The following is a 288,358-nucleotide window of genomic DNA, read 5'->3' as shown; positions in this document are numbered from 1 at the left end:
ATGTCCAACTTTTTTTTTCTCATAAACCTGCCAATGACTCACAACTACAGTTGAAGTTGGAAGTTTACATACACTTAGGTTGGAGTCATTAAAACTCGTTTTTCAACCACTCCACAAATTTCTTGTTAACAAATTATAGTTTTGGTAAGTCGGTTAGGACATCTACTTTGTGCATGACACAAGTAATTTTTCCAACAATTGTTTAGATAGATTAATACACTGTATCACAATTCCAGTGGGTCAGAAGTTTACATACACTAAGTTGACTGTGCCTTTAAACAGCTTGGAAAATTCCAGAAAATGATGTCATGGCTTTAGAAGCTTCTGCTATGCTTCTTGACATCATTTGAGTCAATTGGAGGTGTACCTGTGGATGTATTTCAAGGCCTACCTTCAATCTCAGTGCCTCTTTGCTTGACATGGGAAGATCAAAAGAAATCAGCCAAGACCTCAGAAAAACATTTGTAGACCTCCACAAGTCTGGATCACCCTTCGGAGAAATTTCCAAACACGTGAAGGTACCACGTTTATATGTACAAACAATAGTACACAAGTATAAACACCATGGGACCACGCAACCATCATACCGCTCAGGAAGGAGACAAGTTCTGTCTCCCAGAGAAAAGTACAAATCAATCCCAGAACAACAGCAAAGGACCTTGTGAAGATGCTGGAGGAAACAGGTACAAAATAATCTATATCCACAGTAAAACGAGTCCTATATTGACATAACCTGAAAGGCTGCTCAGCAAGAAGCCACTGCTCCAAAACCGCCATAAAAAAGCCAGACTACAGTTTGGTACTGCACATGGGGACAAAGATCTTACTTTTTAAAGAAATGTCCTCTGGTCTGATGAAACAAAAATAGAACTGTTTGGCCATAATGACCATCGTTATGTTTGGAGGAAAAAGGGGCAAGCTTGCAAGCCGAAGAACACCATGCCAACTGTGAAGCACGGGGGTGGCAGCATCATGTTGTGGGGGTACTTTGCTGAAGGAGGGACTGGTGCACTTCACAAAATAGATGGCATCATGATGAAAGAAAATTATGTGGATATATTGAAGCAACATCTCAAGACATCAGTCAGGAAGTTAAAGCTTGGTCGCAAATGGGTCTTCCAAATGGACAATGGCCCCAAGCATACTTCCAAAGTTGTGGCAAAATGGCTTAAGGACAACAAAGTCAAGGTATTGGAGTGGCCATCACAAAGCCCTGTCCTCAATCCTATAGAAAACTTGTGGGCAGAACTGAAAAAGCGTGTGAGAGCAAGAAGGCCTAGAAACATTCTTACAATAAAGTGGTGATCCTAACTGACCTAAAACAGGGAATTTTTACTTGGATTAAATGTCAGGAATTGTGAAAAACTGAGTTCAAATGTATTTGGCTAAGGTGTATGTAAACTTCCAACTTCAACTGTATTTAAAATTCAAGTTAGTCAAATCTTATTCTTCTGAATGTTTATGAATCAAATAGATTAATCTATTCAATCAGTGTTCCTGTGCCCAAAGACCCAACAAACAGTACCTTTTTGCAAAACACAAGACATTGCTTATTTTCCAAAGTATTTACATTTATTTGAGAAGATAGAACCACAAGGTGAATACAGTACAATTTTGTGTCAACCTGGTGCACAAACATTTGAGGCACTTAGCGTAAAAACAATTTACTTTTATTCTCAGGTAAAAAAGACCCGGCAACTATTCTGACAGGGATATTAAAACAAAATAATGTAATTTTTTTCCAGAGGAGAATTTCATAAAACTAAGAGAATCATTATTTGTTTGTCGAATTATGAGGTATTGGAAAGAGAACAATGTTGTGTCAAGTGTAATTTGTCAAATGAATTGTACAGATGCTTCAGAAAAGTGTTAACAGAACTCCCTCTACTATTACACAAGAAATCTATTGGACATTGGAAACACAGGTGTTCAATTAGCATATGAAAAGAAATACAAATGAAATGAGTAGCAGTGTCATTCATTGCAGACTGGTGGTTGCTGTTTAAACTGTGGTTTAGTCTTATTTGTGGTCTAGTGTAGTCCTGTTTTACCAGTCTTTCATGAAGCCATATAATATAATATTTTGTAGGCCTATTCATTTTCAACTACTCTTTCAATTTAACTAGTAAAGCTTTGATCATGGGGAACAGATTTTTCTGCCCATTAAAAATAGTACTAAATGCGGAAAATGTACATTACTCATTAGAACGTCCAACTTGTACCACTAAAAACCTTCACGAACCCCATTATACGGCACGAATCCGAAATCGACGAAACATCCAATGCACATAAAAGTAAGAGCCTGCATTTTCACATCATAGACCCACTGGAGAAAAACTAACAGAATACAATGCAAATTAAATTCAGTCACCCCCCAATTGTCATGAATATATATATATATATATTTTTTTTTTAACTGACAGTTGCATAAACTGCTTGATTCCAGTGATTGTTTTATGTCAACACTGATATTAATTTTCATTGCAAATTAACCTACAACAAAGACATAATGACCAGGCTGGAAAACTCAGGTGGCTTTGCGATGCCAGTCACTCACTCATCCCCGTTGCGCCGGCTGGTGCATAGCGCAGCGTTGCAAGGGCAAAGACAAAAATAAGGTTGTGTTGGTTATTTAGGTTAGCTGTTCTATTTGAAATATGTCATTTCATACAGTATCTCACGAATGAGGTGAGTCCCACTCCTCCTTCATAAGACACCACTCATCCCGCCTCTGGTCATTCACACCGCTTTTCCTTGTGAAGAGTTCTCTATAACTTTTTAAGCTCTCCTCGAGATTTCAGTCTTCCTAATGAACTGCTCTCTGGTGAACTGCGAGGTTGACGCTGCTGAGCGTAGGTCCCCAAATCCTGTCAGATGTATTGAGTATTGACTGAAAATACAGTTTTGCCTCGAGTAGAATTTACTTTCTACTCCTCAGTCACCGGTGGTAGTGTCACAGGCTAGCTATCGAGACTTGGTTAGCCCATGCCACGAGCTACAGCTAACTTGGCTAGCTAGCAGGAAAGCTTGCTAAACCCACAAAGGGCCAGTTATCGTCGAAAGGCTTATCTAATCAAAATTCTCGCTGCAAGGCTTGCTATACTTAACTGCCTGGAAAGGTTGAATTGCTAGCTTTCTCTCCTTTAGCTCAAAATAAGAGATGAGAGCACACGCTTTCTCTGGCTAGCATTGTTCTACTTCTCTGGCTAGCCCGCAGAGAACAGAATACTTAAGCTGAATTCCCTCTCTTACCAGGCTACACAATCGGACGGTCGCATCTCGTTGTTCCGACAGTGCCTCTCCCTGTTCAACAGGGGGAGTTCGGTCATGCTCAGAAAGTGTCTGAGTGCAAGTGCCAACCGTCAGGGTGGCACTTGCTCTCCGCACTTACAGACTATTCTGTGGAGCAGTGCATCTCCCTCGTTATCCCTTTATGCTTGATCCTCCCCACTCTGAACAGAGTGAGGAAAGAACGCTTATCCCTCATCTTGATGGCCAGGCAAGCTCTGATTAGCAGAGATCACTCTCCTGCTTTACGGTGAGCCCTGGCAAATACTGTTATGCAAGGATCTACTGACACACTTGATCTCCACCTAGCCCATCGTCCTCTGGGACTGGCCCGTGAGAGGATGAATCTGAAAACAACAGGCTTGACTCTTGTTTTTGAGAAGTTGTGCGACCAGTTTGTATATTTAGCCGCCATCTCGGCCTGTCATACAGGCTTCAACAGTAACACAGTAAGGAAAACATCCTCTTATGTCGATTTATGAAGGGAGCGTATTGTTTACGTATTGTCTCCAAGCCATTAGCTCCGCTTTGGGACCAGTCTATTGTGCTTGAGGCAGCCTTTTGAGCTGCTGGAACGTGTGGGGATGAAATATCTCTCCCTCAAAACTGCTTTACTGATTGTCCTTGCATCCAAAAAACGAGTGAGTGAGCTACATGCATCGTCAGTTCACCATTCGTGCCTACAGTTTGCCCCAGGGTTATCCAAGGTAACACTGTTACCCAACCCCACTTTCATAAAGGTCAGCGACAATTACAATTGTCTAGCCTAAGAGCTTATGGCTTTCCACCCGCCGTCCTTCACCTCTACGGAAGTAGAGTGTCTCCACAGTTTGTGCCCGGTACACGCTTTGCGCACATACTTGAATTGAACGAGAGCATAGGAAAAGGGTGACCAACTTTATTCCCTGGGCGTACCCCTGCAAGGGAGGGCCCCGATCTCATCAAAAGCTATCCCCATTGGATAGTGGACACTATTATATTGGCTTATAATAGCAGAGATTTGCAGCCCCTATTTGGCACTGTTTAAGGGCATCTCTTATAAAGAGATTTGCGATGCTGGATGTTGGTTGGGCCACCGGTAAAACCTCATGTGGGGTGGCCCAACACGCAGCATCGTAAATCTCTTGTAAAGAGATGCCCTGAAACAGTTACTTGCATAAGCCTGGTTCTATGATCAAATGGGTGAGATACCTCTCTGCTCGCAAGAGTCATCCTTAAGAAAGACCAGAAGCGGGTGAGTGGCGTCTCATGAAGGGGAGAGGTGCTCACCTCATTCGCCACCAACAGACATTGTGATTGGTACTTCCGTTAGTAAATCCGCTAGTGTGAATTCCCATGAAGTGAGATCTTACTCAAATTATAACGTTTTCTCAATATCTTCAATTTATCGTAAAGTATCACTCATGCATTAATTGATCAGTTGAGTTATTCTTTCATACTGAACATGGATGTGGAAAAACAAAAAACTGTTAAGAGAGAAACTCAACATAAGTATGTGATGAGTAATAAAGTCAAACACTGAAAATTAAGAAATTAGACAATGGCATTGTGTTGCAGTAAAAGAAACTAAAACATCTATGTCCCCCCGGAAATGGGTAAAACAGTGAGACAAACCAGAATGTATGTACAGTGTCTTCAGAATTTATTCACACCCCTTGACTTTTCCACATTTGTTATTACAAAGTGGGATATAAATGGATTCAAATTGTCCTTTTGTCAACAATCTACACAAAAGTCTAAATGTCAAAGTGAAAAAAAAAAGGTTTACAACTTCTCAAACATGTTACAATCACCGTTGACAGTGATTACAGATGCAAGTCTTTCTGGATAAATCTTGAAGAGCTTTCCAAACCTGGATTGTGCAACATTTGCCCATTATTCTTTACAAAATTCTTCAAACTCTGCCAAAATTAAATCAAATTTTATTTGTCAAATGCACCAAAGACAACACGTAGACCTTACAATGAAATGCTTACTTACAAGCCCTTAACCAAGAAAAATTGGTTGTTGATCCTTGCTAAACCCTTTTTAGGTCTAGCCTAGCTTTTCAAGCAGATTTAAGTCAAAACTATGCCACTAGATTGGTTTTGGGTAAATCCAATGAAACACAACACTTGGTATTCAGGACAAAAAATGGAATTGCTCTGCCACATTTTGCAGTATTACTTTAGTTTGTTGCAAACATGATGCATGTTTTGGAATATTTGTATTCTGTGCAGGCTTCCTTCTTTTAACTCTGTAAACTAGTTTAGCATTGTGGAGCAACTACAATGTCAATCCATCAGTTCTAACAGCCATTAAATTCTGTAACTGTTCGAAAGTCATCATTGGCCTCATGGTGAAATCCCTGAGCAGTTTCCACTCCGGCAACTTAGTAAAAACTCCTATCTTTGTAGTGATTGATACAATATCCAAAGTGTAATTAATAACTTCACCATGGGATATACAATGTCTGATTTTATTATTTTTTATCAATCTACCAATAGGTACCGTTCTTTGCGAGGCCTTGGAAAAGTTCCCTGGTCTTTGTGGTTAAATCTGTGTTTGAAATTCAACACTCGACTGAGGGTCCTTACAGATAATTGTATGTGTGGGGTACAGAGATGAGGTCATTACATATATAATTTGTTAACTAATGTAATCTATTTTAAATTCTGTCTAACATAAAAAAAGTGAAAAAAGTCAAAGGGTGTGAATACTTTCTGAAGTCACTATCTGCTACAAAAAAACATTTAGCCTATTTGTTTACTAGTAAAACAAAACTTTAAAAACTGAAGAGAACATGAAAAACAAAATGCTTGGATTTCAGGTATACAAATTAAGTTCAGACCTTATGAATGGAAGTAATACAGGGAATAAATAAAAGGAAACAATTACCCCACAATGCTCTCTAAAACCTATGAAAAGCAGATAAATGTTAAAGAATAGCTTATGTTACAAACCAGATTAGTTGAATCAGAGAATATGAAATCACCTGAGTAATTTGGTATATTTCTGAATACAAAAATAAGTAATCAACAATGTCCCCCTCCTTTAAAACCAGTGCTCTCTCAAATATGCTCTATTACAGTGTGCCCAGTCTTCACAGTTCAATTCCATCTGTACATACATATGAGAGTGGAGCCCTTTACACTCGTACCTGTATACGGGTTAAAATGGCAGATTTGGGCACTGATAAACACCTACATTGAAAGGCAGTGGCTGTACAGTAACATGTTATACATGACGTCAGAGCTCTGGCTCTGCGATATTCACAGCGGTGTATGGGTTTTGACTGATAGCAGTACTGAACTTGAGCACCTCACGCAACAAGACGTTGTGATCGGTTTCCCTGAATTGCCTTGTGAAAACCCAACACTTCAATATTGCATTTTATAACTAAGCTAGTCATGCTGGCAATGGAACAAGCTTTCAAATGATGCCCACCTGACCCAGATTGTGATTTATAATGGACCGTTTTTGGATTGAGTAAACAACAGTAATTGTGCAATTGCAGGAAGACAGGGTTGTGTTCTAAACAAAACAACTAAAAGTGTGCTTGCTCTAGTTCCTCAATGGCACAGTTAGGCATAGCTCAAAAAGCACCTTTATAGTTGAAGTGTACTGAAATTACTTGGGAACTGTGCACACTTTGCAGAGGTGTGTGGCCACTTGGAGACACCAGTTAGTCCTCTAACTTCTTTGTCTTATTTTGCACCTAACCCACATTTTCCAGGAAAATTCTTATGTTATTGAATGTATTTTCCAGAGTATTTTCTGATTTTATTATCAACAAATGCAGAGAAAGTCAATGTAAAATGCACATAAACTCAACAGTGGACTGTCAGGTGAATCGTTGTCCTCACCTTTGGTCTAATAATGTTCCCATGATCGTCAAACTGTTCCCTTTCAATTGCTACTATAGTTATGCATTTTCATATAGAAGAAATAAGAAACATTTAAATTTAGCCCTATCCATATTGGCCAATTCCCACGAGTGTAAAGGGTTAAGTCATATGTATATATTCTTATATTATACACAAACCACATTCGGTACCAGTCAAAGGTTTGTACGAACCTACTCATTCCAGAGTTTTTCTTTATTTTTTACTATATTCTACACTGTAGAATAATAGTTCTGACATCAAAACCATGAAATCATCATGTAGTAACCAACAAAAAGTGTTAAAACAAATAGTATTAAAAAAAAATATTAAAACATATATACATACATACATATATATATATATATATATATATATATATATAATATATATATATCTATATAATATATAATATATATATATATATATAATATATAATATATATATATATATATATATATATATATATATATATATATATATATATATATATGCATTTCATATTTGAGATTCTTCAAAGTAGTCAACGTTTGCCTTGATGACAGCTTTGCACTCTTCGCATTCTCTCAACCAGTTTCATGAGGTAGTCACATGGAATGCATTTCAATTAACAGGTGTGCCTTAAGTTAATTTGTGGAATTCCTTCCCTTAGGGCTAGGGGGCAGCATTCGGAAGTTTGGATGACTGACGTGCCGAAAGTAAACTGCCTGTTACTCAGGCCCAGAAGCTAGGATATGCATATAATTGGTAGTATTTGATAGACAATTTGAAGTTTCTAAAACTGTTAAAATAATGTTTGAGTATAACAGAACTGATATGGCAGGTGAAAACCAGAGAAAAATCCATCTGGAATTCTTTTTTTTAGGTCACCACCCATTGAAAATGCTTGTTTATGGGAAACTCAAAGGAAATCCTCCCAGATTGCAGTTCCTATGGCTTCCACTAGATGTCAACAGTCTTTAGAAAGGGTTTCAGGCTCGTTTTTTTAATTTAAATTAGCTAGAATTTGTAGTTTTTCAAGGTGGCTCTCATTTTGACTGTAGTCTTGTGGCGCGCGGGGATGAGGGCGCGCACTTCATTATTTATCTCCGGTATTGAACACACTATTCTCCATCTTAAATTGTATTGTTTATTTACATATTAGGGTACCGGAGGACTGAGTAGAAACGTTGTTTGACTTGTTTGGAATAAGTTTTTTGGTAACTTTTGGGATTCCTTTGTATGCATTTTGAACGAGTGAAACAGGTGGATTACTGAATCAAGAGCGCCAACTAAACTCACTTTTTCAAACAAAATGACCATTTGTTATGGTCCCTTGGGATTGCAAACAGAGGAAGATCTTCAAAGGTAAATTGTTTATTTTATCGCTATTTCTGACTTTCGTGACGCCTCTGCTGGTTTGGAAAATGTTTTAATGCTTTTGTATGCTGGGCGCTGTCCTCAGATAATGGCATGGTATGCTTTTGCCGTAAAGCCTTTTTTAAAATCTGATTAAATCTGGATTAACAACAATTTAATCTTTTAAGAAACAAAAGTAATGGACTGGGGGAAATCTGTCCATAGTCTGATGAGTCCAAATTTGAGATGATTGGTTCCAACTGCCGTGTCTTTGTGAGACGCAGAGCAGGTGAACGGATGATCTCCACATGTGGGGTTCCCACCGTGAAGCATGGAGGAGGTGGTGTGACGGCGCTTTGCTGGTGACACTGTCAGTGATTTATTTAGAATTCAAGGCACAAAACCAGCATGGTTTGCGCTTAGTGGGACCATCATTTGTTTTTCAATAGGACCATGACCCAACACACCTCCAGGCTGTGTAAGGGCTATTTGACCAAGAAGGAGCATGATGGAGTGCTGCATCAGATGACCTGGCCTCCCAATTGAGATAATTTGTGATGAGTTGGACCACATAGTGAATGAAAAGCAGCCAACAAGTGCTCAGCCTATGTGGGAAGTCCCTAAAGACTGTTGGAAAAAGCATTTCAGGTGAAGCTGGTTGAGAGAATGCCAAGAGAGAGCAAAGCTATTCATCAAGCCAAAGGGTGGCTACTTTGAAGAATCTCAAATATAAAATATATTTTGATTTGTTTTAACACATTTTGTTACTACATGATTCCATGTGTTTTTTCATCATTTTTATGTCTTCCCTATTATTGTTCAATTTAGAAAATAGTACAAATAAAGAAAAACCCTTAAATGAGTAGGTGTGTCCAAACTCGACTGGTACGTGTTTCAGTTTACACCACACATCAACAACCGTGATTCAATCATAGCTATTAGGGCATTTATGGGAATATACACCGTTATAAGAATAAAGTATACTGATAAGTAATTTTAAAAATGCTTTAACCTCTCCATTTGTTCCACTCTATAGGACGGTATGTGGGCCAATCCAGGGGCTTTGTAACAGCTTTAAAACAGCTTATTCCAGTCTCTGGTCGCCTCCATGAGATGCCGCTGGCCGTGGCCAATCCACTCCTCTTGGTTCTTGAAGAGTCGACCACAAAACCAGCAGGCAAACATTGATGACCTCTCTGTACCTCTAAATGAGGACTTCACCACCTCATACTTTTTCCTGCTAGACTTTCTAAACTTCAGTTTCAACAGAAATCGCTCTCGGACTCTGCTTTTTGAAGTCTTAAGTCTGGAGCCACTGCTTTGTGACGAGGGACATTTAGCCTTGGAGCTTTTCCCCAGAAGTCTGGCTGGGCAGAGTTCAGCCAGAGCTTGAACTGTGTTTTGAGACAGTACCACCTTGGAAACAGCACCTTTGTACCTGTTGACGGACCTCATGATACTGGCCACTTCAGGAATGTCTGTATCAGGATGGTTGAGAACAACTACCGGCTGATTTCGGCGAGGGCACTTAATCTCTTGTAGTGAACTGAATGGATACAGTCTCAGTGTCCTCTCTGCATCTTTGGGTACAGGCTCCCAGAGCAAGGGAGACCCTTTTTCAGTTACCGCCTTGCTCGAGAGCCTCCTCGCTTTAGTCAAGTGCTCTGGGAGTTCATCACACAATGCTTTCCTGCGCCTCTTCCTTTGACTTAGCTGGCGACCTGGCCTTGGGTCAAGGGGGGATTTATTCAGACCTACGTCCGTTATCTGCCTGACCCTACCTTGCAAGTTGGATTGGGGGGAAAGAAGATTTGAGAGCTGTGAGGCCGTGACAGGGTTGTGGGAGGCATTTTGTATGGATATCAGTTTTTTCACTCCCGATGAGACTTTATTTGATGACATCAGAAAACATGGCATCTGTGTGGAATTTGTGGCCAGATAAATGGGCTTGTTGGCTGAGGAATGTGTACCACCAGAAAGGAACGCGCTACCATTGGCAGTTCTGACTATCTTATATACAACTTTATTTCCCCTACTTTCATTAGGTTGACCTTTCTGGTTCACAGACTTCCCATCAGGACTATTCATAAGCATCCCTGACTTAGCGGTAGAGATATACCTAACCAAGAAGGCTTGTTGCCCAGTGTGCAATGCAGTGGATCTGTTCACTGAGTTTGCAGACATTGCCAGAACTGGACGGGACAAAAGTGGAGACTGCGAGCTTAAGCGTGCCAATTTGTTACCAGCATTGTGGGGGGCCTGTCCTACAGGGACTGGCCTCTGGACTAAGTAACAAGTCTGCGGTGACTTTATGGTATTTTCTCCAGTAGAACTATGTGCTGCACCTGACAAGACAAGAGGACCTTTAAGAGCTGTGCTGTTGACTAGGTAGTGGCTTCCACTAGTGCTAGATCCAGGCTGAACAGTAGACAACAGCATAGCACCTTTTTCACTAGCACCTACAGTCTGTCCTAGAATGCTGAAACTTCCTCCATTGAGGGTGAGTGCCAGCCCTGTGGTTTTATTCTGTCTTTCAATTCCTGGCTTAACATAGGACACATTGATATGAGGAGTAGATTTGGTTATCAGCTTGAACCCTGGGTTGCCTTGGAGCTGCACAGGTACAGCATACCGGTTCTTTGCAGTCTGTAACAACATCTGCTGCTTTCCCTCTGCTGTTTTAAGGATCCTTAGCATAGTCGTAGGTGGCTTGACAGAATCGTGGCTGGCAGCTGAGCAGCTTATTCTATCTTTTTCAAGCTGGTGGCTAATGATAGCATCCGAATGCTCCTCCAGTATGCGACCCAAGACAGCCAAACTACTTATGCTCCCTGTTGCCCTTTCCAACAAAGGAACACACTCCTCCATTTTTACAGTAGGTTGGACTTGTGTAGACCCAGAGTGTCCATGATTTGCCTTCTCAGTTTCCACTGGGGTGGCCAGATCCTCTACAATAGCTATGCACTCGTCGACCTCAACGCCACAGTCTGACACGCTTTCCATTACATTCTCTGTCTCCGCTTCCCCATTTCCAGACCCCTCATCTGGAGGTTGTGGGGATGCAGCCAATGTCAAACTCCATTCTTTCATCCAAACACTTTCATCCTCTGTCGAAAGCTCTGATGGATTTTTACAAGGTTGTGTTGAGTTGGAGGAAATGCTTGATGTTTCCTTTGAGTAATTATGAAAACTAAACAACTCTTGGTTAGGAGAATTCTTATTTTCAGCATTAATATCGGTCTCTCTGGAGTTGACAAATTCAGCTGGGTGTGACTCCAGTTGGGCCGTCAGATCTGGCGATAAAGTTTCAGTTTTAGCAGCCACACTGGAATGAATCTTATCGGACGTAGAATCAGAAGGATCCATCTCCTTGATAACTGAATGAGTCTTCTCAGCAGTATCATTAGAAGGTTGGATGTCACCAGTCATGGGTTCTGAGGGAGTCTTAGGTTTGTTGTTGGAGGGTAACGTCTCTCCTTTGGGCCGAGACGAATTTCCATTGATGGGGTCACTGATCTTATCAGCAGTAGCTGTACTCATGTCACCAACTCCAAGCATGTTGATTGTCTCTTCAGAAACTGGTTTGGGAAGCATAGTCTCATAAGCTGATTCAGAAGGCATGGTATTATGTGTGAGTATTTTGGCTGGAAGGAGCTCCACAGCAGTCACATTAGGGCTTGAATAAGCAGACATTTTGTCTGCTGTATTATTACTCAGTTTACCGTTCTCAATCGTGGAGTGATCTGACTCTTTAGTCATTGGAGAAACTGCCAAGGAAGGAATCTGGTCACCCTTAAACGTATGTTGTTTATCAATCCTCTGCTCCACTGTGTGTTTTGCTTTCTGTGCTAGTTTCTCCAGTTTGGGCAATGTCTCCTCAATGCTAACGTCTTCTTCCTCTGGCTTCACTTGTACTGAAATTGCAGCATCACTATCAGTCCCTGAGGGGCTTAGAACAGCCAAGTAAGGGGAGCTAGTATTTTCCCCATTTTCAGCCGTGTCTGAGCATTTACTTCCATCAGAGGTAGTGCCTATCATTGGGCAGTCCACTTCTTGCTCTGTAGATAAAATGTCATTTTCTGCGGAGAACTCTGGCTTTGCTGTTGGTATAACTTTGAGAACTAAATGCTTTTTACCGTCAACCATCTTGAAGCCCATTACTTTTGTAGTACAGTTAGGTGGAATAGAGATTTTATTTTTGACCATGAGAACAGTTAGTCCATTGGAGTTGTTGGGGTTTAGGGCGTCAGCCCCATAACTGTCAAAACCTTCCTGGTTCTTTGGTGGTGGTATAGATGATACTGCCTGGGAGTCAATTTGTTGCTCATTCTTAAGAGCGCCTTTGAACCATTTCTTACTGTCCTTTTTCACGCCTACAGCCCTTTCATGAAACTGTTGGGATTCCAATGTTTTCTCTGGTTTCAGCACCCTTCCATTTTGGTTATGTAAACCCACTCCAGGAAGAGAATTCAGTTTTGACATCCACTGGGATTCCTTTGATTGACCACCTGCAGCAAGACTTTTCTTCAGCAGGAGTTTTAATCCTGGAGAGGAGTTTACCAGGGTATTGTTGCTGTCCTCCGTTGCTCTCCATACATTTTTATTGTCTGCCTCCTCACCATGGACAGTTACCATGTGCTTTGTGAGGTATTCTCTCCGTGCTGTCCCATATCCACAGACCAGACACGTGAGGGGGAAGGTACCCGAGTAGAGTTTTAGGTGCCTCTGGTGCTCACCTCGGTTAGAGCTCACATGTTGACATTTCATACATTTGAGCTGGCTCTCATTGTGATGATGGATGTGCTGCACAAATGTTCCTGCGTCAACTGTTGAAAATTCACATTTTTCACAGTGAAAGTGGCCATTCTGGCTGTGAGACATGATATAGTGTCTAGTGAGCAGGAGGAGAGAGTACTGTACATCATCATTACAGATCTCGCATGTGACTAAAGTGTTCCTGTGCCCAATCCGATGGCGCTGAAGTGCAGGGAACTCATTTGTGGCAAAGCCACACAAGTCACACGGATACGTCGGCAGGGTTCCCTTGTGGGCCACCTGAAAATGTTTGAGGAGGTCATTGGGGCTGTAGGTAGCTTCACCCTTACACTCTGAACACCCAAAGCTAAGTATTTTCCCAGAGAAGACTGCACCCTGCTGTATTTTACATGGGGACTTCATAGATGCTTTTCTGTCTGTCTTGTAACTACCCGACTCTTCAGATGTTTCATCGGGGTCACATTGGTCACTACATGGCAACACAGAAGTTTGACCTGCCATCTGGTCTGTGTGGTCCTTTGTGGATTCCTTTTCTTCCTCAGCCTCCATGATGTCATCATGGCTTTCAGCGGGATCATCCTGTGTCATCAGGTTCTCTTCCATGCTTCAATATACAGGCTCCTATGAACAAGAGAAACGAGTGTCACAAACATGCAATCTACCAGCCCAAGACATCTTCCTCACTACGGAAACTGCCTTTGATTGAACAGTCAGTCAATCACAACTTGGGTATTCTGACTGACCTTGCAAATCAGGCATTGGTGTCAATGGAGAAATTGTGTGAAAACTAAATCGTCACAAATGTGAAAAATAAATTGTAAATCTGGTTTGTGGACAAAAATAAATGGTTACTTATGACATGACCCTCTATGGAATCTATTCAATGTATTGTGTGATTTGTTACAGAATTACTAACTGACAAGCACAGGTTCTACTGATGTTACAGCTGTTCTTGAATGGCTCCGGTTATGACTTAAACCTGCAATATGTAACTGTGGACGACCCTACCAAATTCACATAGAAATGTGTGTAATAGATCTGTCACTCATAGAAAGCAAGTCTAAGAAACAATAGATCTGTTCTGTCTGCGCCATTTCTGTGCTTCCCGTTCTTAAGTTTTGTTTTTGCGTCTTTTACTTTCGGTTTTGTACACAAACTTCAAACCACTGAAAAGACAATATTTTTGTCCCGTTTCCTGGTTGCTAAACTATTAGAAGTTTAGCAACCAGGAAATGGCAAAGCGATTTCTGCATAGTGCTTCTTTAAAAACCTTAATTGAATCAAGCAATATAATAATGGACATATTGCTGCATGCTAAATGGCCCAGCTGACTTGACCTAATGCAATGATTCAGACACAGTAGAAAATGTTCAATGGATTTTTCAGAAAGGGCATAATAACATTACAACTCATATTACTTTGCTGGTATGCCTATTACTTTAAATGGACGGAGTCCAGGTAAAATCCCAAAAGGAAAACCTGCTATCATTTTAGTTTAAGGAAATCAAAACCATTCAAAAAGATGATATGAATGCTATATTAATGCTAAGTTGGAAGGAGTCTCACATGACAAGGGAACAATGTTTCAAATTGTTGCATTGTTCTTTAAAAAAAAGCTTCATAAAAAAAAGTAAAACTATGATCCTTTAAGACATGAACAAACATACTATATTTAGTCATAGAGACCTGATAACCTGATTTCAAGTATATGCAGTTCAACAACCGATGGCAGGCACAACACCAAACATGTAAACAAGGGTCCAAATCATCAGCGTATTTGGAAATCTTACAGTAAATCTTAATCACATGGCTTTCAATCTGATGGACACCTGACACCACAACCTTTCAAAAGACAATACAAAACAGAGTACATGTTAAGACAGAGGTCAAAACAAAAGACATTTAAAAAATAGTTTGACAACCCTCTTTGTAAGCTTTAAAGGGATATAAGGAGTGTGGTCAAAAGACTTGATATGACATTACCCTTCCATGACTTAGAAAGGCTATGTGCTGTGGCCGTCATTCAGAATTTTGCCAATCAATTTCCCCACTGTTTACTGCCTCCAAAGTCTCAACCTCCCGCGTTCATGCCCAATGCAAATACATCGATTGACTATGATCTATGTCTGCGGTATGCGTGTATGCCTACATTTTGGTCATCACTATTTACCACAGCTACAAAGTCTTAAACCTGAATATTCTACAAATTATCTTCTTAAAATCTGTTTTTAAACCTAACCGTAATCACACTGCTAAACGTATGCCAAGAAGCAAAATGTTTGTTTTCATGAATTTTTACAGAATAACCTACTTACAATTTGTGGCTGTGGTAACCCTATGCTTTGTGTAGCATTTAGCAAAGATGCTAATGTAGCTGATGTGAAATAGCTAGCTAGTTAGCGGTGGTGCGCACTAATAGCGTTTCGATCGGTGACGTCACTCGCTCTGAGACCTTGAAGTAGTGGTTCCCCATGCTCTGCAAGGGCCGCGGCTTTTGTGGAGCGATGGGTAACGATGCTTCGTGGGTGTCAGTTGTCTGTGTGCAGAGGGTCCCTGGTTCGAGCCCAGGTTGGGGCGAGGAGAGGGACGGAAGCTATACTGTTACACTAATGATAACCATCTTCTGGTAGAGATGGAAAGGCATTCTCAAATGTTAACTAGAAATTAGCTAGCCTATGCCTACCTGGCAGAATGATAGTGATTATTTGCATCAATCCAGTGGCCATTTGTTTTGCAAACACTGCAATCACATCACAACCGCTACAGAAACATAGCTAAACAAACATTAATTTGCTGATGCACACAATACATTAAAAGGGTAACTGCACCCCAAAATCTACATTTATTAGATTTTTCCTAGACCTCCAAGGTAGTTTCCAGATGTTTTAAGTCCACAACAATGCTTAAAGCACAACAAAATTGGATGTTCTTCTAGTAAACAAAATGTGTGTTTGTGTGACCAAAAACCTTAACCTGGGAAAAACTAAACAAAATAGAAAAAAATAAATGATTTTTAAATTACATTCAAACCTTTTTCACGTGTGAATTCCAAATATCTCTAACGGTCGCCCCAGCGTGAGTTGTTTTATGCACGTGATGTCAGAATGCAGTTTAAATTTAGGGGTGTTCCGCCTCAATAATTCACATAGAAGTAGCCCATTTAACTGTTCAAAATATTTAAGTATAGAGCTTTACTAAGCCGGACAAACTTCTCTCTTGTCCTCTCTGGGAGGAGAGCCTAAGCACTTCCCCACTGTTTCCGCAGAACAAGTACGCAGACTGGCACATTATCTGGCTGGTGCTCGCATTGCCTTCATGGTTGTTTTCCTTACAAATAATGACTTAGGAACGCACACATTTCAAATCAAAGCAAGTGCCTTATTTTCTATATATTGTGTTGTTTCTACTGTAGCATACAGTATGCATGTATGTACAGTGGGGCAAAAAAGTATTTAGTCAGCCACCAATTGTGCAAGTTCTCCCACTTGATGATGCCTGTAATTTATCATAGGTACACTTCAACTATGACAGACAAAATGAGAAAAAAATCCAGAAAATCACATTGTAGGATTTTTTATTAATTTATTTGCAAATTATGGTGGAAAATAAGTATCTGGTCAATAACAAAAGTTTCTCAATACTTTGTTATATACCCTTTGTTGGCAATGACAGAGGTCAAATGTTTTCTGTAAGTCTTCACAAGGTTTTCACACACTGTTGCTGGTATTTTGGCCCATTCCTCCATGCAGATCTCCTCTAGAGCAGTAATGTTTTGGGGCTGTTGCTGGGCAACACGGACTTTCAACTCCCTCCAAAGATTTTCTATGGGGTTGAGATCTGGAGACTGGCTAGGCCACTCCAGGACCTTGAAATGCTTCTTACGAAGCCACTCCTTCGTTGTGTTGTGTGTTTGGGATCATTGTCATGCTGAAAGACCCAGCCACGTTTCATCTTCAATGCCCTTGCTGATGGAAGGAGGTTTTCACTCAAAATTTCACGATACATGGCCTCATTCATTCTTTCCTTTACACGGATCAGTCGTCCTGGTCCCTTTGCAGAAAAACAGCACCAAAGCATGATGTTTCCACCCCCATGCTTCACAGTAGGTATGGTGTTCTTTGGATGCAACTCAGCATTCTTTGTCCTCCAAACACAACGAGTTGAGTTTTTACCAAAAAGTTATATTTTGGTTTTCATCTGACCATATGACATTCTCCCAATCTTCTTCTGGATCATCCAAATGCTCTCTAGCAAACTTCAGACGGGCCTGGACATGTACTGGCTTAAGCAGGGGGATGTGTCTGGCACTGCAGGATTTGAGTCCCTGGCGGCGTAGTGTGTTACTGATGGTAGGCTTTGTTACTTTGGTCCCAGCTCTCTGCAGGTCATTCACTAGGTCCCCAAGTGTGGTTCTGGGATTTTTGCTCACCGTTCTTGTGATCATTTTGACCCCACGGGGTGAGATCTTGCGTGGAGCCCCGGATCGAGGGAGATTATCAGTGGTCTTATATGTCTTCCATTTCCTAATAATTGCTCCCACAGTTGATTTCTTCAAACCAAGCTGCTTACCTATTGCAGATTCAGTCTTCCCAGCCTGGTGCAGATCTACAATTTTGATTCTGGTGTCCTTTGACAGCTCTTTGGTCTTGGCCATAGTGGAGTTTGGAGTGTGACTGTTTGAGGTTGTGGACAGGTGTCTTTTATACTGATAACAAGTTCAAACAGGTGTCATTAATACAGGTAACGAGTGGAGGACAGAGGAGCCTCTTAAAGAAGAAGTTACAGGTCTGTGAGAGCCAGAAATCTTGCTTGTTTGTAGGTGACCAAATACTTATTTTCCACCATAATTTGCAAATAAATTCACAAAAAATCCTACAATGTGATTTTCTGGATTTTTTCTCTCATTTTGTCTGTCATAGTTTGTGTGTACCTAATATGTGTACCTAATATATGTACCTAATATGAAAATTACAGGCCTCTCATCTTTTTAAGTGGGAGAATTTGAACAATTGGTGGCTGACTAAATACTTTTTTGCCCCACTGTATGTATGCATGTTTGTAATAGTGCCTTGCAAACATATTCATCCCCCTTGGTGTTTTTCCTATTTTGTTGCATTACAACCTATAATTTAAATTAATATTTATGTGGATTTCATGTAATGGACATAAACAAAATAGTCCAAGTTGAAATTTAAAAAAAATATATACTTGTTTCAAAGAATTCTAAAAAATGTAAAACTGAAAAGTGGTGTGATCATATGTATTCACCCCTTTGCTATGAAGCCCCTAAATAAGATCTGGTGCAACCAAGTAACATAATTAGTTAAATAAAGTCCACCTGTGTGCAATCTAAGTGTTACATGATCTGTCATATGATCTCAGTATACATGCACCTTTTCTTAAAACCTCTTTGGGATAGGCGGGACGCAAATGTCTCAACTGGCCAATTGCCAGAGAAAATGCAGAGCGCCAGATTCAAATAAAATACTATAAAATTCAAACTTTCATTAAATCACACATGTAAGATACTCAATTAAAGCTACATTCGTTGTGAATCCAGCCAACATGTCAGATTTTTTAGATGCTTTTCAGTGAAAGCATAAGAAGCTATTATCTGATGATAGCACCAGCAGTAAACAAAGGGATTAGCATATTTCAACCCTGCAGGAGCTACACAAAATGCTGAAATAAAATATAAAAAACATGCATTACCTTTGACGAGCCTCTTTTGTTGGCACTCTAATATGTCCCATAAACATCACAATTGGTCCTTTTGTTCGATTAATTCCGTCCATATATATCCAAAATGTCCATTTATAAAGCGCGTTTGATCCAGAAAAAAAAGCTTACAAAAAACGCAACGTCACTACAAAATATTTAAAAAGTTGCCTATAAACTACAACTTTGGGTATTTTTAAACATTAATAAATCGATCAAATTGTAGACTGGTCTTTCTGTGTTCCATACAGGAATGAAAACAAACCAGCGATACTTTTCACGTCTTTCGCAACTCTCAACAGTGTACCCAGTTCCTAGTTGGCCTACTTATTTATTGCCCAAAGGAATAACCTCAACCAAATTCCAAAGACTGGTGACATCCAGTGGAAGCGGTAGGAACTGAAAACAGGTCCTAAGAAATATCCCTTGGCAATGACATCTCAGGGAACAGAGAGAGGAAAATAAATAATTTTGAACAGTTAGTCCTTGGGGTTTTGCTTGCTACATAAGTTCTGTTATACTCACAGACATAATTCAAACAGTTTTATAAATGTCAGAGTGTTTTCTATCCAAATATATGAATAATATGCATATCTTAAATTCTTGGCATGAGTAGCAGGAAGTTTAAATTGGGCCTGCTATTTATCCAAAAGTGAAAATTCTGCCCCCTAGCCCCAAGAGGTTATTAAAGGCCCCAGAGTCTACAACACCACTAAACAAGGGGCATCCCCAAGGAAGCGGCAACATGAGTTGTGGAGAATTACAGATCAGGGTTAGGTTATAAAAAAAAATATCCAAAACTTTGAACATCCCACGGAGCACCATTAAATCCATTATTAAAAATTTGAAAGAATATGGCATCACAACAAACCTACCAAGAGGGCCGCCCACCAAAACTCACGGACCAGGCAAGGAGCGCATTAATCAGAGAGGCAACAAAGAGACCAAAGATAACCCTGAAGGAGCTGCAAAGCTCCACAGTGGAGATTGGAGTATCTGGACCACTTTAACTTCTTTGGGGTAGGGGGCATTTTCACGTCCGGATGAAAAGCGTGCCCAGAGTAAACTGCCTGCTACTCAGGCCCAGATGCTAGGATATGCATATTATTAGTAGATTTGGATATAAAACACTCTGAATGATGTCTGTGAGTATAACAGAACTCATATGGCAGTCAAAAACCTGAGAAAAAATCCAACCAGGAAGTGGGAAATCTGAGGTTTGTAGGTTTTCAAGTCTTAGCCTATCCAATATACAGTGTCTGTGGGGTCATATTGCACTTCCTAAGGCTTCCACTAAATGTCAACAGTCTTTAGAACCTTGTTTCAGGCTTCTACTGTGAAGTGGGAGAGAATGAGAGCTGATTGAGTAATGGGTCTGCCAGAAGGCCATGTGCTCAGTCAGGCGTGCGCCCGTGAGAGTTAGCTCCGTTCCCTTTCATTTCTAAAGACAAAGGAGTTCTCCGGTTGAAACATTATTTTAGATTCATGATAAAAACATCCTAAAGATTGATTATATAGATCGTTTGACATGTTTCTACGAACTGTAATATAACTTTTTGACTTTGTCTGGACCTAGTGCCTGCGTATTTGTATTACTGTAATAAATGCGAACAAAAAGGAGGTATTTGGACATAAAATATAGACTTTATTGAACAAAACTAACATTTATTGTGGAACTGGGATTCCTGGGAGTGCAATCTGATGAAGATCAAAGGTAAGTGAATATTTATAATGCTATTTCTGACTTTTGTTGACTCCATAACATGGCGGGTATCTGTATTGCTTGTTTTGGTCTCTGAGCGCTGTACTCAGATTATTCCATGGTGTGCTTATTCCGTAAAGCTTTGTTGAAATCTGACACAGCGGTTGCATTAAGGAGAAGTATATATTTAATTCCATGCATAACAGTTGTATTTTCATCAACATTTATGATGAGTATTTCTGTAAATTAACGTGGCTCTCTGCACTTTCACCGGATGGTTTGGAGGCAAAACATAACGCGCCAATGTAAACAGAGATGTTTGGATATAAATATTAACTTTATCGAACAAAACATACATGTATTGTGTAACATGAAGTCCTGTGAGTTCCATCTGATGAAGATCATCAAACGGTTAGTGATTCATTTTCTCAATTTCTGCTTTTTGTGACTCCTCTCTTTGGCTGGAATTTTTTTTGTGACTAGGTACTGACCTCACATAATCTCATGGTATGCTTTTATCGTAAAGCCTTTTTGAAATCGGACACTGTGGTGGGATTAACAACAAATTTAACTTCAAAATGGTGTATAATACATGTATGTTTGAGGAATTTTAATTATGAGATTTCTGTTTGAATTTGGCGCCCTGCACTTTCACTGGATGTTGGCCAGGTGGGACGTTAGCGTCCCACATACCCTAGAGAGGTTAAGCCGAGAACACCATGCTTCACTGTGGGGATGCTTGTGGGGATACTCCCCCCCCCCCCCCCCCGCCATCGGCAAGGACTGGGAAACTGGTCAGAATTGAAGAAATTATGGATGGCGCTAAATACAGGGAAATCCTTAAGGGATTTGAGACTGGGGCAGAGGTTCACCTTCTGGCAGGACAATGACCCTAAGCATACTGCTAAAGCAACACTTAAATGTCTTGGAATGGCCTAGTCAAAGCCCAGACCTCAATCCAATTGAGAATCTGTGGTATGACTTAAAGATTGCTGTACAGCAGCAGAACCCATACAACTTGCCTTGAAGAATGGGCAAAAATCCCAGCGGCTAGATGTGCCAAGCTTATAGAGACATACCCCAAGAGATTTGCAGCTGTGATTGCTGCAAAAGGTGGGTGAATAGTTATGCACGCTCAAGTTCTGTTTTTTGTCTTATTTCTTGTTTGTTTCACAATAAAAAATATTTTGCATCTTCAAAGTGGTAGGCATGTTGTGTAAATCAAATGATACAAATCACCCAAAAAAAATCCCTTTTTAATTATAGGGTGTAAGGCAACAAAATAGGAAAAATGTCATGGGGGAGAATACTTTCGCAAGCCACTGTACTTTTTTGAAGGTTGTACTGATTATGATGAGCTAATGCTGTTTGTTGACATTATACAATGCATTCTGGGTATCATGTAAACTTCTGTCAGACCAAAGTTATGTTATAATAAGGTGAAGGAATGGTTCACGCATCTTTCAAGTAAACTTCCGGAAGTGAATGATCGTAGATGACACACCCCTTCAACATGCATACTGCAAACAGACCAAACTCATCTGGTCTCCTGTTATCTTTGGTTGTCATGAAAAAACAAACATGGTGGCGCGCGAAAACTACCCATCGTCGGATTACTACACATCGAAGTGTTTCTCTATTTTTATCAATGGTGAGCTCAACCGTGATGTGATGAACTGTGAATAGTAATTTCTACTAGCTAATTCATATTGTGCTTTATGTCAGCTGAGTGTTAGCTAAATATGACCACTTGTGTTACGTCAATCTTTCCACAGAGTTAGGACTAATATAGCCTACATTTTCCGGTTTGGATGATTGCGTTATGCTGTCGCTACTTCTGTGACTGTCTGAACATTGCATCCAAAAATAAACTGGTCACATTCATGACAACTTTGTAAGGACTGCTGTGCAAAATATTTCTGTGAAAAAACAGTGGCCAGCTGAAACACTGACTGTTGCATCAATCAAAACTGGAAAGAGGTTTCAGCGTACCCTGTAGGGACCACCGTAGAATGATCACACCCGTTTGTTGGTACATGTCAAAGGGCTAAAAGGGCAATTCCACCACTTTTCAACCTCATATTCATGATCTCCAGCACCAAACCAGTTTCTACATGTGAAAACAGCATGTTTCTATGATCTGTGGTTAACAAGGTCATAAAAAAAATGCTTCTCTGTGACATCACAGGATGGGATTTTCAAAACCTGCTGCTAGCCCAAGGGCAGGTATTTGCTTGCTCCCCACATCACCACAAATCTCAGTGTTTGAAAATCACGTTTTTTAAATTAATGTTTAAACTGATGATATTGTCAGATGTAACATTAAAAATGTATTTGTTTCTACAAAACTTAGAAAAGCGCCATTTTCACATATGTTGACACTAGTATTGTGCTGGAGATAATGAAGTTACCCTTTAAGTGACATATGCCTGTTTGTCACACTCAAGTCCACAAAGTGAATATTTATTCACTTCAAATCATGAAATATATAAAATCAGTAACAAGATGGTAACTTTCCCATTAAGAAAATTATTTTTGTGGAAGAGGATTAAAGCGTTTTACTAAAGTGAAGCGGTGAGATATAGTCAAAAGGTTAACATTAAAATATCTGGTCTGATTACCCCACTATATCAACCTTGGAGTGTGGGGCAGTTACATCACAAATAACTACTAATAACTATCACAAGTTATCGGCTATTATTTTGGGAGAGAAATTTGATGGTGCATCTCGTGGAAGAAGTTTAAAAAAATTCAAAGTTGTGTTGAAAAATTGTAGCTGATGCATTAGAGAGAGCAACTTTTATTAATAGTTGATAGTAGCCTTCAGCGGAACAGGTTTCGACATTAACACTGGGGCAAGTCAAAAAAATATCAGACAAGCAGAATATACATTTAAGTGTACATTGCTTTTTAAATCAACCGATTTCTGCAGATCGCATCAGAATATAATTATATTGCATTGAAAGGCGATCTGTCAATCACTTGCGGTCCCAAGATTAAAAGCTTTTGAGATCAAAGTGCTGATATTCCTTACTAGTTATTGAGTTATTTACCCAGTTATAGCAAGTCTTGGGTCAGCAAACAAGGTTTGTACAGTCATGAAAATCCTGGAAAAGTAAAGATGTATGAGTCACCTGTGAGAGAGAGAGAGAGAGAGATTACAGCATGTAGGCTATAAAATAATAAGACAAACAGACAGACTAGATAGCTAATTCAAAACATATTGTGTAGCCTGGCTAGTTAACTATTTAGCATCTATTAATGTCATTGTCATGTCCGATGTCCTAAAAAAAACAGAATAACTGCAAATGAACGGGTGTGTTAATAAACCAAAGCTAAATACTCCTGTTGTAAACCGCCTCACAAGTGCTCAGAATTTGGCATTGAGAAATACATATGACACAGTCATATGACACAGTTGGAAAGCGGAGTTTCCCCTATATTCAACATTGGTCATGTCATTCTGACAATGTTAAGATATTCTTAGAATAGCCAAGCATAAATGACAAAACACCCAATGCTGTCAATAGATCTCAACTGAAATCTGAATACGTTTGCTTTACAAGGCAGATACAGTGCATTCGAAAAGTTCAGACCCCTTGAGTTTTTCCACATTTTGTTACAGCCTTATTCTAAAATGGATTAATGTTTTTCCGCAATCTACACACAATACCGCATGACAAAGCGAACAGGTTTAGGAACAGAAATACCTAATGTAAATAAGTATTCAGATCCTTTGCTATAAGACTAGAAATTGAGCTCAGGTGCATCCGGTTTCCATTGGTCATCCTTGTGACGTTTTTACAACTTGGAGTCCACCTGTAGCAAAGGACATTCAGAGACTTATCCCGAAGCCACTCCTGCGATGTCTTGGCTGTGTGCATAGGATCGTTGTCCTGTTGGAAGTTTAACCTTCACCCCAGTCTGAGGTCCTGAGTGTTCTGGAGCAGGTTTTCATCAAGGATCTTTCTGTACTTTGCTCCATTAATCTTTCCCTTGATCCTGACTAGTATCCCAGTCCCTGCCAATGAAAAACATCCTCAAAGCATGATGCTGTCACCACCATGCTTCACTATAGGGATGGTGTCAAGTTTCCTCCAGAAGTGACGCTTGGCATTCAAGCTAAAGAGTTCAATCTTGGTTTCATCAGATCAGAGAATCTTGTTTCTCATGGTTCGGGTGTCCTTTAGGTGCCTTTTGGAAAACTCCAAGCAGGCTGTCATGTGCCTTCACTGCACTCTACCATAAAGGCCTGATTGGTGGCGTGCTGCAGAGATGGTTGTCCTTCTGGAAGGTTCTCCCATCTCCACAGAGTAACTCTAGAACTCTGTCAGAGTGACCATCGGGTTCTTGGTCACCTCCCTGACCAAGGCCCTTCTACCCCAATTGCTCAGTTTGGCCGGGCGGCCAGTTCTAGGAAGAGTCTTGGTGGTTTCAAACTTCTCCTATTTAAGAACAATAGAGGCCACTGTGTTCTTGGGGACCTTCAATGCTGCAGAATTGTTTGGGTACCCTTCCCCAGATCTGTGCCTCGACACAATCCTGACTCGGAGCTCTACAGACAATTCCTTCGATCTCATGGCTTGGAGATTGCTCTGACATACACTTATATAGATAGACATGTGTGTGCCTTTCCAAAGCATGTCCAATCAATTGAATTTACCATAGGTGGACTGCAATCAAGTTGTAGAATCATTTTAAGTATGAGCAATGGAAACAGGATGCACCCGAGCTCAATTGCATCTGTAGAAGTTTGTGAATGCTTTTGGTGACAAGACGAATTGCTTCAGCCTCCTGAAGTTGAAGAGACGCTGCTGCGCCTTCTTCACGATGCTGTCTGTGTGAGTGGACCAATTCAGTTTGTCTGTGATGTGTATGCCGAGGAACTTAAAACTTACTACCCTCTCCACTACTGTTCCATCGATGTGGATAGGTTGGTGTTCCCTCTGCTGTTTCCTGAAGTCCACAATCATCTCCTTAGTTTTGTTGACGTTGAGTGTGAGGTTATTTTCCTGACACCACACTCCGAGGGCCATCACCTCCTCCCTGTAGGCCGTCTCGTCGTTGTTGGTAATCAAGCCTACCACTGTTGTGTCGTCCGCAAACTTGATGATTGAGTTGGAGGCGTGCGTGGCCACGCAGTCGTGGGTGAACAGGGAGTACAGGAGAGGGCTCAGAACGCACCCTTGTGGGGCCCCAGTGCTGAGGATCAGCGGGGTGGAGATGTTGTTACCTACCCTCACCACCTGAGGGCGGCCCATCAGGAAGTCCAGTACCCAGTTGCACAGGGCACGGTCAAGACCCAGGGTCTCGAGCTTGATGACGAGTTTGGAGGGTACTATGGTGTTAAATGCTGAGCTGTAGTCGATGAACAGCATTCTCACATAGGTATTCCTCTTGTCCAGATGGGTTAAGGCAGTGTGCAGTGTGGTTGAGATTGCATCATCTGTGGACCTATTTGGGCGGTAAGCAAATTGGAGTGGGTCTAGGGTGTCAGGTAGGGTGGAGGTGATATGGTCCTTGACTAGTCTCTCAAAGCACTTCATTATGACGGAAGTGAGTGCTACGGGGCGGTAGTCGTTTAGCTCAGTTACCTTAGCTTTCATGGGAACAGGAACAATGGTGGCCCTCTTGAAGCATGTGGGAACAGCAGACTGGTATAGGGATTGATTGAATATGTCCGTAAACACACCGGCCAGCTGGTCTGCGCATGCTCTGAGGGCGCGGCTGGGGATGCCGTCTGGGCCTGCAGCCTTGCGAGGGTTAACACGTTTAAATGTTTTACTCACCTCGGCTGCAGTGTAGGAGAGTCCGCATGTCTTCGTTGCAGGCCGTGTCAGTGGCACTGTATTGTCCTCAAAGCGGGCAAAAAAGTTATTTAGTCTACCTGGGAGCAAGACATCCTGGTCCGTGACTAGGCTGGTTTTCTTCTTGTAATCCGTGATTGACTGTAGACCCTGCCACATACCTCTTGTGTCTGAGCCGTTGAATTGAGATTCTACTTTGTCTCTATACTGATGCTTAGCTTGTTTGATAGCCTTGCGGAGGGAATAGCTGCACTGTTTGTATTCGGTCATGTTACCAGTCACCTTGCCCTGATTAAAAGCAGTGGTTTGCGCTTTCAGTTTCACGCGAATGCTGCCATCAATCCACGGTTTCTGGTTAGGGAATGTTTTAATCGTTGCTATGAGAACGACATCTTCAACGCACGTTCTAATGAACTCGCACACCGAATCAGCGTATTCGTCAATGTTGTTATCTGACGCAATACGAAACATATCCCAGTCCACGTGATGGAAGCAGTCTCGGAGTGTGGAATCAGCTTGGTCAGACCAGCGTTGGACAGACCTCAGCGTGGGAGCTTCTTGTTTTAGTTTCTGTCTGTAGGCAGGGATCAGCAAAATGGAGTCGTGGTCAGCGGAGGGCGGGGCAGGGCGGGGCAGGGCCTTATATGCGTCGCGGAAGTTAGAATAACAATGATCCAAGGTTTTTCCAGCCCTGGTTGCGCAATCGATATGTTGATACAATTTAGGGAGTCTTGTTTTCAGATTAGCCTTGTTAAAATCCCCAGCTACAATGAATGCAGCCTCAGGATGTATGGATTCCAGTTTGCAAAGAGTCAAATAAAGTTTGTTCAGAGCCATCGATGTGTCTGCTTGGGGGGGAATATATACGGCTGTGATTATAATCGAAGAGAATTCTCTTGGTAGATAATGCGGTCGACATTTGATTGTGAGGAATTCTAAAATCAGGTGAACAGAAGGATTTGAGTTCCTGTATGTTTCTGTGATCACACCACGTCTCGTTAGCCATAAGGCATACGCCCCGCCCCTCTTCTTACCAGAAAGATGTTTGTTTCTGTCGGCGCGATGCGTGGAGAAACCCGCTGGCTGCACCGCCTCCGATAGCATCTCTCCAGTGAGCCATGTTTCCGTGAAGCAAAGAACGTTACAGTCTCTGATGTCCCTCTGGAATGCTACCCTTGCTCGGATTTTTTTATTTTATTTATTTTATTTCACCTTTATTTAACCAGGTAGGCTAGTTGAGAACAAGTTCTCATTTGCAACTGCGACCTGGCCAAGATAAAGCATAGCAGTATGAGCAGACAACACAGAGTTACACATGGAGTAAACAATTAACAAGTCAATAACACAGTAGAAAACAAAGGGGGAGTCTATATACAATGTGTGCAAAAGGCATGAGGTAGGCGAATAATTACAATTTTGCAGATTAACACTGGAGTGATAAATGATCAGATGGTCATGTACAGGTAGAGATATTGGTGTGCAAAAGAGCAGAAAAGTAAATAAATAAAAACAGTATGGGGATGAGGTAGGTGAAAGTGGGTGGGCTATTTCATCAACCTTGTTGTCAAGAGACTGGACATTGGCGAGAAGAATGCTAGGCAGTGGTGCACGATGTGCCCGTCTCCGGAGTCTGACCAGAAGACCGCCTCGTTTCCCTCTTTTACGGAGTCGTTTTTTTGGGTCGCCGGCTGGGATCCATTCTGTTGTCCTGGTTGAAAGGCAGAACACAGGATCCGCTTCGCGAAAATCATATTATTGGTTGTACTGATGGTGAGTTGACGCTGATCTTATATTCAGTAGTTCTTCTCGACTGTATGTAATGAAACCTAAGATGACCTGGGGTACTAATGTAAGAAAACAAAAAACTGCATAGTTTCCTAGAAACACGAAGCGAGGCGGCCATCTCTGTCGGCGCCATGGCAACGCCAGGTAAAATCACAGGCTGCGTCATGCACTTGAGGGGGGCATTGCTTACTAGCGCATGTGCTTCACACATTTCTTTCTTTAGCAGCCCAAATTTTTTTTTTTTTTGGGGGGGGGGGGGGGGGGGGGGGGGGTGTTTTGCCATCCACAGGGGGTGTATGTATATTATATTGTCAAATGTAATATGCAACATGGCATTTAAGCCCATGTACCCATTAAGCCCACTTCAATCTTTGGATTCACATTTTTTAAAACTAAAAAAGTATTCTGCTGTTTAATGTTATATCCATAAATTATTTTATTCTAAGCTAATCAGATGTTTTATTAAGTTATTGACAATTGTGTAAGTTCACATTAATGGCCAATTTCAAAGTTATAAAAAATAAAATAAAAACTTGTGCAAAACGCACAAAATTGCTGTTTGAATGAATGCTTACGAGCCTGCTGATGCCTACCATCGCTCAGTCAGAATGCTCTATCAAATCATAGACTTAATTATAACACACAGAAATACAGGTCATTAATATGGTCGAATCCGGAAACTATCAATTCGAAAACAAAAAATGTATTCTTTCAGTGAAATATGGAAGCCTTCCGTATTTTATCTAACGGTTGGCATCCTTAAGTCTAACTATTCGTTACATTGCACAACCTTCAATGTTATGTCATAATTACGTAAAATTCAGGCAAATTAGTTCACAATGAGCCAGGCGGCCCAAACTGTTGCATATACCCTGACTCCGCGTGCAATGAACGCAAAGGAAGTGACACAATTTCACCTGGTTAATATTACCTGCTATCCTGGAATTCTTTTACCTAAATATGCAGGTTTAAAAATATATACTTCTGTGTATTGATTTTAAGAAAGGCATTGATGTTTATGGTTAGGTACAGTTGTGCAACGATTGTGCTTTTTTCGCAAATGCGCTTTTGTTAAATCATCCCGTTTGGCAAGGTTGGCTGTCTTTGCTAGGAAGAAATAGTCTTCACATAGTTTGCAATGAGCTAGGTGGCCCAAATTGCTGCATTTACCCTGAGAAGTGACACCATTTTTCCTAGTTGAAAGAAATTCATGTTAGCAGGCAATATTAACTAAATATGCAGGTTTAAAAATATATACTTGTGTATTGATTTTAAGAAAGGCATTGATGTTTATGGTTAGGTACACGTTGGAGCAACGACAGTCCTTTTTCGCGAATGCCACCGCATCGATTATATGCAACGCAGGACACGCTAGATAAACTAGTAATATCATCAACCATGTGTAGTTAACTAGTGATTATGATTGATTGATAGTTTTTTTTTTTTATAAGATAAGTTTAATGCTAGCTAGCAACTTACCTTGGCTTCTTACTGCATTCGCGTAACAGGCAGGCTCCTCGTGGAGTGCAATGTAATCAGGTGGTTAGAGCGTTGGACTAGTTAACCGTAAGGTTGCAAGATTGAATCCCCGAGCTGACAAGGTAAAAATATGTCGTTCTGCACCTGAACAAGGCAATTAACCCATTTTGTACGAGGAGCCTGCCTGTTACGCTAGGTCGTCATTGTAAATAAGAATTAGTTCTTAACTGACTTGCCTAGTTAAATAAAGGTGGGTAACATATATATTTATTTTTTATTAAAATCGGCCAAATTGGTGCCCAAAAATACTGATTTCCAATTGTTATGAAAACTTGAAATCGGCCCTAATTAATCGAGCATGGCGATTAATCGATCGACCTCTAATATGTATAACCAAAACCAATGGCTTCCAAATATTTTATGGGTAGATTTGTGATTGGTCAAGAGCATTTATTTATTTTTCATGCATATCCATATTTTGTATATATTATTCGAATAGTGAAATTATGTCAACTGCCCATCCCTAACAGTATGATGAGCCGCGCGTTGGTTGGGAATTTTGGGGAGGTGTGCGGTTGGTGCTGTGCATCCCCGCTTTTATGTACAAATATTGATATAATAACTATCATGTCAAAGTAAACTTACTTAGTCACACGATGCTATGTTGTGTGGTCCTCCCACTGCGACTTGGAAAAGCATGCACAGTGTATTAGGCCACAGATGTAATAAGTTATGAGGAACTTCACAGGGTGGTGAAAGTGCACGGTGATGAGCTTGATTTTCCTTTCCAATAATTATCACCTCTGGTTGGAAAATGATGGTATTCGTATGAAAATCTGTTGCAAATTGGATGGAAACCTAGCTAATGATGTCTTCACAAAGTTCCAATGTGAGATCAGATGGTTTCATGCTTTATTCTTGTGGCTTTTTCCACACTGAATTCTGTGTTAGGCCTATATCTCAATGTTACCACTAAAAGAAAAACAGTATTCGACACAGCATATGCACATTTGTTGGTGCAATTGCCTTGTATCAGATAATACATTATGGTAGGCTTTACAGATTAAGATTAAAGAACAGCATGACAAACTGTATTGACTGAAATTGATTGAAACATAACTACTGTATGTGTTGTATGCACATCCTAATTCATATTTTACTAAATGATCAAGACTGAACTGGATGCATCAATAGAATACTTGCTCAACAAAAAGGAACCTCAGAAATGACATTCTTTGTTTTTATTATGACTATTTGAATTTACCTTTACCCCTTCCAAGGAAGCCTTAACATGAATGTTCTGTCTTCTCCCTCAGGGTTGGTGATGTGGGGATGGGCTCCGCAAGCTGTCAGAAAAATTGCAAAATGATTAACATCACCAGTGCTTCCATTTATTCTGTGGACTGATTACATGTTTTTGATGTCCATTTATTGTCATCATAATTCTGTTTGTGTAAATTGGTAAAATATTGAATGAAAGGTAAAGACTATCGATATGGTTGAATGAAGGGTAAGATTCAGATTATGGTTGAACTGAGACTCAGCAATGTGACATTGCCACAAGCAGCAGGATTAACCAATAATATTGCAGATGAGCGCGATGCAAGACAAAGTCAAAGTATCTGTACATGAACGCTTCACTGTGCTGCAACGGGATGCAGCTGCTGGACAACAGCACAGAAGTTTAGCCTCACACTTCATGCTCTTAGTTGTTGCGTTAGTCGGCCCAATATTGTTATTTAGTCTACCTTAGGATTGGGCAATATCCAGATTTTCATACCGTCATACTGTTTCTGTACCATACTGTCTATGGTATTACCGAATGTGCACAGAAGGGGCAGTATTTCTAAAAAAAAAAAAAAGTAAAAAATTAGGCAACAGGGATCTTGATCCAGGAGGGGATTGGATGCATCTGCTGTAACCAATAAGCTTGATCTTGACATCTAGCCACTTAGCTAACAAATCAAATGCATAGCTGGAGCCCTGAGATGGACATAATGTATTTGACAAACCTTCACATTTTTTATAGTTATACCTTACTTCTAGTTATAAGCAGTGGCGTACCACACACCCCCACACCTAAATAAAATGTTTTTTGGGGGGGAATATTGAAAGTCATACTGTCGGTATTTCGGAATATACCATATAACGGAGTATCACCCAGGCCTACTCAACCTTTAAGTTTAACATCACATTATTGGATATAGGCACGCATTGAAAGAGGTCACTCCTTTTCCAATATAGCCTAACTGCCAACCAACTCCAAGGATGTAGGTTTGATTATAACTTTAAAGGCCACGTAACTTAATTCTGCTAAAGCAAAATATAGTTGTCAACGAGCACAACGGGCAGTCTAAATAGCTCGCTTTCTAATGTCACAGACTTATTTGCACAGGATCCTTCGAAGGTTGGGTATTAGCACAGAACCCATGTTTTTTGACCCAACCAAGAAAACTGCATAACTGACCCTGGAGCATTGGCTGGCGACCATGTTTGAAAAAATAGCCACCGGGATTTACAAATACTGTTATGTCCCAGCACTACACAACTAAAGAAAGCCATAACTGAGTGAGTTGTGCCACCATCCCAAAAGACACATTTCCATCCTCACTGCGAACGAATACTACATTTGCTGCATTAACCTAGCCTATGCAACTCATGCATGCGTTTCACAAGGCAACCAAACCATAAACTATTCTCTAATTCTACCACATTTTCTGTGGAAAAATATATACATTTAATAGCAGTACGTGGTAAATTTATTAATTTTACAATATGAGAGCATAATGATATTAACACTAATGTCCTTCAAAAGGTGTAGGTCTGTGTGTTGTTATCGAGGAGGGTCCCTATAGGAAGTAGCTAGGATAATGTTCATTGTGGATATTTATTATATTCCCTGCATCCTACAAACAACAGAACATCATGGGCCAGAACATCGGATCCATACCCACACCGTTCAGCACATCAAAGCAAAACGACACAATAAGTACAGTGTGTGCCCCCAAACAATGTTATGTCTCAGTAAGCTAACGTTACTTCACAACAACTAACAATATTTGTGGAAGACAGACAAATCCCACCTCGTGTGTATACATTGTAAACAGATAAATTACTTGACAAAAATACAATTTTAAAATGTACTTTTCCGGTAGCTAGCTACCTACAGACTCGACATTCTCTAACTTTGAAAAAACGCAGACGTATAGCCTACAACACCAGTGGAAAGCATGGGGCAATGTTAATCTTGATCATTTATATCGTTCTACGTACCTCATCAACTTCATCCGTGACACTGACAAATAAATACTTTATATTGGGACTCTATAGTGTAAGAACTTGTTCAATAACCGGTTATTTGAATACAAAATAGAGCTTGCCCCCACCCACGCCAGAAATAAGCCTCATAATGTAAATGTATGATTAGCGATGATTTATTTAGACATTATCTACTGCGACGCAATGTAAACTCTTGCGATTGTTAAAATTACAGTTGAAAAAAGGTTTATCGTTGATGAATGTACCTTCCTTTTCTCTTCAGCCTTGCAGCTCAGCGACGGCGGCCATGACAGCTCCATCCGGGTACTACTACTACTTCTTCTTTGGTATCATGGCGTTTGCACAATTGTTTGTGCTTGCCGCCGCTGTGGAGCCAGATACCTGCCTAAAGGTTGAATGTACGTATTGTTAGGATCGTAAGAAGATCCATATATAAATTGTTAGGTTCATAAGAAAAGCCTTGCGTGAAAAATGAACTGAATGTGAAATTTCATCTGTGAACATACAAACACCATGTTACGATTACGGAATAACATTTTAGGCTTGAACAAATCTCGAGTTGCAATTCTGACATACAATAATACCTTTCAGAGTTTAGGCAGTTTCAACTCAGCAACAACAAAAAGCATACACCAAACGGCCTGTGAGGAGTGCTACCCAAACAAGCAAAACGGAGTATAAAAAAACGGAAGTAGTTATCCTGCACGTTTTCAAGTTAAAAGTCTCCATTATTCTTTTTTTTTTACCTTTATTTAACTAGGCAAGTCAGTTAAGAACAAATTATTTTTTTCAATGATGGCCTAGCAACAGTGGGTTAACTGCCTTGTTCAGGGGCATAATGACAGATTTTTACCTTGTCAGCTCAGGGATTCAATCTTGCAACCTTTCGATTACTAGTCCGACACTAACCACTAGGCTACCTGCTGCTCTATTACTCCACAGTTGAGTTTACTTGACATTTAGGTAGCTAATGTAATGGATTTGTTTGCCAGCGCTAGTCTAAATAGCATTAGCTGTAATATGCCTACAACTGTGAGCTTTCAGTCCGCTAGGTGTATCTCTACAACATGGGCATATCTCTGGGTGACATGCACCTTATCAAAATATCACTAATTCAGTATTGCACCATCCCATTCTCTGGGCTTTGTCTGCAATCATAACCAATAGTATATACCATGAATAATGAAACATAAAATAATAATATATGTTTGCTGAATCTATGAATTATGTATGACCACTGGAGTCTTTGCCTATGGAATATTTTGACATTTATTTCATCACTCAAAATCTTGCCAAAGCACATGCTGTAGGAGGGGTTACTATGAATTTAAAATAATTTTATATGATTTATGTGAATCCGGGTCGTGATATATGACCATGGGAGAGGTTTAACGTAGGCTAAGTCTGGCATAAGGTTATTCCCACACTCAGTATAGGCTATTCCCTCCATCACAACACTGCTACCCAGTTGAAGAGCTTATGATCTCCATGCAGCACCACAGCAACATGCGCCTGCGGAAAAGCACCCATCAACCTCATAAAATGGCCTTCTGGAGGCATGCAGTCATAGAGTCATTATACCCTAATGCAGTCCTATATGCCTACCAGCCAAATAAAGTGCAGAGCATGCATGATATTTTTTATTTATTAATTTAATTCATCCTTCATTCAGTTCAGTCAGTCAGTATGTCACCCATTCAGTCATGTGTCTGAGTTGCAATAGGAACTAAATCAAAGAGAATATAACAGTCTTATCCATTTGTTTATTGAAATCCATGTGTATTCAAAATGATCTAAATTCTCCAAAGTTCTTTAGCCTATCACTTTAATAATGCAATGTTTAATGTAGGACTATCCAAATAACAAATAGGTATTCAACGTGTAGGCATTTCAATTTAGGCTATAATTTGGGGTTCTGGTGTCTTGCGGAACAATATTAGAACTCTATTTGTGTTTTATAACTGTTGTCATTATAGGGCTTACCTTGAAACGAGACCCTAGCTCACAGGCCTCTAAATATAGCCTCTAAATACTGGCAATAAGAATAGGCTACAGATAGTCTTGACCATTTGGGACCCCTTGGTTATTTCGCTCATAATAGGTTTTAGCAAAGACTTAATCAATATTTTGTTTTGTCTCATAATATGATATGGATATACACTACCATTCAAAAGTTTGGAGTCACTTAGAAATGTCCTTGTTTTTTAAAGAAAGGCACATTTTTTGTCCATTAAAATATCATCAAATTGATAAGAAATATAGTGTAGACATTGTTAATGTTGTAAATGACTATTGTAGCAGGATACGGCATACTTCACTGATTAAGGATTTTGAGGCTGATTCCCTGACCTGTCAATGTTTTTCATTTGCTGTTTTATACTCTTGTGAATTCAATGGTTTTTACTAGATTACTTGTAGTTTTTCATGTTGTCTGTCTTTCATTTTTTTTTTGGAGTGACTTGGTGCTGCCTATCTTGGCTAGGGCGTTCATGAAAAAGAGATTTTAATCTCAATGAGCCCGTCCTGGTTAAATAAAGGTTAAATAAAATAAAATACGGCAGATTTTTTTTAATGGAATATCTACATATCACTCCTGTGTTCCAATGGCACTTTGTGTTAGTTAATCCAAGTTTATAATTTTAAAAGGCTAATTGATCATTAGAAAACTATTTTGCAATTATGTTAGCACAGCTGAAACTGAAGCAATAAAACTGGCCTTTTTTTAGACTAGTTGAGTATCTAGAACATCATCATTTGTGGGTTTGATTACAGGCTGAAAATGGCCAGAAACAAATAACTTTCTTGAAACTTGTCAGTCTATTCTTGTTCTGACAAATGAAGGCTATTCCATGCGAGAAATTGCCAAGAAACTGAAGATCTCGTACAACGCTGTGTACTACTCCCTTCACAGAACAACACAAACTGGCGCTAACCAGAATAGAAAGAGGAGTGGGAGGGCCCGGTGCACAACTGAGCAAATGGACAAGTACATTAGAGTGTCTAGTTTGAGAAACAGATGCCTCATAAGTCCTTAACTGGCAGCTTAATTAAATAGTACCCGCAAAATATCAGTCTCAATGTCAACAGTGAAGAGGTGACTCCGGGATGCTGGCCTTCTAGGCTAGCAGACATTTACAACATTAACAATCTCTACACTGTATTTCTGAACAATTTGATGCTATTTTAATGGTCAAAATATTTGCTTTTCTTTCAAAAACAAGGACTTTTCTAATTGGCCCCAAACTTTTGAACGGTAGTGTAGTCTCTGCGTGATGGGGTTGTGCAACGCAAATGGCTATAACAAGCCTACATACAGAGTGGAATTCACTAATACAACAGTCAAAATGCCTAATATAAGGCCTACAGTCCGTGCTCCCAAATACCGGAAAAAGTGTGATTCATTAGGTTACATGATCACCATAATAGTCCCACGTGGCTATAATAAATGGATTATGCAATTATATGGCCATTAAATAGCACACAACGGCATGGCATATTTAGATAGCGGAATAGGCCTAGCCTAAATCATATTTACTTTCTATTTTGCAGCTCAGGTGGTTATTCTAGACAAGGCTCTTCTGTGTCTTTATCATTCTCACATGTCATTTACTGAAGGTCCAAGTCTATACTTCGCCATCTACTGGTATAATGTCGTTATTGAATGCAGTTCTAAAAGAAGCACTAAACTTTTATTTCGGCAAATGAAATCGGAAGTTACCAAGCAACGTCTCGGCTAGAGTTGCTTCGATTGACTAGCTAACCTCGACTATCTAAGTTAGGTTCATGTCCTTTGCAGATGCCACATTAGTGACAAAAGTTTGTACTCATAAAAAAAGATCTGTTATCGAGTAAAGGGATACGTAAAGTAAGAATTGAACTTGTAAATGTTCATTCATAGTCGTAACATAGGGTTTGTATGTTTACAGATCTATTTTAAAGTTTACGTTTCATGTTTCACACATGGCTTTTCTTACGATCCTAAAAATGTACGTATTGATTTTCGTACGATCCTAACAATTCATATGTTCAACCTTTTGGCAGGTATCTGGCTCCATCATGTTACATTTTGTGATACAAAAATTTTAAAAGGGGAGAGGGAAATGGAAAAAATTGCTCCGCCAACTAAGCTACACGTATATTCCATATATTTCATACAAATAAAAATCACCACCCCATTCCACTACTTTCACCCTAACTGATCATACACAGGACTCTTTTGTTCAACACACCTTTTTTTAATTTATTTTTTATTTTACCTTTATTTAACTAGGCAAGTCAGTTAAAATAACAAATTCTCATTTTCAATGACAGCCTAGGAACAGTGGGTTAACTGCCTTGTAACTCTTCTGCAGTAAAACCTCATACACCCAAGTACTTCTCTGCAGCTGCCACCACAACATATATTTTCTGTGATTTACGTTCCATTCCTGCGGTACAGTTGATAACCATGGTAATGAATGCTAAGAAGCCAACCTTACTGAAACCAAATACTACTCACCCTTGAAACATCATCCTCTACTCTCTTCACTGTCTCAGCATACAACACATTCTGCTCTACTCTGGCCCTGGCAACCTCAACCTGTCTTTCTCGCACAGTTGACACAGTTTTTTCCACAGGTGCTACACATTCCTTTGTCCCATCCTCTCCAGTACACTTCACACATTTCGGAATCTCCCTCCTACACACTGCTGCAACGTGATCATAAGCTTGGCATCTGAAACACCTTAGTGCAGTGGTCACTAATTGGTCGATCACGATTGACTGGTCGATCTCCACTGCATTCATAGTCGATCACAAAACATTTCTGTAAAAAAAAAGCCTTGCGTTCTAATTTTTTGTATTTGTTTCGTGCTGTTGACGGTGTATGCACTTGATTCAGCAGCCCTATCTCCTGGAAGGGAAACTGTTCCCATTTTGAATCTATTCATGTATCTGAAGGTAGAACTCCGCTTACCCAGCAGAACCAGATAACAAATCAAGGGCACTTATAGGCCGACCGGTGGCCAATCAGTTCACAGTTTCTGCATAGTTTCCTCGCACCAAAAACTGTAAAAAGAAACCTCAACGCACAGCAAAGTTGATAATGTAAGACTTCAAAACTTTAAAACTATGACTAGAGAGAGACTCAATGAATACTGCAAAGAGATGCTGTTTGTATTAGTAAGTTAATGTTTAAGTTGTTATTCAGTACTGTCAACACTTTGTTCAACTCTTTTATAAGCCATAACATGCATGTTCTCCCTACTTCAATTGATTGGACATGATTGATTGGGAAAGGCACACTCTATATAAGGTCCCACAGTGCATGTCAGAGCAAAAACAAAGCCATGAGGTCGAAGAAATTGTCCGTAGAGCCCAGAGACAGGATTGTGTCGAGGCACAGATCTGGTGAAGGGTACCAAAAAATGTCTGAAGCATTAAAGGGCCCCAAGAACACAGTGGCCTCCATCATTCTTAAATGGAAGAGTTACTCTAGAGTAACTCTTCCAATAGAGTTACTCTGTGGAGATGGGAGAACCTTCGAGAAGGACAACCATCTCTCTAGCACGCCACCAATCAGGCCTTTATGGTAGAGTGGCCAGACAGATGCCACTCCTCAGTAAAAGGCACATGACAGCTTGTTTGGAGTTTGCCAAAAGGCACCTAAAGACTATCAGACCATGAGAAACAACATATTCTGGTCTTATGAGACCAAGATTGAACTCTTTGGCTTGAATGCCAAGCATCACGTCTGGAGGAAACCTGGCACCATCCCTACGGTGAAGTATGGTGGTGGCAGCATCATGCTGTGGGGGTGTTTGTCAGTGGCAGGGATTGGGAAACTAGTCAGGATCGAGGCAAAGATGAACGGAGCAAAATACAGAGAGATCCTTGATGAAAACATGCTCTAGAGCGCTCAGGATGTCAGACTGGGGCGAAGGTTCACCTTCCAACAAGACAACGACCCTAAGCACAAAGCCAAGATAATGCAGGAGTGGCTTCGGGACAAGTCTCTGAATATCCTTGAGTTGCCCAGCCAGAGCCCGGACTTGAACCGGGCTCTTGCGAGACCTGAAAATAGCTGTGCAGCAAAGCTTTCCATCCAACCTGACAGAGCTTGAGAGGATCTGCAGAGAAGAATGGGAGAAGCTCCCCAAAGACAGCTGTGCCAAGCTTGTAGAGTCATACCCCAGTAGAATAGAGGCTGTAATTGCTGCCAAAGGTGCTTTAATAAAGTACTGAGTAAAGGGTCTGAATACTTATGTAAATGTCTGTTAGCAAAAATTAGCAAAACAAATCAAACCTGTTTTTGCTTTGTCATTATAGGGTATTTTGTGTAGGTTGATGAAGAAAAACAACTGTTTAATAAATTTTAGAATAGGGCTGTAACAGAATAAAATGTGGAAAAAGTCAAGGGGTTCGAATACTTTCTGAAGTCACTACATGACCAAAAGTATGTGGACACCTGCTCGTCGAACATCTCATTCCAAAATCATGTGTATTAATATGGAGGGGATCCCCCCTTTGCTGATATAACAGCCTCCACTCTTCTGGGAAGGTTTTCCACTAGATTTTGGAACATTGATTAATGGACTTGCTTCCATTCAGCCACTAGAGCCCAATGGCGGCGAGCTTTACACCACTACAGCCAACACTTGGCATTGCGCATGTTGAACTTTGGCTTGTGTGTGGCTGCTCTGCCATGGAAACCCATTTCATGAAGCCCCTGAGGAACAGTTATTGTGCTAACGTTGCTTCCAGAGGCAGTTTGGAACTTGGTAGTGAGTGTTGCAACCGGGGAGAGACGATTTTTACGCGCTATGTGCTTCAGCACTTGGCGGTCCCGTTCTGTGAGCTTGTGTGGCCTCTCTTCATCTCTTCATGGCTGTGCCGTTGTTGCTCCTAGATTTTTCCACTTTACAATAACAGCACTTACAGTTGAACAGGGCAGCTCTAGCTGGGCAGAAATTTGACGAACTGACAAGTTGGAAAGGTGGCATCCTATGACGGTTCCAAGTTGAAAGTCACTGAGCTCTTCAGTAAGGCCATTCTGCTGCCAATGTTTGTCTATGGAGATTGCATGGCTGTGTGCTCAATTTTATACACCTGTCAGCAAAGGGCGTGGCTGAAATTGCCAAATCCATTAATTTGAAGGGGTGTCCACATACTTTTGTATATATAGTGTATATATTATTCTCACTCAGTTGTGCCTCACAAGTAACACAGCAAATCATCTATTACCAGTGTGATCATATACCTAAAATGTTGTAATGTAATTTGAAAATGGTCTGAGGAGAACAACATTGACAGGGTAATTCAAGCATAGACAATATGCAGTTATAATGTATTAGGCCTATATCCTACTGCACAAACTTGATTGCTACAGAACTGTTTATCTCTACGGGATCGGTGTCCCTATACTGGGACGGTTGAGCTAACGTGCGCTAATGTGAGAAGCAATGATGTTGTAACTAACAGCAATCTTTCCAGGACTTAGACATATCTTATAAGGGCAGAAAGTTTAAATTATTGTTCATCTAATTGCACTGTCCAATTTACAGTAGCTATTACAGTGAAAAAATACCATGCTATTGTTTGAGGAGAGTGCACAACAACAAAAAACTTTTACCACGGCAGCTGGTTTGATACATTCACCTCTGAAGGTAAATAATGTCCTTAAATTCAGTAATCTTGCTCTGATTTGTCATCCTGAGGGTCCCAAAAATAAAATGTAGCATAGTTTCGTTTGATAAAATCCATTTGTATATTCAAATGTTGGAACTGGATTCTACAGTTTGAATCCCAGCTGTCTCTGTCTTCACACCCACCCCTCCCGGCCATCTAGATGTGTGAAATTGAGTGTATAAGCTAATGATCCATCATGTATGACATTCCTAGGAATGTGTAAACTTACATTTTGTATTACCATATAATTTTTGTATGATCTCTATAGTTATGTACTTGAAAATGTATCAATTGACCAATTAGGCACATTTGGGCAGACTTGATACAAAATATTGTCCAGTATTGTAATGCTTCACTGGCTCAATCTGAAACTTTGCGCACACACTGCTGCCATGTAGTGGCCAAAATCTAAATTGTTCATAAACTGCAATATAATATTATGGCCTTTCTCTTGCATGTTTTTTTGAAAACTCATGTTTTTTGTTCGTATTATCTTTTACCAGATCTAATGTGTTATATTCTCCTACATTAATTTCAAATTTTCACAAACTTCAAAGTGTTCCTTTCGAATGGTATCAAGCATATGCATATCCTGAGCTACAAGCAGTCAGATTTGGGTATGTGATTTTAGGTAAAAATTGAAAAAAAGGGTCCAATCCTTAAGAGAATTTATGAATTGGTTAATGTTGCATAGGCTTACGTTTTTAAGTCATGTTCCAAAATATTTGTGGATCTCGGCTTGCATTTTGACTCAGAAAAGTTTGGTGACCGCTGCCTTAGTGGGTTCGGCACAAAAGCTCTCAGTGGACAACTGACATATCCTGACGCGAAGCACCCACTTAGGATATGTCAGTTTTTAGGTAAAAATTGAAAAAAAAATTGAAAAAAAGGGTCCAATCCTTAAGAGGATTTATGAATTGGTTAATGTTGCATAGGCTTACGTTTTTAAGTCATGTTCCAAAATATTTGTGGATCTCGGCTTGCATTTTGACTCAGAAAAGTTTGGTGACCGCTGCCTTAGTGGGTTCGGCACAAAAGCTCTCAGTGGACAACTGACATATCCTAACATGACTTTATCAGGTAAAGATTATGCTTCAAAACTTAGCTTCACCACGCTCTCCACAGGGTCTGCGTCACACCAAATGTCGGGCATCACAGACACAAGGAATTTTCCATTTCAGTTGCTCCACATCAACACTTAACGCCAACCTATTATTTTCAAAGGCACCCTGCTCCAGAGAGCAAAGCAAGTCACAGGTCTTGTCCCTTGTCGAGTGACGCGAAGCACCCACTCCCTCTGAACAGAAGAAACACACTTCAAGCTACCGATTTAACAGTGCCAAACTTATTTTCTAACCAGCTTACAACTACATATGGATCACAGGGATCCACTTTCTACAAAAATGGCACTCCCACTGGGCCCAAATCATCCTTCTTCTTGGGGTGAGGCTCGGACTCAGAGGTCTTCACCACATCTGCCACCACAGGTAATTCAACCTCACTCTCGTTAGGTTAAATATCTGTGCCATCAGAGAAAGCAGAATACGATTTGTACTTGCCGCCATTCTTCCTCAACACACATCTTCCGACTGTACTCAGCTCTTCTCCTTCTTCCCCGCTGTCCATAACCACATCTATCCACTCACCACGCTCATGCTCTTCATCCACTGTATTGGTTGCAGAGCAGGCACTGATGGTGTTTCTCCAAAACCCAACTTCTCTTCCTAATCCCAATTTACAAGTCTCTGGCCTCTCCATGATTCTCTTCTATCATTACAACTTTATCCTTCGGTTGCTGCATGTCACCATCTGGGTACTTCGTTTCTGACATTCTTATTATAGCTCAGTTATTCTGACTGTCTGAGGTTGGTGTTGGCAGAGAGGAAGAGGCGAAATGAGAGGGCTTATTCCCCTCAATCTTCCCACAATAAAAGCAGACCGCCAGACAACGACTCCCATTGTTAGGGCGGAGACCATTTCGTCATTATATACAGTATTTTTGTGTTCTAACACAGATAAATATGGATTACATGTTAAAAGCCTTTTCTATGCGCTCCAACTAATTTAGAAGAGGCAAATGCATATGAAGAGAAGATTCAGAGGCCAGCGGTGTTCTCAATTACATCTGTTTCCCTAAATAATTATGCCATTATTTCAATGGTGTTATAACGACACTTAACCCTTCCTAGTAGCCTACGTCATTCTCAAGGCAGAGCTGAAAGGCACCATGATGAGTCATACTTGTTCTGCAGCTTATCAGCAAGATCAAAAAAGAAAAATTATATCTACATTCGTGTGTTTACAAAATAAATAAAAAATGTTTAATTTAGTTATGTCTCGTAAACCCCTGGCATTTAGTGCACTGAATTGAACATGCTGCATAAACTGACAGCAATAAAATAATATATTTAAAAAACTACACTGAGCTAGTAAGCTGGGTAGCTGAGCTTAGAAAAATACAAATATACACAAATGCATGGCTTATAATAGCTGGAGACGAATACCTTAGATGTAAGGTCCCCTGTTTAGGGGACCTGCGTGTTTCTGGTATCGGTTACGAGAGACAATTTCGCTTATAAATCGATCTGTGGACACCTTAGATCGAAATAGCTTGTAACTCTACATCAAATCAAATTTTATTGGTCACATACACATATTTAACAGATGTAATTGCGGGTGTAGCGAAATGCTTGTGTTCAAAACTCCTGTGCAGTAGTATCTAACAATTCACAACAATACACACAAATCTAAAAGTAAAAGAATGGAATTAAGAAATACATAAATATTAGGACGAGCAATGTCTGAGTGGCATTGACTAAAATACAGTAGAATAGAATACAGTATATACATATGAGATGAGTAAAGCAGTATGGAAAAATGATTTAAATATGATTAAAGTGGCAAGGTGAAGTGTTACTTAACCAGGTCTGATGGCCTTGAGTCTCTCGGTCCCAGCTTTGATGCATCAGTACTGACCTCGCTTTCTGGATGATAGTGGGGTGAACAGGCCATGGCTTGGGTAGTTGATGTCCTTGAGGATCTTTTTGGCCTTCCTGTGACATCGGGTGATGTAGGTTTCCTAGAGGGCAGGCAGTGTGTCCCCAGTGATGCGTTGTGCAGACCCTGCAGTTGCGGACAGTGCAGTTGCTGTACCAGGCGGTGATACAGCCCGACAGGATGCTCTCAATCTGTAAAAGTTTGTGAGGGTTTTAGGGGCCAAGCCTAATTTCTTTAGCCTCCTGAGGTTGAAGAGGCGCTGTTGCACATTCTTCACCATACTGTCTATGCAGGTGGACCATTTCAGATTGTCAGTGATGTGCAAGCCGAGGAATTTTAAGCTTTTTACCTTCTCCACTGCGGTCCCGTCGTTGTGAATAGGGTTGTGCTCTCTCTGTTGTCTCCTGACGTCCACGATCAGCTCCTTCATTTTGTTGGTGTTGTCTTGTCATTGTTGATAATCAGGCCTGCTACTGTTGTGTCATCTGTAAACTTGCATGGCCACACAGTCATGGGTGAACAGGGAGTACAGGAGGGGGCTGAGCACAAACCCTTGTGGGGCTCCTGTGTTGAGGATCAGCGTAGTGGAGGTGTTGTTGTGTACCTTCACAATCTGCCTTGAAAGAGTTAACACACTTAAATGTCTTACTCATGTCGGTCACGGAGAACAAGAGCCCACAGTCCCTGGGAGCGGACCACATCGGGAGCGAGCGAAGAAGATGTTTAGCTTGTATGGAAGCAGGACGTTGACGTCCGCGACGTGGCTGGTTTCCCTTTGTAATCCGTGATTGTCTGTAAACCCTGCCACATATGGCTCGTGTCTGAGCCGTTAAATTGCAACACCACTTTGTCTATATTCTGATGTCTTTCCTGTTTGATTGCCTTACGGTGTGAATAATTACACTGCTTGTAGTCCACCATATTCCCAGTCACCTTGCCGTTGTTTACTTTGTAAATACTTGATTTAATTTTTAATAGATTGTTTTAAAAACAAGTTGGTTCGTGGTGGTTCGTTCATTCAGTTTTGCGCGAATGCTGCCATCTATCCACGGTTTTTGGTTTGGGTATGTTTTAATAGTCACTTTGGGAACAACATCTCAAATAAAATAAAATAAAATGTATTCATATAGCCCTTCGTACATCAGCTGATATCTCAAAGTGCTGTACAGAAACTCAGCCTAAAACCCCAAACAGCAAGCAATGCGGGTGTAGAAGCACGGTGGCTAGGAAAAACTCTCTAGAAAGCCACCAACCACCAACTTACCACCAACTTACCATCCTGAGACGAGGCTCAGTATAGCCCACAAAGATCTCCGCCACGGCACAACCCAAGGGGGGGCGCCAACCCAGACAGGAAGATCACATCAGTGACTCAACCCACTCAAGTGACGCACCCCTCCTAGGGACGGCATGAAAGAGCACCAGTAAGCCAGTGACTCAGCCCCTGTAATAGGGTTAGAGGCGGAGAATCCCCGTGGAAAGAGGGGAACCAGCCAGGCAGAGACAGCAAGGGCGGTTCGTTGCTCCAGAGCCTTTCCGTTCACCTTCACACTCCTGGGCCAGACTACACTCAATAATATGACCCACTGAAGAGATGAGTCTTCAGTAAAGATTTAAAGGTTGAGACCGCGTTTGCGTCTCTCACATGGGTAGACAGACCATTAAATAAAAATGGAGCTCTATAGGAGCAAGACCTGCCTCCAGCTGTTTGCTTAGAAATTCTAGGGACAATTAGGATGCCTGCGTATTGTGACCATAGCGTACGTGTAGGTATGTACGGCAGGACCAAATCAGAGACATAGGTAGGAGCAAGCCCATGTAATGCCTTGTAGGTTAGCAGTAAAACCTTGAAATCAGCCCTTGCCTTGACAGGAAGCCAGTGTAGGGAGGCTAGCACTGGAGTAATATGATAAAAAAATGTGGTTCTAGTCAGGATTCTAGCAGCCGTATTTAGCACTAACTGAAGTTTATTTAGTGCTTTATCCTGGTAGCCGGAAAGTAGAGCATTGCAGTAGTCTAACCTAGAAGTAACAAAAGCATGGATACATTTTTCTGCATCATTTTTTGACAGAAAGTTTCTGATTTTTGCAATGTTACGTAGACTGAAAAAAGCTGTCCTTGAAACAGTAACGCCGAGGTCCTTCACAGTTTTATTTATTCACCGTTTTATTTGAGACGACTGTACAACCATTAAGATTAATTGTCAGATTCAACAGAAGATCTCTTTGTTTCTTGGGACCTAGAACAAGCACCTCTGTTTTGTCCGAGTTTAAAAGTAGAAAGTTTGCAGCCATCCACTTCCTTATGTCTGAAACACAGGCTTCTAGCGAGGGCAGGTTTGGGGCTTCACCATGTTTCATTGAAATGTACAGCTGTGTGTCATCCGCATAGCAGTGAAAGTTAACATTATGTTTTCGAATGACATCCCCCAAGAGGTAAAATATATAGTGAAAACAATAGTGGTCCTAAAACGGAACCTTGAGGAACACCGAAATTTACAGTTGATTTGTCAGAGGACAAACCATTCACAGAGACAAACTGATATCTTTCCGACAGATAAGATCTAAACCAGGCCAGAACTTGTCCGTGTAGACCAATTTGGGTTTCCAATCTCTCCAAAAGAATGTGGTGATCCGATGGTATCAAAAGCAGCACTAAGGTCTAGGAGCACAAGGACAGATGCAGAGCCTCGGTCTGATGCCATTAAAAGGTAATTTACCACCTTCACAAGTGCAGTCTCAGTGCTATGATGGGGTCTAAAAGCCAGACTGAAGCATTTCGTATACATTGTTTGTCTTCAGGAAGGCAGTGAGTTGCTGCGCAACTGCCTTCTCTAAAGTTTTTGATTCGATATAGGCTGATAGTTTTTTATATTTTCTGGGTCAAGGTTTGGCTTTTTCAAGAGAGGCTTTATTACTGCCACTTTTAGTGAGTTTGGTACACATCCGGTGGATAGAGAGCCGTTTATTATGTTCCACATAGGAGGGCCAAGCACAGGAAGCAGCTCTTTCAGTAGTTTAGTTGGAATAGGGTCCAATATGCAGCTTGAAGGTTTAGAGGCCATGATTATTTTCATCATTGTGTCAAGAGATATAGTACTAAAACACTTGAGTGTCTCTCTTGATCCCAGGTCCTGGCAGAGTTGTGCAGACTCAAGACAACTGAGCTTTCAAGGAATGCTTTCTAATAATCATGATCTTTTCCTCAAAGAAGTGAATTTAATTTATTACTGCTGAAGTGAAAGCCATCCTCTCTTGGGGAATGCTGCTTTTTAGTTAGCTTTGCGACAGTATCAGAAATACATTTCGGATTGTTCTTATTTTCCTCAATTAAGTTGGAAAAATAGGATGATCGCACAGCTGTAAGGGCTCTTTGATACTGCACGGTACTGTCTTTCCAAGCTAGTCGGAAGACTTCCAGTTTGGTGTGGCGCCTTTTCTGTAAGCTTGCTTCAGAGCTCGGGTATTTTCTGTATACCAGGGAGCTAGTTTCTTATGAGAAATGTTTTTAGGTTTTAGGGGTGCAACTGCATCTAGGGTATTGCGCAAGGTTAAATTGAGTTCCTCAGTTAGATTTGACCTCCTTGGGTAGACAGAGGGAGTCTGGAAGGACATCAATGAATCGTTGTGTTGTCTGTGAATTTATAGCACAACTTTTGATGTTCCTTGGTTGGGGTCTGAGCAGATTATTTGTTGCAATTGTAAACGTAATAAAATGGTGGTCCGATAGTCCAGGATTAGGAGGAAAAACATTAAGATCCACAACATTTATTCCATGGGACAAAACTAGGTCCAGAGTATGACTGTGACAGTGAGTAGGTCCAGAGACATGTTGGACAAACCGCACTGAGTCGATGATGGCTCCGAAAGCCTTTTGGAGTGGGTCTGTGGACGTTTCCATGTGAATATTAAAGTCACCAAAGATTAGAATATTATCTGCTATGACTACAAGGTCCAATAGGAATTCAGGGAACTCAATGAGGAATGCTGTATATGGCCCAGGAGGCCTGTAAACAGTAGCTATAAAAAGTGATTGAGTAGGCTGCATAGATTTCATGACTAGAAGCTCAAAAGACGAAAACGTCATATTTTTGGGGGTAAGTTGACATTTGCTATCGTAAATGTTAGCAACACCTCCGCCTTTGCGGGATGCACGGGGGATATGGTCACTCGTGTAGCCAGGAGGTGAGGCCTCATTTAACACAGTAAATTCATCAGGCTTAAGCCATGTTTCAGTCAGGCCAATCAGCATCAAGATTATTATCAGTGATTAGTTAATTGACTATAATTGCCTTTGAAGTAAGGGATCTAACATTGAGTAGCCCCATCTTGAGATGTGAGGTATCATGATCTCTTTCAATAATGACAGGAATGGAGGAGGTCTTTATCCTAGTGAGATTGCTAAGGCGAACACCGCCATCTTTAGTTTTGCCCAACCTAGGTCGAGGCACAGACACCGTCCCAATGGGGATAGCTGAGCTGACTACACTGACTGTGTTAGTGGCAGACTCCACTATGCTGGCAGGCTGGCTAACAGCTTGCTGCCTGGCCTGCACCCTATTTCATTGTGGAGCTAGAGGAGTTAGAGCCCTGTCTATATTGGTAGATAAGATGAGAGCACCCCTCCAGCTAGGATGGATTCCGTCACTCCTCAGCAGGTCAGGCTTGGTCCTGTTTGTGGGTGAGTCCCAGAAAGAGGGCCAATTATCTACAAATTCTATCTTTTGGGAGGGGCAGAAAACAGTTTTCAACCAGAGATTGAGTTGTGAGACTCTGCTGTAGAGCTCATCATTCCCCCTAACTGGGAGGGGGCCAGAGACAATTACTCGATGCCGACACATCTTTCTAGCTGATTTACACGCTGAAGCTATGTTGTGCTTGGTGATCTCTGACTGTTTCATCCTACCATCGTTGGTGCCGACGTGGATAACAATATCTCTATACTCTCTACACTCGCCAGTTTTAGCTTTAGCCAGCACCATCTTCAGATTAGCCTTAATGTCGGTAGCCCTGCCCCCTGATAAACAGTGTATGATCGCTGGATGATTCGTTTGAAGTCTAATACTGAGGGTAATGGAGTCGCCAATGACTAGAGTTTTCAATTTGTCAGAGCTAATGGTGGGAAGCTTCGGCGTCTCAGACCCCGTAACGGGAGGAGTAGAGACAAGAGAAGGCTCGGCCTCTGACTCCAACTCATTGCTTAATGGGGAAAACCGGTTGAAAGTTTCTGTCTGCTGAATGAACGACACCGGTTGAGCATTCCTACAGCATTTCCCTCCAGAAACCGTGAGAAAGTTGTCCGGCTGCGGGGACCGTGCGAGGGGATTTATACTAACGTTACTATCTGTACTTACTGGTGGCACAGACACTGTTTCATCCTTTCCAACACTGAAATTACCCTTGCCTAACGATTGCGTCTGAAGCTGGGCTTGTAGCACAGCTATCCTCGCCGTAAGGCAATCGTTTTCCTGTATATTATGAGTACAGCGACTGCAATTAGAAGACATCATGTTAATGTTACTACTTAGCTTCGGCTGTTGGAGGTCCTGACGAACCATGTACAGATAAAGCGTCCGGAGTGAAAAAGTTTAATGAAAAAACATTTGAGGGAAAAACCAAAAATATAAACTGTAATTAAAAAGTAAAAATCGTAAAGTTGTCAGGTAGCAAAGTAAGGTTAGCAACAAAACGCACAGCAACACGTAAACAAGTACACTTCCTGATGAACTCAGTCACCGTGTCTGTGTCAATGTGATTCTCAGAGGGGACCCGGAACATATCCCAGTCCTCGTGATCAAAACAATCTTGAAGCATGGATTCTGATTGGTCAGACCAGCATTGAATAGACCTTAGCACGGGTACTTCCTATTTGAGTTTCTGCCTATTGGAAGAGAGGAACAGAATGGAATTGAGATTTGACAAAGGTAGGGCGGGGGAGAGCCTTGTGGCCATCGCGGAAGGGATAATAACAATGTGAGTACTATAGGCAATGTGTTCATAGAACTTCGGTAGCGTTTTTCTCAAATGTGACTGACCGGCTCAAATCGGTCTTAAGTAGCAAAATTTGAAACTGTGTTTTTTTTACATTGGTTAAAGGTAGAGAGAGACTCAGAGCTACAAAATGGTGTTTCATACACTACAGTTGAGGAACAATGGGAAAGTAATTCTGCTTTGAAAGATAAACTTGTAAACTTACTTTTGAGAAAATGGCACTACTACAGCAGAGTCCTTCTTTGTCTAAACCCCATTCAGCATCATTCACACCCTCTTAAGCTTAAGCCACACCCATCTCTTTAAGCGGGAATAGAGATACTATGGGCAGGCATTTATTTCAAGTACAGAGGAAAGTCGGGGAAGACGGCAGGAAGGGACAGAAGAGAGATTAAGGGTGGGACACAGCCAGTTGAATAAGTCCATAAATAAAAAGTGTGATTATTGCCAGGAAACAGAGACCGTGGAGCATGTATTACTACAGTGTGAGCAGCGTCAGAGGGAAAGAGGGAGGCTGAGATTTAGTATGAGGGAGAAGGTGATACAGGAAATACGTTTATATATATATATATATAAGAGTATATTGAGTAGATAGTCATTAGATATAGTACCAAATATTTTGTGATCTTGGCAGGTAGGATTTATTTTCACCCTGTCTCTGGCCCACACTCCAGTACAGTAGGTGGCGGTAATGCACTATAACGTTGGATGCCAACCGCCGATGAACCCCACTGAAGAAGAAGAAGAATCTCTTTAAGGGTTGATCCAAGCGTTCTGTATTAACAACAGCAGTCAAGCACCCAAGCTAACTTGCTAGCTACTTCCAGACACAAATGAGAGAACAGCTCACTGAACATTACTCACCCAAGTAGAGCTGGTTAGGCTGTTATGTTATTCAGAGCGTTGGTGACTGCAACTGTGCTGTCAGATAGTTCGTTCATAACCAAATAGGTTTTGCTCTCAGAGCATTCAGAGTGCACATTGGACGCATACAAACGTTCTGCCCTCACAACGGCAGTCAAGCACCCAAGCTCAATGGTTAACATTGGATGGCTATTTCCGGACAAACAAGAGAACACACCACTCTGACCATTTTACTCACCCTAGCAGAGCTGGTTAGGCTGAGTCCAGAGTGTTGGTGACCGTAACTGTGCTGCTGGCAACAATTTAATCATGCTTTTTTGCTGACGTTAACTGACACCGGCCATATTCAACGGGTGTTGTGCATTCGTAAATGCATCAGTTATTTTGTGCTCTGTCACACTCAGATGAGAGTGCTCTGAAATCGGAGTAGATGGCCAGACTGAATTTACGTTAGCTAGCTAGCTGGCTTGCTAGGTAAACAATGAACCATAATCCCAACTCATGACATTACTACCCTGCATGAATCTGCAGGTAGCTAACCAAATAGGTTCAATGTTAGCTACCTAACAAATGGCTCAGAGATATGAATAATAAGATCATACACATAACGTTAGCTAGCGAGCCTGCCAGCTAACATTATATAGCTAGGTAGACAATGAACCATAATTCCAACTCATGATGTTTACTACCCTGCATGAATCTGCAGGTAACTAACCAACCAGGTTCTATGGCTATAGCTAGCCAAGCAAATGTTCTTGAGATACGAATAATAAGATCATACAGTTAACGCTAGCTAGCTAGCTAGGTAAACAATTCATTAGAATCCGTTACTACCCTGCATGAATCTGCAGGTAGCTAACCAACCAGATTCAAAGTTAGCTGGCTAACATTAGGCTATAGCTAGCCAAGCAAATGGCTCTGAGATACGAGTAATAAGATCGTACATGTAACGTTAGCTAGTGAGCCAGCCAGCTAACGTTAGCTAGTTAGCTAACAGTACACTTTAACTTGAACTTTCTGTTAAAATTAGAAATGTGTAATATCTGAAAATGTAAATAGCTAGACTATCTATCTATATATCTTTTTTTACCGCTTTTTCTCCCCAATTTTGTTGTTTACAATTGGTAGTTACAGTCTTGTCTCATCGCTGCAACTCCCGTACAGACTTGGGAGAGGCGAAGATCGAGAGCCGTGCATCCTCCAAAACACAACCAATCCTCACTGCTTCTTGACACAAAACACCCGGATGACGCTGGGCCAATTGTGTGCTGCCCCATGGGTCTCCCGGCCGTGACAGCCTGGATTCGAGCCAGGATCTCTAGTGGCACAGCGCCACTCGGGTCGGATGCCATGTTTGCCCTTAGTTTGAAGATATAATCTGGAGACAGGTGTTTTCTGCATTACCTTAGCATCACCTTAGCGATCACCCGGCGCTACTTCCGGCGCCGACAGAGATTTCCTAGGAAACTATGCAGTTTTTTGTTTTTTTACGTGTTATTTCTTACATTGGTACCCCAGGTCATCTTAGGTTTCATTACATACAGTCGAGAAGAACTACTGAACATAAGAGCAGCGTCAACTCACCATCAGTGCGACCAAGAATATGACTTTCGCGAAGCGGATCCTGCGGTCTTCTGGTCAGACTCCGGAGACGGGCACATCGTGCACCACTCCCTAGCATTCTTCTCGCCAATGTCCAGTCTCTTGACAACAAGGTTGATGAAATCCGAGCAAGGGTAGCATTCCAGAGGGACATCAGAGACTGTAACGTTCTTTGCTTCACGGAAACATGGCTCACTGGAGAGACGCTATCGGAGTCGGTGCAGCCAACTTGTTTCTCCACGCATCGCGCAGACAGAAACAAACATCTTTCTGGTAAGAAGAGGGGCGGGGGCGTATGCTTCATGGTTAAAGTGACGTGGTGTGATCATAACAACATACAGGTATTCAAGTCCTGTTCACCTGATTTAGAATTCCTCACAATCAAATGTCGACCGCATTATCTACCAAGGGAATTCTCTTCGATTATAATCACAGCCGTATATATTCCCCCCCAAGCAGACACATCGATGGCTCTGAACGAACTTTATTTGACTCTTTGCAAACTGGAATCCATTCATCCGGAGGCTGCATTCATTGTAGCTGGGGATTTTAGGCTAATCAGGCTAATCTGAAAACAAGACTCCCTAAATTTTATCAGCATATCGATTGCGCAACCAGGGCTGGAAAAACATTGGATCACTGCTATTCTAACTTCCGCGACGCATATAAGGCCCTGCCCCACCCTCCTTTTGGAAAAGCTGACCACGACTCCATTTTGGTGATCCCTGCCTACAGACAGAAACTAAAACAAGAAGCTCCCGCGCTGAGGTCTGTTCAACGCTGGTCCGACCAATCTGATTCCACACTCCAAGACTGCTTCCATCACGTGGACTGGGATATGTTTCGTATTGCGTCAGACAACATATTCGGTGAGCGAGTTCATTAGAACGTGCGTTGAAGATGTCGTTCCCATAGCAACGATTAAAACATTCCCAAACCAGAAACTGTGGATTGATGGCAGCATTCGCGTGAAACTGAAAGCCCGAACCACTGCTTTTAATCAGGGCAAGGTGACCGAAAACATGACTGAATACAAACAGTGTAACTATTCCCTCCGCAAGGCAATCAAACAAGCTAAGCGTCAGTATAGAGACAAAGTAGAATCTCAATTCAACGGCTCAGACACAAGAGGTATGTGGCAGGGTCTACAGTCAATCACGGATTACAAAAAGAAAACCAGCCCTGTCACGGACCAGGATGTCTTGCTCCCAGGCAGACTAAATAACTTTTTTGCCTGCTTTGAGGACAATACAGTGCCACTGACACGGACCGCAACTAAAACACGCGGACTCTCCTTCACTGCAGCCGACGTGAGGAAAACATTTAAACGTGTCAACCCTCGCAAGGCTGCAGGCCCAGACGGCATCCCCAGCAGCGCCCTCAGAGCATGCGCAGACCAGCTGGCTGGTGTGTTTACGGACATATTCAATCAATCCCTATCCCAGTCTGTTGTTCCCACATGCTTCAAGAGGGCCACCATTGTTCCTGTTCCCAAGAAAGCTAAGGTAACTGAGCTAAACGACTACCGCCCCGTAGCACTCACTTCCGTCATCATGAAGTGCTATGAGAGACTAGTCAAGGCCCATATCACCTCCACCCTACCTGACACCCTAGACCCACTCCAATTTGCTTACCGCCCAAATAGGTCCACAGACGATGCAATCTCAACCACACTGCACATTGCCCTAACCCATCTGGACAAGAGAAATACCTATGTGAGAATGCTGTTCATCGACTACAGCTCGGCATTTAACACCATAGTGCCCTCCAAGCTCGTCATCAAGCTGGAGACCCTGGGTCTCGACCCCGCCCTGTGCAACTGGGTACTGGACTTCCTGACGGGCCGCCCCCAGGTGGTGAGGGTAGGCAACAACATTTCCACCCCGCTGATCCTCAACACTGGGGCCCCACAAGGGTGCGTTCTGAGCCCTCTCCTGTACTCCCTGTTCACCCACAACTGCGTGGCCACGCACGCCTCCAACTCAATCATCAAGTTTGCGGACGACACAACTGTGGTAGGCTTGATTACCAACAACGACGAGACGGCCTACAGGGAGGAGGTGAGGGCCCTCGGAGTGTGGTGTCAGGAAAATAACCTCACACTCAACGTCAACAAAACTAAGGAGATGATTGTGGACTTCAGGAAACAGCAGAGGGAACACCCCCCTATCCACATCGATGGAACAGTAGTGGAGAGGGTAGTAAGTTTTAAGTTCCTCGGCGTACACATCACAGACAAACTGAATTGGTCCACCCACACAGACAGCATCGTGAAGAAGGCGCAGCAGCGCCTCTTCAACCTCAGGAGGCTGAAGAAATTCGGCTTGTCACCAAAAGCACTCACAAACTTCTACAGATGCACAATCGAGAGCATCCTGTCGGGCTGTATCACCGCCTGTTACGGCAACTGCTCCGCCCACAGCCATAAGGCTCTCCAGAGGGTAGTGAGGTCTGCACAACGCATCACCGGGGGCAAACTACCTGCCCTCCAGGACACCTACACCACCCGATGTCACAGGAAGGCCATAAAGATCATCAAGGACAACAGCCACCCGAGCCACTGCCTGTTCACCCCGCTATAATCCAGAAGGCGAGGTCAGTACAGGTGCATCAAAGCTGGGACCGAGAGACTGAAAAACAGCTTCTATCTCAAGGACATCAGACTGTTAAACAGCCACCACTAACATTGAGTGGCTGCTGCCAACACACTGACTCAACTCCAGCCACTTTAATAATGGGAATTGATGGGAAATGATGTAAAATATATCACTAGCCACTTTAAACAATGCTACCTAATATAATGTTTCATACCCTACATTATTCATCTCATATGTATATGTATATACTGTACTCTATATCATCTACTGCATCTTTATGTAATACATGTATCACTAGCCACTTTAACTATGCCACTTTGTTTACATACTCATCTCATATGTATATACTGCACTCAATACCATCTACTGTATCTTGCCTATGCCGCTCTGTACCATCACTCATTCATATATCTTTATGTACATATTCTTATCCCCTTACACTTGTGTCTATAAGGTAGTAGTTTTGGAATTGTTAGCTAGATTACTTGTTGGTTATTACTGCATTGTCGGAACTAGAAGCACAAGCATTTCGCTACACTCGCATTAACATCTGCTAACCAGTGTATGTGACAAATAAAATTTGATTTGACCCTCGAATTCCACTGATTTCAAAACTCGATCCTCCAGAAAGTGGAGAGTAACACTCACGCTCTTTTACTACCCAATATTTTTTTTTTTAAACCAGCGTTAGACAGGATTAATCTGGAGGTGAAAGAAACGCACACCTGTTTAGGCGAGGTGTTGCCTAAGGAGAGCCACACACTCTAGGAGCTTAGATGCAATAATTTAATAACGTCTAATAACCAACGTTTCGACAGACAAGCTGTCTTTATCAGGGTATAATGACAAACACTGCGGGTCACTAGTTTATACAGTGTCAAAGGACACACACAGGTGTCTGTAATCATGGCCGGGTGTGGCCTGATAGCATTCGTTCATTCTCAGATATCAACAGAACATACAAAAGCATGAATGGATAGCATACGATCATAGATATAATTTGGCTACATGAATAGCAAAATCACAATAATAACAAGAATGGCTTTACATCAAAGTCTACATTGAGACCAAAGGGAGCAATGGTCTTTAAATAAAAGATTCAGGCAGCCTCTCGTTTTAACAATAAATTGTCGAGGTCACCCCCTCTCCTAGGGAAGGAGTCATGTTCGTTGCCGATATAACGTTTTTGCACCTAATGGTGCTACGATGCTCCGAGAATCATACTTTTAATTTGAGCTTTGTTTTACTCACATAATTTTTACTACAAGGACAAGTTATAGGATAAATAAATGCCTTAGTGGAGCACGTGATAACACCTTTGATTGGGGCCGGTTTCCCTGTTTGGGGTTGTTTGAAGGATCTACATTTGTAAGTGCCATTGCATTGAGCGTAGCCGTTTCCATCCGGTAGAGGCGCAAATAGACATTGTTTAAGGATATTTTGAGGTGGTAAATCAGAATTTACAAATTGATCTCTGAGATTTAGCTTTAGACAGGATTACCTAGACATACTGATCAGCTCAAATATACAGAAGCGTGCTATATGGCAGACCAATCCAAACTCATCTCGCGGCATGTTTGGCCCACTCATTATCTCAGCCAATCATGGCTAGCTACTGTATTTTTCTTGTCTTGCCCGGCTGATTTGTAGGGGTCAAGATTTTGCAGTTCTTTCAGAACATTAGCTCTCTGGATTTGGGTGAAGGAGAAATGGGGGAGGATTGGGCGAGTTGCTGTGGATGGTGGAGGGCTGTTGATTGGGGTAGGGGTAGCCAGGTGGAAAGCATAGCCAGTCGTAGAAAAATGCTTATTGAAATTCTCAATTATAGTGGATTTATCGGTGGTGACAGTGTTTTCTAGCCTCAGTGCAGTGGGCAGCTGGGAGGAGGTGCTCTTATTCTCCATGGACAATTATTGTCCGAGAACTTTTTTAAGTTTGTGCTACAGGGTGCAAATTTCTGCTTAAAAAGCTAGCCTTAGCTTCCCTAACTGCCTGTGTGTATTGGTTCCTAACTTCCCTGAAAGGTTGCATATCACGGGGGCTATTCGATGCCAATGCAGAACGCCACAGGATGTTTTTGTGCTGATCAAGGACAGTCAGTCTGAAGAGAACCAATGTCCAAATAGATTGGGGCATGCTTATTTAAGATGGTGAGGAAACAGTGGCGTGCCGTGGGCCTGAGGCCTGGGCCTTCAATGAGGTCCTACACAGTCCCACTCGAATTAATCCACCTCTTATTACCATCATTATGATGCCATGGCTATACATTTAGACAGAAATGCAGTATAACCAGGCGTCACCCAAAAACATGACACAATCAATGAGTCTTTTAAATATTTCCCTATTTTTCTTCACCTTTTCATTGTGCAGCTCCGTTGCCCTGCGCGCTTGTTCATTGAGCTGTAGATCCACTTTCGTCCCCAAAAGTTTTCAAAAGCACCATTGCTTGTAAGTGCCCAGCCATTCTTTGGTTTCTCATTGCTGCCTTGGTTAGACAACTCAAGTTTGCAAAGCCAGTGTGGCTCCAAACACCAAATCCATCACTTGCAAATAATAGGCATTCCCAGCAGTACAATTTGCAGTGCTTCTCGGAGCCTGTGAGCCATTGATAGCGCTCGTAGTTGGAACTTTGAAAGTGGCGAACGAACCCCTTTCCCACCTGTGACAGGCTTTGTAGCGTCGGCGTCGGGCGACCTCTCCTTACAATGTCTAACTTTTCTTGAAAATTTTGTCTTGAGAATGGAGTTAAATTATATCCTCGACCAAATCGATATCTTCTCCTTCCGCCATTGTGGGTTGAAAAAACAGCTTAGTAGTACGCAAATTAGTTTTTTTTAATCAAATTCAGTTTCCTAGTTCTGAGGTTCTGCATAGACCTGCCCATAGGACCTGCCTCTCAATATTGGTAATCCAATCAAAAGACGTGCACGCACTACGCCTGCTAGCTGGCTCCTGTGTAACACTGGAGCCAGCCAGCAGGTGTACAATAGCCAACTCTAAAGCTGATTGGTTGACACAAAATTTTCATTTCCATTCACTTCAAGCTGCAAGCACCCGTACTGTTGATTCTGAAGGCCTGAGGGCAGATTTTAGACCCCTGGCAACTCATGATGGCTGAATATGATTGGATAAAAGATCTAACATAAAGACCAGCCCTCCAAATCTCAACCTGGGGCTGGAAGCAGTGCAACCAAGAGGAAAGCTATGAAATGAAGAGTATAACTCTTACTCTGGGGAATAATTGAATACATATTTGTGGGAATATATATATATTTTTAAATTATATTCTGATGATGTTTAGGCCAGCAGAGAAGGCCTTGCTGGCCCTGACGGCCCACCACTGTGAGGAAGGCACTTTTAAAGAATAACCAGGCATCCTCTAATGATGGAATGAGGTCAATATCCTTCCAGGATACCCGGGCCAGGTCGATTATAAAGGCCTGCTCGCAGAAGTGTTTTAGGTAGCGTTTGACAGTGATGAGGGGTGGTCGTTTGACCGCAGACCCATTACGGATGCAGGCAATGAGGCAGTGATCGCTGAGATCTTGGTTGAAAAAGGCAGAGGTGTATTTGGAGGGAGAGTTGGTTAGGATGATATCTATGAGGGTGTACCTAGTGGGGGTTGTACCTAGTGGGTTCATTGATAATTTGTCTGAGATTGAGGGCATCAAGCATAGATTTTAGGATGGCCGGGGAGTTATTAAGTATGTCCCAGTTTAGGTCACCTAGCAGCACGAGCTCTGAAGATAGATGGGGGGGGCAATCAATTCACAAATGGTGTCCAGGGCACAGCTGGGGCAGAGGGTGATCTATAGCAAGCGGCAACGGTGAGAGACTTGTTTCTGGAAAGGTGGATTATTAAAAGTAGAAGCTCCTTCCACCCCTTTGGCAGTTCTATCTTGTCGTAAAATGTTATAGTTAGGGATGGAAATTTCTGGGTTTTTGCTTGTCTTCCTAAGCCAGGATTCAGACACGGCTAGGACATCCGGGTTGGCAGAGTGTGCTAAAGCAGTGAATAAAAACAACTTAGGGAGGAGGCTTGTAATGTGAACATGCATGAAACCAAGGCTTTTACAGTTGCAGAAGTAAACAAATGAGAGCACCTGGGGAGTAGGAGTGGAGCTAGGCATTGCAGGGCCTGGATTAACCTCTACATCACAAGAGGAACAGAGGAGGAGTAGGATAAGTGTACGGATAAAGGCTATCAGAACTGGTTGTCTAGTATGTTCAGAACAGAGAATAAAAGGAGCAGGTTTCTGGGCGCAATAGAATAGATTCAAGGCATAATGTACAGACAAAGGTATTGTAGGATGTGAGTACATTGGAGGTAAACCTAGGCATTGAGTAATGATGGGAGAGATATTGTCTCGAGAGACGTTTAAACCAGGTGATGTCACCGCATATGTGGGAGGTGGAACTAAATGGTTTGTTAAGGCATACTGAGCAGGGCTAGAGGCTCTACAGTTAAATAAGACAATAATCACTAACCAGGACATTAATGGACAAGGCATATTGATATTAGGGAGATGCATGCATAGCCGGGTGGGGTCCAGTGAGTGGTTGGGCTGGCTGGAGACACTGCGATTCAGACAGCTAGCAGGCCGGGGCTAGCAAGCTAGCAGAAGGTCCTTAGAGGGACGTCTTGACAGAGGAAAGTCTGTTTTAGTCTCTGCGTGCTGTGATTCCGATTAGCAGAAGGGTCCAAGTCCAATTGGCAAAATAGGTTTTGTGGCCCAAGGAATTGGCCGGTGGATCTATTCAGCTAACAGTCCAATATGCTCTAGACAGCTAGCGGGCCGCGGCTAACAGATTGTCATTCAGGGGACGTCGCAATGTAGGTGCCAGTTGAGTACCCCCTCGAGCAGATTACGTCGTAGTCCAGTTGTGAAGGATTGGCGGGGTTCCATGCCCCGTACCGGCAGTAGAAGGGGTCCGGGTATTGTAGCCCAGGAGTGGCAGATGGGCGTCTTCAGCTAACCGGGAGAATGGGCCTAGCATGGGCGAGCTCCAGGCTAATTGGTGCTTGCTTCGGGACAGACGTTAGCCAGGAGTAGTCACTTGGATAGCAGCTGATCCAGGTGAAAAGGTCCAGAGCTTGCGGTAGGAACCCGGGGACATGGAGAGAAAATAGGTCCGGTATGCTCTGGTTTGAGTCGCGAGAGCTTTCCGAGCTAAAGTTTAGCTGATGACCGCTAGCAGTGGTTAGCTGACTACTAGCTAGTAGCTAGTGAGCTGGCTAGCTTCTGTTGGGGGATTCCGGTTCCAAGGTTAAAAAAAATACTTTAGAAAAAACATATCCACACCACATTGGTGAGGCGGGTTGCAGGAGAGTATTTTGAAGTTGAGGTTTAGAAAAATGTAAAAAATATATGCCAAGAAAAATATATAAAAATATATATTCATGGGACACGACAAGACGAAGGACAAAGATGTGTGACTGCTACGGTCTGTAGTTGTGTTGTTGTGGTCAGTAGGTGTGGTCAATTATTGTGTGCGTGTTGTCAGTAATTGAGGTCAGTAGTTGTGTCGTCAGTAGTGGTGTATTTTTGGTCAGTAGTTCTGATCCATAGATGTTTGGTTGTGGTCAGGAATTATTGTCTTTAGTTGTGTTGTTTTTGTCTGTAGTTGTGGTAAGTAATTATGTGGTTGTGGTCAGTAGTTGTGTGGTTGTGGTAAGTCATTGTGGTCAGTAGTTGTTTGGTTGTTGTCATTAGTTGTGGTCAGTATTTGATGCCAGTAGTTGTGGTTCATCGTTTTGTGGTTGTGGTCAGTAGTTATGTTCAGGAGTTGTGTGAATTAGATGTGGTCAGTAGTCATGTTCTGTAATTGTGTTGTTGTTCTCAGTAGTAGTAATCAGAAGTTGTATGGTCAGTAGTTGTGTGGCTGTGGCCATGAGTTGTGTTCAGCAGTTATGTTCTGCAGTTGTGTTGTTGTGGTCAGTAGTTGTAATCAGTAGATGTTTGGTTTTGGTCAGTAGTTGTGGTCAGGAGTTATGGTCTTTAGTTGTGTTGTTTTAGTCGGTAGTGGTGGTAAGTAGTGTTCAGAAGTTATGGTCTGTAGTTGTGTTGTTGTGGTCAGTCACTGTGGTCTGTAGTTGTGTGGTTGTAGTCATTCGTTTTTTGTCATTAGTTGTGGTCAGTAGTTGTGGTTATGGTCAGTAGTTGTGATCAATAGTTGTCTTCAGGAGTTGTGTGAATTAGTTGTGTTGTTGTTTTCGAAAGTAGTGGACAGTAGTTGTGAGCTCAGTAGTTATACAGTTGTGGGCAGTAATTGAGGTCAGTAGTTGTGGTCAGTAGCTGTGTTGTTGTGGTCAGTAGGTTACATCAGTAGTTGTGGTCTGTAGTTGTGTTGTTGTGGTCAGTAGTTGTGGTTGGTAGTAATGGTCTGTAGTTGTGTTTTTGTGGTCAGTAGTTGTGGTCAGTAGTTGAGTGGTTTTGTTCAGTAGTTGTGATTAGTAGATGTTTGGTTTAGGTCAGCAGTTGTGGTCAGGAGTTATGGTCTTTAGCTGTGTTGTTTGGTCTGTAGTGGTGGTAAATAGTTACGTGGTTGTGGTAGGTAGTAGTGTGGTTGTAGTCAGTCATTGTGGTCTGTAGTTGTGTGGTTGTCGTCATAAATTTGTGTCATTAGTTGTGGTCATTATTTGATGTCAGTAGTTGTGGTTAGTCATTTTGTGGTTGTGGTCAGTAGATGTGATCAGTATTTATGTTCTGTAATTGTGTTGTTGTTCTCAGTAGTAGTGGTCAGTAGTTGTGGGGTCAGTAGTTGCATGGATGTGGCCAGTAGTTATTTAGTTGTGGTCAGTAATTGTGTCGTCAGTAGTGGTGTGGTTTTGGTCAGCAGTTATGGCCAGGAGTTATTGTCTTTAGTTGTGTTGTTTTGGTCAGTACTTGTGGTAAGTAGTCATGTGGTTGTGGTCAGTAGTTGTGCTCTGTAGTTACATGGTTGTGATCAGTAGCTTTTTGGTTCAGTAGTTATGATCATTGGTTGTGGTCAAGATTTGTGTTATGGACTGTAGTTGTGGTCAGTAGTTGTGTGGTCATTATTATGTCCTGTGGCAAACCAGTGTGTTTGGTCAAAATGTTTACACAGATCAGACACGGACAGAGTAGGATTAGTTCGGTTTCAAGGGTGTTTATTTGAATAACAAACCAAAATAAAAGAATGAGACCCTCTCCGGGATACCATCTTCTGGACTCCGGGTCTTGCTGTATCCTGTGGGGAACAAAAACTCAACTCCCTCCTTTTACCTCTGGAACCATCCCCAGCTATACGAGAGTAACCTTTCTTCCCCCAGTCCCTCCTCCCCTCTGCTGCACTTCTGGCAGCTTTATGGGACCCATCCAGCTGGTGAGCAATCAGCCCTTGATTACTCACCAACCACAATCAGCCCCAATTAGTCCTGGCCAGAGAGCCCATTGAGACCCGTGATTAGTAGCTGTGTGGTTGTAGTCAGTTGTTGTGTGGTCAATTATTGTGTGGTTGTGGTCAGTAATTGAGGTCAACTGAACTACCTCCTTTTACCTCTTGAACCGTCCCCAGCTACACGGGAGTAACCTTTCTTCCCCCAGTGTGGTTTTGGTTAGTAGTTTTGATCAGTAGATGTTTAGTTGTGGTCAGTAGTTGTGGTCAGGAGTTATTGTATTTAGTTGTGTTGTTTGGTCAGTGGTTGTGGTAAGTAGTTATGTCCTTGTGGTCAGTAGTTGTGTTTGTGGTCTGGATTTTGGATCAGTAGTTTTGTGGTTCAGTGAAATGGTGTGTGGTTGTGGTCAGTAGTTTTGGTCAGTTGTTATGGTCAGTGGTGGTCATTAATCATGGTATGTAATTTTGTTGTTGCTCTCTGTTGATGTGCTCAGTAGTTGACGTCAGTAGTTGTGGTCAGTAGTTGTGGTCTGTGGTTGTTTTGGTGTTGGTCAGTAGTTGTGATCAGTAGATGTTTGGTTTTGGTCAGTAGTTGTGGTCAGGAGGTATGGTCTTTAGTTGTTTTGTTTTGGTCAGTAGGTGTGGTAAGTAGTGTTATGGTCAAGTTGTGTTGTTGTGGTCAGTAGTCATGTTCTGTAATTGTGTTGTTGTTCACATTAGTAGTGGTCAGTTGTTGTGTGGTGAGTAGTTGGGCCGTTGTGACCATTAGTTGTTTAGTTGTGGTCAGTAGGTTAGGTCAGTAGTTGTGGTCAATAATTCTGGTCAGTAATTTACCTATTGTTCCAGTAGTTTTGTGTTTGTCGTCAGTAGTTGTGGTCTGTAGTTATATGGTTGTGGTCAGTAGTTTTTGGGTTCAGTAGTTGTGTGGTCAGTAGTTGTGGTGTCACGAGATACTAGGAGTGGTGGGTGGAATCAGGTGCAGAGAGCAGGGTTCAGTAGATTGTCAATTTATTCTCCGGCGCACAAAACGGTCACGCCAACATACAATTGACCAGCCCAAACACAGGACCAAAATAGTCCGGAGAATACATACACGAAAACCACCATACAACAGAGTAACAAAAACAATCCCGCACAAAACAAGGGCGGGACAACCTACTATATATATAAGGACGCTAATTAAACTAAAATACACACAGGTGAAACTAATAAGACAAAACCAACAAACAAATAAATAAGGGATCGGTAGTGGCTAGTAGGACGGTGACGACGACCACAGAGCACCGCCCGAAGAGGCAGTGTCACATATATATATATATATATATATATGTAAACAGTCATACACATAGCTCATATATTATACAGCGCCAAGCCAAACCGCCTGACTCAAGTCATCTTACTTACCCCTGCTAAAACAGGAACCAGCTCACTCACCCAGCAATAAAACTACCCCCTCTCAGCTCTGTTGTCTTACCACCCCAGGAAACAAAGACATTCCATCGCAAGAACACATACACCCAGCCATAAAACTGACCCCCTCTGTTCTCTTCTTTCACGACCCCCTCTGCTCTCCTGTATCAGATTTCCAGACACACAAATATCTCCTTGTATAAACACACATCTCAACGCCCTCTACTGGTTGGGTGCTCAGAACAAGACTCTTCTGTGCACCAATGAGGCTCCTGCTCTGGCTGGAGCAGGCCCGCCTCCAACTCTTCAGGACCAGTCAGAAGACCACCACGACAAGACTCCACCTACATCATTCTATGTATAAAATCTGCTGTGACCAATGTCTAGGTCCCTTTTTCACCTGACTCACTTAATGAGTTATATGAACTAGGTCCGTGCACGTAAAACGGCAGGACAAGATATCTTTTGACTCATTAAAACTGCCTTTTGTTACAACTGAAATCCACTCTGTCCAGCGTCCGTGATTTGGTATCTCCAGTAATTCTCCAGTAAACTCTCCAGTAATTGAACATCAACAGCAGGGGAGCCAACTTCTGTGGAAGTCGTGACAGTACCCCCCCCCCCCCCCCCCCCCGACGCGCGCCCCTGCAGTGCGCCGCCACCAGCCTCGAGGATGACCCGGAGGACGAGGTGCGAGGTGCGATCCGGGTGGAGGCGGTGGGTCCAAAATGTCCCCCACCGGAACCCAGCATCTCTCTTCCGGACCGTACCCCTCCCAGTCCACGAGGTACTGTAGGCCCCCCACCCGGCGTCTCGAATCCAGAATGCCCCGAACCGTGTACGCCGGGGACCCCTCGATGTCCAGAGGGGGCGGAGGGACCTCAGGCACCTCACCTTCTTGCAGGGGTCCAGCCACCACCGGCCTGAAGAGAGACACATGAAACGAGGGGTTAATACGGTAATACCTAGTAAGTTGTAACCTGTAACACACCTCGTTTATTCTCCTCAGGACTTTGAACGGCCCCACACACTGCGGCCCCAGCTTCCGACAGGGCAGGTGGAGAGGCAGGTTTTGGGTCGAGAGCCAGACCCTGTCCCCCGGTGCAAACACGGGGGCCTCACTGCGGTGGTGGTCAGCGCTCCTCTTCTGCTGTTCTCCTGCTAACCTTAGCGAATCCTGAACGGCTTTCCAGGCGTCCTTGGAGCGCTGTACCCATTCCTCCACCGCAGGAGCCTCGGTCTGGCTCTGATGCCATGGGGCCAGGACCGGCTCGTAACCTAACACACACACTCAAAAGGGGACAAGTTAGTTGAGGAGTGGCGTAGGGAGTTCTGAGTGAGTTCAGCCCAAGGAACATACCGTGCCCACTCACCAGGCCAGTCCCGGCAATAGGACCGCAGAAACCTGCCCACATCCTGGTTTAAGCGCTCCACCTGCCCATTACTCTCGGGGTGAAAACCTGAGGTTAAGCTGACTGAGACCCCCAGTCTCTCCATAAACGCCCTCCACACTCTGGACGTGAATTGGGGACCCCGATCAGAAACGATGTCCTCAGGCACCCCATAGTGCCGGAAAACATGGGTAAACAAGGCCTCCGCAGTCTGCAGGGCCGTAGGGAGACCGGGCAACGGAATGAGACGACAGGACTTAGAAAACCGATCCACAACGACCAGGATTGTAGTACTTCCCTGGGACCGGGGAAGGTCGGTAAGAAAGTCTATCGATAAGTGTGTCCACGGCCGTTGTGGAACGGGGAGGGGTTGTAACTTCCCTCTAGGCAGGTGCCGAGGAGCCTTGCTCTGAGCACACACTGAGCAGGAGGAGACATAAAATCTCACGTCTTTAGCCAGCGTGGGCCACCAGTATCTCCCTCTAAGACTCCGCACTGTCTTCTCGATGCCAGGATGACCCGAGGAGGGGAGAGTATGAGCCCACCGGATCAGCTTATCCCGGCTCTAACCGTGAGGCCTCCTCTATCTCCGCGTCCACCTCCCATACCACCGGTGCCACGAGACATGACGGTGGAATAATGGGAGTTGGCTCAACGGACCGCTCCTCGGTATCATAGAGGCGGGACAGCGCGTCGGCTTTGGTGTTTTGGGAGCCTGGCCGGTATGAGATGGTAAACCGAAACCTGGTAAAAAACATGGCCCATCTAGCCTGACGTGGATTTAGTCTCCTCGCTGCCCGGATATACTCGAGATTACGATGGTCAGTCCAGATGAGAAAAGGGTGTTTCGCCCCCTCAAGCCAATGTCTCCACACCTTCAGAGCCTTGACTACAGCTAACAACTCCCGGTCCCCCATGTCATAGTTTCGCTCCGCTGGACCGAGCTTGCTCGAAAATAAATCACACGGGCGGAGCTTGGGTGGCACGCCCGAGCGCTGGGATAGCACGGCCCCGACCCCCGCCTCGGACGCATCCACCTCCACAATGAAAGCTAAAGAGGGGTCCGGATGCGCCGACACGGGCGCATTGGTGAACAGCTCTTTCAAACGACTGAAAGCTTTGCCCGCCTCTGCTGACCAACGCAAGCGCACCGGTCCTCCCTTCAGCAGTGAGGTGATGGGAGCAGCCACCTGACCAAAACACCGGATAAACCTCCGGTAGTAATTGGCAAACCCTAAAAACCGCTGCACTTCTTTCACCGTGGTCGGAGTCGGCCAATTACGCACGGCTGTAACACGGTCATCCTCCATCACCACCCTGGAGGTGGAAATACGATACCCCAGGAAGGAAACGGACTGTTTGAAAAACTCACATTTCTCCGCCTTGCAATACAGGTCATGCTGCAGCAGTCGCCCAAGTACCTTATGCACCAGAGACACATGCGGCGCGCGTGTGGCAGAATAGATCAAGATGTCATCGATGTACACTACCACTCCCTGCCCGAGCAGGTCTCGGAGAATCTCATCTACGAAGGATTGGAAGACGGCTGGAGCATTCTTCAACCCATATGGCATGACGCGGTACGATACGCACCAGATTATACGCGCTCCTCAGGTCCAGTTTTGTGAAGAAGCGCGCCCCGTGAAATGATTCCACTGCCATAGCGATGAGAGGTAGTGGATAACTAAACCCCACTGTGATGGAATTTAGACCTCTATAATCAATGCACGGACGCAGACCTCCATCCTTCTTCTTCACAAAAAAGAAGCTCGAGGAGACGGGTGATGCGGAGGGCCGAATGTACCCCTGTCCCAGCGATTCAGCAACATATGTTTCCATCTCTACCATCTCCTCCTGGGACAATGGATACACGTGACTCCTAGGAAGTGTGCCCTCGTCGACCACAACTGGTGCAGGAGGACACTCCTCCTCCGGTCCCCCTCGAAGCCGCCCCTCCTAATTCAATAGGGATAGGGGCAGGAGGGCTGGGAAGTGGAAACGACAGGACCTGATCTGAACGCCCGCGGGTAGCCAGCAGGTTGTCGAGACGGATAGCCAAGTCAATGAGTTCATCCAGTGTGAAGGTGGTGTCCCGACATGCCAGCTCCCTGCGGACGTCCTCCCTGAGACTGCATCGGAAATGATCTATCAAGGCCCTGTCGTTCCACCCTGCTCCTGCGGCCAAGGTCCTGAACTCCAGGGCAAAGTCCTGTACGCTCCTCGTCTCCTGACGCAGGTGGAACGGCCGTTCACCCGCCGTCCGACCCTCTGGTGGATGGTCAAACACAGCTCGGCGGGCGAACTCTGGGTAATTATCCCTTGCCGAGTCCGGACCATTCCACACTGCATTGGCCCACTCGAGGGCTTGCCCAGTCAAAGAGGAGACGAGGGCGCTCACGCTCTCCTCTCCGGAAGGAGCAGGACGCATGGTAGCCAGGTACAGTTCCAGTTGGAGAAGGAAACCCTGGCACCCAGCCGCCGTTCCGTCATACTCCCGTGGGAGCGTCAGCCGAAGAGCCCCGGAGCCAGATGTGGTTGCAGGAACAGGAGGTGCTGAAGGAGGGGGTGCTGGAGATGAGGTGGGAAGGCCACTCCTCTCCCATCGATCCATCCTCTCCATCATTTGGTCCATGGCCGAACCAATCCTGTGAAGCACGCTGGTGTGATGGAGGACCCTCTCCTCCATCGATGGGAGAAGAGACGTGGCTGCTCCTGCTGATTCCATTGCGGGTGTGGGATTCTGTCACGAGATACTAGGAGTGGTGGGTGGAATCAGGCGCAGAGAGCAGGGTTCAGTAGATTGTCAATTTATTCTCCGGCGCACAAAACGGTCACGCCAACACACAGGGCGCATACAATTGACCAGCCCAAACACAGGACCAAAATAGTCCGGAGAATACATACACGAATACCACCATACAACAGAGTAACAAAAACAGTCCCGCACAAAACAAGGGCGGGACAACCTACTATATATAAGGACGCTAATTAAACTAAAATACACACAGGTGAAACTAATAAGACAAAACCAACAAACGAAAAAGGGATCGGTAGTGGCTAGTAGGACGGTGACGACGACCGCCGAGCACCGCCCGAACAGGCAGGGGAGCCAACTTTGGCGGAAGTTGTGACATGTGGTAAGCAGGTATGTGATTGTGGTCAGCAGTTGTGTCGTTGTGGTCAGTCATTGTGGGCTGTAATTTGGAGACATGTGTTTTCTCCATCTCCTTAGCTATCATACTTGAATTCCACTGATTTCAAAACTCCATCCTCCAGATAGTGGAGAGCAACACATATGCAGTTTTAATACACGATACATTTGAAAAAAATCCACGGGCCAGCTCAAATAGACAGAATGGTGGTGTTTGGAAGATCGACCCAAACTCATCTCTTGGCAGGTCCAGCCCACTCATTATCTAAACCAACTAGGCTTGTAATTTAACAATTGTATTTGTATTTACAGATTGCATACAAGTTTGATATTAAGGCACATGAAAGTTCACATGCTCGAGAAGGCATTTCTGCCCCCAAAAAACATTTGATTAAAAAAAAAAGTTTACGTTCAAACGGCTCTCCTATGAAGTAGTGACCCGCGACATACGCCTAGTTTCCTGAAACTGGTCATTACCACTTTAGGAATAATGCATTTTTTAGGCCTTGATATTCAAATTATTATTACATTCTAAAATATGTGAGAATAATGTGGACATTGCCTTACAAAATAGATTGGATGCTTGCATTGCAATTTTTCTGTAGCCTATGTGGCCGACGCAGGTACACATAATAAAGAGATGAATAGCGGAAGCATTAATATCACAATTTTTATGTTGTCGTCATAATAACCTCACATAATATGTTGTCGTCATAATAACCTCACATGGTTTTACCGCAACTGAGTAGCACACAGTGGCGGAAAACAGATAAAAAATGAAATCACAGATAATTATAAGGGAGGAGTAGAACTTAGAAATTGGCTACAATAATTACAAGGACTTTTCAAGCACTAAATTGAGGAAATTTCTGCTTTTCATGGCAAGTCTATTCCAGTACTTGAATTTCTGAGCTCCAAATTCAAGTTCAAGTAGGCTACGTAATTTTCCTGTCCGAGTTGGCGCCATCTTGGGTTCGTGCCGTGGGGGAGATCTTCTTGGGCTATACCTGGCCTTGTCTCAGGGTAGTAAGTTGGTGGTATGAGGATATCCCTGGTGTAGAGAGCTGGGCTTTGGCAAAGTGGGTGGGGTTAAATCCTGCCTGGTTGGCCCTGTCCGGGAGTATCATTGGACGAGGCCACAGTGTCTCCTGACCCCTCCTGTTTCAGCCTCCAGTAGCTATTCTGAAATAGTTTATGTGTCGGTTGGCTAGGGTCAGTCTATTATATCTGGTGTAATTCTCCTGTGTCCTGTGTGATTCTCTCTCTCTCGCTCTCCCTCCCCTCCCGGAGGACCTACGTCCTAGGACCATGCCTCAGGACTACCTGGCCTGATGACTCCTTGCTGTCCACAGTCCACCTGGTCGTGCTGTTGGTCCAGTTTCAACTGTTTTGCCTGCCGCTATGGAACCCTGACCTGTTCCATCGACTCTCTCTCTCTACTGCACCTGCTGTCTCAAACTCTGAATGCTCGGCTATGAAAAGCCAACAGACATTTACTTCTGCGGTGCTGACCTGTTGCACCCTCTTCAACCACAGTCAAGGGCGTCGAAAAAAAAGCAAGGAGAAGGATTTGAGTGGTAAGTAAGTGCGTTGGGTGGTCGACGTCACCAGTTTTCTAGCCGCCACCGATTCACTTTTTTAAGGCCTGCCTGACCTTTCTGCCTGCCCCTGAGCCTACCTGCTGACCTGTAGATTTGCCCCCCTCTGGACCACCGACCTCTGCCTTACCCTGACTGCCGCCCGGTACCGTTGCCCCACCTCTGGTTTACTGACCCCTGCCTACCTTGATCTGTTTATTGCCTGCCCCTGTTGGAATATTAAACTATTGCTTATTCGACGTGGTCTGCATCTGCGTCTTACCTTCATACGTGATATACCTATCCATACTGTAGATGCTACTTCTACAACTACTGCTGTAGGCAAAGATCCCAATGTGTGTCTACAACATGAAGTTGAAACAGCGGACCTGTCACGCCCTGACCTTAGAGAGACTTTTATTTCTCTATTTTTGGATAGGTCAGGGTGTGATTAGGGTGGGCATTCTATGTTTTCTGTTTCTATGTTTTCTATTTCTTTGTTGTTTTTGCCATGTGTGGTTCCCAGTCAGAGGCAGCTGTCTATCGTTGTCTCTGATTGGGGATCATATATAAGTTGTGATTTTCCGTTTGGGTTTTGTGGGGAGTTATTTTCTGTTTAGCTGTTTTGTTGCCTGACAGAACTGTGCGCTTTCATTTTTTCTACTTTGTTATTTTGTTGTGGTGTTCAGTTTATTAAAAATCATGAACGCCTACCACGCTGCACCTTGGTCTCCTTCAACCCACGAGAATCGTTACATGACCTTGGAAGTGAGGCAGTTGTTTTGTGGCTGCAGCAGCATACATAGACCATTTTTAAATTGTAAAGTTAGGCACATGAGGACTTAAATACGTATTCTATTTGATATGTATACTATTAAAAAGTGTTTTCTTTCAGTAGTAGATTTTTAGTATGGTAACCTTTGTAGGAGCGAACATTAAACCTAAAATTCCCTTTGTTTACTCACTTCCTAGTGCCTAGAGAGCCCCAGGTAGGCAGAATCTCAGCAGAAAGCTGCCAGACAGACTGATGCAGAGGAGAGCAGGGAGGAGGAAGAGTTAAAGAATAGCAGCAGTGCCAGTGAAGGAGTACAAGCAAGTAATAAGGGAAAGGAAGAGTATGGATAGATTCGAAGTGAGGAAGATGAGGTTTTAGATGATCCAGCACTGTGGCCAGAGAAAGTACAAGACCATGAAAGAGGAGACAGAACTGTATAAAATTATGCCCCCAGACTCAGAAGGCAAGCCACTCCCCAACTATTTACAGTACATTAAGACAGCAAATGTAAGAGAAAATGTGCAGAGAGACTGGCTTATAGTGTAAAGGCATTATATTGCATTCCATGTGTTCTTTTTCCTCATGAGAAAAGTAAACCATCACCCAGCTCTCTGAACAGTAAGGATGGCTATAAGATATCATCAGTGACATGGCGGAGAATGTCTGACAAACTACCAGAGCATGAGGATGGTGTGTCTCACAAGAACTGTTACTAGAAATTGAAAAATGTGCAGCATAGCGTAACAACAGCTACAGGTACTGTATAGACAGTCAGCTGCAGAAACAAATCCAGTCAGAAATGTATAAAAACAGAGCACTTCTAGAATTTTGGATGCGACACTATACTTAGCATCTAGGAATCTGCCATTTACAGGGGAAATAACTCAATCTTCCTGATGTGCATAATGGACATTACCTAGGCTTATGTGAACTGTTGTTAAATTTTGACCTGCTATTACGTGAGCACTTACAGAAAGTCAGGGTCAAAAAGAAAGGAGCACGACTGACTCATTACTTCAGCCCTGAGCGACAAAATTAGCTAATAGGAATATGTGGTGAAAGGGTTTTTGAAAACAATACTTTATGAAAGAGAAGATGCAATCTATTACTCGGTTATATGTGATGCAACTTCAGACATTTCCCATACTGAGCAAAATGTATTATTGGTGAGATATGTACACAAAGATAGTGTTCAGGAAATAGGTGAATGGTGAACGTTTTCTTGAATTTAATGACTTTGCTAGAAAGACAGGCAGTGAATCTTCTGAAATTATTTTGAGTGCATTGGAAGGGCATGGTATTGACACAGCAGATTGATGTGGTCAAGGCTGTGATAATGGTGCAAATATGTCAGGGAAAGTGAAGGGAGTTCAAGCACACATACTGCAAAATAATCCACTGGCCACATACTCACCTTGTGCATCCCATACTATTAATCTTGTGGGTGTACATGCATCTCATTCGTGCCCAGAAGTATCAACCTTTTTTGGCTGTGTGAATCGTCTTTACAATCTGTTCAGTGCCAGCCCAGAGCGATAGACCATTCTCAAGGAAAGACTGGCTGCTGTCTTCTGCCTTTCAGACACACGATGGAGTGTGCTTATTGCTGCGATCCGACCAGTGCCAACTAATTTACCGTCTATCATCAAGGCCCTAGGCATGCTTCTTGCTACATACAGCCTGACAAACGAAACCAAATCTGAGCCAAAAGGTCTGAAAAGCTACTTAATGTCTTTCCTGCTCACTTTCTGGGTAAAAATGTTGCAGTGTATTGAGAATAGAAGCCTAATTCCTTAGTCTGGACACTGAAGCAGCTCACATTAAAACAATACAGGAAGAAATACAGGCTCTGCGTAATCAATGGGACACTCTTCTGGCAGAAGCCTCCATGGTGGCAAATTAAATGGGTGTAACTACTCAGTTTGACAGTGAACAGAGGAGCCACCAGAAACTGGATTTCGCAACACAGTGTTTTATGTGGCTCTGGATAGTATAATCAGTCATTTGGACATGCGGTTCCACACGATTGCAGCTATATGCAAGGAGCTTTCATCCAATACTTACACAAATGTAATTTTCAGTAATTTTTCTAAATGTATCTTGCCACAAATTGAGAAACAAGTACTCCAAAGATCTCACAGATGGATTTGAAAATTAAGTTTAAAAAAAAGTAAAGACAATATGTGGTGCCACTTTTTCAGATGGTCTGGAGGTGAACGTACCTTCAGTAAGCTGAAACTTATAAAGAACTACCTAAGATCTACAATCTGCCAAGACAGGTTGAACAGCCTTGCCATCCTTTCAATTGAACCAGTTCGCTAGAAAATGTAACTTTAAAAACATGAGTTTGCTCACAAGAAGGCTTGACGCTGGGCTCTTGGTGCAGTGTAAGCTATTTAGAATATCTGCAGAATATGTAGGATAGAATAGCATACTGTATATAAAGCAATAGTTGAATAGCATGGCATGAGTAAAACATGATGGAAACATTATTAAAGTGACCAGTGTTCTATTACTAAAGTGACCAGTGATTTTATGTCTATGTCCATAGGGCAGCAGCCTCTAAGGTCCAGGAATGAGTACCCGGGTGATAGCCAGCTAGTGAAGGGCAGGGTACTGGGTGGAGGCTGGCTAGTGATGGCTATTTAACAGTCTGATGGCCTTGAGATAGAAGCTGGTTTTTAGTCTCTCGGTCCCAGCTTTGATGCACCTGTACTGACCTCGCCTTCTGGATGATAGCGGGGTGAACAGGCCGTGGCTCGGGTGGTTGATGTCCTTGATGATCTTTTTGACCTTCCTGTGACATCGGGTGCTCTAGGTGTCATGGAGGTCAGGCAGTGTGCCCCCGGAGAAGAGCTGGGCAGAACGCACCACCCTGTGGAGAGCCCTGCGGTTGAGAGCAGTGCAATTGCCATACCAAGCGGTGATGCAGCCTGACAGGATGCTCTCAATGGTGCATCTGTAAAAGTTTTTGAGGGTCTTAGAGGCCAAGCTGAATTTCTTCAGCCTCCAGAGGTTGAAGAGACGCTGTTGCTGAAGAACTTGAAGCTTTTCACCTTCATGTCACATGATTTTGGACAAATCTGTCAAGATACCAACCATGATGAAGGGTTAAAGAGACGTTTTAAATCAACTCGGGAATTGTATTGAATATGCAGTGCTGTAACGATCTGGGTGTAGTGGGTGCGAAGTCAGGCGCAGGAAACAGAGAGTTCAGGGTAGTGCTATTTAATGCACAAACGGCGAACATAAGCCACCCCACGAAAACACAGGGCGCACACAAAACAAATGCCCCAAACACGGGGACTAAAACAGTCCGGCAAAAACCCAAGAACAGGAAACACGTAAACCTCAATCGTGCACACTAGTCACAAACAATCCCGCACAAAGAGCAGGCGGGCCGGCTGGTTAATAAAGCCCTTCTAATCACCAAATAAACAACAGACGTAACCAATAAACAGACAAGGAGGGGGAGGAAAGAATCAGTGGCAGCTAGTAGGCCGGTGACGACGACCGCCAAGCGCCACCCGAACGGGAGGGGAGCCACCTTCGGTAGGAGTCGTGACAGTACCCGGAGGGCGAGGCGCAGGGCGATCCGGATGGAGGCGATGGAAATCCCTCAACATTGACGGATCCAAAATGTCCCCCACCGGTACCCAGCACCTCTCCTCCGGATCGTACCCCTCCCAGTCCACGAGGTACTGCAGGCACCTCACCGTCCTGCACTGGACCAGCTACCACCGGCTTGAGGAGAGACACATGAAACGAGGGGTTAATACGATAATAGGAAGGGAGTTGTAATCGATAACACACCTCATTTATTCTCCTCAGGACTTTGAAGGGCCCTACACACTGCGGCCCCAGCTTCCGGCAGGGCAAGCAGAGGGGTAGGTTTCGGGTCGAGAGCAAGACCCTGTCCCCCGGTTCAAACACGGGGGCCTCACTGCGGTGGCGGTCAGCACTCCTCTTCTGCCATCCACTGGCTTGTTGGAGGGATTCCTGGACGGCCCTCCAGGTCTCCTTGGAGCGCTGCACCCACCCCTCCACCGCAGGAGCCTCGGTCTGGCTCGGATGCCATGGAGCCAGGATCGACTGGTACCCCAACACGCACTGAAATGGGGACACGTTAGTAGAAGAGTGGAGTAGTGATTTCTGGGCCATCTCAGCCCAGGGGATGTATCTCGCCCACTCCCTTGGCCGGTCCTGGCAATACGACCGCAGAAACCTACCCACCTCCTGGTTCACTCTCTCCACCTGCCCATTACTCTCAGGGTGATAACCGGAGGTCAGGCTGACCGAGACCCCCAGACGCTCCATGAACGCCCTCCATACCCGGGATGTGAACTGGGGACCCCGATCAGAGACGATGTCCTCCGGCACCCGGTAGTGCCGGAAGACGTGGGTGAATAATGCCTCCGCAGTCTGTAGGGCGACCGGGCAACGGGAGAAGACGGCAGAACTTAGAGAACCAATCCACAATCCCCAAATCCGTAGTGTTCCCCTGAGACGGGGGGAGATCGGTCTGAAAATCTACGGATAGGTGAGACCATGGACGTTGTGGAACGGGGAGGGGTTGTAACTTCCCTCTAGGAAGGTGCCTAGGAGCCTTACTCTGGGCGCATACCGAACAAGAAGAGACATAAACCCTAACGTCCCTAGCCAAAGTGGGCCACCAATACTTCTCCCGGAGGCCCCCCACTGTTCTTGCCACCCCAGGGTGACCCGAGAAGGGTACGATGTGAGCCCACCGAATCAGTTGGTCCCAGACACCAAGCGGCATGAACTTCCGCCCAGCCAGACACTGAGGAGGCGCGGGCTCCGCCCGTAACGCCCGCTCGATGTCCGAGTCCGCCTCCCATACCACTGGTGCCATCAGCCTCGAGGTGGAAAGGATGGGAGTAGGCTCGGTGGACCGATCCTCCGTGTCGTAAAGGCGGGACAGTGCATCAGCCTTTACGTTCTGGGAGCCTGGTCTATACGACAACGTAAAATGGAATCGGGTGAAGAACATGGCCCACCTTGACTGACGTGGGTTCAGTCTCCTAGCTGCCCGAATATACTCCAGTATCTGGTGGTCGTTCCAGATGAGAAAGGGGTGCTTAGCCCCCTCAAGCCAATGTCTCCACACCTTCAGAGCCCTGACCACCGCTAACCACTCCCGGTCCCAAACATCATAGTTACGCTCCGCTGGACTGAGCTTCCTTGAAAAGAAAGAGCAGGGGCCGGAGTTTTGGTCCCGTACCCGAGCGCTGTGATAGCACGGCACCCACCCCAGCCTCGGACGCGTCCACCTCCACTATGAATGCTAGAGAGGGGTCCGCGTGTGCCAACACCTGGAGGAGGAGGAGACCCCTCCTCTCCCATCAGTCCATTCTCTCCATCATTTGGTCCATGGCGGATCCGATCCGATGGGGTACGGTGGTGTGGTGGAGAACACGTTCCTCCATCGATGGGAGAGGGTGGGCCGCTGATCCTGCTGACTCCATTATAAGGTGCAGGATTCTGTAACGATCTGGGTGTAGTGGGTGCAAAGTCAGGCGCAGGAAGCAGAGAGTTTAGGGTAGTGCTATTTAATGCACAAACGGCGAACATAAGCCTCCCCACGAAAACACAGGGCGCACACAAAACAAATGCCCCAAACACGGGGACTAAAGCAGTCCAGCAAAAACCCACGAACAGGAAACACGTTAACCTCAAATGTGCACACTAGTCACACAAACAATCCCGCACAAAGAGCAGGCGGGCCGGCTGGCTAATAAAGCCCAACTAATCACCAAATAAACAACAGGTGTAACCAATAAACAGACAAGGAGAGGGAGGAAAGAATTAGTGGCAGCTAGTAGGCCGGTGACGACGACCGCCGAGCGCCACCTGAACGGGAAGGGGAGTCGTGACAAGTGCCTTGCAAAACTATTCATCCCCCTTGGCGTTTTTCCTATTTTGTTGCATTACAACCTTTAATTTAAATGTATTTTTATGGACATACACAAAATAGTCAAAATTGGTGAAGTGAAATTTAAAAAATTACTTGTTTCCAAAAATTAAAAACAACAAAAAACGGAAAAGTGGTGCGTGCATACGTATTCACGCCCTTTGCTATGAAGTCCCTAAATAAGATCTGGTGCAACCATTTAGTTAAATAAAGTCCACCTGTGTGCAATCTAAGTGTCACATGATCTGTCACATGATCTCAATATATACACCTGTTCTGAAAGGCCCCAGAGTCTGCAACACCACTAAGCAAGGGACACTACCAAGCAAGCGGCACATATGGAAGAAGATAATCTGGTCAGATGAGACTAAAATGTAGCTTTTTGGCCATCAAGGAAAACGCTATGTCTGGTGCAAACCCAACACCTCTCATCACTCCGAAAATATCATCCCCACAGTGAAGCGTTTTGGTGGCAGCATCATCCTGTGTGGATGATTTTCACCGGTTATTTACAAAAAAGCTTTCCTCACCATCTAAAATAAGCATGCCCCATTCAAGAAATGTAGAACCAGGAACAGAACCCTTGGTTCTCTCCAGACCTGACTGCCCTTAACCAACACAAAAACATCATATGGCATTCTGCATTAGCATCGAACAGCCCCCGTGATATGCAACTTTTCAGGGAAGCTAGAAACCAATATACACAGGCAGTTAGGAAAGCCACGGCTAGCTTTTTCAAGAAGAAATTTGCTTCCTGCAACACAAACTCAAAAATGTTCTTGGAGAATAAGAATACCTCCTCCCAGCTGCCCACTGCATTGAAGATAGGAAACACTTTCACCACTGATAAATCAACTATAATTGAGAATTTCAATAAGCATTTCTCTACGGCTGGCCATGCTTTCCACCTGGCTACCCCTACCGTGGTCAACAGCACTGTACCCCCCACAGCAACTCGCCCAAGCCTTCCCCATTTCTCCTTCTCCCAAATCCAGTCAGCTGATATTCTGAAAGAGCTGCAAAATCTGGACCCTTACAAATCAGCCGGGCTAGACAATCTGGACCCTTTCTTTCTAAAATTATCTGCCGAAATGGTTGCCACCCCTATTACTAGCCTGTTCAACCTCTCTTTCGTGTCGTCTGAGATTCCCAAAGATCGGAAAGCAGCTGCGGTCATCCCCCTCTTCAAAGGGGGGGACACTCTTGACCCAAACTGCTACAGACCTATATCTATCCTACCCTGCCTTTCTAAGATCTTCGAAAGCCAAGTCAACAAACAGATTACCGACCATTTCTAATCCCACCATACCTTCTCCGCTATGCAATCTGGTTTCAGAGCTGGTCATGGGTGCACCTCAGCCACGCTCAAGGTCCTAAACGTTATCTTAACCACCATCGATCGATAAGAAACAATTCTGTGCAGCCGTGTTCATTGACCTGGCCAAGGCTTTCAACTCTGTCAATCACCACATCCTCATCGGCAGACTCGATAGCCTTGGTTTCTCAAATGATTGCCTCGCAATTGCCTCACCAACTACTTCTCTGATAGAGTTCAGTGTGAAAAATCGGAGGGCCTGTTGTCCGGGCCTCTGGCAGTCTCTATGGGGGTGCCACAGGGTTCAATTCTTGGACCGACTCTCTTCTCTGTATACATCAATGATGTCGCTCTTGCTGCAGGTGAGTCTCTGATCCAGCTCTACGCAGACGACACCATTCCGTATACTTTTGGCCCTTCTCTGGACACTGTGTAAACAACCCTCCAGTGAGCTTCAATGCCATACAACTCTCCTTCCGTGGCCTCCAATTGCTCTTAAATACAAGTAAAACTAAATGCATGCTCTTCAACCGATCGCTGCCTGCACCTGCCCACCTGTCCAACATCACTACTCTGGACGGTTCCGACTTAGAATATGTGGACAACTTCAAATACCTAGGTGTATGGTTAGACTGTAAACTCTCCTTCCAGACTCACATCAAACATATCCAATCCAAAGTTAAATCTAGAATTGGCTTCCTATTTTGCGACAAAGCATCCTTCACTCATGCTGCCAAACATTCCCTTGTACAACTGACCATCCTACCGATCCTCGACTTCGGCGATGTCATTTACAAAATAGTCTCCAATACCCTACTCAATAAATTGGATGCAGTCTATCATAGTGCCATCCGTTTTGTCACCAAAGCCCATATACTACCCACCACTGCGACCTGTACACTCTCGTTTGCTGGCCCTCGCTTCATACTCATCGCCAAACCCACTGGTTCCAGGTCATCTACAAGACCCTGCTAGGTAAAGTCCCCCCTTATCTCAGCTCGCTGGTCACCATAGCAGCACCCACCTGTAGCACGCGCTCCAGCAGGTATATTTCTTTGGCCACCCCCAAAACCAATTCTTCCTTTGGCTGCCTCTCCTTCCAGTTCTCTGCTGCCAATGACTGGAATGAAATACAAAAATCTCTGAAATCTCTGGAAACACTTATCTCCCTCACTAGCTTGAAGCACCAGCTGTCAGAGCAGCTCACAGATTACTGCACCTGTACATAGCCCATCTATAATTTACCCCAAACAACTACCTCTCCCCCTGCTGTATTTATTTATTTATTTTGTTCCTTTGGACCATTATTTCTATCTCTACCTTGAACATTCTTCCACTGCAAATCTACCATTCCAGTGTTTTACTTGCTATATTGTATTTACTTCGCCACCATGGCCTTTTTTGTCTTTACCTCCCTTATCTCACCTCATTTGCTCACATTGTATATATACTTATTTTTCTACTGTATTATTGACTCTGTTTGTTTTACTCCATGTGTAACTCTGTGTTGTTGTATTTGTCGAACTGCTTTGCTTTATCTTGGCCAGGTCGCAATTGTAAATGAGAACTTGTTCTCAACTTGCCTACCTGGTTAAATAAAGGTGAAATAAATAAAAAACATTTTTGAGGGAAAACCCGAGGGAAACCTGTTTCAGTCTTCCAGAGATTTGAGAATAGGAAGGAGGTTAACCTTCCAGCAAGACAATCAACCTAAGCATACTGCTAAAGCAACACTTGAGTGGTTTAAGGGGAAACATTGAAATGTCTTGGAATGGCCTAGTCAAAGCCCAGATCTCAATCCAATTGAAAATCTGTGGTGTGACTTAGAGATTGCTGTACACCAGCAGAACCCATCCAAATTGAAGGAGCTGGAGCAGTTTTGCCAAAAGTCCCAGTGGCTAGATGTGCCAAGCTTACAGAGACATACTCCAAGGGACTTGCAGCTGTAATTTCTGCAAAAAGTGGCTAGTTATGCACGGTCAAGTTTTCATTTTTTTTGTCTTATTCCTTGTTTGTTTCACAATAAAAATATTGTGCATCTTCAAAGTGGTAGGCATGTGGTGTAAATCAAATGATATAAACCCCCCAAAAATCTATTTTAATTCCAGGTTGTAAGGCAACAAAATAGGAAAAATGCCAAGGGGGGTGAATACTTTCACAAGCCACTGTAGCTATGACCCCCTTACATATTAATGTAATCACAAAATCATTTTTTCTGATTATTATCATAAATGGCTTATCAACTGTAGCAATTTGCAAGTTGTCCATTGTAGGAAATCCTCACTGGTACTCTACATTATAAAAAGACCATAATGTGCCTGGATCTTGTAGGCTAAACAGCCGATAAAACCCCCCATAACTGATCCAAATGGTTGCCCAATCAGGCAGGCTAGATGCAGTTATTTCAAAATGAATATGCATTCAAAACGCCAGGCTTTTGAGTGGTTATTTAAATGACAGGCTATTCACTGCAGTTTGCAGCAACATTAGAGTTTTTCAGGCTTGGAAACAATAATAACGTTGTTTATTACATTGTGTTGTTTTAGCTTCGGTAGGATACATTTCTTGTTCCTAAGAAACTGAAACAATAGGGTAGCTTTTCGAGATAGTACATGGGGACTGAGAGGGAGCGCACTCAGGTCGTGTCTACACTTAAACACTTACACATGACTTCTGCTATCAGAATATGAATAACACATTGAAAGGAAAGGTGTTCTGATCTGGCTGACCACTTCCACTTCAGGATGCATTGTGTGCTGGATTTCTCCTCAATCTGGACACAATCAGGCTACGGAAAGCGTCATCAGCACTCCTCCCACAAGTCTCCAGACAGCTTGTGATTTGGGACAGAAAAGCCACTTTTTCATTATACCATTGGAGGAAATACGTTCCTAGCGTGAGGAATGTGTTTGCTGGCCTCATAAATGCTAACCAGCTAGCTAATATGAAAAAATATGATTGGTTTGTTTGGCTAGAGTTATGCTAACCCGTTTGCAATCCTTTTAGAATTGCCTGCTAGCCATCAACAGAGCTACAGTAGTTAGCTACTGCCATCAGTTGTTGTGTTTTTATCATATTTAGCCTATTCCACCGTTTGTAGAATGCATACTGACATTTGAATATAGTGCTGGAAAAGGGAATCCGGACACACTGTGGACATGGTAGATACATTTAAATGTAGGTGTAGAAGCATGACATGTTTGGTATTCCATGATCAGAACTCTAACACGGAACCCAAACCGGCTGCGCGCGTGCGCCATCGTGCGCTATCGTGTATTAATGTATTTTGTCCCCCTACACCAAATGCGATCATGACACGCAGGTTAAAATACCAAAACAAACTCTGAACCAATGACATTAATTTGGGGACAGGTCGAAAAGCATTAAACATGTATGGCAATTTAGCTAGATAGCTTGCACTTGCTAGCTAATTTGTCATATTTAGCTAGCTTGCTGTTGCTAGCTAATATGTCCTGGAATATAAACATTGAGTTGTTATTTTTTGCCTGAAATAACAATCAATCAATCCACACATAAAACGGCCAACCGAATCGTTTCTAGTCATCGCTTCTCCTTCCAGGCCTTTTCATCTCTGAACTTACAGTGGGGCAAAAAAGTATTTAGTCAGCCACCAATTGTGCAAGTTCTCCCACTTAAAAAGATGAGATAGGCCTGTCATTTTCATCATAGGTACACTTCAACTATGACAGACAAAATGAGAAAAAAAATCCAGAAAATCACATTGTAGGATTTTTTAATTAATTTATTTGCAAATTATGGTGGAAAATAGTTGAAGTGTACCTATGATGGAAATTACAGGCCTCTCTCATCTTTTTAAGTGGTAGAACTTGCACAATTGATTGCTGACTAAATCCCAACTGTATATGGTGATTGGCAACTACACTTTCATAGAATTACCACGACAACCGGCAAAACAGTTTGTCTTTCAATCACCCATGTGGGTATAACCAATGAAGAGATGGGAGAGGCAGGACTTGCAGCCCGATCTGCGTCAGAAATAGGAATGACTTCTATTTTAGCCCTTGGCAACACAGACGCTAATTGGTGCGCGCGAGCAGTGGGAGCAATAATTGAATAACATATATTCCTACATTTATTTTGCAACACTCGGGTCGTGGTCAGCCTATTAGCCTAGACACAGCCTCAGTGCAGCCTCAGGAGCGCACATATTGTAGGCTACCTATTTGGTATTTGGTATTTTATAAGGATCCCCATTAGCTGTTGCAAAAGCAGCAGCTACTCTTACTGGCGTCCACACAAAACATTAAACATAATACAGAATGACATAATACAGAACATCATTAGACAAGAACAGCTCAAGGACAGAACTACATACATTTTTAAAAAGGCACACGTAGCCTACATATGATTTCGTTATCTGATAAACTTTTTATTTTGCTGTGTAAATTGACTGAATAGAGTCACTGCAGTATTAAACCTAGCATTGAGCTTCTGAATTATGGGCTAATATGTATACACTTCTAATTTAGGCTATAGGATTCATCTCTGTGTTATGTTGTTGGATACTCATCTGTGTTCTGTTGTGCAATTACGCACCTGGTCTCTCCTCTGCCATGGTTATTCCTCTTAAATCTTGTGGAGTCCCAGGCAAAGCCAGACCACAAATGATTGTTGGTCACTTATTTCAACTTATTTTCTTTAGCCTACTAACAGCCTTTTGGAAGAGAGATGCACAGTTGGTTCTTGCTTGCTGAATGTACAATAGGCTACAGCATTAAGAAGGAGCGAGGAAAAGAGAAACCCATATTTTCCTATAGGCCAATCTTAACACTGGGCTACATCCTGACAACATATATCATATGGTGGCCTGCTAATGTACCTTTCTGGACCCTCTAAACTGTTGAGAATAGACCCAATCTGATCCAAATGGTTGAATAATCAGGCCTAGGCTGTATGCCTATGCAGTTATTTTAATATTAAATTACACTTAGACGTATACTTGTTTACTTGACTTTTATATAAATGGACTCCTTCAAACAATTTACTCTAGCAAGTTTGCCACCTGCGCTCTGCAGTAGAGAAGTAAAGTGGAGGTCGAATTCATCACTTCTGCTGTTTGGCTGTACCCATAGCAACATTCAAAAATGAAGTGGATAGTGTGGCCATCTTTGAATGCATCAACTTTACGTGATTGACTGCTTGCACGCGCCATTTGTATCAATAAATTACTATCAGAAAATGTTTTGTGTGGTAATTATTGATATATTTACTGTTTTATTCACATGTTTCTCAAGTACCAGTGATAAATCATGCATTCCTATTCTTGCATAGGCATGCATGAAACGGATAGTTTCTATAAAAAAGTGTGGCCAGCTCAAATGCTGATTGTTACGTCATTCGAAAGTGTCCGTTCTAAATAAGCATTCTAAATAAGTGTTCTAATCACACGGGTGTGATCGTACGCTTCAGGGACCACTGTAGAACGATCACTCCCGTTTACAAATTAATTAAAAATGAAAAAATGGAAATGTCTTGAGTCAATAAGTAATCAACCCCTTTGTTATGGTAAGCTTAAATAAGTTCAGGAGTGAAAATGTGCTTAACAAGTCACATAATAGTGTTTAATTAACATGATTTATGAATGACTACCTCCTCTCTATACCCAACGCATACAATTATCTTTAAGGTCCCTCAGTCAAGCAGTGAATTTCAAACACAGATTCAACCACAAAGACCAGTGAGTTTGTCCAATGTCTCGCAAAGAAGGGCACCTATTGGTAGATGGGTTCAAAAAAAGCAGACATTGAATATCTCTGAGCATATTGTTATTAATTACACTTTGGTGTATCAATACACCCAGCCACTACAGAGATATAGGCGTCCTTCCTAACTCAGTTGCTGGAGAGTAAGGAAACTGCTCAGGGATTTCATCATGAGCCCAAAGGTGACTTTAAAACAATTACAGTTTAATAGCTGTGATAGGAAAAAACTGAGGATGGATGAACAACATTGTAGTTACTCCACAATACTAACCTAAATAACAGAGTGAAAAGAAGGAAGCATGTACAGAATAAACATTGTCCAAAACATGCATACTGTTTGTAATAAGACACTAAAGTAAACCTTCACAAAATGTGGCAAAGAAATGTACTTTATGTCCTGAATATAAAGCGTTATGTTTGGAGCAAGTCCAACGAAACACATCACTGAGTACCACTCTACATATTTTCAAGCATGGTGGTGCCTGCATCATGTTAAGGGCATGCTGGTCATCGGCAAGGACTAGGGAGTTTTTAGGATAAAACGGAATAGCGCTAAGCAGAGGCAAAATCCTAGAGGAAAACCTGGTTCAGTCTGTTTTCCAAAACACACTGAGAGACTAATTAAACTTTCAGCAGGACAATAACCTAAAACAGAAGGCCAAATATATAGACTAGAGTTGCTTACCAAGATGACATAGAATGTTTCTGAGTGGCCTAGTTACACTTTTGACTTAAATCAGCTTGAAAATCTATGGCAAGACCTGAAAATGGTTGTCTTGCAATGATCAACAACCAACTTGACAGAGCATAAAGAATTTTGAGAAGAGTAAGGTGCAAATATACTACAATAAAGGTGTACAAAGCTCTTAGAGACTTACGCAGAAGGACTCATAGCTGTCATCACTGACAAAGGTGATTCTAACATGTATTGACTTATGTAAATGAAATATATCTGTATTTCATTTTCAACACATTAGCAAATATTTCAAAAAACGTGTTTTCACTTTGTGACTATGTCACTATGGGGTACTGTGTGTAGATAGAATATGTAATACATTTTGAATTCAGGCTGTAACACAACAAAATGTGGAATAAGTCAAGAGGTATGAATACTTTCTGAAAGCACTCTATGTAGTTGCTGGACTTAGGTAGATGTTACGACGCAAAATACCTTAGTCTGATTAGTAATACCGACCTTGAAAGTGAATTTTTTGTGTGTTGTTTGTGTGTGCATTCTTTGACCACTATATCCCATCTGTTCATCATCCATCATCCCATTAACTTTGCTTGTTACGATGGTGCCGGACGGGAGGGCTGCCGACTTATCGGCTCTTAACCAACTATGCTATTTTGTTTGTTTTTTTCGCATTGTTTGTAACTTGTTTTGTACATAACGTTGCTGCTACCATCTCTTATGACCGAAAAGAGCTTCTGGACATCAGAACTGTGATTGCTCACCTCAAAATTGACGAAGAGTTTTTTTTCAATGAGTCGGACGGGAGGGATATATTACTACAGAAACCTGACCAGGGCCAGATCCCTGTGATTCGCTGGAAAAGAAAACTGAGATTTCGTGGAAGAAGATCAGGGTGCCTTGCGAAGATCAGGCAACGGGTGGCTAATCTGCTCTTGCCTTCTGTCCTGTAAGCTAATGTCCAATCGCTGGAAAATAATGGGACGAGCTGAAAGCACGTATATCTTACCAACAGGACATTAAAAACTGTCATATTTAATGTTTCACTGAGTCGTGGCAAAACAACATCAATAAGAACATACAGATTATACACTCCATCGGCAGGACAGAACATCAGCCTCTGGTAAGACACGGGGCAGGGGCCTATGCAAATATGTGAACAACAGCTGGTGCACGATATCTAAGGAAGTCTCAAGGTTTTGCTCGTCTGAGGTAGAGTATCTCATGATAAGCTGTAGACCACACTATCTACCTAGATAGTTTTCATCTGTATTTTTCGTAGCAGTCTACATACCACCACAGACCAATGCTGGCACTAAAACCACGCCCAATGAGCTGTATACGGCCATAAGCAAACAGGAAAACGCTCATCCAGAGGTGGTGCTCCTACTGGCCGGGGACTTTAAGGCAGGGAAACTTAAATCAGTTTTACCTAATCTCTATCAGCATGTTAAATGTGCAACCATCGAGAAAAAAAATCTAGACCACCTTTACTCCACACACAGAGACGTCTCCCTCATCCATAATTCTATCCTCCTGATTCCTGCTTAGAAGCAAATATTAAAGCTGGAAGCACCAGTGACTCGGTCTATAAAAAAGTGGTCAGATGAAGCAGATGCTAAATGAATGGACTGCATTGCTAGCACAGACTGGAATATGTTCCGGGATTCTTCCGATGGCATTGAGGAATAAAATTTGATTTGATTTGATTTGAGGAGTACACCAGATCAGTCACTGGCTTAACCAATCCCTCCTCTGGAACAAAGATCACTCTTATGTTCCCCAACACCTAAAAACATATTGACTTGAACAGGGAAGAGAGAGAACACGTTTCATAATTTCAAACCAACCTTGATGCGACTAAGACTGGTGTAAGAACCGTCCATTTGTTCTGTTCTATGCCCATGGGATGCTAGTCTCCATGCCCGTCTCCTTGGGTGTTAATACAAGACACAGACTATGAGCCTTGTATGTAATTAATTGTAGAGTATCATCCAGCAATCCAAATGTATTGATGCTCTTTAACATTAGGATTCTGATGAAGTTGTAAAACAAAACCCCTTCATGGTTGACCTAAGCTATCATCTAGTGGGTTCTCTAATAACCTCCCTCTCGGAGGACCCTAAAAGATATGGTTTCTAGGGATAAAAACCCTCCCTAGACCCAATAAATTCAAGCAGTGCACCCACCTCTCATGTCTTAGGAGCTGTGCTCTCTCTCTCTCTCTCTTCTTACCGAATCATAATTTTAAAACATTTGATAAATATCCAACTCAAATTTAGAACGACTCAATGTAAAGCACTAAGGACTGTCAATCACTCGAATTCAAGCCCCTCAACCCAGCACACATTGTCACGGTTAGAATGTACATTTACAAACGGGACCATATATTACCGGTATTAACTTTTCTCATTAAAAATCGCCGTTTGTCACTGTTTTACTGTCGCGATTGGCAAGGTAATGACAGATCGGTATCTTAATTAATTCTTGTCTAAATTACTATGAATTTGCAGTGTGCAGACCTCCATAATCAACCTGATACCTCAAATAAGCAGTTTAGGGCCACCCTAAATTAAGTTACGGGCACAGTTGACCACCCCCCCTTTTCCCAACACTCATCTTCTGACGTCTCTTCATTTTCTTCTTCTGACGAGGAGTAAGAGATATCGGACCAATTTGCAGCGTGGTAATTGTCCATTTTAATATGTCAAACTGAACACTACAAAATACAAAATAACAAAGTGAAACAAATGAAACAGTGTTTGTGCCACACGGGACTAACATGGAAAATAATCACCCACAACTCAAAAGTTAAACCAGGCCACCTAAGTATGGTTCTCAATCAGGGACAACGATTGACAGCTGCCTCTGATTGAGAACCATACAGTACCAGGCCAAACACAGAAATCCCAAATCATAGAAAAAGGAACATAGACATACCACCCAACTCACGCCCTGACCATACTAAACAATGACATAACAACAGAACTAAGGTCAGAACGTGACAGTACCTTCCCGCCCCCCCAAAGGTGGACTCCGGCCGCAAAACCTGACCCTATATAGGGGAGGGTCTGGGTGGGTGTCTGTCCGCGGTGGCGGCTCTGGCGCGGGACGTGGACCCCACTCCACCATAGTCTTTCTCCGCCTCCTTAACCGCCTCCGTAGCCTCCTTTGAGCGGCAACCCTCGCCACCGACCTCGGACAGGGGACCCTAGCAATGGGTCCCAAATGGATGGGAGATTCCGGCAGCACCGGACGATAAGGAAATTCCGGCAGCTCCGGATTGAAGGGCGATTCCGGCAGCTCCGGGGTGACGAGCGATTCTGGCCGCTCCAGACTGACGGACGGCTCTGGCAGCTCCTGGCTGACGGACGGCCCTGGCAGCTCCTGGCTGACGAGCGGCTCTGGCAGCTCAGGACAGACGGGCGACTCTGGCAGCTCAGGACAGACGGGAGACTCTGGCAGCTCAGGACAGACGGGAGACTCTGGCAGCCCTGGGCAGGAGGAAGACTCTGGCAGCGCTGGACAGATGGGAGCACCTGTAGCGAGGAGACGGAGAGAAAGCCTGGTGCGAGGGGCTGCCAATGGAGGGCTGGTGCGTGGAGGTGGCACCGGATAGACCGGACCGTGAAGGCGCACTTGAGGTCTCGAGCACCGAGCCTGCCGAACCCTACCTGGCTGAATGCTCCCCGTAGCCAGGCCAGTGCGGCGAGGTGGAATAGCCCGCACTGGGCTGGTCTGGCGAACCGGGGACACTATGTGTAGGGCAGGTGCCATGTACCCCGGCCCGAGGAGACGCACTGGAGACCAGATGTGCTGAGCCGGCTTCATGGCACCTGGCTCGATGCCCACTCTAGCCCGGCCGATACGAGGCGCTGCTATGTACCACACCGGGCTATGCCTGCCCACCGGAGACACCGTGCGCCTAACGGCATAACACGGTGCCTGCCCGGTCCCTCTCTCTCCACGGTAAGCACGGGGGGTGGCGCAGGTCTCCTACCTGACTTCGCCACACTCCCCGTGTGCCTCCCCCAATACATTTTTGGGACTCCGTCTGGGGCTTCCAACCGCGCTGCCGTGCTGCCTCCTCATACCACTACCTCTCGGCTTTCGCTGCCTCCAGCTCAGCCTTGGGGCGGCGATACTCTCCAGCCTGTGCCGAAGGGTCCCTTGCCGTCCAGAATCTCCTCCCATGTCCAAGAGTCCTGAGATTGCTGCTGCTGCCCGTTACCACGCTGCTTGGTCCTTTGGTGGTGGGTGATTCTGTAACGCTCGTCCTCTTCTTCTGACGAGGAGTAAGATATCGCAGTGTGGTAAGTGTCCATTTTAATATGTCAAACTGAACACTACAAAATACAAAATAACAAAGTGAAACAAATTAAACAGTCCCGTGTGGCACAAACACTGACACGGAAAATAATCACCCACAATTCCAAAGTGAAACCAGGCTACCTAAGTATGGTTCTCAATCAGGGACAACGATTGACAGCTGCCTCTGATTGAGAACCATACCAGGCCAAACACAGAAATCCCAAATCATAGAAAAAGGAACATAGACAACCCACCCAACTCACACCCTGACCATTCTAAACAAAGAAATAACAACAGAACTAAGGTCAGAACATGACACTTCTTCATAGCTTCACAGTTCATCTTCACAACGGCACATAGGTAACTCATGCCTTCCATACATCAAGACACCATCTATGGTCACCTTTGCCATAACTCGAGAGAGGACAGAGCAAAACAATAGTTTAAGACACTTCTGAATCTGGAAATAAAGACAATTTATTCACCATATGACAGATTATTACATTCCCAATTTTCTTAATACCAAAATCTCAATGTCAAATGTCAAAGAGCATAACAACACACCGTTGAAACTATTTTCCAAATTGTGTCAAAGTCTATCTAGAGGATAGGGAAGGAGTCAGGCACAGGACACAGCTAAGAGTAAAACCACTGTATTTACTCCATCCGAGAACGGAACAAAAATCCCGTTATAAAACAAATACAAAACAGGATACGAACTCCAACACACGAAAGACAATCAAAACAGAAAGGGAAACCAGAGGGTTAAATAAGGAACATAATCATGAGATGGGAACCAGGTGTGTAAAACAGACAAAACAAAAGGAAAAATGAAACATGGATCGGTGGCCGCTAGAAAGCCGGTGACGTTGACCGCCGAACACCGCCCGAACAAGGAGAGGGAACAACTTCGGTGGAAGTCGTGACAGTACCCCCCCCCTTGACGCGCGGCTCCAGCAGCGCGCTGACACCGGCCTCGGGGACGACCCGGGGGACGAGAAGCAGGGCGATCCGGATGGAGTCGGTGAAATTCCTGGAGTAACGAGGGTCCAGGATGTCCCCCACCGGTACCCAGCATCTCTCCTCCGAGTCATACCCCTCCCACTCCATGAGGTACTGAAGGTCTCTCGCCCGATGTCTTGAGTCCATGATGGCTCGTACTGTATACGCCGGGGCCCCCTCGATGTCCTGAGGGGGCAGAGGAACCTCCCGCACCTCAGACTGCTGGAGCGGACCAGCCACCACCGGCCTGAGGAGAGACACATGGAACGAGGGGTTAATACGGTAATCAGGGGGAGCTGTAACCTATAGCAAACCTCGTTCAGTCTCCTCAGGACTTTGAATGGCCCCACAAACCGCGGACCCAGCTTCCGGCAGGGCAGGTGAATGGGCAGGTTTCGGGTCGAGAGCCTGACCCGATCCCCCGGTGCATACACCGGGGCCTCACTGCGGTGACGGTCAGCACTCATCTTCTGCCGCCTGATGGCCCTTTGCAGACGCACATGGGCAGAAACACTGCCCACTCCCCCGGCCGGTCCTGGCAATAGGACCGCAGAAACCTACCCACCTCCTGGTTGACTCTCTTCACCTGCATGTTGCTCTCGGGGTGAAAACCTGAGGTAAGGCTGACCGAGACCCCCAGGCGCTCCATAAACGCCCTCCAGACTTTAGACGTGAATTGGGGACCCCGATCAGAAACTATATCCTCAGGCACCCCGTAGTGCCGGAATACATGGGGGAACAGGACCTCCGCAGTCTGTAGGGAGACCGGGCAAAGGAAGGAGACGGCAGGACTTAGAAAACCGACCCACAATGACTAGGATCGTGGTGTTACCCCGCGAGGGTGGAAGATCCATCAGGAAATCCACAGAGAGGTGTGACCACGGTCGTGGAATGGGAAGGGGTTGTAATTTCCCTCTGGGCAGGTGTCCAGGTGCCTTGCACTGTGCTCACACCGAACAGGAGGACACATAAACCCTCACGTCCTTGGCTAACGTGGGCCACCAGTACTTCCCAGCAAGGCAGCGCACTGTCCGACCGATGCCAGGATGACCAGAGGAGGGTGAAGTGTGGGCCCAACAGATCAAGTGATCGCGGACATCGAACGGAACATACTTACGCCCAACCGGACACTGGGTAGGAGTGGGCTCTGAACGTGACGCCCGTTCGATGTCTGCGTCCACCTCCCACACCACTGGTGCCACCAGGCAAGAAGCTGGTATAATGGGAGCGGGATCTGCGGACCACTCCTCTGTGTCATACATCCGGGACAGTGCGTCTGCCTTAACATTCTGAGAACCTGGTCTGTAGGAGAGGGTGAAAGAAAAGCGGGTGAAAAACATGGCCCACCTTGCCTGCGAGGGTTCAGTCTCCTCGTTGCTCGAATGTACTCCAGATTGTGGTGGTAGGTCCAAATGAGAAAAGGGTGCCTGGCCCCCTCAAGCCATTGTGCCGGGCCGGGCGCAAATGCACGCTAACCAGGTCGCCAGGTGCACAGTGTTTCCTCCGGCACATTGGTGCGGCTGGCTTCCGGGTTGGACGCGCTGTGTTAAGAAGCAGTGCGGCTTGGTTGGGTTGGGTTGTGTTTCGGAGGATGCATATGGCTTTCGACCTTCGTCTCTCCCGAGCCTGTATGGGAGTTGTAGCGATGAGACAAGATAGTAACTACTAACAATTGGATACCACGAAATTGGGGAGAAAAGGGGGTAAACATTTTTTTTAATTAAAAAATATAAAAAAGGTTGTTTGAGATGTGGCCTCCTACATCTCCCTTCACATAGAAACTGTAATCTCTATGAACCACTATCGATCGAACCGAGACCATTCACTGCTATGTAAAAGTTTCTTGCTCCGCTGCTTTCAAGAGTGTTTGTTGCTGGTGTTTGAACAAAGATGCAAATGCTTGCATCACAGCATCCCCTCTGAATGCAGCAGGATCCATTACCACCTTACACTTATTCTTCCAATGACCGATAGCCCCACATGTAAAACACAGAGTATTCTGTGTATTCTGACACTTCTCCGGACGTGTCCAGGGTCTTTAGATTTCTTCACTCCCGGCTCTAATACACACCTTCTATTAACTATTTTCCAAGGTAGCGCAACCCACTTCCCCGGAGAATAGTTATGGTATTTGTGCCTATTAATTGGTCACAGCACTTAATACCTTGTATGTATGGAGAATACGGATTACCTAATGTCTTATTCCAGTGTTTCGCCTAAAATATCACTGCTGTTGACAACAGACATGACCAAAATTATTCACAGTTGTCTTCTTATTTCCACATAATCTGTCACGGTTTCCTGTCCCAATAGGGCATAAACCAACCTCTCTCGTTGTTGCTACTGCTAATATACTCAAATCATGTTCAAACAACATTTGAAAATATTTTTTATTTTCTAACCATGGATGAGGCTCTCCTCCAGAACATTTAGGCAACCTTTTATCCTAGTACCCAAGCATGGCACTATATCCATCCACACACACTATACTGCCTCACAGCCAATGTGGCTGAGACGTTCACCCTCCTTATGGGTCTGGCTGATAAACCACTACACTAGGGATTTACCCTCCACAGGATCACCCTGTTCAGGACTTTCCCCCTCTCTATGAGATTTACCCTCCACAGGGACTATCCTGCTCGGCACTTACCCTCTATCTACGAGATTTACCCTCCACAGGAACTATCCTGCTCGGAACTTAACCTCTTTTACGAGACTTACCCTCCACACGAATGATCCTGCACGGGACTTACCCTCTCTCTAAAGCTACGACCAGTCATAATACAATGGGACAACTGAATAAGCTCAGGATTTCTAGGTCTGTGTCCTATAATTGATTCAGCCTACAACTTTCATCTCCCCAAGATGTCAGAATGAATGATAGCAGGTGTAGGAACTACAGTGGCTTGCGAAAATATTCACTCCCTTGGCATGTTTCCTATTTTGTTGCCTTACAAACTTACAAAAATTAAAATTGATTTTATGGGGGTTTGTATCATTTGATTTACACAACATGCTTTACACTTGTAAAATATTTTGAATCTTCGATTGTGAAACAAACAAAAAATAAGACAAAAAAAACACAGAAAGATTGAGCATGCATAACTATTCACCCCCCCCAAAGTCAATACTTTGTAGAGCCACCTTTTGCAGCAATTACAGCTGCAAGTCTCTTGGGGTATGTCTCTATAAACTTAGTACATCTAACCACTGGGATTTTTGCCCATTCTTCAAGGCAAAACTGCTCCAGCTCCTTCAATTTGGATGGGTTCCACTGGTGTTCAGCAATCTTAAAGTCATACCACCGATTCTCAATTGGATTAAGGTCTGGGCTTTGACGAGGCCATTCCAAGACATTTAAATGTTTCCCCTTAAACCACTTGAGTGTTTCTTTAGCAGTATGCTTAGGGTCATTGTCCTGCTGGAAGGTGAACCTCCTTCCCAGTCTCAAATCTCTGGAAGACTGAAACAGGTTTCCCTCAAGAATTTCCATGTATTTAGTGCCAGTATTCCTAGACCCTGCTGATGAAAAACGATATTCTCAGGGTGATGAGAGGTGTTGGGTTTGCGCCAGACATAGTGTTTTTCTTGATGGCCAAAAAGCTACATTTTTGTCTCATCTGACCAGAGTACCTTCTTCCATATGTTTGGGGAGTCTCCCACATGCCTTTTGGCGAACACCACACGTGTTTTACCTTATTTTTTTCTTTAAGCAATGGCTTTTTTCTGTTCACTCTTCCGTAAAGCCCAGCTCTGTGGAGTGTACGGCTTAAAGTGGTCTTATGGACAGATACTCCAATTTCCGCCGTGGAGCTTTTCAGCTCCTTCAGGGTTGTCTTTAGTCTCTTTTTTGGCTCTCTGATTAATGCCCTCCTTGCCTGGTCCATGAGTTTTGGTGGGCCGCACCCTCTTAGCAGGTTTGTTGTGGTGCCATATTCTTTCCATTTTTTAATAATGGATTTAATGGTGCTCCAAGTTTTGGATATTTTTTTATAACCCAACCCTGATCTGTAATTCTTCACAACTTTGTTCCTGACCTGTTTGGAGAGCTCCTTGGTCTTCATGGTGCATCTTGCTTGGTGGTGCCCCTTTCTTAGTGGTGTTGCAGACAGGGGCCATTCAGAACAGGTGTGTATATATACTGTGATCGTGTGACAGATCATGTGACACACAGGTGGACTTTATTTAACTAATTATGTGACTTCTGAAGGTAATTGATTGCACCAGATCTTATTTCGGGGCTTCATAGCAAAGGGGGTGAATACATATGCACGCACCACTTTTCCTGTCTTTATTTTTTTGTAATTTTTTAACCAAGTTATTCTTTTCATTTCACTTCACCAATTTGGACTATTTTGTGTATGTCCATTAAATGAAATCCAAATAAAAATCAATTTAAATTACAGGTTGTAACGCAACAAAATAGAAAAAACACCAAGGAGGATGAATACTTTTGCAAGGCATTGTATTCCTTGTTCCTGTTCACTGATTCGGACTCTCTAGTGCGACTGTAAATCGTGGTGAACCCTGCTTGCAGTGCCAACTGTTAGGTTCTAAATGAACCGTGTAAAACTCAGACGATTAGTAAAACTCAAACCAAGTTCAAGTATATATACCCGAATTTGTGTGGAGTATCCTCCTTCTCTTTAAACATTACATCTTTATTGCTAGGCAGGTTAAGTGATGCGGGCAATAAACTGTTCCTTCTCCCTTAATGTGACCTGACCTCAGCCCCCATTCTACACTAAACCACATCTCTCCACCCTTATCAGTGCCTGCAACTATGTGATTGTCCTTCCTTTACTGAATACATTCCAAGCTTAATTGCCTCCACCATATACATTCCTGCTACAGATAACCATTAACTTTAGGTTTAGAAACCAGTCTATGTCACTCAATAATTCCATAGAATACCTGATAATTAACAATGTTTCAAGTTTTATAGTCAGAACCCATCAGTGGTCTCACAGAAGAAGCTTATGACAGCTTCTGTCAGAGAAGGACCTGACTTTCTAGAAAGCCTGTGATATCGCCCTTGGACTCGAGCTTGTCCACAGCGATACCATTGAGCTATTGGGAGATGCTGAACTTTAGAAAGGAGTTTACAAAGTCAGTGACACACCTGGAGGACAACACTCACAAGTCACACTTTTCTCACTCAAGGCTACACAAAAAATCAGCAGCTCACATCAGAAATGACAAATGCAAGTTACTACAGATGTGAAGGATATAAATCACCACATAACTTGTTGATTCGTGTCACAACTGTGGAAAGTTGGACATTTACAGAGAGTATGTAATAACGGAGCTGTGAGTCGGGAAGCAGGTGCAGGTGAAACGTTTAATAAAACAAAACCATTAACGAGACAATTCCATAAGGATGTACGCTGGTAAACAAGAACAATACTAACTGGTGAGAAAACACAATGGAGTGACATATAAAGGGGCGGAAATGATGAGGGTAATGAAGTCCATGTGTGAATCATAATGATTAACAGGAGCGCGTAATAATGAGTGCCAGGTGTACGTAATGATGAATCCCAGGACTGGTGGTTAGTATTCTGACGACGTCATATGCTGGGGGGGGGGGGGGGGGGGGCAGGAGAAGATGTGACAGTATGTGAAGCTCCAAAATGCACAGCAAGAGCTCACAATGTGTCACACACAACACAAGAAGTGGATGGTACAGTTGAAAAAGTACTGGAACTGTTCACAATATACACAGCTCAACAATGGAAAGATGGAATCTACCTCAACATGGAGTTATCTGGAAAACCAGTGAAAATGCATTTGGACATCAGAGCTTCTGTATCTCTTGTTCCAGAGCGAATCTACGAAGAAAAATAATGCCCTCTTCAGCAGCATCCATCCACCTTTCATCATACACTGTTGACACTATTCCTGTGTTAGGACAGATCCAGGTACCAGTCCGGCACAGGAGGTTGGTGGCACCTTAACTGGGGAAAATGGGCTAATGGTAATGGCTGGAGTGGAATTAGTGGAATGGTATCAAATACATTAAACAGATGGATTCCATGTGTTTGATGCCATTTAATTTGCTCCGTTCCAGCCATTATTATGAGCCGTTGTCACGTTCTGACCATAGTTCTTTTGTGTTTTCCTTGTTTTAGTGTTGGTCAGGACGTGAGCTGGGTGGGCATTCTATATTGTGTGTCAAGTTTGTCCGTTTCTATGTATGGCCTGACATGGTTCTCAATCAGAGGCAGGTGTTAGTCATTGTCTCTGATTGGGAACCATATTTAGGTAGCTTGTTTTGTGTTGGGGTTTGTGGGTGGTTGTTTCCTGTCTTTGTGTTCTCTGCACCAGATAGGACTGTTTCGGGTTTTGCCACGTTTGTTATTTTGTATTTGTGTAGTTTTCACGTTATCGTCTTTCATTAAACATGTTGAACACAAACTACGCTGCATTTTTGTCCTCCTCTCCTTCGACGGAAGAAAGCCGTTACAGAACCACCCACCACAACAGGACCAAGCAGCGTGGTAACGGGCAGGAGCAGGAGAGGCAGCGATGTCAAGATTTCTGGACATGGGAGCAGAATCTGGACTATACAATTTGGGAAGAGATAGACAGGTGGGTGGTTGACCCAGGAAGAGTGCCGGAGCCCGCCTGGGATTCGCTGGAGCAGTGCGAGGAGTGTTACAGGAGAATGGAGTTGGAGAAACAAGCACGGCGGCGCGGTAGGAAGCCCGAGAGTCAGCCCCAAAAATGTATTGGGGGAGGCACACAGGGAGTATGGTGAAGCCAGGTAGGAGACCTGCGCCAACTTCCTGTGCTTACCGGAGAGCAAGAGGGACCGGGCAGGCACCGTGTTATGCTGTGGAGCGCACGGTGTCTCCAGTGCGGGTGTATAGCCTGAATAATCTGAATAATACAACCTAACAATCTAATTAACCATTGCTATGATTCATGAAATGAGCACCACAGTTTCCAGTCCCTTTTTTCCCCCAATAACTTAAGAGGTTTTTCATTCCAGCTCCTCGTATCGGCCGGACTAGAGTGGGCATCGAGCCAGGTAAGGTTGGGCAGGCTCGGTGCTCAAGAGCTCCAATGCACCTGCACGGTCCGGTCTATCCAGTGCCACCTACACGCACCAGCCCTCCGGTGGAAGTCCCCCGCACCAGGCTTCCTGTGCGTGTCCAGGGCCCAGTACTCCCTGTTTCTCCTCCCCGCACTTGCCCTGAGGTGCGTGTCCTCAGCCCAGTACCACCAGTGCCGGCACCACGTATCAGGCCTACAGTGCGCCTCGCCTGTCCAGCGCTGTTAAAGCCTTCCTCCTCTCCAGCGCTGCCAGAGTCTCCCGTCTGTCCAGAGCTGCTAGAGTCTCCTGCCTGTCCAGAGCTGCTAGAGTCTCCTGCCTGTCCAGAGCTGCTAGAGTCTCCCGCCTGTCCAGAGCTGCTAGAGTCTCCCGCTTGTCCAGAGCTGCTAGAGTCTCCCGCCTGTCCAGAGCTGCTAGAGTCTCCCGCCTGTCCAGAGCTGCTAGAGTCTCCCGTCTGTCCTGAGCCGCCAGAGCCGCCAGTCTGCAGGGAGCCGCCAGAGCCGCCAGTCTGCAGGGAGCCGCCAGAGCCGCCAGTCTGCAAGGAGCCGCCAGTCTGCAAGGAGCCGCCAGAGCCGCCAGTATCCGCCAGTCAGCCAGGATCCGCCAGAGCCGCCAGTCAGCCAGGATCCGCCAGATCCGCCAGTCAGCCAGGATCCTCCAGAGCCGCTATTCAGCCAGGATCTGCTAGAGCCGCCATTCAGGCAGGATCTGCCAGAGCCGCTATTCAGCCAGGATCTGCCAGAACCGCCATTCAGCCAGGATCTGCCAGAGCCGCCATAACAGCCAGGATCTGCCAGAGCCGCCATTCAGCCAGGATCTGCCAGAGCCGTGAGTCAGCCAGAAGCTGCCAGAGCCGTCAACCAGCCTGAGCTACCTCTCAGTCCTGAGCTACCCCTCAGTCCTGAGCTACCCTCAGTCCTGAGCTACCCCTCGGTCATGAGCTACCTCTCGGTCATAAGCTACCTCTCAGTCATGAGCTACCTCTCAGTCATGAGCTACCTCTCAGTCATGAGCTACCTCTCAGTCATGAGCTACCTCCTCAGTCATGAGGCACCCCTCAGTCCAGAGGCGCTCCTCAGTCCAGTGGGGCCCTTTGTTAGGGTTCCTAGGCCAAGGTCGGCGGCAAGGGTTGCCACCCAAAGAACGCTAAGGAGGTGGACAAAGACAATGGTGGAGTGGGGTCCACGTCCAGCGCCAGGGCCGCCACCGGAAGAAAGCCGTTACAGCCGTCCTCCCCTCAGCAGCCTCCACTGCAGTCCGGTATAAGGGGAAGGAGTGGACGCTACCACTTATCATTGTCAAAGAAGAGAAGAAAATCAAGCTGAACTGCGGAAACATTAGTCTGAGATATTACAAACCAGTGAGTCAGGCTTCGCTTACAAACATGCTGGAGAAATACAAATAACTTTTCAAAGATGGCTATTGCGAGATACAAAACTTCACGTCAAAATTCAGAGTGCAAGATGGAACCGAGCCTATCTTTCGCAAACGACATGCTCTACCAGTAGAGAAAGAACTGGAGCCCCTACAGAAGAATGAGATAGTCACGAAAGTGGAGGGGTCACAGTCAATCGCTGCATACTACCAGAGGAATATACACTACTGAATGCTTAAAATCTGTTTGCTACTCTAGTCGGTGGGAAGGTTTTCAGTAAGCTGGACCTGTCGTTTGCTTATCAGCAACTGGCCGACCAGAACTAGCTAGACTAGTGGTCACGAATCTCAAAGCCATTCCTTGTTGATGACCAAAAATGTATTTAAAAAAAAAAACAACATTAAAGCTTTGCGTTCCTATTTTTTTGGATTCACGGTTAGTTGAAGGCTTTGAAATCTAATACTCATACTGGATTTTACATTCTGCATCCCTTTTTTGCCTCCCAAGTTTACTATTTTACAAAACAATATGAATCTACGGCATTACTTATACATAGGACAAAAGCTTTCATGTAAAATACTAAATAAAACGAATTATTTGAACATCAATGTGCAGCTAGTGTGGTTACAAAGAAAAAAAGTCTTATTAGTAGGCCCATGACTTGGTTGGGACTCAACCCCTTGTCTATATGTCTCAGAGTTCCTGCTGAGCTATCATTCAACTCTGAAAAAGTTTTTTTCAAACGCCTCTTAATTTCCTCAATCAAAGTTTGTACCAACAGATGTAGCCAGTTGAATATGCATAAAACACATTCTCCAATTGCAACGTCTGCCTATGCCCACACATATTGTCTAAAGAACATTTTAAATTTTGTAAAACCCTCAAGCACCAAGTTAGGCATATGCTACCTAATTTCAAAATAGCCATCATCACTGTCAATCATGAATGATCATTCTTCAGGTTTTACTGAAGACATGTCAAAACTGCATCTCCATGCCAATCATTTGATTGACCTCAATCAGTTTAATGGGAATATGCATTTAGATCTTCTTGAATTACTGTTTTATGAGTGAATTAGAGTGCATGGTGTTAACAAACTATTATACTTTATTGTATTTTGTTTCAATCAAAGCATATCCTGCCTGGAGTTTTGGTGCATGAGAAAATCATCTGTATATTCAGCTTCAGCGAACCATCTTAAAATCTCATTAGAAATTAGACATTTTTGATGTAATAGTAATGTTACATACCTACTCATTAGAAATGTTGGTTGTAATAGTATGTTATATGCCTACTACGCTTTGGTATTATATTCGGTTATGTTAAGTAAAATGCTAATGAATTATTATTTGAATCATTGATTCAGCTTTGATATAACGTTACTAAACGAGCACCATTGTTAGAAGTGATAATATTATATTTGTAATTGGAAATAATAATAATTTCTAATGATAATGAGTATGATTTAGGCTTAGGAAACAGATCTTGATAAGACGTAATTTGAAGCAATTGGAGCGCCGATCGTTTGTTATGGTATTTTCGTGGTAATTAAATACAATTTATTTCGAATGTATCTGCATACATTTTCCAGAAATTGTTTTACTAGCTCCGTTTATTCTCAAATTGAAAAAGTGATGGAGCACAGCAAATCGGCATCGAAAGCTTGTCAACATTAACATATTGTAATGAAACAGCAGGGAGCAGATCTCGAACTCTCGATCTTCGAGCCCGAGGTCCAGCGCGCTATCGACTGTGTCACAAAAGCATGCTCGTGCAGCAGAGTCGATTTCCGCGATTATAAACCCAGGGTCGTTTCAATATTTTGACTATATAGAAACTGCATGGGGCAAAGTTGCCTTCAATGAGGAAACAAAAATAGGCAGAAGGGAGAAATGGTCTGTAAAATAGTTCACAGCAATATTTTTTGAGAATGTTTGGTAATGCTATTCTCATTTAGTAGCTCACCTGTCCCTTATTCAGTGGTGCCTATAGCCTAGTCCTAGGACATCAGATCCTGTGGGCAATCCATCAGGAGCCCTATACTAGAAACAGCCTACTGAACAATGGCACGAAAGTCTACCAATATCAGCTAATACCAGTAGAGGTCGATGTTTGAAAGCAACTCGGAATCGAAAGAACCGAACCCATGTCGAAATCAGTGGGAACTCGCATTTTGCAGCACACGTTTCAAAAAAGCATGTGATCAAAAGAAGCGTCGGACATCATTGATCACGTGGTAATCTTACTTTGAAACAAGCATCAGTACATTATATCGGATCAGTAGTTCTTTGAAAACTGCATCGGAGCTCCGGTATCTATCTATCAAGCGTCCCTTCACGAGCTAGTGTTGACATTCACTGACCGGCTACTACAGCCTGGGATTGTCTTCTCCGAGACGAAACCGTGAGAACCGAGAGGCTTGGTCGTGCGTTGAGAATGGAAAAGCACAAAGGTATGGGCATAATGTATCTAAACTTCTAAAGTGAACCGAGGAAACAACGTGTGAGTCTGTGTTGTTTTTCTAAGCGCCTGGTCCTGTATCCTTCTGAATATTACTCAATATCTTGGATTGTGCAGTCCTTTTGCAGTGTAACGACAGAGTGCAGTTTAACTGCATTTCAACTGCAGTTATTCTGCAATTACTGCGTCCAAAATACCACAGAGTGCAGTTTCAAAACTGCAATCTTTTTGTTTGTAAGGGCAGGAACGCAATCAGATTAGAATGAGATTCCCTTGGTCCGACAGTGTTAACCCACATGAAAAAATACTATAGTATTCACTGTAGTGTTTTTGCGGATTTTTCTGTAGTATCCCATCTAAAGTCTGCAAAAACACTACAGTGAACGCTATTGTTTATTTTAGTATACTGTAGTATTTACAGTTAACTATAGTATAAATACTGTAGTAAACAAACTGTAGTAGTATATACTTTAGTAATTCATGTGTTTTTTTTTCGGATTGTAGTATACTGTAGTATTTACTGTAGTGTTTTTGCAGATTGTAGTAGTATACTGTAGTATTTACTGTAGTGTTTTTGCAGACCCGTATTAGCATACTGTAATGTTTTTTGCAGACCTCACTGTAGTACTTACTATAGTGTTTTTGTTTTATTAACTTTGACACAGAAATGGAGACCTTCTCCAAGACAAAATCTACTGGAGAAATGCTAAAAGAGCAAATTGTCCATAACGGGTAGATGGGTCTAGGCTCTGAACCGATCATTCAGCACTTCTGCTATTTTCTATAACCTGTTGGGGAAACAAAATTGTCTATACATGATATGTAGGCTTCTCACTTATGGGTGGCACACATTGGATATGGGGGAGGGGAATAGGCAGAGTACAGTATATGTAAATTAAATACTGTAGTATTTATATAGTATTTACTACAGTAAAGAAAATGAGTTTTTGCTTACTAGCGTTTTTGCAGACATTTGCAGATAATATTGCAATATTTACTAGTATTCTACTATAGTATTCTACAGTATACTATAAAATTATATAGCAAGTACTACATTTGATCGAGGGATACTACAGTGTGTAGTATAGTATTCTACAGTTTACTAGATACTTCTATAGTAAGTACTGGAGTATTCTATAGTAAACTGTTTTGACAAGTAAATATCTGTCCTGGCCTAATTCTGTTCTCTCTGCTTCCTCTGGGAGGAACAATGTATATGTTTCATCCCTCCATTCCCAACCCTCCATTAATGGTTTCTCTCTCGTAAATAAACACAAGGTCATCCACAGCAGTCACTGGAGATGAATTCCAGTAGCAGCAATTGTTCTCCCAAGATTCCGCAGATTCCTGCGGTTACTTTTCTCTCTGAGAATGTGTGCAGCGGTTAATGCTTTATTATTACTCACTGATAGACCCTGAGACGTGGGTGTTTATGGAATACATTACCACCTTGACTATTATGACTGAATGTAATTGCATTACAGACACAGATCAAGAAAACACACATGGCTTATAAGTTATCTACATAGGATTCGTTTTACTTCAGGACCCCAACCAAAGTAGGATGGTGCTTCATATAATGGCTGTCATCATTAGCGTTAAATTTAGCCCAGTGAGAAATGTTGATTTGAAACTCTCTTCATCAAATGGTTAATTTAGTGCCTCAGACCTAGGCTACAGGTAAAACAAAAGCGGTACTCATCTCGAGGTCCTAGATGCTGTGAAAACCCCTTGTGTATTATTCACATACCTCACTGTGTGGGAGGCATTGGCCTCAGAACAATGTAGTTGTGAGAGTTTTGACGCAGTTCTCTTTCACTTCATTATTTGTCTTCCTCTTGAGAAAACTGAACATCTATGCTATGTGATGTAAGCCAATGTAAGCAGGATTTATATCCATGCACACAACCTACATGTCAAAGGCTGCGTTTAGACAGGCAGCCTAATTCTGATATTTTATTTCCACCAATCACTTCCCATCTTTTCGCGTCAGATCTTTTTCAGAGCTGATCTGATTGGTCAAAAGACCAATTAGTGAAAAAGGCTCATTCAACAAACAACTCATTCAACTAATCAAGGGCTTGGCAGTTAGTTGATTAATTGAATCTGGCATTTTAGTGTTCGGGTAGAACAAAGATGTGCACCTTCTGGTGGATCGAGAAAACCCTCTTTTAGGGCATCTATGTCACCAGGTACGTCATCTAAACCTCAAAGTTATTGGCTGTGTTCAAGAGCATCAAAATCGTGATGTATCATGGGTAAATTGTGACTGACTGACTGACCTACAAATAATATTGAGTAGTTATTTATGATAAAAGGTGATCAGTCAGTCACGACCCGCCTGTAAAGTCAGCTGGAATGTCGAACGTGTCCATTTACATCTGCAATTACCCCGAACATTTTAACACTGGATGGGCTTTGAACCTGTAACCTGCTTTTTGGGGTTTAAGGCTCAGTGGGTTTGCCTGGTGTTGGGATGTAGAGGAGGCTGGCTATAAGTTCTAACTGGGAAAGTGGTGCGTGGGTAATTCAGGAAGCCGAACAGGACTATAAAAATGATGAAAAGAAGGCTCTCTTCCTGCTCAGCAGCGGTAGGGCGCTGAGTTTCTTTGGGGGTTGTGTGTGTGCTGTGTTGCCCTGTGTGTTTCACACATTGAAACATGCTTTTGGGTGATTCCTCGTGTGTGTGTGTGTGTTCGCACGTGGCAAGCGTTTGTACATTCACTCTGCCAAAACAGTACCCAGTTGCAGTCGCTCAAACTTCTCGATAACTTCAAACAGTCTAACCAGGACTTGTGTCGCCTAGGCTGGTGTGCGACCAGTGGAAACGTTGGTTTGACATAGGCTATCCAATCTCTGGGGTTAGTTAGGGACAGTCAATAAATTACACAATATAAATGGGACAATATCTTCATGTTGCACATATTTTAGTTGTCTCATTAAATGCTTTAAATATTTGTATATGAATTGTTATAGTTGGTTTGAATTTTTTTGCGCCATTGAGGCAATCTCCATTTTGGAGTAGTCAATTTTTCTTTTTGTTTCGACTTTTCTTTCTTTATTTATTTCTGCATGCCTGCCTTTATTTAACCAGGAAATGCCCATTGAGACCCAGAGTTTATTTTTCAAGGGAAACCTGGCCAAGGCAGCAGCAACAATCAATACATTACATAATTAAAACATACAACATGTTAAATAAAACATTACACTCCTCCGTAACAGAGTCTCCCATCAATATTTTTTCTTAATTCAGTGGCACTAACATATCTAGATGAAGCATGGATTGTAGACTATTCCATGCCTCTGGTGCACGAGAAGAGAAGGCAGTCTTGCCTAATACTGTGAATGTCCTTGGGACTTTAAGTAGCAACCACCTAGCAGACTGGGTATGGTAACTGCTGGTTGTGAAGGAGACCAGACTACAAAGGTAAAGAGGGAGTTTACCCAAAAGGGCTTTGTAGATGAACACATACAAATGTATCTTTCTGTGCATATAAAGTGAGGTCCAACCTACCATTTGGTACAAGGTGCAATGGTGGGTGAGTGACTTGGCACTTGTAATAAAGCGCAAGGATGCATGATAAACAGAGTCCAGTCTCTGTAAGACAGAGGAGGCTGCATGCATATACAACACGTCACCATAATCAATTACAGAGAGAAAAGTGGCCTGCACAAGCTTCTTTCTAGATATAAGCGGGAAGCAAGGCTTATTACGAAAATAAAAACCCAATTTCAATTTAAGCTTTGTCACAAGATTATCCACATGAACTTTAAAGGACAACTTGTCATCCAACCAAATCCCTAGGTATTTGTAGGATGAAACTTTTTTTCAATGGATAAGCCACCAGATGTGACAATGCTAACCTTCTCTGGCAGAGTTCTAGCTGTGGTAAAGGTTATGAATTTAGTTTTTTGTACATTCAGGACCATTTTGGGACCATAAAGGGAGGCTTGCAGTGACTGAAAAGCAGTCTGGAGCTCTTCAACAGCCTGAACCAGAGAAGGAGCACATGAATATATGACAGTATCATCTGCATATAGATGTACATTTGCTGGTTGCATCCCATTTCCCAAATCATGAATAAAAATTTAGAACAACACTGGAGCTAAAATGGAACTCTGGGGCACACCTACAGTGCCTTGCGAAAGTATTCGGCCCCCTTGAACTTTGCGACCTTTTGCCACATTTCAGGCTTCAAACATAAAGATATAAAACTGTATTTTTTTGTGAAGAATCAACAACAAGTGGGACACAATCATGAAGTGGAACGACATTTATTGGATATTTCAAACTTTTTTAACAAATCAAAAACTGAAAAATTGGGCGTGCAAAATTATTCAGCCCCCTTAAGTTAATACTTTGTAGTGCCACCTTTTGCTGCGATGACAGCTGTAAGTCGCTTGGGGTATGTCTCTATCAGTTTTGCACATCGAGAGACTGACATTTTTTCCCATTCCTCCTTGCAAAACAGCTCGAGCTCAGTGAGGTTGGATGGAGAGCATTTGTGAACAGCAGTTTTCAGTTCTTTCCACAGATTCTCGATTGGATTCAGGTCTGGACTTTGACTTGGCCATTCTAACACCTGGATATGTTTATTTTTGAACCATTCCATTGTAGATTTTGCTTTATGTTTTGGATCATTGTCTTGTTGGAAAACAAATCTCCGTCCCAGTCTCAGGTCTTTTGCAGACTCCATCAGGTTCTTCCAGAATGGTCCTGTATTTGGCTCCATCCATCTTCCCATCAATTTTAACCATCTTCCCTGTCCCTGCTGAATAAAAGCAGGCCCAAACCATGATGCTGCCACCACCATGTTTGACAGTGGGTTCAGTGTGATGAGCTGTGTTCAGTGTGTTCAGTGTGATGAGCTGTGTTGCTTTTACGCCAAACATAACGTTTTGCATTGTTGCCAAAAAGTTCAATTTTGGTTTCATCTGACCAGAGCACCTTCTTCCACATGTTTGGTGTGTCTCCCAGGTGGCTTGTGGCAAACTTTAAACAACACTTTTTATGGATATCTTTAAGAAATGGCTTTCTTCTTGCCACTCTTCCATAAAGGCCAGATTTGTGCAATATACGACTGATTGTTGTCCTATGGACAGAGTCTCCCACCTCAGCTGTAGATCTCTGCAGTTCATCCAGAGTGATCATGGGCCTCTTGGCTGCATCTTTGATCAGTCTTCTCCTTGTATGAGCTGAAAGTTTAGAGTAAGGGACAGGTCTTGGTAGATTTGCAGTGGTCTGATACTCCTTCCATTTCAATATTATCGCTTGCACAGTGCTCCTTGGGATGTTTAAAGCTTGGGAAATATTTTTGTATCCAAATCCGGCTTTAAACTTCTTCACAACAGTATCTCGGACCTGCCTGGTGTGTTCCTTGTTCTTCATGATGCTCTCTGCGCTTTTAACGGACCTCTGAGACTATCACAGTGCAGGTGTATTTTTACAGAGACTTGATTACACACAGGTGGATTGTATTTATCATCATTAGTAATTTAGGTCAAAATTGGATCATTCAGCGATCCTCACTGAACTTCTGGAGAGAGTTTGCTGCACTGAAAGTAAAGGGGCTGAATAACTTTGCACGCCCAATTTTTCAGTTTTTGATTTGTTAAAAAAGTTTGAAATATCCAATAAATGTCGTTCCACTTCATGATTGTGTCCCACATGTTGTTGATTCTTCACAAAAATATACAGTTTTATATCTTTATGTTTGAAGCCTGAAATGTGGCAAAAGGTTGCAAAGTTCAAGGGGGCCGAATACTTTCGCAAGGCACTGTATATTAACCTCAAGAAAGCTAGTCTTGTGATTGTCAGTATATACACATTGTGTTCTGTCAAAGATCATTCCTAAACCAATTTACTGCCCCTTCACTGAGACCAATGTTTCTGAGTCTAGCTAGCAACAATTCATGGTGAACTGAATCAAAGGCCTTTGATAAATCCACAAACAGTGAGCACAATGTTGCTTTTTATCAAGTGCATTAATAATGTCATTTTCCACTGCCATAGCTGCAGTTGTGGTGCTGTTCCCCGATCTAAAGCCAGACTGAATCCCGCTCAGTATGTTCTTTTCAATTAATACGTTTTGAGTTCACTAGGGATTAATAGACTTTGGCCAGGATAGGGAGTTTGGCGATAGTTATTCACATCTGAGGGATCTCCTCCCTTTAGCAGTGGGAGGACATTAGCTGATTTCCAAATGCTGGGTATGGAATTGGTCAAGAGCCTCAAGTTGAAATTGTGAGCCACAGGTTCAGTAATAATGCCAGCTGTGATAGGTAGGGGTCCAGGTTGTTTGGACCTGCAGACGTTTCAGTGTCTACTGCCTTTAGTGCTTTATAGACATCCGTTTAAGAAACAGGCTCAAAGTTAAAATGGTTCACATGAGGGCCTATATCATAGTTGACTGTAGCCGAGTTTACATTAGAGGCCTGGGCCCCACCATTATTAAAAACTGAACCAGCAGATATGAAGTGCTTATTAAAAACCTCTACAATATTGGCTTTATCTTTCACTTCATTGGAGTCCATCATTAAATGGCCAGGAAGGCCAGAGAATACATTAGAACCTGATACTGATTTGATTAGCTTCCAGAACTTGGTAGGGTTGTTTAGGTTCTCTGTGACTGCTTTTAAATAGTAATCTGATTTGGACTTCCTGATCAAACCTGTGCATTTGTTTCTTAGCACTGTGAAGGAGGCCCAGTCAACAGGAGCCTTTGTATGTCTAGCTTGAGCCCAATATATATTTATCTTTCTAATTAATTCTGCCAAGTTATCTGAAAACCAGGGATTGTCCCTTCCACCGATTCTACATTTCTTCACAGGGGCATGCTTATCACAAATGGACACAAATTTCCTATAAAAATAGTCCCAGGCAGTGTCAACATCGGGAATCAGACTTACTCTGTCAATATTATGGTGCAGATCATGTAAGAATGCTTGCTCATCAAACTGTCTAAAATGTATTTAAAAAATATAACGGGGTTTTGGTCATTTTTGTATTTCTAACACAAGCAATTGCACAGTGATCACTGACATCATTACAGAATATCCCAGTCGATGTGTATTTGTGAGGGGTATTCATTAGAATAATGTCCAATAGAGTTGATTTGTTTCTGTGCTCTTGGATTCGGTCTTGTCGGCACATTAATTAATTGAGTGAGATTCAGAGAGTCATACAGTTTTCAAAAGAGTCCGATACAGATGTAAGCATGTCCCAGATCAAATCTCCTAAAATAACAAATTCAGAGTCATTTAACTTGTGCAGGACATCAGAAAGAGAGCTTGGTGCGTCTCCCGAAGCCGAGGGCGGTCTGTAGCAGCCGACTACAGTGGTGTGGGAGTCCTTATATACGTTCACTTTATTGGCTGATCTCTCCTGATGACCAGGTTGGACATGACTCCAACAGGGTCACTATATGACCCAACCCAAGGAAAACTGTTAAGGGACCTTTCATTCAGTGAGTGACATTCCATTTTTTTCTTATAATCTCGCAAATCTCCTTTTTGGACAAGACGGACTTTATGACCAAAATTATCCTATTTACACTTTGTAGTCAATTTGACACATTAAATGTTCTCCTTTTCAACACCAATAGATAGTATTTATGAGTAAAACGTTTTTTAAAATAGTTTGGAGGCCTTTACGCACAAAATAAAGCATACAGTGGTTTGATTCATCCTGAAAATAGCCATATTCAATTGTTCAAGCTATGAAATATTGGAAAGTGAGAAAAGTGTACAGTAGGGGTTGAACAGATTTCCTTTAAATGTACCCTAATAATACTCACTAATCATGGAACTGTGATAACAACAGTCCAGTCATTGTGAACCGTGCGCCAGGCTCCAGGTTTAAAACATTCTCGAAACTATAAATCAACTCGGTAGGTTTGGCGATATATTTTCATTTGCACATGGCTATAGAATTCTATAGCTTGGGTCTACAATTTTCATCCCTGCCAGTTATAAGGTCAGCATTTCATAAACTTCATTTTGGAAAAGGTGATATGTTTCAGTTTACTGCCATATGACTAATTTCACATTTGTCTCCAGCGATCATGAGATAAAATAGATCAAAAACAATTGTCATTTATGTTTACAAACCCCTTATCCAAATGGCTTACTCATTTACCTAGCTCTTATTAATAGCTTTTATCAATTTGTAAATTACAGTGCATGGAGAATTTTTATTGGATAAAATAAAGTACATGTTGTTCCACTTGGAACCGACAGGTTGCTCGACTTTATTCATTGTTTCATCACGCATAAAGGTGGTGTCATTCTGAGGGAATTAAGACATGGTCAGAGTCCAGAATGTGTAGACACACCTCTGCCACACCTACAATTCTTTGATCTCCCTCCCAAACAAATGCAAGGAATATGAGGTTAAACTGGGATATGAGGTTGTGCGGCGCACAATTGGCCCAGCATTGTCCGTGTTAAGGGAGGGTTTGGCAGGGGTAGGCCGCCATTGTAAAATAAGAATTTGTTCTTAACCGACTTTCCTAGTTAAATGAAAGTTAAAAAAAACAAAACTTTTGAGCCTATGTTAAAAGTGTTAGAAATGTGTTCATATGCTTACCCTGTCCCAATGCTCAATTTACTCCATATTTTGTTAGAAAGAATTAGGCTTGGGCCTGGGTATTTGGGAAAAGCCACTGGATGGTTTTTCAATACCATCAAAACTATTTATTTGAAGTTTTTCAATAAATTCTTATATTTGTAGCTACTTTTTAAGTTAATACCTGCAGTCAACTTGCACAATACGTTAGGAGATAAAGCAGATTGCATTCTTCATTTCAACTGTCACATTATTGGACATTATGAAGCTTAACGTAGTTCACCAGAACAGTTGAGCCTCATACAAATGTGTTTGTTTGTAAATGTTCTATATCTATCTGTTGTGCAGTTACACTTGTATGTAATTCACAAGCAAATATTTGCCGTCAGATATCTTATGTCTTTTTGTCAGAAGTCAAAGAGCTCTGGATGAGTTATCTGTACAGTTGCCATTTTTTCCCTGTGCTTCCTAAAAAAAAAATTCTCATCCGTTCTTCTTCCCGCTTCGTGTACACATGCTGCTCTTTCTTCAGAAAAGCATGCATCAAAACTTTGATCATTTGCACAGTTTCTCTCATTCACTTTGGCTTGTAAATATCCACACTCACTGAACATGACATTCAGTAGCTACTAGCTATGCTTGTATAACTTTAGGAGCTGGGTTTGCCTGTCTTTGCAATTAGTTTATTTTTGTTTTCGTTCGTTAGCATTTAGCTGACACGGTCTATGTGGTTTTGCTATTATTTTGTGCTAATTTTGTTAGCATTCTGGTGCATTTTAGCACCCCTTTGTGTGCTATGCCGGTAATACCGTACATCCCAGGATGAGGGAAGGACGGAATGACAATATGAAAATCTGGATACCGCCCAAACCTAGAAAGAATACTATATGTCCCATGACGTACTGATGCTGAATGTGAAAAATGGCTCAACATACCCCACTCTCCCCTACAGACAAAATCGGCATTGTAGGCAATCAAACCTAATCATTGCACATCCTGCAAATCACAAGCAGAGGTCGACCATTTGTAATCCATTTTAACATTCACTCTGTTGGTAATGCTTACAAATTGGATCATAACTCTAAAAGTAACGGAGATCCCACTCTGAAACTTTGATATGCCTGAAGAGTAGATTATTTTCAACAATATGTAACGACCCTGGGTTTATAAGCGCAGAAATCGACTCTGCCGTACGAGCATGCTTTTGCGGCACAGTCGATAGCGCACCGGACCTCGGGCGAGAAGGTCGAGGGTTCGAGACCTGCTCCCTGCTGTTTCTTTACAAATATATGGAAAATCTACCAAATCTACATTTTTATATTTTCTATATTCAGGTTTTATATTTTTCATACATTTATTTCAGAAATGTGTTATTGAAATCAAAATACTACTCATTACATAACAGGTGGTAAAGCTTCATATGACACAAACTTTTGCTTTGTAGCACGTACAGAATAATCATTATGGAGGACAAAATGTCAGAAATATTCCAACTTCAATTAATTATTTCTCAATTATGCTTTAAGATACAAATGTCAACAATCCTTCCTCCAAAGGAGCCTTCTATGGATTAAATTGTGTGAAAAAAATACATAAAATCATGGTCTTTGTTATAGTTTCATGAAGAATCTCCCTTTTACTCATTGGAAGAATCCACACCTGCATTCTTTTTTAATACTGTAACGGTTGTCGTTGGTGGAAGAAGGAGAGGACCAAGGTGCAGCGTTGTATGTGCTCATGATCTTTAAATTACACTGAACACTAGAACAAAACGGAACAAACGAAACAGTCCTGTCTGGGACAGAGACAGAAAACAACTACCCACAAACGCCAGGTGGGAACAGGCTACCTAAGTATCGTTCTCAATCAGAGACAACGATTGACAGCTGCCTCTGATTGGGAACCATACCAGGCCAAACACATAGAACTTTAACACACAGAACATTTAGAAAAAGGTTTTATGTAAAAACCACACTTTCTGCAATGTTTTTCAAATAATTTGTTTAATTTAGTATATAAGCTTCTGTCTTAAGTATCCTAACTAATGTCATAGATTTAGTTTGAGTTTCTAATTTGAAGGCAAGATGTAAGATGCAAGCCTTTTTTTGAATTTTCTCCCCAATTTCATGGTATCCAATTGTTTAGTAGCTACTATCTTGTCTCATCTCTGCAACTCCCGTACGGGCTCGGGAGAGACGAAGGTGGAAAGTCATGCGTCCTCCGATACACAACCCAACCAACCGCACTGCTTCTTAACACAGCGCGCATCCAACCCGGAAGCCAGCCGCACCAATGTGTCGGAGGAAACACTGTGCACCTGGCAACCTTGGTTAGCAGGCACTGCGCCCGGCCCGCCACAGGACTCGCTGGTGCGCGATGAGACAAGGATATACCCTCCCTAACCCGGACGAGGCTAGGCCAATTGTGCATCGCCCCACGGACCTCCCGGTCGCGGCCGGTTACGACAGAGCCTGGGCGCGAAACCGGAGTCTCTGGTGGCACAGCTGGCGCTGCAGTACAGCGCCCTTAACCACTGCGCCACCGAGACCCCGGACCTGGTATTCCAACTGATTATAGGCTACTAAAGCTAACAACTTACCACTGCGCCATGGAGTCTTGATAGAAACAGTAGAGAAAAAAAAACAGGTCTATTTAATAACCACATGTTGCTATTCATTGCTGGACAGCAGTCATTAATGTGCATTGTGAACAGATAATTAATCTCAGAGCAATGCCTTCAGAAAGCCTTGGTTTTCCCAATCACTACAAATTAGTAGCCTACTCTGCAGACACCGTTGAATAGATCAGTAAAATGTACCTTGCCTTGAATGCAACCATCTAATCTAGGACTACGAAAAGGGGACACAAATTGTACAATATACAGTTGAAGTCAGAAGTTTACATACACCTTAGCCAAATACATTTGAACTCAGTTTTTCACAATTCCTGACATTTAATCCTAGTAAAAATTCCCTATCTTAGGTCAGTTAGGATCACCACTTTATTTGTCAATGGCTTCAGGAGAAGCATAGCACAATTACAGCAGCCATGAATGTTTTAAATGATATCACTGAAGCCATTGACAAAAAATCACTGTGTCTCACTTTTTATTGATCTCTCTAAGGCTTTTGATACTGTCGAGTGTAGGTCTTTCGGAGCATGCAGTTGCATGGTTTGCTAACTATCTGTCTGATAGAACTCAGTGCACTCAATTTGATGGGTTTATGTCTGTTAAATTGTCTGTCTTGAATGGTGTGCCCCAAGGCTCTGTACTTGGTCCTCTCTTATTCACTATTTATATAAATGATTTAGACAAAAATGTCCAAAATGCACAACTTCATTTTTATGCTGATGATACTGTTATTTACTGTTGTGCCTCGCCTCTTACAAAAGCTTTCCAGAACATGCAAACAGCTTTTTATACTGTTCAACATACCTTGTGTCCATTGAAGCTTATCCTCAATACTGACAACTTAACTAGTGGTGTTTTCTAATGCAATAAATAGACCTCTGAAGCTTTCACCTATTACTATCTGTCAGGGCAAGGAACCTCATATAAATATCTTGGAATTTTAATTGATGACGGCCTCTCTTTCAAATGGCATATTCAACAACTTACATTTTTTTTTGTTGCTGAAATTGGGATTTTATTTTAGGAATAAGGCGTGTTTTTCTTTTGAAGCCAGAAGGAGAATAGTATCAGCTGCATGTATGCCTTTACTAGACTATGGGGATATTTTATATATGAATGCTTCCGCTCAGTGTTTGAGATCAATTGACACTCTTTACCATGGCACATTGAGATTTATTTTAAACTGCAAAACCCTTATGCACCACTGCACTTTGTATACCAGGGTTGGCTGGCCTTCTCTAGTCACTTGTAGGCTCAGTCACTGGTATACTTTTATTTACAAAGCCATTTTGGGTTTACTACCTTTTTATTTGTGCATTTTTATTGTTCAGAAATGTTGTGGGTACTCTCTTTGTTCGCTGGACTTTATCCTGCTAACTACTCCAAATGTCCGAACTGAATTTGGTAAAAGGGCATTTATGTACTCTGCGCCATCGTCAGACCAGAGGACATTTCTCCAAGAAGTACAATCTTTGTCCCCATGTGCAGTTGCAAACCGTAGTCTGGCTTTTTTAAGGCGGTTTTGAAGCAGTGGCTTCTACCTTGCTGAGTGGCATTTCAGGTTATGTCGATATAGGACTCGTTTTACTGTGGATATAGATACTTTTGTACATGTTTCCTCCAGCATCTTCAAAGGTCCTTTGCTGTTGTTCTGGGATTGATGTGCACTTTTCACACAAAAGTACGTTCATCTCTAGGAGACAGAACGCGTCTCCTTCCTGAGCGGTATGACACCTGCGTGGTCCCATGGTGTTTATAGTTGCGTACTATTGTTTGTACAGATGAACGTGGGACCTTTTAGGCGTTTGGAAGTTTCTCCCAAGGATGAGCCAGACATGTGGAGGTCTACAATTATTTTTCTGAGGTCTTGTCTGATTTCTTTTGATTTCCCCATGATGTCAAGCAAAGAGGCACTGAGTTTGAAGGTAGGCCTTGAAATACATGCACAGGTACACCTCCTATTGACTCAAATGATGTCAATTAGCCTATTAGAAGCTAAAGCCATGACATCATTTTCTGGAATTTTCCAAGCTGTTTAAATCACAGTCAGTTAGTGTATGTAAACTTCTGACCCACTGGAATTGTGATACAGTGAATTATAAGTGTAAAAATCTGTCTGTAAAGAATTGTTGAAAAAATAACTTGTGTCATGCACTCAGTAGATGTCAGTAGAAGATAGAAGACAGTAGAAGACATTTGTGGAGTGGTTGAAAAATGAGTTTTAGTGACTCCAACCTAAGTGTATGTAAACTTCCGACTTTAACTGTAACATCCATCTAGCCTGGAATAAATTATTGTTCCAAGAAAAACTTTCCAGTGGTACTGATCCAATAATAAAGACTAGAGGTCGACCGATTATTATTTGTCAACGCAGATACCGATACCGATTAGCGCGTTGTCTGTTCTCTCTGAGAGAAAGACGCGCAGGCTGGCAGCTTCTCTCCAAGCGATGCTCCACATGATCCTAAAGCCATCCGCTACGCTAAACAGCCGCTGCATTTGAATCGGGATTTGAATGATTTTAGTCTACTTTTTTGTACCCTATTACATTTTTTTGGTTTTGAACTAGGCCATACTCTGAAATATCCAACTGATGCCCCTGGTTTCTCCCTCTCACCAGGCTTCATAAGCTTGTAAAACTGTTATTTGTCTTGCTGTGTATGCTGTGCAGTGTGTAACTGTGGTTTAGAGAGGTCTAAACCACAGTTACACATTGCACAGAATATACAGCAAGATAATGGTCCTTTCATGTAAAAGAAAATACTATAGAATACTATGGTAAAAATACGATTGTATTCACTGTAACATTTCGCACACTTTACTGTAATATTCACTGTAGTGTTTTTACAGATATGATTGTAGTATACTGTAGTATTTACAGTTTACTATGGTTTTTTAAAAAAACATAGTATAGTAGTATTTGTTGTTATATTTATAGTGATAATGTTTTTGTTTGATTATCTTTGACATAGAAGTGGGGGCTTTCTCCTTGTGGAAGCCTACTGGACAAAAAGAGCATGTTTTCCATAAACTGTAGGTAGGTAGGTAGGTAGGTAGATAGGTAGGTAGGTAGGTAGGTTCTGAGTGGATAGTTCAAAGCTTCAGCTCATTTCTATAACCTGTAGGGAAAATAATATATGGTCTATTCTTGGCATGCATGTTTCTCAATTATGGGTAGCAAAAATGGGGATATGGGGTAGGGCAATGGTTCTCAATGTTGGTCCTGGGGACCCAAAGGGGTGCACATTTGAATTTTTGCTCTAGCACTGCACAGCTGATTCCAATGATCAACTCATCATGAGGCTTTGATGATTTGAATCAGGTGTGTAGTGCTAGAGCAAAAACAAAAATGTGCAGCCCTTTGGGTTCCTAGGACCAGGATTGAGAACCAGTGGGGTAGGAGAATGGGCAGGGTGTATGCAAATGAAGTACTGTAGTAGTATTACTATAGTTAAGACACTTTTGTGTTATTGCGGACATCACAGTAGTGTTTTGTACAGTGTTTATTTTCCGGATAATACTGTAGTATTTACTATAGTATTCTACAGTATACTGCAAAATTATATAGTAAGTAATACACATGATAAAGGAACACTGTAGTATAGTCTACTACAGCTTACAACAGAGTTCTGTAGCAAGTACTGTAGTATTCTATAGTAAACTGTAGTATTTTTTTCATGTGGGTAGGTCTGATGTGTAGGCCTACAAATGTTTTGTGTGTTTGTCATTTTTGCTCACTCCCATTTGCGTATGTGTGCCTGCATGCGTGCTGTAGTATAAGCTGTGAGACTGTATCCTACTTCAACTCACAAACATACAAACTACACATACATAACCATATCTTTTTGACTTGCATGAAAGACGGATACATTACTCATGTCATCGTATCCCTTCACACTCATTATTGTGGTCAGAGGCTGCCTTAAGGCCCTATGCCATGAGGAGTTTTGTTTTTGTAAGATAAGGCAGGGAAGAAGGGAGTGAGGGAGAGATAGAGGCATAGCAGGATGCTTGAAAGAGGTGGCATCGGGTACAGTCAGCTTAATTGAATCAACAGTGTGGGGGTGACATATTTTTCACCACTGTGTAGATCCGTTTGTTGGAAGAACTGCATCAGTGGCATAGAACTGTGAATTGAGATGCAATGGCTCTACGTTCTGGGGCTCTGCTGTCCACTTCCTTTTTAACATTTGGGCAATTCCGTGACAGAGTGCCCCAAATATATTTATGATGTTTTGGATCTTCCTGAAATGAAATCCATAAAATGGTACTTTGAGGGAAGGAAGCCCGTGTTGGTTTCATCTGAAACCTTAACCATGTGCTCTAAAATATGAATAGTGTTTAGAAAGGAGAATACACCTGATTTATTATGTAAATATCTCAAAAGTGACCTCTGATTTTGTTAATTTTTAGACATATTGTTTTAAACAGTTAACTCCACAAGTACATCAAATTGGGTCTCTGCTACTTTTGAAGTTATAATACATTTTTATGAGCACCACCAACACAGTGAATGTGAAAATGGATTCAAAGGGAACTCCCTCTGCTGGTGATTTGCTGAATGCTCAATCCTAAAGGAGGGCTTTGATTGGATAATAGCCTACCTATAAAGTCAATTTATAAAATGGGTCATATCTTCAAAGTATCAGAGAGCCCATTTCCGGAAGATCTAAAACAACAAAATGGAATTGCCCCATGATATTTGTGTCTCACATAGCACATTTGATGTGACTAGTTGATTTTTATGTTCTAGAACCCTGTGTGTTACTAATTTAGGCTTAACAAAGTTGATTTGTTTTAAAATAATTGTTTTATTCATATGAATCTATTCTTTTAAACAATTATTTTTGACAAAATGAACGAGTCACTTTGCCATTGTAGTAGTTGGGATTCAGTTCAATTGCAGTGAATCGAATCATGTGAATCAAAATAATAATTTGTGAATTGCGAACAGCAATTTTTGGAATAAATATTAGCTGTAGTCTTCCTTTGGGATTATGTAGCTGGAAAACTTGTTTTGTAGATACCTGAAGTTGATCTGGGCATTCAATTTATGGGACATTGCAACTCAAGATGTAAGTCAACCTGCAAAGTAAACACTTCTAAGGTAAGATAAATATGTAAATAGGTAAATTTCCTGAAGAAAATGTGTGTGCTTTCTTCAGCTGTCTAAAAATATTTCTATGGTAGGGTGAGATGTATTAAACGCCCACACCAGTAGAAATGTTATTTTTCTAGCCGATGATCTGAGCTTACCCATGATGTTGCACAACGATTTACATCAATATGTCATCGTTTTAGTCAAAGTATGATTTGTAGTGACAATTTCGAATTGCTCATTGTGCAAATCTGTGTGAATGCGGTGTCTTTCCCTGTGATATGATGTACAAATTATTTTCAGCCTACATTTTGTTTCAGGGCAGGGTTTTATTAGAATGTTACCAATCACCAGCATGGCATTGTTTATTAATCAGAAACAGTTGCAAAGTTATTCCTCTTTGCAACTGATATGAGCCAAACAGCCTTGTGTCCACTTGGCCGCCTTGAGCCATGGAGCAAATTAAAATAGGAGGTGCCAGAAATTTTTCGTAACCCATAATTGGATAATTGGTACATTTTCACTTATTTTTTTAACTAGTCTGTATAAAAAATATATATCTGAACAGTTTAATTGCGTGGTATGATAGCATTTTGCAAACCCGCTCCCCCCGTCGCCCCAAGATGAATGGTTTTGACCCATAAAGTTTTACGTCACTGCTTTGATTGGTGTAATGTTAGCTAGAAACCACAAGTGTCTATTCAGATAATGAAAAGGCACCCACGAAGGAAAATTCAAGGAACTTGTCATTTGCAGCATGCATTATCATGAGAAAAGTCATTGTAGCCTATCATTTAACTTCCCGTGTGAGAACCATCAGCACGGGCTGACTTGTACCGCAGCTGAAGCCTGCCAGCAGCATACCTACCAAAGGTTGCACAGTGTCCATTACAATAAAAATCCATATTACCGGAGCTTAATCTTATTCTTTCTAACTATTTAAATGGCGTATTTGCGGACCATTTTGGCGACCACTGGGTCAGAAGTTTAATTGCACTCAATTAGTATTTGGTAGCATTGCCTTGAAATTGTTTCACTTTTGGGTCAAACCTAGCCTTCCACAAGCTTCCCACAATAAGTTGGGGGAAATTTGAACCATTCCTCTTGACAGAGCTGGTGTAACTGAGTCAGGTTTGTTGGTCTTCTTGCTCTCACACGCTTTTTCAGTTCTGCCCACAAATTTTCAATAGGTTTGAGGACAGGGCTTTGTGATGGCCACTCCAATACCTTGACTTTGTTGTCCTTAAGCCATTTTTCCACATCTTTGGAAGTATGCTTGGGGTCAATGTCCATTTGGAAGACACATTTGCGACCAAGCTTTAACTTCCTGAATGATGTCTTGAGATGTTGCTTCAATCTATCCACGTAATTGTATTTTCTCATGCTGCCATCTATTTTGTGAAGTGCACCAGTCCCTCCTGCAGCAAAGCACCCCCACAACATGATGCTGCCACCCCCGTGCTTCACAGTTGGGATGGACTTCTTCGGCTTGCAAGCCTCCCCCTTTTTCCTCCAAACATGACAATGGTCATTATGGTCAAACCATTTTATTTTTGTATTATCAGACCAGAGGACATTTCTCCAAAAAGTACAATCTTCTTCACCGTGTGCAGTTGCAAACTGTAATCTTCACAAGGTACTTTGCTGTTGTTCTGGGATTGATTTACACTTTTCGCACCAAAGTACATTAATCTCTAGGAGACAGAACTCGTCTCCTTCCTGAGCGGTATGACGGCTGTTGGTCCCATGGTGTTTATACTTGTGTACAGTTGTTTGCACAGATGAACATGGTACCTTCAGGCGTTTGGAAATTGCTCCCAAGTATGAACCAGACTTGTGGAGGTCTACAGTTTTTTTTCTGAGGTCTTGGCTGATTTCTTTTCATTTTCCCATGATGTCAAGCAAAGAGGCACTGCGTTTGAAGGTAGGCCTTGATATACATCCACAGATATTCCTCCAATGGACTGAAATGATGTCAATTAGCCTTTCAGAAGCTTCTGAAGTCAAGACATAATTTTCTGGAATTTTCCAAGCTGTTTAAAAGCACATTAAACTTACTGTATGTAAACATCTGACCCACTGAAATTGTTTACACAGTGAATTATAAGTGAAATAATGTGTCTGTAAACAATTTTTGGAAAAATATCTTGTGTCATGCACAAAGTAGATGTCCTAACCCACTTGCCAAAACTATAGTTTGTTAGCAAGAAATTTGTGGAGTGGTTTAACAACGGGTTTTAATAACACCTACCTAAGCGTATGTAAACTTCTGACTTCAACTGTAGATGGGGGGCAATCATTTCACATATGGGTCCAGGGCACAGCTGGGAGCTGAGGTGGGTCTATAACAAGCAGCAACAGTGATGGACTTATTCCTGGAGAGATGGATTTTTAACAGTTGAAGCTCAAGCTGTTTGGGTATAGACCTGGATAGTGTGACAGAACTCTGCAGGCTATCTTTACAGTAGATTGCAACTCCGCCCCCTTTAGGTTAACCTCTACATCACCAGAGGAGGAGTAGGATGAGGGTACGGATAAAGGCTATAAGAACTGGTCGTCTAGTGCGTAGGGAACAGAGAATAAAAGGAGCAAATTTCTGGACGTGGTAGAATAGATTCAGGGCATAATGTACAGAGAAAGGTATGGTAGGGTGCGAGTACAGTGTAAACCTAGGCATTGAGTGACGATGAGAGAGGTTGCATCTCTGGAGGCTCTAGTTAAGTTATTGTCTGATGTGCATTTTGTGTGTGAGAACCGGTTTAACTTTAAATGCTTGCTTATGTTCGCATGTAGCAGAAAGTAATGAACCACAACTTGAAACAAGACAGTAATAGTAATTGTTGGTCAGAGCACTCTACATTGTATGGGGAGGGGAATTCATCTTACCCACTGCCAATGTGTAGCAGCACCCACCTTTTCTTCTTTAGGCTTTACTCACAGATAAGTTAAGTTTCTAACACTGTCCAAAACTGACAATGTTTGTTCTCTGTGTGTCCTATTCTAGTGCTGGATCAACTCCTGGAGGAGCTGCAGCGCTTCCTCCTGATCCTGGATCGGGAAAACCTGAGTGGGAATGCCACTGTGCAGAAAGGCATGCTGTCTGACCTGCTGCAGTCCTACAGATGCTCCAACGGTATGTGTTACTGAAATCTGAAATTTTCCACTGAAATCTAACATGGCCCAGCAAACATGCCCACATTGGCGTGAGGTGGGCCCAAAACGGGCAAATATATTGACCCCATGTAGGTTTCTCACCATGGGCTGATGCGCCTTGCTCATCGGCTTCACATTGTCCCCAAGGTCGGTGGCTCCAAGAAAAGCCATAACTTTGCCTAAAATAAATCTACTCTTTAGATCGACTGCCCTTATTGGTCCCCAAGATACGCTCATGGTAATGACCATATCGGGCTCCTGAGTGGTGCAGCGGTCTAAGGCACTGCATCTCAGTGCTAGAGGCATCTCTGCAAACCCTGGTTCGATTCCAGGCTGTATCACAACCAGCTGTGATTGGGAGTCCCATAGGGCGGTGCACAATAGGCCCAGCGTCGTCTGGGTTAGGGTTTGGCTGGGGTAGGCTGTCATTTTCAATAAGAATTTGTTCTTAACTGACTTGCCTAGTTAAATTAAGGTTAAATAATATATGTATTGTATGTATGTATTGCCCACCAGGCACGTGCACAGATAGGGTTATACCTGTGCCGAGCACATGCCCCTTTGCCCTCCCACTCACCAAGTGCCCTTTTGGGTGGTGGTATAATTTTTGTTGTTGTGTACTGTATTTGTCATTGTTCTAAACCCAATGCCCCCAAGATGTTGTGATGTCGTCAAGTTCGCCACCCCTTACCCTGTCCATTGGTTAGCCCTGTACAGAGCTCACGTGCGCCCGGGTTGCCTTTTTCTCAGTCCGCCCTGTACAGAGATTGTGTGGGCCGGGTGTCCAAACATGCATGGCCTGAGATGTGGTCACTGGTCATGTGTGTAGCGAGCTACCCAGTTTAAAAATCAACAGTAGGCTACTGCCACAGCAGCATAACATTTGATTAACACTTGATTTACATCATCATCAATATTCGGTTTGGTTTGCAGCATCATTTAATTTATTTCCTTATAGAATCAAAGCTGCGGAAAGCCTGGTGAATTGAAATACATTTGCCAAAGTTATAGAATTACTTCTGTCAGTTCAGAAAGAAATTGGATAATTCTACACCATGAGTAGAGGCAGCAGGGGCGGCAGGTAGCCTATTGGTCAGAGTGTTGGACTAGTAACTGAAAGGTTGCAAGATCGAACCCCGAGCTGACAAGGTAAAAAATGTGTCATTCTGCCCCTGAACTAGGCAGTTAACCCACTGTTCCTAGGCAGTCATTGAAAATAAGAATTTGTTCTTAACTGACTTAACTGCCTAGTTAAATAAAGGTTAAAAATATATATAATTTAGCCACAGAGGATCAATAGCTTCTTTTAAAACATTGCCTAGCTGTGGATTGTGTGTAGCCCAAAAACAGTGGGGAATGCACTGTTAATCTGTCAGTGAATAGCATAATCTGAAAACAATATTTCTAATACAATCGCGTGCAAATGGCTCTTGCTGAAAAAATAAGACCATAATCTGTGTGCTATCAACATCCAATAGGCCATTTGCAAAGTAGGCTAAAACAATAGAGAGAGAGGCTTTTGGCACTACTTTGTAAAACAATGTTTGCTCAGAATTTATTTATTTATTTTTTTTTATTTTTAAAAAGGCCTCCTGTGGGGATGGGATAAAAAATGAATAATATAAAATAGATATAGGACAAAACACACATCACGACAAGAGAGACAACATAAAACTCCATAAAGAAAGAGCTAAGACAACAGCATGGCAGCAACACATGAAAACACAGCATGGTAGCAACTAGGGATGCAACGGTACAGTGGGTCCATGGTTCGGTATGTATCGCGGTTTGTGGGTCACGGTAACGGTACGGTTTCGGTATCTTTATATTTAAGAAAAAAATAAAAACTCCCTTTAAACAATGAACTCTTTATTTTGCCAAGAGACAAATACAACTTTCCATTCAGAAAAGTGTATGAGATCAAGGGGAAAAAAACATTACAATTAAAAGTGCTTCTTAGCTTTGACAACCTGTAGGTGCTTTGCCTTCTCTAGTTTAAATAAACATGGTACATACTTGTATAGGCAGTATTAAATGTAAAAAGAACTTGAATTGCAACATCAAGTTGGTACCCTATATGAGATATCTATTCCTTTATGTTGAGGTTATTTTTTAAAAATATAAACACGTCAACATTCTCTGAAGCAAGATGAGAACGGCTTGCACTGACATTGTCCCCTGCAGTGGAGAACACTCTCACTTGCAACAGAGGTTCCCGGGACACTGAGGCACATCACATTTTAACGCACATGATAAAAACAATATCATGAAAAATAATTTTTTAAATAGGTAATACCTGATGTTCATGCTCCACAATTTCTTTGATGAGATCCTTGTAGACTCTGTCACAGCAGGTTGGTAGGGATTTAAACCTAGGATCAAGAGCTGTAGCTCTGTGAAGGTAGTCTAGAAGATCCCTGTCTGTGTATCTTCTCTCCAAGTCCTGAATGATGGCTGCCTTGGCCTCCCTGATGGTTGCACTGTCCTTAGGACCTGGTGCCATGGATTTGAGAATCATTGTCTTTAGAGGGAGAATCATTGATGAGGTAGGACTTGTTTCACTGCTCATGAGAGTTGTCATTATATTCAGGGGGTTGGGTAGCTGAATGAGTTCTTCTGCCAGCTTCAGTTCACTGTCAGTCAGCATGGCTATGTCTTTAACCGAATTCTTCACAGCCTTGTCCCTTACTGCAGAGTAGATGGCCGGTTGCTGATCCACATGACGTTCCAGCATGTCATGTATGGTGTTCCAACTGGTTGTGACATCATGGATTAATTTGTGCTTTGGTATATCTAGCATCTCTTGCTTGACTGTCAACTTGGTGAGCACTTCTGCTTTCTGAAAAAAAGTCACCAGTTTTTCTGACCTTCCCCAGGAGGTGGGACACTGCCTTGAGAGAGACTGCCCTCTTGGCTGCGAGGTTCAGGATGTGTGCAAAACATCCAATGTGGGGCCCAAACCCATCAGCTTCATGGATGGCATTCACATTGTTTTGTGTGTAGTCTGTAGTGGCTAGGATTGTGATATTTGGTCTCTCTAGCTTCCATTCAGTCACATCATTCATTCATTCTAGGGCTGAGTGTGTGCTTGTATGACTCTCATACAGGGGATGAGTTTGCACGTAGCTCTTCATCTCCCAATCCAGTACGTAGTTAACCGTCACAGTGAGGTAGCTTTGAGTTGCTCTGGCGGTCCAACTATCAGTGGAGAGAGTTAGATATGGTGTCTGTCAATTCGTTTTCAATTTCTCTCCGTGATGTTTCATAGAGTTTGGGATTTACGTTGCTGCTGAAATGTGTGCAGGAGGGGACATTGTTACGCGTTAAATTTTTTTTTATCAGGTGACGAAATCCTGAGTCAGTAACCACCAAATAGGATAGGGCTGCAAATATTTGGCTGCTTTCGTTATTTCTTTATGATTTTCTGAATTTGTCTCAAATTGTTGTTAGAAGGCAACAGCGAGAGATTTGTTGTGTTTTCGCTAATGAGTGGACTCTCCTTGCTCCAGCTGCACCTGAAAGGGATACGGCTGGGTGATGGCGACGTAAATGACACATCATGTTAGAAGTGTTTCCACTCGAGTAGCCGACAGTGGCAAAGCAATGCTTGCAGACTGTACTTGTTTGTTTACGGTCTTCTTACCCTCGCCTCTTCAAATTTGCTTCTCTCTGTCTCACTAGCGCACACCATTGTCATGTTGGAGCTGAGAGAATATTTGTTTTTAGTTTCCCTTCTCTTCATGGGGCCCCTTTAGGAAGGTTTCCTACTGAGATGTCATTGCAAATTGTCCATTGGCTGTTTAATGGGGAGGGGGTTGCAGTCACTGCGGTTGCCACATTTTGAGACATTGCTGTGGAGTAAAGTTTGTCAGCCCACAAGGAGCCCCCTAACGGCCTGGGGCCACAAGCAGTTGCCTGCCTTGCCTGTTCACAAGCTGAGTGTCTGGTTCTGTGGATCTGAATGTACAATGTGCATGTAGTATGCAATGGATTAGGGAGATTCCTACTGCTTGAGCTATGTTGTTGATGTAAATTGAGAAGAGCGTGGGGCCTAGGATCGAGCCTTAGGGTACTCCCTTGGTGACAGGCAGTGGCTGAGACAGCAGATGTTCTGACTTTATACACTGCACTCTTTGAGAGAGGTAGTAAGCAAATCAGTCCACAGACCCTTCAGAGACACTAATACCCCTTAGCCGGCCCACAAGAATGGAATGGTCTACCCTATCAAAAGCTTTGGCCAAGTCAATAAAAATAGCAGCACAACATAGAATGACATCATTTAGGACCATTAAGGTTGCAGTGACACATCCATAACCTAAGCGGAAACCAGATTGCATACCCGAGAGAATACTATAGACATCAAGAAAGTCAGTCAGTTGATTATTGACAAATTTTTCCAACACTTTTGATAAACAGGGCAAAATAGAAATTGGCCTATAACAGTAGGATCAGCTTTATCTCCCCCTTTAGGTAAAGGATACACCGTTGCTGCCTTCCAAGTAATGGGGAAACTCAGAGATAGGTTTGGCGATGATGGGGGCAGCAACCTTAAAGAAGAAAGGGTCTAAACCATCTGAACCAGATGTTTTGTTTGGGGTCAAGTTTAAGGAGCTCCTTTAGCACCTCGGACTCAGTGACCGTCTGCAGGGAGAAACTTTGTAGCTGGGGAGGGGGAAAAGAAGGAGGAGCATCAGGGATAGTCCCATGAGAAGGGGTGGGAGATGAGGAAATGTTGGATGGGCAAGGAGACATGACAGAGTCAAATAGGAATCCTGACTTAATGAAGTGGTAATTAAAGAGCTCAGCCATATGCTCCTTGTCAGTAACAACCACATCATCAACGTTAAGGGACATGAGCAGCTGTGAGGAGGGTTTATTCTCCAGTTCTTTAACTGTTTTCCAGAACTTCTTGGGATTAGACCCATAAGGAGAGTACTGCTCCTTAAAGTAACTAACGTTGGCCTTCTGGATAGCTTGAGTGCACTTATTTCTAATTTGCCTGAACGAGAGCCAATCAGCCTGAGTATGCGTGTGTAGAGTGATTTGCCAAATGGAATTCTTGAGGTGTTGTAACTCTGCCAGATCACGGTTGAACCAGGGACTGAACTTGTCTTTAATTCTCAATTCTTTATGGACACGTATTTGTTAACGATACCACTGAAAATATCAAAAAAGAAGGTCCAAGCATCTTCGACAGAGGGGATTCATCTGATTCTATACCAATTTACAGAGGCCATATCATAAAGGAAGGCTCATTACATTTTTTTAGAAAACATATAGGTCATATAGTCAGGACAGATTGTTTCATTGAGCAGCCTTTATGAACATAGGTTGTAAAACAGTGATCACTTAGGTCATTACAGAAAAACACCAGACTGATACCTATCAGGATTATTTGTAAGGATAACATCAAGGAGAGTTGCCTTTTCTGGGTGTTTGGAGTCATACTTTGTGAGATTATAAATAATCTGAGAAAGATGTAGGGAGTCTCATTATTGCTTTAGGAATTGGCCTGGTGGTTTAAGCATGTCCCAGTTTAGGTCACCTAGCAGGACAAATTCAGACTTAGTGTAAGGGACCAGGAGAGCTAGGGCATTTAGGGTGGCTGATAACACCAAGCAACAGTCAACAAAGAGTTATTTGAAAGTTTAATGTGTAAAACCAGCAAATCAAATTGTTTGGGGACAGACTTGGTGGAGACAACTGAGCACTGAAGGTGTTCCTTTGTAAAGATTGCCACTTCACCAACTTTGGAAAATCCGTCTTGCCAAAAAAGGTTAAAACCAGAAAGGTTAACATCAGTGTTCAAAACACTCTTTCTTAATCACGTCTAAATAATGACCAACATATCTGGATTGGAGCTGTGAACCCACACTTTCAATTGATGCATTTTAGGTAATAAGCTTCTAGTGTTAATGTTAAGAAATCCAGGCTTTTACAAGAACAGAGATCAGTGAAGCAGATATCAGAGCATAAATTAGAATTGGGGCTAGCAACAGTAGATGGGCCAGGGTGTATATGTACATTTCCAGATATAATCAGCAGTAATACAAATCAGGGCACGGCAGAGGACAGGGAGAGCTCTGCAGTGTTGATTTATAAAATTTGCATGTGCATTAGATGGCAACAAGATCATATTGCACAGCAATTTCATCAGGTAACATGAATACAAACCTGGCGAGAGGTGGTTAGAGTAGGATGGGAGGCCAAGAGTTTGTGTAACCAATAGACAGTCAGAGTCTTGAGTGTATGAACAAACATAGACTGTCCCACGGTTGGGTAAACAAGCCATATAACAACTTGGGGCTAGCCATTGCAAGTTCAGAGTCACTCGCCTCAACAGTGCATGTGTGCTGGAGGCGAGTGAACGCTCGGGACAGAAAGGGGAGTGTGGCGAGGGTACCTATACCAGACAGGGGGAGAAAGGCCAGGGCAGTCAATGAACACATTGCCAGGTGGAATCCAAGCAGCAGTGCAGCAGGCAAATGGAGTAGCTGTCACACCCACTTGAGAGAAGCTTTTTTTCAGGAGGCAGATTCCTTCTAGAAAATCCCAGCTAGCTAACTAATATAGATAGCAAGTCTTTGTCCGTCTTTTCTACGTGGAAAAGGAGGTTGTTAGCTAGCTATATCTTTTCAGTGTCTGCAAATGGTCCTTTACGACGTCCAAACAAAGTTGTCCTATGGCCGTTGTATTTTGGGGATTCTGAGGAGGATATCTTCTCTGCACAGATGGAGGGGGCTTCAAAAAGCCTCTGCATTTGGGTTGGGAGGGGCTGTGAAACTCTTGCCATTGTTAGGCTCAAGAGTTTTCACACCTTTCACTTCACACTTCAGTGCTAGTTTCTGTCAGATTAGCCAATGTGAGGGAGCACTGGTTAGTTGGGCCAATTGAGGTAGTATGTACATGAATGTAAAGTTAAAGTGACTATGCATATATGATAAACAGAGAGTAGCAGCAGTGTAAAAGAGGGGTTGGGGAGGGGCACAAAATGCAAATAGTCTGGGTAGCCATTTGATTACCTGTTCAGGAGTCTTATGGCTTGGGGGTAAAAACTGTTGAGAAGCTTTTTTGTCCTAGACGTGGCACTCCGGTACCGCTTGCCATGCCGTAGTAGAGAGAGCAGTCTATGACTGGGGTGGCTGGGGTCTTTGACAATTTTTAGGGCCTTCCTCTGACATCGCCTGGTGTAGAGGTCCTGGATGGCAGGCAGCTTAGCTCCAGTGATGTACTGGGCCGTTCGCACTACCCTCTGTAGTGCCTTGCAGTCGGAGGCCGAGCCATTGCCGTACCAGGTGATGCTCTTGATGTTGCAGCTGTGGGGGAATATGCTTTGTCGTGCCCTCTTCACGACTGTCTTGGTGTGTTTGGACCATTCTATTTTGTTGGTGATGTGGACACCAAGGAACTTGAAGCTCTCAACCTGCTCCACTACAGCCCCGTCGATGAGAATTGGGGCATGCTCGGTCCTCCTTTTCCTGTAGTCCACAATAATTTCCTTAGTCTTTGTTACGTTGAGGGATTGGTTGTTATTCTGGCACCACCCAGACCAGGTCTCTGACCTCCTCCCTATAGGCTGTCTCGTCGTTATTGGTGATCTGGCGTTATTGGTGATCTGTTGTGTCGTCTGGAAACTTAATGATGGTGTTGGAGTCTTGCCTGGCCATGCAGTCGTGGGTGAACAGGGAGTACAGGAGGGGACTGAGCACGCACCACTGAGGGGCCCCTGTGTTGAGGATCAGCGTGGCAGATGTGTTGCTACCTACCCTCACCACTTGGGGGCAGCCCGTCAGAAAGTCCATGATCCAGCTGCAGATGGAGGTGTTTAATCCCAGGATCCTTAGCTTAGTGATGAGCTTTGAGGGTACTATGCTGTTGAACGCTGAGCTGTAGTCAATGAATAGCATTCTCACATAGGTGTTCCTTTTGTCCAGGTGGGAAAAGGCAGTGTGGAGTGCAATAGAGATTGCACTCCATAGCTCTACCCTTTTGCTCAGTGCGAATGTTGCCTGTAATCCTTGGCTTCTGGTTGGGGTATGTGGTCATTGTGGGGACGACGTTCTCGATGCACTTATTGATAAAGCCAGTGACTGATGTGGTGTAATCCTTAATGCCATCGGAAGAATCCCGGAACTTGTTCCAGTCTGTGATAGCAAAACAGTCCTGTAGTTTAGCATCTGCTTCATCTGACCATCTGAATTGGAAGAAGGTTTTGATGTTGAGGTTAGTATCCTGTATAAGTCCTTCAAAAAATAGGCCTGTTGGAAGCTGAAACTATTATTTGGTAGTCTGCAGCAGACAGATTATAGTCCTACTTTTTTCAGCCGGAGCCGCGCATCATTGGGTGTCAGTGAAACTGGAAAGCTTTTTTAGGACTTTAATTTCCTTCTTATATTGTACAATATGTTTCCGCACACCTAGGCCTAGGCTGTTGATGGATTCAAGATGAGGTCGTTTTTATTGATCTCAGATTCTCAGTTTGTCAGTGTTAAAGTAGCTCGTTATTTCGATCATTTGTTCAGTATTAAAACAGTAAAGGTGTAAAATGATGTAGAATTGCATGAAAAGCATTTTAAAAGACAAATATTTCCCGGACCCTAGGCTACTGAAACATTTCCCAATGTATGCAACTTCTGTAAGCTCTTCTACTCTACTGCTCTATGCCATCTCTTTTGCACACCAGAATCTCTACCTGCACATGACCATCTGATCATTTATCACTCCAGTGTTAATCTGCTAAATTGTAATTATTCGCCTACCTGCTCATGCCTTTTGCACACAATGTATATAGACCATTTTTTTCTACTGTGTTATTGACTTGTTTATTGTTTACTCCATGTGTAACTCTGTGTTGTTGTCTGTTCACACTGCTATGCTTTATCTTGGCCATGTCGCAGTGGAAAATGAGAACTTGCTCTCAACTAGCCTACCTGGTTAAATAAAGGTGAAATAAAAAAATTATGCAAATGCAATGATACGCATGCAATGCTTTATTACCTCAAAGCTCCCCAGGTCACTCCCTTCTCGTGCTCACTTTTTGTTTCATCACCTCCCGATTTACAAATTAAGCACTGAACACTGTACTCTAGACTCTAGCTAACCACCATATACTAAAATATTCACACAAGCCACTAGCCAGCCAGCCATATATCCTGAGTTAGAAGATTATGAATATTAGGCTATATTATGAAGTAAGAGCAAGAAAAATCACAATCATACATAAAATATTTTTGTTTTACCCTCTTTTCCGGATGTCAATCGTGTCTTTAGGAGGCACTATAACTAGCGTGCCCACAATTTGTGAATGGCTAGCCCATGTTGGGTTGATGTGGGCTTGGTGTGGGCTAGCCTGTGTTGGGCTGGTGTAGGCTCAACTGTGTTGGGGTGGTGTGAGCTAGCCCATGCCCACTGAATACCCACATGGGGCCAATGGGGTCATGCTTGCTAGGGGGTCTCCTGCTAATCTCGAAACCCAGAACCAGATTGTCACGTGATTTACTGGATTTGGTTCTGGGGGGATTGTTGAGCTTTTTGGCCTAGTGCAAGTTGCGAAGACCACACCGCCTCCCCTGAAATCCTCTCGGTAGTCTATCGGCCAAATTAACCCCTCCCCTTAAAAAAGTCGAAAGATGCCCACCCCTGCGAAATCCTGATTTGTCTAAATCAGGCATTCCCAAACTAGGGGTACATGCAATGCCGTCGGTGGTACGCCAGATAAAAATGTGATTCACATTAAATATATATATATATATATATATATATATATTCTTTTACAAAAACTGTCCATTTAGTAAAAATGTAAGGCCGGCGTGCATAGAGACACATACCAGCTCTACTGGTGGTACTGCTACTACCAGCAGTACTACACCTGCACCTGTCGACGACACAAGTTGTTCTGCTTCCATGAGCACATCCAATGCTAAAATCAGTAATTCTACATTTGTTGTTAGCCCAGCTAGCATGGACACTCACAGTTGTGAATCTGATGCAGCCGAAGAGCTACTGCCCCCTTACCCGGGAAAGCACCGAACAACCGACAGGGACGATGGACCATCGAAGAGGTGCAAATATGATGAGAACTACATTGATTTGGGGTTCACTTATATTGGGAGTAGTGCCTTTCCTCAGCCACAGTGTGTTATATGTGCAAAAGTACTATCTCACAACTCAATGAAACCTTCACTCTTGCGCAGACATTGAGAAACAAAACATGCCAATTTGAAAAATAAGCCACGGGTGTTTTTGAGCGAGAATTAAGACGACTTTCGAGTAGTAAGACATGTATAAAAGCAACAGATTAATAAGAAGGGGCTAGGAGTGTCTTATATAGTGAGCTACTGAGTGGCTAGGACAGTTAAGCCGTGCTGCTGCTCTAGTTTCAACTGTTCTGCCTACGGCTTTGGAACCCTGACCTGTTCACCGGACGTGCTACCTGTCCCAGACCTGCTGTTTTCAACTCTCTAGAGACAGCAGGAGCAGTAGAGATACTCTGAATGATCGGCTATGAAAAGCCAACTGACATTTACTCCTGAGGTTCTGACCTGTTGCACCCTCGACAACCACTGTGATTTTTATTATTTGACCCTGCTGGTCATCTATGAACATTTGAACATCTTGGCCATGTTCTGTTATAATCTCCACCTGACACAGCCAGAAGAGGACTGGCCACCCCTCATAACCTGGTTCCTCTCTAGCTTTCTTCCTAGGTTCTGGCCTTTCTCGGGAGTTTTTTCTAGCCACCGTGCTTCTACACCTGCATTGCTTGCTGTTTGGGGTTTTAGGCTGGTTTCTGTACAGCACTTTGAGATATCAGCTGATGTAAGAAGGGCTTTATAAATTATTTTGATTTAATTAAGCCCCATACTATTGTGGAGGACTTAATTCTTCCTGCTGCCGCGGATACGGCTGGAACAATGCTGGGGGGAAAAGGCCAAAAAAACTATACAGACATTGACTGTATGTAATGCATCAGTGACATGGCAGGAGATGTTTTTAAACAATTACTGCTGCGTATACAAGCCAGTGAATTCTTTGTATTACAGCTGGATGAGCGAATTTAGAATAAAATAGATTTTGTATCATTTGATTTAAACAACATGCCTACCACTTTGATGATGCACTTTTTTTTTTGTGAAACAAACAAGAAATAAGACAAAAAGCGGAACTTGAGCGTGCATAACTTTTCACCCCCACTTTGTAGACCCACCTTTTGCAGCAATTACAGCTGCAAGTCTCTTGGGGTATGTCTCTATAAGCTTGGCACATCTAGCCGCTGGGATTTTTGCCCTTTCCTCAAGGCAAAACTGCTTCTGCTCCTTCAAGTTGGATGGGTTCTGCTAGTGTACAGCAATCTTTAAGTCATACCACTGAAATATTTATTTGGGCTGCAATTTCTGAGGCTGGTAACTCTAATGAACTTATCTTCTGCAGCAGAGGTAACTTTGGGTCTTCCTTTCCTGTGGCGGTCCTCGTGAGAGCCAGTTTCATCATAGTGCTTGACTTTTTTGGTTTCTACATGATTCCATATGTGTTATTTCATAGTTTTTATGTCTTCACTATTATACTACATATACTATTATATTACAATGTAGAAAATAGTAAAAATAAAGAAACATTCTGGAATGAGTAGGTGTGTCAACTTTTGACTGGTACTCATATATATATATTTTTTTTGCACATTTACTGTAACCCCTTTTTTGGGGGGTTGGCACAAAACTACCTTCATACTTCCACATTTGTTTTAATTATCCGGTACCGGTTACCTTCATACGAGTCCTGTGACACTTGTGGGGGGTCATAGAGCATAGAACACCATCGTGTTCGTGATAATATCCCCTTTCCACAGAAGTTCCTATTAGTTTTTAGCCCAAACGGTTCGGAAGCTATCAAACAGAAGTTGCCACACTGACGGTACTGACTTCAAACAAGTCTCTTGACACTTGTGGGGATTGTAAAGCAAAACAGAGAACACCATCGTGAGAGTCTCCCCTTTCCATAGTTTGCAGGTCAAAACGTTCGGACGCTACAAAATGTAGCGCTACAGACACTACATTTTTGGTATTTATCATGGTCAATGCAGCACATGCAACAATGTTGATAACGATGATGCTGTTTTCACATTGCTTCTTAATATAAATCCAGTAGTGTTCTATAATTACACTATTAGTTTGTGTTTCTTACATCTGCAAACAGCTAGTATGTCTATTCTTAGCAAGTGGAGCCTCTATGCTAATCACTAGTTAACTGGCTGGCTAGCTAGCTAGCTAATATATGTACTGAGTCAGCACAAACATAATGAGCTATACAGCTTGATAATACCAGTATTTGTGTAGACCTAAATCAGCATGTTGTTTGTGCAACAGAATCTTCTAAATCAAAGAGGAATTTGCGAAGCATGAATATGTTAGCTACATGAAGTAGCTAAGAGAACATTAAATTGAAGATTATAGGGTCCCCTAGGAAACACTTATCAACACTTTGGTTCCTACCCTGTCACAAGATCTCCTCCTTGGCATTTTAATTTGTTGTCATGTTAAACAACACTGTATTCAAAGTGCCCACTATTATTTTCTAACTGTAGAATTAGATTAATCATTATATTTCCATGATTCCAACAGTTCACCCAAATGTTTTGCTCTAAATTGCAAGTGAAATTGCAATTGCAACATTTGGATAAAAATAAGGCCTAGGGGTCTTCCGAGTGGCACAGTGGTCTAAGGCACTGCATCGCAGTGCTAGCTGTGCCACTAGAGATCATGGTTTGAGTGCAGGCTCTGTCGCAGCCAGCCGTGACCGGGAGACCCATGGGGTGGCGCACAATTGGCCTAGTGCCCTCCGGGTTAAGGGAGGGTTTGGCTGGCCGGGATGTCCTTGTCCTATGCTTACTAGCGACTCCTGTGGCGGGCCTGGTGCATGCACTCTGACACTGTCTGTACCTGTAAGACTGTAACTACCAATTGGATACCACGAAAATGGTGAGAAAAAGGGGTAAAATAAAAATAAAAAATATATATATATGTATAAGGCCTAGATTGTTTGCCCATATCGTTCAGCCCTGCATGGTAGATTCGAAATTAGTATAAAACAATCAGAATGGAGAAGACTCATTGAAATCACTTGGACTGTATGTGTTGAGAGTAACACAGTATTCATTAAGCACATTTTTAACTTGTATTATTCAAAAACATTAAATACTGTCAAATACCATCATATTTAAAAAAAAATGATATTTTGGAAATATCTCCCAGCCCTATTTTAGCATCCCACTAATAGCAGGTTTCCACTAGTTTTCACTACTTCTACTCATGGTCTCTAGCTGTCTGTCGGTCCCCCCTGAGTTTTTTAACTAGCCCGTTGCTTAACAGCGCTGCATGCGGTTCTGGCTAGAAACCTCTGGGCTGAACCCCACTCGGTTTGCTTGGCTAAACTCGAGCTATGCTGTTTCTTCAAGTGTGTTACACCAACATGAAGCACAATCCTTTACATTCCCCTTTAAAAGATACACCTAGCTAAGCTTTTTACTTCGAGTTGCTTGGTTTACACACCGAGTCAGCACTTGGAATTAATACACGCTACTTCCACTCATGGTCTCTGTCAGTCAAAATCGTTTGGCGGTAGCTAGCTGAAGTGCCGAGTATATGAGCTATCTAGTTGGCTAACAGCAGTTTTTAGCTAGCTATACTCGAGCGGTACTGTTTCTCCCAGCTGTTAAGCACAATCCTTTACATTCCCCTGTAAAAGATCATCAAAGCTGTGTGCTTTTTACGTTAAGTGACTTGGTATTAACACGCTATCGTCACTCAGCCAGCTAATTAGCTAGCATCCCTGTCAGCTCTACTTTCCCTACCCTGAAAGTATTTAGACCACTCCCCTGGTAAATAAAGCTTTCTGTTTCTGCTTTCCTGTCTTCCAGCTATTGTTACTCCCATGTCTTGTCCGACTTCCCAGTCAAAAAGCAGCGTGTGTGTAGCTAGCTAGCCTCCTCCCTGGTAATTCCTGTTTTCTGTTTTCTTCCGTTCGTTTGAAACGATGTCCTCGAGTGCACCGACCAAGAAGGAGAGAAAGCAGCGCAAGCCTACGCCAAGGCAAGTAGCACAGATCTAAGGGGGTCAGACTGTGACATGTAATGGCTGCAATTAGATCTGTGCTACTTGCCTTGGCGTAAACCACACTTTGGCGGCTCTCGTTGACTCTGCTAGCTGTGCGCATTGCTCTATCAAACGTAGATCAAGGTACATGGAAAGTATTCCCCAGGCCTCGTTCTTGCTCGAGGTAGATTTCGTTTACAAAAAAGTTCCAGAGGAGGGAGAAGCTGTCCAAGCTTTCCATCTGCCCCTCTACTTGAGCTCCTGGCAAGATTAGGTGGTCCATCTTCCCAGGGGACGAACCTTAGCTACTCAATATTGTTTGTAGATCAGTCAGTGACAATTTATCCATGGTACATCTCCATTTTTATGCTCTCGAAACATGGCCAATGACTGATCTCCCCTTCTACGAGACACTCCGATGCACTGTCACCAAACTCGAGGTCGGGTATCCTACGCCTCCCCCACCTACAAAGAAGATTAGGATGGTTGGAATCACCCCTCAGGGTAATTCCACATCCTTCCCACAATGTATACCAGCCTTCCCAGACTGTGTGTCTTCCAGGGTGGAGCCACATAAGTCACCTTCTCCGGTGACAACCTACCCCCACTTGGATATTTATGGCATGGAGTCATTGAGATGGTTCAACTCTCCTGTCGTGGAGCCTTCCCTGGTTGAACACCTCGACCCAAGGCTCGGGGAGCCGGCTGAGCCCCTCTGACCTTAACAACCAGAGTCTCCTCGGGAGTCCTGTGTCAGGTCACTCCAGCGACCCCCATCTCAAGACCCATAAGTCCCTGTGGGGTGGGTCAACACCACTGTCCCCCCAGTTCAGCTCTCTAATAAAGAGTTCCCATCACATCCAGGCCAATGGCCCGAGGTTGATAGTTCAGAATGTTTCCATTCAAAACAAGCAACCTCTTGAGGGCTACCTTGTCCAACCAGCAGGTCTGAAAAGTGATTTGTTCTTTCCACGGGACAGGTTGCCCACATGCGCAGTCCTCCCAGGGAACAGGTGACTTCTCTTGCTCCTCATCTGGAGCAGTGGCACATGTGTACAGTCTCCCCCTAGTTCAAATCAAATCAAATCAAATCAAATCAAATCAAATCAAATCCTAGTTCCTACGCACCATAGGCCAGGGGTACAGACTACATGGGAATAGTGCAGTCCACTGCACAGGTGGAAGCATCCTGAGTCCTCAGACAAGATACCGTCTCTGTTTGCCAAGGGAGCCGCACATGTGGTGCCAAGTGAAGAACCTCACCAGGGCTTCTTCTGCTGCTATTTCTTGGTCCTCACAATCATATCAAGTACATTTTTTTTCCCTCAACAAAGTATTTTTCAGCAAACGTCTGTGCTAATTGGAAAAGACAAGCGCCGTGAGAGTTATTTAAGATCCTCTTCAAAGAGGTAGGTTTCAGATATTTTTGGAAGATGGGTAGGGACTCCGCTGTCATGACTTTAGGGGGAAGCTAGTTCCACCATTGGGGTGCCAGGACAGAAAATAGCTTTGACTGAGCTGAGAGGGGGTAGGGGTGGGAGGGCCATCGTAAGGGTGGGAGGGCCAAGAGACTTGAGGTGGCGGAACGGAGTTCTTGGGATGGGATGTAGGGTTTAAGCATAGCCTAAGGATTTACGGCACCTCAACAAGCGTCTGAAGGACAGTAGACCACAAGGATTGCCTATTCCTTGCAATGAGAGATCACAACATCCCTCATGCTAACCCACTAGAGGTCAGACGGGCTTCTGTACGCCTTCCCTCCCTTGGACCTGATTCCCCCCACTCTGGACAGTGAAAGCAAACAATCTAGCCCTAATCCTGATAGCCCCGCCACTGTTAAGGTCTACTTGGCAGCAATCTCATCCTGCCATGTAGGATTAGGTGAGACGACGATTGGGGCTCACCCCTTTCGTTTGTTGTTTTATTTAGTGAACGCACTGTCTTATAAGATGGACAGTTGCTTGCCTTGGCCAATGCCAAGCGCGTTAGTGACCTTCATGTGCTCTCGGTTCAACCTTCATGCACTCAGTTTGCCCCCAACTATTCCAAGGTTATGATATGTCCTAATTCCGCGTTCATTCCTTGTCATTTCCATGACTCATAATAGCCTAGTCGAGCCACTGATATCTCCGTCTCAGAAATTTGTGTGCAGGCTAGTTGGGCTTTCCCTCACACCTTTTGTGAGGTTCTATTGTCTGGGTGTCACTGTGCCATCCCTGGTGCACACAGTCATTGGTGCTGGAGCTGAGTAGGATGGATCAGGTTCACTAGCAAGTACACCAACACAGGCTTCTCAGGAAAAGGGCTAATGGCAATCGGGACGTTTTGCAAGTGTCCCGTAGTGAGATGTCAAATCGAGTCGACTGTTAGAGAACTATGAGTTACGGTATGCAATCCAGGTTCTGTGAAGGAGATTAGGGAAACATTTTACCAGATTGCCTCTCTTGCACGACTCGTAGAAGAGGTAGTTTGTTGAATGAGAAAACAAGAGCATTGTGGGTGCAATATATACATGTAGGGCTCACACCCACAAAGCGTCTGTTAGGCATGATTTGAATAAAGTTTCAGTAAATAGGACACAAAGGGGCGTGTCCCATAGTGAGATGTTTCCCTCATGTCTTTCAGAGAACCGGGGTTTCATACTGTAACCCATGATTTTTTCTCCTCAGTAGTTTGTATCTCTCTCACAGAGTGGTGTGTTTCCATGTTCTGGTCTTGGGCTTCTCCTTACTTCCTCCCCTGGCTCCAAACTATCATTTTTCCAAGGCTGCTTTTATCCTCCTGGGACTTTCACTTCCTTTGAGTAGCTGCTTATAAATAGCATTCATTTCCATCCTCCAAATCTGTTTTCACTGTACCAGGAAAACATAGTCTAATTCTGCTGCTGTTATATTTCTCTCCTGATATTTATATAAAAGGAATGTCCATTACTAGAGTATTTATTACTGGGGTTACACCAAAATCATAGTCCTAGGTTTTTCTCTGTGATTCTCTTGGTACAGCCTCAATCAGATCATTGTCAAATATATATTTGAGAATGGGATCATTTTGGAAAAATAAACAGTGTTTTTTGAACTTGTTAGCAATTAATAATTATAGTTCTATGGCTAACTCATTATCCCCTTTTTATATGATATCTTCTGGAGAATGACCCAAACTTGTGCATTTTTATTATCTTTTATATGTTGTTTGTTATTTTGGCCAGATCATCATTGCAAATGAGAATTGTTACCCAACTCACTAACCAGGTTGAGTACGAATTACATTTGAGATATTTGAATTAATAACCAATATCCTGATATCAAAATCATCAAGCATAACAGTTCTAATAGTTAATAATAATGGCGCCAGAGGAGTGGCTGCCGTTTACGGTCCCCTAACCAATTGTGATATTGTGTGTGTTTCTTTTGCGTGATTTGTAACTGTTTTTTTCAAAATGTCTCTGCCCCCGTCTCTTATTACTGAAAAGAGCTACTAGGTATCAGGGCAGCGACACCGTACTGGAAGATTTTTTCTTTCACGAGTCGAACGTGAAAGATTTACTTCAGACGCCCGACAAGGCCCTCATCCCCCGTCATTCGCAGGAGGAAGAGATGGGGATATCGGGACGTAGGTCTGGGTGCCTTGTAAGGAACCGACAGCGAGTGGTTACCTGCCTTTACCATCGGTCCTATTAGCCAACTTACAATCATTGGATAATGAAATGGATGAACTACGAGCACGCATATCCTACCAACGGGACATTAAAAACTGTAATATCTTGTGTTTCACAGAGTTGTGGCTGAACGACGACCTGAATTACATACAGCTGCCTCCGGGAAGAAATGGGTGGTGGTCTGTGTATATTTGGAAACAACAGCTGGTGCACGAAATCTAAAGAAGTCTCAAGTTTTTTTCTCGCCTGAGGTAGAGTATCTCATGATAAGCTGTAGACCACACTATTTACCAAGAGAGTTTTCATCTATATTCTTCATAGCTGTCTATTTACCACCACAAACCGATGCTGGCACTAGGACCGCCCTCAATGAGCTGTATACGGCCATAAGCAAACAGTAAAACGCTCATCCAGAGGAGGCGCTCCTAGTGGCCGAGGACTTTAATGCAAGGAACCTAAAATCCATATTTCCTAATTTCTACCAGCATGTAAAATGTGCAACCAGAGGGAAAAAAATCTCTAGACCACCTTCACTCCACACACATAGATGAGTACAAAGCACTCCCTCGCCTCTGTTTGGCAAATCTCACCATAATTCTATCCTCCTGATTCTTGCTTACAAGCAAAAACTAAAGCAGGGAGCACCAGTGACTCAGTCAATAAAAAAGTGGTCAGATGAAGCAAATGCTAAGCTACAGGACTGTTTTGCTAGCACAGACTGGAATATGTTCCGGGATTCTTCCGATAGCATTGAGGAGTACACCACATCAGGCACTGGCTTCATCAATAAGTGCATCGATGGCGTCGTCCCCACAGTGACTGTACGTACATACCCCAACCAGAAGCCATGAATTACAGGCAATATCCGCACTGAGCTAAAGGGTAGAGCTGTCGATTTCAAGCTGTCGATAACCCGGAAGCATATAAGAAATCCCGCTATGCCCTCTGACAAACCATCAAACAGGCAGAGTCAACACAGGACTAAGATTGAATCATACTACACTGGCTATGATGCTCATTGGATATGGAAGGGCTTGCAAACTATTACAGACTACAAAGGGAAGCACAGCCGCTAGCTGCCCAGTGACATGAGCCTACCAGACGAGCTAAATTACTTCTATGCTCGCTTCAAGTTAAGTGATACTGAAACATGCATGAGTGCATCAGCTGTTCTGGACAACTGTGTGATCACCGACTCGCCGTAGCTCATGTGAGTAAGACCTTTAAACAGGTCAACATTCACAAGGCCACATGGCCAGACGGATTACCAGGATGTGGACACTGAGCATGCGCTGAACAACTGGCAAGTGTCTTCACTGACATTTTCAACCTGTCTGACTGACTGAGTCTGTAATACATACGTTTCAAGCAGACCACCATAGTCCCTGTGCCCAAGAACACGAAGGTAACCTGCTTAAATGGCTACCGGCCCATAGCACTTACGTCTGTAGCCATGAAGTGCTTTGAAATGAGGATCATGGCTCACATCAAACACCATTATCCCAGAAACCTTAGCCCCAATCCATTTTGCATACCGCCCCAACAGATCCAATCTCTATTGCGTTCCACACTGCAAAAGGAACACATATGTGATAATGCTAATCATTAACCGCAGCTCAGCATTCAACACCATAGTGCCCTCAAAACTCATCAATAAGCTAAGGACCCTGGGACAAAAACACCTCCCACGCTGATCCTCAACACGGGGGGCCCCTCAGGGGTGTGGACTCAGTCCCCTCCTGTATTCCCTGGTCACTCATGACTGCATGGCCAGGCACGACTCCAACACCATCATTAAGTTTGCCGATGACACAACAGTGGTAGGCCTGATCACCGACAACGATGAAACAGCCTATAGGGAGGAGGTCAGAGACCTGGCCGTGTGGTGCCAGGACAACAATCTCTCCCTCAACTTGATCAAGTCAAAAGGAGATGATTGTGGACTACGGGAGAACAGAGCACGCCCCCATTCTCATCGACGGGGCTGCAGTGGAGCAGGTTGTTGGTTCATTGGTGTCCACATCACCAACAAACTAACATGGTCCAAACACACCAAGACAGTTGTGAAGAGGTCACGACAAAGCCTATTCCCCCTCAGGAGACTGAAAAGATTTGGCATGGGTCCTCAGATCCTCAAAAAGTTCTACAGCTGCACCATCGAGAGCATCCTGACGTGTTCCATCAATGCCTGATGTGGCAACTGCTCGGCCTCCAATTGCAAGGCACTACAGAGGGTAGTGAGTACGGCCCAGTACATTACTGGAGCCAATCTTCCTGCCATCCAGGACCTCTATACCAGGCGGTGTTAGGGGAAGTTCCTAAAAATGGTAAAAGACGCCAGCCACCCTAGTCATAGACTGTTCTCTCTGCTACCGCACGACAAGCAGTACCGGAGCACCAAGTCTAGGCCCAAAACGCTTCTTAACAGCTTCTACCCTCAAGCCATAAGACTCCTGAACAGTTAATTAAATGGCTACTCAGACTATTTGCATTGCCTCCCTCCCTCTTTTACACTGCTGCTACTCTATGTTTATTATCTATGCATAGTCACTTTAACTCTACCTACAACTACATATTACCTCAATTACCTCGACTAACCTGTACCCTCGCACATTGACTCTGTACCGGTACCCCCTGTATATAGCCTTGCTATTGTTATTTTACTGCTGCTCTTTAATTATTTGTTACTTATCTATTTTTTACTTAACATTTATGTTTATTAACTACATTGTTGGTTAAGGACTTGTAAGTAAGCATTTCACTGTTGTATTCGGCGCATGTGACATGTACAATTTGATTTGATTTTCTAGAACATTCACAAAACAGGCTACACTCTTAGAATTAAGGTTGACTTGAGGATCCCTGGAGATCCTCAAGGAGCCCTGGACTTTCTCAAGGAACCATTGCTAGTCAATGACATCATATTTGCACCTTTGGTTAGTTGAGGGTTCTTGGAGGATCATTTAATGGTTCAATGTAGCAAAGGGTTCTTGGAGGAACCTTTTCGGTGGCGTTTTAAGAGCATTTTGGATTCATTTTGTCTTTGGATTTGCCTGTCAGACTCAGCAATGGAGCCAAGGACTGAAGTAGCTTGTCTAACTGTAATTAAATTGAATTTCTAAATGGAATTTCCTGGCTTTTTATTAGCAGTTGAAGTTTATTTATAGTAAAGTGTATATATTGTATATGTCAGAAGACTGAAGGCGTGGCTAATTGGGGGCATGGCTTTCAATAAGTTATTTTAGGCCATCCATGAGAGTAATTGTCATTCCTGTTCATGTGTGCAGTTGTATAGTCATTAAAGGTTACAATCATTGATATATCTATGATTGACCTATTTCCACCTCTATTTATCTGCCTGCTGACTTGAAATTCAACAGAAAAATATCCATTCACTACTCCTATAAACAAATGCTTTGCCAACCACGCTCCTCCCCTCCACAAAGTCGACCAATCAAAGATGGAAGCAATGGATAGAAGAGAGCTGTCCCACCAAGACCAAGCTACATACTACTTAAAGGTTAAAGGCTGACATAATGTGAACTTAAAGGGCAAAGTAGTATTCCATTACAATAGTCACCATTTTGTTACAATATATTATTGATAGTTATTATGATATTAAAATACTAATGTAATGCATTTACTATAATAATAACAATAATAATCATGTCAATGACAGTAATAATATATTACAATTAAGGTTCAAATTTGAACCTCTCTCCTCACAAACTAAGTTCCTGTTTGAACCTTTACAAATGTGTCTTTTTCTAGAGGGGTTCCTCGAGGAACCTTTTTGATTCGAAAAGGTTCACCCACAGTGACATCATCATTTTGAATCCCAAAAGGTTCTTCGAGGCTCCTTTTCTTCTGAGTGTACACTGCAATAGCCAAAACCAACTATCCCCGTCTCAAAAAACCTTTATCGTATACTTTGTATGTGACTCTTTCTCCCCAGAGCCCCCGCAGACACTCGTGTTGTACAAAGCATTTGACAACTGATGTACAATGCATTTGACATTGATTGTGATTAGGGCTGTGGCGGTCACACAATTTTGTTAGCTGGTGATTGTCAAGCAAATAACTGTTGATCTCACTGTAATTTGAACATTTATTAACATAAAAACATTTAGCATCTTCAGGCTTCCACACATAGCCTACAAGCTATTTTAAAAAGTTGAATAAATCTATGTAATATAGCCTACACCTTCACAATAAATCCATTATTTATTTTAGACGGGTCTGAAGAAACATCATTTGAAGAAAATGTAGTCTATTTCAGAAGAAAATAATAGTATACTCTTGAGTTGTCCTGATGTGGCAATGTCAAATGGCTGTGGGCTATACTAGCTGTGGGCTACACTAGTTAATTTAGCTGACAAGATTAGCTTATAATTCCATGGCATTATTTTATATTATTTTATTATTTTATAGTATGAAGAATACAATTGAACAAATAATATAAATATTTTCTCCAAACGATTTGAGGGAGTACGCAGATGCGGCTATTCTGTGTTGAGTGGTTAACAAAGAAATTGTTTCACTTATATGCTCAATTGAGAGTTATTAATGTAACTTTAGTTGTTCTACAAACATTGCTATATGTTTGGATTTTTAATACATTGTAAGGCTTTTTTTTTTGCGCATGTTTTACACACTCTAAAAGTCTCTCATTCACAATTAGACAAGCATTTGATAATGCCTCGAATTTTAGGGCGGCATTCCCTTTGTGGCTTTAATACACCCTAAAAAAATCCTTGCCTTTTGCGGCCCGAAGTGCTGTGTTGTGCCCTTCTCCCTGAGTGTGCTGCGCAATCCGAAGCGTCTTTTCACTCACACGGCTCTCCGTCACATGATCAGGTCTTTCTCACAGGCTACAAGTTAAGACAGACACATCGGCGACGCAACTGCGCGTGTCCTTATTAAATTCCAAGGTGCATATTGAAGATATTGGAAGAACTGTCCACATTTACTTTTCGTCAGCCAACAAGATGTTTAGGCCTAACGAACAGCAAAAGCACGAGCCTATATCAACCTACTATCCCCCATAGTATAAAAGTTCACATTTTCTATTCTGTGCGAGAAATAAATATTCCAAACATAGTCTGGGACAGTTGTGGGATGCGATAGATCCCAAATGAATACAACCACTAGCATTAAAAAAAACAGATCAGAAAGTTTAGCTTAACATTTGTATAAATTCTTAGGCTATTTCCTCACATTATAAGCGCAGCAATGCACACATAGGCTATAAGCACAAATATTCCATTAGAGGAAAACACCATTATCAAAAGTTACCGCAAATGCAATTATGCATGTAATGCTTTTATTATAAAGGTGCATTTGATAGTGATCTTCCCCAAACTAGAAACTCACACGCTGCTTATATATGCCAGTTAGGCTCTACATCCCTTGTAAAGTAGATTAATGTGTTTAACTTTAAGTTATTTGGCCACTTTAGTTGTGATACAAACCTTATTAAAACATACAGGCCTATGGGCTAGGCTACAGCGAGGTGTGCGACTATGATTCCAACAAAAAGGCATGGTTTCTTATGCTGGGCATCATTCACAAGTGATAGTCTGATGGGTGACAATATTATCCTATGTTTGATTTAATCTTGTCTTTCCATTTACTAAATAATATATGTGTGAAATTTGTTTTGATTTAGAATTGACCATTATCATGCACCTGTATTGTAACAGGGGCAGTGGGGAAAAATACATGCCATCTATGCATTTAAATAGTGAATGGAGGATGCTTTTTTCCAGAGTTTATTTTCATGCCAGCCAGGTAGGCTGTTCTCCTGTTGTAAATATAAGCAATGCGCTTAATATTAGGAAAGTTGAGAAATAAATATAGTAGGCCTAGCCTATAGAAAGCTGATGGGATCCTCCTCTTTTTAATAGATGCCATCACTCTGTTTTCTCCCCCAATTGCATAGCCTATAGAAATGTTGCGCATCCGGAGCTCATTGGGCTCTCGTATGGTGTTTGATTAGATTTCTGAATGCATTTGCATTGATGTCAGAGTGATTTAGAGGGACAATATAGTGCTGAGTACCAAGCAGTTAGCAAGTTTGGTAGGCTACTAATGACTAGCAGCAGCATCAGAGCTCAGAGACGTCTAATTACCGTGGTACTAAACGGTCATGTTGAATTTGACTGCCTTCATGACTCGTGACCGCCGGTGTGGTGGTAATAGTCACCGCAACAGCCCTATTTGTGATACTATTGATAATATTTTTCTGATACAGAAATACTTCCACAACTGTTGTACTGTCTCCCCACAAAACTTTTGTAGTTATTTGTTTGGGCAGAAAAACTATCTTGTTGTATCACTACATGTTTGCCAAATCTGTTGTACTTCAATTGTACAACTTGAGTGTGTACAGGGCCATAGTGTAGTCTTTACATGATGTGTAACCCTTGATCCAAACAGATATAGTAGGATCAGAAAGTGTAAGTCGGGCCTGTGATCTTTACAACCTTCAAAAAGAGGGGAAGTTTCTGACTCATGTCTGATAAATGCACCATGAGCGTGCAAGGGAATAATAACCTTTTAAAACATTTTTTTATCTCTGTTTATCCATAGGTTTTGATCTCACTAGAATGTATATTTGTTCAGGGTGAATTTTGGAATGTTGTTATATAGTAGAAATGTTGATAGACTATCAGTGTATTAATCGCAATAGTAATTTATTAATCTCAGTAATTTATAAAAAATGGTTGTGAATATAGGTTTTGATCTCACTAGAATGTATATTTGTTAATGGTGAATTTTGGAATGTTGTTATATAGTAGAAATATTGATAGACTATCAGTGTATTAATCACAGTAATTGATTAAAACTTTGTTGTGAATCTTATTTTATTTTGAGTTTCACCTCTGACTTCCCTGGGCTGCCACAATGTACAGTATCATAGCATGATTCTGTTCATTCAAAACTTAATTCTGAAGTAGGTTGTATCAGCAGCATTCATAATGAAGTATATTTCTTATGTTGATTGATGTTACTGTTTTCTCTCAACTGCTATGTTTCAGGTGGTGGTGGTGGTGGTGGTGATGAGGAGTACATCTACATGAACAAAGTCATTGTGACTGGGCAGGGTCAGGACAAAGCTGACAGAGGTGAGAGTTCAAAGGTTGTTTCCTACAAGGTGGAACCTGCTTGATGGTGTAGCACTCTGTACTTGTTTGGTTCATACATTGTAAATTAGTATTATTGAGGCTTTACATACTTTCATAATCCAATATTTGAGGTGCACTTAATTTAGCTTGAATTTTGCACTTTTGGTATTTGACCTACGTATTTGAACCCAGGTCTGGCTTTAACTCAAGTCACAGTCCCTCACAAATAAGAGTAACATAGAATAAAATGGCTTAATGTCAATCAATAAACCAAGTTTCGCTGTGAAAACCCAGAATTATGCACGTAAAACAGTCACGGTTGTTTTGTTGGGACTGTGCTCTTCTTAAACCACTGGAAAATTGTATTGCTGCTCATATCAGGTTCACCATTCAATCACAGGTTTTATGTGCTTGATAGGCTACATCACACTTTCCACAGGTGAGACTAAACAAAGTTTCCAACAGTAGCTGTCAGTAGTGTTTAGGAGTGTGAAAACATCCTTTCCACACCATTCCCCCTCCCCCACACACACTCGTTTCCTGTGTATTTCTCAGTAGTTCTTTCTTTGTCCCCCCTCTCAAACCCACCACCTGAGGCGAGCCATTTCGTTTGGACTGTGATAAAAAATGAGCAGACCGAACACTAGACTTAACCAAACCGAAGGCTAGTAAAGCCACAGGCTTTTTTTTATAGCCACCCCAAGTACAAGGGTGTTCTCAGATCAAAAAGATGTCATGCATCTAGACCATTTTCTTTATTTGAATGGAGGGGTTGGGAAGGGTGTTTATTATAACAGAGACTAAAGACTGCATATGTATGGAAACATTGAGATCCTTTTTTTTGAAGGACACAAAAGCCTGTCATGTTGGGTGTCTTGTCTAACTTGCATCTCATGTACCCACATGGCTAGACAGAAAGACTTTCTTTCAACCAACTGTTTTGAAACTCAATATGAGGGTTTGAATGTGTTTATGTCAACAGCATAGTGATTTAGTGATAACAGCCAGATGTATTGAATTTGTGAGCTCTGCAGAGTTGTTTAAATGTAATTTCTGTAACTTTCAGTGACTCCTGTGAATTTACGACTAGAGGTGTCCAGTATAAAGCACTCTGCTTGGGTTCCTATGACAACCCAGATGTCTACATGCTGAGAGGTGGAATGTCTGTCGAGAGGGGAAGACTGCTGTTTTGGCATGTGCATACAGTAGCTTAGAGACAAGGACCCACTGTCATAATGAACAGAGAAATAGGCAAATAACTATTAGGCAAACGTGAGGCAAAATGTTAACATTGTTATTTTGGCTAGAAGGCTAATGTAACTAGCATGCATCACCCAGGTGTATCTTACACATTGGTGTTTAAGAAGGAAGGTTATATAGTTCAATATAAATTACAAAGAGGAAGACAATCCCATGTATAAAGTAAAGTCCTTTAAGACCTAGTGAAAAAGATTAAGGCCTTACAAAAGGCGTGTTGTTTTTATCCTGATTTTAATATTATGATTCTCTTAGTCATTTCACAAATGCAAAGAAGAATACTGCCTATCTTCCTTTTGATGGCCATTGTTGATTTTCATCGAATGTCCTTCTTTTGTGTCAAAATGACCAGACAACACACCAGATGCCCTGGCCAATGGGAGAGCAGGAAAACATGTCCCTGCCCCACAGAAGAGTCTTCCAGACTTGCCACCACCTAGAACAGTGAGTGATGTTCATTTATCTTACTACACCTTTCCAAATTACACCTAACATCCATGCTAGGACATCCATGAGTATTGAGAAATCGTTCTTTGCATATTGAACCATACAGACTTTAATGGGGTGTGCCGCAAGACTCCGTTTTGGCGCCTCTTATCTTTTGATGATACATTTCAGTTATAGATTTTTTTTTTACATAGAATATAATACAACTTTTAAAAGTAATAATATACACACCATGTGTTTTACCTTGTGTAGGACTACGATTAACATCAAATACTAACGTAACTCACTTGCTAGCATAACTGTTAAGCATCTTTGGCCTCATTCATTTCTAGCCTGGTTTTTTTCACATTCATTTGGTCGTTGTAGCGCAGCCATGTTTTTTCCCGTAACTATAAATCCCAGGCCTGCAGTACCATTATTAATCAAGGCTTTAATATGTGTTGTAATCACCCACAGAAACAGGTATTTTATGCTTATACAATTGGAAAATTTGTGTGGAAATGAGTGTGTGAGACTTGAGAGGACTGATGTGTTTAATGTTGACTGGGGAGGCTAGGGGTCTCCTGAATTAGCACTGTGTGAGATTGGAAGGGTCACAGACAGACAGTAGGGTGGGATTATAGCTTTCCTTCTGAGTCTTTGAACTCCACACGTACACACACACACACACACAGAGAGACACACCCAGCACTGTTTTCTTATTAGCAACATCTGCTGTTGCTGTGGTTTGAGAGCTGTTTTGGTGGCTGGATATGAGCTCAGTAATGTTTTTCCCCTTGTTCTCCATGAAACAACAAATTTCCTCACACAGCTCAAAAAAAATCTCTTCAGCACTTTACCCCAACTTGGCCAACGCACCGCTGTGTGGAAGGGCACATCTTGATGTTCTGAATGAACCTCGCCAAGAAATGACTGAAACTGAATGGTGGTTCAAGCCCTTAGCCCTGATGAAGTTTACTGTTTTTGTTACAGTTCCCCATCCTTAGTACTTTACCACAAAGTGCCTCCTGATGTATAATACAGTAGTAATATGTTGTCAGCTCGTCGGGGCAATTCTCCTCCTGCATCTTCTCTCACATCCTCCCAACCAATCCGCTCCTCCCATATAAGGTTCCGCATCTGTTGTCAGTCCAGTAAGTTTATCCCATTGTAACTTGGTCATTTACACTCAACTTATTGAAAAATGATTTCCTATGGTCGTGCCATGCATTGATTTAACACCCAAGAGCTCTTCACTAACGAATCCCTCCCAGGCATGAAAATTGACATTCTGAGCAGTGTCTGTAGCAACCATGCTCTCGTCAACAGCAATGTTGTAAGCTACAAAGTATTTAGCTTTTTCAGCGAGCTGCTCTTGTAGATCGTTGGCTAGCTCATCCACGCAATCTGCCACTGTATTTCTCCTAAGGCTGACATTTGCAGATGCTTGCGTTTTTTTCTGGGCCCACTACTTTGCTAACTTTATCCATGCACTGCTTCATAAAATCACCTTTGGTGTATGGTCAGCCTGATTTAGCTATTTCATTCTAGGTAGAATCTGGCCTATACTGCTGCATCACTCTGTGATTTTGGCTTTGAAAACATAGTCTGCAGTTGTACAAGGCCCTTATTTAACTCTGCCACTTTCTGTAGCCTCTGATGTCTATTCAAGTCAGTGTTTTGTCCCATAATTGCACCTTATGTTAAATTCTTTCATTACGGCCACAGTCTTTTGGCAAACGATGGTCCACAAACAAGTACTCGATCTCCCAACTGTCGTGAAATTCCCTGCCTTCGCTGTCAACTTACCTTCTTTTTGCAATCTTCTGGCTAGCTGGCTGGCTGGCTGGCTTGCTGGCTGGCTAGCTGGCTGGCTGGCTGGCTGGCTTGCTGGCTGGCTAGCTGGCTAGTTATTTTTGATGATGTGGGACATAAAACAGTTGGGCTGCTGCTGAACTGTTAGTGAAAATATGATACAACCCACTTGCTGTCTCATGGGTGTGTACACTCTTAGAAATGATTATTTGCAGAGGGATAGATAGGGTTCTACCATTTTTTCTACCGTTTTCATCAGAAGAAACCTTTTTGGAAGAAAGGGTTATTTGAAGATTCTTTGAAAGGCAAGCGTGGTTCTACATAGAACCCTTCTGAATAAGAGTGTTTAATTGCCGTGTTTAATTGTTTAATTGCTATATTGTAATTATTTTGCCACTATGGCCTATTTATTGCCTTTACCTCCCTTATCCGACCTCATTTGCACACACTGTATATAGATAGACCTTTTCTATTTTATTATAGACTATATGTTTGTTTATTCCATGTGTAACTCTTGTGTTGTTGTTTGTGTTTCACTGCTTTGCTTTATATTGGCCAGGTCACAGTTGTAAATGAGAACTTGTTCTCAACTTGCCTACCTGGTTAAATAAAGGTGAAATAAAAAAGAATACGCTTTTTTATTGTAATTATTTCCATTTATTTTAAAGAGTCTGAGAATTTGTGTTTACCTCAGCATTTAAACTTTAACATGAGGAGTTTGTGGAATCTAGTCTAAAAAGATAGGTGTGTGGGAATATTTGTGCATGTATCTGGTTTTCCCTTAATTCCATTTAACATATACAGTACTGACATAGAATCATGACAAAGATATTAACTGTCTTTCGAATGTTGTGATTTTATTCAGAAGAGAGAAGGCGTGAACCAGCAGTGTACCATACAGGGCTGTGTGAACCAGCCGTGTATGGTACACTGCAAATTGGCCAGTTTTACCTAGGGTTTATATTGACAAAATAAAGGAGCTAATCGTGGACTTCCAGAAACAGCAGAGGGAGCACACTCCTATCCACATTGACGGGACCGCAGTGGAGCAGGTGGAAAGCTTCAAGTTCCTCGGCGTACACATCACTGACGATCTGAAATGGTCTACCCAGACATACAGTGTGGTGAAGAAGGTGCAACAGTGCTTCTTCAACCTTAGGAGGCTGAAGATTTGTAGCTTGGCACCTAAAACCCTCACACACTTTTACAGATGCACAATTGAGAGGATCCTGTCGGGCTGTATCACTGCCTGGTACGGTAACCTGCAACCGCAGGGCTCTCCAGAGGGTAGTGCAGTCTGCCCGAAGCATCACTGGGGGCAAACTACCTGACCTACAGGACACCTACAGTACCCTATGTCACAGGAAGGCCAAAAAGATCATCAAGGACAACAACCACCCTAGCCACTGCCTGTTCACCCCGCTGTCATCCGAAAGGCAAGGTCAGTACAGGTGAATCAAAGCTGGGACCGAGAGACTGAAAAACAGCTTCCAAAAAAGTGTTAAACAAATCTAAATATATTTGAGATTCTTCAAAGTAGCCACCCTTTCCTTGATGACAGCTTTGCACACTCATGGCATTCTCTCAACCAGCTTCACCTGGAATGTTTTTCCAAGAGTCTTTAAAACCTCTTAAGGATTGGCCCCTTGTTTTCAATTTTCACCTAAAATACCCAAATCTAATTGCCTGTAGCTCAGGCCTTGAAGCAAATATATGAATATTCTTGGTACCATTTGAAAGAAAACACTTTGCAGTTTGTGGAAATGTGAAAGGAATGTAGCAGAATATCGCACATTAGATCTGGTAAAAGATCATACAAAGAAATAACTTTTTGAATTTTTTTTGTACCATCTTTGAAATGCAAGAGAAAGGCCATAATGTATTATTCCAGCTCAGGTGCAATTTAGATTTTGGCCACTAGATGGCAGCAGTGTATGTGCAAAGTTTCAGACTGATCCAAACAACCGTTGCATTTATGTTCAAAATCTTGTACCAAGACTGGCCAAATGTGCCTAATTTGTTTACAAATAATTTTTCATGTTCACAACTGTGCACTCTCCTCGATATCTTAACCACCATCGATAAGAAACATTACTGTGCAGCCGTATTCATTGATCTGGCCAAGGCTTTCGACTCTGTCAATCACCACATCCTCATCTGCAGACTCGACAGCCTTGGTTTCTCAAATGATTGCCTCGCCTGGTTCACCAACTACTTCTCTGATAGAGTTCAGTGTGTCAAATCGGAGGGTCTGCTGTCCGGACCTCTGGCAGTCTCTATGGGGGTGTCACAGGGTTCAATTCTTGGACTGACTCTCTTCTCTGTATACATCAATAATGTCGCTCTTGCTGATGGTCAGTCTCTGATCCACCTCTACGCAGACGACACCATTCTGTATACTTCTGGCCCTTCTTTGGACACTGTGTTAATTTACAACCCTCCAGGCAAGCTTCAATGCCATACAACTCTCCTTCCGTGGCCTCCAATTGCTCTTAAATACAAGTAAAACTAAATCTATTCTCTTCAACCGATCGCTGCCTGCACCTGCCCGCCTGTCCAACATCACTACTCTGGACGGCTCTGACTTAGAATACGTGGACAAATACAAATACCTAGGTGTCTGGTTAGACTGTAAACTCTCTTTCCAGACCCACATCAAACATCTCCAATCCAAAGTTAAATCTAGAATTGGCTTCCTATTTCGCAACAAAGCATCCTTCACTCATGCTGCCAAACATGTCCTTGTAAAACTGACCATCCTACCAATCCTCGACTTTGGCGATGTCATTTAGAAAATAGCCTCCAATACCCTACTCAACAAATTGGATGCAGTCTATCACAGTGCCATCCGTTTTGTCACCAAAGCCCCATATACTACCCACCATTGCGACCTGCATGCTCTCGTTGGCTGGCCCTCGCTTCATACTCGTCGCCAAACCCACTGGCTCCATGTCATCTACAAGACCCTGCTAAGTAAAGTCCCCCCTTATCTCAGCTCGCTGGTCACCATAGCAGCACCCACCTGTAGCATGCGCTCCAGCAGGTATATCTCTCTGGTCACCCCCAAAACCAATTCTTCCTTTGGCCGCCTCTCCTTCCAGTTCTCTGCTGCCAATGACTGGAACGAACTACAAAATCTCTGAAACTGGAAACACTTATCTCCCTCACTAGCTTTAAACACCAGCTGTCAGAGCAGCTCACAGATTACTGCACCTGTACATAGCCCACCTATAATTTAGCCCAAACAACTACCTCTTTCCCTACTGTATTTATTTTATTTTATTTATTTATTTATTTATTTTGCTCCTTTGCACCCCATTATTTTTATTTCTACTTTGCACATTCTTCCACTGCAAATCTACCATTCCAGTGTTTTACTTGCTATATTGTATTTACTTTGCCACCATGGTGTCACGCCCTGGTCTTAGTATTTTGTGTTTTCTTTATTAATTTGGTCAGGCCAGGGTGTGACATGGGTTTTGTGTGTGTGGTGTGTTTTGTCTTTGGGTTTTTGTTAGGTATTGGGTTTGTATTATAGTAGGGGTTTCTAGCATAGTCAATGGCTGTCTGGAGTGGGTCTCAATCAGAGGCAGGTGTTTATCGTTGTCTCTGATTGGGAACCATATTTAGGCAGCCATATTCTTTGAGTGTTTCGTGGGTGATTGTTCCTGTCTCTGTGTTTCTTTGCACCAGATAGGCTGTATAGGTTTTTGCGTTACGTTTCTTGTTTTGTATTGTTCGTGTTTATTTCGTTATTAAACATGTATCAAGAATACCACGCTGCATTTTGGTCCGACTCTCCTTCACCGCAAGAAAACCGTAACACATGGCCTTTTTTTTTTGCCTTTACCTCCCTTATCTCACCTCATTTGCTCACATCGTATATAGACTTGTTTCTACTGTATTATTGACTGTATGTTTGTTTTACTCCATGTGTAACTCTGTGTTGTTGTATTTGTCGAACTGCTTTGCTTTATCTTGGCCAGGTTGCAATTGTAAATGAGAACTTGTTCTCAATTTGCCTACCTGGTTAAATACATTTTTTTTTTAAATAACATGGTATTATTTCATTGTAATAGCTACTGTAAATTGAACAGTGCAGTTAGATTAACAAGAATTTAATATTTCTGACAATATCAGATATGTCTATGTCCTGGGAAATCTTATTGTTACTTACAACCTCATGCTAATTGCATTAGAATACTTCAGCTCAACCGTCCCGCAGGGGACCCACCAATCCTGAAGAAGTTTTTTAAGGAGTTCCCACATATGCTGAGCACTTGTTTGCTTTTTTCCTTCACTCTGCGGTCCAAGTCATCCCAAACCATCTCAATTGGGTTGAAGTTGGGTGATTGTGGAGGCCAGGTCATCTGATGCAGCACTCCATCACTCGCCTTCTTGGTCAAATAGCCCTTACACAGCCTGGAGGTGTGTTGGGGTCATTGTCCGGTTGAAAAACAAATGACAGTCCCACTAAGAGCAATACAAATGGGATGGAGTATCGCTGCAGAATGCTGTGGAGGCTATGCTGGTGTGCCTTGAATTCTAAGTAAATCACTGACAATGTCACCAGCAAAGCACCCCTACACCATCACACCTCCTCCTTCATGCTTCACTGTGGGAACCACACATGCAGAGATCATCCGCTCACCTACTCGGTGTCTCACAAAGACAAATCACAAATTTGGACTAATCAGACCAAAGGACAGATTTGCACCTGGTAATGTCCATTGATCGTGTTTCTTGGCCCAAGCAAGTCTCTTCTTATTATCGCTGTCCTTAAGTAGTGGCTTCTTTGCAGCAATTTGACCATAAAGGCCTTATTCACGCAGTCTCTTCTGAACAGTTGATGTTGAGATGTGTCTGTTACTTAAACTCTGCGAACCATTTATTTTGCCTTCAATTTCTGAGGCTGGTAACTCTAATGAACTTATCCTCTGCAGCAGATGTAACTCTGGTTCTTCCTTTCCTGTGGCAGTCCTCATGAGAGCCAGTTTCATCGTAGAACTTGACGGTTTTTGTGACTGCACTTGAAGAAACGTTCAAAGTTCTTCAAATGTTTTGCATTGACTGACCTTCATGTCTTAAAGTAATGATGGACTGTCATTTCTCTTTGCTTATTTGAGCTGTTCTTGCCATATGGATTTGGTCTTTTACCAAATAGGGCTAGCTTCTGTATACCACCCCTACATTGTCACAACACAACTGATTGTCTCAAACGCATAAACACAATTTTTAACAAGGCACACCTGTTAATTGAAATACATTCCAGGTGACTACCTCATGACGCTGGTTGAGAGAATGCCAAGTTTGTGTAAGGCTGTCATCAAGGCAAAGGGTGGCTACACTTTTTTGGTTACTACATGATTCTATGTGTCATTTTATAGTTTTGATGTCTTCACTGTTAATAATAATAACAATAAAGAAAAACCCTCGAATGAGTAGAGGTGGCCAAACTTTTAACTGCTCCTAAAATACAAAATCAAATAGCTAAAAGATCCTTGGTATGAATTTCATAAAACAATTCCATATAGCTTAGTAGACCCTTCCCCACCCCCCGTTTAGACAGGCCTAGACTCTCGTGTTAAAAGGTAGGTTATTTTTCACAAGGATTTCCACACCTCTACTTCTGTAAATTATGAGAAAATAACTTGTCCAAACACCCCTTGTTGCAATTTCAGATGCTCCTTATCCAAATGAATTTATTGCAACAGACCAATATCAATATAGATGTTTTTAAGAGTACTTTTTTCCTCAAGTGCCTTTATTTTAGTGTCCATTGATGTAGCCGAGGTTTCCATAGTAACAATTCTTCCTTCCACCTTAACAACATACCTGTAGTTCGGCTGAATGGCCTACTATTGCTTCCAAGACAGTTGCTATCTTTGACATCAATCACCTTAATAATGTTGTCAGTCATCTTTTGGATCACTTGAGCCATTGTACCTGGCTCCACAATTCTGTCAACCTCGCTAGCTAGCTCATTCTGCACATCTACAGTCGTGGCCAAAGGTTTTGAGAATGACACAAATATTAATTTCAACAAAGTTTGCTGCTTCAGTGTCTTTAGATATTTTTTGTCAGGTGTTACTATGGAATACTGAAGGATAATTGCAAGCATTTCATAAGTGTCAACGGCTTTTATTAACAATTACATGAATTTGATGCAGAGTCAATATTTGCAGTGTTGACCCTTCTTTTTCAAGACCTCTGCAATCCACCTTGGCATGCTGTCAATTAACTTCTGGACCACATCCTGACTGATGGCAGCCCATTCTTGCATAATCAATGCTTGGAGTTTGTCAGAACTTTGTTTTTGTTTGTTTGTCCACCCGATTGACCATAAGTTCTCAATGGGATTAAGGTCTGGAGAGTTTCCTCGCCATGGACCCAAAATATCTGTAACGGTTTTCTTGATGAGAAGGAGAGTCGGACCAAAATGCGGCGTGTCTATTGCAATCCATGTTTAATGAAGTAACACACTAAACACAAACACTATCAAAACAATAAACTTAACGAAAACCGAAACAGCCTATACTTGTGTAACCTAACACAGAACAATGACATCAGGACACTAAGGACAATCACCCCACGACAAACTCAAAGAATATGGCTGCCTAAATATGGTTCCCAATCAGAGACAACGATAAACACCTGCCTCTGATTGAGAACCACTTCAGACAGCCATAGACTTAGCTAGAACACCCCACTAGCTACAATCCCCATACATACACACCACATACAAAAACCCCATGCCACACCCTGGCCTGACCAAATAAATAAAGATAAACACAAAATACTTTGACCAGGGTGTGACAGAACCCCCCCCCCCCCTAAGGTGCGGACTCCCGAACGCACCTCAAAACCATAGGGAGGGTCCGGGTGGGCGTCTGTCCATGGTTGCGGCTCCGGCGCGGGACGTGGACCCCACTCAATCAATGTCTTAGTCCCTTCTCCTCGCGTCCCTGGATAGTCCACCCTCGCCGCCGACCATGGCCTAGTAGTCCTCACCCAGAACCCCACTGGACTGAGGAGCAGATCGGGACTGAGGGGCAGCTCGGGACTGAGGCAGCTCGGAACTGAGGGGAAGCTCAGGAGTGAGAGGAAGCTCAGGAGTGAGAGGAAGCTCAGGCAGGTTGATGAATCTACCAGATCCTGGCTGGCTGGCAGACCTGCGAGATCCTGGCTGACTGGCAGATCTGGAAAAGTCTGGTCGACTGGCAGATCTGGAAGAGTCTGGTCGACTGGCAGATCTGGAAGAGTCTGGTCGACTGGCAGATCTGGAAGAGTCTGGTCGACTGGCAGATCTGGAAGAGTCTGGTCGACTGGCAGATCTGGAAGAGTCTGGTCGACTGGCAGATCTGGAAGAGTCTGGTCGACTGGCAGATCTGGAAGAGTCTGGTCGACTGGCAGATCTGGAAGAGTCTGGTCGACTGGCAGATCTGGAAGAGTCTGGTCGACTGGCAGATCTGGAAGAGTCTGGTCGACTGGCAGATCTGGAAGAGTCTGGTCGACTGGCAGATCTGGAAGAGTCTGGTCGACTGGCAGATCTGGAAGAGTCTGGTCGACTGGCAGATCTGGAAGAGTCTGGTCGACTGGCAGCTCTGGCTGCTCCATGCTGACTGGCAGCTCTGGCTGCTCCATGCTGACTGGCAGCTCTGGCTGCTCCATGCTGACTGGCTGCTCTGGCTGCTCCATGCTGACTGGCTGCTCCATGCTGACTGGCGGCCCTGGCTGCTCCATGCTGACTGGCGGCCCTGGCTGCTCCATGCTGACTGGCTGCTCCATGATGACTGGCAGCTCTGGCTGCTCCATGCTGACTGGCTGCTCCATGCTGACTGGCTGCTCCATGCTGACTGGCTGCTCCATGCTGACTGGCAGCTCCATGCTGACTGGCAGCTCTGGCTGCTCCATGCTGACTGGCTGCTCCATGCTGACTGGCAGCTCTGGCTGCTCCATGCTGACTGGCTGCTCTGGCTGCTCCATGCTGACTGGCTGCTCCATGCTGACTGGCTGCTCCATGCTGACTGGCGGCCCTGGCTGCTCCATGCTGACTGGCGGCCCTGGCTGCTCCATGCTGACTGGCGGCCCTGGCTGCTCCATGCTGACTGGCGGCCCTGGCTGCTCCATGCTGACTGGCGGCCCTGGCTGCTCCATGCTGACTGGCGGCCCTGGCTGCTCCATGCTGACTGGCGGCCCTGGCTGCTCCATGCTGACTGGCGGCCCTGGCTGCTCCATGCTGACTGGCGGCCCTGGCTGCTCCATGCTGACTGGCGGCCCTGGCTGCTCCATACTGACTGGCGGCCCTTGCTGCTCCATGCTAACTGGCAGCTCTGGCGGCTCCTTGCAGACTGGCAGCTCTGGCGGCTCCTTGCAGACTGGCAGCTTTGGCGGCATCCTGCAGACAGGCAGCTCTGGCGGCTCCTTGCAGACTGGCAGCTCCTTGCAGACTGGCAGCTCTATGCAGACTGGCAGCTCCTTGCAGACTGGCAGCTCCTTGCAGACTGGCAGCTCCTTGCAGACTGGCAGCTCTATGCTAACTGGCAGCTCTATGCTAACTGGCAGCTCTATGCTAACTGGCAGCTCTATGCTAACTGGCAGCTCCTTGCAAACTGGCAGTTCTGAACAGGCGGGAGACTCCGGCAGCGCTGTAGAGAAGGAAGGCTCTAACAGCGCTAAACAGGCGGGAGACTCCGACAGCGCTGGAGAGGAGGAGGGCTCCGACAGCGCTGGACAGGCGAGGCGCACTGTAGGCCTGATGCGTGGTGCTGGCACTGGTGGTACTGGGCCGAGGACACGCACAGGAAGCCTGGTGCGGGGAGCTGCTACCGGAGGGCTGGGGTGTGGAGGTGGCACAGGATGGGTTAGACCGTGAAGGCGTACTGGAGATCTTGAGAGCGGTGCTGGCACAGGACGTGCAAGGCTAGGGAGGTGCACAGGAGGCCTGGTACGTGAGACTGGCACCATCTTCACCAGCCGACTAACACGCACCTCAGGACGAGTATGGAGCGCTGACCCAGGTGCCATCAAATCCCCGACACGCTCCGTCGGGCGAATTCCATGTTTAAAACACCAACACAGCAACTCCCTCATTTCTCTCTCCTCCAATTTCCCCATTAACTCCTTCACAGTCTCTGTTTCGCTCACCTCCAACACCGGCTCTGGTCTCCTCCTTGGCTCCTCACGATAAACAGGGAGAGTTGGCTCAGGTCTGGCTCCTGACTCTGCCACACTCTCCCTGAGCCCCCCCCCAAGAAATTTTTGGGGCTGACTATGGGGCCTCCGTCCGCGCCGCCTTGCTTGCTTCGCAAACTCCATTCTCCTATATCCTTCCGCGCACTGCTCCATCGAATCCCAGGCGGGCTCCGGCACTCTCCCTGGGTCGACCGCCCACCTGTCTATCTCCTCCCAAGAAGTATAGTCCATACTGTACTCCACTTTGGGCTGTTCTTGCCTGTTGACACGCTGCTTGGTCCCTTTGTGGTGGGTGATTCTGTAACGGTTTTCTTGATGAGAAGGAGAGTCGGACCAAAATGCGGCGTGTCTATTGCAATCCATGTTTAATGAAGTAACACACTAAACACAAACACGATCAAAACAATAAACTTAACGAAAACCGAAACAGCCTATACTTGTGTAACCTAACACAGAACAATGACATCAGGACACTAAGGACAATCACCCCACAACAAACTCAAAGAATATGGCTGCCTAAATATGGTTCCCAATCAGAGACAACGATAAACACCTGCCTCTGATTGAGAACCACTTCAGACAGCCATAGACTTAGCTAGAACACCCCACTAGCTACAATCCCCATACATACACACCACATACAAAAACCCCATGCCACACCCTGGCCTGACCAAATAAATAAAGATAAACACAAAATACTTTGACCAGGGTGTGACAATATCGATGTTTTGTTCCCCGAGCCACTTAGTTATCACTTTTGCCTTATGGCAAGGTGCTCCATCATGCTGGGAAAGGCATTGTTCGTCACCAAACTGTTCCTGGATGGTTGGGAGAAGTTGCTCTCGGAGGATGTGTTGGTACCATTCTTTATTCATGGCTGTGTTCTTAGGCAAAATTGTGAGTGAGCCCACTCCCTTGGCTGAGAAGCAACCCCACACATGAATGGTCTCAGGATGCTTTACTGTTGGCATGACACAGGACTGATGGTAGCGTTCACCTTGTCTTCTCCGGACAAGCTTTTTTCCGGATTCCCCAAACAATCGGAAAGGGGATTCATCAGATAAAATGACTTTACCCCAGTCCTCAGCAGTCCAATCCCTGTACCTTTTGCAGAATATCAGTCTGTCCCTGATGTTTTTCCTGGAGAGAATTGGCTTCTTTGCTGCCCTTCTTGACACCACGCTATCCCGCAAAAGCGTGCAGATGCACTCACACCTGCCTGCTGCCATTCCTTACTGGTACTGGTGGTACTGGTGGTGCCCCGATCCCGCAGCTGAATCAACTTTAGGAGATGGTCCTGCCGCTTGCTGGACTTTCTTCGGCGCCCTGAAGCCTTCTTCACAACAATTGAACCGCTCTCCTTGAAGTGCTTGATGATCCAATAAATTGTTGATTTCCTTGCCTGTGAAGCCCTTTTTGTGCAAAGCAATGGTGACGGCATGTGTTTCCTTGCAGGTAACCATGGTTGACAGAGGAAGAACAATGATTCCAAGCACTACCATCTTTTTGAAGATTCCAGTTTGTTATTCAAACTCAATCAGCATGACAGAGTGATATCCATCCTTGTCCTCGTCAACACTCAAACCTGTGTTAATGAGAGAATCACTGACATCATGTCAGCTGGTTCTTTTGTGGCAGGGTTGAAATGCAGTGGAAATATTTTTGGGGGATTCAGTTAATTTGCATGGCAGAGAGGAACTTTGCAATTAATTGCAATTCATCTGATCCCTCTTCATAACATTCTGAAGTATAGGCAAATTGCCATCATACAAACTGAGGCAGCAGGCTTTGTGAAAATTAACATTTGTGTCATTCTCATAACTTTTGGCCACGACTGTACAGGGGTGGTGGTTTTGGTCAAGTTCTTAGTAGTTCTGCCAGGCATGTTGACGGAATCCTTTGAGAAATAATCATCAATACCCGTAGAGCAATTTATGTCACAAATTGTACTACTTTTTCAATCTCAGAAATTAATATAAAGAGAGAAATTAACAAATGCCACAGGAGCTCACTGAAACACGGTGCCATTTTGTCCCTCCAAGAGAAGGCCGGTTTAATGTTGAAAAAAAGGTTATCTTACTTAGAAAATAGTCCTGATCATATAGGCCTAGACGATATCCAAAACAACTAACATCACACTGAATTCATACATTTTAGGTAATTCTAATTGTAAAGTCATGTCTTTCTACTCAATACCAAAACTAATTTTACCAATCTGGAAGGTAAAGTCGTTAAAGTACTCAATAACGTCTGTAGCCATGAAGTGCTTTGAAAGGCGGGTCCTGGCTCACTTCAACACCATTATCCCAGAAACTCTAGACCCACTCCAATTTGCATACCGCCCCAACAGATCCACATATGATGCAAAATCTACTGCACTCCACACTGCTGTTTCACACCTGGACAAAAGGAACACCTATGTGAGAATGCTATTCGTAGACTACAGCTCAGCGTTCAACACAATAGTGTCCTCAAAGCTCATCACTAAGCTACGGACCCTGGGACTGAACACCTTCCTCTGCAACTGGATCCTGGACTTCCTGACGGGCCACACCCAGGTGATAAGGGTAGGTAACAACACATCCGCCACGCTGATCCTCACACGGGGGCCCCTCGGGTGCGTGCTCAGTCCCCTCCTGTACGACCTGTTAACTCATGACTGCATGGCCAGGCACGAATACAACACCGTCATTAAGTTTGCCGATGACACAACAGTGGTAGGTCTGATCACCGACAAAGACGAGACAGCCTATAGGAAGGAGGTCAGAGACCTGACTGTGTGGTGCAAGGACAACAACCTCAACGTGATCAAGATGAAGAAGATGATTGTGGACTACAGGAAAAGGAGGACCGAGCATGCCCCTGTTCTCATCGACAGGGTTGTAGTGGAGCAGGTCGAGAGCTTCAAGTTCCTTGGTGTCCACATCACCAACAAACTAACATGGTCCAAGCACATCAAGACCATTGTGAAGAGGCCACGACAAAACCTATTCCCCCTCAGAAGACTGAAAGGATTAGGCATGGGTCCTCAGATCTTCAAAAGGTTCTACAGCTGCACCATCGAGAGCATCCTGACAGGTTGCATCACTGCCTGGTATGGCAACTGCTCGGCCCAGTACATCACCGGGGTCAAGATTCCTGCCATCCAGGACCTCTGTGCCAGGCGGTGTCAGAGGAAGGCCCAAAAAATTGTCAAAGACTCCAGCCTCCCTAGTCATAGACTGTTCTCTCTGCTACCGCACGACAAGCAGTACCGGAGCACCAAGTCTAGGTCCAAAACGCTTCTTAACAGCTTCTACCCTCAAGCCATAAGACTCCTGAACAGCTAATTAAATGGCTACTCAGACTATTTGCATTGCCTCCCTCCCTCTTTTACACTGCTGCTACTCTCTGTTTATTATCCATGCATAGTCACTTTAACTCTACCTACATGTACATATTACCTCAATTACCTCGACTAACCGGTGCCCCCACACATTGACTCTGTACCGTATCCCCTGTATATAGCCTCGCTATTGTTATTTTTCTGCTGCTCTTTAGTTATTTGTTACTTTTGTTTCTTACTTTTTTGGGGGTATTTTTCTTAAAACTGCATTGTTGTAAGTAAGATCTACACCTGTTGTTTTTGGCGAATTTGACAAATAAAATATTGGTTTGATTTGGATTTCAGATGGAATCCTGGCATTAATAATTTAGCTGTGTACTTCCAGTACAAACTGCTTTCACTTTAAATTATGATGACAATAACAATGTGATCAAATACATTTTTTGGATTATATTATAATGACTGTTATTATGCTAACAACTCTAAATCATTTTCATCATGTTTGAAAATGATTGAGCAATTCAATTTGGTTCTCCACACTGACTAAGTAAGTATAAAAGGGATTCAGACATTAATAATTTAGCTGTGCATTTCGGATGGAATACAGGCATTAGACCATACCAGAGGATACCAAAATAGAGCTCATTCTGGCCCCCATAAAAATTCTGTGACCATACCCGCCCGAACACCCTGGGGCTGGCTACTTTTTCTATTTGTTTGGCTACTCCATGTACCTATGGAAAACACTGAATGATGGTAACACCAATGTGACATTTGGGGTTATTGAGGATTTTCTTGAATGGAGGCCACAGATGCCCAAATCTAAGGCAATTAACCCTTAGAAAATAATTAACTTAAGTGATATGATTCATTATTTAGCTCACAATGCTATTTCCCTTCATTTAAATCGAATAACACCAAGTGACACTTTGGATTTAGACACAAAATGATCAATGGAATCCTCAAATGTTTAACATATTAAAACGGGAGGGGGGGGGGGGGGGGACTTAGCTAATAACTTTTTTTAAATGTAGATACTTTTGACTCTGAAGAGAATGCTCAAGGTCCTTTGAAATGAGTGACTTTCAAGGCGGTAACACCAATGATCTAAAACTAAGGGACATGCATTATACTAGTGATAAAAATATGCATTTTATTAGTCGCCTTTGTTTTTATTGATCTATACAATATATTACATCATTTTGTTTACTTTCTAGCATTCAAAATAATAGATACAGTGCATTTGGAAAGTATTAATTTTATTACATTTATTACAGTTTTTCCCCGCATTAATCTGCATGCATTACCCCTTAATGACAAAGCAAAAACAAGTTTTTAGAAATGTTGACAAATAAAAAATAAACTCATATCATATTCACATAAGTATTCAGACCCTTTACTCAGTACTTTGTTGAAGGATGTTTGGCAGTGATTACAGCTTTGAGTCTTTTCTGGTAATGACGCTACATGCTCTGGCACATCTGTATTTGGGAGTTTCTCCCATTCTTCTCTGCAGATATTCGCAAGCTCTGCTAGATTGGATGGGGAGTGTTGCTGCACAGCCATTTTCAGGTCTCTCCAGAGATGTTCAATTGGGTTCAAGTCCAGGCATTGGCTGGGCCACTCAAGGACATTCAGAGACTTTTCCAAAATCCACTCCTGTGTTGTCTTGGCTGTGTGCTCAGGGCTATTGTCCTGTTGGAAGGTGAACTTTTGCCCCAGGCTGAGGTCCTGAGCGCTCTGGATCAGGTTTTCATCAAGGATCTCTCTGTGCTTTGCTCCATTCATCTTTCCCTCCATCCTGACTAGTCTCCCAGTGTCTGCCTTTGAAAGACATCCCCACAGCATGATGCTGCCACCACCATGCTTAACCATAGGGATTGTGCCAGGTTTTCTCCAGACGGGATGATTGGCATTCAGGCCATGGAGTTCAATCTTGGTTTCATCAGACCAGAGAATCTTGTTTCTCATGATTTCTTTAGGTGCCCTTTGGATAACTCCAAGCGAGCTGTCATGTGCCTTTTATTGAGGAGTGGCTTCCGTCTGGCCACTCTACCATAATGGCCCGATTTGGTGGAGTGCTCTAGAGATGGTTGTCCTTTTGGAAGGTTCTCCCATCTCCACAGAGGAACTCTGGCGCTCTGTCAGAGTGACCATCAGGCTCTTGATCACCTCCCTGACCAAGGCCCTTCTCTCCCAATTGCTCAGTTTGGCCAGGCAGCCATCTCTAGGAAGAGTCTTGGTGGTTCCAAACTTTTTCCATTTAAGAATGAACTGTGTTCTTGGTAACCTTCAATGATACTGACATTTTTTTATTCCTTTGCCCAGATCTGTGCCTCGACACAATCCTGTCTTGGCGCTCTACGGACATTTCCTTCCACCTCATGGCTTGGTTTTTTCTCTGACATGCACTGTCAACTGTGGGCAGGTAGACAGGTGTGTGCCTTTCCAAATCATGTCCAATAAATTGAATTTACCACAGGTGGACTCCAATCAAGTTGTAGAAGCATCTCAAATATGATCAATGAAAACAGGATGCACCTGAGCTCAATTTTGAGTCTCATATCAAATAGTCTGAATACTTATAAAAATAAGGTATTTGTTTTCGCTTTTTTGCTTCTTCATTATGGGTTATTGTAAATTGTTTTTTTAAATCCATTTTAGAATAAGGCTGTAACATAACAATATGTGGAAAAAGTCAAGGGGTCTGAATACTTTCCATAGGGATTGTGCCAGGTTTTCTCCAGACGGGATGCTATCTCTAAATCTCCAAAACTTGTCACTACAACTCTAAACATCACTACTGGTACAAGCCAATTTGCTTTCCTTAAATACTTGTAATAATGCATAAACAGAGTTTTGCAGTATAAAGGATTTGCATGATTTTTATCATTGATAAACAGTTCAATATAAACAAAAACATGTATGATGTGTGACTTTGTATTTTTAAAGTGTTTTTCATGGTTGCAAAGGCAAGGGGCGCAAATGCCACCACATTTCAAGAACGACCCGATTTACATTATGAATAATGAAGGAGGTACAAACAGAAAATACAGTTATACTACTACTGCTAATATACAGTAATTCTAGGCTACCACCACCAGTAAAAACTGCTTTCACTTTAAATTATGATGACAATAACAATATGGTCAAATACATTTTTGTATTCTATTATAATGACTTTATTGTGCTAACAACTCTAATTCATTTTCATTGTGTTTGATTATTGAGCAATTCAATTTGGTTCCCTATACTAACCAGTATAAAAGTTGGGACCAAAGTGTCCATAGTTGTGTCACAACTTCCCTCTAAGTGAGGGAAAGAGCAGGGAGATAGACAGGGACATTATCAGAGCCCTGGACACAGGATTAACAACACAGCAGCCCTTCTGATTTGTATCACTATCTTCTCCCTCTTTCCCAGCCCAGATTGAGTGTTTTCGCTGTGCTGAATTCTTGGCATAGGAACGAGGGACTTTCCATGTTCTGGGTGTTCATTTTGTTTTTTTCCCACTCTTTCTCAAAACACTCCCCCCTATTCTTTCCCCCGCGACTGTTATTTTTTCCCTGACTCCTGAACCGCTACCCTGGCCTGCCGTTTCCGTGGTGATGAGGCAGGGGTTATTGTGTGTGTGTATGGTTGCGTCCCAAATGGCAACCTATTCCCTATGCAGTTCACTACTTTTGACCAGGGCCCATAGGGTTCTGGTAAAAGTAGTGAGTGCACTATACAGGGAATAGTTTGCTATTTGGGATGCATCCTATGCATGTGGGGTAGGTGGGGGGGGGGGGGGATTCTGGTCGCCGTGGGAAGTTAGACTGTTTGGACTTAGGAGGGTGAAGTCCTAGCAGAGCTGGTTAGGCTGTTATGTTATCCAGCGCGTTGGTGAATGCAACTGTGCGACTGGGAACAATTTAATGATGCTTTTTTGCCAACGTTTACTGACACCAGCCGTGTTCAACAGGAGTTGAGCGTCCGTAAATTTGTCAGTTATTCTGAATTTACTAGCTACGTCTATCATCAGTTGTCACAGTGACATCATGAACAGTCTATTGAAATGGTTACTTGCATAGTGGAGTCTTTTGTTTAGACATGTAGCGAGCTAAACAATAAACCATAATCCCAACTCATAACATTATAACCCTGCATGAATCTACAGGAAGCTAACCAACCAGGTTCAATGTTAGCTAGCTAACATTAGGCTATAACTAGCAATGCAAATTGCTCTAAGACAGGAATCATATTTACTACACAGATCATACAAGTAACGTTAGCTAGCTAGCGAGCCAGCCAGTAAACATTAGCTAGTTAACGTAAACTCACCCCATTCTGTACAAATGTGCGTAACCGCGATATTCAAACGAGGCTACAAAGAAAACTAATGGGACTGTAGCGACTGTGTTGACTTTAAAATCGGGGGTGTGAACTAGGTTTCTATTCAAGGGTTGATCGACATGGTAATGGCACTATAGTATTGGAGAAAAGTTTAAAAAACGGACCCTCCGTTACATCGGGACGTGTCATGTCGTAATGTACAGCACGCATAAAGCAACTATTTCTGTCTTACAATCTCTCTCCACCAGGTGTAGCACTTCTCTCATTCTTTAAAAACAAGAAATGGACCGTGACGGGGGTAAGGGAGAGATACCTAGTAATTTTTTTGCGTCATCATTGCATGCAATCATCATTCTCAAAGCTGCTGTTTACTTCTAAGATCACTTTAGCACCGCCCTAAAAACCCAATTCAAACCTTCAAATAGGTATGTAATGACACATTATGTAAACTCTTTATAGTGTTTTATTTACATTTTAGAGGCGATAAGGTGATAAGTTGGACAGATCGAGTGAAAAAAAGCAATTTCCCCACACAACATCTCTCCGTCTCACTATCACACATTAGTTCCGCTTCCCCAACCGCCATTTTAAGAAAAGACCCGACGGGGCTCATTGCCTGCTTGAATTATGCAGAAACGGGCAGCGTTTAGGTCATGTAATTGATTTAGTTGGAAAGGGGAGAAATTGTGTTTTACAATGGTATTGACATTACAGTTGATCTGGAAGTATTATGTTTTGGGGGCGCTAAAATAAGGGCAATTGTACGGACCAAGGCTATGTACGAGTTTATGTGAGTTTACTATAGCTAACATTACAATTGAACTTGAAATGAAAACAACTTTCTGACAAAATTTGAAATCTGAAAATGTAGCTAGCTAGATTATTTTACCCGTCCGTATACATGGATGGACATTCCCCCTCTGTGTCACGGATGCCATGGTTGCATTTGTTTCAAGATGTAATCCGGAGACAGGTATTTTATACAACAGCCTTCAGTGTGCTCTCTTTTCGATTATTTGGTAAAAGAAAACAAGTCAATATTATGGCAAAAACAGCTCAAATAAGCAAAGAGGAATGACAGTCCATTATTTTGAGAAATTGTCACAAAATGTCTTTGTGAGACGCAAAGTAAAGTACCCCCACAACATGATGCTGCCACCCACGTGCTTTACTGTTGGGATGGTGTTCTTTGGCTTGCAAGCCTCCCCTTTTTTCCTCCAAACATAACGGTGGTCATTATGGCCAAACAGTTCTATTTTTGTTTCATCAGACCCGATAACATTTCTCCAAAAAGTATTATCTTTGTCTCCATGTGCAGTTGCAAACCGTAGTCTGGCTTTTTCATGGCGGTTTTGGAGCAGTGACTTCTTCCTTGCTGAGCGGCATTTCAGGTTATGTTGATATAGGACTCGTTTTACTGTGGATATAGATACTTTTGTACCTGTTTTCTCCAGCATCTTCACAAGGTCGTTTGCTGTTGTTCTGGGATTGATTTGCACTTTTTGCACCAAAGTACCTTAATCTCTAGGAGACAGAACGCGTCTCCTTCCTGAGCAGTATGACGGCTGTGTGGTCCCATGGTGTTTATACTTGCATACTTTTGTTTGTACAGATGAACGTGGTACCTTCATTCATTTGGAAATTGCTCCCAAGGATGAACCAGACTTGTGGAGGTCTGCAATATTTTTTTCTGAGGTCTTGGCTGATTTCTTTTGATTTTCCCATGATGTCAAGTAAAGAGGCACTGAATTTGATGGTCGGCCTTGAAATACATCCACAGGTACACCTCCAATGGACTCAAATTATGTCAATTAGCCTATCGGAAGCTTCTAAAGCCATAGCAAGTCAGTTAAGACTTTACAATGATTTCCTAGGAACCTGTTGTGACTCGGGCCAGTATTTTCATTTTTGGAAAAAAATAACGTTTTAAACGGGATATTTTGTCAGGACAAGATGCTAGAATATGCATATAATTGACAGCTTACGATAGAAAACACTCTAAAGTTTCCAAAACTGTAAAAAATATTGTCTGTGAGTATAACAGAACTGATGTTGCAGGCGAAAGCCTGAGAAAAATCCAATCCGGAAGTGCCTCCTATTTTGAAAGCGCTGCGTTCCAATGCGTCCCTATTGAGCAGTGAATGGGCTATCAACCAGATTACTCTTTCTCCGTATTCCCGGAGGTTTCTACAGCATTGTGACGTAGTTTTATGCATTTATGTTGAAGAATACCCGTAAGCGGCTACATTGTGCAAGTGGTCACCTGATGCTCCCAGAGAGAGTCTCGCGTAAAATACAGAGGTAGCCATTACTCCAATCGGTCCTACTGAAAAACTAATTTTCCCGATGGATATATTATCGAATAGATATTTGAAAAACACCTTGAGGATTGCCATGTTTCTGTCAATATTATGGAGCTAATTTTGAATATTTTTCGCCGTTTTCGTGACTGCAATTTCCTGGCGATTTCTATTTTTGCTATCTAACTGGGAGTCTCGTGAGTGAAAACATCCGAAGCTCATCAAAGGTAAATGATTTGCTTTTCTGATTTCCATGACCAAGTTACCTGCTGCTAGCTGGACAAAATGCTATGCTAGGCTATCGATAAACTTACACAAATGCTTGTCTAGCTTTGGCTGTAAAGCATATTTTGAAAATCTGAGATGACAAGGTGATTAACAAAAGGCTAAGCTGTGTCTCTAATATATTTCATTTGTGATTTTATGAATAGGAATATTTTCTAGGAATATTTATGTCCGTTGCGTTATGCTAATTAGTGTCAGGTGATGATTACGCTCCCTCATGCTGGATGGGAAGTCACTAGAGGTTTAACTGCCTTGTTCAGGGGCAGCATTACATATTTTACCTTGTCAGCTCGGGGATTCGATCTAGCAACCTTTCGGTTACTGGCCCAACTGGCACATAATAACATTACCATATATCCTCCAGTAAAACTAATCCTGTCCAACTAGGGCACAATAGGGCCTGACCTATAGCCAGATGTTGAAATCAGGCTTATTTTTGGTTCTGTATGAAAGTTGAAAATAAGTAATTTATAGATGTCTATGTTTGGATCAAATCAAGGATGTTCCAGACCAAACAAACGTCTATGATTGGTTCAGATTTAATCCGGACCGGACCAAAAATGTATGTCTGTGGATGTGGAAATCATGTCCGGAACGGCACTAAAAAAAGACATCCAAAAGGCGTTGGTGTCGGTCCTTGCTTACTGAGGTGTAGCCTACAGTGTTGCCTGAAATATAATTTTATGAATGCCCATCTATGCGGTAAGCCTACTGTTTGTAAAACAGGCCATTGCATTGCCTTTATTAGTCCTGATTCCTGTGTCTAATCGATTTGGCTATTTAAGCTCTGAATATCAGTTACCCAACTTTATCAAATCATATTTTATTTGTCACATGCTCCGAATACAACAGGTGTAGACCTTACCGTGAAATGCTTACTTACTTAACCTACAATCCCAGCATTGGTTATCAGCAGGAGTTATCACGGGCATTTTACCTGTATTTGTAATGTGTTTACACAGCGGGAAATGCAAAGTATTTTCTTTTTCTCTATGATCAGCTTTTCAGAAAAATGTACAGATACAAACTTGAAACCACTAATCATGACATTCGGGTGAAATTCCTGGACAACAATTGTCAATAAAAAAAATAGATTTAACTGGGCAAGTCAGTGAAGAACAAATTCTTATTTACAATGATGGCCTACCCGGCCAAACCCGGATGACGCTGGGCCAATTGTGCGCCAATTGTGCGCCTCCCTATGGGACTCCCAATTAAGGCTGGATGTGATACAGCCTGGATTTGAACCAGGGACTGTAGTGACGCCTCTTACACTGAGATGCAGTGCCATTTCCCGCGGGGCCACTCAAGGGGCCTTAGTGGCTCCTGTCCTGGTTTTAGGATATGTTGTTTGTTAACATGACAGCTCATTTTTTATTTGATTGAGCGCTATTTAGGTTAGACTATTTGATCAGAGAAAACTGCATGATGTAAAAAGGGTCCATTTAATCCTGCCTAATGAGCGGGCAGGTCGTGCCTATAGCATATTGTCATCACATTTAATATTTTGGTTATAACAAACTCTGACCACCGTAACACATGTGACAGTAAAATGGATGTAGAGGACGTGACAAATAAACTAAAAACAGGAATATTTATAGGTTGCTCAGGAGGTAAAAGGAAAGACAGATGTGTGGAATAAATGTGACTAAAAAAAGGTAAGGAGCAAGGGCTGCGTACATATTATGTGTGCCAAACAGGTGCTGTATAGATTGCAATATAATTTTCCTGACCGTTTGGAACAATGTAAACAACACTAAATAAGTACAAGCATACCAGAGAGTCTATTGTAACTTTTTTTGTCAAGCCTATTGTTACATTAATTTTTGTTTTGTTTAAGGTAATTATTCAAGACTCGCTTTATTTTATTTTAAAACTAAAATGCTTGATTTAATTTCAATTTAATTTCAACATGAACAAATGAACAAATGAATGATTGATTGATACAGTCGCCTATAAAAGTATTGAAATATAGGCCTGAGTAAATTACAGTATTAAGACTAAACAGGATGTGCTTCTAGGCCTAGAGCTCGATTGTGGTTATAGAAGGCTGCTATACAAAGCCTACTAATGATAAGAACATTACTTATTATAATAATAATAATGGTAATAATAACAATAAGTAGGACATCAAGAAAAAATAATGTTATTATTATTACAAATATCATTTTCAGACTATTTGGAACAGTGTAAACACTACATAAATTATGAACTTCCGGCACCGACAGAGATGGCCGCCTCGCTTCGCGTTCCTAGGAAACTATGCAGTTTTTTGTTTTTTTACATGTTATTTCTTACATTGGTACCCCAGGTCATCTTAGGTTTCATTACATACAGTCGAGAAGAACTACTGAACATAAGAGCAGCGTCAACTCACCATCAGTACGACCAAGAATATCACTTTCGCGAAGCGGATCCTGTGTTCTGCCTTTCACCCAGGACAACGGAATGGATCCCAGCCGGCGACCCAAAAAAACGCGTTCGTAAAAGGGGGAAACGGAGCGGTCTTCTGGTCAGACTCCGGAGACGGGCACATCGTGCACCACTCCCTAGCATTCTTCTCGCCAATGTCCAGTCTCTTGACAACAAGGTTGATGAAATCCGAGCAAGGGTAGCATTCCAGAGGGACATCAGAGACTGTAACGTTCTTTGCTTCACGGAAACATGACTCACTGGAGAGACGCTATCGGAGTTGGTGCAGCCAGCTGGTTTCTCCACGCGCAGACAGAAACAAACATCTTTCTGGTAAGAAGAGGGGCGGGGGCGTATGCTTCATGGTTAACGTGACGTGGTGTGATCATAACAACATACAGGAACTCAAGTCCTTCTGTTCACCTGATTTAGAATTCCTCACAATCAAATGTCGACCGCATTATCTACCAAGGGAATTCTCTTCGATAATAATCACAGCCGTATATATTCCCCCCCAAGCAGACACATCGATGGCTCTGAATGAACTTTATTTGACTCTTTGCAAACTGGAATCCATTTATCCGGAGGCTGCATTCATTGTAGCTGGGGATTTTAACAAGGCTAATCTGAAAACAAGACTCCCTAAATTTTATCAGCATATCGATTGTGCAACTAGGGCTGGAAAAACCTTGGATCATTGCTATTCTAACTTCCGCGACGCATATAAGGCCCTGCCCCGCTCTCCTTTCGGAAAAGGTGACCACGACTCCATTTTGTTGATCCCTGCCTACAGACAGAAACTAAAACAAGAAGCTCCCGCGCTGCGGTCTGTTCAACGCTGGTCCGACCAATCTGATTCCACACTCCAAGACTGCTTCCATCACGTGGACTGGGATATGTTTCGTATTGCGTCAGACAACAACATTGGCGAATACGCTGATTCGGTGAGCGAGTTCATTAGAACGTGCGTTGAAGATGTTCTTCCCATAGCAACGATTAAAACATTCCCAAACCAGAAACCGCGGATTGATGGCAGCATTCGCGTGAAACTGAAAGCCCGAACCACTGCTTTTAATCAGGGCAAGGTGACCGGAAACATGACCGAATAGAAACAGTGTAACTATTCCCTCCGCAAGGCAATCAAACAAGCTAAGCGTCAGTATAGAGACAAAGTAGAATCTCAATTCAACGGCTCAGACACAAGAGGTATGTGGCAGGGTCTACAGTCAATCACGGATTACAAAAAGAAAACCAGCCCCGTCACGGACCAGGATGTCTTGCTCCCAGGCAGACTAAATAACTTTTTTGCCCGCTTTGAGGACAATACAGTGCCACTGACACGGCCCGCAACTAAAACATGCGGACTCTCCTTCACTGTAGCCGACGTGAGGAAAACATTTAAACGTGTCAACCCTCGCAAGGCTGCAGGCCCAGACGGCATCCCCAGCCGCGCCCTCAGAGCATGCGCAGACCAGCTGCCTGGTGTGTTTACGGACATATTCAGTCAATCCCTATCCCAGTCTGTTGTTCCCACATGCTTCAAGAGGGCCACCATTGTTCCTGTTCCCAAGATAGCTAAGGTAACTGAGCTAAACGACTACCGCCCCGTAGCACTCACTTCCGTCATCATGAAGTGCTTTGAGAGACTAGTCAAGGACCATATCACATCCACCCTACCTGACACCCTAGACCCACTCCAATTTGCTTACCGCCCAAATAGGTCCACAGACGATGCATTCTCAACCACACTGCACACTGCCCTAACCCATCTGGACAAGAGGAATACCTATGTGAGAATGCTGTTCCACGACTACAGCTCGGCATTTAACACCATAGTGCCCTCCAAGCTCGTCATCAAGCTCGAGACCCTGGGTCTCGACCCCGCCCTGTGCAACTGGGTACTGGACTTCCTGACGGGCCGCCCCCAGGTGGTGAGGGTAGGCAACAACATTTCCACCCCGCTGATCCTCAACACTGGGGCCCCACAAGGGTGCGTTCTGAGCCCTGTCCTGTACTCCCTGTTCACCCACGACTGCGTGGCCACGCACGCCTCCAACTCAATCATCAAGTTTGCGGACGACACAACAGTGGTAGGCTTGATTACCAACAATGACGAGACGGCCTACATGGAGGAGGTGAGGGCCCTCGGAGTGTGGTGTCAGGAAAATAACCTCACACTCAACGTCAACAAAACTAAGGAGATGATTGTGGACTTCAAGAAACAGCAGAGGGAACACCCCCCTATCCACATCGATGGAACAGTAGTGGAGAGGGTAGTAAGTTAAGTTCTTCGGCGTACACATCACGGACAAACTGAATTTGTCCACCCACACAGACAGCATCGTGAAGAATGCGCAGCAGCGCCTCTTCAACCTCAGGAGGCTGAAGAAATTTGTCTCGTCACCAAAAGCACTCACAAACTTCTACAGATGCACAATCGAGAGCATCCTGTCGGGCTGTATCACCACCTGGTACGGCAACTGCTCCGCCCACAACCGTAAGGCTCTCCAGAGGGTAGTGAGGTCTGCACAACGCATCACCGGGGGCAAACTACCTGCCCTCCAGGACACCTACACCACCCGATGTCACAGGAAGGCCATAAAGATCATCAAGGACAACAACCACCTGAGCCACTGCCTGTTCACCCCGCTATCATCCAGAAGGCGAGGTCAGTACAGGTGCATCAAAGCTGGGACCGAGAGACTGAAAAACAGCTTCTATCTCAAGGCCATCAGACTGTTAAACAGCCAACACACTGACTCAACTCCAGCCACTTTAATAATGGGAATTGATGGGAAATTATGTAAAATATATCACTAGCCACTTTAAACAATGCTACCTAATATAATGTTTACATAACCTACATTATTCATCTCATATGTATATGTATATACTGTACTCTATATCATCTACTGCATCTTTATGTAATACATGTATCACTAGCCACTTTAACTATGCCACTTTGTTTACATACTCATCTCATATGTATATACTGCACTCAATACCATCTACTGTATCTTGCCTATGCCGCTCTGTACCATCACTCATTCATATATCTTTATGTACTTATTCTTTATCCCTTTACACTTGTGTGTATAAGGTAGTAGTTTTGGAACTGTTAGTTAGATTACTTGTTGGTTATTACTGCATTGTCGGAACTAGAAGCACAAGCATTTCGCTACACTCGCATTAACATCTGCTAACCATGTGTATGTGACAAATAAAATTTCATTTGATTTGATTTGAAATAATACCAGGGAGGCTGTTCTAACAAACCAAAAAAGGTTTAAAGCCTTTATTACAGCAAAGCAAAGATTAAAAACAGCAACATTAGGGGAACCCCCAGATTTTAAAGATGTTTCATGGATGTGTGTGTGTGTGTGTAATTGAATTGTGTAAGATAGAGCAGGGTTTCTGGAGAAACAGGGTTCCCCCCCCCCCCACCCCCGCAACACCCCCCACCCCACACAGCTGACTCAAATAACCAACTCATCATCAATCTTTGATGATTTGAATCAGCTGTCTAGTGCTGGCGCAAAAAAACAAAATGTGCACCCAAGGACCCAATTTGGGAAACACTGAGATAGAGTACAAGAGAAAATAGAAGAAACCTCTCTCTCTCTCCTCCTACCCTTCTGTCTCTCTGCCTCCTCCTTTCCTTCTCTCGCAGGTTATTGTAGGGAGAGAGCCCTTCCCCCAGCCCTCGGCCCCGGCCTGCTTGGAGTTTCAGGAGGGATATTACGAGGAGGCCCAGCCCTATGACTCAGCCATGAACGGTGAGTTCCTGCCCTGTCCCTGATTTTACTGGGAAACTTAAATTACTTTTTACCAAACTAGAGAGACAAAACTCTAGATCACCTTTACTCCACACACAGGGCCTTCCCTCACCCTCCCTTTGGCAAATCAGACCATAACTCTATCTTCCTGCTTACAAGCAAAAACTCAAACAGGAAGTTCCAGTGACGTGCTCAATATGGAAGTTGTCCGGACTGTTTCGCTAGCACAGATTGGAATATATTCCGGGATTCATCCGATAACATTGAGGAGTTTACCACATAAGTCACGGCTTCATTAATAAGTGCATTGACGTCGTCGTCCCCACAGTGACCGGTACATACTGTACGTACATACCCCAACCAGAACCCATGGATTACAGGCAACATCCGCACTGAGCTAAAGGCTAGATCTGCCGCTATTCAAGGAGTGAATAGTGGAACACTAATCTGGAACACTAATCTGGAACACTAATCTGGACCCTTATGAGAAATCCCGCTACGACCTCCGACGAGCCATCAAACAGGCAAAGCGTTAACCTCTTATAGCCACTGAGACGCCAGCGTCTCACCTAGCCAACAGGAAATGTTGGCGATAAAACTCAAACTTTCATTAAAACACACATGCAGGGTACTGAATTAAAGCTACACTCATTGTGAATCTAGCCATCAGATTTTTAAAATGCTTTTCGGCGAAAGCATGAGAAGCTATTATCTGATAGCATGCAACACCCCGAAATACCTGAAGGGGACGTAAACAAAATAATTAGCGTAGCTGGCGCTACACAAAACGCAGAAATAAAATATAAAACATTCATTGCCTTTGACGAGCTTCTTTGTTGGCACTCCTATATGTCCCATAAACATCACAATTGGGTATTCTTTCTGATTAAATCCGTCCATGTATACCCAAAATGTCCATTTATATAGCCCTTCTGATCCAGGAAAAAGCATCTTTCCAAAACGCAACGTTATTTTTTTTTATTAAAAAAGTTGCCTATAAACTTTGACAAAACACTTCAAACTACTTTTGTAACCCAACTTTAGGTATTTGTAAACGTTAATAATCGATCAAATTGATCACGGGGCGATCTGTATTCAATAGCAGCTACTCTTTAAATCATCGTCCATTGTCTCTCTCCCATAAGCCTCTTCCTGTATACTGGATGACAGGAAGGGTCTATTTCTCATTCCACCAAGGATTAAATCCAATGAAATTGACAGTACTGGCGACATCGTGTGGAAGCTGTAGGAACCCAGTCTATAATACAAACTTGTTTTAAGCAGACCACCATAGTCCCGTGCCCAAGAAGGCCAAGGTAACCTGCCTATCGCCCCACATCTATAGCCATGAAATGCCTTGAAAGGCTGGTCATGGCCCACATCAACATCCTAGACACATTGCAATTCGCATACCACCCCAACAGATCCACAGATGATGCAGTCTTTATTGTACTCCGGGGGGGGGGGGGGGTCATTTAGCAGACACTCTTACAGCCCTCCACAGGAGTTGCTAGAGTGCGATGGGACAAGAACATCTCTGCCAGCCAAACCCTCCCCTAACCAGGACGACACTGGGCCAATTGTGTGCCGCCCCATGGGTCTCCCGGTCGCGGCCTGCAGAGCCTGGACTCAAACCAGGATCTTTAGTGGCACAGTTAGCACTGCGATGCAGTGCCTTAGACCACTGCGCCCCTCAGGAGGCAATGACTTGTGATTCTAACGTATTGATTCAGGGGTGTGAATAATTCTATAAACTAGATGTTTATGTTTATTTCATTTTCAACACATTTGCAAAAATGTCTAAAAACCTGATTTCACTTTTTCATTATGGGGTATTATGTGTAGATAGGAAAAATAAATACTTATTTAATCCATTTTAAATTCAGGCTGTAACACAAGAAAATGTGGAAAAAGTAAAGGGGTGTGAATACTTTCTGAAGGCTCTGAATATCATAACCATTGCAGAATAAATTCCTCACCTTTTCTGGCAATGATGAGTTCATATTCCTGAAGTAGCCATACACTAAATTACCATGCACATCTCTGATTTAATTGGGCCTTTTAGGCTAGAGAGGCTGTGATCATTTCAAGCAATTTCATGCTTTCGACAGTGATTGCGGTTTATAACATTACAGTAGAATTTAACAGGTGAACAGACTGTTGATATTTTTGCATTGAAGTGTGTAGGCTACCACTGTTTTGTAGGCCTACTGTAGTTTAAATGTTTTCCATAGTAGACAATGTTTCAGAATTTGCGGGTGGTGCAGAATATTTAGGTTCAGGAAAAAGTGAATGCAAAATATTTAAATCTAGAATCGGCTTCCTATTTCGCAACAAAGCCTCCTTCACTCACGCTGCCAAACATACCCTCGTAAAACTGACCATCCTACCGATCCTTGACTTCGGCGATGTCATTTACAAAATAGTCTCCCACACTCTACTCAGCAAACTGGATGTGCCATCGTGCCATTCGTTTTGTCACCAAAGCCCCATATACTACCCACCACTGCCACCTGTATGCTCTCGTTGGCTGGCCCTCGCTACATGTTCATCGCCAAACCCACTGGCTCCAGGTCATCTAAAAGTCTTTGCCTTTCCTTCCAGTTCTCTGCTGCCAATGGCTGGAACGAATTGCAAAAATCACTGAAGTTGGAGATTTATATCTCTCTATCAAACTTTAAGCATCAGCTGTCAGAGCAGCTTACCGATCACTGTACCTGCACACAGCCAATCTGTAAATAGCACACCCAACTACCTCATCCCCATATTGTTATTTATCTTCTTGCTCTTTTGCACCCCATTATCTCTACTTGGCCTATTTATTGTCTTACCTCCCTGCTCTTCTACATTTGCACACACTGTACATAGATTTTCTTCTATTGTTATTGACTGTACGTTTATTTATGTGTAACTCTGTGTTGTTGGTTTTGTCGCAATGCTTTGCTTTATCTTGGCCAAGTCGCAGTTGTAAATGAGAACTTGTTCTCAACTGGCCTACCTGGTTAAATAAAGGTGAAATAAATAAATAAATGTAGAGAGGAGAAGTATTGTATGTCAGTTGAGGTGAAATGCTGCAATTGGGATGGCGAGCGTGTGCCCAAATTCATTAAGAGCACGGTTAGGGAGAAGGAGACCGAGGTGGCAAGAGTAAGGGCTGTCCAGCATGTCTCCTATCCAGAGGCATTGAGAAGAGTAAAATAAGGGTGTAAACACTGAAGAAAGCATGGTAGTTGGGTTAGAGGAACCAGTAAATCTTACTCGCCAACAGGAACCTCACATGTTTCATGTTAAAAAGGTGGACTTTGTATATTTTATTGCATTGGTTCTAAACTGCACAAAGCAAACAAAGAGGAAATCAGTGGAAATAGGCATTGTTGTGAGTGTGGCTGAATTTTTTTTTTTTTACAGCATAGGCATTACAAGGAATCCTGTCGATGAGTGTTCCATCCTCATAGGCCCTTGCACCTGTGTAGGGATGTGATTTGAACTGTGACTGATGTTTTTATTTCGTATATGATGTTCGTTTTTTTCCAGATTTCCCAATTGCCGCCACCTACCTATACAGTAGGTGGCATGCACCTTTTACATTTGTTTGTCGACTGCCATAATACCAGAGAAGAAGAAGTTAGTTTAGGTAGTCTCATTCATTCATTATAACCCTGGCAGTCATTCTGAATGCAGATTGTGGAAATCCATTCATCCTCGATTCCTATAGGAATTAAACATCACATTGCAAGCCAGCATGTGACTTGATGCTGGTTTTGCTTTAGCTTATGCTGGCCACCAGTGTCAAAAACACAGCAGTCATGGCAGGTCACCAGCGAAATCACATGAAAGCTGGTCACCAGCGAAAACACAACAAAGGCTGGTCTGACAGTATTTTTATTTTTTACCTTTATTTAACCAGGCAAGTCAGTTAAGAACAAATTCTTATTTTCAATGACGGCCCCTGAACTGCCTGTTCAGGGGCAGAACAACAGATTTGTACCTTGTCAGCTCGGGGGTTTGAACTTGCAACCTTCTGGTTACTAGTCGCTCTTCTGGTTACGCTCTAACCACTAGGCTACCCTGCCGCCCCGATAAGCCAGCTAGACCATAATGGTCAGATCAGCTTGACCAGCCAGACCATACTGGTGTACCAACATAACCAGCTATACCATGCTGGTCGGCCAGCTTCTCTGAAAGGAGTTTTAGTGTGTTGAAAGTACGACAGAGAAAAGTACATTTGCGGGTCATTTAAATGGACAGTTAGCATGTTTAATTCAAACAAAAGCCTGCACCCACACTGGCAGTGAGCGGAAGATTACTTTGTGCTTTGAATGATGTGTTTGTTTTTTTACTGTGTTACCGTAACTATACTGTGGAGATTACTTTTTAGTCTCTCTTGACAGACAGATTATTTATCTCAAAGAGATGCGCTGGTTAAATGAAGGTTACATTTTAAAAAACTACAAAAGTGTAACCCAGCTTTGAAAGTTAACCCTGTCATTCAGGTCAAGTCTCCTTTGTTCTTTAGAAGGCTGTGTGTTTGGTTTGACCACAACTTAACATGACACTAGTTTAACAGTAGCCACTTCTCACGTCACAGGAAATGCACTGGAGGTTCCATATTAAATCATCTGGTCACCCACACATCAGAATTAGCAAGCCATGTTTCCAACATGAGAATTTATACTATTGGTAAATGCTACGCTTTGGAAACACTGTTCGACATGAGTGCATATACACATGCTGGTTTGTGTGCGGTTATTCTCACTCATCTTTTCATACAGGTAGGTTAAAGGTTATTAATTGACTATACGTATTAATGTGGCCATGAGCTTAGCTTCTGTTTACTAGCTTATTAATTCTGATAGGGTATGCATCCAAGCTTTTCAGGTCTATAAAATATATAATAAAAGAAAATAAATACATTTAATTCCAATTTGTAAGTACTTATATATGAGTTGCTCTTGTCTTTTCATAGTTTCCTTTATACTGTATAGCATTGGGATAGTGCAACCCTGTCTTATTTTCCGCACTCTTGTCCTCTTCTCCCTTTCTCTTTCTCTCCTTTATCCCTCTCCCTGTAGATGTGGGTTTTTTGGTCTCCTCGGGAGCATCGACACAAGTAAAGAAAGAGCTCAGACAATGTGGTCTATGCTGTGATCACATGGGGTACCTGCCTATCTCCTATCAGTGTGCGTGTGTGAGTGTGTGTGTGCATGCTTGTGGGCTTGGGGGGCAAGGGGTCAACTGTGCATGTTTTCATTCCTTTCTGTGATGAGTGTGTAGTCCTCACCTCCTTGTGCAAACTAATTGCCTACTTAACAGGATCACGAAAAGTCATCACACGCATTTCCAATTGGAATTTCATTAATTCATCCTCCTCATCGTCTTCCACTTCCTCCTTGTCCTAACCTCACCTCTGACCCCCTTCCCTGTGTCTCCCAGATGACGGCGAGGCAGTGAGCAGCTCCTATGAGTCCTACGATGAGGAGGAAGTGACCAAGGGGAAGTCGTCATTGTCAGCGCAGCACCAGTGGCCGTCCACCGAGGCGTCCATCGAGCTGATGAAGGACGTGCGCATCTGCGCCTTCCTCTGGAGGAAGAAGTGGCTGGGCCAGTGGGCCAAGCAGCTGTGTGTCATTCGAGAACATCGCTTCCTGGTGGGTTGTAGGACTTAGACGGTTTAGATTGTCCCTACCACACACACACACACACACACACACACACACACACACACACACACACACACACACACACACACAAATACTGTGAGAGGAGAAAAAAAGGAGAACAAGGGTGACATAGAGCTATAGCCACTAACCACACAGCCATGCTCATAAACCATCCACATTACACTCTTGTCAAGTGAGGTGCCTTATCGGGTGTGGTGGACAACGTTCACATACTACTTGTAGACGCTATAGTGAAAATAACTCCACTTTTACATATACACAAATACATAACCAATTTTGAAATGGAAAGTTCTCTCCTCTCTTTAGTAAGAATATGGTGCCTGACAGACTATCTACAGTGACATGAGGTAGCTATTTGTTTATGTAGTGTCATTTTAGGTGCAGGTTTCAGAAACTTCATTTCTGAGAAAATGTGATTTCCTGTGTAGGAAATGACGGGACATACTGGTTATTTAACATCCATTTATCTGTCGTTAAGGATCATGAGGATCATTAACAATAATTAAAATTTGGTGTCCTAATGGACCATAGGCATGGGCTGTTGTCTAAATTGGCCTAACTTCCTTGAAAGTATAGGTGTTGGATAAGAGCATCTACTAAATTACTCAAATGTAAATGTTAATATGGTCATTTAGTCCATTTTTTCCCTAAGTGACTAAAGGAGGGAAACATGAAACGAAGGTGAGATCTGGTAGTTAATGGAGTGTTGTAATCGATATGCTACCTCGTTGACCCACCGGAGGACCTTGAAGGGCTCAGCTTCCGGCAGGGCAAACGGGAGGTTCCTGGTGGAGAGCCAGACGCAATCTCCAGGATGGAACACGGGAGCCTCACTGTGATGGCAGTCCGCCTGCTCCTTCTGGCGGCGGACAGCAAGCCAGAAGGGGCTTCGGTCTGGCTCGGGGTCTAGGCTGATATCCCAGGACACACTGTAAGGGAGTCAACATGATGGAAGAGTGACAAAGTGAGTTCTGGGAGTACCCTGCCCAGGGAAGGAACCAGGCCCACTCCCCCTGCCGGTCCTGGCAGTGACTCCTAAGGAACCTCCCCAGTTCCTGCCTGATCCTCTCCAACTGCCCGTTAGACTGAGGCCGGTACGCATATGTGAGGCTGGCCGTGGCCCCCAGCTTCTCCATGAAGGCTCTCCATACCCACGACGTGAATTGGGGGGCCACAGTTGGAGATGATGACCTCCAGAAGGCCATTGTGCCGGAGACCCTGCTGCAACAGTGCCTCAGCGACCTGGAGGGAAGTAGGGAGACGAGAGAGGGATAAAACAGCAGAGTTTAGAGAACCACAACAACCATAATAGTGGTAAAACCATCAGTCAGGGGAGATCAGTAACAAAATCTATGGACAGATGGGACCAAGGCCGCTGAGGCACAGGAAGGGGAAGAATTTTCCCTCTCGGAGCATGCCGGGAGATTTGGTTTGGATAGAGGAGTTGACGTAGTGGGCAATATTCTGCACCAAGGTGGGGCACCAGTATTTTGCGGAGATGGATTGAATGGTGCGGGTGATACCTAGGTGTCCAGCGGTGAAGGATGTGTGCGCCCAGGTCAACAGCCGATCCCTTACCCCCGTGGGGACATAAGTGCGCTCCAGAGGACAGGTAGTAGGCACGGGTTCCCACTCCAGAGCCTGGCGGATGTCCACGTCTACCTCCCAAATCACAGGGGCAACGATTCAGAAGGGCGGAAGGATGGTTGCACTTGGGACAGGAACCTCTCCCGAATCATGGAGATGGGACAGAGCATCAGCTCTAATGTTCTTTGAAGCTGGGCGATATGAGACGGTGAAGTTGAATCTATTGAAGAAAAGGGCCCACCTTGCTTGGCGCGGGTTAAGCTGCTTCACTGTCAAATCAAATCACATACACATGGTTAGCAGATGTTATTGCGAGTGTAGTGAAAGTCTTGTGCTTCCAGTTCCGACAGTGCAGTAATATTTAACCTTTCTAGCGCAGGGGTTCCGCTCGACAACATTCCGCTGAAAAGGCAGCGAGCGAAATTCTAAATATTTTTTTGAAATATGTAACTTTCACACATTAATAAGTCCAATACAGCAAATTAAAGATAAACATCTTGTTAATCTACCCATCGTGTCCGATTTAAAAAATGCTTTACAGTTAAAGCACAACATGTTAGATCACCGCCAAGTCGAAAAAAAAACAGCCATTTTTCCAGCCAAAGATAGGAGTCACAAAAAGCAGAAATATTGATAAAATGAATCACTAACCTTTGAAGATCATCAGATGACACTCATAGGACATCATGTTACACAATGCATGCATGTTTTGTTCGATAATGTGCATATTTATATCCAAAAATCTCAGTTTACATTGGCGCCTTACGTGTAATGTTTTGATTCCAAGAAATTTGGAAGAAGTACTCATAATAAACATTGATAAAAGATACTAGTGTTATTCACTGAATTAAAGATAGACTTCTCCTTAATGCAACCGCTGTGTCAGATTGAAAAAAAACTTTATGGAAAAAGCATAATCTGAGAACGGCGCTCAGAACACAAAACAGCCAGAGGAATATCCACAATTTTGGAATCAACAAAGTTAGAAACAACACCATAAATATTCACTTACCGTTGATGATCTTCATCAGACGGCACTCCCAGGAATCCCAGTTCGACAATAAATGACTGATTTGTTCCATAAAGTTCCATCATTTATGTCCAAATAGCCACTTGTTGTTAGCGTGTTCAGCCCAGTAATTCATCTTCATGAGGCGCAGGCACTTCATCCAGACACAAACTCAAAAAGTTTCGTTACAGTCCTTTTAGAAACATGTCAACCTCTCCCACCTAGTCCCACCTGGCCAAAAGCCAGGGAAAATGCAGAGCTCCAAATTCAAATCAATTACTATTACTTTCATTAAACCACACATGCAAGATTGCAAATTAAAGCTACACTTGTTGTGAATCCAGCCAACATGTCAGATTTCAAAAAGGCTTTTCGGCGAAAGCAAACAATGCTATTATCTGAAGATAGCACCTCCGTAAAAAAAGAGAGAAAGCATATTTCAACCCTGCAGGCGCGACACAAAACGCAGAGATACAAATATAATTCATGCCTTACCTTTGACGAGCTTCTTTTGTTGGCACTCCAATATGTCCCATAAACATCACAAATTGTCCTTTTGTTCGATTAATTCCTTCGATATATATATCCAAAATGTCCATTTATTTGGCACGTTTGATCCAGAAAAACACTGGTTCCAACTTGAGCAACGTGACTACAAAATATCTCAAAAGTTACCTGTAAACTTTGCCAAAACATATCAAACTACTTTTGTAATACAACTTTAGCTATTTTTTAATGTAAATAATAGATAAAATTGAAGACGGGATGATCTGTGTTCAATACAGGAGTAAAACTAACTGTAGCATGCTTTCTGGTCACGCGCCTCTATCTAACAGTACACTTCAAGTGACCCTCGTTCAAGATGGCCGTACTTCTTCATTACACAAAGGAGAAACCTCAACCAATTTATAAAGACGGTTGACATCCAGTGTGTAGTATCTGGGATCTACATCTGTTTATATTAGTTACTATCCTGTTACTAAGCTGTAAAGTATTCCGGAAGTGTTACGTTACTACACCTAATAGGAAATGCACATGCGCACTAGGGTGCCGGGAACTGTAGAGCACGAGGGGTTTTGTCTAAACGAAAACGAACTGTACTCCCGTCTCCTGCCTGGTAATTTCTCCACAACACAAATATTACACAGTGGCGACGAGGTGATTAAACTACATAAACGGACATTGCTTGAAGGGAAGAATGTTGAGTGAGTAATGAAACTCAAAATAATTATGTAATTCGTCAGTTTTTTGTTTTTTTCTTTCGCCCGTAGAGAAGGCTACACTGCTAGTAGGTACAGTATTCAGGAGCTGCCAAATAGCAAGACAATTGGAGTCCAGAATAGCGACACTGCCCTCTGGTGGTTAAATAAAAAAAAACTGTAATTGAACCCATTGAAATTAGGCGATCTCAGTGGAGATCTCACGGTGTGTACATTATTACAAATGAGTGCAGGGAATGAAGTAATTGCAGAAACTTCTGAAGTGAAGAATTTAGATGAGAATTCAGAAAATTAAGGTATACAAGGAATAAGGAAACTGAACAATTTAACTGTGAAAATGGCAACCATTGGTTGAGTACCAGAGTTTGAGGCTACAAAAGAGGATTTTGATTCCTTGTTGGAGCGTTTTGAGGGTTGGCTGGCTGCAAATGAAATCAAAGATGAAAAGAAAGCAGACACATTCCTCAGTGTTTTGGGTCCAACTGAATATGGATTGCTGAAAGGTCTCATTGAACCAATAAAAGTAGTGGAGTTGAACTATGCAGAACTGACTGAAATTCTTTCAAGGTATTTCAAGCCTAAGCCAATTCTCATTGGAGAACGTTTCAGATTTTACCAACGTCACCAGAGTCAAGGGGAAACTGTGGCTGACTACATCCTTGCTTTGAAAAGGTTCGCAAGTACATGTGAGTTTGCACAATTTCTTGATGAAGCTCTCCGAGACAAGTTTGTATGTGGTCTCACAGGTGAAGCATATCACAGAAGGCTTCTGTCAGAGAAGGACCTGACCTGTAAGAAAGCCTGTGATATAGCACTTGGACTCGAGCTTGCCCACATGGATACAATTGAGCTATCGGGACATGCAGAACGTCAGAAAGGTGTTCAGAAGGTCAGTGTGCACGTGGGGAAAAAGGCTCACAAAAGTCACATTTTTCTCAGTCCCGTCCTCAAGGTTACACAAGAACAAAGCAGCCCACATCTCAAAGGTCTAAGCCAAGTTGCTACAGATGTGGGGGAGATAATCATCAGCACAGTGAATGTCGATTCCAAAATGAAAAGTGCCACAATTGTGGAAAGGTTGGACATTTACAGAGAGTGTGTAAAGCCTTGAAACGCACAGCAAGAGGGCACAAGTGTCAGACACAGCACAAGAAGAGGAAGGTACAACTGAAACAGTAGTGGAACTGTTCAGAGTGTACACAGCTCAACAACAAAAAGATGGAATCTATCTCAACATGGAGTTAGCGGGAAAACCAGTAAAAATGCAGCTGGACACCGAAGCGTCTGTATCTCTGGTTCCAGAGAGACTCTACAAAGAAAAACTGAAAGAGTGCCCTCTTTCAGCCCGCGTCCATCCGTCTTTCTTCATACACTGGTGACACTATTTCTGTGTTAGGGCAGATCCAGGTACCAGTCCGGTATGAGGGGAAGGAGTGGACGCTACCGCTTGTCATTGTTAAAGGAGAAAAATCAGCCTTGTTAGGCAGAAACTGGCTTCAAAAGATTAAGTTGAACTGGGGAGAAATCTTCAGTCTGAGAAATGACAAACCAGTGAGTCAGGCTACACTCACTAACATGCTGGAGACACACAAATAACTTTTCAAAGATGGCTACGGTGAAATACAAGATTTCACAGCAAAAGTCAGAGTGCAAGAAGGAACCAAGCCTATCTTTCACAAACCACATCCACTTCCCTATGGTCTTAAGGAAGCAGTAGAGAAGGGACTGGACCGCCTACAGTAGAATAACACAATCACGAAAGTAGCGAGGAGCGACTGGGCCTCTCTGATTGTTGTTGTCCCAAAGAAAGACAAGACCATCAGAATGTGCGGTGACTACAAGGTCACAGTAAATCGCTGCATACTACCAGAGGAATATCCACTACCAAACGCTGAAGATCTGTTTGCCACTCTAGCTGGTGGGAAGGTTTTCAGTAAGCTGGACCTGGCATTCGCTTATCAGCAACTGAAGCTGGATCCGGAGTCAGAACAGTATCTGACCATCAATACACACAAGGGGCTATTCAGATTAATTCGCTTGGCCTATGGAATCTCGACAGCTCCAGCGATATTCCAACACACAATGGATCAGATCTTGGATGGTATAGACAATTTTGTGTGCTTCATGGATGACATCCTCGTGTCAGCACCAACTATTGGAGAGCACCTTGTAGTGCTGGACAAAGTGATGTCAAGACTGCAGAAATACGGAGTGAGAATGAAACGCAGGAAGTGTGAGTTTCTCCAGGACTCAGTGGAGTATCTCGGATACAAGATTGATGCACAAGGCCTGCACCCAACCAACAGCAAGGTGGAAGCAATCGTAAACGCACCAGCACCCACAAATATCTCAGATCTGAGGTCATTTTTGGGCTCCTGAACTATTATGGAAAGTTTGTGGCAAACTTGTGCACATTGTTGCATCTGCTTCACCAACTGCTGCAGGCCGATACAAAGTGGAATTGGTCCCCACAATGTGAAGAAGAATTCAAGACTTGCAAAAAGAGCAAGTGGCTTGCCCACTACAACACAGAGATGAAGCTGAGACTCGCATGTGATGCATCTCCATACGGAGTAGGAGCCGTCATCTCACATGTTCTACCGTCAGGTGAAGAACACCCTATTGCATTTGCATCAGGGACTCTGTCACCAAGTAAGAAAAATTATGCTCAAATTGAGAAGGAAGCCCTGAGCATAATATTCGGAGTGAAGAAGTTTCACAAATACCTCTACGGAAGGAAGTTCCAACTGCTGACAAGCCTCTGTTGGTCATCCTTGGATCAAAATCAGCTATACCAACCCTTGCTGCACTTCGAATGCAAAGTTGGGCTCTGATATTGTTAGACTACGAGATTGAGTACAGACAATCCAGTGATCACGCAAATGCCGATGCACTATCAAGACTACCATGCAATAGTGACTCCGACAGTGAAGATGATAGAGCAGTCTTCCAGATCTCTCTCATTGACGAACTGCCCATATCTGCTTCAGACATAGCAGAGGAAACAAGGAAAGACCCAGTGCTTTCCAAAGTCCTGGACTTAACATTAGGCGGTTGGCCAACCTTCGTAAATGACGATAACCTTCGTCCATTCATCGACAAGAAAGACCAGTTGTCCACTGATCAAGGATGTGTTCTGTGGGGATCAAGGGTGGTGGTACCTCACAAATTCCAGAGGAGACTGCTATCTGACCTGTATGAGGGACATCCAGGGATCACTCGAATGAAAGCACACACTCGCAGTTATCTGTGGTGGCCTGGACCACAGGTAAAGGAAAGAATGAATGGGGCCATGTATCGTGAGATTTTGAGTGAAAACCTCCTTCCATCAGCAAGGGCATTGAAGATGAAACGTGGCTGGGTCTTTCAGCATGACAATGATCCCAAACACACCGCCCGGGCAACGAAGGAGTGGCTTCGTAAGAAGCATTTCAAGGTCCTTGAGTGGCCTAGCCAGTCTCCAGATCTCAACCCCATAGAAAATCTTTGGAGGGAGTTGAAAGTCTGTGTTGCCCAGCAACAGCCCCAAAACATCACTGCTCTAGAGGAGATCTGCATGGAGGAATGGGCCAAAATACCAGCAACAGTGTGTGAAAACCTTGTGAAGACTTACAGAAAACGTTTGACCTCTGTCATTGCCAACAAAGGGTATATAACAAAGTATTGAGATAAACTTTTGTTATTGACCAAATACTTATTTTCCACCATCATTTGCAAATAAATTCATTAAAAATTCTACAATGTGATTTTCTAGATTTTTTTTCTCGTTTTGTCTGTCATAGTTGAAGTGTACCTATGATGAATATTACATGCTTCTCTCATCTTTTTCAGTGGGAGAACTTGCACAATTGGTGGCTGACTAAATACTTTTTTGCCCCACTGTACATATGGGATGAGTAATGCAAGATATGTAAACATTATTAAAGTGTCATTATTAAAGTGACTAGTGATCTATTTATTAAAGTGGCTAATGATTTAAAGTCTGTATGTAGGCAGCAGCTTCTCTGTGTTAGTGATGGCTGTTTATCAGTCTGATGGCCTTGAAGCTATTTTTCAGTCTCTCGGTGCCAGCTTTGATGCACGTGTGCTGACCTCGCCTTCTGGATAGTAGCGGGATGAACAGGCAGTGGCTCAGGTGGTTGTCTTTGATGATCTTTTTGGCTTTCCTGTGACAACGGGTGCTGTAGGTGTCCTGAAGGGCTGGTAGTTTGTCCTCGGTGATGCGCTGTGCAGACCGCACCACCCTCTGGAGAGCCCTGCGGTTGTGGACAGTGCAGTTGCCGTACCAGGCCGTGATACAGCCCGACAGGATTCTCTCAATTGTGAATCTGTAAAAGTTTGTAAGAGTTGTAGGTAACAAGCCAAATTTCTTCAGCCTCCTGAGGTTGAAGAGGCGCTGTTGCGCTTTCTTCACCACACTATCTATGTGGGTGGACCATTTCAGTTTGTCTGTGATGTGTATGCCGAGGAACTTAAAACGTTCCACCTTCTGCGCTGCTGTCCCATCGATGTGAATAGGGGGTGCTCCCTCTGGTTTTTCCTGAGGTCCACGATCATCTCCTTTGTTTTTTTGACGTTGAGTGAGAGGTTGTTTTCCAGACATCCTCACCTGTCTTGTCATTGTTTGTGTTAAAGCCTACTATTGTTGTGTCGTCTGCAAACTTGATAATTGAGTAGGAGGCGTGCATGACCATGCAGTCATGGGTGAACAGGGAGTACATGAGGAGGCTGAGCGCGCACCCTTGTGGGGCTCCAGTGTTGAAGATCAGCAAAGTGGGGATGTTGTTTCCTACCTTTACCACCTGGGGGCGGCCCTTCAGGAAATCCAGGACCCATTGCACAGGGTGGGGTTCAGACCCAGGGCCTCAAGCATAAACATGAGCTTGTAGGGTACTATGGTGTTGAATGATGACCTGTAGTCAATGAACAGCATTCTTACATGGGTTTTCCTCTTGTCCAGATGGGATAGGGCAGTGTGCAGTGTGATGGCGATTGCATCGTCTGTGAACCTATTGGGTGGTATGCAAATTTAAGTGGGTCTAGGGTGACAGGTAAGGTGGAGGTGATATGATCCTTGACTAGTCTCTCTCAAAGTACTTCATGTTGACAGAGGTGAGTGCTGCGGGGCGATAGTCATTTAGTTCACTTACCTTTGCCTTCTTGGGTACAGGAACAATGGTGGCCATCATGAAGTAACATAAAAACACAAGCCAGCTGTTCTGCAAATGCTCTGAGGGCGCGGCTAGGGATGCCGTCTGGGCCACGTGTTATGTTCTTACTCACGTCGGCCACGGACAAGGAGAGGGAGAGCCCACAGTCCCTGGTAGCAGGCCACGTCGGTGGCACAGTATTATCCTCAAAGCGGGAAAAGGTGTTTAGTTTGCCTGGAAGCAAGATTTCGGTGTCCTTGACATGGCTGGCTTTCTTGTAGTCCGTGATTGCCCATAGACCCTGCCACATCCATCTCGTGTCTGAGTCGTTGAATTGCGACCACTTTGTCCCTATACCAACATTTATCTTGTTTGCCTTGCGGAGGGAATAACTACACTGTTTGTATTTGACCATATTCCCAGTCATCTTTCCATGGTTAAATACGGTGGTTCGAGCTTTCAGTTTTGCACGAATGCTGCCATCTATCCACAGTTTCTGGTTAGGATAGGTTTTAATAGTCACAGTGGGTACATCTCCAAATCACTTACTTATAAACTCACTCATCGAATCAGCGTATAGATCAATATTATTTTCTGAAGCTACCCAGAACATAAAACATTTTCCATTCATCCCGGATCAATTTGTAGGAACTCCACAGGTCCAGTTTTGTAAAAAGAGAACATGCCCCGCGAAGCTGTTCGATAGTGGCCGGTACCAACTGGAGAAGGTAGCGGTACTTGGTAGTGGTGGAATTGAGGCCTCTGTAATCGATGCATGGACGTAGACCTCCATCCTTTTTGGTCACGAAGAAGAAGCCTGCCAACGCAAGGGAGGTGGATGGGTGGATGAAACCCTGTTGGAGAACCTCCTGGATGTATTCCTCCATGGCATCGGTTTCAGCCACCGACAGAGGGTAGATGCGGCTGTGCGGAGGCACAGAGCCTGCAAGCATGTCAATGGCACAGTCCCAGGTGCAATGAGGAGGGAGACGGGTGGCGTCTCTTGGAGAAAACGGTCGGTCTGGAGGGCAACCACAGGTCTCTCAATCGAAGTGGAACCACAGTGCAAGAAAAAGCAGGTCTTCCAGGCGGTGATTTTCATCCTTTACTAGGAGATGGTGGGGTCATGACGTTGGTGCCACGGGAGGCTCCAACGTCATGACTTTGTGTATGGGTGGGTTGATGATGAGGAAGGAAGGCTTTTCTTGGTGCATGGGTGCTGGTGACTGGTGATGTGATATGCATTAATGTACCAGATCCCACTGTTCAATTATCCAGGGCTTGGACCTGAAGAGGAGAGCAGAGTGGGGACAAGGTGATGTTCAGAGAGGAGGCAAGGGTCTGGTCAATGAAATTCCCTGCGGCACCGGAGTCCACTAGGGCTGTAGAGACAACACGAGGGACAGCCAGCCAGTGAAATAGAAACCAGGGACAGTTTGGCAGAAAGCAATGATGATGGAATACTCACACCAACTCCAGGAGACAGATGATCACGGGGCCGCTGCTCTGCCCCCGTGGACCCCGAGTTGAGACACCGCTGAAGCTTGTGCCCCTCCTGGTCCCAATAGGATCAGAGCCCCAGCTGTTTCAGGTTACGCTGCTCTGCCGCTAGGAGGTGTGTGGCCCCTACCTACATGGGCTCAGGAAGAGGGGGGCGCTGGCGCTCCCGAAGAAGGTTGTCCAGGCACGCCAACTCTGTCTGGACCTCCTCGCGCAGTCTTCTTCGGAATAGGGTGCGGAGTGCCGGTTCATTCCATTCGCTAGAGGCTGCTACGGTACGGCAGGTGAGGATGTACTCTGCAGCGGTCTGGGCACCCTGCCGGAGTTGAAGTAGTCACTCACCTCCCTCTCTGCCCTCCGGTGGATGGTCGAAGACAGCCCTGAACAGAACCCAGCTCTTCCTCTCCCAGATGGCCGTAGCCCACTCCATCACCCGCCCGGTTAGCAGGGAAATGACCGTGGCAACCTTGGACCTCTCAGTGGTGGGGGCTCCCATCTGATGGGAGAAATAGAGGGAGCACTGGAGTAGGAAGCCACAGCATTTGGATGGAGTCCTGTCATATTTGTCCGGGAGGGACAGTCGGGCATCGTTAACCTGGGCGGAGTGCTGGGTAGGCTGTTGGGCTGGCTCGCTGGGATGACTCGTGGTAGGAGGCCCTCTGCTAGTTGGAGGTGAATCCTCTCTCGGTTGGTGTCATCCATAGCCGCACCCAGTTGTGCCAGCTGATTGTGGTGTTGGCGGAGTAGGTGTCCCTGTTCACCGACGGTCTGGGAGATGTCTTTCTCTTCTGCTTCTTCCATATAGAGAGGCAGTATTCTGTAACAAATACACTGCGAGTCAGGAAGCAGGTGCAGAAAATGAGTTTAATGATAAGAATAAAGCAGATAAGCAAAACAGGAGACGGGCTGAACGTGACCAAAACCAATACTGACTGAGGCTACTGAGGGCTAAATAAAGGGAGAGTAATCCAGGTGATGATGAGGTCCAGGTGTGGGTAACGATGGGTAGCAGGTGTGCGTAATGATGGTTGCCAGAACCGGTGGTTAGTTGACCGGCCACGTCGAGTGCTGGAGCGGGGAGCAGGAGTAGGCATGTCACAATCAAACCCACAACCATAATGCACTAACCAGGCTCCAACCCAATGTTTCTCAGTCCATTTCTGGGGGACACCCTGATTGAGCACATTTGTGTTATAGCCCCACACTAACACACCTGATTCTACTTATCAACTAATAGCAAGCACTTGAATCATGTGTAGTTCCTTCAGAAAGTATTCATACCTATACCTATTCCACCTTGTGTTATGTTACAGCAATTACAGCTGTGAGTCTTTCTGGGTACATCTCTAAGAGCTTTCCACACCAGGATTGTGCAACATTAGCCCATTATTATTTAAAAAATTCTTCAAGCTCTGTCAAATTGGTTGTTGATCATTGTTAGTCAACCATTTCAGATCTTGCCATAGATTTTCAAGTAGATTTAAGTCAAAACTGTAACTCAGCCACTCACATTCACATTTGCTGTGTTCTTGGTAAGCAATTCCAGTGTAGATTTGGCCTTGTTGTTTTAGTTTATTGTCCTGCTGAAAGGCAAATGAGTATCCCAGTGTGGTGGAAAGCAGACTGAACCAGGTTTTCCTATAGGGTTTTTCCCGTGCTTCAGTTTCTTTTGTATCCTGAAAAACTCCCCAGTCCTTAATGATTACAAGCATACCCATAACATGATGCAGTCACCACTATGATTGAAAATATGGAGAGTGGTACTCAGTAATGTGTTGTATTGGATTTGCCACAAAGGTAAAGCTTTGAATTCAGGAAAAAAATGTATTGCTTTGCCAGATTGTTTGCGGTATTACTTTAATGCCTTGTTGCAAACAGATGCATGTTTAGGATTATTTTTACTCTGTACAGGCTTCGTTCTTTTCACTCTGTCAATTAAGTTTGTATTGTGGAGTAACTACAATGTTGTTGATCCATCCTCAGTTTAACATTATGGGGTATTGAGTGTAGGCCAGTGACAAAACATATAAATTTAATCCATTTTAAAGTCAGGCTTTAACACAAAAAAAAATTGGAAACAGTCAAAGGGTGTGAATACCTTCTAAAGGCACTGTATGCTAGTGCTGGGCTAGGACAAAAATATGCACCTCCCTGGAATGAGTTGCTCCAACCAACTAAGCCATATTTCCATCACCAACCACTGTACCCTCTTGATGTTCCAATAGTGCTACAAGAGCTCCAAGGAGCAGATGCCGCTGTTGGACGTGAGCCTGCTGGGATGCAGCGTGGTCTACAAGGAGAAGCAGCCCAAGAGGAAGGAGCACAAGCTGAAAATCATCCCCATGGGAGGAGAGGCCATCGTTCTGGGCCTGCAGAGCAAGGAGCAGACAGAGCTGTGGCTCAAGGTATAGGGACTGGAGATGGAGAGACTATTGGTGGGGGGTTGGAGTCAGACTGTATTGTTGTCACCACAGTGTTTGAGTCAATTCCATTTCAATTCAGTCAATTCAGGTAGTAAACAGAATTTCTAATTTACATTTTCACAATTTGCTTTTCAATTAGGAAAATTTGAATTTCTGTTGATTTCCTGAATTGAAATGGAATAAATCCCCAACCCTGATAGTTACAATAATGTCAATGATGGTAATGGATTGGATTGATATATAGCTTTTCCAGATGCTCAGAAAGGGAAGGGGGCACATACCTATTGGTCTTGTTTCCTTGTCTCCCCCATCAGGTGATCCAGGAAATCAGCCCTAAACCAGCAGAGGGCTCTGAGATGCAGCACTTTGTGTCCGACTCCTCGCGCCTCATTTGCACTAAGGTAGAACACCATCAATAGAACACAATTCATTTATTTACTGGTAGTTATGGCTATTGGGTGAGATTGGTTATAGTCTCTCATGGACAGAGACCCATAACATAACTGGTATCGTAGCGTATCAACAGACTGTGGGATGCGATGAGTAACAAGGAACTTTGTTTACGATGCGCAGATTTTTCGTCACCGATCATTTGGTGTTCGCATCTTTAACATTTAACAAAGGAAGGGACATAAAGTGCCTTCAGAAAGTTTTTATACCCCTTGACGTATTCCACATTTTGTTGATACAGCCTGAATTAAAAATGGGTTAAATTGTATTTTTCTTTTCTCACTTATATACAAAATAATATTAAATAAAATCAAGCCGAACAGTTCAAGAAAGAGGACGAAACCGTAGACAAAAGCGTACGTTTCATTTACGTTTTACACAATACCCCATAATGAGAAAGTGAAAACATGCTTTTAGAAATGTTTGCAAACGTATTGAAAATGAAATACAGAAATATCTTATTCATATAAGTATTCACACACCTGAGTCTATACGCATAAGAATCACCTTTGGCAGTGATTACAGTTGTGATTAGAGTTGTGGGTAAGTATCTAAGAGCTTTGCACACCTGGATAGTAAAATATTGGCACTTTATTATTTTTAAAACACTTCAAGTTTTGTCAAGTTGGTTGTTAATCATTGCTAAGAAGCCATGTTCATGTAATGCAATAGATTTTCAAGTCGATTTAAGTCAAAACTGTAACTAGGCCACTCAGGAACATTCATTGTCATCTTGGTAAGCAACTGCAGTGTATATTTGGCTTTGTGTTTTAGGTTATTGACCTGCTGAAAGGTGAATTTGTCTCTGTGTCTGTTGGAAAACAGACTGAACCAGGTTTTCCTCTAGGATTTTGCCTGTGCTTAACTCCATTCCGTTTCTTTGTTATCCTGAAAAACTCCCCAGTCCATGCCGATGACAAGCATACCCATAACATGATGCAGCCAACACCATTTGAAAACATAAGGACTGGTGATGTTATGTTGGATTTGCCCCAAATTTAACGCTTTCTATTCAGGACATAAAAGTTAATTTCTTTGCCACATTTTTTGCAGTTTTACTTTAGTGCCTTATTGCAAACAGGTTGCATGTTTTAAAATATTTTTATTCTGTACAGGCTTCCTAATTTTCACTCCTACTTTTCACTCATTTAGGTTAGTATTGTAGAGTAACTACAATGTTGTGCATCCATCCTCAGTTTTCTCCTATCACAACCTTTAAACATGGCAACTGTTTAAAAGTCACCATTCGCCTCATGTGAAATCCCTGAGAGGTTTCCTTCCTCTCCGGCAACTGAATTAGGAAGTATCTTTGTAGTGACTGGGTGTATTGATGCACCATCCAAAGTGTAATTAATAACTTCACCATGCGCAAAGAGATATTATAAACTGGGTGGTTCAGGCCCTGAATGCTGATTGGCTGACAGCCATGGTATATCAGATCGTATACCACAGGTATGACAAAACATTTATTTTTGCTGCTCTAAACTAAATTTGAGAGAAGTAAGCTTTTTGTGCATATTAAAAATGTCTGGGAACTTTTATTTCAGCTCTTGAAACATTGGCCCAACACTTTACATGCTGCGTTTATATTTTTGTTCAGTGTAGAAATTAGGCACCTTTGGGGGTTTGTTGTTTTTACCCATCTACCAATAGGTGCCTTTCTTGGAAAAAATATCCATGGTCTTTGTGGTTGATTCTGTGTTTGAAATGAACTGCCTGACTGAGGGACCTTACAGATAATTGTATGTGTGGAGTACAGAGATGAGGTAGTCAATAAAAAATAATGTTAAACACTTATATTGCACAAAGAGTGAGTAAATGCACCGTATTACGTGAATTATTAAGCACATTTTTGCTACTGAATGTATTTAGTCTTGCCATGACAAGGGGTTGAATACTCATTGACTTAGCTTTTCACTTTTAATTAATTTGTAAAAAAATATATAAAAAAATGGTGAAGACAAACAATTCCACGTTCACATTATGGGGTATTGTGAGTAGGCCAGTGGAAAACAAAATCTACATTTAATCCATTTTAAATTCAGGTTGTAACAACAAAATGTGGAAAAAGTCAAGGGGTGTGAATACTTGCAAGTAAATTGCAAATAGGGGGAGCTGGAGCTACCACCCTGCTTCCGCTCCACGTTCTAGTATATTTTCTAACACGTCTACCCCAGAACTTAATCAAGCAACTGATTCAATTACGCAATATTTTAGTTATGGGTTTCCGAGATTAGATTGGTTATAACTTGGTTATATGTTAAAGTTCCAAAGCTGCGTTCAAACAAGGTTTTATCTGACTAGTGTAAGTACAAGTAACTATTTCATCATGGGGTTTCAATAGGGAACATGGGACATGCTTTCTGTTCCCTTGTTGCTGGGAGCTTGTAGAAAGGGCCTGATTGAATCAGATGACGTTAGTGCTGGGCTCGAACAAAAATGCCCACACCTTGGGGGTCCGGCAGGAATGGATTGAAAACCACAATCAATTGTCAATCATGCTTCACAAGAGTTGTGTACAATTGTTTATGTTTGAGTAGAGTCTGTGTGTGTACGGTAAGTGTGTGTGTGTATAGTAAATGTGTGTGTGGTGGTCTCTATACGCAGGGGGAGCTCAGTGAGAGGTACTCAGTTACTTCTGAAAGTGGCAGCAGCACAGACAGCCACGCTGAGACCCTTGAAACTAAAGATGGTGAGTAACGTCTCAGCTCTGATCCTCACCAATTATGGGTGAAGTTGCCACTAGAGGCTTGGGGTTAGGATTGGGGGAGAAGAAGCTGATCCATCCTAGATCAGTACATAGGGAACGCTTCCCCCCAGAGTGATCCTAACTGGAGGAGTTCGCTGATAATCATGTTAAGTTTTTGGGGGATTACTCAAACATGGGTTAATTTAACCATAGTTGGGTTTTTATTCACTTGCATGCTGGGTTGACCCAGCAGCTGGGTCTTTTTTAATGCAATCCATAGGTTATTTTTAGGAGGTGTGGCCTATTAGGGGAATTGTTTCATATAGTTATTTTTGGCCACCCGTGACAATACATGTCCTTCTTGTTCATCATGTTAAGTTTGTGCAATGCAAATATACATTTTCATAGAATATATATATATATATATATTTTAATTAATAACATTGAAATTTACATTATTGTAACAAAGTGGTAACTATCCCAACATTGGGCTATGCATAGGCTCCCTGAAGAACCAATTAAAGCTACAAAAGTATCCGTGTTCAACCTTAACATGTGATAACAATACAACAGAACAGATGAACCAGAATGACATTTATAATCAAGTATCTGAAAGCCACGCCCCCAGTAAGCCAGGCCTCCAGTCTTCTGATCTGATCTGCTGGGTCATATCTCAAGAACCCAGTATCAGTAACCCAGCCTCAACAACCCAACCTTGCTCTTTTAAAGAAAATAACCCAACTATTTGAACCACTCCTTGCTTCCCAGCAGTTGGACCATCCAAACAACACAGAATTTTCCTTAATGTACCCTTACTCTTAAATTGAAGACAGTAAGGATAATGTTACCAAGTGTCAATTATAAAATAAAGTAGCTAGGTTTCCATCCAATTGGTGAGAGATTGTAATGTGAATATTCTAAAATCCACATAAAAAAAATCCCCACGTTTAGTTCTTTGCCCTAGCTGATTCAAATAATGAAAGCTTGATGATGAGTTGGTTATTTGAATCAGCTGTGTAATGCTAGGGCAAAAATCAAAATATGCACCCAGGGGGGCCCCAGGACAGAGTTTGGAAAACCGTGCTCTAGACATCAGCTCGCAGATACAGTGCAGGTATAGCCTAATGCACGATGAGATCATTATGAATGAAAGAGCAAGATTTTTAGTTGTCAAACGGTAGCCAAGCATCGATCATCATGTCATCAGAATAAGACCCTCAATATTTATCACCCTGTACTTTCACCACCCTGTGAAGTTCATCGTAATGTATTTAACCTAGTAAACTGCATGCTTTCCCGAGTCGCAGTGAAAAGACCACAAAACATATCATGGTGTGACTCCAAGTTTACTTTGACATGATGGTTATTATATCAATATTTGCATGATGGTTATTGGTTATTTCTCACATACAGTGCCTTGCGAAAGTATTCGGCCCCCTTGAACTTTGCGACCTTTTGCCACATTTCAGGCTTCAAACATAAAGATATAAAACTGAATTTTTTTGTGAAGAATCAACAACAAGTGGGACACAATCATGAAGTGGAACGACATTTATTGGATATTTCAAACTTTTTTAACAAATGTAAAACTGAAAAATTGGGCGTGCAAAATTATTCAGCCCCCTTAAGTTAATACTTTGTAGCGCCACCTTTTGCTGCGATTACAGCTGTAAGTCGCTTGGGGTATGTCTCTATCAGTTTTGCACATCGAGAGACTGAAATGTTTTCCCATTCCTCCTTGCAAAACAGCTCGAGCTCAGTGAGGTTGGATGGAAAGCATTTGTGAACAGCAGTTTTCAGTTCTTTCCACAGATTCTCGATTGGATTCAGGTCTGGACTTTGACTTGGCCATTCTAACACCTGGATATGTTTATTTTTGAACCATTCCATTGTAGATTTTGCTTTATGTTTTGGATCATTGTCTTGTTGGAAGACAAATCTCCGTCCCAGTCTCAGGTCTTTTGCAGACTCCATCAGGTTTTCTTCCAGAATGGTCCTGTATTTGGCTCTATCCATCTTCTCATCAATTTTAACCATCTTCCCTGTCCCTGCTGAAGAAAAGCAGGCCCAAACCATGATGCTGCCACCACCATGTTTGACAGTGGGTTCAGCTGTGTTGCTTTTACACCAAACATAACGTTTTGCATTGTTGCCAAAAAGTTCAATTTTGGTTTCATCTGACCAGAGCACCTTCTTCCACATGTTTGGTGTGTCTCCCAGGTGGCTTGTGGCAAACTTTAAACGACACTTTTTATGGATATCTTTAAGAAATGGCTTTCTTCTTGCCACTCTTCCATAAAGGCCAGATTTGTGCAATATACGACTGATTGTTGTCCTATGGACAGAGTCTCCCACGTCAGCTGTAGATCTCTGCAGTTCATCCAGAGTGATCATGGGCCTCTTGGCTGCATCTCTGATCAGTCTTCTCCTTGTATGAGCTGAAAGTTTATAGGGACGGCCAGGTCTTGGTAGATTTGCAGTGGTCTGATACTCCTTCCATTTCAATATTATCGCTTGCACAGTGCTCCTTGGGATGTTTAAAGCTTGGGAAATCTTTTTGTATCCAAATCCGGCTTTTAACTTCTTCACAACAGTATCTCGGACCTGCCTGGTGTGTTCCTTGTTCTTCATGATGCTCTCTGCGCTTTTAACGGACCTCTGAGACTATCACAGTGCAGGTGCATTTATACGGAGACTTGATTACACACAGGTGGATTGTATTTATCATCATTAGTCATTTAGGTCAACATTGGATCATTCAGAGATCCTCACTGAACTTCTGGAGAGAGTTTGCTGCACTGAAAGTAAAGGGGCTGAATAATTTTGCACGCCCAATTTTTCAGTTTTTTATTTGTTAAAAAAGTTTGAAATATCCAATAAATGTCGTTCCACTTCATGATTGTGTCCCACTTGTTGTTGATTCTTCACAAAAAAATACAGTGTTATATCTTTATGTTTGAAGCCTGAAATGTGGCAAAAGGTCGCAAAGTTCAAGGGGGCCGAATACTTTCGCAAGGCACTGTAATTAATTGTCCATACACAAAAAGAGCCCACCTTGTGTAGCATATTTTGTTTTGTCGACATTCGGAAAGTTTACTGCCAAATTTGCTGTTTCCATCAGGCCTGTTGCAACATTTTTTTATCCGACATGTACTTTACTCGCATAAAAAGGTTATATGTAAACCTAATTAAAGTAGATTAAAGTACTTTCTTGAGCCAATCGATTTTTGGGAGATTGACGATTATGAATATATAAATATACTCTTGTAATCTTAACACAATTTACAGTGTAATCATGCATATTTTGTCTAGTACACGCTGAACAGTAGGTGACATTTTTTGTAAGAGCAACTCTTCAGTTATGTTTCACTCGAGGTGTTATCATAAGTTTTACTTTTGACTTCAATTAAACACAGTCTCAAATAGCCGGCTGTCACTTTTAATAGCCGGTCAACCGCACACGTTTCAGCAAATAAACACCTGTTTCAAATAATCTTAGGGTCTAAATGAATTGCTTATGAGGTTACCATGAATTACCATCGTTTTTTAAATGAGGTTTAATGTTTGATTTGCTAAATTAAATTATTCAGTAATTCAAACAAATTATGGAAATCATCCATTTTTATCACCAATATGAAAATGCTAGCCATTGGCTTCTAACAGCTGATAACTGCTAGCTAATGGCAAGCACAAAAACAGTCAACAACTTCAGGAGTACAATTGTCTGATCGCCTTCTAGTGGCCAGTATGAAAATGCACTGTCAGAGGAGAATAATTATTCTGTCATGGAAAAGTAAATTTTTTTATTGTTTTAGTATGGGCAATAATAACACGTTAGGGCAGGAAATGAAGAAATGTATTAACATCCTGGAAGTGAACATTGGAATTAAACAATTACCCATGTGAATGAAATAAGACGCCTGGCTCAAATAGAAGCCTGTCTCTCAGTGCCTGTTGTGTTCAGTGATTTAAGAAAATAAATGCCCGGGCTATTAATTTAAGTTTTACGTTATGTATCCATGATTAGACTGAGGACAACACAGTAACTGTCACTACTAGGGGTTTAAAGTACAGGAATTTTAGAATGGTCCATTTCTAATTGGTTGTTATTGGTTTCAATCACCTTAGTAAGTGATTTGAGAGAATATAGCAGTCTTGTGGATGAATTTGCATCACTCCCATTAACATCAATCCAACCACATAATGTAATGCTCTGCTTAACCTTGTTCTTGATTGTTTACAGTAGTAAACGCTTGTTGGGTCTCTTGGTTTAGAACCTTTTTCTGCCTTCATCCTTTACAGTGAAGAAGAAATACAGTGCAGGTCTGAAGTTCAGTAACTTAATGAACATTGGCAAGAAGAAGACCTCTTCCTTAGACAGTCCGGAGAAATGTGTCGACACCTCAGGTGAGTGGAGATGGCCTCCAGAGCTAGGCAAATCAGCCATTACCCTGTTAACATACAGTACAGCCAAAGTCACTGCAAAGGATTCAAACAAACCGCAATGTAGTGCGATGTCTGCACATTGCGGTTGGTTTGAATCCAGACCTATCTCTTTTTCACTTTATTTTTCTTGTCTCCTTATTCACCTGCTCTTTGTCTCTGTAATTCTGTCTTCTCTATCTGGTCTTCACTTTCCTTTCCCCTCCTTCTTTCCTTTCAATTTGTTGGTATGAAATGACATTTTACCGGGGGTTGCTGAAGATATCGGAGGATGGGCTCAATGTAATGGCTGCAAAGAAAGTAATGGAACGGAATCAAACACATGGAAACCATGTCTTTTATGTGTTTGATACACTTCCATCTGTTCTATTCCAGTGATTACGAGGACCCCATCCTCCTATATCTCTACCCTCCAGCCTCCTCTAAATCTTACATGGTCAAAGCAAAAAGAGGCCCGTTTGCAACCAAGACGCAGAACTTAACACGCAGCTGTGTATAAGCGCTGGATTTCTTAAAACACTACTAACATGCATGTTAAAATAAAATTGTTTGTGACTGAAATCCCAGACTAAACCAGCAGATCGGTTGATCTCATGTTGTTACCGTGTCAAACGAGTCTGATACCAGACAGCTGTGTCTAGGTTCTCTACTCCTGCCCCACAAAAAGTATTGACCTATCGGTAACATTGAAAATCGCAGGGCTGACAATTCATAATAAATACTTATTGTATTTTCATACAAACATTTAATCTTGAATTTCAACTTAATTAGAATATAATTTGTGTAATTTGAAATACTTTTATCAGACTATGATTTAATGAAAACAGAGATATTAACTGAATCATGATTGTCTGTTTATGGTTACAAATTTTAGATGTGGACAGTTCAGAGATTTATTTTTCAACCCTTGATAAGAAATTACAATACCATATTAAGACAAGTTGTTATTAATGTATTACATTAATTGGAAATGAAAAAGTAAGTACACCAATATGAGTTTTCCATTCATAAAAATGTGCAAGGTAAATTGCCATTGTAGATTTGCCGTAGTTGTAACGTAGACGCTGGGAGTTGGGGCGCAAGTCCAGGTGGTGAGTAATAATTAACTAAACATGGAACAATACAAGAAACAAGAGTAGGGACATGAAACAACATCAATACTGCCAGGGAGGAATCAGACTTGTGGAGGTCTACAATTATTTTTTCTGAGGTCTTGGCTGATTTATTTTGGTTTTCCATTGATGTCAAGCAAAGAGGCACTGAGTTTGAAGGTAGGCCTTGAAACACATCCACAGGTACACCTTCAGTTGACTCAAATTATGTCAATTAGCCTATTAGAAGCTTCTAAAGCAATGGCATAATTGTCTGGAATTTTCCAAGCTGTTTAAAGGCAAAGTCAACTTAGTGTACGTAAACTTCTGACCCACTGGAATTGTGATACAGTGAATTATAAGTGAAATAATCTGTCTGTAAACAATTGTTGGAAAAATTACTTGTGTCATGCACAAAGTAGATGTCCTAACCGTCTTGCCATATCTGTAGTTTGTTAACAAGAAATTTGTGGAGTGGTTGAAAAATAAGTTTTAATGACTCCAACCTAAGTGTATGTAAACTTCCGACTTCAACTGTAGATAACTCTCTCTTAAACTTCTCAAAGAGTAGGTTTTATTTGTACCAATGATAATATCCACCAGAGCTGGAAAGTATATTGAAAAAGGTTGGCAGCAACCAGGACTTAAAGTCAACACATCAGCTTTACAGAGTGGTAATACATTGGCCAATAGTGGTGGCAATTGAGATCAGCTTTGCTTTGTGATCTTAGCGCGTGTTGACGGTTTAACGATGATATGGTGGCCAATGCTGGTTGCAATAGGCCCTTAAGAACTTATTAAATGTATTATGACGGAAAGGAAAGTATAATATACAATGAATGATCACAATTAGTTGTACAGTCGTAGCCAAAGGTTTTGAGAATGACACAAATATAAATTTCCACACAGTTTGCTGCTTCAGTGTCTTTAGATATTTTTGTCAGATGTTACTATGTAATACTGAATTATAATTACAAGCATTTCATAAGTGTGAAAGGCTTTTATTGACAATTACATGAAGTTGATGCAAAGAGTCAATATTTGCAGTGTTGACCCTTCTTTTTCAAGACCTCTGCAATCCACCCTGGCGTGCTGTCAATTAACTTCTGGGCCACATCCTGACTGATGGCAGCCCATTCTTGCATAATCAATGCTTGGAGTTTGTCAGAATTTGTGGGTTTTTGTTTGTCCACCCGCCTCTTGAGGATTGACCACAAGTTTTCAATGGGATTAAGGTCTGGGGAGTTTCCCTGCTATGGACCCAAAATATTGATGTTCCTGGATGGTTGGGAGAAGTTGCTCTCGGAGGATGTGTTGGTACCATTCTTTATTCATGGCTGTGTTCTTAGGCAAAATTGTGAGTGAGCCCACTCCCTTGGCTGAGAAGCAACCCCACACATGAATGGTCTCAGGATGCTTTACTGTTGGCATGACACAGGACTGATGGTAGCGCTCACCATCTCCGGGCAAGCTTTTTTTCCCAGATGCCCCAAACAATCGGAAAGGGGATTCATCAGAGAAAATGACTTTACCCCAGTCCTCAGCAATTCAATCCTTGTACCTTTTGCAGAATATCATTCTGTCCCTGATGTTTTTCCTGGAGAGAAGTGGCTTCTTTGCTGCCCTTCTTAACACCAGGCCATCCTCCAAAAGTCTCCGCCTCACTGTGCGTGCAGATGTACTCACACCTGCCAGCTGCAATTCCTGAGCAAGCTCTTTACTGGTGGTGCCCCAAATCCCACAGCTGAATCAACTTTAGGAGACGGTCCTGGTGCTTGCTGGACTTTCTTGGGCGCCCTGAAGCCTTCTTCACAACAATTGAACCGCTCTCCTTGAAGTTCTTGATGATCCGATAAATGGTAGATTTTTTTGCACCACCAGGTGCAATCTTACTGGCAGCAATATCCTTGCCTGTGAAGCCCTTTTTGTGCAAAGCAATGATGATGGCACATGTTTCCTTGCAGGTAACCATGGTTGACAGAGGAAGAACAATGATTCCAAACACCACCCTCCTTTTGAAGCTTCCAGTCTGTTATTCGAACTCAATCAGCATGACCGAGTGATCTCCAGCCTTGTCCTCGTCAACACTCACACCTGTGTTAACAAGAGAATCACTGACATGATGTCAGCTGTTCCTTTTGTGGCAAGGCTGAAATGCAGTGGAAATGTTTTTGGGGGTTTCAGTTAATTTACATGGCAAAGAGGGACTTTGCAATTAATTGCAATTTTTCTGATCACCCTTCATAACATTCTGGAGTATATGCAAATTGCCATCATACAAACTGGGGCAGCAGACTTTGAAAATGTAATATTTGTGTCATTTTCAAAACTTTTGGCCATGACTGTACAGTACAGTAATTACAGGGATATCAAATTCTCTCTTTCACCATTTCTTTCTCACAATCTCCCCCCTCTCTCTGTCCCTCACCACACAATAATTCAATTTACAGTGCCTTGCGAAAGTATTCGGCCCCCTTGAACTTTGCGACCTTTTGCCACATTTCAGGCTTCAAACATAAAGATATAAAACTGTATTTTTTTGTGAAGAATCAACAACAAGTGGGACACAATCATGAAGTGGAACAACATTTATTGGATATTTCAAACTTTTTTAACAAATCAAAAACTGAAAAATTGGGCGTGCAAAATTATTCAGCCCCTTTACTTTCAGTGCAGCAAACTCTCTCCAGAAGTTCAGTGAGGATCTCTGAATGATCCAATGTTGACCTAAATGACTAATGATGATAAATACAATCCACCTGTGTGTAATCAAGTCTCCGTATAAATGCACCTGCACTGTGATAGTCTCAGAGGTCCGTTAAAAGCGCAGAGAGCATCATGAAGAACAAGGAACACACCAGGCAGGTCCGAGATACTGCTGTGAAGAAGTTTAAAGCCGGATTTGGATACAAAAAGATTTCCCAAGCTTTAAACATCCCAAGGAGCACTGTGCAAGCGATAATATTGAAATGGAAGGAGTATCAGACCACTGCAAATCTACCAAGACCTGGCCGTCCCTCTAAACTTTCAGCTCATACAAGGAGAAGACTGATCAGAGATGCAGCCAAGAGGCCCATGATCACTTTGGATGAACTGCAGAGATCTACAGCTGAGGTGGGAGACTCTGTCCATAGGACAACAATCAGTCGTATATTGCACAAATCTGGCCTTTATGGAAGAGTGGCAAGAAGAAAGCCATTTCTTAAAGATATCCATAAAAAGTGTCGTTTAAAGTTTGCCACAAGCCACCTGGGAGACACACCAAACATGTGGAAGAAGGTGCTCTGGTCAGATGAAACCAAAATTGAACTTTTTGGCAACAATGCAAAACGTTATGTTTGGTGTAAAAGCAACACAGCTGAACACACCATCCCCACTGTCAAACATGGTGGTGGCAGCATCATGGTTTGGGCCTGCTTTTCTTCAGCAGGGACAGGGAAGATGGTTAAAATTTATGAGAAGATGGATGGAGCCAAATACAGGACCATTCTGGAAGAAAACCTGATGGAGTCTGCAAAAGACCTGAGACTGGGACGGAGATTTGTCTTCCAACAAGACAATGATCCAAAACATAAAGCAAAATCTACAATGGAATGGTTCAAAAATAAACATATCCAGGTGTTAGAATGGCCAAGTCAAAGTCCAGACCTGAATCCAATCGAGAATCTGTGGAAAGAACTGAAAACTGCTGTTCACAAATGCTCTCCATCCAACCTCACTGAGCTCGAGCTGTTTTGCAAGGAGGAATGGGAAAAAATGTCAGTCTCTCGATGTGCAAAACTGATAGAGACATACCCCAAGCGACTTACAGCTGTAATCGCAGCAAAAGGTGGCGCTACAAAGTATTAACTTAAGGGGGCTGAATAATTTTGCACGCCCAATTTTTCAGTTTTTGATTTGTTAAAAAAGTTTGAAATATCCAATAAATGTCGTTCCACTTCATGATTGTGTCCCACTTGTTGTTGATTCTTCACAAAAAAATACAGTTTTATATCTTTATGTTTGAAGCCTGAAATGTGGCAAAAGGTCGCAAAGTTCAAGGTGGCCAAATACTTTCGCAAGGCACTGTATTTCAATTCAGTAGACTTAATTGATATGTCAACAAGTTAAACTTACATTGACAAAGTAAACATATAACAATATGGTCTCTCTCTCAGGTTACCTCAATGTGATGGTTAACAGTCATTGGAGGAGCCACTGGTGTCTGATAAAAAATGGGCAGCTGTGGTTTTACCAGGACAAGGGCAAGACTAAAGTGGCCCAGCAGCCTGTCCCTCTGGAGGGATGCATGGTCTTGCCAGACCCCAGCCCTGAGCACCTCTACTCCTTCCGGATCCAGATGGATGGGGCACAGCTAGCCACACTAGAGGTAGGAGGGGGAGGTAGGCAGGCCTGGGGGAAGGTAGGCGCTATAGAAAGAAAGTAGAGACCTTATTGATCCGAACTTGGGAAAATGTTGTATCAGTTCTCACCATAAGACCCGTATCAATGAAAACGCATGCTCAAAAACACATACGAACTCACGTAAGTCATTGCATGTTAAATTGCAAATTACAACACAAACACACATCTTTAGCCTTAACACTGGATTATTGCATGTTGTACAATTCCATATAAGCATTAATTCTATGGAAATCAGTAATCAAGAAAGCTCTTGTAAAAGCCCTTTACAAAGTCCCTAGTACAGCAGGAGCTGACCTCATATGAGAACCTGGCCCCTGTCCCTCTCCGAAAATCTTACTGAGAACAGTCCCCATTCTGGAAACGCACGCATGCCACTTACACAACCAACCCCACCCACCAGACACACGGCGCCTAGTGCAAAAAACACATACTAGCATTCCTAACACTGAGACTGTGCTGACGGTACAGTGCTCCTCCCAAGAACACTAAACACTTCAATTGTACTGTCTGACACACACTACAAAGTCTGGCCCAATTGTACTGTCTGACACACACTACAAATTCTGGCCCAGAGGAGTAAAGGGGAGGTGTGTGTGGGTTGGTTCTATGTCCCCCAAAATCCCCACAAGGATAGTAAAACAAGGAAAATTCTCCCTCGTGGGGACATCACCCATGACCCCAAGAGGACAGGCTATTTTAAGCTTAAGGGTCAGGTTAAGGGATAGGGGTTAGGAAAAATAGGATTTTGAATGGAAATACATTCTAGGTCCCCACAAGGATAGAAGAACATGACACGTGTGCGTGTGTGTTTTTGTTTAACTATCCTTTTGGGTACCAGAATTCCTCACAAGGAAAGTATTTTAGGCTTGGAGGTTAGGTTTAGGGTTAGGTTAAGAATTGGGGTTAGGGTTAGGTATAGTTTTAGGGTTAGGGGTTACAGTTAAGGTTAGGTTAGGGTTAGGGGTTAAGAAGAATAGGATTTTGGATGGGAATCAATTATTTGGTCCCCACAAGGATAGCAAAAAAAAACTGTGTATGTGTAGGGGAGGTAGTGGATGTACTGGGATTTGTGAGCAAGAGGAACTCCCCTTTTTTATTTAAGCTTCAGCACCAGCCTGCTTTGGGGCTCCCAAGTGGCGTGGCGGTCTAAGGCACTGCATCTCAGTGCTAGAGGCGTCACTACAGACCCTGGTTTGATTCCAGGCTGTATCACAACCGGCCGTGATTGGGAGTCCCATAGGGTGGTGCACAATTGGCCCAGCGTCGTCCGTGTTAAGGTTTGGCCGGAGTAGGCCCGCCATTGTAAATAAGAATTTGTTCTTAACTGACTTGCCTAGTTAAATAAAGGTTAAATAAAACATATTGTGCTGTTATGGTCAATGAAATTCCTTTTTTAGTTTTATTTAATGGACTTTAAAAACTAAAATGAAAAAATGTGCTGCAGAAAATTGATAATTAACTCATTTCCTGTGAATGGATTTTTATTTATTTTGGGTGATCTTCAGACTAAAGCCTTGACATGACTGCCACCTGTTGGTTCATCTACGTATTTTTTATGTTATAATCAAGGCTGTGTTTTCAAAAGACTGTGTTTTCAAAATGCGCTCCTCCTCTTTCCTGTCCTCTCCCTCTCCTCTTTTGTCGATTACCGCTCCCATCTCTCCTCCCCTCTTCCCTTGTTCTCTCCTCTATGCCGCTTTCCACTCCCAGGCCAAGTCGTCAGCTGATATGGGTCACTGGCTGGGTCTTCTGCTATCTCAGACTGGGACTAAGACAGACCCTGAAGAACTCACCTATGACTATGTCAACTCTGAGAGGATCTCCAGCATAGTCAATGCAGCCAAGACCTCCTTGTAGTTAGTTAATTCATCACAGTGTGTGTGTGTGTGTGTGTGTGTGTGTGTGTGTGTGTGTGTGTGTGTGTGTGTGTGTGTGTGTGTGTGTGTGTGTGTGTGTGTGTGTGTGTGTGTGTGTGTGTGTGTGTGTGTGTGTGTGTGTGTGTGTGTGTGTGGTTAGCTGTACAGGACTGTGTGAGAGAGAGCTTATACAGTAATATGTGTGTGTATTCTTCAGTCTGATGCAGGGGAGGTACTCAGAGCCTAGCACCTACAAAGACAGCCTTTCCTCGGCTCCCCACGGTTCAGATGACATTTATGACGATGTGGCTTCTATAGAGGGCGAACTAGAGGTGAGCTCACCACATCAATATACAACAACAAATTCAAGAGTATTAATTCAGCCACGTACACACAGTTTATACCACTGATGTTGTTTAACGCAATCTGATTCCACACTCCAAGACTGCTTCCATCACGTGGACTGGGATATGTTTCGTATTGCGTCAAACAACAACATTGACGAATACGCTGATTCGGTGAGGGAGTTCATTAGAACGTGCGTTGAAGATGTCGTTCCCATAGCAACGATTAAAACATTCCCAAACCAGAAACCGTGGATTGATGGCAGCATTCACGTGAAACTGAAAGCGCGAACCACTGCTTTTAGTCAGGGCAAGGTGACCGGAAACATGACCGAATACAAACAGTGTAGCTATTCCCTCCGCAAGGCAATCAAACAAGCTAAGTGTCAGTATAGAGACAAAGTAGAATCGCAATTCAACAGCTCAGACACGAGGTATGTGGCAGGGTCTACAGTCAATCACGGATTACAAAAAGAAAACCAGCCCCGTCACGGACCAGGATGTCTTGCTCCCAGGCAGACTAAATAACTTTTTTGCCCGCTTTGAGGACAATACCATGCCACTGACACGGCCCGCAACCAAAACATGCAGACTCTCCTTCACTGCAGCCGAGGTGAGTAAAACATTTAAACGTGTTAACCCTCGCAAGGCTGCAGGCCCAGACGGCATCCCCAGCCGCGCCCTCAGAGCATGCGCAGACCAGCTGGCTGGTGTGTTTACGGACATATTCAATCAATCCTTATCCCAGTCTGCTGTTCCCACATGCTTCAAGAGGGCCACCATTGTTCCTGTTCCCAAGAAAGCTAAGGTAACTGAGCTAAACGACTACCGCCCCGTAGCACTCACATCCGTCATCATGAAGTGCTTTGAGAGACTAGTCAAGGACCATATCACCTCCACCCTACCTGACACCCTAGACCCACTCCAATTTGCTTACCGCCCAAATAGGTCCACAGACGATGCAATCTCAACCACACTGCACACTGCCCTAACCCATCTGGACAAGAGGAATACCTATGTGAAAATGCTGTTCATCGACTACAGCTCAGCATTTAACACCATAGTACCCTCCAAACTCGTCATCAAGCTCGAGACCCTGGGTCTCGACCCTGCCCTGTGCAACTGGGTACTGGACTTCCTGATGGGCCGCCCTCAGGTGGTGAGGGTAGGTAACAACATCTCCACCCCGCTGATCCTCAGCACTGGGGCCCCACAAGGGTGCGTTCTGAGCCCTCTCCTGTACTCCCTGTTCACCCACGACTGCGTGGCCACGCACGCCTCCAACTCAATCATCAAGTTTGCGGACGACACTACAGTGGTAGGCTTGATTACCAACAACAACGAGACGGCCTACAGGGAGGAGGTGAGGGCCCTCGGAGTGTGGTGTCAGGAAAATAACCTCACACTCAACGTCAACAGAACTAAGGAGATTATTGTGGACTTCAGGAAACAGCAGAGGGAACACCCCCCTATCCACATCGATGGGACAGTAGTGGAGAGGGTAGTAAGTTTTAAGTTCCTCGGCGTACACATCACAGACAAACTGAATTGGTCCACCCACACAGACAGCATCGTGAAGAAGGCGCAGCAGAAGCACTCACAAACTTCTACAGATGCACAACCGAGAGCATTCTGTCGGGTTGTATCACCGCCTGGTACGGCAACTGCTCCGCCCACAACCGTAAGGCTCTCCAGAGGGTAGTGAGGTCTGCACAACGCATCACCGGGGGCAAACTACCTGCCCTCCAGGACACCTACACCACCCGATGTCACAGGAAGGCCATAAAGATCATCAAGGACAACAACCACCCGAGCCACTGCCTGTTCACCCCGCTATCATCCAGAAGGCGAGCTCAGTACAGGTGCATCAAAGCTGGGACAGAGAGACTGAAAAACAGCTTCTATCTCAAGGCCATCAGACTGTTAAACAGCCACCACCACCAGTGTCTGCTGCCAACACACTGTCTCAACTCCAGCCACTTTAATAATGGGAATTGATGGGAATTGATGTAAAATATATCACTAGCCACTTTAAACAATGCTACTTAATATAATGTTTGCATACCCTACATTATTCATCTCATATGTATATACTGTACTCTATATCATCTACTGCATCTTTATGGAATCTTTATGGAATACATGTATCACTAGCCACTTTAAACTATGCCACTTTGTCTACATTACTCATCTCTGTACTCGATACCATCTACTGCATCTTGCCTATGCCGCTCTGTACCATCACTCATTCATATATCTTTATGTACTTATTCTTTATCCCTTTACACTTGTGTGTATAAGGTAGTAGTTTTGGAATTGTTAGGTTAGATTACTCGTTGGTTATTACTGCATTGTCGGAACTAGAAGCACAAGCATTTCGCGACACTCGCATTAACATCTGCTAACCATGTGTATGTGACAAATAAATTTGATTTGATTTTATGCACAACCCATTTGACACAACAGCACAATGTCTGCCCAGAAAAGGTCACACAGCGTTCGTTGAGACACACAGCACAATGGTTGTGCAAACATTTATGTGCAGACAAACTCACCATTGTATGACAGAAATATCTGTGTCCAATGTGTTGTACATCAGTTGTATAACCTGAGTGTGTATGGGGTGTGTATAACTTAGTGTGTATAGCTTCTTGCTCTTTCAGGTTGTACTCTAGTTTGGAGTGCAGAGAGCTAATGGAAACATAATGTATCTCTGAGTGTGTTGATATGTGCTACATTTGCTCACAGCAAATTGGCCAGTGTTAACTAGTGTTGATCTTTTAGTGTAACATTTCTAGTGTTGATTCAAATCAAATGTTATTAATCACATGCTCCGAATACAATACAATGAAATGCTTACTTATGGGCCCCTAACCAACAATGCTGTGAAAATTTTAAAAAACGGCTCAAGAATAAGAAATAAAAGTAACAAGTAATTAAAGAGCAGCAGTAAAATAACAATAGCGAGGCTATATACAGGGGGGTACCGTTACAGAGTCAATGTGCAGGGTCACCAGTTAGTTGAGGGAATATGTACATGTAGGTAGAGTTATTAAAGTGACTATGCATAGATGATGATAACAACAGAGAGTAGCAGCGGTGTAAAAGAGGGGGGACAATGCAAATTGTCTGTGTAGCCATTTTATTAGGTGTTCAGGAGTCTTATGGCTTGGGGGTGGAAGCTGTTTAGAAGCCTCTTGGACCTAGACTTGGCGCTCCGGTACCGCTTGCTGTGCGGTAGCAGAGAAAACAGTCTATGAGTAGGGTGGCTGGAGTCTTTGACAATTTTTAGGGCCTTCCTCTGACACCGCCTGGTGTAGAGGTAGTGGATGGCAGGAAACTTGGCCCCAGTGATGTACTGGGCCGTTCGCACTACCCTCTGTAGTGCCTTGCGGTCGGAGGCCAAGCAGTTGCCATACCAAAACCACGGCCATCATTATCATATTTCCCAGCATGCTCTTTTGCTGGTTGATTTTTAGAATTGTTTATTTCAATATTTATGTTTTCGCATGATTGATGAATTAATAGGCTATTGTTTGCGAACAGCATCAGCCACCCAAACGATTCGTTCTCAAGTTTGAGTGTTGCGCAGAGACAGACTGAGTATGTTTTTCTATAAAGCAGTGTCCATCGATAACATTCAATAATAAATGGATTGCTTTCATTCTTGGACCATACGATCATTTATCAGATCGAGTATTTTTCTTCTTTGTGCTGCACATGATAGCCGGTGGCGGAGCATGTCTCCGGAGTATCGCATATTAATCCTGCTGTAGAATTCATTGCGGCAAGCAGGTCAAACGAACGATTAAAATTAACGGGTCACTAAGAAAAATGTTGTTCAAAAAGTTGTTCAAAAATAACGAATTGTTCACAATCTGCACATCACTAATATCTTAGTCTTCCCAACCTGGAAGTCATTCTAAATGCAAGTTGCGGGTGAAATTAAATTCAAAATGTTGGATATCCCCACACTGGCTGGATTACAATAGGAATTACACATCACTTTGTAAGTCATTATAATGTGAGTTTCAAGCCTGAAAACCATGAGTTTCAGGCCACTGTATTAGGGTAAAACTCAGCCCTCAGAATCAAATCAAAGTTTATTTGTCACGTGCGCCGAATACAACAGGTGTAGTATTACAGTGAAATGCTTACTTACAGGCTCTAACCAATAGTGCAAAATAGGTATTAGGTGAACAATGGGTGAGTAAAGATGTAGTGTGGTGTAGAGGTCCTGGATGACAGGACTACCCTCTAGTGTCTTGCGGTCAGAGGCCGAGCAATTGCCGTACCAGGCAGTGATGTTGCAGCTGTAGAACATTTTGAGGATCTCAGGACCCATGCCAAATCTTTTTAGTTTCCTGATAGGGAATAGGGTTTGCCGTGCCCTCTTCACAAAATCAGGCCTTATTATATTTTTGTTGAATTGTGTTAAATCATTTTATTTGAATTATAAATTATTCACTTAGGATTTCAGTTGGTGAAAGCCACTGTACTGAAAACAGATGAATGCAACAATCATGGGTGGTAACTCTACAATTCACTCGAAAGGCAAGGCACTCTGGGAAATAAAGCTTACACTAAGTGTGACCAGTATAGACACTGGGCCAGTGTTAAATTTAAAGGAAAATTTCACTTCTGCTCTTTCTCTGTGTTCGTTAATAGGTTTTTAACATACTGTACATATGAGAACAGTAATGTAGGGTATGTAAACATTATATTAAGTGGCATTGTTTAAAGTGGCTGCTGCTGCGCCTTCTTCACAACGCTGTCTGTGTGGGTGGACCAATTCAGTTTGTCCGTGATGTGTACGCCGAGGAACTTAAAACTTACTACCCTCTCCACTACTGTCCCATCGATGTGGATAGGGGGGTGTTCCCTCTGCTGTTTCCTGAAGTCCACAATAATCTCCTTAGTTCTGTTGACGATGTGAGGTTATTTTCCTGACACCACACTCTGAGGGCCCTCACCTCCTCCCTGTAGGCAGTCTCGTCGTTGTTGTTAATCAAGCCTACCACTGTAGTGTCGTCCGCAAACTTGATGATTGAGTTGGAGGCGTGCATGGCCACGCAATCGTGGGTGAACAGGGAGTACAGGAGAGGGCTCAGAAAGCACCCTTGTGGGGCCCCAGTGTTGAGAATCAGCGGGGTGGAGATGTTGTTACCTACCCTCACCACCTGGGGGGTGGCCCGTCAGGAAGTCCAGCACCCAGCTGCACAGGGCGGGGTCGAGACCCAGGGTCTCGAGCTTGATGACAAGTTTGGAGGGTACCATGGTATTGAATGCTGAGCTATAGTCAATAAACAGCATTCTTACATAGGTATTCCTCTTGTCCAAATGGGAGAGGGCAGTGTGCAGAGTGATGGCGATTGCATCGTTTGTGGATCTATTGGGGTGGTAAGCAAATTGAAGATGGCAGTTAGGGTAGAGTGATATGATCCTTGACTAGTCTCTCAAAGCACTTCATGATGACAGAGGTGAGTGCTACGGGCGATAGTCATTAAGTTAATTTACCTTTGCCTTCTTGGGTACAGGAACAATGGTGCCCACTTGAAGCATGTGGGGACAGCAGACGGGATAGGGAAATATTGAACATGCCTTTAAACACACCAGCCAGCTGGTGTGAGCATGCTCTTAGAAAGGGCCAAGGGATGCCGTCTTGGTTGCGGGCCGTGTCGGTGGCACTGTGTTATCCTGAAAGCGTGCAAAGAATGTATTTAGCCTGTCCAGAAGCAAGACGTTGTTGTCCGCGATGTGGCTGGTTTTCCGTTTGTAGTCTGTGATTGTCTGTAGTCCTTGCCACATACGTGTCTTGAGCCGTTGAATTGCGACTTCACTTTATCTCTATACTGATGTTTAGCTTGTTTCATTGCCTTGCGGAGTGAATAACTACACTGTTTATATTCTGCCATATTACCAGTCGCCTTTCCATTGTATAACCTGTCTAGCACTAGTGGAACCTCTCGCCAACAGCCAATAAAATTGCAGGGCTCCAAATACAAAATCAACAGAAATCTCATAAATCAAATTTCTCAAACATACAAGTATTAGGCACCATTTTAAAAATACAATTCTCGTTAATCCAGCCACAGTGTCTGATTTCAAAAAAGAAAAAAAGAAACTCCACAAACGATTATGTTAGGTCACCACCAACTCACAGAAAAACCCAGTCATTTACCCAGCCGAAGAGAGGAGTCACAAAAGCACAAATACAGATCAAATGAATCACTAACCTTTGATGATCTTTATCAGATGACACTCATAGGACTTTGTGTTACACAAGACATGTATGTTTTGTTCAGTAAAGTTCATATTTATATCCAAAAATCTTATTTTACATTGGCGTGTTAGATTCAGTAAATCCAAAACATGCAGTGATATTGCAGAGCCACATGAATTCACATAAATACTCATAATAAATGTTGATGAAAATACAGCTATTATACACTTCTCCTTAAGGCAACCGCTGTGTCAGATTTAAAAAAAACTGAGAACGGCACCCAGAGCCCAAACCAGCCAGAGAAATATCCGCCATGTTGGGTAGTCAACATTATTCATAAAAAGCATTATAAATATTCACTTACTTTTGATGATCATCATCAAAATGCACTCCCAGAAATCGCAGTTCCACAATAAATGCTTGTTTTGTTCGATAATGTCCATCATTTATGTCAAATAGCTTCTTTTGTTAGGGCGTTTGGTAAACAATCCAAAAGCGCGATCTGGTCCATTCGGACGAAACGTTCAAAAAGTTATATTACAGGTCGAAGAAACTTGTCAAACTAAGTATAGAATCAATCTTTAGGATGTTTTTATCATAAAAGTTCAATAATTTTCCAACCGGAGAATTCCATTGTCTGTAGAATTGCACTGGAACGAGAGCAACCTCTCAAGTGAAAGCGCATGACTGAGATCGAGGCTGTAGGCAGACCCCTTAGTAAAACATCTCCCATTTGGCCCCCCTTCACATGAGCAGCCTGAAACCACGTTCTAAAGACGGCTGACATCTAGTGGAAGTCTTAGGAAGTGAAAAATAACCCATATCCCACTGTGTGCTCGATAGGGGTGAGTTCAGAAACTACAAACCTCAGAATTCTCACTTCCTGTTTGGATTTTCTCAGGTTTTTGCCTGCCATATGAGTTATATTATACTCACAGACATCATTCAAACAGTTTTAGAAACTCCAGAGTGTTTTCTATCCAATATTAATAATAATATGCATATATTAGCAACTGGGACTGAGTAGGAGGCAGTTCACTCTGGGCACGCTATTCATCCAAAAGGGAAAATGCTGCCAGCTATCCCAAACAAGTTAATGTGGTGGTTCCCACGTTCAGTTGGTTAGGGTAGGTTTTAATAGTCATAATGGGTACTACATCTCCTACACACTTCCTTCTGAACTCAGTCACCGTGTCTGTGTTTGCGTCTAGATTTTTATCACATGCTACCCGGAACATATCAGAGTCCGCGTGATTAAAATAATCCTGATGCATGGATTCCGATTGGTCAGACCAGTGTTGAATAGGATGAAGCACGGCACTTCCTGTTTCAGTTTCTGCCTATAGGACGAGAGGAGCAAGATGGCGTCGTGGTCAGATTAGCCGAAAGGAGGGCGGGGGAGGGCCTTATAAGCATCCCGGAAGTTTGAATAGCAATGGTTGAGAGTCTTAGTAGCGCGAGTAGGACAGTCAATTTCGGCAGCCTAGTCCTCAGGTTTGCTTTATTAAAATCACCAGCTACAATAAATGCAGCCTCAGGATATGTGGTTTCCAGTTTGCATAAAGTACAGTGTTGTTCTTTGAGGGCTGTCAAGGTTTCTGCTTGAGGTGAGATGTAAACGGCCGTGGCGATGACGGAGGAGAATTCTCTTGGGGGATAATATGGTCTGCATTTAATTGTGAGGTCTTCTAGGTCGGGTGAAGAAAATGACTTGAGTTCCTGTATGTTCATATAATTGCACCATGCGTCATTAATCATGAAACACACCCCGCTGCCCTTCTGCTTCCCGGAGAGATATTTATTCCTTTCTGCGCGATGTACTGAGAATCCTGCTGGCTTTACTGACTCCGACAGAGTATCCCGAGAGAGCCATGTTTCCGTTAAACAAAGTGTGTGTCAGGCCCCAATGTCTCTCTGGAAAGGAATCCTTGCTCTAAGGTCATCAACTTTATTATCCAATGTCTGAACATTAGCGAGTAATATACTCGGAAGCAGTGGGTGGTGTGCACACCTCCTAAGTCGAACCAGCAGGCCGCCTCGAGTGCCTCTCCTCCGCCGGCGATGTTTTTTGTTGGCCTCTTGAGTAAGTTCTATTGCTCTGGGGAGAGTGTACAAAGGATCTGCTCCAGGGAAGTCATATTCCTGGTCGTAATGCTGGTACTTCTGGTGAGTTACCGCCACTAGTATCCAATAGTTTTTCCCGGCTGTATGTAATGACACAAAACATTTCCTGAGCTAATAATGTTAAAAATAGTACATGAAAAAACTAAATGCTGCAATGCTGCCATCTTCGTCTGCGTCATCTTATCAGTGTGCGCGTGTGTGTGTGTGTGTGTGTTCGGACGTCAGTGTAAGTATGTGTGAGTGTGTAGGTAGAGTCCAGTGTGTGTGCATAGAGTCAGTGCAAGAAAGTTAGTACGAAAAAGGTTCAATGCAGTTAGTCCGGGTAGCCATTTGATTAGCTATTTAGCATACTTATGGCTTGGGGGCAGAAGCTGTTAAGGGTCCTGTTGGTTCCAGACTCAGTGCACTAGTACTACTTACCTTGTTGTAGCAGAGAGAATAGTCTATGACTTGGGTGGCTGGAGTCTTTTACATTTTTTGGGCCTTCCTCTGACACTGCTGGATGACCACCCTCTGTAGCGCCTTACGGTCTGGTGCCTTACAGTTGTCGTACCAAGCGATGATGCAGCCAGTCAAGATGCTCTCTGTAGCGGTACCCCCTGTATATAGCCTTGCTACTGTTATTTTACTGCTGATCTTGAATGATTTGTTATTAAAAAATGTATCTTAACACTTATTTTTCTTAACTGCGTTGTTGGTTAAGTGCTTGTAAGTAAACATTTCACTGTAAGGTGAAGCCTGTTGTAGTCGGCCCACGTGACAAATCAAATTTGATTTGATTTATAACTTTATGAGGATCTGAGGGCCCGTGCAAAAAATATAAAACCTCCAGTGGGGGTAGTGAGGCGCTGACGTGCCCTCTTCACAACTGTGTGGGTGTGTGTGGACCATGTTACTTCCTTAGTGATGTGAACACAGAGGAACTTAAAGATCTCGACCTGCTCCACTACAGCCTCATCAATGTGGATAGGGGCGTGTTCGCCCCTCCATTTCCTGTAGTTCACGATCAGCTCCTTTGTTTTGCTGATGTTGAGGGAGATGTTGTTGTCCTGGCACCACACTGCCAGTCTCAGACCTCCACCCTATAGGCTGCCTCATCATCGATGATCAGTCCTACCACCGTTGTGTCGGTAGAAAACTTGATGATGGTGTTGAAGTCGTGCACAGTTACGCAGTCATGGGTTAACAGCTGTTTCCCAAAACCATTGTTATTAACGTTGCACTTGAAAATGCTCGGAATCTAACGTCTGCCTCAGACCTCTGGTAGAACAACTAAGTCAGTCGTTAGATGCTTTATACACAGAAGATCTCCGCTAATATGAGTCACATGGTTTATCCATTCTCTGTGACAACCGATAACTTCAGAAGAAAGTTGACTACAAACACAAAGTTGCCAATGTTTTTGCAATTGATACAAACAAGTGACTTGTAAAAATATGCTTCAAATGATAACTGCATTAAAATATAAACAGTAGGCTGTAGGCCTATTTTAATAATAAATACATTTCATGTTCAAATTAGTTATATTTTGCTACTTGTAGGCTACTGTCTGTAATTTGTCTCAATTAATTTCATGATGTGTAGTCTATCTAAGAGCTGATCCGTCGTCAGTATTATGAAATAATTATATTGTTAAGGTAAGATTTGAGTGGAGAAGGCTGATCCGAGAGCAGCGCTTCATTTATATCAACCAGCGTGTTTCAGGGGAAGGGGGTGTATCTGAGCACCATCACTTAGGACTTGACATTGGTCAATCAAATCTCCCCATTCTTGCTAAATTTTGCATGCCTTCTCAAACAGCTACAACTGTCTATACATTCGCACATCAAGTCCTTTCTTGAGTTGGGCTCGGGGATGGAACAACAGTTGAACATCTGAGCTTGTGGTTGTTTGTGGGGATAGGGTTGGGTGTGTGTATGTATGTACGTACAGTTGATGTTGAAGTTTACATACACTTAGCTTGGAGTCATTAAAACTCGTATTTCAACCACTCCACAAATTTCTTGTTAACAAACTATAGTTTTGGCAGTTGGTTAGGACATCTACTTTGTGTTTACAGACAGAATATTTCACTTATAATTCACTGTATCACAATTCCAGTGGGTCAAAAGTTTACATAGACTAAGTTGACTGTGACTTTAAACAGCTTGGAAAATTCCAGAAAGTTATGTCATGGATTTAGAAGCTTCTGATAGGCTAATTTACATCATTTGAATCAATTGGAGGTGTACCTGTGGGTGTATTTCAAGGCCTACCTTCAAACTCAGTGCCTCTTTGCTTGACATCATGGGAAAATCTAAAGAAATCAGCCAAGCCCTCAGAAATAAATTGTAGACCTCCACAAGTCTGGTTCATCCTTGGGAGCAATTTCCAAATGCCTGACGGTACCTCATTCATCTGTACAAACAACAGCACGCGAGTATAAACACCATGGGACCACGTCATACCGCTCAGGAAGGAACCGCGTTCTGTCTCCTAGAGGTGAACGTACTTCGGTGCCGAAAAGTGCAAATCAATCCCAGAACAACATCAAAAGACCTTGTGAAGATGCTGGAGGAAACAGGTACAAAGTATCTATATCCACAGTAAAACGAGTCCAATATTGACATAACCTGAAATTCCGCTGAGCACGGAAGAAGCCACTGCTCCAAAACCGGCATAAAAAAAGCCAGACTATGGTTTGCAACAGCATATGGGGACAAAGATTGTACTTTTGGAGAAATGTCTTCTGGTCTGATGAAACAAACATAGAACTGTTTGGCCATGATGACCATCGTTATTTTGGGAGGAAAAAGGGGGAGGCTTGCAAGCCGAAGAGCACCATCCCTACCATGAAGCACGGGGGTGGCAGCATCATGTGGTGGGGGAGCTTTACTGCAGGATGAACTAGTGCACTTCACAAATTAGATGGCATCATGAGGAAAGAAAATGATGTGGATATATTGAAGCAACATCTCAAGACATCAGTCAGGAAGTTAAAGCTTGGTCTTCCAAATGGACAATGACCCAAGCATACTTCCAAAGTTGGGGCAAAATTGCTTAAGGACAACAAAGTCAAGATATTGGAGTGGCCATCTCAAAGCCCTGACTTCAATCCCATAGAAAATTTGTGGGCAGAATTGAAAAAGTGTGCAAGCAAGGAGGCCTACAAACCTGACTCAGTTACACCAGCTCTGTCAGGTGGAATGGGCCAAAATTCACCCAACTTATTGTGGAAGCTTGTGGAAGGTTACCAGAAATGTTTGACGCAAGTTAAACAATTTAAAGGCAATTCTACCAAATTCAAATGGAGTGTATGTAAACTTCTGACCCACTGGGAATGTGAAATAAAAGCTTAAATAAATCTCCCTCTACTATTATTCTGACATTTCACATTCTTCAAATAAAGTGGTGATCCTAACTGACCTAAGACGGGGAATTCTTACTTGGATTAAATGTAAAGCAATGTGAAAAACTTATCCTGCATACTGCTATGAAAATTCACCTCATTCTCCAGAGCAAATACACTTTTTATTGGATACACACCATGTCTACTTATTTGCTATATTGACAGACTAATTTACAGTTTTATTGAAACATGGTTACTTGCCAACAAGTAAGTTGAAATGATGCACCAACTCCCTGCGTCATCTGTTTTAGCAGTAATGTTGTAGCTAGTTACTTCCAAATACATTTCATGAATATCAGAATGAATTGATGCAGTATTTGAAGTCCTCATGATTGTTTTCTGATGCAGCTTGAATCATTTAGTCACTTGTCATAGACTTGTAAAAAAAAATATTATATAAAAGATTTGATCAAACTCCATTATATACATACTAGCTAGCTCAATTTTCCTAGCTTGACTTGTAGTGGTCCTTGCAAGCCCTGTTATGGCCGAATCAAATAAATTGTACTGTACTGAACAACACTGCTTCATGTAAAAAGAGTGCTTTTTACAGAAAAAAACAAAAACTTCTCAAGCACGCTTCTCACCAATCAATCGTCATGAATAGACAGTGCACGGTAAAATTGCTCCCATGAACCTGTAGAAACGAGTACCGCCTCGGTCTAGCCCGCCTTTGAGGGTAGGAACACATTTGTAGAAGGAAGAAGGGCTCCCGTCAGGCTGTAGTCTTTACAAAGCCATGTAAAATTTGTCAACCTAGATATCCTGCAATGTTGTGGCAGACAGAACATCGTTGAGACAAGTCCAATGTCTCTATAGAACAAGGATAACCATATATACTCGCTGCTAGAATGATTGTGCAATCGGTGAAACACAAAGGCCACAAAAATTGCTACACAACACGACTCCATAAATTTTTGGATCAGACAGTAGGTTCAATCAATCGCTGATGTCACTGGTTGATCTCTCTCGGCGCGAAAATTTAAAAATGCAACTTTGGTGAATAATTACAGTGCCATGCGAAAGTATTCGGCCCCCTTGAACTTTGCGACCTTTTGCCACATTTCAGGCTTCAAACATAAAGATATAAAACTGTAATTTTTTGTGAAGAATCAACAACAAGTGGGACACAATCATGAAGTGGAACGACATTTATTGGATATTTCAAACTTTTTTAACAAATCAAAAACTGAAAAATTGGGCGTGCAAAATTATTCAGCCCCCTTAAGTTAATACTTTGTAGCGCCACCTTTTGCTGCGATGACAGCTGTAAGTCGCTTGGGGTATGTCTCTATCAGTTTTGCACATCGAGAGACTGACATTTTTTCCCATTCCTCCTTGCAAAACAGCTCGAGCTCAGTGAGGTTGGATGGAGAGCATTTGTGAACAGCAGTTTTCAGTTCTTTCCACAGATTCTCGATTGGATTCAGGTCTGGACTTTGACTTGGCCATTCTAACACCTGGATATGTTTATTTTTGAACCATTCCATTGTAGATTTTGCTTTATGTTTTGGATCATTGTCTTGTTGGAAGACAAATCTCCGTTCCAGTCTCAGGTCTTTTGCAGACTCCATCAGGTTTTCTTCCAGAATGGTCCTGTATTTGGCTCCATCCATCTTCCCATCAATTTGAACCATCTTCCCTGTCCCTGCTGAAGAAAAGCAGGCCCAAACCATGATGCTGCCACCACCATGTTTGACAGTGGGGACGTTTTGCATTGTTGCCAAAAAGTTCAATTTTGGTTTCATCTGACCAGAGCACCTTCTTCCATATGTTTGGTGTGTCTCCCAGGTGGCTTGTGGCAAACTTTAAACAACACTTTTTATGGATATCTTTAAGAAATGGCTATCTTCTTGCCACTCTTCCATAAAGGCCAGATTTGTGCAATATACGACTGATTGTTGTCCTATGGACAGAGTCTCCCACCTCAGCTGTAGATCTCTGCAGTTCATCCAGAGTGATCATGGGCCTCTTGGCTGCATCTCTGATCAGTCTTCTCCTTGTATGAGCTGAAAGTTTATAGGGACGGCCAGGTCTTGGTAGATTTGCAGTGGTCTGATACTCCTTCCATTTCAATATTATCGCTTGCACAGTGCTCCTTGGGATGTTTAAAGCTTGGGAAATATTTTTGTATCCAAATCCGGCTTTAAACTTCTTCACAACAGTATCTCGGACCTGCCTGGTGTGTTCCTTGTTCTTCATGATGCTCTCTGCGCTTTTAACGGACCTCTGAGACTATCACAGTGCAGGTGCATTTATACGGAGACTTGATTACACACAGGTGGATTGTATTTATCATCATTAGTCATTTAGGTCAACATTGGATCATTCAGAGATCCTCACTGAACTTCTGGAGAGAGTTTGCTGCACTGAAAGTAAAGGGGCTGAATCATTTTGCACACCCAATTTTTCAGTTTTTGATTTGTTAAAAAAGTTTGAAATATCCAATAAATGTCGTTCCACTTCATGATTGTGTCCCACTTGTTGTTGATTCTTCACAAAAAAATACAGTTTTATATCTTTATGTTTGAAGCCTGAAATGTGGCAAAAGGTCGCAAAGTTCAAGGGGGCCGAATACTTTCGCAAGGCACTGTATGTCTGAAACACCTCTCATCACTCATAATTATGCAGGGAGACTGGAAAAGCAGTATCTCAGTGCTGTGTTTTCCTCTGTTTCTAACATGACAGGATGCAGAGGAGAACTGTCTTCTGGATGATCAGGAGAGCAGTGGTCAATGTCGTCAAGACAGCACTGGACCGTGTGGTCAAGATGGCGATGTGGTGGTGGTGGACAGTGCAGGGCAGGACGCAGCAGACAGGGTTTACTTGGACCTCATTCCTGTACGATCGTTCCTGCACACGTCCTGTGGCATAGGGTCCCCAAACAAAGAACCCCTCCGCTCTTCACCCGTCCCCACTGAGGAGCAGCAAGACCTCCCTAGCCAGGTATGGAACCAAATCATTCAGGATCTAAACCCAAGGCTAATACTGTATCCATTGTAATCATTTAAGAATGTCTAAATGATATCTTAAGTAAATTCAGTGAGCATCAATTCATTATCTGAATTGAATTAAGCTTAACCCTGATTTTAATACAAAGGTTTGAACAATACCATTGTTTAGTATCTTGTGCTATAAATAATATTGGTATGGATGTTGTTAGAATAAAACGAGAAATGTTTGTACGTGTAGATAACATAATTCATTAAATGTAATGCATATCTACATTCCTAGGTTGATTCTAGCATCATATCCGAATCAGAGCTTCCACCATCCCACAATGGAGTGGAACCCACTGCTATCACCAACAGACCTGAGCAGGAGCGCCCCCTGTCTCCCAGCCCTCTACAGCCCTATACCCAGGCTCAAAAGACCTCTCTCCTCAGCCAAGACATCCAGAAAAGAGCCAGTCCAGGCATACAGCACCCCCAGGCCCCCAGTACAACTACCCTTAACACACAGCCCCCCAAAACCCCTCAGAGTCCTGCAGCTACCACTCTTGCATTCAGCCTTCCCCCGCACAGTCCCCAACCTCTCAGAGGCCGGAGTGCCAGCAGTGGAGACCAAAGGACCAAAGTCTTATCCACAGGTGAGAAATGAACCACAGACACAGAGGATATTGGAGAGCAATGTAATTGAACAGTCACTCTAATCAAGTAGAAACTTTTTACACAGAGTGAATGGAAACCGGCACACTATAAATATATCTACTTGTTTATCCTATCCAAGATGGCGTAGCAGTTGGACGTGTGTTTGTCTTGTACCGTGTAAATAGTCTGTAAATAGTCTGTTTCTTCATTTTTTTCGTATATATTTTAAACTCACTTTCCATCTACGAACTAAATATACTTTCCTACAACCCGCGTCACCCAATGTGCTATGGATCTGCTATATTTATACTTTAGAACTGGAACCTCCATCAGCAGCTAGCCAGCTAACTAGCTATTAGTCATTGTTAGCCACTGCTAGCGGTCTTCACCTTTAGCTCGGACACCAGCCAGCTCGGTCAATACCTGCCAGTCTGCACAGAGCGATATCAACCCAGAGCATATCAGGCTACTTTTCTCTACCACATCACTGGATTCCTGCCGCAAGCTCTGGACCATTACGTATCATCGCAGCTAGCTAGCTGCAACCGAGTGGATATTGTTGGCTAACGCCTCTGTCCCGACGCAAGCACCAGTTAGCCTTGAGCTTGCTTCGAGCTAGGCCCATCTCCCGGCTAGCCGACGAAGTATACCAGCTAATTCTTGGGCTACAACACCTATTTGTCAATTGGCCTGGACCCTTTATTGTCGACACGGATCCCCGCCGATCCAGCTGATGTGGACTGTTCACTAACATGGTATCTAATTTTGTTTATCTGTTGGCCCCAGCCTCGAACTCAGGTCCTGTGTGTACCTAACTGACCCTCTCTGCCCATTCATCGCCATTTACCCGTTGTTGTCTTAGCTCCCGATCAACACCTGAGATTGCTTTATGCCTCTCTCTAATGTCAATATGCCTTGTCTGCTGCTGTTTCGGTTAGTTCTTATTGTTTTATTTCACTGTAGAGCCCCCAGTCCTGCTCAACATGCCTTAGATAGCTATTTTGTCCCACCCCCAGACATGCGGAGACCTCACCTGGCTTAACTGGTGCCTCCAGAGATGCAACCTCTCTCATCGTCACTCAATGGCTAGGTTTACCTCCACTATACTCACATCCTACCATACACTTGTCTGTACATTATGCCCTGAATCTATTCTACCTCGCCCAGAAAATTGCTCCTTTTATTCTAGACAACCAGTTCTTGTATCCTTTAGCCGTACCCTTATCCTACTCCTCCTCTGTTCCTCTGGTGATGTAGAGGTTAACCCAGGCCCTGTAGCCCCCAGTACTACACCTATTCCCCAGGCGCTCTCATTTATTGACATCTGTAACCGTAAAAGCCTTGGTTTCATTCATGTTAACATCAGAAGCCTCCTCCCTAAGTTTGTTTTATTCACTGCTTTAGCACACTCCGCAAACCCGGATGTGCTAGCCGTGTCTGAATCCTGGCTTAGGAAAGACACCAAAAATTCCGAAATTTCCATCCCCAACGGCGGAGTTGAAATCTACTGCAAAGTGCGTGCAGAGTTTTATCATACTATCCACGTCTGTGCCCAAACAGTTGACCTCATCCCGTCAGGAGAGGATGCTTGGTTATTCTTTAAAAGTGCTTTCCTCACCATCTTAAATGAGCATGCCCCGTTCAAAAAATGTAGAACTAAGAACAGGTGTAGCCCTTGATTCACTCCAGACTTGACTGCCCTCGACCAGCACAAAAACATTGAATAGCCCCCGCGATATGCTACTTTTCAGGGAAGTCAGGAACCAATATCCACAGTCAGTCAATAAAGCAAAGGCTAGCTTTTTCAAACAGAAATTTGCATCCTGTAGCACTAATTCCAAAAAGTTTTGGGACACTGTGAAGTCCATGGAGAATAAGAGCACCTCCTCCCAGCTGCCCGCTGCACTGAGGCTAGGAAACACCGTCACCACCGATAAATCTACGATAATCGAGAATTTCAATTAGCATATTTCTACGACTGGCCATGCTTTCCACCTGGCTACCCCTACCCCGGCTAACAGCTCTGCACCTCCCGCAGCAACTTTCCCAAGCCCCCCCCCACACACACACACACTTCAACTAGCTAATGTTCTAAAAGAGCTGCAAAATCTGGACACGTACAAATCAGCTGGGCTAGACAATCTGGACCCTCTCGTTCTAAAATGATCCGCAGAAATTGTTGCAACCCCTATTACTAGCCTGTTCAACCTCTCTTTCATGTCGTCTAAGATCCCTAAAGATTGGAAAGCTGCCGCGGTCATCCCCCTCTTCAAAGGGGGAGACACTCTAGACCCAAACTGTTACTGACCTATACCCATCCTGCCCTGCCTTTCTAAAGTATTCGAAAGCCAAGTTAACAAACAGATCACCAACCATTTCGAATCCCACCGTACCATCTCCACTATGCAATCTGGTTTCCAAGCTGGTCATGGGTGCATCTCAGCCACGCTGAAGTCCTAAACGATATCATAACTGCCATCGATAAAAGACAATAGTTAGTGTGCAGCCGTCTTCATCGAACTGGCCAAAGATTTCGACTCTGTCAATCACCGCATTCTTATCGGCAGACTCAATAGCCTTGGTTTCTCAAATTACTGCCTTACCTGGTTCACCAACTACTTCTCAGATAGAGTTCAGTGTGTCATATCGGAGGTTCTGTTGTCCGGACCTCTGGCAGTCTCTATGGGGGTACCACAGGGTTCAATTCTCGGGCCGACTCTTTTCTCTGTATATTTCAATGATGTCTCTGTTGCTGCTGGTGATTCTCTGATCCACCTCTATACAGACGACACCATTCTGTATACATCTGGCCCTTCTTTGGACACCGTGTTAACAAACCTCCAAACGAGTTTCAATGCCATACAACACTCCTTCCATGGCCTCCAACTGCTCTTAAATTCTTGTTAAACTAAATGCATGCTCTTCAACCGATTGCTGCCTGCACCCACACGCCCGACGAGCATCACTACTCTGGACTGTTCTGACTTAGAATATGTGGATAACTACAAATACCTAGGTGTGTGGTTAGACTGTAAATTCTCCTTCCAGACTCACATTAAGCATCTCCAATCCAAAATTAAATCTAGAATCGGCTTCCTATTTCACAACAAAGCCTCCTTCTCTCATGCTGCCAAACATACCCTCGTAAAACTGACTATTCTAACGGTTCTTGACTTCGGCGATAGCATTTACAAAATAGCCTCCGACACTCTACTCAGAAAATTGGATGTAGTCTATCACAGTGCCATCCGTTTTGTCACCAAAGCCCCATATACTACCCACCACTGCAACCTGTATGCTCTCGTTGGCTGGCCCTCGCTACATATTAGTCGCCAAACACACTGGCTCCAAGTCATCTATAAGTCTCTGCTAGGTAAAGCTCCGCCTTATCTCAGCTCACTGGTCACCATAGCAACAGCCACCCATAGCACGCGCTCCAGCAGGTATATTTCACTGCTCACCCCCAAAGCCAACACCTCCTTTGGCCGCCTTTCCTTCCAGTTTTCTGCTGCCAATGACTGGAACAAATTGCAAAAAAATCACTGAAGCTGGAGACTTATATCTCCCTCACTAACTTTAAGCATCAGCTGTCAAAGAAGCTTACCGATCACTGCACCTGTAAACAGCCCATCTGTAAATAGCCCACCCAACTACCTCATCCCCATATTGTTATTTATTTAAAACATGTTTTTATCTTTTTCACCCCAGTATCTCTGCGTGCACATCATCATATACACATCTATCACTCCAGTGTTAATGCTAAATTGTAATTATTTCGCTACTATGACCTATTTATTGCCTTACCTCCCTAATCTTACTACGTTTGCGCACACTGTACAGTCCTGGCCAAAAGTTTTGAGAATGACACAAATATTACTTTTCACAGAGTTTGCTGCTGCAGCGTCTTTAGAATTTATTTTTTTTGGCAGATGTTACTCTGGAATATGAAGTATAATTACAAGCATTTCATAAGTGTCAAAGGCTTTTATTGACAATTACATGAAGTTGATGCAAAGAGTCAATATTTGCACTTTTGACCCTTCTTTTTCAAGACCTCTGCAATCCACCCTGGCCTACTGTCAATTGTCTTCTGGGCCACATCCTGACTGATGGCAGCCCATTCTTGCTCTCGGAGGATGTGTTGGTACCATTCTTTATTCATGGCTGTGTCCTTAGGCAGAATTGTGAGTGAGCCCACTCCCTTGTCTAAGAAGCAACCCCACACATGAATGGTCTCAGGATGCTTTACTGTTGGCATGACACAGGACTGATGGTAGCGCTCACCTTGTCTTCTCCGGACAAGCTTTTTTCCAGATGCCCCAAACAATCGGAAAGGGGATTCATCAGAGAAAATGACTCAGCAGTCCAATCCCTGTACCCTTTGCAGAATATCAGTCTGTCCCTGATGTTTTTCCTGGAGAGAAGTGGCTTTTTTGCTGCCCTTCTTGACACCAGGCCGTCCTCCAAAAGTCTTCACCTCACTGTGCGTGCAGATGCACTCACACCTGCCTGCTGCAATTCCTGAGCAAGCTCTGTACTGGTGGTGCCCCGATCCCGCAGCTGAATCAACTTTAGGAGACGGTCCTGGCGCTTGCTGGACTTTCTTGGGTGCCCTGAACCCTTCTTCACAACAATTGAACCGCACTCCTTGAAGTTCTTGATGATCTGATAAATGGTTGATTTAGGTGCAATATACTTGCCTGTGAAGCCCTTTTTGTGCAAAACAATGAGGATTGCACATGTTTCCTTGCAGGTAACCATGATTGACAGAGGAAGAACAATGATTCCAAGCACCACCCTCCTTTTGAAGCTCCCAGTGTGTTATTCGAACTCAATCAACATGACAGAGTGATCTCCAGCCTTGTCCTGACATGTCAGCTGGTCCTTTTGTGGCATGACTGAAATGCAGTGGAAATGTTTTTTGGGAGGGGATTCAGTTCATTTGCATGGCAAAGAGGGACTTTGCAATTAATTGCAATTTATCTGGTCACTCTTCATAACATTCTGGAGTATATGCAAATTGCCATCATACAAACTGAGGCAGCAGACTTTGCGAAAATTAATAGTTGTTTCATTCTCAAAACTTTTGGCCACGACTGTACATATATTTTTCAATTGTGTTTTTGACTACGTTTGTTTATCCCATGTGTAACTCTGTGTTGTTGTTTGTGTCGCACTGCTTTGCTTTTTCTTGGTCTGGTCGCAGTTGTAAATTAGAATTTTTTTCTCAACTGGCCTACCTGATGAAACAAAATCCTAAGGTGGATCCCATTACGATCAAAGTGAATTCATATTTATTTTGTTAGTATAGGCTAGGATAGTCTATTCACACAGTTAAAAAAGTAAACAATGTGCAAACTGACAGGCAATAAGCTTGAGACAGACGTGTTTTTTATTATACACTATTCATCCCATCTGGAATGTTTTACCTGAACTATGCACCTATGGATCTATCTGTCAGTGTGCAAAAGTCAATATCATGTGTCAAATGTTGGTGAAAGCAATATGGATATTCTGAGGTCAATTGGTTATTCAGGCATATCTTTTTTTATTATTCCCTCCACCACCCCCCCTTCTTTGGAGGACAAATATCTTTGTTTTTTTACAGCTTTTTTGCTACATATACATACACATTTTGCATACACATTTTACATACACTGCATGCACAATTATTAGGCAAGTGAGTATTCTGATCTTATCTTTATTTCTATGGACATTTTCCAACTCCAAACCATATAAACTTGAATGCTCATCAGATGTAATCATTTTCAGGTGATATGTATATCAGGTGTGCATAATTATTAGGCAGCTTCATTACCTCAGGTAAAAAGGGCCAAAAAAAAGAGATTTAACTGACACTGAAAAGTCAAAAATTGTAAAATGCCTTTCACATGGATGCAACACTCTTGAAATAGCTAAACTATTGAGGCGTGACCACCGGCCAATCAAACATTTTGTTGTCAATGGTCAACTGGGGTGCAAAAAACCCATGGAGAAGAAAATACGCAAATTAACTGCAAAAGGCTTGAGAGGAATTAAACGTCAAGCTACCAGGAATCAATTATCCTCCAGTGCCACCATATTCCAGAACTGCAACCTGCCTGGAGTGTCCAGAAGTACAAGGTGTTAAGTGCTGAAGCGTCAAGATTGGGCAAAGAAATACCTGAAGACAGAATTTTTTTAAAGGTTTTATGGACAGATGAAATGAGAGTGACTCTTGATGGACCAGATAGATGGGCCCATGGCTGGATCAGTAATGGACACAGGGCACTTCGAATCAGGCGCCAGCAAGGCGGAGGATGGGTACTGGTATGGGCTGCTATCATTAAGGATGGAGCTTTTCGGGTTAAAGATGGACTGAAACTTAACTCCCAAACCTACTGCCAGTTTCTGGAAGATGCTTCCAGTGGTATCTTACGAGCAGTATCTTACAAGCAGTGGTACAGGAAGAAGTTCTCAGCATTCAAGAAGGCCATGATCTTTATGCAAGACAATGCTCCATCACATTCATCCAAGTACTCCCCTGCTTGACTAGCCAGCAAGGGCCTCAAAGATACCTGAATATTGACCTTGCCCCCTTCCTCACCTGACTTAAATCCTATTGAGAACTTGTGGGCCCTTCTCAAATGTGAGATTTACATTGAGCGAAGACAATACACCTCTTTGAACAGCATTTGGGAGGCTGTGGTTGCTGCTTCAGTGAAAGTTGATTGTGAACAGATCAAGAAACTGACAGACTCCATAGACCGAAGGCTCATGGCAGTTGTTGAAAAAAAGGGTGGCTATATTGGTCACTGAAGTGAGTTGGGAGAAATTATTTTTGTCGTTTAGTTGCCTAATAATTGTGCGCACTAATAGTTGCCTAATAATTGTGCACACTTATATATTCCCCTGAGAAGGACAAAACATTTCCTTTGTTAAACATTCAGGTTAGAGGTTCAACAGCATTTGGATAGACTGAGAGCATTGTTTGTTCAACAATAAAATTAATCCTGAGGAATACAATTTGCCTATTAATTGTGCCCGCAGTGTACATGTAAAATGTTTCCTTTTCTTCCTCTTGGTTCCTAGCCACCCCTGGGGCCATTGAGGTGAAGCTGGGGAAGAACAGAACGGAGGCGGACATGCGGCTCTACACGGAAGAGCGTGACCGGCTGGAGAGAGAGAAGGAAGAGATACGGAGCAGCCTAGTCAACCTGAAGAAGGAGAGGAGGGAGACCAAGGAGGAACTCAGCACCTGCCAAGGTACACCATCAACCCCTTGTGTTGGAGCACAACACATAGTTAGCCTATACACAAGGTCCCTTTCTCAATTCATCTTTACTCCATTGCTTGCCTCCTTTCTCCTCACCTCCCACTGTGAACACATTGGTTTTAATCAACGTTGTTTCAACCTAATTTGTTAACATATTGTGACGTGGAATCAACGTGGAAAATACATTGGATTTGAAAAAAGTAATTGACCAGTACTGTGTTCATCTAATTTCAACCAGCATTGTAAACATTGAAATTAGGGTAAAACTTCAACTTAATTACATTGACTTATTTGCGTTAAATTCAATGGTATGTTTGAATCAACGTCATGCCATCAACCTAAATATAGAAGGGTATATTGAAATAAAATGTGACACCACAGTCCAACAAATGAGCAGTGACTCTTACTGGTATATGAGGAGTAATGCACTTCAGTGAGAACAGTCTACCATCCAGATGCCTACTTCTATGTATCCTGTTTAGCATTGGAAACAATCTGAGTTTGATTCAGCTGAGCCATCATATTTAGACATTGAGCAGCTTCCATACTCATTTGCGTAGACTATCTAATAACATAGAGTTACTTTAAACTACTCTAACTTTTGTTACACAAGCTGTATGTGAAAGAACATTTGGATTGAGGTTGGGTTTATGGAGGCGACATTGGCATCTGATTTGCCCAAAGAACAACATTTCAACTTGAAGCTAGGCATACTGTCAATTGTTCATGGTTGATTGGATCATTAGAAGTTTAAAAGTAGTTACCATTAGCCCTATAAATAGCTAAATTCATAATACACAGAAAATAAATATAAACGCAACATGTAAAGTGTTGATACCATGTTTCATGAGCTGAAATAAAAGATCCCAGACATTTTCCATACACACAAAAAGCATATTTCTCTCAAATGTTGTGCACAAATTTGTTTATGCCCCTAGGTGAGCATTTCTCCTTTGCCAAGATAATCCATCCACCTGACAGGTGTGGCATATCAAGAAACTGATTAAACAGCATGATCATTACACAGGTGCCACAGATGTCTACATTTGAGGGAACGTGCAATAGGCATGCTGACTGCAGGAATGTCCACCTGCTGCCAAAGAATTGTTGCCAGATAATTGAATGTTCATTTCTCTACCATAAGCTGCCTCCAACATACATTTTTGAGAATTTGGCAGTATGTCCAACCAGCCTCACAACAGCAGACCACGTAACTACGCCAGCACAGGACCTCCACATCCGGCTTCTTCACCTGCGGGATCATCTGAGACATGCCACCTGGAAAGCTGATGAAACTGAGGAGTAGTTCTGTCTTTAATAAATTATTTTTGTGGGGTTAAACTCATTCTGATTGTTTGAGCCTGGCTTCCCAGTGGGTGGGCCTAGCTCCCAAATGTATGTGGATACCGGTTCGTCGAACATCTCATTCCAAAATCATGGGCATGGACCTGACTTTGTGCATGGGGGATTTGTCATGCTGAAACAGGAAAGGGCCTTCCCCAGACTGTTGCCACAAAGTTGGAAGCACAGAATTGTCTAGAATGTCATTGTATGCTGTAGCGTTAATATTTCCCTTCACTAGAACTAAGGAGCCTGAACCATGAAAAACAGCCCGAGACCATTATTCCTCCTCCACCAAACTTTACCATTTGGCCTATGCGTTTGGGCAGGTAGCGTTCTCCTGATATGCGCCAAACCCAGATTCATCCGTCGGACTGCCAGATGGTGAAAACTTGTTTCCACTGCTCCAGAGTCCAATGTCGGCGAGTTTTACACCACTCCAGCCAACATTTAAATCAAATCAAATTGTATTGGTCACATACACATAGTTAGCAGATGTGACATTGTTTAAAGTGACTAGTGATACATTTATTAAAGTTCATGAAAATAAATGGCTAGCCAGATACTTAACCCTGTTGCCCAAAGCTAATGTTATAAGCAGCCAGCTAGCTCATCTGGCTAGTGAGGCTCGACCGGTCCGGGTTGTGTTGTGAAGATAGCCAATAAGGATTAGGGACAATAGTGGAATTTGCGGTTTGCCTTCAAAATAAAAGTATGTAATTGAAAGTGATGCAAATTAATGCAAATAGTAGAATTATGCCATACTTTAATTTTGAAGGCTAATCGTAAATTCCACTTGTGGCTAATCCTTATTGTGGTTAGCTTCATATACAGTGCCTTGCGAAAGTATTCGGCCCCTTGAACTTTGCGACCTTTTGCCACATTTCAGGCATCAAACATAAAGATATAAAACTGTATTTTTTTGTGAAGAATCAACAACAAGTGGGACACAATCATGAAGTGGAACGACATTTATTGGATATTTCAAACTTTTTTAACAAATCAAAAACTGAATTGGGCGTTATTCAGCCCCCTTAAGTTAATACTTTGTAGCGCCACCTTTTGCTGCGATGACAGCTGTAAGTCGCTTGGGGTATGTCTCTATCAGTTTTGCACATCGAGAGATGTATTCCTCCTTGCAAAACAGCTCGAGCTCAGTGAGGTTGGATGGAGAGCATTTGTGAACAGCAGTTTTCAGTTCTTTCCACAGATTCTCGATTGGATTCAGGTCTGGACTTTGACTTGGCCATTCTAACACCTGGATATGTTTATTTTTGAACCATTCCATTGTAGATTTTGCTTTATGTTTTGGATCATTGTCTTGTTGGAAGACAAATCTCCGTCCAAGTCTCAGGTCTTTTGCAGACTCCATCAGGTTTTCTTCCAGAATGGTCCTGTATTTGGCTCCAACCATCTTCCCATCAATTTTAACCATCTTCCCTGTCCCTGCTGAAGAAAAGCAGGCCCAAACCATGATGCTGCCACCACCATGTTTGACAGTGAGGATGGTGTGTTCAGGGTGATGAGCTGTGTTGCTTTTACGCCAAACATAACGATTTATGATTCAATTTTGGTTTCATCTGACCAGAGCACCTTCTTCCACATGTTTGGTGTGTCTCCCAGGTGGCTTGTGGCAAACTTTAAACAACACTTTTTATGGATATCTTTAAGAAATGGCTTTCTTCTTGCCACTCTTCCATAAAGGCCAGATTTGTGCAATATACGACTGATTGTTGTCCTATGGACAGAGTCTCCCACCTCAGCTGTAGATCTCTGCAGTTCATCCAGAGTGATCATGGGCCTCTTGGCTGCATCTCTGATCAGTCTTCTCCTTGTATGAGCTGAAAGTTTAGAGGGACGGCCAGGTCTTGGTAGATTTGCAGTGGTCTGATACTCCTTCCATTTCAATATTATCGCTTACACAGTGCTCCTTGGGATGTTTAAAGCTTGGGAAATCTTTTTGTATCCAAATCCGGCTTTAAACTTCTTCTTGGTGTGTTCCTTGGTCTTCATGATGCTCTCTGCGCTTTTAACGGACCTCTGAGACTATCACAGTGCAGGTGCATTTATACGGAGACTTGATTACACACAGGTGGATTGTATTTATCATCATTAGTCATTTAGGTCAACATTGGATCATTCAGAGATCCTCACTGAACTTCTGGAGAGAGTTTGCTGCACTGAAAGTAAAGGGGCTGAATAATTTTGCACGCCCAATTTTTCAGTTTTTGATTTGTTAAAAAGGTTTGAAATATCCAATAAATGTCGTTCCACTTCATGATTGTGTCCCACTTGTTGTTGATATCTTTATGTTTGAAGCCTGAAATGTGGCAAAAGGTCGCAAAGTTCAAGGGGGCCGAATACTTTTGCAAGGCACTGTATTATGCTCTTCTAATTAGCTTTGCAGCACTCACCATTGACTATAGCCCTCTCTGAATCTCTGCAACTAAAGTGGGGGGGGAGGAGTACTTTACAGTCATACTTTTTGTCGACATTACAGTCATAACTGCAGCACTAAATATCAGGGTGTTACCGTATGTAAATATTAGCATAACAGTGCAGTTCAAGAAAAGTTAATAAAAGTAACACAATAAAATAACAATAACGAGGCTATATACAGTGGGTACTGGTACCGAGTCAATGTGCGGGGGTACAGGTTAGTCAAGGTAATTTGTACATGCAAGTAGCAGCAGTGTAAAAAACAAATGGAGGGGGGTGTCAATGTAAATAGTCTGGGTGGCCATTTGATTAATTGTTCAGCAGTTTTATGGCTTGGGGGAAGAAGCTGTTAAGGAGCCTTTTGGTCCTAGACTTGGCGCTCCGGAACTGCTTGCCGTGCGGTAGCAGAGAGAACAGTCTATGACTTGGGTGACTGGAGTCTTCAAATATTTTTGGGGCTTTCCTTTGACCCCACCTAGTATATAGGTCATGGATGGCCGGAAGCTTGGCCCCAGTGATGTACTGGGCCGTTCGCATTACCCTCTGTAGCGCCTTACGGTCAGATGCTGAGCTGTTTCCATACCAGGCAGTGATACAACCGGTCAGGATGCTCTCTGGTGCAGCTGTAGAACTTTGAGGATCTGGGAACTCATGCCAAATCTTTTCATTCTCCTGAGGGGGAAAATGTGATGTTGTGCCCTCTTCAAGACTGTCTTGGTGTGTTTGGACCATGATAGTTCGTTGGTGATGTGGACACCAAGGAACTTGAAACACTCGACCCACTCCACTACAGCCCTGTTGACGTTAATGTGGGCTTGTTCGGCCCACCTTTTCCTGTAGCCCTAGATCTGCTCCTTTGTTTTAATCACATTGAGGGGGAGGTTGTTGTCCTGCCACCACACTGCTAGGTCTCTGACCAACTCCCAATAGGATGTCTCATCATTGTCGGGTATCAGACCTACCACTGTTGTCGTCAGCAAACTTAATGATGGTGTTGGAGTTGTGTTTGGCCACGCAGTCGTGGGTGTACAAGAGGGGACTAAGCACACACCCCTGAGGGGCCCCGGTGTTGAGGATCAGCGTGGCTGACGTGTTGTTGCCTACCCGTCAGAATGTCCAGGATCCAGTTGCAGAAGGAGGTGTTTAGTCCCAGGGTCCTTAGCTTAGTGATGAGCTTTGTGGGCACTATGGTGTTAAACACTGAGCTGTAGTCAATGAACAGCATTCTCACCTATGTGTTCCTTTTGTCCAGGTGGGAAAGGGCAGTGTGGAGTGCGATTGAGTTTGCTTCATCTTTTGGGGCGGTATGTGAATTGAAGTGGGTCTAAGGTATCTGGGATGATGCTGTTGATGTGAGCCATGACCAGTCTTTCAAAGCACTTCATGGCTACCGACGTGAGTGCTACGGGGCGGTAATCATTTAGGCAGGTTACCTTTGCATCCTTGGGCACAGGGACTATGGTGGTCTGCTTGAAACATGTAGGTATTACAGACTCGGTCAGGGAGAGGTTGGAAATGTCAGTGAAGACACTTGCTTGGAGTACACATCCTGCTAATCCGTCTAGCCCCGCGGCTTTGTGAATGTTAACCTTTGTGAATGTTAAGGTCTTGCTCACATCGGCTGCCGGGAGCATTATCACACAGTCATCTGGAACAGCTTGTCCCCTCATGCATGCTTCACTGTTGCGTGCCTCGACGCGAGCATAAAAGGCATTTAGCTCGTCTGGTAGGCTTGCATCACTGGGCAGCTCGTGGCTCGTTTTCCCTTTATAGTCCGTATTAGTTTAAGTCATGCCACATCTGACGAGCGTCAGAGCCAGTGTAGTAGGATTCAATCTTAATCCTGTGTTGACCCTTTGCCTGTTTGATGGTTCGCCTGAGGGCGTAACGTGATTTCTTCTAAGCATCCGGATTAGTGTCCAGCTCCTTGAAAAAGGCAGCTGTCGCCTTTAGCTTGATGCGGATGTTGCCTGTAATCATCAATGCACTTATTGATGAAGTCGATGAGTGACTGAGGTGGTATACTCCTCAATGCCGTTTAATGAATTCCGGAACATATTCTAGTCTGTGCTAGCAAAACAGTCCTGTAGCGTAGCATCCGCGACATCTGAACACTTCTGTATTGAGCGAGTCACCGGTACTTCCTGCTTTAGTTTTAGCTTGTAATGGGAAACCAGGAGGATAGAATGGGAAATCAGGAGGATAGAATTATGGTCAGGTTTGCCACATGTAGGGCGACCTTCTCTTCCAATACGGTTAAGAAGGCAAGGAGATGAATTGCAGAAAGACGAGTTGAGCCAATTAAATTCCTAAATTCAAAGGCCTAGATTCAATCAAAATGTGCGTTAACCCGTGTTGGATGACATCTGCAAAGCTGATGTTTTGGCAGTGTCGGAGGTGTGAATGCGGTATGAGCTGACATATCGGTGAGCGGCTGCTACTGCATTATAAGTTCAAAACGGCAGTATACAGTGTAGACTGTGTCGCTGATCGAATTACTTGAATGTAATAAATAATAAGACACTCATCTAAAGTGAATCGGTGCCGCTCCCCCATATTCCTCCTCCTTAAGTTTACGAAGCACTGTCCTCATCCTCTTGTGGGCATGATTGATGCATTCTAATTTCCCTAACTCAATGCCTGGGAAGCAATCTAATTTGACAACTGCCTTGTATGCAGTACTGTCACCATCTGACAGCATCATATTATGCTCTTCTTCTCTAATTAGCTTTGCAGCACTCTCCATTGACTATAGCCCTCTCTGAATCTCTGCAACTAAAGTGGGGGGGGGGGGGGGTACTTACTATGATGTCTGTCGACATTACAGTCATAACTGCAGGACTAAATATCAGGGTGTTACCGTATGTAAATATTAGCATAACAGTGCAGTTCAAGAAAAGTTAATAAAAGTAACACAATAAAATAACAATAACGAGGCTATATACAGGGGGTAATGGTACCGAGTCAATGTGCGGTGGTACAGGTTAGTCAAGGTAATTTGTACATGTAGGTAGGGGTGAAGTGACAATGCATTGATAATAAACAGCAAGTAGCAGCAGTGTAAAAAACAAATGGATTATCTCTAATTTGTATCCCCTGTAGCTTTAGAATCGTAGCAAAATTGGTTCCCGTTTGGGTCAACCAAAAACACCCTATTGATTAGTTGACATATAGTATCTCCTCACTAGCCAGGCAATGGCTGCATGTTGCAGTTGGTGAGAAGCAAGTACAGCAACTTGAAGGCGACCTTTGATCACATTGTAAAGTTAATGCAGTCAACATGTAGGCACAAATGTAACACACTTTGAAAGGCAGTGACCAACTTTGGTTACCGACTTGACAAAATGGATCCGCCCGAAAGCGCCCAATAAAACTTCACCCATTCAAGTGTTTGAACTTGTAACACGGCAACGTCTAACGCGGCTGCATGGGATTTGCCGGATGATAAAGTCGGTGTGGTTCTGTTGCATCGAATGGCAATGTCCGCAATAGGTATAACACCGGGAGCCGCTTGTGGATTTGACAGCTCTAACGTAATTCCACCTCCGACACTCAAAACAACCGCTATGCAAAATGTCAGCTAAAGAGGATCTGATTGAATTAAGCCTTTACTTAGTGTCTATGCTGTTTTTTTTAAACATTCAAGTATAAAAGACAAATTCATGTGTAATCTTTGTTTTTGTGTGTTTTTATCCCATACTAAAAAGGTACACATTTGGCAAATTCTTAATTATTCTAGCCTTTAGTAAGAAACAGTTAACATGGTTTAACATGATGCTTGTTTCATGACTTTCCCTCTGCATATGCCATATGTAAGCTGTAAAGTAAACATGCATGTCACTTAAAAACATTCTCAATCACTGAGATCATGATTGGCATCCACATGTCATTATGATTGTAATTATGTCAAGTTTGACGTTCTGATTGACACATGTCCATGTTACTCAGACCCGGCGCAGCAGGCCTCCCTGGATGCATGTCTGAAGCAGAAGGAGGAGGCGTGCCGGGAGGCGGAGCATTGTCGGGTGGAGGTGGAGCTACGATTGATGGATGTGAAGGAGAGTCTGAGGAAAGCAGAGGCGGGGCCTTTCGTTCTGGGCACCACATTGGACAGCAGCCTCCTGGACACACCCATGGTGTGTAGGTTAACACTGCCTATAAGAAATTTGCCCCTGGATGCTGATCGTGGGTAAATTTCGCATTTCCCCCACTTATGGTTAAGGACAGGCACCACAGGCTAATAGTTATTTTTTTCATTTACTCTAATCAGACTGAAACTTTACCAGTTGAAAGTATACATAAAAACAATATTTTTGTATTATGTTTTAGGTATTTAAAAATAAAATATGCAAATGAGCCAACATATTCCCTTATTTGCATGTTACAAGAATCAGTTTTTCAACACATTGCTTCAAGGCAGAATATTTTTGTTTTATTGTGATAAGACAGTCAATGGTCAGACTTTTACAGAACAGCTTATCAAAATGTTGTAATTTCATGGAATTATTTTAAAAAACACTATTCACATGTATGCATATTTTGCATATAATTACATTATTGCAAGTTACAGTTGCAAAATATCCCAAAATTTGAAAATTGACAGATGGAAGCAAAATCACAATTTTTGCCTGTGGTGCCTGGTTTTAATATTAGGAATGGAGGAGGGGAAGCTGATCCTTGAACTGTACCTAGGGCAAACTTTACCCTGGATCCTGCATATACCAAAGAGTGTATCACAAAGCAGCGCCCTATACTACATACCTGGTTTGAGGAGTTAGAGTTGACCAAAGTTACCGCGCTAAATTAAACTCTGGATAATCTGTACCACGAAAGTGGCTCACCTTTTAGCCAGGTAAATTTCTAATGCAACGAATCCTTCAGAACTACCTGTAACCTGCTCCGGGGCAGGCTAATTCAGGGATAAATCCATTTATGGTGAGGACCAGTGAAATCAGATTCCCTCCCTCTCGCATATATTGTCATCGTCCCCTTCATTTGAGGTAGACGACTGATTTAAATATTTTATTAATCAAATGTGTTAAAAAAATAGTCATGTTAATACCTATCACAAACCATTCAGTAATGACAGAATGCATTTGAAACTTCATGCAGAGTAAAAATGTTCTGTCTAAAAATAATTATTTTATCGACATGAGTTGGAAAAAAGGAGCTTGTGCATTGAAAAGCACACCAAAGCAACCAAAGACAGCATTAAAAATGTATTCGGGATCGGTGTCCCATCCACGGGACGGTTAAGCTAACACAGGCTAATGTGATTAGCATGAGGTTGTAAGTAACAAGAACATTTCCCAGGACGGAGACATATCTGATATTGGCAGAAAGCTTAAATTCTTGTTAATCTAACTGCACTGTCCAATTTACAGAAGCTATTAAAGTGAAAGAATACCATGCTATTGTTTGAGGAGAGTGCACAATTTTGAACATGAAAAGTTATTAATAAACAAATTAGGCACATTTGGCAGTCTTGATACAAATTTTTGAACAGGAATGGAATGGTTCATTGGATCAGTCGGAAACTTTGCACATACACTGCTGCCACTTAGTGGCCAAAATCTATATTCCACCTGGGCTGGAATAATACATTATGTCCTTTCTCTTACATTTTAAAGATGATGGTACAAAAAAATACAAAATAAGTTTTTTTCTTTGTATTATCTTTTACCATATCGATTGTGTTATATTCTTCTACATTCCTTTCACATTTCCACAAACTTCAAAGTGTTTCCTTTCAAATGGTACCAAGAATATGCATATACTTGCTACAGGCAATTAGATTTCGGCATGTCATTTTAGGCAAAAACTTTAAAAAGGAGAGGTTAACAATAAGTAATCAAATAATGATGGCACTTCTAAAAGCCAATTTCTCGCCATAGCCTGCTGAATTTGCAAGATAACATTTCTTTAATTTAAATTTTGGCACAAACAAATGTGGCAAAGAAACTCCTATTTATTGATGTTTCAGCATTGTCTCAATTAGTATATTCACAATGCTTCAAGGAGAGGGACGGAAGCTATACACGGGCAATACTAAGTTGCCTATAAGAACATCCAATAGTCAAAGGTTAATGAAATACAAATGGTATAGAGAAATAGTCCTATATTAACTACAACCTAAAACGAATTACCTGGGAATATTGAAGACTCATGTTAAAAGGAACCACCAGCTTTCATATGTTCTCATGTTCTGTGCAAGGAACTTAAACGTTAGCTTTCTTACATGGCACATATTGCACTTTTACTTTCTTCTCCAAAACTTTGTTTTTGCATTATTTAAACCAAATTGAAACGTGTTTCATTATTTATTTGAGGCTAAATTGATTTTATTGATGTATCATATTAAGTTAAAATATTTGTTCATTCAGTATTGTTGTAATTGTCATTATCGGCTTTTTTTGGTCCTCCAATAATCGGTATCGGTGTTGAAAAATCATAACCGATCGACCTCTAGTCTCAATGAAGAGTTTGGCGTTCGACTAGCCACATGCGACATGCATGTGCAGTTACAAGCCAACTGGAGTTAGCGGCTGGCAGACGAGCAATATCCAACGTCGTAATACGGATGAAGCCTGAGCTGGAATGTGAAGCTAACTGAAGCTAGGAATCTTGAGAAAACCCTGAGTAGATCTAGCTTGCATTGCAGTATGCCCCTCAGCATCACTAAGTTAACTAGCTATCTTTGATAAGCATTCAGTTCTTGACTTTCTTGTTACAGGCGAAAGCAGCATCCATGGGTCCCCCACAGACTCCCTCTCCCCCCACAAACTATGGGGACTCAGCTCCTGTCAACTCCGCCACCGCGCTAAAGAATAGACCCCTGTCAATCATGGCATCCAGCAAAGGCAACGTCCTGCAGAAGGCTAAGGTCAGAGGTTATTGTCCGTCCCCCCCACCCACAGGCATTTGAGTACTTTATTTGGATCTATAATGAAGGAGAACCCACATTTTAAAAGGTTATTGATGTATGCACTTTTTGAGTTGGATGGATGTCCTTTGGTTGGTGGACCATTGGTTGGTGGACCATACACTGATTGAAGTGGATTTAACAAGTGACATCAATAAGGGACCATAGCTTTGACCTGGAATCACCTGGTCAATCAGTCATGGAAAAAACAGGTGTTCTTAATGTATTGTATGTTGTTGATATAATCACACACAAACACATTTTACTAATTTACTCACACACATACAGTGGCAAGAAAAAGTATGTGAACCCTTTGGAATTACCTGGATGTCTGCATAAATTTGTCATCTAAGTCACAACAATAGACAAACATATTGTTCTTAAACTAATAGCACAGAAGTTATTGTATTTTTCCATATTGAATACATCATTTAAACATTCAGTGCAGGTTGAAAAAAGTATGTGAACCCCTAGGTTAATGACTTCTCCAAATACTTATTGGAGTAAGGAGTCTGCTAACCTGGAGTCCAATCAATGAGATGAGATTGGAGATGTTGGTTAGCGCTGCCTTGCCCTGTAAAAAACACTCAAAAAATTTGAGTTTGCTATTCACGAGAAGCATTGCCTGGTATCAACCATGCCTCGAACAAAAGACATCTCAGAAGACTTAGAATTGTTGACTTGCATAAAGCTAGAAAGTGTTACAAAAGTATCTCTAAAAGCCTTGATATACATCAGTCCAAGGTAAGACAAAGTGTCTATAAATGGAGAAAGTTCAGCACTGTTGCTACTCTCCCTAGGAGTGGCCGTCCTGCAAAGAGGACTGCAAGAGTACAGCGCAGAATGCTCAATGAGGTTAAGAAGAATCCTAGTGTCAGCTAAAGACTTACAGAATTCTCTGGAACATGCTAACATCTCTGTTGACGAGTCTACGATACGTAACACACTAAAAAATAATGGTGTTCATGGGAAGACACCACGGAAGAAGCCACTGCTGTCCAAAAAAAACATTGCTGCACGTTTGCAGTTTGCAAAAGTGCACTACTGGCCAAATATTCTGTGGACAGATGAAACTAAAGTTGAGTTGTTTGAAAAGAACACACAACACTGTGTGGAGAAAAAAGGCACAGCACACCACACCAACATCAAAACCTCATCCCAATTGTAAAGTATAGTGGAGGGAGCATCATGGTTTGGTGCTGATTTGCTGCCTCAGGGCCTAGACAGCTTGCTATTATCGACAGGAAAAAATCCCAAGTTTATCAAGACATTTTGCAGGAGAATGTTTGGCTATCGGTCTGCCAATTGAAGCTCAACAGAAGTTGGGTGATGCAACAGAACCATGACCCAAAACACAGAAGTAAATCAACAACAGAATGGCTTCAACAGAAGAAAATACGCCTTCTGGAGTGGCCCAGTCATGACCTGACCTGACCTCAACACGATTGAGATGCTGTGGCATGACCTCGAGCAGTTCACACCAGACATCCCAAGAATATTGCTGAACTGAAACAGTTTTGTAAAGAGGAATGGTCCAAATTCCCTCCTGACCGTTGTGCAGGTCTGATACGTTACTGCTGCCAAAGGAGGGTCAACCAGTTATTAAATCCAAGGGTTCACTTTTTCCACCCTGCACTGTGGATGTTTACACGGTGTGTTCAATAAAGACTTGAAAACGTATAACTGTTTGTGTTATTAGTTTAAGAAGATTGTGTTTGTCTATTGTTGTGACCTAGATGAATTTCAGATCCAATTTTATGACCAATTTATGCAGAAATCCAACTATTTCATAATGGTTCACATACTTTTTCTTGCCACTGTACATTTACTCTGACTTAGTACTATTCTTACACTGGCCAGAGGAAAGGAGGCAAAATGCAAGACTGCCTCTGAGATTGACATCCTTTAAAGCAGTGGTTCTCAAACCTCTCCTCAGGGACCCCCAGCCATTCCATGCATTTGATTTATTCTAGCACATCTGATTCAACTTATCAAGCTCTTGACTAGTTGAGTGAATCAGATGAGCTAGTTCGGCGCTACAACAAGTGTGAAAACGTCTGGAGGTCCCTGAGGAGAGGTTTGAGAACCAGTACTTTAAATCAGTGGTCACCAATCAGTCAATCTACAAACATTTCTGTGGAAATCCAACGATTAAAGCCTTGAGCTTCTATTTTTTTTTTCTCTCGTCTTGGGCTGTTGGAGGTAGGTGTACTTGAATCAACTGCCCTACACGCCGGGTAGGAAAAGTGTCCCCATTTTTAACCATTTGATTTGGACATGGAGAGCTAAATCAAAGCACCTACTACTGACCAATCGGATAGCTCAAATCACTGTGCCTGCAGCTTCCACAACCCCACCCACAGCAAAGTTGATTCTAGCCTTTGTGAGATTTCATAACTTTTTAAAACCATGACCAGAGAGAGACAGTCAAAGAAAACAGCAAAGAGTGAGTTTGTGTTTAAGTTTTTATTCAGCACTGTCACCACTGTTTTTTTCCAACACCTTTACAAATGTGCTTCTCCCTACAACCAGCACTACAGCTGCATTGAATGTGTAGCCAAGTATATTGATAGGCCTGCATTTTTATTATTAGCGACTCGTCGTGTCTATTTTAATATTGAGGAATATTTAACTTCAAAGGAACAACAACATTCATTTGTGTATGAGACAGAAATGTGGTTCTTCTCGAGTTTCGTCATCAGGCGGAAGACATTGTCATTGACATTGTCCCTTCTCTCTGGTCAATCTCACCGGTGGGAGAGAGCAGGGACTTTGAGAGGCGAACCCTCTGCTGTTCTCTCCCTCCCTCTGCTGAGACTGACCATCAGCTGCATGCAGTTACCATTAGTCTGGTAAAATAAAAAAGTACATTATTTAAATGTATGCTCAGCAGTGCCTCGCAAGTAATAAAACTGATCAATTTTGTTATCATGTAGCTCAAGTTTTGAAATATAATATAGTCTGAGAAGAACAATATTGTCAGGGCAAGCATAGCCAATATGCTGTGATAATGTATTAGGCCTACTGCACAAACCTCATTCCTGCAGAACTGTTTTTATTAGGTTAATGCTGCATAGGTTTACATTTTTATATATCTGAGCGGTAGACCTCGACTTGCATTTTGACTCCGAAAGTGATCTTGACTCAAAAGGTTGGTGACCACCATTTTAAAGGCACAACTATTTGTGTTTTGAGCCTGTTGTCAGGGATAAGGCTGAAGAAATGTAACGTCTCAAATTAATTAATTGGAGCTATATGAAGAGCCATGAGAACAACTTAATAGCTTCAAACAATGTAAAATACAGAAACTATCACGGTTGGTATTAATGCTGTTCTCTCTGCACACACAGGAATGGGAGAAGAAATCCACCACCTAGGGGTGAGCAAGACTTTCCCTTTGATCTCTGATGACATTTGAGGTCATCATTATGACCCATGGCCAGGTCGGGTGCTATGCTTTGGCTGCACTGGGGGGCTAGGAAGTAAAGGACACCACCCTCACCACCTCCCTGCCCCTACACCTGCCTCTGTCCAACCAGAGAATAGGACAGAAACTAATGGCTCCACAGAAAGCCAATTAGAGACCAGGCACACCTGTCTACTGGAAAACCAATGCCACTGGACATTTCTAGATTTGAAAAATGATTTAAGTTGTTTTTTTTCCATAAAGTCACATTTTCATATTGCCACATTTTTAAAAAATGTTTAAAGAGGTTTTTTAATAATATACAGTATTATTTTTGGAAATATGGAGCCACTTTCCTCTTACACCAGCATGCCACAGGGGACGACCCCCCTACCATGTCTACCATTTGGTACAGGCTGATAGCCAAGATGTAAATACATATTACACTGTTCTGTTTACTTTTTTACTTGTATGCTAGCTAAAACTTGCACTTTTATTAAAATAAAAAAACTTAGTACTGACATAAATACTGGCTTGCTGATACATTTTATGTGCATTTCATAATGGAATTTAATTTCAAGTTGCCGGCACAGTCAAATGGGTCTTCATGAACACTCTTCTATTTATAAATTCAGAACGTAAATCAGATTTTAAAAAGACAAACAATTCATACATCGTATCATACTCATGTTGACAAACACATTTCTCTGTATATAAACAAGTCATTTTTATATTTGCATACTGTAGCTACGAATATATATATTTTGTTTCAGTCAAAAAATACTCAAGTCTTCTTCTTTCCAGAAAGAAGATGCATTCAATCAATCAAATGTATTTATAAAGCACTTTTTACATCAACAGATGTCACAAAGTGCTATACAGAAACCCAGCCTAAAACAGCAAGCAATGCAGATGTAGAAGCATGGTGGCTAGGCAAGCACCCTAGAAAGGCAGGAAACAAGTAAGAATCCTAGAGAGGAACCAGGCTCTGATGGGTGGCCAGTCCTTTTCTGTTTGTGCCTGGTGGAGATTATAAGAGCACATGGCCATTTAAGGCCAGAATGTTCAAGCAGTTCAAACGTTATAGATGACCAGCAGGGTCAATAATAATCACAGTGCTTGTAGAGGGTGCAACAGGTCAGTTGGCTTTTCATAGCCGAGCATTCAGAGGTCAAGACAGCAGGTGCGGTAGAGAGAGAGAGAGAGTTAAAAACAGCAGGTCTGGGATAAGGTAGCACGTCCAGTGAACAGGTCAGGGTTCCCTAGCCGCATGGCAGAACCGTTGAAATTGTAGCAGCAGGGTGACCAGGTGGACTGGGGACAGCCAGGATTCATCAGGATTCATCCAACTGACATTTACTCCTGAGGTGCTGACTTGCTGCACCCTCGACAACTACTGATTTTTTGACCATGCTGGTCATTTATGAAATTTTAAAATCTTGGCCATGTTCTGTTATAATCTCAACCCGGCACAGCCAGATGAGGACTGGCCACCCCTCATAGCCTGGTTCCTCTCTAGGTTTCTTCTTAGGTTTTGGTCTTTCTAGGGAGTTTTTCCTAGCCACCGTGCTTCTACACCTGCATTGCTTGCTGTTTGGGGTTTTAGGCTGGGTTTCTGTACAGCACTTTGAGATATCAGCTGATGTAAGAAGGGCTGTATAAATACATTTGATTTGATCAGGCCAGGAGGTCCTGAGGCATGATCCTAGGGCTCAGGTCCTCTGGGAGGGGAGGGAGAGAGCGAATTAGAGCGAGCATACTTAAATTCACAAGACAGGAGAATTACACCAGATATAACAGACTGAACCTTGTCCCCCGGCACATAGACTATTGCAGCATAGATACTGGAAACTGAGACGGGTGGGTCGGGGGACGCTGTGGCCCCTTCCAACGATACCCCCGGACAGGGCCAACCAGGCAGGATATAACACCACCCACTTTGTCAAAGCACAGCTCCCACACCACTAGAGGGGTATAGCCCATGAAAATCTTCTCCACCGCACAAACCCAAGGTGGCGCAAAACCGGACAGGAAGATCACGTCTTTGATTCAACCCACTCAAGTGACGCACCCCTCCTAGGGACGGCATGGAAGAGCACTAGTAAGCCAGTGACCCAGCCCCTGTAATAGGGTCAGAGGCAGAGAATCTCTGGAGAGCGACAGCAAGGGCAGTTCGTTGCTCCAGTACCTTGCCATTCACCTTTGCGCCCCTGGGCCAGACTACACTCAATCATAGAACCTACTGAAGAGATGAGTCTTCAGTAAAGACTTAAAGGTTGAGAATGAGTCTGCAAAGGCAGATCATTCCATAAAAATTGAGCTCTATAGGAGAAAGCCCTGCCTCCAGCTGTTTGCTTAGGGACAATAAGGAGGCCTGCGTCTTGTAACCGTAGGGTACGTGTAGGTATGTACGGCAGGACCAAATCGGAGAGATAGGTAGTAACAAGCCCATGTAATGCTTTGTAGGTTAGCAGTAAAACTTAAAATCAGCCCTAGTTTAACAGGAAGCCAATGTAGAGAGGCTAGCACTGGAGTAATATGATTCATTTTTGAAGTTCTAGACAGGATTCTAGTAGCCGTGTTTAGCACTAAATTAAGCTTATTTAGTGATTTATCTGGGGAGCCTGAGAGTAGCGGATTGCAGTAGTCTAACCCAGAAGTGACAAAAGCATGGATTAGCGTTTATGCATAATTTTTTTAACAAAAAGCTTCAGGTTTTTGCAATGTTACGAAGATGGAAAAAAGCTGTCTTTGAAATATTCTTGATATGTTCGTCAAAAGAGAGATCAGGGTCCAGTGTAACGCCGAGGTCCTTCACAGTTTTATTTGAGGAGACTGTACAACCATCAATATTAATTGTCTGATCCAACAGCAGATCTCTTTGTTTCTTGGGACCTAAAACTAGCATCTCTGTTATGCCCAAGTTTAAAAGTTTTAAAAAATGTGTCTGAATACCCATACTAGCGTACTACATACTTAAACTGCATTCTATATACTCATCGTCGCATACTATTTAGCACATACCATTTATTCAAAGTATGCAGTTTTCCACGTCCGCAACACCTGATTGACTGAGTAGGTGGGGCGGGGCCGAGTGCGGGTGAAATTTTCCAAATTCAACAGACATGCATCGCATTAACCAGCCTGATAATAGCTGCTTTCCAATTTGATTAATTTCTCTACTCTGAATACAATAGGAATACTCAGGCTGGTTACAGGCAGACTATCAAATACAAACAATACCGTAGTAGACCATCTATCCGATTTAAATAGGCTTAACACAAACAGATAATTTGGTTCCATTTCAATATATTTGTTATTGAAACCAAAGTGCTGTAACATATATAAATTAAATAAAAAAATACCCACACCAAATGTTCAACTCAAAAGACCATTGCACATAAAAACGTGGACAGTCGGGTGGGTGCATCGCAAATTTAGAACCGCTGGACAGCAACATAAACGAGAGCACTGGTTATTGGATATGAGATCAGAATGACTGCTAAGGCTTGATCCATAAAACAGGTCGCAGTGGTGGGTGGTATATGGAGCATTGGTGACAAAACAGATGGCACTGTAATAGTCTGCATCCAGTTTGCTAAGTAGAGTGTTGGAGGCTATTTTGTAAATGACGTCGCCGAAGGATCGGTAGCGCCCTTAACCACTGCGCCACCCGGGAGGTTTGTTAACACAGTGTCCAAAGAAGGGATGTATACAGAATGGTGTTGTCTGCGTAGAGGTGGATCAGGGTTTCACCCGCAGCAAAAGCGACATCGTTGATACATACAGAGAAAAGAGTCTGCCCGGGAATTGAGCCATGTGGTACCCCCATAAAGACTGCCAGAGGTCCAGACAACAGTCCCTCCGATTTGAGAACTAGTTGGTGAACCAGGCGAGGCAGTCATTTGAGAAAGGCTGCCGATAAGAATACAGTGATTGACAGAGTCGAAAAGCTTGGCCAAGCCTTGGTCGATGAAGACGGCTGCACAGCACTGTCTTATCGATGGCGGTTATGATATCGTTTAGTACCTTAAACGTGGCTGAGGTGCACCCTTGACCAGCTCGGAAACTGGATGGCACAGCGGAGAAGGTACAGTGGGATTTGAAATGGTCGGTGATCTGTTTATTAACTTGGCCTTTGAAGACTTTAGAAAGGCAGGGCAGGGCAGGATGGATATAGGTCTATAACAGTTTGGGTCTAGAGTGTCATCCCCTTTGAAGATGGGGATGATCTCCGCAGCTTTCCAATATTTAGGGATCTCGGACGATACGAAAGAGAGGTTGAACAAACTGGTAATAGGGGTTGCAACAATGGCGGAGGTTAATTTTAGAAAGAGAGGAACCAGATTGTCTAGCCCAGCTGATTTGTACAGGTCCAGGTTTTGCAGCTCTTTCAGAACATCTGCTTTCTGAATTTGAGTGATGGAGAAGCTGGGAAAGCTTGGGCAAGTAGCTGCGGGGGGTGCGGAGCTATTGGCCGGGGTTGGTGTAGCCAGGAGGAAAGCATGGCCAGCCATGGAGAAATGCTTATGGAAATTCTTGATTATTCATGGAATTTTCAGTGGTGACAGTGTTTCCTAGCCTCAATGCAGTGGGCAGCTTGGAGGAGGTGCTCTTATTCTCCATGGACTTTACAGTGTCCCTAAACGTTTGAGTTAGAGCTACAGGATGCAAATTTCTGTTTGAAAACGCTAGCCTTTGCTTTCCTGACTGACTGTGTGTATTGGTTCCTGACTTCCCTGAAAAGTTGCTTATCGCGGGGACTATTCGATGCTAGTGCAGTCCGCCACAGGATGTTTTTGTGCTGGTCGAGGGCAGTCAAGTCTGGAGTGAACCAAGGGCTATATCTGTTCTAAGTTCTACATTTTTTGAATGGGGAATGCTTGTTACTTTTATTACTTTTAAATAACGACCAGGCATCCTCGACTTACGGGTGAGGTCAATATCCTTCCAGGATACCCGGGCCAGGTCGATTAGAAAGGCCTGCTCGCAGAAGTGTTTTAGGGAGGGAGCGTTTGACATTGTTGAGTGGTGGTTGTTTGACCGCGGACCCACAGCGGACGCCGGCAATGAGGCAGTGATCGCTGAGATCCTGATTGAAAACAGCAGAGGTGTATTTGGAGGGCAATTTGGTCAGGATAATATCACCTAACAGAACCAACTCTGAAGATAGATGGGGGGCAATCAATTCACATATGGTGTCCACGGCACAGCTGGGAGCTGAGGGGGGTCTATAACAGGTAGATGTTGGAACATTACTGCAGGGACTTGCTTCCATTCAGCCGCATTAGTGCCGTCGGGCACGGATGTTGGGCTATTTGGCCTAGCTCGCAGCCGGCATTCCAATTCATCCCAAAGGTGTTTGATGGGGTTTCTGTATGGACCATTTCTGTATGGACCTGGCTTTGTGCACAGGGGCATTGTCATGCTGAAACAGGAAAAGGCCTTCCCCAAACTGTTGGCACAAAGTTGGAACCACAGAATTGCCTAGAATGTAATTTTATGCTGTAGCGTTAAGATTTCGCTTCACCGGAACTAAGGAGACTAGACCAAACCATGAAAAACAGCCCCAGACCATTATTCCTCCTCCAGCCGATGCGTGGCATTGCGCATGGTGATCTTCGGTTTGTGTGCCACTGCTCGGCCAAGGAATCCCATTTCATACCAATGTTTTCCTATGGAGATTGCATGGCTGTGTGCTCAATTTTATACACCTGTCAGCAACGGATGTGACTGAAATAACCAAATCCACTCATTTGAAGGGGTGTCCACATACTTTTGTATATATGGTGTCTTAAACATTCTATTTTCACATACTGAGAATGCGTGATTGTGTGGTTTCCCGCAATTTGTTGATTTTGGTAGCGCATTCCTATATCTAAACTCAGCAAAAAAATAAACATTCTTTCACTGTCAACTGTGTTGATTTTCAGAAAACTTAACGTGTAAATATTTGTATGAACATAAGAATCAACAACTGAGACAAACTGAACAAGTTCCACAGACATGTGACTAACAGAAATGGAATAATGTGTCCCTGAACAAAGGGGCGGTCAAAATCAAAGTAACAGTCAGTATTTGGTGTGGCCACCAGCTGCGTTAAGTACTGCAGTGCATCTCCTCCTCATGGACTGCACCAGATTTGCCAGTTCTTGCCCTGAGATGTTGCCACTCTTCCACCAAGGGACCTGCAAGTTCCCGGATATTTCTGGGGGGAATGGCCCTAGCCCTCACCCTCCATTCCAACAGGTCCCAGATGTGCTCAATGGGATTGAGATCCGGGCTCTTCGCTAGCCATGTCAGAACACTGACAGTCCTGTCTTGCAGGAAATCACGCACAGAACGAGCAGTATGGCTGGTGGCATGTCATGCTGGAGGGTCATGTCAGGATGAGCCTGCAGGAAGGGTACCACATGAGGGAGGAGGATGTCTTCCCTATAACGCACAGTGTTGAGATTGCCTGCAATGACAAGCTCAATCCGATGATGCTGTGACACATCGCCCCAGACCATGACGGGCTGAGCGGGACCTCCAAATCGATCCCGCTCCAGAGTACAGACCTCGGTGTAACGCTCATTCCTTCGACGATAAACCCGAATCCGACCATCACCCCTGGTGAGACAAAACCGTGAATCGTCAGTGAAGAGCACTTTTTTCCAGTCCTGTCTGGTCCAGCGACAGTGGGTTTCTGCCCATAAGCGACCTGGTTGTCAGGGATGTCTGGTGAGGACCTGCCTTACAACAGGCCTACAAGCCCTCAGTCCAGCCTCTCTCAGCCTACTGTGGATAGTCTGAGCACCGATGGAGGGATTGTGCGTTCCTGGTGTAACTCGGGCAGTTGTTGCCATCCTGTACCTATCCCGCAGGTGTGATGTTCGGATGTACCGATCCTGTGCAGGTGTTGTTACACGTGGTCTGCCACCGCGAGGACGATCAGCTGTCCGTCCTGTCTCCCTGTAGCTCTGTCTTAGTACGGACATTGCAATTTATTGCCCTGGCCACATCTGCCTCATTGCAGCATGCCTAAGGGACGTTCACGCAGATGAGCAGGGACCCTGGGAATCTTTCTGTTGGTGTTTTTCAGAGTCAGTAGAAAGGCCTCTTTAGTGTCCTAAGTTTTCATAACTGTGACCTTAATTGCCTATCGTCTGTAAGCTGTTAGTGTCTTGACGACCGTTCCACAGGTGCATGTTCATTAATTGTTTATTGTTCGTTGAACAAGCATGGGAAACAGTGTTTAAACCTTTAACAATGAAGATATGTGAAGTTATTTGGATTTTTATGAATTATTTTTGAAAGACAGGGTCCTGAAAAAGGGACGTTTCTTTTTTACTGAGTTTATGTGATATCAACAGTGAGGTATATTTTCTGCATGATTTAAATATTGACTGGCTCTCATCAAGCTGCCTACTCAAGAAAAACCTTAAAACTGTAGTGCCTGCAACCTGGTTCAGGTTGTCAGTCTACCGACCAGGGTATTTACAAACAGCACAGGAATGAAATCATCAACATGTATTGATCACAGCTTTACTAATGCTGCAGAAATGTGCTTTAAAGTAGTATCCAAATCCATAGGATGCCGTGATCACATTATAATAGCCATATCTAGGAAAACCAAAATTCCAAAGGCTGGGCCTAATATAGTGTATAAGAGGTCATACAATACGTTTTGTAGTGATTCATATGATGGTGATGTAAAGAATATTTACTGTTCTGTGGTGTGTAATGAGGAGCAACCAGACACTGCACTTGACACGTTTATGAAATAGCTTATTCTAGTTACTAATAAGCACACACCCATTAAGAAAATGATCTGTAAAAACTCTTAAATCCTCTTTGATTATGGTTATGGTTATGTTATGGTTGAGAGGGATGAGGCAAAAGGTATGGCAAATAAGCCTGTCAGACCAACTGATTGGCAAAGATATTTCTTAAATAAAGCTTTGGAGCACCTTAAATTACATTTTGGGGAAAAGGGCCAACTTGGCTCCATCATTCATTGAATCAGATGACTCATTTATCATAAAACCCAACTGATATTGCCAACTACTTTAATCACTTTTTCCTTGGCAAGATAAACAAACTTAGGGATGAAATGCCAGCAACAAACGCTGACACTACACATTTAAGTATATCTGACCAAATTATGAAAGACAGGAATTGTACTTTTGAAATCTGTAAAGTCCGTGTGGAAGAGGTGAAAAAATGATTGTTGTCTATCAACAATGACAAGCCACCGGGATCTGACAATCTGGATGGAAATAATAGCGTACGATATTGCCACATCTTCAATTTAAGCCTACTATAAAATGTGTGCCCTCAGGCCTCGAGGGAAGCTAAAGCCATTCCGCTACCTAAGAATAGTAAAGCCCCCTTTACTGGCTTAAATAGCCAACCAATCAGCCTGTTACCAACCCTTAGTAAACTTCTGGAAAAAATTGTGTTTGACCAGATACAATGCTATTTCACAGTAAACAAATTGAAAACAGACTTTCAGCATGCATATAGGGAAGGACACTCAACAAGCACAGAACTTACACAAATGACTGATGACTAGCTAAGAGGAATTGATGAAAAAATGATTGTGGGGGCTGTCTTGCTTGACATTATCGATGATAGTCTGCTGCTGGTAAAACATATGTGTTATGGCTTTACACCCCCTGCTATAGTGTGGATAAAGAGTTACTTGTCTAACAGAACACAGTAGAAGCAATTCCCCAGGGTAGATGTTTAGGCCCCTTGATTTTTTAAATCTTTACTAATGACATGCCACTGGCTTTGAGTAAGGCCAGTGTGCCCATGTATGCGGAGGACTCAACACTATACACGTCAGCTACTACAGCGACTGCAACACTTAACAAAGAGCTGCAGTTAGTTTCAGAATGGGTAGGAAGGAATGTTAGTCCTAAATATTTCCAAAACTAAAAGCATTGTATTTGGAACAAATCATCCAAATAACCCTCAACTACATCTTGTAATGAACAATGTGGAAATGAAGCAAGTTGAGGTGACTAAACTGCTTGGAGTAACCCTGGATTGTAAAACTGTCATGGTCAAAACATATTGATTCAACAGGGGAAGTCTGTCCATAATAAAGTGTTGCTCTACCTTCTTAACAACACTATCAACAAGGCTGGTCCTACAAGCCCTGGTTGTCGCACCTGGACTACTGTACAGTGTGGCCAGGTGCCACAAAGAGGGACTTGGGGAAAATTGCAGTTGGCTCAAAACAGGGCAGCACGGCTGGCCCTTAAAAGTACACGGAGAGCTAACATTAATGACATGCATGTCAATCTCTCATGGCTCAAAGTGGTAGCGAGATGCAAACAGTAGAATCAGATTCAAAAAGCAGGTAAAAATACACCTTATGAAACAGCGGGGACTGTGAAGTAACACAAACATAGGCACAGACACATGCATACACACATGATAACATACACACTATACATACACACGTACATATGGATTTTGTGTTGTAGATATGTGGTACTGGAGTATGGGCCTGAGGGCACACACTTAGTGTGTTGTGAATTCTGTAATTAATGTATTGTAATGTTTTTAAAATTGTACAACTGCCTTAATGTTGCCAGAGCCCTGGAAGAGTAGCTGCTGCCTTACCACTCCTGGGCTCTATGCTTCACAGTGGGAACCACACATGTAGAGATCATCTGTTCACCTACTTTGCGTCGGCGGTTGGACCAAAAATCAACTCATCAGACTCATCAGACCAAAGGACAGATTTCCACCAGTCCATTGCTTGTGTTACTTGGCCCAAACAAGTCTCTTCTTATTATTGGTGTCCTTTAATAGTGGTTTATTTGCAGCAATTCAACCATGTCGGCCTGATTCCCACAAGCTCCTCTGAACAGTTGATGTTGAGATGTGTCTGTTACTTGAACTTTGAAGATTTATTTGGGCTGCAATTTCTGAGGCAGGTAACTCTTATGAACCTATCCTCTGCAGCAGAGGTAACTCTGGGTCTTTCTTTCCTGTGGCGGTCTTCATGAGAGTCAGTATATACAGTACCCCAAACTTTTGAACGGTAGTGTATATTTAGGTGAAAGAACTGTGTGTGTATATACACTGCTCAAAAAATAAAGGGAACACTAAAATAACACATCCTAGATCTAAATGAATGAAATATTCTTAGTAACTACTTTATTCTTTACATCACACAAAAATTATCAATGGAAATCAAATGTATCAACCCATGGAGGTCTGGATTTGGAGTCACACTCAAAATGAAAGTGAAAAACCACACTACAGGCTGATCCAACTTTGATGTAATGTCCTTAAAACAAGTCAAAATGAGGCTCCGTAGTGTGTGTGGCCTCCATGTGCCTGTATGACCTCCCTACAACGCCTGGGCATGCTCCTGATGAGGTGGCGGATGATCTCCTGAGGGATCTCCTCCCAGACCTGGACTAAAGCATCCGCCAACTCCTGGACAGTCTGTGGTGCAACGTGACGTTGGTGGATGGAGTGAGACATGATGTCCCAGATGTGCTCAATTGGATTCAGGTCTGGGGAACGGGCGGGCCAGTCCATATCATCAATGCCTTCCTCTTGCAGGAATTGCTGACCCACTCCAGCCACATGAGGTCTAGCATTGTCTTGCATTAGGAGGAACCCAGGGCCAACTGCACCAGCATATGGTCTCACAAGGGGTCTGAGGATCTCATCTCGGTACCTAATGGCAGTCATGTACTCTGGCGAGCACATGGAGGCCCCCCAAAGAAATGCCCTCCCACACCATGACTGACCCATTGCCAAACCGGTCATGCTGGAGGATGTTGCAGGCAGCAGAACGTTCTCCACGGCGTCTCCAGACTCTGGCACATGTGCTCAGTGTGAACCTGCTTTAATCTGTGAAGAGCACAGGGTGCCAGTGGCGATTTGCCAATCTTGGTGTTCTCCGGCAAATGCCAAACATCCTGCACGGTGTTGGGCTGTAAGCACAACCCCCACCTGTGGATGTCGGGCCCTCATACCACCCTCATGGAGTCTGTTTTTGATCGTTTGAACAGACACATGCACATTTGTGGCCTGCTGGAGGTCATTTTGCAGGGCTCTGGCAGTGCTCCTCCTGCTCCTCCTTGCACAACGGCGGAGGTAGCGGTCCTGCTGCTGGGTTGTTGCCCTCCTACGGCCTCCTCCACGTCTGCTGATGTACTGGCCTGTCTCCTGGTAGCGCCTCCATGCTCTGGACACTACGCTGACAGACACAGCAAACCTTCTTGCCACGGCTCGCATTGATGTTCCATCCTGGATGAGCTGCACTACCTGAGCCACTTGTGTGGGTTGTAGACTCCGTCTCATGCTACCACTAGAGTGAAAGCACCGCCAGCATTCAAAAGTGACCAAAACATCAGCCAGGAAGCATAGGAACTGAGAAGTGGTCTGTGGTCACCACCTGCAGAACCACTCCTTTATTGGGTGTGAACCACTCCTTTATTGCTAATTGCCTATAATTTCCACAGAAACATGTCAAACGTTTTTTATAATCAATCCTCAGGTTGTTTTTAAAATATATAATCAATAATATATCAACCGGGACAGTCGCTTTTTCAATAGGAGAGGGAGAGACAATGGCTGCCCCACTCTGTTACGCAAGCAAAACTCTGCGAACACCCAGCTATCCACTGACGCGATGTTATCTTTCTCACTCATTTTTCAAAATAAAAGCCTGAAACTATGTCTAAAGACTGTTGACACCTTGAGGAAGCCATAGGAAAAGGAATCTGGTTGATATCCCTTTACATGGAGGCAAGGCATCCAACGGAACAGAGAGCTTTCAGGAAAAACAGCACTTCCTGGTTTGATTTTTCTCAGGTTTTTGCCTGCAATATAAGTTCTTGGAAACTTTAGAGTGTTTTCTATCCTAATCTGACAATTATATGCATATTCCAGTTTCTGGGCCTGAGAAATAGGCAGTTTCAAATGGGTATGTTTTTTAGTCAAAAACGAAAATCCTGCCCCCTAAACTCAAGAAATATACACACCTGCTCCCCATTCACACCTGAGACCTTGTAACACTAACGAGTAACATGACACCGGGGAGGGAAAATGGCTAATTGGGCCCAATTTGGACATTTTCACTTAGGGGTGTACTCACTTGTTGCCAGCGGTTTAGATATTAATGGCTGTGTGTTGAGTTATTTTGAGGGGACAGCAAATTTACACAAGCTGGAAACTCACAACTTTACATTGTAGGAAAGTGTAATTTATACTCAAATATTTACAAAAATGTGAGGGGTGTACTCACTTTTGTGATATACTGTATATATATATATATATATATATATATATATATATATATATATATATATATATATATATATATATATATATATATATATATATATATATATATATATATATATATATATATATATATATATATACACACACACACAGTACCAGTCAAACATTTGGACACACCTTCTCATTTAAGGGATTTTCTTTATTTTTACTATTTTCTACATTGGAGACACCTATTACCATACCCCGTTCAAAGGTACTTACAGTTTCTTTCTTGCCCATTCACCTTCTGAATGGCACACATACACAATCCATGTCTCAAGGTTTAAAAATCCTTCTTAAACCAGTCTCCTCGCCTTCATCTACACTGATTAAATTGGATTTAACAAGTGACATCAATAAGGGATCATAGCTTTCACCTGGATTCACCTGGTCAGTTTATGTCATTGAAATAGCAGGTGTTCTAAATGTTTTGTATACTAAGTGTAGGTGGACGCACGTGCCATTTCGGCATCTTTGGAAAAAAATATTTTTGCCTGTTGTTCACATGCATATCTGCCTTCTCATTGGCAAGAATGGTGTCCCACCTGATCTGCCTCCTTCCGTCTGCCTCCCATTTTTGAGGACATGTATTTCCAGTGTTAAAGCGGTCACTCGACTACGTTATCAATATAATACATAATCTTTGTTTTATACCTTTTATCTGTCCAACATTAATTAGAGTCCCACATGAAACACCGACCAACACTTTGGTTCCATCCCAGTTATATTAGTCTGGGGTTTGAATTACAAGGTTGCCCGAGGTAGGGATGCAGGACAAATTGGTCCAGTACAAGATAAATGAGGCATACAAACAGAAGTAGGCTAGGCTAGGCTCAAATCAATCAAACACACATTGTGGTATATATGCAGTAGCTCTTTTACCTATGGTTAAAAAAAATCCAATACACTACTGACTTTCTGGTTCCCTTATGGAAAATATGCTGCAGTATCATTTACACATTTAAAATAGCATTAAGAAAAAAGGTTTTGGGTACTGGTTGATACTTTTAAAAAACCACAACTACTACCAGGTAGCTTCCTCGCACAGGTAGCCTGGTGTGAAGTTTAAAATCTAAGACACTGCAAAATTTGCTATGGCGGATTTGATTGAATCCCGGCCTTCTGTAGGTATCAACTCCAAAATAAAAGTTCAACTAAGTTTCTCATTCAACATAGTTTTAATTCATTAAAGGGTTCAAATGCCTTCGCAAAAGGGATTACTTTTCTTATACACAGTGCTAACACAGCAAAGTCCCACAACAATAAAAAAAAACACACAGGGGTCATGTGACAAATGTGAAATGAAAAATAGATAAAATAAATTACAGTTCATTAAAGAGAGAAGCAACCGTGAGGTCTAGAGAAAAATAAGTATACGGTTTAGTCATAAAATCAACAATATGTTACAATGTTTGATTTATGTTTATGAATGATTGATTGAGTGCTACGTAATATTTGGTCACGCTCAGTTGGTCATTGATCCATTGCTCTTGATAATATTGTTGCTTTTGTAGTTTTAGTTAGTCCGGGAATCAATCTGATCATGTTTTGTCGACAATGCACCTTTTAAAGGCAATGTTTCCGCTTTCAGGGAGGCCGCTTTCACTCTGCATATGTCTGCTCAATCGGAAATTACCTTTAAATGGTGCATTGTCGTCAAAGCAAAATCGGATTGAATCCCTACTTTAGTGGTTATTCATTGGCTCTTCTTGATTGTCATTTGCTAAGGTCTTTGCTTTTGATTGGTTGTTAACCTGAACATCAACTCTTATTGCATGGTGGCTGATGATACTTGATTGTCATTGGCTGATGAATATGTAAACTGATGGCACTATCATTGAAGTCTTTGTTACAAAATCTGAGGATGATTGTTGTTCTAAAATGTGCTGCATTCTTCCTTCCATAAATTTGATATTCTCTATAACTGTATTGTTATACATCAATACTGTGGCCAAGGGTCAACTCCATTTCATTTCCAGTCAATTCGGGAAGTACACTGTAATTCCAATTCTGATTCTCTTCATTGCTTTTGAAATTAGGAACATTTGGAATTTGAATTTGGTTTACTTTCTGAATTGACTGTAAATGAAATGGAATAGACTCAAACCCTTACTTGGGCCTCCATTAGAATTGAATTGTTTCGCAACATTTGTTTCACCACAAAATATTATGTTTGGCAGATTGCTGATAGGAGAGATAGGCTTTAAACATGTTTGTAAAAGGTGAATGTTTTAATATAATCGAGTCAAAAAATTTATCTTCACAGTATGTTCAGCCTCTCACCACTGATGCTTACGGAACAACTAGCCACGCCATATCAATGAGCTTTTATGCTTCCCGTTGTAAAAAAAAAAAGTATTTTGGCAGCACATTTGTAAACATTTAATGCATATTGGGATCTTCCTCAAGCCAAATCAACTCAAAGAAGCCTGTCTCTTATCTAGTGTCCTTGTTTTATCCTCCCTTTTCATAGTATGCCTTTGTTTTTTTGATGGTCCCCTCAGTCGTTTCTCATTCCCTCTCTCTCACTGTAGTCTGGCCCAGTACTGGCCCATGCTCGTTCTGCTCGGGAGAAATGAGCCCTGGGAGATGGGGGGGGGGCAAGGAGAGAGAAAGCAAGGGGACAGGAAGAAGGAAAGAGAGAGGAGGAGGAAGGAGAGAAAACAGGAAGGGAGAGAGAGAATGCAAGAGAGGGTGAAAGAGGAGAGGAGGAGGAAGGAAAGAAAAACGGGCAGAGGAGAGAGTGAAAGAAAAAATATAGGAGGTGGAGTACAAAACTTTCATAAAAGTTGTTGGGTGTAGACAATAATATGATTTGACGCGTTTTACCAATAAAAGTAAAGCGAAGAGAATATAATTTTATTGCCGACTGTGCTGCCTTCCTGTTAGGTAACAGATTATTTTATTACCGTGGTTAAGATGGATTTTCATTGTGTTCCATGGTGTTTATTGCCCCCTAGTGGAGCTTTCTAGTACTTAAAGACTGTACGGAAACAGGAAGTAGAGAATTTGTTCTGCACGCATAGAAGCAGCTGAAAACAACGCTACGGTGCAGGTCTTTCAGTGCAGTTATTTATTGTCAGGCTTTAGCCTCGGAAAATATTTGTTTGTAATTTCAATTCAAGCATATTGCTAATGATGATTATCTTGTTATTGATAAAATTGCTTACTTATCAATGTTAGTTGGTTGCATTTACTCACACAAATTGCCGTGCCTTTCATGTATGCATCATGTAAACGAATTGTAAAACATACAATACTGAAGTTTTGTTACTATTTCTAGTGTAAAATGCTTTGTTATTGTACAGAGGTGGTTGCACACTATTAGAGTGATGAAAGGAGTTAGCCAATTACCATATGAGTAACAATTAGCTATATGGTTTGGCATCATGCCAGATACATGGCACCTAGGCTTGTGCTTTGTATTTATGCAACTTCAACTTGAAATGTATAATGTACAGCTACAGTATGTCGATATGAATTGAATACTAAAGTATATTATTTTCTGTATTTTGCAGTTTCACAACATAAACATTTTCAATATATTTATTCAAGAAAAGTCACGCCTTGGGAGTTTTATTGAAGACTTAGTTGTTAGCTATCTGTCTAGTTTTGCATGAGAACGCAATTCCAAGGGCAGAATACTGACCAACCGACTCACACATACAAACACGCACACAGTGTAAAACTCACCAGTGTTTGAGTTGGCAGAGGACGGTGGAGGCATATGGGATGGGTACTCTGAAGAGTCAAATTTCTGCGGGGTGGAAGGGGATGGGGGTAACATGCAAGAGTAAGAGTTGGCAGACTGGGATGACACTTTCTACTGACAGACAGGGAATCACAGACAGAGTGAATCAAAAACATAGTGAATCACACACACACCACACACACATACAGTGAATGAAAAGACAATAACATGAGCAACAAAGGAAGGATGAGGCACAATAGAAAAGTGAATAGAAAGGAAGAATAGAAATTAGATTTTAAATTTGTGTATGCAAAATGACATTTTGGGGTACATAGAGCCAGAATGGACACTATTGGGATGTGGTCTATTATCACATGGCACCCTAGATGATAACTACAAAAATTACACACAGAACAAGGAGACTCTTCGAGGAAGTTTTTTTTTAGCTACAGTATATAGATTCATCATACTCTATAATCAGTCCAAGCCACCATTCATTTTAATGAGGAGGAACTTTTTATTAATTTTTTATTTATCCGTTATTTTACCAGGTAAGTTGACTGAGAACACATTGTAATTTGCAACAACAACCTGGGGAATAGTTACAGGGGAGAGGAGGAAGATGAATGAGCCAATTGTAAACTGGGGATTATTAGGTGACCGTGATGGTTTGAGGGCCAGATTGGGAATTTAGCCAGGACACCGGGGTCAACACCCCTACTCTTAAGATAAGTGCCATGGGATCGTTAATGACCTCAGAGAGTCAGGACACCTGTTTAACGTCCCATAAGAAAGACAGCACCCTACGCAGGGCAGTGTCCCCAATCACTGCCCTGGGGCATTGGGATATTTTTTTTAGACCAGAGGAAAGAGTGCCTCCTGCTGGCCCTCCAACACTACTTCCAGCAGCATCTGGTCTCCCATCCAGGAACTGACCAGGACCAACCCTGCTTAGCTTTAGAAGGAAGCCAGCAGTGGCATGCAGGTTGGTATGCTGGCAAACTGCATTTATTTTTCAAGCACAGTACATAACGTAATAAATAACTGGTGTAATAAGACCAATAATGCCTTAAAATGTGTCTTACAATGAAGACAACCCAAAATGATGGCCCAAGTATGTCAGTTAGATGTATTTAGTAAAGCATTACCAGAATAGTGGTAAAAACATCACAAAAAATATGTCCGAATTCAATATGCAATATGATTCCATAAAGTGTGTTTACATCAAGAAATGTGACATGAAACCTGCCGTGTACATTGCACCCAGTATAAAATCCCGTAAGAATGTTTTACATCCAGCAAAGAGGTGCAGGTAACCCATTTTCGCAAAATGCCTTCCTAATGACTGCACCAAACTTAACATAAAACTTGGAAAATGCTGATTTAACCATAGGGTACACAGTTTCCAATAAGGCCACCACCAGCTCCATTGGTTATAATTGGATTGGTCTGCCATTGCTACAACTCTTTCAATAATAGGTGGAATATGCCTAATGATAATTAAAACATTTCTATAGTAATGCATATATCACAACCAATTTCTGAAAATATATCATCCTAATACTATATTAGCAACATTTTGCAATTTTTTAAAATACACAAACAACACTTCATACAACAGTTTTTTTGGTCAGTATTTGCATCCCTAATTTCTATATTTTATTTTCAAACAATTAAAAATGTATCTATAATATTCCTAAATGGATCTATCTTGTTAAATACAAAATCTATGTATTGAAACCTGTCATTACACTGCATTCCAAGCCACTTGATGATGAGGGCAACTATCAGGTATGAAGGTAAGGTAAGACCCAGATGCAGACCACGTTGAATAAACAATAACAAACTATTTTCCAACAGGGACATGCAAAAGACTGGTCAAGGCAGGCAGGGGTCAGTAAACCACAGGTGGGGCAAAGCTACCCTGGCGGCAGGCTGGCTCAGGGTAAGGCAGAGGTCAGTGATTCAGAGGGTGGCAAAGGTACAGGTCGGCAGGCAGGCTCAAGGTCAGGACAGGCAAGGGTCAAAACCAGGAGGGCGAGAGAAAGAGAGACTGAAAAAAGCAGGAGCTGAGACACAAAACGCTGGTTTACTTGAACAAACAAGACAAACTGGCAACAGACAAACAGAGAACACATGTATAAATACACAGGGGATAATGGGGAAGATGGGTGACACCTGGAGGGGGGTGGAGACACAAAAAGACAGGTGAAACAGATCAGGGTGTGACAGTTACCCCCCTCCCCCTCTAGGAGAGCCACCTGGCGTCCTAACTGGGCGCATATCTGGTTGACCAGGGTGTTGGAAACGGGAGACAAAAAGGCTGGGAGACATGGGTTTGACTCTGGACACATGAAAGGTGGGATGTATACGAAGGGTATGGGGTAACAGAAGACAAACAGGAGAGGGATCTTGGAGATGAGGAACGGGCCGATAAACCAGGGGGAGAGTTTGCGGGATTCCACCCGGAGGGGCAGATCCCGGTTGGATATACATACCTTCTGCCCGAGACGATACCGGGGAGCAGGGGTCCGATGGCGATCCGCTTGTCGTCAATACCTGCAGGTGGTCTTGAGGAGGGCCGGCCGGGCTCTCCTCCAGGTATGACAACAGCGGCGGACAAACATCTGGGCAGAAGGTATGCCAACCTCTTCTTCCTTCTTAGGGAAGAGCGAGGGCTGATACCCCAATGAACACTCAAATGATGATAGGCCCGTGGCAGAGCAGGGAAGCGTGTTGTGGGCGTATTCCACCCACACCAGCTGTTGGCTCCAGGCGGTGGGGTTGGTGGAGACCAGGCAGTGCAGGGTGGTCTCGAGGTCCTGGTTGGCTTGCTCCGACTGGCCGTTAGACTGGGGGTGGAACACGGAGGACAGACTGGCCAACGACCCAATGAGGGTGCAGAATTCCTTCCAGAATCGGGATGAGAACTGAGAGCCGCAGTCGGAGACCATGTCCACGGGCAGTCCATGGATCCAGAAGATGTGCTGCACCATGAGCTGGACCGTCTCCAAGGTAGAGGGTAAATTGGGTATAGGAATGGGCGGCCTTGGAATAATTATCCACCACAGTCAGGATGGCGGTATTGCAATCAGACGGGGGAGACCCATGACAAAGTCCAGAAAGATGTGGGACCAGGGGCGAGGAGGGATGGGCAGAGGTTGGAGGAGGCCAGCCGGAGCTTGTCGAGGGGTCTTGTTCCGTGCACAGACTGTGCAGGCGACGACAAAGGCGGCGACATCTGAAACCATGGAAGGCCACCAAAAGTGCTGTCGCACGAAGGCCAGGATCCGCCGGGAGTCCGAATGTCAGGCAAGCCTGGAGGGATGGGCCCACTCCAGGATCGCGGAACGGACAGCGTCAGGCACAAACATCGTTGGTAGCCCAAGATGAGAAAGGGCATCTCCCCGGCCGGTAGGAGAGGGAAAAGTTGAACCGGGTAAACAGCAGGGCCCATCTCGCATGCCTGGAGTTGAGGCGCTTGACGGTGCAGAGATACTCCAGGTTTTTGTGGTCTGTCCACACAATGAACGGATTTTCAGCCCCTTCGAGCCAGTATCTCCATTCTTCCAATGCCATCTTCACCGCGAGAAGCTCCCAATTCCCCACATCATAATTCCTCTCCGTGGCGGTGAGGCGATGGGAGAAGAGGACGCAGGGATGAAGCTTAAGATCCAGGGAAGAACGTTGGGACAGAATAGCCAGGGGGGAGGCCAGGGTGCTGTAACCGCGGATAAAGCGGCGATAAAAGTTGACTAACCCCAGGAAGCGTTGCAGCTGCACCCTGGACTTAGGCTGAGGCCAATCCACCACCATCAGCTTCTCGGGATCCATCTTGACGCTCCCAGTAGAGATGATGTAGCCCAGAAAGGGAATGGTTGAGCAATGGAACTCGCACTTTTCCGCCTTAACAAACAACTGATTCTCCATAAGGCACTTGAGAACCTACCAGCTCTCATCGGCCCCAGAGTCAATGAGGACCCAGAGAGATTTGGACTGGTTTTCCCACAGCAGAATGACATGAAAAGTCATAGTAAAGGAAGCAGAAAAGTTCCCCATATGGCCCCCCAGAGGTCTTTTACCGGGCACGAGGACACAAAATGACCAAAAGGGGGGCCATATGACACAGGGGATAATGGGGAAGATGGGCAACACCTGGCGGGTGGAGACAATCACAAAGACCGGTGAAACAGATCAGGGTGTGACAGAATCAATTTCAATAGCTGGTGAAGTTTTAAAGCCTTAGGTTTCCAGCCTTTATAGATGGTGTCTAGTTACACTATTTATGAAAATAAAATTATATTGTAATATTGGGCCTACTGTAATATGTATTGGTTAGTGGCTGCTGAGGGTTGTCATAGTCGGGTGCATCAACAAATGGTCCAATTGCTAAAAGGCTGGATTTTTTTCTAATCACCAATTGCCTAATTCCTATTAAATTTGTCAACTAGCCAACGAACTAATGGCTACAATATTATTAAGTAACATATTTAATTGAATAACTTCTACGGTTAGCAAGCATCATTTTAAGATCATGATAGTCAGCGCCTATTGTGGCCAGGAGGGACATCAGTTTCAGCGATGTCAGGTGCATCCCAACCTGGGATCCATGAGCGCAGAGGGGCGGCCCCGTGAACATCCATCTCCCAGGAAAGTCGTGAGTACTCCATCATCATCGTTTTCCTGGAGGTTTACCAGGATCTCCGGGAGGTTTTCTCTAAGACCCAAGCCCCCTGTCCCCCTCCTCATCACTCCTGGGACTGTGCCATCGACCTGCTAGAAGGCTCTATGCCTCTGCGTGTACCCTCTGTCGGTGATTGAGACTGAGGCCATGGAGGAGTGTGTCCAGGAGGCTCTCCAACAGGGTTTTGTCCACTCATCCACCTCTCCTGCATCGGCAGGCTTGTTCTTTGTGACCAAGAAGGATGGGGGTCTGTGTCCCTGCATCGAATACAGAGGTCTCAGAAGTGGGCGTGGGAGCCCAACGCCAAGGTAACCCATAGAAATTGTATCCATGTGCATACTTCTCAAAGAAACTGTCTCCTGCACAGAGAAACTCTGACATCAGCTCCTGGCGGCGAAGTTGGCATTAGAGGAGTGGAGACACTGGCTGCAGAGCGCCAAGGAGCCATTCCTCATCCTCACCGACCATCAGAACCTCGAGTACATATGGATGGTGAGGCGGATGAACCCGCAGCAAGCAATGTGCGCCCTTTTCTTCACTAGATTCAACTTCACCCTGTCATATCGCCCAGGTTCTAAGAACATCAAAGCCGATGCCCTGTCCTGTCTCCACGATTCGGGAGAGGTTCCGATCCTAAGTGTGCCCATTATTCCGCCCTCTTGAATCGTTGCTCCCGTGCTTTGGGATGTATACGTGGACATCTGCCAAGCTCTGGAGAGGGAACCTGTGCCTGCTACCTGCCCTCGGGGCGCACCTACGTCCCTTCGGGGGTAAGGGATCGGCTGTTGATCTGGGCACATAAAACCTTCCCCACTGGACACCCAGGAATCACCATTCAATCTCTCTCGGCTAAGTACTGGTGGCCCACTATGTCAACTCCTGCTCCGTATATGCCCAAACCAAATCTCCCTGGCACACTCCAGCAGGGAAACTCCTTCCCCTTCCTGTGCCTCAGCTGCCTTGGCCCCATCTGTCCATAGACTTCCTCACTGATCTCCCCCTTTCTGATGGTTTTACCACTATTATGGTAAAAGACAGATTCTTTGTGCCCCTGTGCACAAAGCCAGGTCCATATAGAAATGGTTTGTTGAGATCGTTGTGGAAGAACTTGACTGGCCTGCACAGAGCCCTGACCTCAATCTCATCGAACACCTTTGGGATGAATTGGAACTAGCAAGGCCTAATCGCCCAACATCAGTGCCCGCCCTCACTAATACTCTTGTGGCTGAATGGAAGTCCCCGCAGCAATGTTCCAACATCTAGTGGAAAGCCTTCCCAGAAGATTGGAGGCTGGTATAGCAGCAAAGGGGGACCAACTCCATATTAACCTGTCTAGGACTGGGGAACCCCGTTCCGCTAGCGGAACCCCTCGCCAACAGCCAATGAAATTGCAGGGCACCAAATACAAATCAACAGAAATCTCATGAATCAAATTTCTGAAACATACAAGTATTATGCAGCATTTTAAAGATATAATTCTCGTTAATCCAGCCACACTGTCTGATTTCAAAAATGCTTTACAGCGAATGCTCCACAAAGGATTATGTTAGGTCACCACCAAGTCACAGAAAAACCCAGACATTTTGTCCAGCCAAAGAGAGGAGTCACAAAAAGCATAAATAGAGATAAATTAATCACTAACCTTTCATGATCTTCATCAGATGACACTCATAGGACTTCATGTTACACAATACATGTATGTTTTGTTCGATAAAGTGCATATTTATATCCAGAAATCTCATTTTACATTGGTGTGTTATATTCAGTAGTTCAAAAACATGCTGTGATTTTGCAGAGAGCCACGTCTATTCACAGAAATACTCATTATAAATGTTGATTAAAGTGTTATGCATGGAACTTTAGATACACTTCTCCTTAATGCAACCGCTGTGTCAGATTTCCAAAAAAAGTAAAAAGCATAATCTGAGTACGGTACTCAGAGCTCAAACCAGCCAAAATAAATATCCGCCATGTTGCGCAGTCAACATTAGTCAGAAATATAATTATAAATATTAACTTACCTTTGATGATCTTCATCACAATGCACTCCCAGGAATCCCAGTTCCACAATAAATGTTTGAATTGTTCGGTAATGTCCATCATTTATGTCCAAATAGCTTCTTTTGCTAGGGCGTTTGGTAAACAAATCCAAACGCACGTTCAGGTCCAGCCGAACGTCGGACGAAAAATTCAAAATGTTATATTACAGGTCTTAGAAACTTGTCAAACTAAGTTTAGAATCAATCTTTAGGATGTTTTTACCATAAATGTTCAATAATGTTCCAACCGGAGAATTAAAAAAGCAAATGAATACCTCTCATCTGATCGTGTGTGACTGAGATCGAGGCTGCTGCCAGACCTCTGACTCAATCCCCTCTCATCCGGCCCCCCTTCACAGTAGAAGCCTGAAACAATGTCCTAAAGACTGTTGACATCAATTGGAAGCCTTAGGAAGTGTAAGATGACCCATATCCCACTGTGTATTCGATACGGGCTGAGTTCAAAAACTACAAACCTCAGATTTCCCAATTCCTGTTTGGATTTTTTATCAGGTTTTTGCCTGCCATTACACTCACAGACATCATTCAAACAGTTTTAGAAACTTCAGAGTGTTGTCTATCCAATACTAATAATAATATGCATATATTAGCATCTGGGACTGAGTAGAAGGCAGTTTACTCTGGGCGCGCTATTCATCCAAAAGTGAAAATGCTGCCCCCTATCCCAAAGAAGTTATTAATGCCCATGATTTTGAAATGAGATGTTCAACGAGCAGGTATCCCCGTACTTTTGGTCAAGTAGTGTACATTTGATCAGGGGTTTGTGGAAAACAATTTAATGTCATCAAACCTTTGCCACCCCAAAGTGGACAAATTGTTCCGCTGGCCCAAGGACTAAAGACAGTAGAGCAGTTGTATGCTGGCCCTTCATTGATGGTGGCCAATAATGATGGCACTGTAGGCCTATATTGTTTTATCAGTAACATCTTACTTGAAAGGGGTATTTATAACACCTTTATGAAACCAGTCATCCAACATTGATACCTTGAATGTAAATCATCCAAAAACACCAATTCCTTTGGCATCTTCCTCCTGGGACCTATACAATTCTCAGGCTGTCAGTTTAACATCCCTCCCCCTTTCCCTTTTTCTGTAAAAACCCAGAACTTCATGGGCCAGACAGAGGTTAATCCTCGTCCTGAATTTAGGGCGTTGTTAAATATATGAAGTAAGATCTGCCACTATTCTTAGTCTTTCCCTAAGAAGCATGTTCAATGATGCCTCTCTGCTGGGTTGTTGAGACAAATACAAAACTCCTCCCAGGTTAGTCAATAGGTTCTAATTATGTGAATGATGAATGGCCAACCTGGACTTCAGTGGAGAGGACAGACAGATAGCTGTAGCTGGGCAGGGTAGACACCCTCTGAATCAGCATAGACCCTAATGAGACAGACATACCCAAACACATTAAGTACACAGTCCTGATTGTCACAGTTGGTAAGAACATAGCGACGTCCCGGTTGTGGGTTCATTTCCTACAGGGACCATGATACACATACAAAAATGTTTGAACTCACTTTACTGCAAGTTGCTTTGGTATCTGCTAATCAGCACATACAATTATATTAGGTGAATGTGATAGGGGTAATGATATAGACAGAGCTATTGCCCCCTATTTAGTAATCTAGTACATCATACTGAAAAGATGAGTTCTGTGGGATTTTATTATTTTGACTACCACTAATTATAATTCATGATGCATATTTTGGTCCAGGACTTATTCACTAACGGCTGGTTTCCCAGACAGAGTCAAGTCTCCCAAGTCCACTAGTTTAGTCCCACTAGGGGGTGCCCCAGCCTAGTACTGGACGAAAAAGCACATTCATTGGCGATTGCAGGACTTAATCTCTGTTAGGGAAACCGGCACAAAAAAGTCTGTTGACAGTGCTTGATAAAAATTACTTGACATATTGGTTTAGAAAGAATTCTCCTGGACAATTGCTGCAAAGTAGAAGACAATAATGTAGTTAGTAAGTACCACTGTCCCCTTTGTCTTCTGACTTTGACTTTAAGTATAATTGGATAAATTAACGTAGAGACACTGTCAACGATATCACACACATGAAGTCATCACAAACCTGAACTGCTGCCATGTTGATGGAGATAGACAGAGGTGTTGAAGGAAGTGCTTAGGGGGGCGTGAGCCTGGGAACAGGAAGTCCCACCCCATGACCTCCTCTGGTTGCGAAGCTTTTCCTCTCTCCTCGACTTGGCTCTTCGGTTGGAAAACCACACCTGATGTGTCAATGAACGCTGTCATGTTGCTGATCTCAGTGATGCCAAGTGTCCCCATAGCAGAAGTGTTCTGCTATGGGGACAGCCAAAGAACCCTTTTGGAACCCAAAATGTAGAATTGGTTCCAGGTAGTATAGCCGTGGGAAATAGGGGTGCAGAGGCTGTTGCACCACCCCCTGATGAATCACAATTAAAAGATAAATAATAAAAAATATAAAAAAATATTGCACCAGGCCTTTATTACTCCTGTGTTAAAGGAGTGGAGAAAAATTATTGTCAGCAGAGTGGGGAAAATGCAGGGCTTTGTTCCAAAACAAAAGATGTACAAGTGTACTTGCTCTAATTCCTCAACAGCACAGCTAGGTGAGCTCAAAAAAAGCACCTTAAAGTTGAAGACTTCTTTGAGTCATAAAAGTGCATTGAAATTACTTAGGAACAGTCCACACTATGGAGAGGTGTGTGGCCACTTGCAGACACCAGTCAGACCTCTCACTCAAACAAACCACCCTTGTAGATTTTTGTTTTATGTTGCACCTAACCCACATTTTCCAAGAATATTGTTATCATGTTTTTGAATGATGCCAGAGTATTTTAAGATGTTGTTATCAACAAATGTGGTGAAAAGAACAGTAAATGTAAAATGCTCATAAAATAAAAAAGTGTAAAGTTTGGATTCAGTCTTGTGTCAGGTGAACTGCTGTGTCCTCACCTTTAGTCTAATAATTTTCCCATAATTTCCTAACTGTTCCCTTTTAATTGCAACCTTAATTATGAATATGCATTCCAGATTTCTTCTGTAAGAAACATTTCAATTTAGCCCTATCCATATAGGCCAATTCCCACGAGTGTAAAGGGTTAATACAATGTAGACAGTAAGAGGGATATACAGTAAGAGGGACAAAAATACCTGTATCCGCGCCTCTGGAAGGTCAATCTTGTTGGCTAATCGCTCTCGCGCGAAGACGTCTGGGTAATGTGTTCTTTTGAACTCTGAGGAACGCATGAACCACAACTGTCAGTCAAACACATAAAACACTGATCAACTTACTGTAACAATGTAAACATCAGCACTGGTTCATGGAAACAGGACATATAATAATAATAAAATAATTAAAGCTGCAAGAAACAATGCCGGGCTTCAAGCTGTGAGCCCACTTTGCTGCCATTAGGACAATTGGAAACATTTCTGTCACACTCTGACCTCTGACCATATCGCCACCCCAAAGAAGAGCTGGAGGCGGCGAAGGCAGAGAGGCGCTGGTATGAGGAGGCAGCACGGCGGTGTGGATGGAAGCCCGAGAGTCAGCCCCAAAAATGCATTGGGTGGGGGCACACAGGAAGTGTGGCGAAGCCAGGTAGGAGACCTGCAGCAACTTCCTGTGCTTACCGGGGGGCGAGAGAGACCGGGCAGGCAACGTGTTATGCGGTGGAGCGCACGGTGTCCCCAGTGCGGGTGCATAGCCCGATGCAGTACATACCAGCTCCGCGTATCGGCCGGGCTAGAGTGAGCATCGAGCCAAGTGCCATGAAGCCGGCTCTACGCATCTGGTCTTCAGTGCGTCTCCTTGGGCCGGCTTACAGGGCACCAGCCTTGCGCACGGTGTCCCCGGTTCGCCTGCATAGCCCCAGTGCGGGCTATTCCACTTCGCCGCACTGGCAGGGCGACCGGGAGCATTCAACCGGGTAAGGTTGAGCAGGCTCGGTGCTCAAGAGCTCCAGTGCGCCTGCACTGTCCGGTCTATCCGGTACCACCTCCACGCACCAGCCCTCCGGTGGCAGCCCCCCGCACCAGGCTGTCTCTCCGTCTTATCCCTACAGGTGCTCCCGCTGGTCCAGTGCTGCCGAAGCCTTCCTCCTCTCCAGCGCTGTCGGAGTCTCCCGCCTGTCCAGCGCTGCTAGAGCCTTCCTCCTCTCCAGGGCTGCCGGAGTCTCCCGCCTGTTCGGCGCTGCCAGAGCTCCCGCCCCTCATTGCAGAGGCGCCAGAGCTCCTCATTCCAGAGGCGCCAGAGCTCCTCATTCCAGAGGCGCCAGAGCTACTCAGTCCAGCGCTGCCAGAGCCTTCCTCTCCAGCGTTGCCGGAGCTTCCCGTCTGCCCAGCGCCGCCAGTCCCGCCAGCCGACCAGTGCCGCCAGTCTGCCCAGCACCGCCAGTGCCGCCAGTGCTGCAAGGAGCCACCAGTGCCGCCAGTCTGCAAGGAGCCGCCAGTGCCGCCAGTCTGCAAGGAGCCGCCAGTGCCGCCAGTCTGCAAGGAGCCGCCAGTGCCGCCAGTCTGCAAGGAGCCGCCAGTGCCGCCAGTCTGCCAGGAGCCGCCAGTCTGCCAGGGGCCGCCAGTCTGCCAGGGGCCGCCAGTCTGCCAGGGGCCGCCAGTGCCGGCAGTCAGCCAGGGGCCGCCAGTGCCGCCAGTCAGCCAGGGGCCGCCAGAGCCCCTCAGCCCAGAGGCGCCAGAGCCCCTCAGCCCAGAGGCGCCAGAGCCCCTCAGCCCAGAGGCGCCAGAGCCCCTCAGCCCAGGTCCCGAGCTGCCCCTCTGTCCAGAGCTTCCGCCCCTCTGTCCAGAGCTGCCGCCCCTCTGTCCAGAGCTGCCGCCCCTCAGTCCAGTGGGGTCATTTAGTAGGGTTGCCGTGGTTAGGAGTCCACGGAAGCAGACAAGGTGGTGGACTAAAACTATGGTGAAGTGGGGGCCACGTCCAGCACCAGAGCCGCCACCACGGACAGATGCCGACCCCTACCCTCCCCAATAGGTTCAGGTTTTGCGGCCGGAGTCCGCACCTTGGGGGGGTGGGGGGGGTACTACTGTCACACACCCTGACCATAGTTTGCTTTGTATGTTTCTATGTTTTGTTTGGTCAGGGTGTGATCTGAGTGGGCATTCTATGTTACATGTCTAGTTTGTCTATTTCTATGTTTGGCCTGATATGGTTCTCAATCAGAGGCAGGTGTTAGTCATTGTCTCTGATTGGGAACCATATTTAGGTAGCCTGTTTGGTGTTGGGTTTTGTGGGTGATTGTTCCTGTCTCTGTTTGCACCAGATAGGGCTGTTTAGGTTTTCACGTTTCTTGTTTTGTTAGTTTGTTCATGTGTAGTTGCTTTATTAAAGTACCATGAATAGAAACCACCCTGCGTTTTGGTCCGCCTCTCCTTCAAGTAAAGAAAACCGTTACAATTTCCCTAGGATGTGCTACACTATACAGTATCAGTCAAGTTTGGACACACCTATTCATTCAAGTTTTTATTTTATTTATGTTGACTAATCGTGAAGACATAAAACCTATGAAATAACACATATGGAATCATTTAGTAACCAAAAAAAGTGTTAAACAAATCCAAATATATTTTAGATTCTTCAAAGTAGCCACCCTTTCTTTGCCTTAACAGCTTTGCACACTCTTGGCATTCTCTCAACCAGCTTCACCTGGAATGTTTTTCCAACAGTCTTGAAGGAGTTCCCACATATGCTGAGCACTTGTTGGCTGCTTTTCCTTCACTCTGCAGTCCAACTCATCCCAAACTGTCTCAATTGGGTTGAGGGCAAGTGATTGTGGAGGCTAGGTCATCTGATGCAGCACTCCAGCAAACAAATGATAAAACAAATGATAGTTCCACTTATTGCAAACCAGATGGGATGGTTTTTTAAATGTATTTCACCTTTATTTAATCAGGTAGGCCCGTTGAGAACAAGTTCTCATTTACAAGTGTGACCTGGCCAAGATAAAACAAAGCAGTGTGATTAAAAACAACACAGAGTTACACATGGGATAAACAAACGTACAGTCAATAACACAATAGAAAAGGTCTATGTACAGTGTGTGCAAATGTAGTAAGACTAGGCAATAAAATAGGACAGAGTCGAAATAATTCGAATTTAGCATTAACACTGGAGTGATAGATGTGCAGATGATGGTGTGCAAGTAGAGATAATTACATCATCCCCATAACAGTATGGGGATGAGGTGATTGAGCGTGCTATTTACAGATGGGGTGTGTACAGGTACAGTAAACTGCTCTGACAGCTGATGCTTTAAGTTAGAGAGGGGGATATAAGTCTCCAGCTTCAGTGATTTTTGCAATTCGTTCCAGTCATTGGCAACAGAGAATTGGAAGGAAAGGCGGCCAAAAGAGGTGTTGGCTTTGGGGATGACCAGTGAAATATAGCTGCTGGAGCGCGTGCTACAGGTGGCTGTTGCTATGGTGACCAGTGAGCTGAGATAAGGCGGGGCTTTACCTAGCAAAGACTTATAGATGACCTGGAGCCAGTGGGTTTGGCGACGAATAGGTAGCGAGGGCCAGCCAACGAGAGCATACAGGTCACAGTGGTGGGTAGTATATGGGGCTTTGGTGACAAAACGGATGGCACTGTGATGGACTGCATCCAATTTGCTGAGCAGAGTGTTGGAGGCTATTTTGTAAATTACATCGCCGAAGTGGAGGATCGGTAGGATGGTCAGTTTTACGAGGGTATGTTGGGCAGCATGAGTGAAGGAGGCTTTGTTGTGAAATAGGAAGCTGATTCTTGATGTAATTTTGGATTGGAGATGCTTAATGTGAGTCTGGAAGGAGAGTTTACTGTCTAACCACACACCTAGGTATTTGTAGTTGTCCACATATTCTAAGTCAGAACCGTCCAGAGTATAGATGCTAGTCGGGCGAGCAGGTAGCAATCGGTTGAAGAGCATGCATTTAGTTTTACTAGCATTTAAGAGCAGTTGGAGACCATGGAAGGAGTGTTGTATGGCATTGAAGCTTGTTTGGAGGTTAGTTAACATAGTGTCCAAAGAAGGGCCAGATGTATATAGAAGGGTGTCGTCTGCGTAGGGGTGGATCAGAGAATCAGCAGTAGGAAGAGCGACATCATTCATATATACAGAGAAGAGTCGGCACGAAAATTGAACCCTGTGGCCCCCAATAGAGACAGCCAGAGGTCCGGACAACAAGCCCTCCGATTTGACACACTGAACTCTATCTGAGAACTGGTTGGTGAACCAGGCAAGGTAGTCATTTGAGAAAGGCTATTGAGTCTGCCGATAAGAATGCTGTGATTGGCAGAGTCAAAGGCCTTGGCCAGGTCGATGAATACGGCTGCACAGTACTGTCTTTTATCGATGGCGGTTATGATATCATTTAGGACCTTGAGCGTGGCTGAGGTGCACCCATGACCAGCTCGGAAACCAAATTGCATAGCGGAAAGGGTATGGTGGGATTCGAAATGGTCGGTTATCTGTTTGTTAACTTGGATTTCTAAGATTTTAGAAAGGCAGGGCAGGATGGATATAGGTCTATAACAGTTTGGGTCTAGAGTGTCTCCCCCTTTGAAGAGAGGGATGACCGCGGCAGCTTTCCAATCTTTGGGGATCTCAGACGATAAGAAAGAGAGGTTTAACAGGCTAGTAACAGGAGTTGCAACAATTTTGGCTGATCATTTTAGAAAGAGAGGGTCCAGATTGTCTCGCCCAGCTGATTTGCAGGGATCCAGATTTTGCAGCTCTTTCAGAACATCAGCTGTCTGGATATGGGTGAAGGAGAAGTGGGGTGGGCTTGGGAATGTTCCTGCGGGAGGTGCAGAGCTGTTGGCCGGGGTAGGGGTAGCCAGGTGGAAAGCATGGCCAGCCGTAGAGAAATGCTTATTGAAATTCTCAATTATTGTGGATTTATCGGTGGTGACAGTGCAGTGGGCAGCTGGGATGAGGTGCTCTTATTCTCCATGGACTTTACAGATTCCCAGAACTTTTTGGAGTTTGTGCTACAGGATGCAAATTTCTGTTTGTAAAAGCTAGCCTTTGCTTTCCTAACTGCCTGTGTATATTGGTTCCTAGCTTCCCTGAAAAGTTGCATATCGTGTGGGCTATTTGATGCTAATGCCGTATGCCACAGGATTTTTTGTGCTGGTCAAGGGCAGTCAGATCTAAAGTGAACCAATGGCTATGTCTTTTCCTGGTTCAACATTTTTAGAATGGGGCATGCTTATTTAAGATTGTGAGGAAAGCACTTTCAAAGAATTACCAGGCATCTTCTACTGATAGAATGAAGTCAATATCCTTCCAGGATACCCGGTTCAGGTTGATTAGAAAGGCCTGCTCGCTGAAGTGTTTTAGGGAGCGTTTGACAGTGATGAGGGGTGGTCGTTTGACCGCAGACCCATAACGGACGCAAGCAATGAGGCAGTGATCGCTGAGATCCTGGTTGAAGACAGCAGAGGTGTATTTGGGATGATATTTATGAGGGTGCCTGTGTTTACGGATTTGGGGTTGTACCTGGTAGGTTCATTGATAATTTGTGTGAGATTGAGGACATCAAGCTTAGATTGTAGGATGGCCGGGGTGTTAATAAGCATGTCCCAGTTTAGGTCACCCAACAGCACGAGCTCTGAAGATAGATCGGGGTCAATCAATTCACATATGGTGTCTAGGGCACAGCTGGGGGTAGACGGTGGTCTATAGTAAGTGGCAATGGTGAGAGACTTGTTTCTGGAAAGCTGGAAAAGTAGAAGCTCAAATTGTTTGGGCACAGACCTGGATAGTAAGACAGAACTCTGAGTTAAGTAACATACCGGACTAGGTGACCCTGTGCTGCAGCCAAGGTCTGAGTAAACAGCAACCCAAAAACGCAACATGAGGCTGAAGAAGACAAAGGAACCTTTTAACAACCTATGCTACGGTTGAGTAGCTGTGTCTGAAAGGGTGAATTCAAGCAGGACCACCAGGTTATTCTCTCCAAGGAATCATGTGTCTACACAACTTTCATTCCCACCCTGGAGCCCTGAGCTACACGGCTGGGTGCCCTCAGAAGACCCCTTTTCAGAACAAGGGTGAGGAAACAGACTACTAAGAGAAAGGACACTGACATCGTGAGGACAAACAGAGTTACACCCGGAGAAGCCGGAACCAGGTGCACGAAGAGACACCCCATCGGAGACCTTCAACACGTAATTACATAATTATATTCTGACCATAAGAGCGGCAGTTCGGGGCAAGGTTAGTGTTAAAATACGCATAGTTGACAAATGCAGTGTGCTTTTCTCTCTTACACTCAATCGCTCTCTCTTTTTAATCCCCATTTTGTGTAACACGTGTCATATTGTGTTGGCCCGCCAGGGACCTGTTAAATTGAACTAAGTCCTAATCAATATCCTAGACTGTGTGTTTGTGTATCTTATATTATAATTGTATCTTGTTAGTAAATAAATAATCAACTCAATTGGTGTGGTACGGATTTATTTGGTGAGACTCGGGTTTGTGCAGATTCCCAGATTATGCAACGTTCAGAATGAGACTGTATAAGAAATAGATTGATTAGCGACTGTTGTAAAATCGATATTCTGATATTCTTTGAGTTCATTTTGGAAATTGAAACTCAATAAAGCTAAAACGTTCCCATGGTGCCCCTGGTTAATTAGTTAATAATTACCTGATTCATTTAATCACGTAATTATAAACCGTTTATCATTCGATGAGCAGCAGTCATCACATTAATGTACAACGTTACAAAATATATATTTATATATATATTTTAATTGCTCAGAGAACTTGGCCCGTGGGCCCCAGTTGGGGAACCCTGTCCTAGAGTGACTGAATTTTTTCAGATTCACTGTATAGCCCATTTTATAGACCCTGAAACGAGGCATGTCAGAATATTCTGATTCATGCCCAGATCCAAGTACCAAATCCATGAACTGAGGCCTCTGACCGAGGCAGGAAAAGGACTGCCACCACAGTGACTGACTCTGTGACACTCTGTCTCCAGCAAGGCACTCTGTGATTGGCCGAAGCTCAATCAAGAAACTGATTGGCTGAAGCTCAAACATGGTGAATTGTGATTGGCTGAAACCTGTCTGACCTTTCTCCAGTGCCTCAATCTGCTCTTGAGTGAAGCTGGTCCTGTTCCTCTGTAGCTTCCTCTTCAGCTGCAGCCTCAGCTGTGACTCCTCGCCCTCGTCCCTCTCGACCGGCCCTCCTCCTACTCCTCCTCTTCCTCCTCCTCCACCACCACCACCTTCGTCCCCCAGGACTCCGTCTGTGTCCGATAGAGAGCCCTCGGGCACTGACGGAGAGAGGCGATGGACAAACATTAAAATGTCAGACGAATTACATTGACACATTGTTATTCTGGGTCGGGGTCAATTCAAATTAATTTCAGTCAATACAGGAAGTGAACTGAAATTCAAATTTTTCTCATTACTTTAAAACGAAGAAATTTGTAATTCAGTTTTCTTCCTACTTCCTAATATTTACAAACAATAAACAGACAGTTTTCAGACTGTGAGAGAGAGTCGGTTAACAATTCTAAGGCAATGACCATGAAAATGAGACAGCATTTCATAGGGTTGTGCAATAGGTTGATATGTTAATTGGTACATTGTCCTGTGAATCCTTCCTTAGATGAATGCGTTGAATTTCAACTCACCTGTGCTGTGGTGTGTTTGTACTGTGGACAGGTCATGGTACCAGTTGTTAGGCTCAGTCCAGTTCAAGCCACTTTGCAGGTTCATTATGGTTAACTTCTCATACATGATACGTTCTCCCCCTCTGCCAGAAATAGGAACACCAAACATCTTAACCCGAGCTCTTCCCTCTTCCAGCCCTCTCTCGCTTCTCGCCTCACCCTTGACCCTCACCTCTCTCTCCTTCCCTTAGAGACTGGAAAAGCTGGGGTGGGAAAAGAAGAGAACGAAGGGGTTTGATATCACATGAGTTCAGACATGGCCAGCATTGTGGCGAATTAGCCTCATGATGACAGACAGAAATGTAGTTAGTTATAGGCACACTGTCATAACACGTGTGTTGTACATTCATATGCTAGTATACCAAAGGGAACCACACGGTACATTAGAACACACACTGAGAGGAATTACATTTATTATGCTTCTTGCTTTTAGCTCTATCTTAATAACTTCTAAGTGCACACACACACTTAGTGTCTTCTCTTGAGAAGTCACCACTAAACCCACTTCTAAACTCACTCATATCAGTGGTGAAAATAATTAATGCAAACACACTGGCATATATCTTTGTCTGTACACAAACATTTCCATTTTATATGCATATAGTATAACTATTCTTGTGCCCTCTTCTGTAAATCCTAACACTGCATCAATTAATGTAAGAGACAGGTGCAAAGGTACAGTATGCAGGGAACAATAAGAGACTGTTTTCTCCAACTCTGACAAGCCAAAGTCGGAGGTCACGCACTGCTATGGTTGCCGAAAGACTCCCGAAAGTGCTTCAACCAAAACTCATTAACTCTACCCTCTGTCGCAGTGTTATTCTTTATTTTTTTACTTTCAATGTCTGTTCATCTGATGTGTCACTAAGTTGTTTCTCTCCTCAACCCTTCCCTTAAATATTTGGTTGTTCATGGCACAAAATGATTCAAAGATGTAAACTCACCAACTCACCAAGGATGTGGTGAAAGATGTGTACTTCTGAGACGGAAAAAAACATGAATTACTCCTCTTTGCACTATTTTATTCCCTCGTTCACCCCTCTCCCTTGTTCTCTGGCTTTGTTGACAATACTATGTGTGCAAAGGAGAGAGTAAAATAGAGGGAGATGGAGAGTTAGACAGGTTAAGAGAGAGAGCGAGAGAGGGGGGGGCTGAAGAGAGACACTTCTGCAGGGACTCTTGTCCTCGAAAAGATGGATAGAGAGAGGGGATTAAAGAGTGAGAGAGAGAAAGCGTGAGAGAGCGAGAGAGAGAGAGAGAGAGAGTGGGAGAGAGAGAGAGAGAGAGAGAGGGGTGACAAAGTAAGTCAACGTCAGTGTCAAGTTTGAACTTAATGCCAGGGAGAGAAGGGAAAACGAGAGAGAAGGGTAAAAAGCAGAGATAATGGGGAGATAGTGGATGACAAATAGAAGGAATTTATCTTTATGAATAGAACACGTGTCACGACTCCTACCGAAGGTGGCTCCCCTTCCTGTTCGGGTGGCGCTCGGCGGTCGTTGTCACCGGCCTACTAGCTGCCGCTGATCCCTTTTCCCCTTTCTGTTTATTGGTTTCACCTGTTTGTGTTTTAGGCTGATTGGTCGGGCTTTATTTACCAGTCCGCCTGCTGGTTGTGCGGGATTGTTTGGTGTATGTTTGTACACGTCTGTGAGTCACGGTGTTCCCATTTTCTTGGGTTTTGCTGGACTGTTTAAGTCCCCTGTGTTTGGGGCATTTGTTTTGGTGTGCGTATTTCGCGTGGTTGGCATATGTTCACCTTTTTTGTGCATTAAAAAGTATAGCACTACCCTGAACTCTCTGCTTCCTGCGCCTGACTTCTCACCCACTTGACCCCGGACGTTACAACATGTAACTAGTCAGAGAGATGTGAGTATTAGTTTAATGGACCTTATGTAAATGAATGTGCATATGGACAACTCCACCGTTTCACGAAACTAGTCATTCACACAGATGTATACTTTGTCATAACCACTATCACTGCATGACGATGGTATATGTTACTTTTATCTGTCAATTGATCTTTCTTTTTCTGTTTGATGAGTTTCACTGTTTTCTCTAAGGGTATTTGGGTTAGTATGAAACTAAAAGTCATATAATATGCTTAACACTTAAACACCATTACTCATATTGTTTGCATCAGTGCAACCAATCGCAGAGGGGCAGATAAACTGCATAATAATATCTACATTCAGATTTTGTATTGTCATTTTGTTCAGTTTAGCAGTGCATGTGAACATTTAATTTCGAAAAATAAACGTAATGCCTATGCAATTATTTGTGCCGGAGTATTGCGTTCACTGACAATTGTGAAATTGTCCTATCAATATTCTGTCATTCACCATTGTTACTCTAACCAGTGACGGAGCACTGTGTATAATGTCTGTTTCCCAAAACCATGTCAAAGTAACATCACAAATAAAACCAGTAGCATCACACATAAGAAACATGAATGTGTTGGAAATTCCAAATGGTTTGCATAGTCAACTGACATAGGCACTGACATTTTTTTTTCTTCTATTTTTTAACATTCTCTCTCTCGCTGTTATGGTGACTGTATTACCACCACACCGGCAGTCACATGTCATGACAGCAGTTAAAATCCACGTGACCGTTTAGTCACGGTAATTAGGCTTCTCCAAGCTCTGATGTTGCTGGTGGTCTTTAGTAGCCTACCAAACTTGCGAACTGCCTGGCACTCAGCATGCTATTGTCCCTCTAATCACTCTGACATCAATGGAAATGTTATCGAAAATCTAATCATACACTTCCTGAGAGCACATGAGCTCATGTTGCGTAATATTTATATAGGCTATGCAAAAGAGGAGGATCCACTTTCTATAGGCTAGGCCTACTATATATATTTCTCAACTTTCGTAATATTAAGCACGATTTCTTCTCTTTAAAACAAGAGTATAGTTTACCTGGCTGGCTCATACCTTTAATGCAACTTTTTCAAATCGTCATTAGAGACGCAGCCTTAGAATGTATTAAAAATCAAAACATATAGCCCAAAATTTGTATCACAACTAAAGTTAATTAAATAACTCTAAATTTAGCATATAGAAGTACCTGTATTTTGTTAACCGCTCAACACAGAACAGCCGCATGTGCACGCTCCCTCAAATAGTTTTGAGAAAATATAATTTATATTTTATTCAGCTATATTCAATTGTATTCTTCATACTATAAAATAATATAAATAATGCAATGGAATTCTAAGCACATCTTAATGTCACGCCCTGGTCTTAGTATTTTGTGTTTTCTTTCTTTATTTGGTCAGGCCAGGGTGTGACATGGGTTTTGTATGTGGTGTGTTTTGTCTTGGGGTTTTTGTTAGGTATTGGGTTTGTGGCTTAGTGGGGGTATCTAGCATAGTCTATGGCTGTCTGGAGTGGTTCTCAATCAGAGGCAGGTGTTTATCTTTGTCTCTGATTGGGAACCATATTTAGGCAGCCATATTCTTTGAGTGTTTCGTGGGTGATTGTTCCTGTCTCTGTGTTTGTTGTCACCAGATAGGCTGTTTAGGTTTTTGCACGTTTTTGTTTTGTTAGTTTATTCATGTATAGTTTTCTTCATTAAAAAACCATGAATAGAAACCATGCTGCATTTTGGTCTGCCTCTCCTTCACCTCAAGAAAACCGTTACACTTAACTAGTGTAGCCCACAGCCAGATCAGGGCCTAACATAAATAAGGACATCTCAGAGTATGTTATTCTGTTCTTCTGTTATAGACTACATTTATCTTCATATCATGTTTCGTTAGACCTGTCTAAGATTAAGAATGGATTTATTGTGATGGTGTAGCCTATATTACATGGATTTATTAGACTTTTTAAAAATGTAGATGTTCCAAAGGTCCGCATCCGTGGCTCGTAGGCTGTGTGTGGAATGTGTTTATGTTAATTAACGGTCAATTACTGTGAGACCGGCCGATAGTTGCTAGACAATCACCGGCTGACAAAATTTCATGATCGCCACAGCCCTAACTGACACATACACTTACCTCACCAGACATGCCACCAGGGGTCTTTTCACAGGAAGCTTATGGTATAATTTTTTTTTGTCACCAAAGCCCCATATAATACCCACCATTGCGACCTGTGTGATCTCGTTGGCTGGCCCTCACTTCATATTTGTCGCCAAAACCACTGGCTCCAGGTCATCTATAAGTCTTTGCTAGGTAAAGCCCCGCCTTATCTCAGCTCACTGGTCACCATAGCAGCACCCACCCGTAGCACGCGCTCCAGCAGGTATATTTCACTGGTCACCCTCAAAGCCAATTCCTCCTTTGGTTGCCTTTCCTTCCAGTTCTCTAATGCCAATGACTGGAACGAATTGCAAACTTTAAGCACCAGCTGTCAGAGCAGCACACAGATCACTGCACCTGTACATAGCCCATCTGTAAATAGCCCATCCAACTACCTCATTCCCATAGTGTTATTTTTTTTCTCCTTTGCACCCCAGTATCTCTACTTACACATTCATCTTCTGCACATTTTTTTTATTTTATTTATTTTACCTTTATTTAACCAGGTAGGCAAGTTGAGAACAAGTTCTCATTTACAATTGCGACCTGGCCAAGATAAAGCAAAGCAGTTTGACAGATACAACAACACAGAGTTACACATGGAGTAAAACAAACATACAGTCAATAATAAAGTATAAACAAGTCTATATACAATGTGAGCAAATGAGGTGAGAAGGGAGGTAAAGGCAAAAAAGGCCTTGGTGGCAAGGTAAATACAATATAGCAAGTAAAACACTGGAATGGTAGTTTTGCAATGGAAGAATGTGCAAAGTAGAAATAAAAAAATAATGGGGTGCAAAGGAGCAAAATAAATAAATAAATTAAATACAGTTGGGAAAGAGGTAGTTGATAGGGCTAAATTATAGGTGGGCTATGTACAGGTGCAGTAATCTGTGAGCTGCTCTGACAGTTGGTGCTTAAAGCTAGTGAGGGAGATAAGTGTTTCCAGTTTCAGAGATTTTTGTAGTTCGTTCCAGTCATTGGCAGCAGAGAACTGGAAAGAGAGACGGCCAAAGAAAGAATTGGTTTTGGGGGTGACTAGAGAGATATACCTGCTGGAGCGTGTGCTACAGGTGGGAGATGCTATGGTGACCAGCGAGCTGAGATAAGGGGGGACTTTACCTAGCAGGGTCTTGTAGATGACATGGAGCCAGTGGGTTTGGCGACGAGTATGAAGCGAGGGCCAGCCAACGAGAGCGTACAGGTCGCAATGGTGGGTAGTATATGGGGCTTTGGTGACAAAACGGATTGCACTGTGATACACTGCATCCAATTTGTTGAGTAGGGTATTGGAGGCTATTTTGTAAATTACATCGCCAAAGTCGAGGATTGGTAGGATGGTCAGTTTTACAAGGGTATGTTTGGCAGCATGAGTGAAGGATGCTTTGTTGCGAAATAGGAAGCCAATTCTAGATTTAACTTTGGATTGGAGATGTTTGATATGGGTCTGGAAGGAGAGTTTACAGTCTAACCAGACACCTAAGTATTTGTAGTTGTCCACGTATTCTAAGTCAGAGCCGTCCAGAGTAGTGATGTTGGACAGGCGGGTGGGTGCAGGTAGTGATCGGTTGAAGAGCATGCATTTAGTTTTACTTGTATTTAAGAGCAATTGGAGGCCACGGAAGGAGAGTTGTATGGCATTGAAGCTTGCCTGGAGGGTTGTTAACACAGTGTCCAAAGAAGGGCCGGAAGTATACAGAATGGTGTCGTCTGCGTAGAGGTGGATCAGAGACTCACCAGCAGCAAGAGCGACCTCATTGATGTATACAGAGAAGAGAGTCGGTCCAAGAATTGAACCCTGTGGCACCCCCATAGAGACTGCCAGAGGTCCGGACAACAGACCCTCAGATTTGACACACTGAACTCTATCAGAGAAGTAGTTGGTGAACCAGGTGAGGCAATCATTTGAGAAACCAAGGCTGTTGAGTCTGCCGATGAGGATGTGGTGATTGACAGAGTCGAAAGCCTTGGCCAGATCAATGAATACGGCTGCACAGTAATGTTTCTTATCGATGGCGGTTAAGATATCGTTTAGGACCTTGAGCGTGGCTGAGGTGCACCCATGACCAGCTCTGAAACCAGATTGCATAGCAGAGAAGGTATGGTGAGATTCAAAATGGTCGGTAATCTGTTTGTTGACTTGGCTTTCGAAGACCTTAGAAAGGCATGGTAGGATAGATATAGGTCTGTAGCAGTTTGGGTCAAGAGTGTCCCCCCCTTTGAAGAGGGGGATGACCGCAGCTGCTTTCCAATCTTTGGGAATCTCAGACGACACGAAAGAGAGGTTGAACAGGCTAGTAATAGGGGTGGCAACAATTTCGGCAGATAATTTTAGAAAGAAAGGGTCCAGATTGTCTAGCCCGGCTGATTTGTAGGGGTCCAGATTTTGCAGCTCTTTCAGAACATCAGCTGAATGGATTTGGGAGAAGGAGAAATGGGGAAGGCTTGGGCGAGTTGCTGTTGGGGGTGCAGTGCTGTTGACAGGGGTAGGAGTAGCCAGGTGGAAAGCATGGCCAGCAGTAGAAAAATGCTTATTGAAATTTTCAATTATGGTGGATTTATCAGTGGTGACAGTGTTTCCTATCTTCAGTGCAGTGGGCAGCTGGGAGGAGGTGTTCTTATTCTCCATGGACTTTACAGTGTCCCAGAACTTTTTTGAGTTCGTGTTGCAAGAAGCAAATTTCTGCTTGAAAAAGCTAGCCTTGGCTTTTCTAACTGCCTGTGTATAATGGTTTCTAGCTTCCCTGAACAGCTGCATATCACGGGGGCTGTTCGATGCTAATGCAGAACGCCATAGGACATTTTTGTGTTGATTAAGGGCAGTCAGGTCTGGGGAGAACCAAGGGCTATATCTGTTCCTGGTTCTAAATTTCTTGAATGGGGCATGTTTATTTAAGATGGTTAGGAAGGCATTTTAAAAAAATATCCAGGCATCCTCTACTGACGGGATGAGGTCAATATCCTTCCAGGATACCCCGGCCAGGTCGATTAGAAAGGCCTGCTCGCTGAAGTGTTTCAGGGAGCGTTTTACAGTGATGAGAGGAGGTCGTTTGACCGCTGACCCATTACGGATGCAGGCAATGAGGCAGTGATCGCTGAGATCTTGGTTGAAGACAGCAGAGGTGTATTTAGAGGGGAAGTTGGTTAGGATGATATCTATGAGGGTGCCCATGTTTAAGGCTTTGGGGAGGTACCTGGTAGGTTCATTGATAATTTGTGTGAGATTGAGGGCATCAAGTTTAGATTGTAGGATGGCTGGGGTGTTAAGCATGTTCCAGTTTAGGTCGCCTAGCAGCACGAGCTCTGAAGATAGATGGGGGGCAATCAGTTCACATATGGTGTCCAGAGCACAGCTGGGGGCAGAGGGTGGTCTATAGCAGGCGGCAACGGTGAGAGACTTGTTTTTAGAGAGGTGGATTTTTAAAAGTAGAAGTTCAAATTGTTTGGGTACAGACCTGGATAATAGGACAGAACTCTGCAGGCTATCTTTGCAGTAGATTGCAACACCGCCCCCTTTGGCAGTTCTATCTTGTCTGAAAATGTTGTAGTTTGGAATTAAAATGTCTGAATTTTTGGTGGTCTTCCTAAGCCAGGATTCAGACACCTATCACATCTATCACTCCAGTGTTTAAATTGCTAAATTGTAATTATTTTCCAACTATGGCCTATTTATTGCCTTTACCTCCCTTATCTTACCTCATTTGCACACACTGTACATGTACCTTTTCTTTTCTTTTTCTCTATTGTATTATTGACTGTATGTTTGTTTACTCCATGTGTAACTCTGTGTTGGTGTTTGTGTGGCACTGCTTTGCTTTATCTTGGCCAGGTCGCAGTTGTGAATGAGAACTTGTTCTCAACTAGCCTACCTGGTCAAATAAAGGTGTAATAAATCAAATCAAATATAAATATACAGAACCATGAGTCCATTGAACTACCTTCCATCTTCTATAGCGTAAGTGACCAGCAAACCTGGTTTCAAAAAACAAATTGAACAACACCTCTCCCCCATGTGACCTACTTGTTGTGTGTATGTAAAAACATGTATGTGTAACTGATAGATGCACACACACACATGTTAATGTTTATAAATGTATGTAAATTGTAAAGTCTTTTGTCTATAATGTATTTTTCGTTATGTGTTGGACTCCAGTAAGACTAGCTGTCGCCATTGAAGCCGGCTAATGGGGGTCATAAATCAAAACAAATCCTAAATGTATACACAATGCATTCGGAAAGTATCCAGACTCCTTGACTTTTTCCACGTTTTGTTACGTTACAGCCTTATTCTTAATTATATATTTTTAAATCCTCAAATCTACACACAATACCCCATTATGACAAAGCAAAACAGTTTTCTTGTAATTTTGGCACATTTATTAAAAATTAAAAAACGAAAATTATTCAAGTATTCAGACACTTTGCGATGAGACTCGAAATTGAGCTCAGGTGCAACATGTTTCCATTGTTCATCCTTGAGATGTTTCTAAAACTTGATTGGAGTCCACCTGTGGTAAATTCAATTGATTTGACACAGTTGACAGTGCATGTCAGAGCAAAAACCAAGCCATGAGGTCGAAGGAATTGTCCGTCGAGCTCTGAGGCAGGATTGTGTCGAGGCACAGATCTGGGGAAGGGTACCAAAACATTTCTGCAGCATTGATGGTCCCCAAGAACACGGTGGCTTCAATCATTCTTAAATGGAAGAAGTTTGGAACCACCAAGACTCTTCCTAGAGCTGGCCGCCAAGCTGAGCAATTGGGGGAGAATGGCCTTCAGGGAGGTGACCAAGAACCCGATGGTTACTCTGACAGAGCTCCAGAGTTCCTCTGTGGAGATGGAAAAACTTCCAGAAGGACAACCATCTCTGCAGCACTCCACCAATCAGGCCTTTATGGTAGAGTGTCCAGGCGGAAGCCACTCCTCAGTAAAAGGCACCTAAAGGACTCTCAGACTATTAAAAACAAGAATCTCTTGTCTGTGTTCAACACAAAAAGAAAACAAACTTACGCTAATTTTCTAGTCACACGCCTCTCTCAAACAGTCCGCTTCAAGTGACTCTCATTCAAGATGGCCGTACTTCTTCATTACACAAAGGAAAAACCTCAATCAATTTCTAAAGACTGGTGACATCCAGTGGAATCGGTAGGAACTGCAAGCAAGTCCCAATGAAAACCCATTGAAAAGACAGTGACCTCAAAACAAAAAAAGTCTGAATGGTTTGTCTTCTGGGTTTTGCCTGCTACATAAGTTCTGTTATACTCACAGACATGATTCAAACAGTTTTAGAAACTTCAGGGTGTTTCCTATCCAAATCTACAAATAACATGCATATCTTTATATTCTGGAGATGAGTAGCAGGCAGTTGAATTTGGGTATGCTATTCATCCAAAAGTGAAAATGCTGCCCCCTATCCCAAAGAAGTTTTAACAAAGTACTGAGTAAAGGGTCTGAGACTTATTTATTTCCGGGTAGTTTTTTTTGCAAAAATCTCTGAAAACCAGTTTTTGCTTTTTCATTATGGGGTACTGTGTGTAGATTGAATAGGGGAAAAAAATATATAATACATTTTAGAATAAGGCTGTAATGTAAAAAGTCTAGGGGTCTGAACACTTTCCGAAAGCACTGTAGATGTATGGATACACAGTATATATATGCTCCTCTACATTCCCAGGACCAAACTCTGTACCTTGGGGGGGGATCTGGCTTTCAGCTCGACAGCCCCTAGCCAGGACAACCTGAAGGCACTACAGGCTCTGGGCTCCTTTAAAACAGGCCTAAAAACATTTATCTTTGTGAAGGCTTTCTGTTGATAGCTGTGCTCATTGGTGTCTTTGTCTGTTGTAGCATCACCTGTGTTATTTGTGTCAGATGCACTTTGATATTATTCTGTATAATGAAAAGCACTTTATTGTTATTATTATTTAGAAACCACTTCAGTGGATACCAAATCTAATGCAAAGTGTAAGTAATGATGCAGGTATGACGTGTGAGCGATAGAACGAGAGGAGAGTGGAGCAGCGGATAAATATCTTGTCACTGTGGGAGAGAGAGAGAGATAGCGAGAGAGAGAGAGAGAGAGAGAGAATGAGGAAGTGTGTGACTTTGGAGGGATTGAGGGGGCTTGGGGATGGGGAGGGTGCCAGCTTATTTTATTTCCGGTTGACAAGACTTTGTGCTCCCTCTCTCTCTCATACTTGCCTATTTTTTCTCTACCTCCCTCATCCTTGCTCACGTTCTCTCTCTCTCTCCATCTTTGTTACTTTCCTTCAAGACTGGCCTAAGAGAATGAAAATGTGACAAAGGACAGAGACCAAGGGGAAAAGGAGTGATGAGGAAGATGGTGAAGGAAGGAAAAGTAAAAATAAAGAGTGAAGGATAGAAGAAACAGGAAGAAAACATTGTTTAAATGTTATGAGTTGAAATTTCATTAGCTTACATGTATTGCAGTGTTTAATTTTTTTTGCTGAGGTCAGCCTTTATCTTTTATTATTATTAACCTGTGTGATGCGTAAAATGTGTGTGTGTGTGTGTGTGTGTGTGTGTGTGTGTGATGCTACCTAAGCCTGATGAGCCATACATTAAAAACATTTTATGAGCCCTACATTAAAGACATTTAATGAGCCCAAGCCCAAATGATT

General features: G+C 43.1%; 3 protein-coding genes across 9 annotated transcripts; 1 reads left to right on the top strand and 2 right to left on the bottom strand.

The window, feature by feature from the left end:
- Nucleotides 1-9,284: 9,284 nt before the first annotated feature.
- si:ch211-214e3.5 (zinc finger protein 518A) lies at nucleotides 9,285-33,731 on the bottom strand. Of its 2 annotated transcripts, XM_021565557.3 has the most exons (5): nucleotides 33,620-33,731; nucleotides 33,281-33,420; nucleotides 31,021-31,102; nucleotides 23,739-23,819; nucleotides 9,285-13,886 (listed from the first exon to the last, which is right to left on the bottom strand). In XM_021565557.3, exon 5 carries the CDS (start codon nucleotides 13,866-13,868, stop codon nucleotides 9,564-9,566), a length of 4,305 nt encoding a protein of 1,434 aa, XP_021421232.2. In that variant the 5' UTR covers nucleotides 13,869-13,886; nucleotides 23,739-23,819; nucleotides 31,021-31,102; nucleotides 33,281-33,420; nucleotides 33,620-33,731; the 3' UTR covers nucleotides 9,285-9,563. The 2 variants fall into 2 exon arrangements, with proteins under 2 accessions (XP_021421232.2, XP_021421233.2); XM_021565558.3 differs by lacking the exon at nucleotides 23,739-23,819 and having other exon boundaries at nucleotides 33,620-33,728.
- A 66,223-nt stretch (nucleotides 33,732-99,954) lies between these two features.
- On the top strand, nucleotides 99,955-244,810 carry afap1l2 (actin filament associated protein 1 like 2). Of its 6 annotated transcripts, none has more exons than XR_016487211.1 (19): nucleotides 99,955-100,296; nucleotides 119,605-119,733; nucleotides 144,536-144,622; nucleotides 146,232-146,323; nucleotides 173,643-173,748; nucleotides 179,182-179,396; nucleotides 192,121-192,300; nucleotides 192,633-192,719; nucleotides 195,376-195,460; nucleotides 199,760-199,864; nucleotides 205,149-205,360; nucleotides 207,106-207,248; nucleotides 207,469-207,583; nucleotides 222,019-222,276; nucleotides 222,565-222,919; nucleotides 229,992-230,165; nucleotides 237,904-238,144; nucleotides 240,689-240,838; nucleotides 244,228-244,810. XR_016487211.1 is itself a non-coding variant. In XM_090202530.1 (19 exons), the coding sequence occupies exons 1-19, from the start codon at nucleotides 100,281-100,283 to the stop codon at nucleotides 244,252-244,254; spliced, it is 2,724 nt and encodes a 907-aa protein (XP_090058656.1). In that variant the 5' UTR covers nucleotides 99,955-100,280; the 3' UTR covers nucleotides 244,255-244,810. The 6 variants fall into 6 exon arrangements, 4 of the variants coding, with proteins under 4 accessions (XP_090058656.1, XP_090058654.1, XP_090058655.1 ...); XR_016487210.1 differs by having other exon boundaries at nucleotides 207,106-207,251; XM_090202530.1 differs by having other exon boundaries at nucleotides 237,904-238,091.
- Nucleotides 244,811-258,027: 13,217 nt separating this feature from the next.
- LOC110492866 (paired box protein Pax-6-like) lies at nucleotides 258,028-277,890 on the bottom strand. Its single transcript, XM_090202527.1, has 6 exons — nucleotides 277,652-277,890; nucleotides 277,085-277,288; nucleotides 270,164-270,246; nucleotides 269,100-269,256; nucleotides 268,328-268,401; nucleotides 258,028-260,409 (listed from the first exon to the last, which is right to left on the bottom strand). Exons 1-6 carry the CDS (start codon nucleotides 277,797-277,799, stop codon nucleotides 260,185-260,187), a joined length of 891 nt encoding a protein of 296 aa, XP_090058653.1. The 5' UTR covers nucleotides 277,800-277,890; the 3' UTR covers nucleotides 258,028-260,184.
- Between the last annotated feature and the right edge of the window lie 10,468 nt (nucleotides 277,891-288,358).

The sequence above is a fragment of the Oncorhynchus mykiss genome, chromosome 16, assembly GCF_057628025.1.
Source record: "Oncorhynchus mykiss isolate SJ-2025 chromosome 16, ASM5762802v1, whole genome shotgun sequence".
Lineage (NCBI taxonomy): Eukaryota > Metazoa > Chordata > Actinopteri > Salmoniformes > Salmonidae > Oncorhynchus > Oncorhynchus mykiss.
Note: the sequence above shows the minus strand (reverse complement) of the source record. Positions and strands in the feature narration are given on the sequence as shown.

Coding starts and splice junctions, on each gene's coding strand:
- afap1l2 (XM_090202528.1), top strand. Junction 199,865..205,148: donor GAAATGTGTCGACACCTCAG/GTGAGTGGAGAT, acceptor TCTCTCTCTCAG/GTTACCTCAATGTGATGGTT. Junction 207,584..222,018: donor CTATAGAGGGCGAACTAGAG/GTGAGCTCACCA, acceptor CTAACATGACAG/GATGCAGAGGAGAACTGTCT.
- LOC110492866 (XM_090202527.1), bottom strand. CDS start 277,799: ATGTTTGGTGTTCCTATTTCTGGCAGAGGGGGAGAACGTATCATGTAT. Junction 270,247..277,084: donor GATTGAGGCACTGGAGAAAG/GTCAGACAGGTT, acceptor TGCGTTCCTCAG/AGTTCAAAAGAACACATTAC. Junction 260,410..268,327: donor TCCTCTCCACTGAAGTCCAG/GTTGGCCATTCA, acceptor GTCTGTCAGTAG/AAAGTGTCATCCCAGTCTGC.
- si:ch211-214e3.5 (XM_021565557.3), bottom strand. CDS start 13,868: ATGGAAGAGAACCTGATGACACAGGATGATCCCGCTGAAAGCCATGAT.